This window comes from Macaca nemestrina, chromosome 12 (assembly GCF_043159975.1).
Source record: "Macaca nemestrina isolate mMacNem1 chromosome 12, mMacNem.hap1, whole genome shotgun sequence".
Lineage (NCBI taxonomy): Eukaryota > Metazoa > Chordata > Mammalia > Primates > Cercopithecidae > Macaca > Macaca nemestrina.
Genome location: NC_092136.1, coordinates 72,536,948 through 72,825,305, shown reverse-complemented (window position 1 = coordinate 72,825,305; position 288,358 = coordinate 72,536,948). Strand labels below are relative to the sequence as shown.

At 43.4% G+C, this 288,358-nt stretch overlaps 3 protein-coding genes, 2 long non-coding RNA genes and 1 pseudogene across 13 annotated transcripts in view; 4 read left to right on the top strand and 2 right to left on the bottom strand.

The window, feature by feature from the left end:
* Window positions 1-63, top strand: part of LOC105468721 (RAB6A, member RAS oncogene family) — a 101,348-nt gene extending 101,285 nt beyond the window's left edge. For both annotated transcript variants that reach the window (XM_011719035.3, XM_011719036.3), the window contains exon 8: window positions 1-63. This exon is cut by the window's left edge and continues 2,002 nt beyond it. The gene's annotated coding sequence lies outside the window, so the exon portion shown is untranslated.
* A 14,417-nt stretch (window positions 64-14,480) lies between these two features.
* On the bottom strand, window positions 14,481-31,007 carry LOC105468720 (pleckstrin homology domain containing B1). 5 transcript variants are annotated; one of them, XM_071075257.1, is made up of 8 exons: window positions 30,700-31,007; window positions 28,282-28,357; window positions 27,233-27,385; window positions 25,709-25,811; window positions 24,592-24,631; window positions 21,726-21,830; window positions 16,423-16,522; window positions 14,481-15,795 (listed from the first exon to the last, which is right to left on the bottom strand). In XM_071075257.1, exons 1-8 carry the CDS (start codon window positions 30,715-30,717, stop codon window positions 15,659-15,661), a joined length of 732 nt encoding a protein of 243 aa, XP_070931358.1. In that variant the 5' UTR covers window positions 30,718-31,007; the 3' UTR covers window positions 14,481-15,658. The 5 variants fall into 5 exon arrangements, with proteins under 5 accessions (XP_070931358.1, XP_011717333.1, XP_011717334.1 ...); XM_011719031.3 differs by lacking the exon at window positions 30,700-31,007 and adding an exon at window positions 29,599-29,757; XM_011719032.3 differs by lacking the exon at window positions 30,700-31,007 and adding an exon at window positions 29,065-29,342.
* Window positions 25,202-31,894, top strand: LOC139357535 (uncharacterized). 2 transcript variants are annotated; one of them, XR_011610919.1, is made up of 3 exons: window positions 25,202-25,412; window positions 29,309-29,374; window positions 31,664-31,894. It is a non-coding gene; the product is annotated as an uncharacterized lncRNA (long non-coding RNA). The 2 variants fall into 2 exon arrangements; XR_011610920.1 differs by having other exon boundaries at window positions 25,328-25,466.
* Window positions 31,895-81,923: 50,029 nt separating this feature from the next.
* Window positions 81,924-283,525, top strand: LOC105468719 (family with sequence similarity 168 member A). 3 transcript variants are annotated; one of them, XM_071075256.1, is made up of 10 exons: window positions 81,924-82,495; window positions 123,773-123,848; window positions 214,702-214,789; window positions 254,137-254,217; window positions 259,451-259,477; window positions 264,820-264,945; window positions 272,998-273,140; window positions 274,868-275,042; window positions 276,884-277,014; window positions 277,841-283,525. In XM_071075256.1, the coding sequence occupies exons 3-9, from the start codon at window positions 214,720-214,722 to the stop codon at window positions 276,994-276,996; spliced, it is 735 nt and encodes a 244-aa protein (XP_070931357.1). In that variant the 5' UTR covers window positions 81,924-82,495; window positions 123,773-123,848; window positions 214,702-214,719; the 3' UTR covers window positions 276,997-277,014; window positions 277,841-283,525. The 3 variants fall into 3 exon arrangements, with proteins under 3 accessions (XP_070931357.1, XP_011717330.1, XP_011717329.1); XM_011719027.3 differs by lacking the exon at window positions 123,773-123,848 and having other exon boundaries at window positions 81,925-82,495; XM_011719028.3 differs by lacking the exons at window positions 123,773-123,848; window positions 259,451-259,477.
* On the bottom strand, window positions 82,609-101,817 carry LOC139357693 (non-histone chromosomal protein HMG-17 pseudogene; annotated as a pseudogene).
* LOC139357534 (uncharacterized) lies at window positions 226,847-236,632 on the top strand. Its single transcript, XR_011610918.1, has 2 exons — window positions 226,847-234,186; window positions 234,967-236,632. It is a non-coding gene; the product is annotated as an uncharacterized lncRNA (long non-coding RNA).
* Window positions 283,526-288,358: the final 4,833 nt, after the last annotated feature.

The following is a 288,358-nucleotide window of genomic DNA, read 5'->3' as shown; positions in this document are numbered from 1 at the left end:
AGGGTTGACTCTTCGTTTTATTTTGACATGGCATGTCCTGAAATAAATATTGATTCAATATGGCAGATGGGTCATATTCTTTATTTGGAAGAAGTTGTGACTTCTGACATGGGGGTGATTGTCTTCCTACACTGTTGGATTTGATTCTTTTTATGTATTTTTAAGAAAGTAACCAGTTATACTGCTTTTAATATTGATTGGTCTTTTTATTTGGCTTGGAGTTCTTCAAAGCAGTGAAGTGTGTTCATAGTCCAGATTTTTTTTTTAATAAACACAATTTTGCTGCCAAAAATATATAAATAAAACACAAAAGAAAACAATTATTGACTTGGTTTCCCATTCCTGCCAAGATGGTGAATTAGCATATGCTTCTCCCTCCCTAGACCTATAAAGCGGACATGGACAGAATCCAGAAAAATAACAATAGCAAATGTGAGCAACTCCTGGGGAGTCAAAGAATCTTTTTTTTGATGGGGGTATTGTTGCGGGGTGGAGGAGAAGGGGGCAACTTGAAAGGTATAGCCCCTGGTGGAGGCAGTAATAGGACATATTAAGAAAAGCATCTTAAGATCTGCTTTTGCGTCCAGGCGCGGTGGCTCAAGCCTGTAATCCCAGCACTTTGGGAGGCCGAGACGGGCGGATCACGAGGTCAGGATATCGAGACCATCCTGGCGAACACGGTGAAACCCCGTCTCTACTAAAAAGTACAAAAAAACTAGCCGGGCGAGGTGGCGGGCGCCTGTAGTCCCAGCTACTCGGGAGGCTGAGGCAGGAGAATGGCGTGAACCTGGGAGGCGGAGCTTGCAGTGAGCCGAGATCCGGCCACTGCACTCCAGCCTGGGCAACAGAGCAAGACTCCGTCTCAAAAAAAAAAAAAAAATCTGCTTTTGCCTCCTTACTCCTAACTATACCTTTGCCTTGGGACTGGAGCCAGCAAACTGTGGCCCTCCCACCAAATCCAGCCTGGAACCAGTTTTTAAAATTAAGTTTTATTGGAACTCAGCCATACTTTCTCACTGTAACGGCAGAATTTAATAGCTGCCACAGACCTTATGGCCCTAAAAGCCAAAAAAGCCATTTACTATCTGGCCCTTTACAGAGAAAAGGGCAATCCCTGCCTTGGGATAACCATAGCTGAACACCTTACCGTAAAATGAAGGCCACAGGCCAGAATACTAGTGCAGGTGTCCACGAGAGTAATATTAGGGCAGTACAAAAGCCCTAATAAGCCGATGGAAATAAAGGCAAGGCCCTGAAATAAGTTATGGCTTGGGGGGATGATACTGATACTGAGTGGGAGTGATTATATGTGGTCTTAGAGTTCCTAGAGCTCTTTGCCCCAAAGTTTGTCCCCTCCTCTCCTTGACAGTCTTGTTCCCTATGCCTTCCAGATTAGTAGCGTATACTCTGAGGAGAATTTGAACTCACACAGCAATATAGTTGAATACCTAAAAACTGCCTCAAAAGTAAAAGTAAATATCTGAAGCAGAAATACTTTGGGAAAGAAAACCAATAATTTAAGGATGACATGATAAATATTAAGGAGATAAGATATGAAACAAGAATTTAGAATCATAAGTGTGAAAAGTTTTTAATTGTTGAAGTGAACACAGCCAGGTGCAGTGTTTCATGCCTGTAATCCTAGCACTTTGGGAGGCCGAGGTGGGAGGATAGCTTGAGCCTAGGAGTTCAAGACCAGCTTGGGCAATATGGTGAGACCCCATCTCTGCAAAAAAATTAAAAAATTAGGCATGGTGGCACACACCTGCAGTCTCAGCTACTCAGAAGACTGAGGTGAGAGGATCTCTTGAACCCAGGAGTTCAAGGCTACAGTGAGTTCTGATTGCACCACTGCCCTCCAGCCTGGGCAACAAAGCAAGACTCTGTTTCTAAAAGGAAAGATAAGGAACACATAGATGGGATAAATGGTAGAATGGATTCCGTTAGTTAGAATGGAGTTAGTAAGCTGGAACATTAAATTGAGGAACTCATTCATTAGAAAACAGAATTAGCTGGCCTGGCACAGTGGCTCACACCTATAATCCTAGCACTTTGGGAGGCTGAGGGGGGCAGATCACAAGGTCAGGAGATCGAGACCATCCTGGTTAAGACGGTGAAACCCCGTCTCTACTAAAAATACAAAAACTTAGCCAGACATGGTGGTGCATGCCTGTAGTCCCAACTACTTGGGAGGCTAAGGCAGGAGAATCGCTTGAACCCGGGAGGCGGGGGTTGCAGTGAGCCAAGATTGTGCCACTGCATTCCAGCCTGGCAACAGTGCAACAGTGCGAGACTCCGTCTCAAAAAAAAAAAAAAAAAAAAAAAAAAAAAGGAAAACAGAAGTAGCATTCTTGTTCCTTTTGCAATGCGATAAAAAGCAGGGCAAAGCTCCCCTTTGCCTTCTGCCATGATTGTAAGCTTTTTGAAGCCTACCAGAAGCAAATGCTGGCACTGTACTTCTTGTACAGCCCACAGAACTGTGAGCCAATTAAACATTTTTTTTTTTTTTTTTTTTTGAGACAGAGTTTTGCTCTGTCACCCAGGCTGGAGTGCAGTGGCCCGATCTCAGCTCACTGCAAGCTCTGCCTCCTGGGTTCACGCTATTCTCCTGCCTGAGCCTCCCAAGTAGCTGGGACTACAGGTGCCTGCCACCACGGCCGGCTAATTTTTGTATGTTTAGTAGAGACAGAGTTTTACCATGTTAGCCAGGATGGTCTCGATCTCCTGACCTCATGATCCGCCTGCCTCGGCCTCCCAAAGTGTTGGGATTACAGGCGTGAGCCACAACGCCTGGCCTTTTTTTCTTTCATTTTTTATTTTTTATTTTTTGAAATGGTGTCTTGCCTTGTCATCCAGGCTAGAGCGCAGTGGTGAGATTTCAGCTCACTGCAGCCCTTGCCTTCCAGGTTCAAGCAAGTCTCCTGCTTCAGCCTCCCGAGTCGCTGGGATTACAGGTGCACACCATCACGTCTGGCTAGTTTTTGTATTTTTAGTAGAGACAGGGTTTCACCATGTTTGCCAGGCTGGTCTCGAACTCCTGACCTCAAATGATCCGCCCGCCCCAGCCTCCCAAAGTGCTGGGATTACAGACGTGAGCTACCGCGCCCAGCTTAAACCTCTTCTTTATAAATTACCCAGCCTTAGATATTCCTTTATAGCAATGCAAAATGTACTAACAGAAAATTGGTACTGAAAAGTGGGGCATTGCTATAAAGATACCTGAAGATGTGGAAGAGACTTTGGAACTGGGTAATGGGCAGAAGTTGGGAAAGAATTTAGAGGGCTCACAGAAGATGGGAAGATGAGGGAAATTTTGAAATTTCTTAGAGACTGGTTAAATGGTTATGACCAAAATGCTAATAGAAATATAGACGGTGAAGACCAGGCTGATGAGGTCTCAAATGAAAATGAGGAATTTATTGGGAACTGGAATGAAGATCACCCTTGTTAACACCTTAGCAAAGAACATTAGCATTGTGTTCATGTCCTAGGGCTTTGCAGAGGGTTGAACTTAAGAGTGATGACCTTCTGGCCAGGGATAGTGGCTCACACCTGTAATCCCAGAGCTTTGGGAGGCCACGGCAGGTGGGTCACTTGAGGTCAGGAGTTCGAGACCAGCCTGGCAAACATGGTGAAACCCCATCTCAACTAAAACTACAAAAATTTGCTGGGTGTGGTGGCGCACACCTGTAATCCCAGCTACTCCTATTGGGGAGGCTGAGGCAGGAGAATCGCTTGAATCCAGGAGACAGAGGTTGCAGTGAGCCGAGATCGTGCCACTGCACTCCAGCCTGGACGACAGAGTGAGACTCCATCTCAAAAGAATAAAAAAACAGTGATGACCTTCAGCTAGGGTGTCTAGCTGAAGAAATTTCCAAGCAGCAAAGCATTCAAGGGGTGGCATTCCTGCCTCACAGCCTGCAATCAGATATGAGAGCAAAGGAATATCTTAAAGTTGGAAGATATATTTAAATGGGAAGAGGAGCATTAAAATTTGGAAAATGTATATCCTAGCCTTGTGGTAGAGAAGGAAAAAACATTTTCAGAAGAGGAATACAAGCAACAGCTTGCTAGGGAAATTTGTATGACTAAAAGGGAGCCAAGTGCTAATAGTCAAGACAGTGGGAAAAGGCCTCAAGGCCATTTCAGAAGTCTTTGGTCAAGTCCCTCCCATCAGAGGCCTAGGAGGAAAGAATGGTTTCAGGGCCCAGGCTCAGGGCCCTGCTGCCCTGCACAGCCTCAGGATACTGCTCAAAGGGCCCCAGATATAGCTCGAGCTGCTATTCCAGGGGGCACAAACCATAAGCCTTGGTGGCTTTCATGTGATGTTAACCCTGCAGCTGTGAAGAATGCAAGAGTGAGGGAGACTTGGCAGCTTCCAATGAGATTTCAGAGGATGTGTGGGAAAGCCTGGGTGCCCAGGCAGAAGCCTGCCACAGGGCAGAACCGCCACAGAGAGCCTTTACTAGGGCAATGCAGAGGGAAAATGTGGTATGGGAGCCCCCACAAAGAGTCACTACCAGGGCGATGCCAAGTGGAACTGTGGGAAGAGGGGCCACTGCCCTCCAGACTGCAGAATGCTACAGCCACGAGCAGCTTGCACCCTGAGTTTAGAAAAGCTGCAGACACTCAACTCTAACCTGTGACAGCAGCCACAGAGGTGGAGCTGCCTAAGGACTTGGGAGGCCAACCTTTGCATCAGTGTGCCTTGAATGTGGGATTTGGAGTCAAAGGAGATTATTTTGGAGCTTTAAGGTTTAATGTCTGCCCTTCTGGGTTTCAGACTTGCTTCGGGCCTATTGCCTTGTTCTTTTGGCTGATTTTTCCCTTTTGGAATGGGAATATTTACTCAGTGCCTATATAACCCTTGTATCCTCAAAGTAAATAACTTGTGTTTTTGGTCGGGGGGTGGTTGGTGGTGGTGGTGGTTTAGACAGGGTCTTACTCTGTCACCCAGGGTAAAGTGCAGTGGCATGATCTCAGCTCACTGCAACCTCTTCCCTCCCAGGCTCAAGCAATCTTACCACCTCAGCCTCTCAAGTAGCTGCGACCACAGGCACGTGCCACCATGCCTGGCTAATTTTTGTAGTTTGGGTAGAGATGGGGTCTCACTATGTTGCTCAGGCTGGTCTTGAACTCCTGGGCTCGAGCAGTACACCTGCTTTAGCCTCCCAAAGTGCTGGGATTACAGGTTTGAGCCAATAACTTGTTTTTGATCTTACAGAAAATCATATGAGGAAGGAACTTGCCTTCAGTCTCAGATGAGACTATGGACTTTGGACTTTTGATTGAGTTGATGCTAGAAGAGTTAAGCCTTTAGGGGATGATTTTTTTTTTCTTTTTTTTTTTTTAGACAGAGTCTTGCTCTGTTGCCCAGGCTGGAGTGCAGTGGAGCTCAATCATGTTGAGGTCAGAAGTTTGAGACCAGCCTGGCCAACATGGTGAAACCCTGTCTCTACTAAAAATAAAAAAATTAGCCAGGTGTGGTGGCGCACACCTGTAGTCCCAGCTACTCAGGAGGCTGAGGCAGGAGAATCGCTTGAACCTGGGAGGTGGTTTCAGTGAGCCAAGATCATGCCACTGCACTCCAGCCTGGGTGACAGAGCAAGACCATGTCTCAAAAACAAAAAACAAAGTTGCGGCCGGGCGCGGTGGCTCAAGCCTGTAATCCCAGCACTTTGGGAGGCCGAGACGGGTGGATCACGAGGTCAGGAGATCGAGACCATCCTGGCTAACACGGTGAAACCCCATCTCTACTAAAAAATACAAAAAACTAGCCAGGCGAGGTGGCGGGCGCCTGTAGTCCCAGCTACTCAGGAGGCTGAGGCAGGAGAATGGCGTAAACCCGGGAGGTGGAGCTTGCAGTGAGCTGAGATCTGGCCACTGCACCCCAGCCTGGGCAAGACTCAAAAAAAAAAAAAAAAAAACAAAAAAACAAACAAAAAAAAACAAACAAAAACAAAAAACAAAGTTGCTTGGTATCATTTAAAGTTAAGAGGCCGGGCGCGGTGGCTCAAGCCTGTAATCCCAGCACTTTGGGAGGCCGAGACGGGCGGATCACGAGGTCAGGAGATCGAGACCATCCTGGCTAACACGGTGAAACCCCGTCTCTACTAAAAATACAAAAAATTAGCCGGGCGAGGTGGCGGGCGCCTGTAGTCCCAACTACTCGGGAGGCTGAGGCAGGAGAATGGCGTGAACCCGGGAGGCGGAGCTTGCAGTGAGCTGAGATCCGGCCATTGCACTCCAGCCTGGGCGGCAGAGCGAGACTCCGTCTCAAAAAAAAAAAAAAAAAAAAAAAAAAAAAAAAAAAAAAAAATAAAGTTAAATATGTGTTTGTCATATAACCCATCTATTCCATTCCTCAATATTTACCCACAAGACATGAAAGCATGTGTCCATACAAAGACTTGTACACAGGCTGAGTGTGGTGGCTCATGCTTGTAATCCCAGTACTTTGGGAGACTGAGGCGGGAGGATCACGTGAGCCCAGGAATTTGAAACCAGCCTGAGCAATACAGGGAAACCCCATCTCTACAAAAATAAAAATAGTAGCCAGGTGTGGTGGCACATGCCTGTGATCCCAGTTACTTGAGAGACTGAGGTGGGAGGATTGCTTGAGCCTGGGAGGTCGAGGCTACAGTAAGCTGTGATTTTGCCTCTGCATTCCAGCCTGTCTCAAAAAAAAGAAAACAAAACTTGTGGACAAAATTAATAGTAGCTAGTATTAGCCAAGAACTAGAAACAACCCAAATGCCTGTTAAAAGATGAATGTATAGGCCGGGCGCAGTGGTTCACGCCTGTAATCAGCACTTTGGGAGACTGAGGCAGGCAGATCACAAAGTCAGGAAATCGAGACCATCCTGGCCAACATGGTGAAACTCCTTCTCTCCTAAAAATACAAAAATTAGGTGGGCGTGGTGGCGTGTGCCTATAATCCCAGCTACTCCGGAGGCTGAGGCAGGAGGATCGCTTGAACCAGGGAGTCAGAGGTTGCAGTGAGCCAGGATCACACCACTGCACTCCAGCCTGGATGACAGAGTGAGACTCCATCTCCAAAAAAAAAAAAAGTTACTTTTCTCACCTACTGCCTTTCTGTCTCTATTCTTTGAAGGATATCTGTATGTGCAGCCCATATTTCAGGAGTTGGGATTTGTTCTTCTTTAGGGGGGAATAGCTATGTAGATTGTTTGGAATTCTGCAAGGGAGATTTGTCTCTTCTCCCCCATTTATTTATCTGTTCAATAATTTATATCAGTATGGACTCAAAAGTATCCATGGACTCATGGATTCTTATTTTATACTTTGGGTTATAATCTAATGCTACTTTATTTGGTTGCCCAAATTGTTCCAGCTCTTTCAGTTATTTTGCCCCTTCGATGTACCCCCCATTGATGTGCATTTGTTTTGGTCTTTTGAGTACTTCTTTATGGCAGTACATGATGCTCCAGACTCATCATGGATACCTCTTTATCCAGTCCTGTAATCAGCCATTTCTCTAAGGATCTCTGATTTCTTTGACTGGAGAACTGGTATTAGAAATGAAGATGTGGGGCCAGGTGTGGCGGCTCATGTCTATAATCCCAGCACTTTGGGAGACTGAGGCGGGCGGATCACGAGGTCAAGAGTTGAGACCATCTCTGTCTGACATGGTGAAACGCCAATCGTGCCCAAATACAAAAATTAGCCGGGCTCAGTGGCTCACGCCTGTAATCCCAGCACTTTGGGAGGCAGGCGGATCACAAGGTCAGGAGATCGAGACTATCCTGGCTAATACGGTGAAACCCCGTCTCTACTAAAAAACACAAAAAATTAGCCAGGCTTGGTGGCGGGCGCCTGTAGTCCCAGCTACTCGGGAGGCTGAGGCAGGAGAATGGCGTGAACCTGGGAGGCAGAACTTGCAGTGAGCTGAGATCTCGCCACTGCACTCCAGCCTGGGCAACAGAGTGAGACTCCGTCTCAAAAAAAAAAAAAAACAAAAAAACAAAACGAAAATTAGCTGGGCATGGTGGCGGGCGCCTGTAGTCCCAGCTACTTGGGAGGGTGAGGCAGGAGAATTGCTTGAACCTAGGAGGCAGAGGTTGCAGTGAGTCGTGAGTAGAGATCGCGCCACTGCATTCCAGCCTGGCGACAGAGCGAGACTCCGTCTCAAAAAACAAACAAACACACACAAAAGATGTGGGGCTAGGTGTGTTCATTTCTTTTTGTTTTCTTTTCTTTTATTTTTTCTTTTTTTGTTTTTGTTTTTGACACAGAGTCTCGCTCTGTCGCCCAGGCTGGAGTGCAATGGTGTGATCTTGGCTCACTGCAGCCCCTGCCTCCCAGGTTCAAGTGATTCTCCTGCCTCAGCCTCCCAAGTAGCTAGGACTAAAGGTGGGTGCCACCACACATGGCTTGTTTTTTTTTTTGTTTTTTTTTTTTTTGAGACAGAGTCTCTCTGTCACCCAGGCTGGAATGCAGTGGCACGATCACAGCTCACTGCAACCTCTGCCTCCTGGGATCAAATTATTCTCCTGCCTCAGCCTCCCCAGTAGATGGTATTACAGGTGCACGCCACGTCGCCCAGCTAATTTTTGTATTTTTAGTAGAGATGGAGTTTTGCCATGTTGGCCAGGCTGGTCTCGACCTCAGGTTATCCACTTGCCTTGGACTTCCAAATTGCTGAGATAACAGGCGTGAGCCACCGCGCCCAGCCTAGGTGTGTTCATTTCCACTGAGGTGTTTTCTTTGAGGCTCTCTCAGCTGGCAGATGAAGGAAATATATGTATGTACTGACATGTGTATAGACACATATCTGTAAATATTTCTGTATATAATCCCATCTCTATGTCAAGCTAGACATGAGTTCATACTGATGTCTCCAACTCTAATCCATTACCACATGAATCATTCTAGCTTCCTCCCTTTGCTTATCTGTAAATTTCTACTTCACCACTGAGAAACCTGGCTTCCAGTTGATCTAGGGACTCCAATGTGCATGTTTGACTTATTAGCGTATACTTAATATTGTACTACTTCACATAAGGTACAGGAAACTTGCCAGAGTATCATTCTATTGTCCCACCCCCACTCCCTGTCCTCTCTGCTTTTTTGATGTATTTTTTATTACATTCATAATTTTGCATATACTTGTAAATAATTAATTCTATTGACTATCATTCCATTTTGTGATTGACTGTCATTCCATTTTGTGAATATTACCAGTAGATTTATCCTGTAGAATTTAAGTTTTTTCCATTGCTATTATAAACACTTTTCTACCTACCTTTTGGTGAAGGTAAGTACACAATTCTGTTGGGTGCACCCTAGGAGAAGAGTTGATTGGTTATAATGTATGCATATGCTTGGCCTTACCAATCAGTTTCCAAAGCAATTGTACCAGTTTAACTTTACAGTTCTTCCAGCAGTGTATGAGACTCCATATCAGTACTTAGTGTCGTCTGTCTTTTTCATCTTTGCCCATTTTAATTCAAAACTTTTTAAAAACCATGTGTTGACTAGACAAAACAATGTTTGGGCCAGATGTCGTCCATTGGCCACCTCCAGATTAGACTGTTTTGTCTATGAGGATTAATGTCTGTCTTAATGTGTGTGTGAATAATTTAAAAATTGTCTGCTGGACAGCTGGAAGGATTAAAAATTCATGTTACAGTCCTACTAGTCGAGAGATTTTGAAGCAAACTGCATTGGGAACATCTATTTGCACTCATTGCTTTTTTCAGTGAGCTGACTGGAAAGCACACTGGCAGAAATGTGGAGAGGTTTTTGGAGAAAGCAAGAACAGAGGACAGGGGTTTGAGGTGAGGAAGTGGGAACTTCTGCAAGTGAACTAAAAACCTGTGCCCTTACTGAGGGGATAAAGAGTAATTTTGTTTTATTTTTTCATTTCCTTCTTTTTCCTTTGTTACTCCACCATTTCTATGAAGTCTGATGCACATGCTTTGATGGGGCTGGTGAAGACATGGAGAATGAAAACTAGGACAATAAAGGAAAATCACCCCACATTGATCCCATACTTGGTGTCCAGTTAGAGAGAACAGGCATCCATTTAAGAGAATCTTGCTAAGATGTCCAAATGGTAACCAGTAGGGTGTGGGGGAGAGCAGCTGGCCAGTGGAGAAGGCCTCCTTCCTCCCCTGATATACTAGAAGAAGGTGATGTGTGTTTTGTTTGTTTGTTTGTTTGTTTCAGTTTGTTTTGAGAAGGAGTCTCGCTCTGTTGCCGAGGCTGGAGTGCAGTGGCACCATCTCAGCTCACTGCAACCTCCGCCTCCCGAGTCCCAGCAATTCTCCTGCCTCAGCCTCCTGAGTAGCTGGGATTACAGGTGCCCACCACCACACCTGGCTAATTTTTGTATTTTTAGGAGAGACGGGGTTTCACCAGGTTGGCCAGGCTGGTCTTCTACTCCTGACCTCAAGTGATCCACCTGCCTCAGCCTCCCAAAGTGCTGGGATTACAGACATGAGCCACCACGCCCCGCCAGAAGGTGACAATCTGAGAAGACAGAGGCTGACATCTGCTTTGCAGTTGGAACTTTCTTTTTTTTTTTTTTTTTTTTTTTTTTTTTTTTTTTTTTTGAGACGGAGTCTCGCTCTGTCGCCCCGGCTGGAGTGCAGTGGCGCGATCTCGGCTCACTGCAAGCTCCGCCTCCCGGGTTCACGCCATTCTCCTGCCTCAGCCTCCCGAGTAGCTGGGACTACAGGCGCCCACAACCGCGCCCGGCTAATTTTTTGTATTTTTAGTAGAGACGGGGTTTCACCGTGGTCTCGATCTCCTGACCTTGTGATCCGCCCGCCTCGGCCTCCCAAAGTGCTGGGATTACAGGCGTGAGCCACCGCACCCGGCCTGCAGTTGGAACTTTCTATATTCAGCACACGTTCCTGCCTAAGCATATTCTGGCCTTAGCTTGTCCTCTTTTCATCCCCAAGGCTGGTGACCAACTTAGAAAGGGTCAAACCTCAAGGTTCTGTGCTTCAGGTTTAAGGGTGATAGACTGATTGGACCATGATTCTGACAATGAAGTCTCCTCATGACCACTTAAGATGTCTCCAGACCTCTGTGGGAAGTTCTAAGGTTGGGGAACACTGTGATATGAGGTCAGAAGTAAATCTGGGACCCAATCCTGGGAGGTCTCAGGAGGCAGATCTCAACTCCTGATGAAGGAGGTCTCACAGACTGAGCTATCCCACAAGGGCAGGAAAGGGAAAAGGTAAGAGTTCTCCCAGTCCCTATGGGTGGCAGAAGGCAGTAGAATGGTCCCTATCAGGTGGGGCAAAGGGGAGACAAATCTGTTTTAGAGGGCATCTAGGGTAATTTCCAACCAGGTATTCTGAATGTAGGGCTCTAGTTCTGAGACTGAGTCATATACCTGATTTTGGAGAAGCGCTCACTGCCGGGATGCTCAGAGTGCCACAGACCCTCGCTGTCTATAGAATCTCCTCTAGTAGGGGCTGATGGAGGCAGGTGGTCTCAGGAATGGATGTGGAGTTGAGCACCCCCAGTGAGCTGGCTATGAGCAGCCAGGTAGTACCTGGGCTGCCCAGACAGTTTGCAGAGATGGTTTTGTCTGGGTTAAGACTGTGTTGTCTATGAGAATGAATATCTTTGTGTGTGTGAGATCGAACTTCCAGGTTCAACCATGTCCTTCCTTTGCTTCACATTTTTGGAGGCATTCCATGGCCTGAGAGTTAGTATATAGTTCAAGCTCCTTCCCTGGCATCCAAGGCCTCTGATAGTTTGACTCTGCTGACCCCCATTTCCACCCATCACACTGCAGATCCAGCCTCACCCAGAAACCTCTTGGCACTGACTGAGTGCTGCTTTAGTTCTTGTTTCCTCTTCATCTAAGTTAGCAACTCCCACAAGACCATAGTTGGAAGAGCATTTGTCTTTTCAGTCAGCTTAAGACACTTCCACCCATACCTGGGCTAAGGGCTCCTTTCTCTGTGCCCCTACAACCTCAGGACTACCAGTTCCCACAGCCCATGTTATCATAGTCTGTGTCCATGTCTAGGGTAGACAGACAGACAGACACACACACACACACACACATACACACACACACACACACACACACACACACAAAGGCACATGCACAAACTCCTTGAATAGGGCCCAAATCTCATTCCTCTCCCAGTACCCAGCTCTCAGCCCTGTCTGCCCACAAAACCTCTCAGAAAAGCATTTGCTAAAGGAAAAGAGAAGAGATGTTTGTGTTATACAGTTGACCTCCTCTCTGGGAATTATTTTCCTGTCAGGTAATGAGCCACACAGGATTTATAGTGCAGAAGCAGTGTGCTATGGTAGACAAGGTTAAGTGACCTGCATTTGAATCCAGATTCTGACACAGCATGCATGACTTGGACAGTCTACTTTCCTTTTCTGCATGTGTTTCTTTGTAGGTAAAATAGGGATAGTAACGCCAGGCCCATGGGGTTGTTGCAAAGACCTATAAGATAAAACAGGGAAGCTTTGGGCAATGAATGGCAATGCCCCCAGCTCTGTCTGATCTCAAATGCTCTGCCCAGCCAGCTCCCTGATCATTGTTTAACCCACATTCTTGGGAAAGGACTCTGGACAGCTTGGGCTCTTCCTACATATTGATCTCTAAAAGTCCTGAGGCTGTGCCGGAGAGGTCATTCCCAGAGCCAAACTCAGAGATGTCCCTGCAGGGGCATGCAAGACACCCTCTAATGAGATGGCATAATGGGGATGCCACTAAAGGACTGACAGCATAACTGGGTCTATCTGGGAGAAAATTAAGGCTGAGGCTGGGCTGAAGGTAGTGAGTTATCTCAATTGACTGTTCAGTCAGTTACAGATCAAACTCTGTTCTCTCTCCCCAATTGCCAGTGCTGCCAAGGAAGGAAGGAAGGAAGGGAGGGAGAGAGGGAGGGAGGGAGGGAGGGAGGGAGGGAGGAAGGGGGAGGGGAGGAAAGACAAAAACAGAAAACATTAAGGCTGTGGGGAGGGGAGGGGAGGGGAGCAAAACAAAAGAAAAGAAAAAATTAAGGCTGAGGTTCCAAAGCATGCACTGGGTCTGATGCACTGCTGGGTCCCCTGAACACAGTACAGGCCTTAGGACACCCAGGGTATGTAACCTCTGACTGCACAAATGCTAACAGACTTGGTCTTCTCAAGAGGCTCCTTCTTGCATCTATGCTTGTCCTTAAGCTGGTGCCACATATTGGACTATGCCCTGTGTTCAGTAGCCTGGCCCAAGAGGTTCTTTATAGTTTGACCTCATTCACCACCTCTCACCATGCAACCTGCTATAGCATGAGACTGGTTCCTGAACTTCATGGTGTTCTCAAGCCTCTAACGCCTTTGCTCATACCATTTCTTCCATTTGTTCTGTGTGGAAAGCTCACCCACCTTTTTCAGATTGGCAAACTCCTACTCATTTTTCAAGGTTCAGACTAAATTTGCACTTCCTGTCCCAAATCTTTCCCTAGTTCCCTTGGCAGAGTTGCATGCCTGCTCTTCAGAACTCCAACTGCACCACGTTCCTCTGTAACCTCATTCAATCATTGCTGGTTTTATATATGTCTTACCTCTAAGTTGGTGTCTCTGGAACTGTGGCTGAGGTGAATTCCTGATATTTTTGCCAACCAGCTTTCATCTATTCATCCTACTTCTGGGAACAGTGCCCTAAATTTCCTCTGGAACACCATCCCACCCCTGCTGTAAGCCCTGTTATTTTAGACCATCCGTTTCCAGACCACTGGGGTTGATGCAGGGATGGCCACAGGACCCAATTTAGACTGATGTCCACCAGGCTCAGGACTTTCAGTCATACTGTTAGAAGAAGAGAAATTCTCTTGGCTGGACTTGAACTCAGGAGGGCATTAGCCTGGAGCTGCTGACCATCACTGCAACTTCCAAATGAGCCAGCCCCGCAGGTGTAAAGATGGAAATGAAGCAAAGTCTAAGTGACACTGTTTAAGCCCCTGGATCACACAGCTTTTGGACTTCTCAGTTATGTGGCTCAACCTTTTCCCTTTGGCTTAAATCAGTTTGAGCAGGGAGTTTCTATCTTACAGCCCCAAGAGGCCTGATGCAGGATGGTGGTGTTTCCTTCCCTGGCCACCTGGTTTTCTATGAGAACAATTCATTGATTCAGCTCTAGAAGGATGGGAACCTACTGGAAAAGACCCCAACATGAACAGGATTCTCAGAAAGCAGGCAGGACCTGGCTTGGATCATCCATCAGCTCAGACAACAGAGACTCCAAGGCAGTCCCTCCTCTTGAGCCCTCAGGAATGGTCAACTGCAACCAGCTACCTTAAGTGTAGGGGAAACAAAATCCAGAAAGGTTAAGTGACTTGCCCCAAATGACTCAGCTAACATGCTGTCATCAGTTCCACCTGATCTCAGAATCCGCACTCTTTTCACTAGACCGGATAAGGCACTAGTAGCTGCTGGGTCACGGAGAGGGAAACGGGGCCTTCTAGGGGAACAAAGCAAGCCACAGTCACTGCTAAAGCCAACCAAATCTTTATTAGTCTCTGCAGCAGAACTAATGGAGCCCCCATTTACAGGGAGCTTTAGTGGGCTAGTCTGGCTACCAGGCAGGGATGTTAGCATTTCTGTTGGTGATTGGGATAGAAAGGGGGAAGAGACTGGAAGGGGACCAAAGGGGGAGACTGCTGGACCACCTCAGGGCAGGCACACATGGGGCTTCCTGGGCTGGTGTAAAGGTGGATCAGGCCCCAGAGAAGAACACTGCCATCTCCCTCAGAATGAAGGATGAGACAAAGCCTGAGAGGGTGACAGTCACAGCTACAAAAAGGGGGCCGAGCTCCTGGTATGAGAGCCATTTCCGGACTGAGGCAGTTTTCTGGGGCTAGAAGTCTCAAATAGAACTCACCTGTTCCCCAACGAGGGGCCCCAAGGTTCAGCTCAATTATTATCATGGGTACCAGCCAGGAAGCTGGTTGTGGGCAGGGGTGTTTTGGGTATGGACATATGTCAATATTCACAAAACAGGCAATATATTATAGATGCAATCATGAAACTTCCCTCCAGGGAACGTTCACATCTCCCCTTTCACCCAGGAAGCTCCTTATCTAGAAGGCCCACCATGGTCTGATCCTGGCCTCCACCCCAGGCCAGATGAACTCCCATTTAATTCCTTGGACATGCCATGACGTTCATGGCTCTGCACACTTGCCAATAACTGTTCTTCCAGCCTACCTGCCTTGCTCTCTGCCCCACCTGTCCCTGTCAAAGGACTGATAACTCTGCAGCTTTGTCAAGTTCTTGTTTACTCCTGTTCTCCCCACCAGGCCTCGAGCTCCCTGACGAGAGAGCAGAGAGCCCGATTCATGTCGTGTCTACGGAACTCGAAGCCAAATGAAGTCGTATTTGCTGTGCCCTGGTGTGTTTAGAGGAAATGTATCCATAAATGCCTATAACAGATTTGGGGGTGTCTGGCAGTAGATGTGAAGACTTCAAGCGACATTTGTACCTGGGATGACAGCTTCTTCCCATGTGGGGAGTGAGGGTAGGGAGTGGGGGGAATGGTCCAAACCCGGAAGGAGCTAATGGAGAGGAGAGGGCCAAAGTGGGACAGGGCTTGGATGGTAGAGAGCGGGGTCCAGGAGGAAGAAAAGTCTAGCAGTCCAAGCGCAGGGGCCAGTGCTGCAGGTCCCAGGGCTCAGAACCAGCAGGGCGACCACATGAGCGAGCCAAGCGCCGCCCCAGTGGCGGCTCCCGCAAGCATGCCCATGGCCAGAGGGGCGCCGGTGCTGTAGCAGGGATCCTCCCGCACTATCACGTGCGTCACGCCGGGGCCTGCAGAGTGAGACAGCCCATGAGGGTCAGCGACTAAGGAGGGAGTAGAGTGATCTTCGCACCCTTCCTGCATCACTCCAGCCCAACCCAGTGTAAGGCGCCGAGCCCACTCTTCTGCTCCCCAGTCAAAGGAACAGATCTAGACGCAGGAAGAGCTCCACTTCATGGCTCCCAGGCCTTGGATCTGCTGCGGATGTCCCGGAACCTACGGGTCCACTATGGCACGCTAGGGCGGAGCAGCGAAGAAACCCTGAGATCGCTAAACACAACCACCAGGCACCTAACGGTTCCCAACCGCCAGGCGTTCCCAACCGCCAGGCCCCAGAGCTGGGAGGAGGCAGCCGTTCCCGCAGTAGCCACCAGGGGCCGCTACCGGCTCAGGAATGGGTACTGCCGACCGTAGGGCTGAGAAGCCAGTCTGGAGGGGTGAGGTCAGCTCGGGGCGAACACTGGTCCCAGGGCTCTCCCAGTCTCAGGATGGAGAGGGGCTTGCAGAGGGTTCTACCTGGGAAAATCCGTGCACGCTAAAAGGATGAAGCCTGGTCCAAAACTGACGGACCGTGGGCTGGGCCCAGCGCTGAATCGGCGCGGGATCAAGGCAAGCCTCGGGGCACGCTGGAGACTTACCTGCGTAGGGCGGTCCGTAGTAGCTGCGGACATACGTGGCTTCGTGTGCGTTGGGGGGCACCACCTCGTAGTAGTCTTGGTACGGGCTGTAGACACGCACCTGGGGAATCCAGCCACGTCAGGTGCCCAGGAACTCCCTGGCCTGGGTTTGGTCCCCTACCCACACGCCGGGCTCAGGCCTCTCTGGGATGCATGGAGCCGCCTCCCCAAGTTTAGAAATGGGCCTCCAGCCACTAGGAAGCTATTGGAGAAAGGCCCTGCCTTCCCCACAAGGTCCACGGTCCTTGTCCTCTAAAACTTCCGCCCTACATCCAGCTCCCAGTGACGCCCATTCTCCTACTCTGGCCTCCCATCTAGCTCAAAAAATTCTCTGTGGCTCCCAACTTCTCCTCATAGATAGTCTAATATTCGCTAGCAGCTCTACAATGATGCCACTTGGAAAGATCCAGTTCTACTAGTCACAAGGAGGGGAACATGGCTAAGCCCCAACCCAGGAAATAAACAGGGGTTGGAGAGGAAGAAGGGAAAGGAAGGATAGGGATGGCAAGTAACTAAAATACAGTTAAGCATCTTTTAAACAACAGGGATACAGTCTAAGAAATGTGTCCTTAGGCAATTTTAGTATGTGAATATCATAGAGTGTACTTACACAAACCTAGATGGCACACACCTAGAGTATGTGGTATATCCTATTGCTCCTAGCCTACAAACCTGTTCAGCAGGCTACTGCCCTGAATACTGTAGGCAAGTGTAACACATTGGTAAGTATTTGTTATCTAACTAATCATATATAAACGTAGAAAATGTAATGCATTGCCCTATGACATTATGATGGCTACAACATCACTAGGTGATAGGAAATTTTCAGCTCCATTACAATCTTATGGAACCACCATCGTATATGTGGTCCATCACTGACCCAAAATTGTTAGGCTGCACTAGACTGTAACGATTATTGAGCACCTACTATGTACCAGGTCCTGAAGGAAGTAATCAAATGTGTTACCGCCTCTAATCCTTAAAGCAGTTATTAGCTCCACATGACCGTAGGGTAGGGGACTGAGGCTCAGAGAATGGTCAGTGTTCTCTCTGGAATGCACTCCCTGCCCTCCCCTCTCTCCCATTAGATTTCTGCCAACCCTTCAAAGCCTAGCTTAACGGTCACCCACTCCACTCCAGGAAACTCTCCTGGTCTCAGGAAGAATGATTTTTTTTTCCCCTGAAATCTCTGGAACTTGCTTGTGCCTCTTGTTGCTATCCTTTCTCCTGGCCTTTCTTGCAGCCCAAATGTGAGCTGCTTATAGGCAAGGACTCTGATTTGTTTGTGTCACCAGCAGGGCCTAGTGCATATCAGGAACCAAGAACTATGTGCTGAATTAAATGGAAGCTCCAAACCCCTCATTTTACCCATGGGGGAGCAGACCTGGAGAGGGGTCAGGATCCCCTTCTTTTCTGGATCTTTCCACTTAGCCTCCCTCCACCCTGTGTCTCTCTCTAACTGGGATTCACACCTGAACAGTCCAGCTCCCCTTAGAAGTCCAGGTGTCTCAGACACCACTCATCTCAAGGTGATTGCAGCATTTCTCCATCTGCTAAAACTGTTGTTCTTCCCATAAATCCATTTTTCTTTCTTTTTTTTTTTTTCTGAGACAGAGTTTCATTTTTGTTGTCTAGGCTGGAGTGCAATGACACTGTATCAGCTCACTGCAACCTCTACCTCCTGGATTCAAGCAATTCTCCTGCCTCAGCCTCCCAGGTAACTGAGATTACAAGTTCCTGCCACCACGACTGGCTAATTTTTTTGTATTTTTAGTAGAGACAGGGTTTCACCATGTTGGCCAGGCTGGTCTTGAACTCCTGACCTCAGGTGATCTGCCTGCCTCAGCCTCCCAAAGTACCCAGCCCCATAAATGCTTCTCTCAATACATGCCATCACCATGCACTCAAATCAAGAAAGGCTAGGCACAGTGGCTTACGCCTGTAATCCCAGCACTTTGGGAGGCCGAGGCGGGAGGATTGCTTGAATGCAGGAGTTCAAGACCAGTCTGGGCAACATTGCAAACACATGGCTCTACAAAAAATTAAAAAATTAGCTGAGTGTGGTGATGCATGCCCGTGGACCCAGCTATTCGGGAAACTGAGGCAGAAGGCTCCTTTGAGCCCAGGAGATAGAGGCTGCAGTGAGCAGTGTTTGCACAACTGCACTCCAGCCTCGGCAACAGAGGGAGATCCTGTCTCAAAAAAAAAAAAAAAACAACTGGCCGGGCGCGGTGGTTCAAGCCTGTAATCCCAGCACTTTGGGAGGCCGAGGCGGGCGGATCACGAAGTCAGGAGATCGAGACCATCCTGGCTAACACGGTGAAACCCCGTCTCTACTAAAAAAAATACAAAAAACTAGCCGGGCGAGGTGGCGGGCGCCTGTAGTCCCAGCTACTCGGGAGGCTGAGGCAGGAGAATGGCGTGAACCCCGGGAGGCGGAGCTTGCAGTGAGCCGAGATCCGGCCACTGCACTCCAGCCTGGGCAGCAGAGCGAGACTCCGTCTCAAAAAAAAAAAAAAAAAAAAAAAGGAGAAAGAAGGAAAGAAAGCAGGTTGTTGCCCTTGTCTTGTCTTCACACATTCACTTTCCACACAACAGCCAACAGTTCTCGTGATTTTATCTTCTAAATACGTTCTTCTGTCCATTCTTTTGGTCAATTCCAAGAGAATAGGCCACTGGTTTTAGCAACTTGGAAGTTGTGAGTGACCTTGAAAAAACTTTTCAGAGGAGTTGCTGAGTAGGAAAAGCCAAGTTATGGAGGGTTGAAGAAAGGCTGAGAGGTGAAGGATGCAATCCCCATGTCATGACATCTCTTTGAAGAAGTTTGGTGGTAAGGGGAAGGTCTCCAAGCACACCTTGTGATTTCAAGTCTCCATGCCATTTTCCTTTGATAAGGATGAGCTTCTCACCTCATTCAACTACCCAAGCTGTCTTCCAGATTCAACTCAATCATCACTCTCCCTGAACCTCAGGTTCTGTTGGGGCCCCATCTGGATACCCACAGCCCTTGGATGTCCCTGCATTACAGCACCGATCATGCTGTCTTCCCGTTGTGTCCCTGTGTCTCTCCCATCAGATCTGGAGATGCCTGTGAGGGCAGAGACTGGGTCTAATCAGATCTGACTAGAATGTGGCAGGTACCTAATGTTTATTGAACTCATTCCAGTGAATCAAATACAGGGCCAGATTGGAACTAAGGTTGCCCAACTCTGAGTTCAGTTTCAAGTCAGGGAAAACAAATAGTCCCAAGAAAATGCAAGAGGCTCAGACGAGCAATGCTGTAGGTCAGTGAACTCTCCGGTGCTCCCTCCCCATCAGTGATCCAATACAGATTTCTGGTAGGCAGTGCCAGAATCCGGGCTCCAGGCCCAAAAGGGGCTAGAGGGATTTAAGCACTCAGGTCCAATTTTATTGGTGGGGAAGTTGAGATCCAGAGCCTCCACCTTGCCCTGCTGCTACGCAGTAAGCCAGTGGCCTTGGGAGGCCCTGGAGAGGGTGGAGCACCCCATGTCCCTCTAGGGCACCTGTTTTTACTCTCCAGGTCTGGGAGGCCCAGAAGTAAACTCCTGTAAGTTACCTGGCAACAAGTAGGGACAGCCCAGAGACCCATGGGCAGAACCTGAGGGTTTGAACCTGCCTCTCCCTCTCCAGAGGCCCAGCTACTTCGTGGGTACAACCAGTGTTGACCAATCAGGGGGTCGCATGCAAATGACTCCCCTTAGCCGAGCTGTTGTGTTATTAGGTTTACAGTCTGTTAAATCCTAGTTTTTGGCTTCCCCACTTTAAACAAACTTGTATTCTAGTTTGGGCATGGTGAATACCTCAGAACGATGGGCTGGGAGTCCCAGACCTGCCACTGATGAGTTGAGTGATCTTGATCAAGTTAGGTAACCTCTCCAAGCCTCTGAGGATCTAACAGTGCCACATCTATACAACTTGGTGGCCCAAGCACTTCTAGGCTTAGTGATTCTGCATATCAGAGTCATCAGGAGACTTTTTTTTTTTTTTTTTTTTGAAATGGAGTCTTGCTTTGTTGCCCAGGCTGGAGTGCAGTGGTGCAGTGGGGCAATCTTGGCTCACTGCAACCACCTCCACCTCTTGAGTTCAAGCCATTCTCCTGCCTCAGCCTCCCGAGTATCTGGGATTACAGGCACCCACCACCACATCTTGCTAATTTTTGTACTTTTAGTAGAGACAGAATTTCACCATGTTGGCTAGGCTGGTCTCGAACTCCTGACCTCAAGAGATCCGCCCACCTTAGCCTCAAAATGCTGGGATCACAGGCGTCAGCCACCAGGCCCGGCCTGGAGACAGGTTTAAACTACAGGTTTCCTAGGCCTAGGCCCCATGCCAGATTAGAACATCCAGAGGTAGAACTTGTTGTTAGTGCTTGTAAGTTCCTAAGCAATCCTGACACATAGCCACACTGAGCACCACTGTGTAAGAAGAGCTCAGAGTTGACTGTAAGATCACAGGTACTCTCACTCAAGACCCCTCCCGCCACCCACCCCATGCCAGGCCCTGTGCTGAGCACTGGGGACAGAGAAAAGATTCAGGCTCAGATCCTGCCTTCAAGAAACATTCAGGTTGAGGGGAGACAGATCTAGACTAAATTATTTGACTATGTAGTAGTATTGCTATAACAGAGGTTTTTCACTCCCTCCTTCCTTCCTTTGCTCACTCAGTGAACATTCCCTGAGCCCCACTGTGTGAGAAGGGTCAGCACAGACTCCCCATCACTGAGCACTAAGTGAGCATGTGCCATTTGCCTAGCCTTGTGCCAAGCTCCATAGAGGCAGCGCAGTCAGGCCTTGTCCTTGCCTTGGAGGAAGTTCTAGGCCTCATGGAAGACGACACAGACCAGAATAAACCAGTTCTGAAACCAGGCAGAATGAAGAAAGCACTAAGCCTTAGTGCCACTAGGCTGTGGGAGGGAATGACGATGGCTGGTGGTCTAGGAGGTCCCCACCGAGCAGGTGGCAGGCAGCCTCTGAGGTGAGCCTTACAGGACGGGTGTCAGTCTGTCCAGTGAACGAGGAAACTGCAGTCTCGCCAGCAGCGGGAACAGCATGTGCGAAGGCTGGCAGAGGGGAAAGGTCTGATGTGGCTGGGGGCAGAGGGTACAGCAGAGCCGTTGGTTTTTGTCCCGTGGGTGATAGGGAGCCATGGAATGTTTGTCACAGGGAAGGGATGGACTGGGCCTGGTTTTGGAGGCTCATCCTGGTGGCCAGTATGGAGGCAGGGAGGGCTGAGCCAGCACTTACCCAGATCCGCCTCTCAACCTTACAGGGGCTCCACAAGCGGGTCACACACCTGACCTTGGAGCAAACCCGGCGGCTCCTGGGAGGGACGGTTGCTCCAGCTGGGGCCTGCTCAAGCCACAGAAACCCAAGAAGGGGGAGGGAGGAAGGGGGTGTCAGAGGCCCTCTACGCCTAAAGACACTCAGAGCTCTTTCCAGACCCTACCAGAGCCCTCCGCCAGCTGGGTTGTGGCAGGGAGCGTCCTCTTTCTCCTCAGCTCATGGTAACAGGGGAGGCTCAGAGAAGGCTGACGACTGCCAAAGTTACGCAGAAAAGAAGGACAAGTAGTCTCTTTCCAGAATTAGCCCACCTTCCCCTATTTCATGCTGCTGGGGCTCCCAGTCTCCAGGGAGGACAGGGCAACTCCCATCTATCCTGTAGCCTACCTGGTTCGCTTTACCCCAGCCTCGTCCCTAGCTGTGCCCCCAGGCCCTGTGTTCCCAGTAAAGCTGGTGTTAGGGGCTCCTGGAACCTCCACCTGGAGTGAGGTATGAACTCCAGCATGTCGGAGGACAAAGGGCAGGTCATTCCCACACAGGCTACAGAGAGAAACCCATAAACACAGAGGTGAACACACAGAAACAGGCAGACACAGGCACAAACACACCCGACTCAAATTAGCCCGGGCCCAGAGGGATGTGTATATGTGCAGTAGTGGGAGGTAGAATAGAGGCCAGGGCAGAGAGAAGGGACAGCAGAGCCACAGGAGATGGACAGGCAGAGAAGAGCGAGGCTGCTTCATAGAGTCACAGAGTGCAGACGGTCGCCTTTGCTTCCTTCCCTTTGCCTCTCTGTGGTGGAACTGATTCGCCCTACATAAAGAGGCTTCGGAGCTCCAAGCCAGGGGAGCCCGACCTGGGTCCCTCCACCCTGCAGACTACTGCGGTAGCTTCCTTACTCCCAGCTTCCTCCAATTCACCTGCCACTTGGGAGCCTGAGTCTGCCCCCAAAAATCTGACCACAGCCCTCCCTGTTGAATGCCCTTTATTGCTCCCCTACAGGCCTCAGGGAAAGTCCATTTCCTCCAACTGGACTTTGAGGGCCATCATGAGCTGGCCCTGGTGACCTCAGAAATCATCTCTCCTGTTTCATTCCCCTCATGAATTGCTCTCCAGCCAGGCAGACTCTGGGCCCTTAGATGCACACGTATGTGCACACGCACTTGTGCACTCACACATGCACACACCACTTCTCTGTCTCTGCTCATGCAGTTACTTCTGCAGATAATGTCCTCCTTCCATGATAGGCTTTTCCACTGACTTAAGACTATAAGCTTTGGACAAGTCACCTCCCGTCTCTGAACCTTGGCTTCCTTATCTGTAAAATGGGACTGATAATGCCAATCCCTACCCAGCTGCCCTGCCAGGGTTATTGGAAGATGAAATGATGTCACTGGTGCCAGGGGCTTAGCATAATGCCTGGCGCTCAGCAGGTGGATGCCTGAGGAGGTTTCTAAATGCATCCAGGTCTCCCCTGCTACTTCCCAATGGACTTTCTCTGTAGGTGAGAGGGGGCTCCATTGTGCCACACAGAGAAAGAGCAAGCACAGATTCTGGAGTCAGGCAGATGGGGGTGGAGGCCAAGCTGGGCCTTGGGCGGCTCTTCAAACCGCCACTTCCATCAGTCACAAGCTCTGTTGACTCCAAATCCTAAATACATCCTGTACTCATCAGCCTGTCTCGGCCAGCAAGGCCTTAGTCCAGATCTCCAGTCTGTTGCTGGGACACTGTCCCAGCCTCCTAAGTGGCCTCTGGGTGTCTACAGTTACCCTCTACAATCCATTCCGTACCTACCAGCCAGATTATCTTTTTTTTCCTTTTCTCTATAATAAAATTTCAGTAACTGACAGACTACCTTTTTGTTTTGTTTTGTTTTGTTTTTAATGCCCCAACGTTACAACAATTATCTTTTTAAAAATATAAATCGAGCCTGATCTGATCATGCCATCCCTCTGTTCAAACACTTGTCATGGCTCCCTGGTGCTCTTAGCAGAAACCAATCCTTCATACAGCCCACAAGCCTGGTCGTGCCAACCCTCCTTCCCCCCTTACCTACTCACTCCCTAAGCACCAGCCACCCCAGCTGTCCTCCTACTCAACTTGCCAACGTCCTAACCTCTCTCAGAGCATTTGCACATGCTGATCCCTTTGCCTGGAATACTGTTCCCTTTACCCCTTCCCCACGCCTTTCACCCAGTCAATTTCTGTTTATCCTTCAGTTCTCGGTTTAAGCCTTGCCTGAACTACCACCTGGATGAAAGGGCCAGACACTGCAAATCTCTGTCAGAGCCGTTATACTGTTGAAATGGCATAATTAATTAGTTGTTCCATGTCTGGCTCCTCACTAGGCTGAGTCCAGGTGGGCAGAGCCCACATCTCCTTGGTTCACCTCTGATCCCTGGCACTTGACACAGCGCCTGGCCCATAGTAGCAGCTCAGTAAATATTTGTTGTGTGGATGAATGAGCTTCAGTCTTATCATCTACAGAGATAGAACAATAACCCCAACCTCACAGGACTGTTGTGAGGAGCAGGTGGAATGATACCTGCACCACACCTGACACATAATAGTTGCTCGATAAAAGACAGTTCCTTTTCCCCAGCTCACGTGCCACTCCCTCCAGCAAGTCTCCATGGAGGCTTCTCTCTCTCCTCTGAGCACCAGTTGGCTGTCCTTATCCTTTCCCACTTGGGACTCAGGCATCAGAGTTTGCACAAACCTATCCACATGAGACTGAGAACTTCTGGTAGGTGGAGACCGAGTCTGAATCACTCATGATTCCATGGCACACGGAGGTGGTGGGGAAAGGGGGAGAGAACAGGGAACTCACCGGGGTGGAGTTCGCCTCCAGCAGCGCTGTCTTCCATGCTCTGCAAAGCAAATCCCACCAGACCATGAGGAGGGAGTTTGGGGGTAGGTGAATTGGGCTCCCACATTTTAGACTCTCCTGTCCAACCCAGCCCCAGTCTCTCATGAAAGGAGAGATCTCTTGTCTCCCTCAGGAAGACAAAAGTGACCCCTCCCCTGCCCAGTCACATGGATGGAGCACTAAGTTAGGCTAATTCATTCTTCTCATCCCCTCTAGAAGTTCCAGTTTCCTCATCTATACAGTGGATGGTTGGGCTTGGGTGGTCTCTCAGGGGATGTCAGAATCTGACACTCCTGGGTGGGTGCTCTAGCCACAGCCCCCCTCCACATCCCAAATCTACAAACAAAACAGTTCCCCAAAGCTCTGACCCCAGAGCTCCAGGAAGGCCTAGCAGACACGGGACAATTGGGCCTTTGTTGGTTGCCATGGCACCTGGCTGGGTTGGACAAGGCGGCTCTGTGCTGTCTGCCTGGAGCTCAGCTTCCCCCACTCCCACACACCCATCTCTTTCACTCTCCTCCAGCGCAAAGGCTATGCACCCCTCAGCCAGAGGGTAGGAAGGGACGGAATGTGAGCGAGCGGATGGCGCCTGCGGAGGACACACCCAGGCTGGCCGCATGGATATGCATCTGACATTGGGGTGCCCCTGCCTGGGACGCAGCTGACTGCCTTTGTAGGCAGGTCGGGGGCTACCCCTCAGACCAGAGTCCCCCACCAGGGCATCTTCTAAGAAGACAGCAAGGGTGCCACTAGGCTGCTCTGCTGCTTTGCATCACCCTCAGGTGAGGGCTCACCTCAGAGGCTGCTAAAGACCAGGAACCAGACACCCGAGGCAGGTGTGCACACCTCCCCCTCAGCAATCCTGAGTTCACCGTAGACCACATGAGGAGTTCACTGTGTGCCAGGCCAGTCACCATGGGCCCTTCAAATCCACTCTACCCACCTCCAATGAGATACCCTTGCTGACTGGCCTTAGTGCCCTCTTCCTATGGTCAGAGAACCAGAAGGCCCAATGAGAAGGGGGCACGTGGTAACTTTCCCCAAGATTCCACCCCATCCTCTCCTGGGAGTGACTCACAGGGCATCATCCCTGGTCTCCGCACAGAGGTGCAGGCGGCCGCCTTCCCGTAGGTTCACAGTTAGCAGGCCATCTCGGCTCCGGCCCTCTGGGGGCTGCACATCTGGAAGCAGACAAATATGGGTTTCCACAGGCTCAAGCCCCGGGTCCCCCCAGTAAACCAGGAATAGGAATAGGAATTGACTTCTTTTTTTTTTTTTTTTTTTTTTTTTTTGAGACGGAGTCTTGCTCTGTCACCCAGGCTGGAGTGCAGTGGCCGGATCTCAGCTCACTGCAAGCTCCGCCTCCCGGGTTCACGCCATTCTCCTGCCTCAGCCTCCCGAGTAGCTGGGACTACAGGCGCCCGCCACCTCGCCCGGCTAGTTTTTTGTATTTTTTAGTAGAGACGGGGTTTCACCGTATTAGCCAGCATGGTCTCGATCTCCTGACCTCGTGATCCGCCCGTCTCGGCCTCCCAAAGTGCTGGGATTACAGGCTTGAGCCACCGCGCCCGGCCAGGAATTGACTTCTTTGGGCTCTGTTTACTGGCCACTGCCAACCTCCTCTGATCCCATATACCCTCTGAGGGATTCTACTCTACGCTTCTAACCTTTCCAACCTTTCCATGCTGACGCTTCCCTCAGCACGCCTCCCAGTTACCCAGTTAGAACTGTGGCCTGGGCCTTGGTGGAGGAATGTGGAGATTTGCTGTGACCCTGGGCCACTTCGCTTCTCTGGGCCTCCTAATTTCATTTCATCTTCATCCAGTACCGAGCGCCTGGAGGGCAGGAACTGTGCCTGGCTCACCTCTGAGACACAGCACAGAGGAGAAAGGCACTAAAGGACTGATTTCCTTTTCTTTCTTTTTCTTTTCTTTTTTTTTTTTTTGAGACAGGGTCTAGCTCTGTCCCCCAGGCTGTAGTACAGTGCCATAAACACTCTGCAACCTCTGCCTCCTAGGCTCAAGCAATCCTCCCACGTGAGCCTCTTAAGTAGCTGGGACTACAGGCACACACTATCACACCTGGCTAATTTTTGTTTGTTTTTGTTTTGGTAGAGACGGGGTTTTGCCATGTTGCCCAGGCTGGTCTTGAACTCTAGACTCAAGTAATCTACATGCCTCGGCCTCTCAAAGTACTGGGATCATAGCTTACTGCAGCCTTGAATTCCTGGGCTCAAGAAATTCTCCTGCCTCGGCCTCCCCAGTAGCCATATGCGACCACATCTCACCAATTTTTTTTTTTTTTTTTTAGAGACAGGGTCTCACTATGTTGCCCGGGCTGGTCTAGAACTCCTGGCCTCAAGTGATCCTCCCACTTCAGCCACCCAAAGTGCTGAAATTATAGGCATGAGCCACCACACACAGCCAAGGACCTATTTCTTAACTCACACCAAACTGAATTGGAGTTCACAGAGGCTCAGAAGCAATGTCTGTGAAATGCCTCTGAAAGCTGCAAAGAGGCTTCCAACAGCAGGTGTTCTCAGAGACAGCGGGAGGGCTCTGCCCACAGTCACGGTGCCACAGAGGAAGGGGCTTCTGCTCACCATGGCACTCTTGGCCGATCTTTATGTCACGGACATTGAAGTGGATGAGCACACGGTCCTCCTCGTCCTGAGCTGTCTCATCGTGGTAGTATCCCAGGGTCCCGTCCAGCCACAGGGCAAACCAGTTCCGCTTCCAGCGGCGGAGGATGGAGCCTGTACAATATTCCAGATGCACTAGGCAGGCCGATCCCAGAGCCTGCTGGGGATAGGAGCCCCAGACAGACTCCCAAGTCCCCTCAGCCTCAGTCCCTAGTGTTATAACCACCTTTTTCTTGTCTATCTACCCCCTGAAATGAGGGCAGGACCTCTTTCTGTCTTCTCTCTGTCTTGTTCACCTCCTGCCTCCCATTGGGTCTGACGCACAGTAGAAGCTCGAGTCATACATGTGCTGAACAGGGAAATGAGTGACTGGGCCCATTTACTTGGAAGCTGCTAAGGCCACGTCCCAGGTCTCTTCAAGGGCAAAGACCTCTCCCTACCTTGAGCCTCTATCTTCTCTCTCTCTCTCTCATTTTTCACTTTGTTCTGTACCTCATTCTGTGTCCAGCCCAGGGCTGGGGGACTGTGGACACACAGAGGGTCAAACCCAGCCCCCCTGGAGTTAGGGGACTGTGGATACACAGAGGGTCAAACCCAGCCCCCTGTCCTTGAGGAGCTCACAGACTGGGACCAGTCTGGGGTCAGGGAGTGGGGGGACCCACAGATAAAGACAGTTCTGTTCTAAGGAGATCACTGTAAGACGCCGTGAAAACCAAGGAAGGAGCCTCTAATCCAGCTTGACGCTATCGCAGGGGCAGGGGTGGGGGCCAGAGGAAAAGCCAGAGAAGTCTCCTCAGACAGAGGCCCATCTGAGATGGGTCGTGAGGAACAAGTAGAAGTTTAAACCACGTAGTCGGGAATGGGAAGGACCTTCAGGCAGAGGGAAGAGCGTGGACAAACAAGGGAAGGATGAAAAGGTCCTGGCTCCTTGGGAGAAGGGTTCCCTGTGGCAAGCCCAGTAAGCCACTTCCCTTACCCTGCCCCAGGACCAGGGGCCCAGGATCACTCACTCTGTCTCCACAGCCAGCCGCCCCTCACCAGGGCCATTTCTTCAAAAGGACTTTCCAGGGCGGAGTCAGGCGGGATCTGTCAGAGGAGCCACAGGAGACACAGGCCTCAGCAGCAGCTCCCTGGAGAGAAGCCCCCAGCCCTGCCGTCCCCGGGGAGCCACCCAGGAAATGTTTGAGGGAGGGTTAGTAAACAAACAAGGGCCAGGCAGCCTCGGCCTCCTCCCCATTCTCTGCTTAGGAAGAGAATGGGAGCACTGTCACTGTGGGGTCAGCAGGGCAGCCGTTGGTGTGGGGTTGGGGGTGGGGACCAGGAGCCTGGATTCCAGCCTCAGCTTCATAACTTTGGCCACATCCCTCCTCCCCGGCCCTCTGTCCTGGTCTGTTTCTAAATCTGTAGAAGTGCGTCTGCGAGGCAGGCAGAAGCTGGAGGGAGGAGCTGGCTAGCTCAGTCAGTGGAGCATGAGACTCTTAAAGTATTAGAAACCTTGGGATTCTGTAATGTGGAAGTGCAGAATATTAGAATCACGGCAATGGAAAGGCTCCCTCCCATTTGGACCCCACTAGAGCTGTTTACAAAGTGCTTAACAGAGGAGTTCAACAGCAGGTGTGATGGACCGAGCACTCTGTCTGGGTACCCCCTCTCAGTGCTTTCATCCATTATCTCATTTAAGCCTCCCTGCAGTCCTTATTATTCCTATTTCAGAGATGGGGAAACGGGGGCTGGAGAGGTCCAGTCAGTTGCACGGGGCCACTTGATCAGTAAGCAATGGAGCCCAGACTCACACCCAGCAGTCCTGGCTTCAAACTGTTATGCCAGCAGGAGCTTTGAGAACTTCCGATGCCAGGCCACACTCCGTAACAATTAAATCAGAATGTCTGAGGGCAGGAGGCAAGCCCTGGTACTCTTCAAAGATCCTCAGATGATTCCAATGTACAGCTAAGTTTGGACGTCACCAAACATACTACTCCCTCCCCTTGTCCCCATTATAACCCTGTTAGGAAGGGAATCTTTACTCCTATATTACAGATGGACAAACTGAGGGTCCGCAAATGACTCATCCATTTATGCGATGGAGCTTGCACTGGAATCCAGGTAGATGCCCTCTGTTCCTGAGGGCGACTCACTTGCCAGCGGGTGCCTCCGCCCCTCCCCCACCTGCTCACACCTGTTGCTGCGTAACAAGGGCTGGCACACCTGGGCTGGAAGGCCCAGCCTTGTCCTCTTGCCACTCCCTCCCGTCTCCACGGTCTTGACACAGATCAGACAAGAGGGCCAGGTGCAGACTCCTTTTCCAGCCCTCCCCTTGATGCACCCACCTTGTCTACACCTGTTGCGGATGTTGCTGCCAAACCGGCCGCTACTCGATGCTGCTGCCACCCAACCCGCTGCGCCTGCGCTTTGTGCGCCCGGGAGAGCCAGGGGCATTTCTCTCCTCCGGCAGCGCCTGGGAGCCCAGTTGCCCCCCGGGCCCCGCCCTCCGGACCTGCCCACCCCCAGGGAGGGGGCGTGACGTGAAGAGATGCTGACCCGAGGCATGCTGGGACTTGTAGTCTACCCCTCTAGAGCAGCCTCGCCTGCAATTTTACTTTTCTATTAAGACATTTGTTCACTCATTTATCATGAAATACTTTTTCTTAAGAATCAGTGAACTCAGTTCCTAGAAAAAAAGAAAAAGTAAAGTTGCAAGGAGAAGCCAGGCTCCTAGTTTTGAATGTTTTTTTGATGCTTCCCCTTTCCATCCCCAGCTTCCAGTCTAGTGAGGGAGATTACATGGAAACACACAATTGGATCACAGCGTGTGATTTAACAATGGAAAAGATGAGCCTAACTTTTCCCAAGGGGTTCAGGAAGGCTTCCCAGAGGAGGCCGAAAGGGGCATTGGAGGATGAGTGGCAGTTTCCTAGGGCGACCCGAAAGGTCCCCTATGAATACTGTCAGGATGTTGAAGAGAGCCCAGCATTTCCGTGTGTCTAGAACATAGAGCGCAGGGGTGGGGAGGGCATGGGGAGTGGCAGGCGATAGAGCTGCAGGGTTTGCAAAGAAATAGCACAGAGGCCTTGCACGACAGGCGGAGAGCTTGGATGTTAGGACGCAGTGACTGGAGCTGGGGGTGGGAGTTTCAAGATGAGGAGGGAGGTGTGTGATTAGGGGGTCGTAAAGTCCCCTCTAGGGCACAGTAAAGAATGGATTGGAGGGGGCCCACCTGGAGAAGGAAGACTTTCTGTATCTCACCTCGGACTGTGATCATTTCCTTCAATAGCTCAGCCCCGCAAACCCTCACCTACCAGGAGCCACAGGATGTCATTCAGAGACCAGAGGCTGTCAGGGCCTAAAAGACTTCTGTCCCGTTCCCTGTGTGGCAAGCGTGCCCACCCTGACCTGGGCCCTTCCTCCTGTCCCAGAGAACTCTTCCTTACCGGGGCTGCAGGGCTCATGGTTCCTGGGCGGCAAGGGCAGCATTTCCCAGAAGGCTCCCGTAGCGGGGCATTTCCCTGAGCGCCTTAGAGATAAGGGGATCAGGAAGGTGCTACCAAGTGGGAGGCTGGAGAGGGGAGGCAAGGAGGGAGTGCACAGACAGATCCCAAGGAAGGTCGCCCTCTTTTTCAAGGCTTCTCTCAGCCTTTCCAACTGATGGCTCTGACCCTAGGTTCACTGGTCATCCCTGGTTCAGAAGTGGTCTTGGCTCAGCTTCGCCGAGGTTCCTGGGGTGGGATGGGGTCGAGGTTGCGGGGGAGGACACGAACGGGGCCGGTAGTACTCCCTAGGTTGGGGGCGGGCCTACATCTTCATTTTCCGGCCTGGCAGGACAGCGCCCATCACCCCAGTCCTGGCTGCGCAGTCTGGCTCTTTAAGCCTTCCTCTCTTGCTCCTGAGTCTCTGTAATCCTGACCTCGAGCTACCCGCGCGCTTCGGCCCTTTGTGCCGTGCGTGCCCTGCTGAGGGATTCGCCATGGCCAATCCTATTAACCACTGAGCTCATCCCATCTTAGCCGACCCAAGAACCAGCTCTCCCAAACCGCGTTTTCATCTCTGTGCCTTTCACTCAGTCTCTGGCTCCTGGAACGTCCCAGCCCCAGCTTGTCCTAGCTAAATTTTCCACCTCCACAGGAGAAGGAAGAAAGGAAGGAGTGGGAGGGGGAAAGAGGGAAGGAAAGAGATATGGAAGGAAGGAAACAGAGAAGGAGGAAAGAAGGGAGGGGAAAGGGGAAGGCAGGCAGGCAGGGCTGCCCCTGGCCTCAGAGGATCTGCGCCTGGGTCCTGCCCCGACCCAGCCTCTCTCCAGCTCTCCCTGCTCCCCTCCCCAATGGGCAGTGGGGCATCCTTCATGTCAGGGGGCGGGGATGGTGCAATCATCTCCTAAATTTCATTCTCCGGATTTAGCAACCAGATGAAAAAGGAAGATTCTCCAGCAGCAGTGAAGACTTCAGGGGAAGACTCTTCCCCCACCTCCCAAAGAGCGGGCACTATGACAAGAAAAAGGAGAAAGGACGTGGCAAACTAAAACCAGACACCACTACGGAATCTAAATGTAGCCGGACTTGGCCCATGTCTCTAAATGTTGGTCAGTGACCCTCTTTGAGAAACCAATAAAAAAGTTTAGGCTCTCCTCAGGAAAAAGTCTGCATATCATTCCTGGGAGTTCATAGACCTCTGAAGCCATGATAGTCATGGTTGGATTGTTTTTAATCTCCAGAGCTGTGTAGATGGGAGGAGAGTGTGAATTGACCAGTGAGAGGTATGACAGTATGTCAGCAATTCCAGCCGCAGCAGTCCTGGCTGTGAGACTTTATCTGTTTGTTTAATCAACTAAAACTTATTGAGACTAATAAGCCAACAAGTAACTTTTACATTTCTTTATGGCTGTGGTGCACAGAACCATTGGCAGAGAGGAAAAGATTTTGCCATTTCAAGTGTCCCTGGTGAAAGAACAGCCCACAGATTATACATTGTTTAGGAAATAATGGACTGGCTCATCAAATTCAAATTTACTACTTACATTTTCTAGAGAGTATAATATAATGAGAATAAGGTATATTATCTTTATTTTAAAAAACTTCACGTTTTTATCAAGATGCAATTTGAGCAAAAGTAAAAGTGCTTATGAAAATATTTTAAAATGATAATTTGAGTGAGATATAATTCGCCTACCATAAAATTCACCCTTTTAAAGTATCAAATTCAGTGGTTTTTGTTTTTTGGTTTTTTTTAGACAGAGTCTTGCCCTGTCACCAGGCTGGAGTGCAGTGGCAAGTTCTCAGCTCACTGCAAACTCCACCTCCCAGGTTCAAGTGATTCTCTTGCCTCAGCCTCCTGAGTAGCTGGGACTACAAGCATGCGCCACCACGCCCAGCTAGTTTTTATATTTTTAGAGATGGGTTTTCACCATGTTGACCAGGATGGTCTCAATCTCTTGATCTCGTAATTCACCTGTCTTGGCCTCCCAAAGTGCTGGGATTACAGGCGTGAGTCACCGCGGCCGGCCTTCAGAGCATTTTTATCACCCCAAAAAGAAACCCTAGGCCAGACATGGTAGCTCACGCCTGTAATTCCAGCACTTTGGGAGGCCAAGTGGGGGGTGGATCACCTGAGGTCAGGAGTTTGAGACCAACCTGGCCAACATGGTGAAACCCTGTCTCTACTAAAAATGCAAAAATTAGCCATGCATGATGGCGCATGCCTGTAATCCTAGCTATTCGGGAGGCTGAGGCAGGAGAATCGCTTGAACCCAAGAAGTGGAGGTTACAGTGAGCCAAGATCATACCATTGTATTCCAGGCCTGGCAACAGAGCGAGTCTCCGTCTCAAAAGAAAAGAAAAGAAAAGAAAAGAAAAGAAAAGAAAAGAAAAGAAAAGAAAAGAAAAGAGAAAAGAAAAGAAAAGAAAAGAAAAGAAACCCTATAGTCTTTAGCAGTCACTCCCAATCTGCCTTCTCCCCAGCCCCTGGCAAAACTAATCTGCTTTCTTTCTGTACGGATTTGCCTATTCTGGCCATTTCATATAAATGGAATCACGGGCCAGGCACAGTTGGCTCAAACCTATAATCCTAGTGCTTTGGGAGGTGAAGGCAGGAGGATCTCTTGAGGCCAGGAGTTTGAGGTTATAGTGAGCTGTTACTGTACTGCTGTACTCCAGACTGGGTGACAGAGTGAGACCCCGTTTCTAAATAAATAGTTTTAAAAAATAAATGGACTCATCCAGCATGCGACCTTTTGTGACTGGCTTCTTTCACTTAGCATAATGTTTTCAAAGTTCATCCAGGTTGTAGCATGTTATCAGTATTTCATTCCTTGTTTTTTTTGTGTTTTTTTTTTTGAGACAAAGTCTTACTCTGTCACCCAGGCTGGAGTGCAGTGGTGAGATCTCAGCTTACTGTAGCCTCAACCTCCCAGGCTCAGGCTCAAGCAATCCTCCCACCTCAGCCTCCCAAGTAGCTCAGACTACAGGCACATGCTACCATGCCTGGCTAATTTTTGTATTTTTGATAGAGACAGAGTCTTGCTGTGTTGCCCAGGCTTGTCTCCAACTCCTAGGCTCCAGCAGCCCTCCTTCCTTAGCTTCCCAAAGTGCTAGGATTACAGGCGTGACCCACTGCGCCTGGCCCATTCCTTCTTATTGATGAATAATATTCTATTTTATGGATATATCGTGTTTTATTTATCTGTTCATTTGTTGATAGACATTTGGGTGATTTCTACTCTTTAGCTATTATAATACTGCTGTGAACATTTGTGTACACATTTTTCTGTGGACATATATATGCTTTATTTTTTCTTGGGTGTGAAATTTCTGGATCATATGGTAACTCTACGTTTAACATTTTGAGGAACTGTCAAATTATTTTCCAAAGTGATTGCACCATTTTACACTCCCATCAACAACCTCTAAGAGTTCCGATATTTCCATGTCCTAGCCAACACTTGTTATTGTCTGTCTTAAGTATTCTCTTATTGTGGTTTTTATTTGCATTGCCCTAATGACCAATGATGTTGATCATCTTTTCATGTGCTTATTAGACATTTGTATACCTTCTTTGGGGAAATGTTTATTCTAATCTTTTGTCCATTTTTAAATTGGGTTATTTGGCTTTTGTTGTTGAGATGTAAAAAGTTTTTAAAACTAATACAGTAATTTTCTAACTTATTTTTAAGGCTAAGGTGTGGTGGCATGCACCTGTGGTCCCAACTATGAAGGAGGCTGAGGTGGTAGGATCGTTTGAGCTTGGAAAATGGAGTGCACCACTGCACTCCAGCCAGGAAGTGTAATGGTTAGTTTTATGTGTTAACCTGGCTAGGCTACCGTCCCCAGTTACTCAATCTAACACACTAATCTAGGTGTTACTGTAAAAAAATATTGTGTAGATTTGGTTGACCTACACAATCAGTTGAAGTTAAGTAAAGGAAATTCTCTTTGATAATTGGTGGGCCTCACCAATCAGTTGAAGGGTCTAAGAAGCAAAACAGGTTTCTCTGAGAAAGAAGAAATTCTGCCTGTGGATTGAACTATAGCCTCAGCCCCAGCCTGAGAGTTTCCAGCTTGCTCTGCAGATTTTAGACTTGCCAACCCCTCAATCATATAAGCCAATCCCTTAAAATAAATCTCTTCATATATGTATATATCTCCTACTATTTCTGTTGCTCCGGAGAGCCCTGACTAATGCAGGGAAGAAGAGGATGTCTTCCTTCCATTAACTCCCCATTCGAATCAATTGGAAACATCAGGTTTGGGAATGAAGGAGGAAGGCCTGGCAGACAAGGAGATCTGAGGGGAGGGTGTTGAGAGCCTCCCGTCTAGAGGAAATGGTGCCCCATGTCTAGAGATGGGGAGCAGTGCAAATATTCCCTGAACAATACTCCATCTGGATCATCAGATGAATAAGGACTTCTAGAAGCTCAAGTTTAATCACTGTTTTCTTTATTCTTTGGTTTTTGTTTTTTTGAGACAGAGTCTTGCTCTGTTGCCCAGGCTGGAATGCAACGGCATGATCTTGGCTCACTGCAACCTCTGCCTCCTGGGTTCAAGCGAGTCTCATGCCTCAGCCTCCTGAGTAGCTGAGACTGCAAGTGTGCACCACCATGCCCAGCTAATTTTTGTATTTTCAGTAGAGACAGGGTTTTGCCATTTTGGCTTGGCTGGTCTTGAACTCCTGACCTTAGGTGATCCACCCACCTCGGCCTCCCAAAGTGCTGGGATTACGGGTGTGAGCCACTGTGCCCAGCCTCTTTATTATTTATCTCATCTTTGCTATCTCTAGTTTTGAGATGAGGAGCTTTCTTTCAGCCTCCTGTACTCTCAACTAACAATCATGAGCTTTTAGTTCAAGGGAAATAACTTGGTTTTGAGAAGAACAAATGATTCTGTTGCGCTTTGCTACAGAGTCTTTGACTTGCTTTCTGAAGGTTGTCAGCTCTTTATAACATGCTTATCTTGGCATTTGCTTCAGAAATTTCCTCCTCTTGCTCCAATAATGACCTTCTCAGACAGATCATTTATCAAGAGACTGCACTGCTTTGTCATGACAAAGTTCAGTCACTTCATTTCCTCTCTGCAGAAGATTTTGATCTGCACTTTCAATCGACGTTTGCTCAGCCTGAAGATTTTTTACCTGATCTGTCTTGGCTTTTCTGTTTTCTTCTTTAGCAATGTTGGTGTAGACTTGATTTTTCTCCCATCTGGGATGTTTAAATGTACACTTGACTTTTCAACATCAATTTCCTCCCGGCTCCTCTTGTCTGGTCATAAATACTGTCTTCACCTGCAGATTCTAAGTTACTACCCATGTTCTCTTCTCCAAGGGAAGCTGTCACATTTTTATCTTTAGGCCAGGCATGGTGGCATGCACCTATAGTCCTAGCTACTGGGAAGGCTAAGGCAGGAGGATTGCTTGAGTCCAGAAGTTCAAGGGAGCAGTGAGCTATGAGAGCGCCACTGTACTCCAACCTGAGCAAAAGAGATCTTGTCTCAAAACAAACAAACAAACAAACAAACGGAAAAATTCTGCCCCAAACCAAGATTACTGTTAACACATTAGTATCACAACATACATTAACTCTCTCCCATTGATTCCCCAGGAGAGTAAATCTTAGTCTTACATTGTCAGATACTTCTCCACAGAATTTTGTTGCAGTGGGCCAGTTGTGGTGGCTCATGCCTGTAATCCTAGCACTTTGGGAGGCCAAGGCGGGTGGATCACTTGAGGTCAGGAGTTCGAGACCAGCCTGGCCAACATGGTGAAACCTTGTCTCTACTAAAAATACAAAAATTAGCTGGCTGTGGTGGTGCATGCCTATAATCCCAGCTACTCAGGAGGCTGAGGCAAGAGAGTCGCTTGAGCCTGGGAGGCAGAGGTTGCAGTGAGCCGCGATCACGCCATTGCACTCCAGCCTGGGCAACAGAGTGAGACTGTCTCATTAGGAAAAAAAAAAAAAAGAACTCTGCTGCAGCATCTCCTAGATTTGTCCGCCGTACAGATTCGTGGTGGAGGTTGCAGTGAGCCGAGATCCCGCCACTGCACTCCAGCCCAGGCAACAGAGTGAGACTCCATCTCAGGGAAAAAAAAAGTGAATGAGGGAGTGAATGAAGCCATCATTTGTCATCTATGAAGATTCACATATAATACTTTGTTGACTTGACAGATAATTCTTTTAGGAAAACTTAAAACTCCTTTCAGAACTCAGTGTCGGACGGTGGAGGGAAGACAAGGTGGTGGCAACTTTGGCCTGGGTTTCTCTCTCCCTCTTGCCCCACCCCCCACACCCACTCTTGCCACCTCCACTATGAGACTTTGAACAAATTGCTGAACATTTTTAAGTCGCCTTTCCTCCTCTGTAGGTGGAGAGAGCATTGCCCTCCTCATGTGAGTGTTGGGAGGATTACGAGGATGACACAGAGCCCAGCACTCCAGGTAAGGGCTTCACTACCTTTTAGTGAACTTCTTTATTCCATTATCCAAGGCATCAGTAACTCCTTCTATTAGACAAATGTTTGGTTATTTTACCCAAGTTGAGCTAGAACATTAAGAAAACAAAATAGCTGCTATAAACTTAAAAAAAAAAAAAGAAAGAAAACTCTTTTTACTGCCAGAAATAATATGTCTAGTAAACAGAAGAGATTCTAGTAAAAACTTCTAGAATTAATAAGAGAATTGGGCAAGGTGACTGCATATAAGATAAATATAAAAAGCAAAACACCGGCCAGGCACAGTGATTCACGGTTGTAATCCCAGCACTTTGAGTGGCTGAGGTGGGTGGATCACCTGAGGTCAGGAGTTCAAGACCAGCCTGGTCAACATGGTGAAACCCCATCTCTACGAAAAATACAAAAAGTAGGGCTGGGCATGGTGGTTCACGCCTGTAATCCCAGCACTTTGGGAGGCTGAGGCAGTTGGATCACAAGGTCATAAGATCGAGACCATCCTGGCTAAAACGGTGAAACCCCATCTCTACTAAAACTACAAAAATTTAGCCGGGACATGGTGGCATGCACTTGTAGTCCCAACTACCCAGGAGGCTGAGGCAGGAGAATTGCTTGAACCCAGGAGATGGAGGTTGCAGTGAGCCGAGATTGTGCCATTGCACTCTAGCCTGGGTGAGAGTGAGACATCGTCTTAAAAAAAAAAAAAAAAATTACTGGGCGTGGTGGCAGTCACCTGTAATCCCAGCTACTTGGGAGGCTGAAGCAGGAGAATTGCTTGAACCTGGGAGGTGGAGGTTGCAGTTAGCCAAGATCGCGCCATTGCACTCCAGCCTGGGCAACAAGAGTGAAATTCTGTCTCAAAAAAAAAAAAAAAAAAAAAAGCACAAAACCTGTTTTTATTTTTGTTTTTTTAAAGAAAACTTTACAATGAGGAATAAAAAACAGCCGCAGACTGTTAGCTACCCTTCCCTCCATTCCCTTCCCTGGAACACTGGCCCCCTAGGCCTGGTTGGTTGAGCAGATTTTCATTGCCTTTATATATTTGGTTTGGGACAAGGAGTGGGGTTCTTGTGAGGGGCTATTTTATCTGACTTTTCTTGTCGTTCTCAGCAGGAGCACTCAATGCCAAAGGCTGCTTTATCATACTTGGAAGCAAAAGTGTCTATCTCTTTTTTTACTCTTAAAATGAATACCTGGGCCGGGTGCGGTGGCTCAAGCCTGTAATCCCAGCACTTTGGGAGGCCGAGGCAGGTGGATCACGAGGTCAGGAGATCGAGACTATCCTGGCTAACATGGTGAAACCCCGTCTCTACTAAAAATACAAAAAACTAGCTGGGCGTGGTGGCGGGCGCCTGTAGTCTCAGCTACTTGGGAGGCTGAGGCCGGAGAATGGCATGAACCCGGGAGGCAGAGCTTGCAGTGAGCCGAGATCACGCCACTGCACTCCAGTCTGGGAGACACAGCGAGACTCCGTCTCAAAAAAAAAAAAAAAAAAAAAAATGAATACCTGGAAACAAAATGGCTGTGGGGATTATACTTATGATAGCAACCCAAACTATGAAATACTTCAGAATACATTTTCTTTAGAAGCGTATTGAACCTATAAAAAGAAAACCACAAATTAAAAGATATAAAGATTTGAATGAATGAAAAGACACGTTTTTGTATGAAAAGATGTAAATTCATAAAAGTTCTTTAAAATTACTGTATAAATTTCATGTAGTTCCAGCTAGAATATTAATAAATTTCTTTTTTTTAAAGAATTGTCAAAAGTATGAAAAATAAGAACAGAGGAGGAAACCTGTTCTCCAGAAATCAGGATTGACCAGAAAACCACTGTAATCAGAGCAATTGGCAGCAGAGACTGCTAGTCTACCCTCAGTATTCATTCTTCCTTGGAACCCTAGATCTATATCTGGGTACATAGCCACTTGGAATAAAGACCACATCTCCTAGCCTATCTTTGAACTTAGTGTGGCTATGTGAGTAAGTTCTGGCAAATGAAATACTGGTAGAAGTGTCCTGTGCAACTTCAGAAAATGTCCTTAGAGGGAGAGAGACATCTTTCTTTGTCCCTTTCACCTTCTGTTGGTTGGAAAGCAGCCATTTTGGCTGGAACTGGAGCAGCCATCTTGGACTAGGAGAAAAAAGCTATACGTTGATGGTGGAAGAACAACAAGACAGACGGAGCCTGGGTCCCTGAAACTGTGGAAGGGACCCAGGACTTATCTCCGGACTTCATTAATGAGAGAGAGAAATAAACGTTTATTTATTTACTTTAAGCCACTATTACTTAATTTTTTCTGTCAATCACAGGCAAACCTGATTCTAATTGATATTAAATTTGGTACCTGGAAAAAGACTATACAAGTGACAGAACCTAAATGCTTAATTAATGAATGCAGGTGGGTGGCAGATGGCAAGGACTCAGACATTGCTGACTGGGAAGCTTGTGATCCTTGTTATGCAGTAGTCAAATATTAGATCAAAACCATGTGTTTCAGTTAGCTATTACTGTGTGGCAAACGACCTCCAAACTTAATAGGTTAGAACAACAAGCGTTTTATTACCTCTCACCATTCTGTGGGTTGACCGTGATCGCTGGGTGTTTCTTCTGCATCTCACAGGGGTATTTCATGAGGTTACAGTCAGATTGGCGCTGGGGATGAATATGAAAGTTGGCCTCATTCACGTGTGTGGCACCAGGGTAGCCAAAAGCTGTGACCTCTCCTTCCATGTGGCTTAGCCTGGGCATCATAACATGGCGGCCGGATCCCAAGAATGCAAAAGTGGAAGACCTTCTTAAGGCTTAGGCCTAGAACTGGCAAGTGTCACTCTGCCACATTCTATTGGTTAGAGTGAGTCACAGGCTCAGCCCAGATGTAAAGGGAGGATACTACACAAGGCTGTGAATATTGGTAACATGGTTCTCTGGAGACAATCTTCAGACAATAGCTACCTCACCTTGGAAGGCAGATCATGGACTGACTGAGGTTATAGCAATGCAATGGAGCCATGTATAAATGATAAGGAAATTCAGGGCTGGGCTCAGTGGCTCACACCTGTAATCCCAGCACTTTGGGAGGCCAAGGTGGGTGGATCACCTGAGGTCAGGAGTTTGAGACCAGCCTGACCAACATGGTGAAACCCTGTCTCTACTAAAAATACAAAAGTTAGCCAAGTGTGGTGGCACGTGCCTGTAATCCCAGCTACTCCAGAGGCTGAGGAATTGCTTGAACCTGGGAGGCAGAGGTTGCAGTGAGCCAAGATTGCGCCACTACACTCCAACCTGGGCAACAAGAGTGAGACTCCACCTCAAAAAAAAAAAAAAAAAGATACAGAAATTCAGAACGTTTCTGTTGTCTGGCTTCTTCTTGCTACTTTTAGCAAGTCCTGTGAGAGAGAAAATCAAGCTAGAGTTGGCTTCTTTGCACAGCTTTGCTAAGGGAGGAACTCTTTGCTATAACCTATAATCTGGGTTGATTGAGAATCCTGTAATTTTGAGTTCTGCAGACTTGAAAAAGCCATTGCTTCCACACTGAAGCAGTTATAAGTGGTAACTGCAAAGTGGTAGCCTTAGCAGGAATTAAGACTGGTGCCCTCTTTAGAAAAGCTGTGAGCCTGTTGGCAAAGAAGGAATTAAAGATGGTGCTTTCCCACTCAACCCAGTTGTTTCAGATGGCTTGAAGAAAACCATCATTAAGTTTGGGGAATAGCTGGTAAGTAAAAGATCAGAGTTTTCAGGCTTGGAAGCTACGTCTAGATAAGATTTTTGCCTACAGTTACTCATGTTGGAACTGACCAGAACAAAATGGATTAAACGCCTATGACATTTTTGAAAGAATAGTGCTATCAATGAAACCCCAAACTGTCTGCAAGAGCCTGTGACTGCTCAACCCTCAAAACACTCCTTGGGCTCTCAAACCTGCCCCAGCAGGAAGTGAACTTGGGTGCCTGTGAATTGCCCAAGAAGAGAACATTCTTCATGGATGGCTTGTGTGCTGCTTCTCAGCAATGTGACCCATCTAGGAATTAAGTGAGGACTGTTGACTTACTCATTAGTTTAACCAAATGCTTCCATGTACCAGGCATGGGGTTAGTACTGGGGTTGCAGTTGTAAAGGGAGGAGCAGCAGCTGAGGGTTTGGGGTGGGGGGTGCTCGGACCCCTACCCACTCAGACTCATCATCCACAGCTATGTCTCCTTGGGGAGGCCCTTTTGAAGGGATCCAAAGGCCCCACCTCTCCCGCTGTTGCTGATCTCACTTCTGGGTATCCTGGCTGCACCAGCTTCCTTCTACATCCTAGATATGTCAGCTTTGTTGGATTTCCCAGCTCATCCCTGTATTTGGGTCTGCCATTGACATTTGCTAATACACTGGTTAAATAGGTTGCATGGGTTGGAGGGACTCATGGCCCTGGTGCCCTCAGACAGATTATCCCCAAGATTGGACTGTGCAAGGCAGTTGCTTGCAATCTATTAAGCCATGGCCCTTTTATTTTATTTTATTTTACTTTTTTTTCTGAGACAAGGTCTTACTCTGTCACCCAGGTTGGAGTGCAGTGGTACAATCATGGCTCACTACAGCCTTCACCTCCCAGACTCAAGCGATCCTCCCACCTCTGCCTCCCAAGTAGCTGGGAATATAAGCATGTGCCACCATGCCTGGCTAATGTTTTATTTAAACTTTTTTTTTTTTTTTCTGTAGAGATGAAGTTTTACTATTTTGCCCAGGTTGGTCTCAAACTCCTAGGCTTAAGCAGTCCTCCTGCCTTGGCCTCCCAAAATGCTAGGATTACAGGCATGAGCCACTGTGCCCAATGAATGGCCCTTTTACACAGTGCAAAAAACTCCACATGCCACCCAGGCAACCCATTCTACATTCAATGACCGGTGACAACAGCAAGCATGTTTGAGATTATGTTTTTAGTTTTATGCTTTAAAAGTAGGGGTATGAGGGCCGGGCGCGGTGGCTCAAGCCTGTAATCCCAGCACTTTGGGAGGCCGAGGCGGGTGGATCACGAGGTCAGGAGATCGAGACCATCCTGGCTAACATGGTGAAACCCCGTCTCTACTAAAAAAATACAAAAAACTAGCCGGGCGTGGTGGCGGGCGCCTGTAGTCCCAGCTACTCGGAGGCTGAGGCGGGAGAATGGCGAACCCGGGAGGTGGAGCTTGCAGTGAGCCGAGATCAGGCCACTGCACTCTAGCCTGGGCCACACAGCGAGACTCCGTCTCAAAAAAAAAAAAAAAAAAAAAAAAAAAAAAGTAGGGGTATGAATAGTTTAGACATGAACTCTAGTCATCTAGTCATAACATGGCATAAATCCCAACTCTTTATAGATAAACATGCCTGATCAGGAGGAACTCTAAGAAACAGCCTGTATCAGGCAGGGCTTTTGGTTGTACACACAGGAAGTTGGGTCTTGCTTAGGCAATAAGTATGTTCTGTCTCTCTGCCCCTGGTCTTCCTGTGTCTGCTTCATTCTCTCCTACCTACCAGCCCTAGGAGAAAAAAATCCCAGAGAAGGATACTGATTGGCCCAGCTTCTGTCATGGGCTTATCTTCTGTTTGTTTGTTGTTGTTGTTTTTGAGATGGAGTCTTGCTCTGTCACCCTGGCTGGAGTACAATAGCGTAATCCCAGCTCACTGCAACCTGGCCTTCTGGGTTCAAGCAATTCTCCTGCCTCAGCCTTCTGAGTATCTGGGATGACAGGTGTGTGCCAACACGCTCTGCTAATTTTTGTATTTTTAGTAGAGATGAGGTTTCACCACATTGGCCAGGCTGGTCTCAAACTCCTGACCTCAAGTGATCCACCCACCTTGGTCTCCCAAAGTGCTGGGATTATAGGCATGAGCAACCGTGCACAGTCTGTCATGTGCTTATCTTCTAGCCAATGGGCAGGTTCTGTTTTCCTACAAAAGGATAGGAGGGGAGGAAGGGCTGCTGGGAGGACTTAAACAATAGCCTACACATTTGAGCAGAGACAGCAAGGCTCCAGGGAGCGGAACTTTACTGAGAAGGAGTTACTTGAATGGCTACTTTGGTTATGTAAATATAGCATAAATTGATACCAGTGTTCTGAGAGAAGGGTGATACAGGCCTCTGGTGTCTTTAGAAGACCTCTCCTCTTGCCCATTGATCTGGTCGCTGGGAAGGAAGTGGAAAACTTTACATTCCAGACAATGAACCTTCCAGAAGCATTAAGGTCATATTGCTATAACATTCTTGGTTGATCTGATATTAGCTGAACCTGCAGGAAAAGACGTGAAGGGCCTTGAAGTCTCTTGCTGTAAGGAATACTGGAAACATATGCCTCTCTTCTGCTCAGCTCATGGCTGGAGCTGGAGCTCCACGCCTCACTCTCCTCCCTCCAGAGAGAATGAATTTCTATGTTTTGAGAATACATGCAGTGACTGAACAGGAGAAAGGAACTCAGAAAACCCAGCCTGCTCATCTGGCTGGGGGCAGCACTCAGCAGCAGGGCCTGAGTTGGAAGAGCCCCTGTGGTCTGTTTAGGGCTGTGAATCGACCATGGTCCAGGGATCCTTGCACTGGGTGGAATTTGGGAGCAGGACTATCCTCTTCGAGTGAAATATGCCTCCAGAGTTCTTGGACAATTCTAGGTCTGGTGACCAAGAGAGATATGCTAAAACCCGTGCTATAAAACAGAGATGAATCAATTGACTGTGTGATCCAGCAATCCACTTCTGGGGATGTACACACACGCGACTTGAAAGCAGGGACTTGAACAGATATTTGTACACCCATGTTCATAGCAGCATTATTCACAATAGCCAGTAGGTGGGAGCAACCCAAGTGTCTATCAATGGACCCCTCTTCAGAATAATGCTTTGTTTTGTTTTGTTTTTGAGACAGGGTCTCAGGCTATCACCCAGACTGGAGTGCAATGGCAGTGGCACTATCATAGCTTCACTGCAGCCTTGATCTCCCAGGCTCAAGTGATCCTCCTGCCTCAGCCTCCTGGGTAGCTGGGACTACAGGCATGCACCACCACGCCTGGTTAATTTTTTTTTTTTTTTTTTTTTTTTAGTAGAGACATGGGTCTCACTATGTTGCCCAGGCTGGTCTCAGACTCCAGAGCCCAAGGGATCCTCCTACTTTGGCCTCCCAAAGTGCTGGGATTATGGGAGTCAGCCACCATGCCTGATCCAGAAGCATGTCTTTAAGTATGAAAAACACATAAGATTAAAAAGTTTGAAAGTTGATCATGCAAACTGGGTCATTCTCATAATACCCAACTAAAACAGAGTCAAGAAGCCAGGGGGAGAAAACACTTAGGACACATTACATTGCACTAGAGTATAATTCCCTGCAAGCCTGGCTGCTGAAACTGCCTGCTGTATATAACCTGAGACCAGTTTGATCTATAACTGCTGAGATAACTTCCTGAAACTCTAGGACTCATTTTGCCCACCGCCATCGCTTACCAATCAGAACTTGCCAACTCCCCAGAACCTTCTTAGTGCCAAGGAACTTTCTCAGAGAGCAATATGTAACATTTTTCTTGTTTTATAAAACCTCCAACCTTCTCTTTGCTCTTTGGTCATACTAAAGAGCACCCAGTCTGCATGCATGCCCCAAATTGCAATTCTTTTTTCTCAAATAAAATTTTAAATTTAGAGATTTATCTCTACTTATTTATTAATTATTATTGTTATTACTATTATTATTTTGTAGAGACAAGATCTCCCTATGTTGCCCAGGCTGGTCTCAAACCCCTAGGCTCAAGCAATCCTCTGGTCACCTCCCAAAGTATTCGGATTACAGGCATAAACTACCAAGCCTGATCTGTCTCGACATTTTTATTTTGACTTCAACAAAAGAAAACTAATATGACTGAAATTTAATTATCAAGATGTTTTTAAAAGCATACTTAAGATATAGAAACAGATGTGCTTCTTTCTTCACACATTCAATAACCAGGCCTAGCAGCATGTCTAATAAATCCTAATTTTGAAGGAATAATGAGTATGAAGGATATTTAAAGATACCTGGAACAACTGTAATGTAGTGTGAAAATAGCTGTGACGGCCGGGCGCGGTGGCTCAAGCCTGTAATCCCAGCACTTTGGGAGGCCGAGACGGGCGGATCACGAGGTCAGGAGATCGAGACCATCCTGGCTAACACGGTGAAACCCCGTCTCTACTAAAAAATACAAAAAACTAGCTGGGCGCGGTGGCGGGCGCCTGTAGTCCCAGCTACTCGGGAGGCGGAGGCAGGAGAATGGCGTGAACCCGGGAGGCGGAGCTTGCAGTGAGCTGAGATCCGGCCACTGCACTCCAGCCTAGGCGGCAGAGCAAGACTCCGTCTCAAAAAAAAAAAAAAAAGAAAAAGAAAATAGCTGTGACTTCTGTTAATGACATAGTCACAGTTACTACTGATACCACTGCAGTTGGTTGTCTACATTCGTAATTGAAGGAAATGCTGATTTTCATTATAGGTGAGAAAAGAAAATAACTTTTATCTGAGGAATGTGAGTCCTTTTAAATTATCAGATCCAGGCTGGGCACGGAGGCTCACGCCTGTAATCCCAGCACTTTGGGAGGTCGAGGCGGGCAGATCACAAGGTCAGGAGATCCAGACTATCCTGGCTAACACAGTGAAAAAATTAGCCGAGCGTGGTGGCTGGCGCCTGTAGTCCCAACTATTCAGGAGGCTGAGGCAGGAGAATGGTGTGAACCTGGGAGGCGGAGCTTGCAGTGAGCCAAGATCGGGCACTCCAGCCTGGGCAACAGAGCAAGACTCCATCTCAAAAATAATAAAATAAAAATAAAATAAAATAAAATAATAAAATAAAATAAAATAAAATAAAAAAACTTCCAGAGAGACATTAAAATGAGACAGCAGGCCTGGTGCAGTGGCTCACGCCTATAATCCCAGCACTTTGGGAGGCCGAGGCAGGCTGATCACTTGAGGTCAGGATTTCGAGACCAGCCTGGACAATATGGTGAAACTCCGTCTCTACTAAAAATACAAAACTTAGCTGCGCATGGTGGCGCTCACCTGTAATCCCAGCTAGTCGGGAGACTGAGGCTGGAGAATTGCTTGAACCCAGGAGGTGGAGGTTGCAGTGAGCTGAGATCACGCCACTGCACTCCAGCCCGGGCGACAGAGCAAGACTCCATTTCAGAAAGAAAAAAAAAGACAGCATACCATGTACCCACAAAAATTAAAAAAAGAAAGAGACAGCAATCTCATCCTACTTTCCCCTTGAGATATGTATTCATCTCTTACAACTGCTTGCTATTGCCACAAGTAGCTAGAAGTTAACCTAATAATGCCACACTGGACCCTGTAACCCACACTCTATAGCTTAACAATGTATAGTCAATTGCTAATCAATGTTCTTTCTATAATCCAATGAGAATTCCTGACAAACAACTTTGCATCTGCACACAAAAAAATGCCCTTTTTTGCCTTAAAAAATCCACTTGTAACTGCTGCTAATTGGAGTGTGTATTCTCGGCAACTTTAATCTATGCTCCCGAGTTCCAAGCTTGGCCCATTTCTCTACTCATTTTGCCTCAGCTTCTTTTTTAAGTTGACAAGTGTTAGAGAATATTAAATGTAATTCTTTCTCCATCCAAGTTCCCAGACCTCATAATTACACAAATCAGTGGATTCCACATTAAAATGCCCCCCCCCTTTTATTTTTAGAGACAGGGTCTTGCTCTGTCCCCCAGGCTGGAGTGCAGTGGCATGATCATAGCTCTCTGTAGTTTTGACCTCCTGGGCTCAAGTGATCCTCCTTCCTCAGCCTCCCAAAGCACTGGGATTACAGATGTGAGCCACTGTACCTGGCCTAAAATATCTTTTTCTAGGGTTGGTGCTCATAAGCATTATGATATCTGCTCCATTTATTAAAGTGACCCTGTTTTCTGGCGGTTGCCTGGCATCCCAACAGCCTGCGGCCCAACATATCAGATGCATCTCTTTGAACATAGAGAACAGCTCAAACACCATAGCCCCAGGAAGTCCTGCCAGAATACCCAGCGTTCTCTGCCTGTGCTGTGAGCTTCCTCCAGGTTCCCATAGTCAAGGGCTTCCCTTTATTATACCACAAGGTAATGTTACTGTTCATGTCCTCCTTTTTTTTTTTTTTTTTTTTACAGTTTCTCTCTGTCACTCAGGCTGGAGTACAATGGCACAATCTCGGCTCACTGCAACCTCCGCCTCCCAGATTCAAGCGATTCTCATGCCTCAGCCTCCTGAGTAGCTGGGGCTACAAGTGCATGCCACCACGCCCAGCTAAGTTTTGTCTTATTAGGAAAGACAGAGTTTCACCATGTTGTCCAGGCTGGTCTTGAACTCCTGACCTCAGGTGATCCACCCACGTTGGCCTCTGAAAGTGTTGGGATTACAGGCATGAACCACCACGCCCAGCCGTACATGTCCTCTTTAATCTTCATTCCATCCACATGTATTTATTGAACTCCTATTGTATACCAGACATTATACTAGGTACAGAGTATTGATCAGTGAAAAGACAAAGTCCTTAAGTTCTGAAAAGAGGAGAGAGGAAAAATAGAAGACAACCAATACCTGAGCAAGATAATATGATGAATACCAAAGGAAATAAACAACATGTTGTAATAGAAATGATGGTACAGTGGGCAGGGGAAATTATGGTCAGGGAAGCCTTTCTTGAGGAATAATTATCTAAGCAATTGCACAAAAGGGAAAAAAAGGAGTGAAACCCCAAGAGGAAGAGCAGCCTAGTCTGAAGAAACAGCTGTTCCAAAGGCCCTGGGGCAGAGAAGAGCCTGCTCTCAAATGAGAACAAAGAGGCTGTACCTTTGGGAATAAAAAAGTGGAGAATGTCCGCTCATGGTGGCTCACACCTGTAATCCCAGCACTTTGGGATGTGGGGGTCCGTCCCGCAGACCCTAACCCAGTGATGGATGAATAACGTACCCTGACACAGATATTATGCTTGTCAGTCCAGCTGAGAGTCTGGGCCACTTGCAGACTCCCAGGAGAGTGCTGTAAAGAGTTGCAACTGCAGCCCCTACTCACTGGCCCTCCCAGCATTTATTCAGCACATATTAAATGACAAAAGTCTCACATAAACACCACTAGAAGGTAATTACCGTTGCTGATCCCCAGAGTAGAGAGCAATCATGGACCCATGGATGGTCAAAGGTTAGTCTTAGGACCACATGAATAAACAAGTTATTTAGATAGACTCCTCTACATTCCTTTGTTAATTACCCTTGTTATAGCTCAAAGAGGATTAGGCTGCCTTCAGCCATAACTCTATCCTGAGGTTTTCACAAAATCCTTCTGGCCTTCCAAGAAGGTTTGTGTTTATTTTACAATTTTTCCCACCATCCTGACTGAATCCCTACATTGGAAGGCCGAGGTGGGCTGAACACAACAAGGTCAAGAGATCGAGACCATCCTGGCCAACATGGTGAAACCCCTTCTCTACCAAAAATACAAAAATTAGCTGGGTCTGGTGGCGTGTGCCTGTAGTTCCAGCTACGTAGTAGGCTGAGAGGCAGGAGAATCGCTTGAACCCAGGAGGCGGAGGTTGCAGTGACCTGAGATCACACCACTGTATTCCAGCCTGGCAACAGAGTGAGATTCCGTCTCAAAAAAAAAAGCAGGAGAAGGCCGGGCGCGGTGGCTCAAGCCTGTAATCCCAGCACTTTGGGAGGCTGAGGCGGGCGGATCACAAGGTCAGGAGATCGAGACCACAGTGAAACCCCGTCTCTACTAAAAATACAAAAAATTAGCCGGGTGCGGTGGCGGGCGCCTGTAGTCCCAGCTACTCAGGAGGCTGAGGCAGGAGAATGGCGTAAACCCGGGAGGCGGAGCTTGCAGTGAGCCGAGATCGCGCCACTGCACTCCAGCCTGGGCAACAGCGTGAGACTCTGTCTCAAAAAAAAAAAAAAAGCAGGAGAGTGGAATGAAATTGTTCAGAGAAGAAAACATGAGCAAACACATATTGAATGCGTGGAAGGCCTTGGAGGGTTTTCAGCAAAGAAATAACATGATGTGATTTCTGTTTTTAAGCTCCTGCTACCTGCTGGGTGAGAATGGCTTTAAGTGCAACCACAGTGGAAGCAGGGAGACTAGTTAGGAGGCAGGCAGGAGATGGATGTGACTTGGAAGGGGGGTGGTGGCAACAGAGATGGTGAGAAATAGATGGATTTTGCATGCATTTTGGAGATTTTGGTAACTTGTTGATGGATTGGGTGTAGATCTTAAGGGAAAAGGAGAATTTAGGAAAGACACTCAGGTTTCTGGCTTGAAGTGGAGTCATTTGTCTGTGAATATTTAAATATATGCAAAATATTTATAGAAGGACACCTAAGAAACTCCATGGGAGGCATAGCAGATTGCAATAGACACAAAATTCCTCGCATTCCCTGTATGCACAGAGCTTTGTAATGTGACTTTGCTGCTTTTCTCTTCAGGAGTGGAGTCTATATTATTCCTCATCCTCAAATTTGGCTGACCAGGTGACTTACTTTGACCAATAGAATGCAAGTGAAGTGCTGTCAGAGTTCTGGGCCTACGTCTGAAGAGGCCCTGCAACTTCCACCCTTTTTCTCTTGCTGCCTTGAGACTGCCACATACAGAAGTCCAGGCTACCCTCCTTAGGATGAGAGACCTCAGGGAGAGGGGCCCAGCAGCCAGCCAGTGTGAACAGTGTGAACAGTCACACTAGTGAGTGAGGCCATTGTAGTTGTATCCCCACCAGTCTATCAGAGGACTGAAGCAGCATGATTCATTCCAGGCAAGCCCAGCAGAAGCACTGCTCTGCTGAGCCCAGCACAAATTACTGACCCACAGAATCCTGAGCAAAAAAAAAAAAGGATGTTAAAAAAATTTTTCTTACCTGGGCATGGTGGCTCACACCTGTAATCCCAGCACTTTGGGAGGCCAAGGCAGGAATATCATTGAGGTCAGGAGTTTGAGACCAGCCTGTCCAACATGGTGAAACCCCATCTCTACTAAATATATAAAAATTAGCTGGGCGTGGTGGTGGATGCCTGTAATCCTACCTACTTGGGAGGCTGAGGCAGGAGAATTGATTGAACCCGGGAGGCAGAGGTTGCAGTGAGCCGAGATCGCACCACTGCACTCCAGCCTGGGCGACAGAGTGAGACTCCATCTCAAAAAAAAAAAATTTTTTTTGTTAAAGGTTGTTGTTTTAGGCCACTATGTTTTTATGTTTTGGGTTGGTTGAATACACAGTAATAGATACCTATTATGGGAGGGAACTTAATGATTTCAATGGTTGGAGAATATGAATGGGAAAGAGGAGGGTTTTTTTGTGTGTGTGTGAAGACGGGATCTCCCTCTGTCACCTAGCCTGGAGTGGAGTGGTGGGATCATAGCTCACTGCAGCCACGATATCCCAGGCTCACGCGATCCTGCCACCTCAGTCTCCTGAGGAGCTGGGACTACAGGTGTGTCCACTATGCCTGGCTAATTTTGTTTATTTTAGTAGAAATGAGGTCTTGCTATGTTGTCCAGGGTGGTCTCAAACTCCTGAGCTCTAGTGATTCTCCCACCTTAGCCTCGCCTCCCAAAGTGCTGAGATTATAGGCATGAGTCACTGTGCCTGACCAGGAGAGAGATTTTAATTCACCCTTTTGTATCGTTTGAATTTTAAAACTTGTGAATGTATTAACAATTTATTCTCCTCAAAAAATGTATACTACATTCAATGCATAAAATACATCTCTATTTTGAACATAAAGAGTGTAATTTTTAAGTGATCCATCATTACCATAGATTTTTTTTTTTTTTTTTTGAGATGGAGTCTCACTCTGCTGCCCAGACTGTAGTGCAGTGGCACCATCTGGCTCACTGCAACCTCTGCTCCCGGATTCAAGTGATTCTCCTGCCTCAGCCTCACCAGTAGCTGGGATTATAGGGATATGCCTCCACCACTCTCAGCTAATTTTTGTACTTTTAGTAGAAATGGGGTTTTGCCATCTTGGCCAGGCTGGTCTCGAACTCCTGATCTCAGGTGATCAGCCTCCCAAAGTGCCAGGATTACATGCGTGAGCCACCGTGCCTGGCCAATGCCATTTTATATAAGGGATTTGAGCATCTGTAGATTTTGGTATCCATTGGGGTCCTGGAACCCACCGCTAACTCCACTGTATATATTTACATACAGTAAATGTATTTGCAGTTGTTTTTTTATTTAAATGTACTGTTGTATTAACAGAAAATTATTCATTTCGTCCCCACTAAATACATTTGAACGAGTATTTAAGGAATGTTATATTATTTTACTTATTTATTTCTTTGAGACGGGGACTCACTCTGTTACCCAGGCTGGAGTGCAGTGGCGCTATCACGGCTCACTGCAGCCTCGAACTCCTGGGCTCAAGGAATCCTCCCGCCTCAGCTTCCCGAGTAGCTGGGACCGCCGGCGCACGCCACGAGCCCAGCTAATTTTTAGTTTTTTTTTGGTCTCACTATTGCCCAGGTTCAAACTCCAGAACTCAAGCTATCCCCCTACTTCGGCCTCCCAAAGTGCTGGGATGACAGACGTGAGCCACCACGCCTGGCCAAGAATATTATTTTAATGGCCCATCAAGTTATTTGTCTTCACCAGGGCACCCCGAGATCTCCATCTGGCTCTTCCGCTTTAATAGGATAAAAATATCAAGCTGTTCCTGGTTGAAGCCAAACCCCTGCCGCAGACGAAAGGCATTACTTCCCCCTTGTGGCCATATTTGGTTGCTGCACCCAAGTCAGATACCCAGCACGTAGGACTTTACAATGCATTAGCCAAGGTGAAGAACTGGATAAACTGGGCTCCTTTTGCGCTGGAATTTTATTTTATTATTTTATTTTATTTTATTTTATTTTATTTTATTTTATTTTATTTTATTTTATTTTATTTTATTTTATTTTATTTTATTTTATTATTATTTTTTGAGATGGAGTCTCGGCTGTGTCGCCCAAGCTGGAGTGCAATGGCACGGTCTCAGCTCACTGCAACCTCCGCCTCCCAGGTACAAGCGATTCTCCTGCCTCAGCCCCCCAAGCAGCTGGGACTACAGGCGTCTGCCACCACTCCCGGCTAATTTTTGTATTTTTAGTAGAGACAGGGTTTCACTATGTTGGCCAGGCTGGTCTCAAACGCCTGACCTCAAGATCCGCCTGCCTCGGCTTCCCAAAGTGCTGGGATTACAGGCGTGAGCCACCGTGCCCGACCCTGGGCTGGCATTTTAGAGCAACTCTTCAGACCAAAGTAATCTGACAGTCCTTAGCCTGGCTAGAACTTATAAAGTCACCCCTGTGCCTGGTAGATGATTTCTACTAGCAGCCTGTGCTTCATGTAGAGGAGATGGGTTTGGATGGGGAGTGGGGAGGAGCAGCTGAAGGTTCCCTCCAACAACCAGCTATTACAGATTGTTTGGGAGGACCTTGGGCCTGCCAATATGGCTGAAGTCTTGAAGTCTAGACTCTTCAGAGCCTCTCCTTCCTCTCAGGTCCTGTTGGAGAAGGTGTCATATGTGGGTTTTCAATAAAAACTAGGGGACAAGGTTGGGCGTGATGGCTCACGCCTGTAATCCCAGTGCTTTGGGAGGCCAAGGTGGGCAGATCATAAGGTCAGGAGATCGAGACCATTCAGGCCATCATGGTGAAACCCTGTCTCTACTAAAATACAAAAAAAAAAAAAAAAAAAAAAATTAGCCAGGCATGGTGGCACGTGCCTGTAGTCCCAGCTATTCTACTCGGAAGGCTGAGACAGGGGAATTGCTTGAACTCGGGAGGTGGAGGTTGCAGTGAGCCGAGATCGCGCCACTGCACTCCTGCCTGGCAACAGAGTGAGACTCCATCTCAAAAAAAACACAAAAAACAAAAAACGAAAAGGAGGGGACATGGCTACGGGTACCCTGGAGGTCACAGGCTGTGACCCACCAGTGTGAAGAAGCACAGAGAGGAAGACAGGAGCAAACACATATCGACTGCAATGGAAAGCCTTGGAGAGTTTGACATAATGTGACTCATGTTCTCTCCTCTCCTCTCCTCTGCTTGCTTGCTTCCTTCTTTCTTTCTTTCTTTCTTTCTTTCTTTCTTTCTTTCTTTCTTTCTTTCTTTCTTTCTTTCTTTCTCTCTCTCTCTCTCTCTCTCTCTCCCTCCCTCCCTCCCTTCCTTCCTTCCTTCCTTTCTTCCTTTCTTCCTTTCTTTATTTCCTTTCTCTTTTCTTTTTTTTTTTTTTTCAGGATCTTACTCTGTCACCCAGGCTGGAGTACAGTGGTGCAATCACAGCTCACTGCAATCTTGAACTCCTGGGCTCAAGTGATCTTTCTCCTCAGCCTCCCAAAGTGCTGGGATTAAAGGTGTGAGCCACCATGCCTAGCCTGAATCATGTTTTTAAAAGCTCGTTCTTTGGGGAGGTGGGAGGGACTGCTGATTTATTAAGATGAACCATGGTGGATGAAGGGCCACAGAAAGTGGCCCCTGGGGAGGACTCCTGAGTAGATGGCACTGCTGGAGCTACAGACCCTGCCCCTCCCCTGCCTCTCACACTGGATGCATCCTGAGGAGCATATCTGGTTAAGAGGACAGAGCCAATTGCAATCAGCAGATATTGACACTGGTCAGTTCAAGTTTGTGTCTATTCTGCTGTCTCTATCTCTAGGTTTCTTCTTTGTATAGCACTTTGTCATGCAAAGAGGTTATGGGATGCTAACTACTAGCTCTGCTCAGTGGTGCAGATATAAAATAGGATCTAATAGGGAGAAATGAGCAAGCAGAGAAGTAGGGCACAAGCAATCCCTGGAACGCTCATTACCCCACTTTCCGTAATACTGAAATGGGGAAGGAACATATTTTGCTGACATGAATGATAGAAAAAGGAACTTATAAATAGGATCCACAGAGGGGAGGGAACAGCTGTGTGACTATGTCACATTAGAAGCTCCCATGTAGAAGAGTGACCTTATTAGAATGGGGGAGCCCCTGGAACCCAGTGGCTGATAACAGCAGCCAGTTCTTCCATTTGTCTAATTCAAACTTGCTGAACTAGAAGTCTGCGGAGATGAAACTGACTTCTAAGGACATCCAGATGTATCTCTTCTCACATGTAAAAAAAAAAAATGTATCAAATAGAACATTTTTGGCTGTAACTGACTCTTTCTAACCAAAAGTGACTTGAGCCATCGAAGTTTTTGTACCTTGCTTAACAAGAAGTTAGCAGAATAGTCCTTGGATTGCCTCAGTGGCTCAACCTGTCATCGAGGGCCTGGCCATCTCTCCCCTCTGCCACTCTCTGTGGCAACATCTTCCCTGAAGGTTGCGAGATGGCTGCTGCAGATCCAAATATCACAACATGACCTGACAACACCCAAAACCTAGATGGGAATATCAGAAGAGCTTCCTGCCCTGTCTCTCCTGTTTTTTTTCTTTTTCTTTTTTTTCTCAAGTAAGAAAATCTTTCTTAAAATCCTGCCCCTCAGCAGACTTGCCCTTTCATTTCATTGGTCAGAACTGGGGCCCAAAGACACCACTTAACGAACCACAGAGGAAGGAGACAGTACTACCGGGGCTGGATTAGACTAATCATGACTCATGCTGTCAACGGGGAAGAAAGAAAATGCCTGTTGGGAAGTGACCAATAGTGTCCATCATAATAGTTTTTGTTCTTTTCTCTGATGACAGAAGTCATGTATGTTCATTATAGAATATTTGGGAAACCCAGAAAAAGGTGAAGAAGAAAATAAAATCCCCTCAGATTCCACCACCCAGATCCAACTACTGTCTTACCTACTTTGCACTGGTTTTATCCATCTTTGTACTCTAGTCCTTCCATCCTTGTTCTGTACCAGCCCTTGAAATCTGCCCATCTCTCTCAAACCACCTTCCATTCAGCACATGGTCCCAAACTTCATTCTTTTTTTTTTTTTTTTTTTTTTTAAGATAGAGTCTCACTTTGTTGCCCAGGCTGGAGTGCAGTGATGCAATCTCGGCTCACTGCAATCTCTGCCTCCCAGGTTCAAGTGATTATCCTGCCTCAGCCTCCCGAGTAGTTGGGATTATAGGCATAAGCCACCATGCCCAGCTAATTTTTGTGTTTTTAGTAGAGATGGGGTTTCGCTATGTTGGCCAGCTGGTCTCAGACTCCTGGCCTCAAGAGAACTGCCCACCTCAGCCTCCCAAAGTGCTGGGATTACAGGCATGAGCCACCGCTACTGGCCTTCTCCCTCACTCTTTTTTTATTATTATGAAAAAATTAATAAATAACAGAGTATGTATAATCGGGAGGCTGAGGCAAGAAGACAGCGTGAGCCCAGGAGTTTGAAGCTGCAGTGAGCTGTGATTGTGCCACTGCGCTCCAACCTGGGTGATAAAGCAAGACCTCATTTCTAAAAAAATAAAAAATTACAGTGTATGTATAATAGATGTGTGAAGTTTAAAGAATAATGGTGTAATGAACACTTATGAACTCATCACTGAGCTTGAAAAATGGAGAATTACTAATACTCTGAAGCCCTGTGCGCCCTCCCCAGTGACATCCTTTCTTTTCTTTTCCTGAATTTCCCGTTGCTGATTATATTAGTCAATTGCCACAAAATGCCATGTGTTGCCTCAAAACTCAGTGAGGGCTGGGTGTGGGTATGGTGGCTCATGCCTGTAATCCTAGCACTTTGAGAGGCCGAGGTGGGCAGATCACTTGAGGTCAGGAGTTCGAGACCAGCCTGGCCAACATGGTGAAGCCCCCATCTCTACAAAAAAAAAAAAAAAAAAAAATTCAAAAATTAGCTGGGCATGGTGGTGTGTGTCTGTAATTCCATCTACTCGGGAGGCTGAGGTGGGAGGATTGCTTATAAGGAGGTGGAGGTTGCAGTGAGTCGAGATTGCGCCACTGCACTCCAGCCTGGGTGACAGAGTGAGACTGTCTCCAAAACACAAAAACAAAAAAACTCAATGAGCATTTACCTCACTCTCAGAATGGCTTCAGAGTGGACTTGTTTTCTCTGAGTTACTTTCTCTTCCCTTCTCCTTACTGTCTTTCTTTTTTTCTTTTCTTTTTTTTTGAGACGGAGTTTTGCTTTTGTTGAGGGGCTGAGATTATAGGCATCTGCCACCATGCTCGGTTAATTTTTTGTATTTTTAGTACAGATGGGGTTTCACCATGTTGGCCAGGCTGGTCTCAAACTCCTGACCCCAGGTGATACACCCACCTTGGTCTCCCAAAGTGTTAGGATTACAGGAGTGAGCCACCGCACCCAGCCTCGTCTCTCTATTGCATCAGTCAGAATGTTTGGTTACGAACATGGACACCAACCCTGGCACTCTTAAGCAGATCTGAGTTTTTCCTTTCTCTGTCAACTGATTGGAGGTAATGCCCCATTAAGCCATAGGTGAAGGCTGGGAGAGAGAAGGTGCTATACTAGGGACCTTGGGCATTGAGCCCCCCCACTTTATTTTATTTTTTTTTTTTGAGACGGAGTTTCGCTCTTATTGCCCAGACTGGAGTGCAGTGGCACGATCTTGGCTCACTGCAACCTCTTCCTCCTGGGTTCAAGCAATTCTCCTGCCTCAGCCTCCTGAGCAGCTGGGACTATAGGCATGTGCCATCACGCCCAGCTAATTTTTGTACTTTTTTTTTTTTTTTTTTTTTGAGACGGAGTCTCGCTATGTCGCCCAGGCTGGAGTGCAGTGGCCGGATCTCAGCTCACTGCAAGCTCCGCCTCCCGGGTTTACGCCATTCTCCTGCCTCAGCCTCCTGAGTAGCTGGGACTACAGGCGCCCGCCACCTCGCCCGGCTAGTTTTTTGTATTTTTTAGTAGAGACGGGGTTTCACCGTGTTAGCCTGGATGGTCTCGATCTCCTGACCTCGCGATCCGCCCGTCTCGGCCTCCCAAAGTGCTGGGATTACAGGCTTGAGCCACCGTGCCCGGCCTATTTTTGTACTTTTAGTAGAGATGGGGCTTCACTTTGTTGGCCAGCCTGGTCTCAAACTACTGGCCTCAAGTAATCTGCCAGCTGTGGCCTCCCAATGTGCTGGGATTATAGGTGTGAACCACTGCGCCCCTGCCTGGGCCACTTCCTTGTATAACTTATTTGTGCCTTCAAGGCCTACTTGGGGCCAATCTTATATATACCATTTGCATTTGATGATGGAGTGTGCTGCACATGCCTAGCTTTATGGTTTGGGGGCCAGATAACACCCAATTCATAACGGGCAGCCCAGGTTGGATGATACCTTGGTGACCCATGGTTAAGTGTTCAGTGTCTACTAAGGTCCCACAGCAGGCCAAAAGCTGTTTCTCAAAAGCAGAGTAGTTATCCACAGAGGATGAAAGCACTTTGCTCCAAAATCATAAGGGCTTGCACTGTGGTTCAGCTATAGGGCCCTGCCAAAGTCTCTAAACTGCATCCCTATCTGCCACTGACACTCCAAGTTCCACTGGATCATATGGCCCAAGCAGCAGAGCAGCTTGCACAGCAGCTTGAGCCTGTCGCAGAGCCTTCTCTCATTGTGGGATCCACTCACAATTAGCAGTGTTTCAGGTCTCTTGGTAAATGGCCCTCATTTGGGCCAAATACACCCAAATGAGGAATACGTTGCCTGTAAAATCCAAAGTGGCCCACTAGACATTGTGCTTGCTTTTTGTTGTAAGAGGGGTCAGATGCAACAACTTTAACCTCAGAAGGAATATCTTGACATGCCCCACACTATTGGGCCCCTAGAAATTTCACTGAAAAAGAAGACCTCTGAATTTTTGTTGGATTTATTTCTCATCCTCTGACATGCAAATGTCTTACTAATAAGTCTAGAGTAGTTGCTACTTCTTGCTTACTAGATCCAATCAAGATATTGTCATGAATGTATTGGACTAGTATGATACCTTGTGGAAGGGAAAGACGATCAAGATCCCTGCAAATTAAATTATGAAATAAAGCTGAAGAATTGATATACCCCTGAGGTATGATAGTGAAGGTGTATTGCTGGCTTTGCCAGCTGATAGCAAACTACTTCTGGTGGTCCTTATTCACAGGGATAGAGAAAAACACATCTGCCAGATCAACAGCTGCATACCAGGTACCACATATAGGATATATTAATTTACTCAAACAATGAAACCACATCTGGTATAGCAGTTTCAATTGGAGTCACCTCCTGGTTAAGTTTACAGTAATCCATCATCATTCTCTAAGATTTATCTGGCTTCCTCACAGGCCAAATGGGCAAGTTGAAGGGGGATTTGGTGGGTACCTCCACCCCTGAAGATCATTACCCCTTAATCTTTCAAGTTCTTGATTGAGATATTGATCTCTGCAATCCTTCCAGGAATGTGGTATTGCTTTTGTTTTACTATCTTCCTGGGTAGAGGCAGTTCTAGTGGCTTCCATTTGACCTCTCCCATCACTATAGCCCTCACTTTATAGGTTAGGGAACCAATGTGGGGATTCTGCCAGCTGCTGAGTAAGTCTATTCCAATTAGGCACAGAACTGGGGAAATAATCAGAAGATGGGTTTGGGGACCCACTGGGCCCACTGTGAGATGGACCTGAGCTAAAATTCCACCTGATATCCATGAGCCCCTACTTTGACTGATGGACCACCATGACATTTTAGGCCACCTGGAATTAGTGCCAGTTCAGTCAGTGTCCAGGAGTCCCCAAAAGGTCTGATTATTTTCTTTTTCCCAACACACAGTGATCCTGGGGAAAGGGTCACTTTCACCTTTCACCAGGGTCACTGTGTATTGGGAAAAAGAAAATAAAAGATTGACAGTATAAATTTGGGACTGTGTACCAGGCTTCTTCCAGAAGGGGACCTGGTCTCGCCCTCCATTTAAGGGGTTCTGGGCTTGTAAACTGGCTTGAGCCTGGGAATCAACTGAGCTTCTGCAGCTCTCTGTTTTTATGATTTGAGTTAGACTTTTGTCCACTTAACCTAGAACTTTTCTGCTTTCTACAGATCAAGTGAGAATTTAGTAGGCTTCCTATCTATTTCACTTCTAGGAACACCATGCTCAGCTAGCCAACGCCAGAGATCTGCACACATCAGACTATTCTGATTGCTGCTTTGACCCTGCTGTCCATTTTGATAACCACTCCCACCACACACACACACACACATACACACACACACATGCACACACACACACACAAGGGAACTGGCTCATGCTCTTATGGAGGCTTAGAAGTCCCAAAATCTGCAGTCAGCAACCTGAAGACCCAGGAGTACCTGGAGCACCAATATGGCCTGAAAGCCAGCAGGTTTGAGACTCAAGAAAAGCTGAAGTTTCAGCTGTCTCCAGAGGTAGGAAAAGACCTGATATCCATCCAGCTGAAGTAGTCAGGCAGGCAGAGTTTCCTCTTAATTAGCCTTTTCGTTCTATTCAGGTCTTCAACTGATTGTACGAGGCCCAACAACATTAGGGCTTTACTCAGTTTTCGGATTCAAATGCTAATCTCGTCCAGAAACCCTCACAGATACATCAAGACAATGGTTAGCCAAATGTCTGGGCATCCTGTATTTCAGTCAAGTTAACACAAAATTAACCACCATAGTCCTTTTTCTTTTTTTTCCTGAGATGGAGTGTCACTCTGTCACCCAGGCTGGAGTGCAGTGGTGCAACCTCGGGTCACTGCAGCCTCCACCTCCTGGGTGCAAACAATTCTCCTGCCTCAGCCTCTTAAGTAGCTGGGACGACAGGTGTATGCCACCATGCCCAGCTAATTTTTGTGTTTTTAGTAGAGACAGGGTTTCACCTTATTGGCCAGGCTGGTCCCAAACGCCTGACCTCAAGTGATCTGCCCACCTTGGCCTCCCAAAGTACTGGGATTAGAGGCATGAGCCACTGCACCCAGCGACCACCATAGTCTTATAGGGAAAAACAAAACCTGCATTCAGGGAACTTCCAGAAGTTCAGTAGGAACAAAACTTTGAGTGTTTACTGGATTGTTCTCTGCCAGAGTGTCTAAACATATTCTCACAGTTACTGTCTCATTATGTGTCAGCCCCTCACACAGCTGTGCAAGGTTCTAGGGCAGGACCTATTTCTCACGGAAAAACAGACATATCCATGATTACATGTGGGAGATTTTAACACACCTCTTTCTGTAACTGATAGAATATGCAAATTTTAAAAATCAATAAGGACAAAGAATATTTGAATAACACATTTAACATACTTGACCTTATTATTGACATATATGGAACATTGAAACCAACAACTATAGAAAATATATTCAAGTGCACTTGGAATACTTATTGATATGCTAGACCACAACGTAAATAGCACTAAATTTCAAAGACGTGAAATATATAATATAGCGTATACTCAATGACCACAAATGGATTATGCTAGTAATAAAAAACAAAAATAAAACTAGACTATCGGCTGGGCGTGATGGCTCACGCCTGTAATCCCAGCACTTTGGGAGGCCGAGGCAGGCGGATCACGAGGTCAGGAGTTTGAAACCAGCCTGGCCAATATGGTGAAACCCTGTCTCTACTAAAAATACAAAAATACAAAAATTAGCCAGGTGTGGTGGCGGGCACCTGTAGTCCCAGCTACTCAGGAGGCTGAGGTAGGAGAGTCGCTTGAATCCGGGAGGCAGGGGTTGCAGTGAGCTGAGATCGCACCACTGCACTCCAGCCTGGGTGACAAGACTCCGTCTCGGAAAAAAAAAAAGAAAACTAGAATATCCCAAAATGTTTGGAAATTGAGCAGTGTACTACTAAATAACCCATAGGCCAAAAAATAAGCCCCAGTGAACATTTAAAACTAGTTGTATCAAATAATAATGAAAATACAATATGTCAAAACTTGTGAGAAGCAGCTAAAGCCATGCTTAGAGTAAAAGTTATGGCTTCAAATGCATATATTGGAAATAAAAAATGTTTGAAAATCAACTATGGAACTGTCTACCTCAAGTAGTTAGGGAAAACATACAGAAATTAAGTCCAAATAAAGTAGAAGGATGAAAGTAGTAAAAATGACAGAGGAATTTAATAACATAGAAAACCAAGACATGAAAGAGAGAATCAACAGAACCAAAAGGTAATTGGCTGATAAAACTACTAAAATTGATAAAGTTGGCGGGGTGTGGTGGCTCATGCCTATCATCCCAGCACTTTGGGAGGCCAAGGTGGGCAGATCACCTGAGGTCAGGAGTTCGAGATCAGCCTGGCCAACATGGAGACACACCCTCTCTACTAAAAATATAAAAATTAGCTAGGCGTGGTGGCACACTGGGGTGGCTGAGGCAGGAGACTCTTTTGAACCTGGAAGGAAGAGGTTGCAGTGAGCCGAGATTGCGCCTCTGCACTCCTGGACAACAGAGTGAGACTCTGTCTCAAGAAATAAATAAAAATAAAAAATAAAACAAAATTGATAAACTCCTGGCAAGAGTGATGAAGGAAAAAAAGAGGAGACATAAAAAACTATCCCTTCGGAATGGAAATAGGGCCATCACTACAGAACCTGCATGTATTAAACTATAGTGAGAGGATATTATGAACAACTATGTTCTAGAAAACAAACATATTCTAGAACAACAGCCTAGTTGTCCTATTTTAAGAAATTGGTTCTGTTACTTATAAAAATCTTCCCACAAAGAAAACTCCAGGTCCAGATGTTTTAATGGTGAATTCTTTCTGACATTTAAGGAAGAAATAATAATAACTTTATACAAAGTTTTCCAGCAAACAGAAAAACTGGGAATACTTCTTAACTCATTTTATCTGTCCAGCATTACCTTGATACGAAAACCTGACAAGAACATTATAAGGAAGAAAAATAACTGGCCAAACAAAGATGCAAAAATTCTAAACAAGATGTCAGCAAACCAAATCCAAAGATCTATAAATAGGATAATATTACACAACCAAGTTGTGGTTATTCTAGGAATACAAGGTTGGTTTAACATTTGAAAACCAATCAATATAGTCTACCAAATTAACAGAATAAACTTAAAAATAATCATAGAATCATCTCAAGAGATGCAGAAAAAGCATTTGATTAAAGTCACCACTGGCTGGGTGCAGTGGCTCACGCCTGTAATCCCAGCATTTTGGGAGGCCGAGGCAGGTGGATCACAAGTTCAAGAGAACGAGACCATCCTGGCCAACATGATAAAACCCCATCTCTACTAAAAATACAAAAATTAGCTGGGCATGGTGGCACGTACCTGTAGTCCCAGCTACTTGGGAGGCTGAGTAGGAGAATCACTTGAACCCAGAAGGCAGAACTTGCAGTGAGCCGAGATTGCGCCACTGCACTCCAGCCTCGCAACAGAGCAAGACTCCATCTCACACACACACACACAAAAGTCACCACCTATTTATTTATTTTGATTTTTAGTAGAGAGGAGGTCTTGCTATGTTGCCTAGGTTCGTCTCGAACTCCTGAGCTCAAGTGATCCTTCCACCTTGGCCTCCCAACAGGCATGAGCCACCATGCCCAGCCACCACCTATTTATTATAAGATTCTTTTCAAGTTAAGAATAGAAGGAAACTTCTTTTATCTGATAGAGCTTGCACAAAACACCTATATCAAACATCATACTGGTGAGATATAAACATCTTTCCCCTAAGAAAAGAATGAAAAAGGGTTCCCACTATCACCACTTCTATTCAACATTGTACCTGAGGTTCTCCTCAATGAGACAAAAAAAGGTGTAGAATTAGAAAGAAAACAAATAGGCCAGCATGATGGCACATGCCTGTAATCTCAGCATTTTGGGAAGCCGAGGTAGGAGGATCGCTGGAGCCCAGAAGTTTGAGACCACCTAAGCAACATAGTGAGACTGTCTCTACAAAGAATACAAAAATTAGTTGGGCATGGTGTCTCACATGCCTGTAGTCCCAGCTACCGAGGAGGCTGAGGCAGGAAGATGCCTTCAGGACCTCAAGGTTGTAGTTAACTGTGATTGTGCCACTGCACTCCAGCCTGGACAACAGGAGGAGACCCCGTATCAATCAATCAATCAGTTAATCAATAAGTAAGTAAAACTGTTATTAGTTGAGGGCACGGACTTGGATTGATTCTTCTGCCAGGGCCTGGCAAAGAGTAGGCACTTGCTAAATATCTGCTGAATGGACAGAGAGATGAATAGACAAGGGAGGTATTAAACCACGGGACCCCAAGGTAGGGGCCTTTAAGAGGTAAGCAGTAACCACTACATAATCAACAGAAGAAAATGAAACTTACAACAGTAAAACTGCACACGATGAAAGTTTTTATTGATGAAACAATAAAATAAATATCATTGACAAAACACTAATCAACAGGCACAGTGACTCACACCTGTAACCTCAGCATTTTGGGAGGCCAAGGTGGAAAGATCACTTGAGCCCAGGAGTTCCAGACCAGCCTTGGCAATATGGTGGAACCCCATCTCTACGAAAAATACAAACATTAGCTGGGTGTGGTGATGCACATCTGTAGTCCCAGCTACTCAGGAGGCTGAGGTGGGAGGATCACCTGAGCCCAGGCAGCTTGAGGCTGCAACGAGCCATGATCATGCCAGTCTGGGTGACAGAGAGAGGCCCTGTCTCAACAAAACAGAACAGAACAAAACAAAACAAAACAAAACAAAACAAAACATAAATCAGGAAATGCTTGGCCACTGTCTCCATTTCTGTTTTCTTTTTAGGAGCTCCAGCAGAGTGTCAGGCTATTTGAACTCCTCTTTTGACCCTACAGATGTTTTTGTCTTGTGTTTGTGAATATAGGCTTTTAGATAGAATTACATCATATTGACTGTTTTTTACTGAGAATATTTACCAGAACAAATGCCATTAGGTCAGTTCAATACCTTTGATTTTCTACTTAGCCTATGAAATCTATTTCTGACTTACCCATTTTAATTTAATTTGAACTCAATTATCTTCATCTGAAAAATGATTTTCAATATAAAGTTTATGATTATTTGAGTCATCAATCAATCTTAAAAATCTATATCACAGCTTAATAATTATAGCTCTTGCCATTGTAAGTTATATTTTGTGGTCCTTTTTATTTTTTATTTATTTTTTGACACAGGGTCTCACCTCTCTCTGTCAGGCTGGAGTGCAGTAACACAATCATGGCTTATTGCAGCCTGAACCTTCCAGGCTCAAGCGATCCTCCCAGCTCAGTCTCCCGAGTAGCTGGGACTACAGGTGTGTGCCACCACATCCAGCTAATTTTTGTATTTTTTGTAGAAACGGGGTTTCACCATGTTGCCAAGGCTAGTCTTGAACTCCTGGGCTCAAGTGATCTGCCCACCTCGGCCTTCCAAAGTGTTGGGATTACATGTGTAAGCTACCACGTCCGGCCTGTGGTCGTTATTTCTATCTTCTTTCAAGTCCACTTTTTCTGGGATGAATTTTGCAGATCTATACTTTGTCAAGATTTTTTTTTTTTTTTTGAGACGGACTTTCACTCTTGTCCAGGCTGGAGTGCAATGGCGCAATCTCGGCTCACTGCAACCTCTGCCTCCCAGATTTAAGCAATTCTCCTGTCTCAGCCTTCTGAGTAGCTGGGATTACAGACATGCACCACTATGCCCGGCTAATTTTTATATTTTTAGTGGAGACGGGGGTTTCACCATGTTGGTCAGTCTAGTCTCGAACTCCTGACCTCAGATGATCTGCCCACCTCAGCCTCCCAAAGTGCTGGGATTACAGGCATGAGCCATTGCGCCCAGATAAGATTTTTTAAATTTTCCCATCAACTTTTAGTCAATAAGTAATTTCACTGTATATTTAGTATGATGTAGCCATTTTCAGTTTTTTTTTTTTTTTTTTTTTTTTTTTTTTTCTGTTGATTATGTAGCGTATGAGGTTTTTTTTTTGAGACAGGATTTCACTCTGTCACCCAGGCTGGAATGCAGTGGCAAGATCGTAACTCACTGCAACCTTGATCTCCTGGGCTCAAGTGATTCTCCCACCTCGGCCTCCTGAGCAGCTGGGACTATAGGCGCATGCCACCGTTCCCCACAAATTGAAATTTTTTTTTTTGTAGAGATGAATCTCCCTATGTTGTGCAGGCTGGTCTTGAACTCCTGAGCTCAAGAAATCCAGTAGCCTCAGCCTCCCAAAGTGCTGAGATTCCAGGTGTGACTCATGCGCCCGGCCTGAAACACAGATTTCTTACCCTCTTTGAAATCGGTTTTGACTGACAAAGGGTGATTGTTCACGATCTATAAAGGCTTTCTGAAAATAGAGGAAAAAGGAACAACCCTCTAAACCACAATGAGGTTTTGGGACATAGCTATTAGAACAGGTAGACTTAAAAAAAAAAGTGGTAACACCAAATGCCGATGAGGATGTAGAGAAATTGAATCATCATACATTGCTGGTGGGAACATAACATGATACAGTCACTGTGGAAAACAGTTTGGCAGTTTTTTTTTTTCTTTTGATATGGAGTCTCGCTCTGTCACCCAGGCTAGAGGGCAGTGGCATGAGCTCGGCTCTATGCAACCTCCGCCTCCTGGGTTCAAGCGATTCTTCTGCCTCAGCCTCCCAAGTAGCTTGGACTACAGGCGTGCGTCACTACTCCCGACTAATTTTTGTATTTTTAGTAGAGATGGGTTTTCACTATGTTGGCCAGGCTGGTCTCGAACTCTTGACCTCAGGGGATCCACCCACCTCAGCCTCCCAAAGTGCTGAGATTATAGGCATGAGCCACCACGCCTGGCCAGCAGTTTCTTATAAAATTAAACATGCACTTATCATATGACCCAGCAATCATACTGTTGGGCATGTATCCCGGAGAAATAAAAACTTTTGTTCACACAAAAACCTACACATGGCCGGGCGCGGTGGCTCACGCCTGTAATCCCTGCACTTTGGGAGGCCGAGGCGGGTGGATCACGAGGTCAGGAGATCGAGACCATCCTGGCTAACACGGTGAAACCCCGTCTCTACTAAAATACAAAAAATTAGCCGGGCGCGGTGGCAGGCGCCTGTAGTCCCAGCTACTCGGGAGGCTGAGGCAGGAGAATGGCGCGAACCCGGGAGGCGGAGCTTGCAGTGAGCCGAGATGGTGCCACTGCACTCCAGCCTGGGCGACAGAGTGAAGATTCCGCCTCAAAAAAAAAAAAAAAAAAAAAAACAAAACAAAAAACCTACACATGAATGGGCATAGAGCTTTATTTTATTCATAATAGAAAAAAAAATAAACTGGAAAAAATCCAGATATCCTTCAATGAGTGAATGGCTAAACAGACTCTGGTACATCCACGTGATGGAATACTATCCAATCATCCAAAATAATGACCTATCGATGCATCTAATAATTTAGATGGATCTCAAGGGCATTGTGCTTAATGAAAAGTCAGTCTCAAAAGGTTACATTCCCTAAATGACAAAACCAGAGAGATGAACTTAGTAGTAGTTGCCAGGGGACAAGGCGGGAGGGACTGCACAAGAGAGTTCCTCTGTAGTGCATGGATCAGTTTTGTATCTTGACTGTGGTGGTGGTACATGAATTTGTACATAAGAAATCTCATAGAATTATACACACACACACACACACACACATGCACAAATGAATGCATGTAAAAAATGGTGAAAACTTAACCAAGTCTGTAGTTTAGTTAAAAATATTTTACCGGCCAGGCACGATGGCTTAAACCTATAATCCCAACATTCTGAGAGGCCAATGTGAGAGGATTACGTGAGCCGAGGGATTCTAGACCAGCCTAGGCAACATAGCAAGACCCTGTCTCTACAATAAATTTAAAAATTAGCCAGGTGTGGTGGCGTGCGCCTGTAGTCCCAGCTACTCAGGAGGCTGAGGTGGGAAGATTGCTTGAGCCCAGGAGGTTGAGGCTGCGGTAAGCCATGGTAGCATCACTGCATTCCATCCTGGGCAAACAGAATGAGATCCTGCCTCAAAAAAAAAAAAAAAAAAAAAAAATTACAAATGTAAATTTCTTGGTTTTGATATTGTACTACCATTATGTAAGATGTTGCTATTGGTGGAAGCTGGATGAGGGGTACATGGGACTCTATGTACTATTTATTCTTACGTTTACTTTTTTCTATGTACTCTTTTTGCAACTTTCTTCAAGTATATTATTTTTTCAAAGTAAAATGCTTTAAAAAGATGGCAGCAATCCTTTAGAAAAAAAAAAATGGGCAAGTGGCCAGGTGTGGTGGCTCATGCCTGTAATTCTACCACTTTGGGAGGCTGAGGCGGGTGGATCACTTGAGGCCAGGAGTTTGAGACCAGCCTGGTCAACCTGGCAAAATCCAGTCTCTACTGAAAATACAAAAATTAGCCGGGTGTGGTGGTGGGTGCCTATAATCTCAGCTACTCGGGAGGCTGAGGCACGAGAATCACTTGAACCCTGGAGGTAGAGGTTGCAGTGAGCCAAGATCGTGCTACTGCACCACTGCACTCCAGCCTAGGCGATGGGGCGAGACTCTGTCTCAAAACAAAACAAAACAAAACAAAACCAGAAACAAAGAGTTTATCGAGAAAGAAATGCAAATAATCCTTAAGCTTATGAAAAGATGACCTGATGACCTACCTTGCTCATAATAAGAGAAACCAAATTAAAACTACACTGAAAAACAATTTCTCACTCTCAAAACTAGCAAAAATCCATCTGTAGTATGCAATATGATGCAGCTGCAAAAAAAGAACAGAGAATGGACTCTCTCTACGTATTTCTTTTTTTTTTTTTTTTTGAGACAGGGTCGCACTCTGTCACCCAGGCTGGAGTGCAGTGGCGCAACCTCGGCTCACTGCAACCTCCGCCTCCTGGGTTCAAGCAATTCTCCTGTCTCAGCCTCCTGAGTAGCTGGGATTATAAGCGTGCGCCACCATGCCTGGCTAATTTTTTTTTTTGGTATTCTTAGAGATAGGGTTTAAGCATGGTGACCAGGCTGGTCTGGAACTCCTGGCCTCAAGTGATCTGCCTGCCTCAGCCTCCGGAGGTGCTGGGATTACAAGCGTGAGCCACCGCGCTCGGCCCACTCTCTCTATACATATCTGTGGAATGATCTCAGGGACTGATTATAAAGTGAAAAAAGAAAGAGAAACTGTGTCTAGTATGCTACTGTTAAGCTAACAAATGAGGTGGAATAAAAATATACTTGTAAATTTGTATATATTTTCAAAGGTAGTAGTATAAACCAAAAACTAAGGGAAACAAAGTTTACTTGCAGGGGAAGGGATGAACATTGTGGAAGGAAAAATAGAAACTTGATTTCTCTGGAGAATATACCTTGTTTTGCAGATTTGGTTTTGGAATTACATCAATGTTTTACACAGTTGTAAGATAAAATTACAAAAAAGAAAAATCTGGCCGGGGCAATGGCTCACGTCTGTAATCCCAGGACTTTGGGAGGCCAAGGCGGGTGGATCACGAGGTCAGAAGTTCGAGACCAGCCTGGCCAACATGGTGAAACCCCACCTCTACTTAAAAATACAAAAGTTAGCCAGGTGTGGTGGCACGTGCCTGTAATCCCAGCTACTTTGGAGGCTGAGGCAGAAGAATCACTTGAATCCGGGAGGTGGAGGTTTCAGTGAGCCAAGATCACACCACTGCACTCCAGCCTGGGTGATAGAGTGAGACTCTGTCTCAAAAAAAAAAAAAAAAAAAAAAAAAACCACACACACAAAAATTCCCACAAATCAAATATAAAATAAACAAAACTCTATATTAAGCCAGAGATGAATTATTTTAACTGACTTTTAAATATATTAATTTGACTATACATTCAGAGGGAGGTAAGATTCAAAGGAAAAAAGTACTGCAGAAATCCTATGTTCAATGATCATTTTGTTAGTAAATGATCTATATAGTCTGAAACTACTATATATTATATGTTCAGTATAAACATGCATATATATTCATATATACACCCATATATAGTAGGACCAAGCAAATTAGTAATTATCTTAATATTGCTAGGAACCAAGGTTTTCAGTGTATTGGAAAAAATATATATAGATATATAATAAAGAAGTAAAAATCCTGTCGGGCGCAGTGGCTCACACCTATAATCATAGCACTTTGGGAGGTCAAGGCAGGAGGGTTGCTTGAAGCCAGGAGTTTGAGACCAGCCTGGGCAACATGGTGAGACCCTATTTCTACAAAAAAAAATTTTTTTTTAATTAGCTGGGCATGGTAGTGCATACACATGATCCTAACTACTAAGGAGGCTGAGGTGGGAAGATGGCTTGAGCCCAGGAGGTTGAGGCTGCAGTGAGCTATGATCACACCGTTGCACTCCAGCCTGGGTGACAGAGTGAGACCCTGTCTCAAAAAAAAAAAAAGAAAAAAAAAAAAAGTAAAAAGCCTATGAGCCTAGAATTAAATTGGAAATATCATTATGAACTTGTGATACATTTTTCTTTTAGAAAAAAAAAAAGTTATTTCCCAACTTCATCCACTAAAAAGAGAAACCCAGAAACAATGACTAACCAATAACAATAAGCACTTAACCTACACTGTAAGTGCCATTAAATAAGCCAGGGCTTCTTGGAAAAATAACTAATTCTATATTCAGGGAAGGAATTGCAAAGTGAGCTTGGAAGGTCTTGTTGAACCAGGAATCAAGGAATCTGTTAAATGCCATTGGGGTTGTGTCAGGAACCACGTTGAAGAAGCTCCCGCTAAGCATAGCTGGAGCCAAGAATACTAACAGCAGTGGATGAAAATACATTACACATATTTAAATCCAGGAATTCGTAATGATACTACAAAAACAAAAACTCACTGGTCACCTTTGGAGACTGCTATGAACCAACTAATTGTTTGGAAAATTGGCAAATAAAGGAAAGTATCAAGCATTTATTGTAGTCTTTTCTGAATGAATTACATACTTCAGGGTAATTAAATAGTTGATGAAGAGAAGAAAGATTCCAGCTAGTAAAGGAAGAGGAAATGATAGAATTATAATGTCACCATTTTGAAACACTTAATAGATTACTGGATCTAGGAATCATCATCAGTGAATGACAACATCATCAAAAGAGAAACAATTTCACATTATTTGCCTCTGATGAAAGTATACTATACCATATGGGGTATCTTTTTCCCAAAATATAGAATCTGAGTATAATCAAGTCTCTTGAACTAATTATCAATTTACAGCTAGTACAGGGTACAGAGAAACAGAGATTTTCAACACTACCTGCAATGTTTTATATTTTTTTAATGAAGCACTCTTGCAAAACATTAGGAATTGATAGACCTTTTCTATCTATTGGATTTTATTTTATTTTATTTATTTTTTGTTCTTTTTTGAGACAGAGTCTTGCTCCGTCACCCAGGCTGGACTGCAGTGGTGCAATCTTGACTCACTACAACCTCTGCCTCCCAGGTTCAAGGGATTCTCGTGCCTCATCCTCCTGAGTACCTGGGACTACAGGTGCGCATCACCACACCCGGATAAGTTTTGTATCTTTTAGTAGAGACGGGGTTTCACCATGTTAGTCAGGTTGGTCTTGAACTCCTGGCCTCAAGTGATCTGCCTGCCTCAGCCTCCCATAGTGCTGGGATTACAGGCGTAAGCCACTGTGCCTGGCCTATCTATTGGATTTTATGAACAGGAACATAAAACAACATAGGTATTTGGACAGAGCCTTGGCCTTTGTGGGGGCTCCAGCTTCCCAGCTTTTCCCTCTGGGAGGCTTTCCTGCCTCAGCCCCACTCTCTGTACAGTTTTGCTTACTTAGAGTATATTCTCTGAGAAATACTAGGTTGTTCCATCCTGAGACAACTTCTCCTCCTGATCTTGTCCACTCTGCTACACTCCACCCTGACATCCTTAAGTGCCTCCTGCCAACATTTCTAGAGCTTACTTCCTTAATAAAAAACCAAAACAATACAAATGTAAACAAAATAAAACAAAACACAAAATCTTTGTGTCTTGTTTGTCTCTGTGCAGAGCTTTAGAGTTGATGAGAAATTTACATTGGACTCTCATAAACAAGGTTATATGTCAGTATCTGCATTTTTCAGAAAGGTGAAATGACTTATACTCAAGGTCACATAGCTTGGTTTGGTACAAGGACAGACTGGGAGGAGGACTGGAATTCAATTCTGTCTGGGTCTTTAGTCTCTGCCAACTCTATCCCACTACCTCTTCAACAAAATACCTGATTAAAAATCACTGTCACAGGCACAAACCCTCAATCTTTGTCATTCCTCCCCAGATACCCTGCTCTTGTCCAACTAATTGTGAGAGAGATTTTTTACCTGGAACCTATCTGAGAGTCCACAGAGAGAACTCAGGAGCTCCATGATCTTGGATGGGAAAGTTACATTTTTACATTCATTTATATTTACAGAAATTTAGTATTTCCTCCAATTCTGAATATACATAACAAACTACAGTCAAACTGCAGTGTCACAGTACTTGTGACTTTGTCACTAACAGAAATCACAGGTGTTTTCATATCACATTACAATTGTTGCAGATATCTCAAACTATTATTTGTGTTCATCATTACTGTAAACTTTTGGCAGTCAAACTTAAACTGGCAGTGAAATCTTGTTATTTATTATTTTTTTGAGACAGGGTCTCACTCTGTTTTTAAGGCTGGAGTACAGTGGTGCAGTCATAGCTCATTGTAGCCTGGACCTCTCAGGCTCAAGTGATCCTCCCTTCTGGGTAGCTGAGACCACAGGTGTGCACACCACACCTGGCTAATTTTTTTATTTTTATTTTTTGTAGAGACAGTGTTTTGCCCTGTTGCCCAGACTGGTCTCCAACTCCTAAACTCAAGCGATCCTCACACCTTGGCCTCGCAAAGTGCTGGAATTATAGGCATGAGCCACTGCCATTGTGGAGTTTACAGCAGTTGGAGGAGAATGTGCAGGTGGTGACACTGTGCTTGGCCTGGTGTTTCTTCTGGGTTCCTGCAGCCCCTCGCTGTCTTCTGCCATGGTATTGATTACACTGGGATGTAACTGTGTCAGTGTATTCCTCAGAGTGAGAGTTCCTTGGAGACAAAGCCACGCTTGAGTCTCCTTTAGGCCCCTGGCACCAGCAAAAGACCTGGTTAGTACCATAAGCGGAGTGAAAAATGAATAAATATTCAGTGTTGTTCATCACCTTCCATGGGTCTACAGATCCCAGCTGGAGGAAACTCAAGTCTTCTAGGAGTAAATGCCCTTCAGTTCTGATCCTTTTTCAGGAGAGATTTCCCACCTTGTAGCTAAAGTGAAAATTGGTGGCTCCCTCATTCCCTATCTCCCATTATTCAAACATCCATAACTCCAGAAACAAATAAGCAAATACCACCTCCCCCTGCCCCATGCCCCCAAATCTCTCTTGCTCTCTGGACAAGGCAAAGTTATGAAAGTCCTAGATTAGGCACTGGGTTTTCCATAAATTAACTCATTTCATCCTGTGAAGGAGATAACGTTAATCACATCTTACAATTTAGGACACAGAGGTCCAGTAAGGAGAAGTTATTTTTCCAGTGTCACAGCCTGTAAGTTACTCAGGTGGGGTATGAATCCAGGTCTGGCCTCCCTGTGTCTGTGCACTTTGTATGACATCAGAGTTATTCACACATTAATTAGAAATATTGGCTATCCCAGGAGACAAGGCAAGAACTAAGAGTACAATAGGAGTTAAAAAGAGAAAAGGCACAGATTCAAAGACAATGGATGTTAACATCAATTTTCCACAGCTGCTGTTAGGGATGACAAATTAAATGGAACTGACGAACATTTTTTTTGTTTGTTTTTGTTTTTTGAAATGGAGTTTCGCTCTGCCACGCCCATGCTGGACTGCAGTGGCACAATCTCGGCTCACTGCAACCTCTGCCTCCTGGGTTCAAGCGATTCTCCTGCCTCAGTCTCTCGAGTAGCTGGGATTACAGGTGCCAGCCACCATGCCTGGCTAATTTTTTTGTATTTTTAGTAGAGACTGGGTTTCACTGTGTTGGTCAGCCTGGTCTTGAACTCCTGACCTCAGGTGATCTGCCCACCTTGGCCTCCTAAAGTGCTGGGATTACAGGCGTGGGCCACCGCACCTGGCCCAGAACTGATGAACATTTACCAAAATAGGTTCCTCTGAATCTGGGACTTAAAATACTTGCTAATTATTTGATTTCATGGGTTTCCAACTTAATTGGTGTATTAGTTTCCTAACCCAACTTAATTGGTGTATTAGTTTCCTAACCCAACTTAATTGGTGTATTAGTTTCCTAACCCAACTTAATTGGTGTATTAGTTTCCTAAAGTTACCTTAACAAATTACCACGAACTGGGTGGCTTAAAACAACAGATATGTATTCTCTCACAGCTGTGGAGACCAGAAGTCTGAGATCAAGGTGCTTGCAGGATTAGTTCCTTCTGGAGGTGCCGAGGAAGAATCAGTTCCATGCCTCTCTCTCTTAGCTTCTGGTGGCTGCCAGTATTCTTGGCATTCCTTGGCTTGGGGCTTCCTGACTCTGATCTTTTTTTTTTTTAGCTGGGACTATAGGCGCCCGCCACCTCGCCCGGCTAGTTTTTTGTACTTTTTAGTAGAGACGGGGTTTCACCGTGTTAGCCAGGATGGTCTCGATCTCCTGACCTCGTGATCCGCCCATCTCGGCCTCCCAAAGTGCTGGGATTACAGGCTTGAGCCACCGCGCCCGGCCTGATCTTTGCTTCCATTCTCACATAGCCTTCTCTTCTATGTCTCAGGCACAGAGCTTTCTCTTATGAAGACATCGGTCATTGGATTAGGGACCACCTAAATCTAGAAAGATCTCATCTCAAGATCCTTTCTTAATTACATCTACCTAGACCAACTCTGGGCCACAGAGATGCATCAGACCACCTTGGGCCCTACTTTCAAATGAGGTCGCATTCACAAATATGGGAGTTAAGACTTTGTCATATCTTTTGGGGAGACACAATTCAACTTACTACAATTGGTACTCTTTTTTTTCCCCCCAACTTTATGAACTTGAGGGATTTTATGTAAAGGATCCTGTTAGACTTAAACTCCAACCATTTCCCTCCAGATTATCTTCTGGTCTTTGTCAGTAACAATTCTCACTCTATCAACTCTTCATGACATGCAAAGCATCTGTTACCTTAGTTAACAATTTTATCTGCCCTAGGAGGTCTGCAAGGTTGGCTTTTTTTTGTTTGTTCATTTGTTTGAGATAGGGTCTTGCTCTGTCACCCAGACTGGAGTGCAGTGGTGTGAGCTTGGCTCACTGCAGCCTCAACCTTTCAGGCTCAAGCAATCCTTCCAGTTCAGTCTCCTGAGTAGCTGAGACTGCAGATGTGTACCACCACACCCAGCTAATTTTTGTATTTTTTTGTAGACATGGAGTCTCACTACATTGCCGAGGTTGGTCTCAAACTCCTGGGGCTTATGCAATCTGCCTGCCTCAGCCTCCCAAAGTGCTGGGGTTACAGGTGTGAGCCACTGCACCTGGCCAGGTTGGCCATTTTACAGATGTTGAAACAGGCACATCCAGGGCAGTGATTTGACAGAGGACACCTAGCTAGGAAGTGGCTGAGGCAGGAATTGAACCTAGAACATCAAGGCTCTTTCCTTGTATAGTTGCTGTTGTACAAGAGTTTCAGTGGCTGTAATCAGTTCATGCAGACTCATTTGTGACTTACTCTTGCCCTTAACTTTATTTAATGTGTACTTTTCCCTTGTCATTCTAATTGATTATCTATATAGTCTATATACTTGTCATGTTAATTGATTGATTCATTAATTCAACCACCATTTATTGAACCCTTACTCTGTGAGAAGCTCTGAGCTGGACTGAACTCTGGGCCACAGAGGTGGATCAGACTACCTCAAGCCTTGTCCTTGGGGGCAGCACATAGACAATGATCACAGAATGTAAGCAGGGCTGTGGGAGCCCAGAGTGGACTTCTAATCTAGCCAGAGGTCAGCAGAGGCTTCTTGATGTCTGAATTAGGTCTTGAAGGATAAGCAGGATGCAATTTTATGCCTTTAATATTGGCTAATATAATTAAATATTAGGATGGGCATTTGATACTCATCTGTTGATATTAATGGTATGCTGTTAGCTTTCTAACACTCTGGCAAGCAGGCATAGCAGGTTTATATAACAGCCTTCAGCATAAATGGCAGTAACTTCCATTTGCCCAGCGTTGGGTCATTTACAAAACATTTTCACACTTCTCGTCTCATTTGCTGTGACAAAAAGCTCTTTGAGAGTGCTCTGTTTATATTCATGTGATTTCTCTTGTCTTAGCTAAACTGAAAAATTATATTTAATTTTCCAATCAGATCATTACAAAAGTTTTTAAATTAAATGAGATAACTTTGCAATTTATAATCATTCCAATTGCACTGAGGATTAAACCAAGACCTGGTTCGAATCCTAGTGTGGCCAATCCCTTCTTCTCTCCGGGTCTCAATTTCTTCTACTATAAAATGGACATGTGAGGGATGTTTAAGCTGAAAGATTTAATGAGATAATGGATCTTAGATGCCAGCATAATACCTGCTTCATTCAAGATCAGTTCTCCTAGCATGATCTCTAATGTTCATTTTCCTGTGATTCTAGAGCAATTCTTTTTTTTTTTTTCAGATGGAGTTTTACTCTTGTCGCCCAGGCTGGAGTGCAATGGCACCATCTCGGCTCACTTCAACCTCCGCCTCCCGGGTTCAAGGGATTCTCCTGTCTCAGCCTCCCAAGTAGCTGGGATTACAGGCAAGTGCTACCAGCTAATTTTTGTATTTGTAGTAGAGATGGGATTTTGCCATGTTGGCCAGGCTAATCTCGAACTCCTGATCTCAAGTGATCCACCTGCCTCAGCCTCCGAAAGGGCTGGGATTGAAGGCATGAGCCACTGCGCCTGGCCTAGAGCAATTCTTAAAGTAAAGCCGACACATATGTGCCAAAGCTCCCAAAGAGATGCTTTGAAAGAGAGGTGGCAAAGAAGCATGTTAACACAGCTGGGAGAAAACCATTGCAAAGTACAAGTTAATCAGATAGTAACAGGCAAAGGATAGTGTTTTGACACTGTCATTTTGACTCCGAGTTTGTTTTGATGGGGTTGCAGAAAAAAATTACGGTAGAAATAATAAACACAAAATAAAACTGACAATGGCTAAAGCTACACATAGTGAAATTTACTATGGATAAAAAAGCAAACTGAATGATCCCATCTTTGTTGGTAACACTGCAATCTGCAAAGTTATTCCCTGGGAAAATTCTACTTAGAAATAATCAATACAGCCGGGCGCGGTGGCTCAAGCCTGTGATCCCAGCACTTTGGGAGGCTGAGATGGGCGGATCATGAGGTCAGGAGATCGAGACCATCCTGGCTAACAAGGTGAAACCCCATCTCTACTAAAAATACAAAAAATTAGCCGGGCGTGGTGGCAGACGCCTGTAGTCCCAGCTACTCGGGAGGCTGAGGCAGGAGAATGGCGTGAACCCGGGAGCTGGAGCTTGCAGTGAGCTGAGATCGCGCCACTGCACTCCAGCCTGGGCCACAGAGCCAGACTCGGTCTCAAAAAAAAAAAAAAAAAAAGAAAGAAATAATCAATACAAGATAAATCCAACAATGGTTCCAATTACTGTCAGGAAAAGGTGGACTTGGTAGAAATAATGACTAACAAAGAAATTTCATTATAACAGACCAATAATAAGTAAAAATTGATAAAAATAAAATATAACTGTTGGGTGAATCAAATTTTTTTCTTGTAAAATTCATGAAGAATATATCCTTTTTTTATTTTTATTTTTTAGAGACAGAGTCTTGCTCTGTCACCCAGGCTTGAGTGCTGTGGTGCGATCATGGCTTGCTGCAGCCTTAAAATCCTGGACTCAAGTGATCCTCTCGCCTCTGCCTCCTGATCAGCTAGAACTTACAGGTGCGTACCACCACACCCAGTCAGTTTTTCTATTTTATTTATTTATGTTTCTGAGATTAAGTCTCGCTCTGTCATCCAGGCTGGAGTGCAGTGGCACGATCTCTGCTCACTGCAGCCTCTGACCCCCGGGTTCAAGTGATTCTTGTGCCTCGGCCTCCTGAGTAGCGGGGACTACAGGCACGCACCACCACACCTGGCTAATTTTTTTGTATTTTTAGTAGAGACGGGTTTTTACCATGTTGGCCAGGGTGGTTTCGAACTTCTGACCTCAAGCGATCCACTCATCTCGGCCTGCCAAAATGCTAAAATTACAGGAGTGAGGCACCATGCCAAGCCCAATTTTTCTATTTTTTTTAAGAGATAGGGTCTCACTATGTTGCCCAGGCTGGTCTTGAACTCCTGGCCTCAACGGATCCTTCGGTCTTGGCCTCCCAAAGTGCTGGGATTATTGGCATGAGCCACTGCAACAAGCTGCTAAATAATATATCTTGAGGCGGGGGGCAGTGGCTCACGCCTGTAATCCCAGCACTTTGGGAGGCCGAGGCAGGCGGATCACGAGGTCAGGAGATCGAGACCATCCTGGCTAACACGGTGAAACCCCATCTCTACTAAAAATACAAAAAAATTAGCCGGGCGTGGTGGCAGGTGCCTGTAGTCCCAGCCACTCAGGAGGCTGAGGCAGGAGAATGGCATGAATCCGGGAGGCAGAGCTTGCAGTGAGCTGAGACCGTGCCACTGCACTCCAGCCTGGGTGACAGAGCGAGACTCCGTTTCAAAAAAAAAAAAAAAGTTAGAAATCACTTAACTGTGCTATATCAAAAACTTATCCAGGAATTGAATTGGTTTCATAGAGTTAATTTCTTTAAAACTTTCATAAATTCATTAATATTGATATAATTCAGACTTGAAAGTTTACATGTCGTGATTTTGCAGTGATTTGGAGAGAGAATTCTCAAATGGTTGGATGAAGGGTTTGGACTGTAAGTGGTATTTTACAGTCTTTAAAGCACTTTCATACCCATTGTTTCATTGGATTCTCCTAATAACCTTATGAGGTGGCAGGGCAGGTGGATGTATTATAGAAACTGAGATTTCGAAAAGTTAAGGGACTTACTAAATGTCACCCATCATGTTTATGGCAAGTTCTTTTTTTTTTTTTTTTTTTTGATACGGAGTCTCACTCTGTCGCCCAGGCTGGAGTGCAGTGGCTCCATCTCGGCTCACTGCAAGCTCTGCCTCCTGGGTTCCTGCTATTCTCCTGCCTCAGCCTCCTGAGTAGCTGGGACTACAGGCGCCCGCCACCACGCCTGGCTGATTTTTTGTATTTTTAGTAGAGACGGGGTTTCACCGTGTTAGCCAGGATGGTCTCGATCTCCTGACCTCGTGATCCGCCCGCCTCGGCCTCCCAAAGTACTGGGATTACAGGCGTGAGCCACCGCGTCCGCCCGGCAAGTTCTAATTTAGGATCTGATTCCCAGATTACTAGTCCAATAAGCTTCTCATATCTATTTATTCACCTAACTCAGATAATGCTTTACTTGCTGGATAGACCAAACTAGCCCATACTTTGTGCCACTAGGAGAAAGAAGTGGGGAAATGGAAGAGGAGAAGGCGGGGTTTAGAAGAGGGCAAGGTCTGGCCAGGTGCGGTGGCTCATGCCTGTAATCCCGGCACTTTGGGAGGCTGAGGCGGGCGGATCACGAGGTCAGGAGATCGAGACCATCCTGGCTGACACAGTGAAACTCCGTCTCTACTAAAAAAAAAAAATACAAAAAATTAGCCGGGTGTGATGGCGAGCGCCTGTAGTCCCAGCTACTGGGGAGGCTGAGGCAGGAGAAAGTTGTGACCCCGGGAAGCGGAGCTTGCAGTGAGCCGAGATGGTGCCACTGCACTCCAGCCTGGGCGACAGAGCCAGACTCCATCTCAGGAAAAAAAAAAAAAAAAAGAACAGGGCAGGGTCAGTGTAACACTAAGGAAGAGACTTGTTTGTCACATAGCCAACATATGATAGGTATCTTTCTCATTATTCTCAGAAAAGGGAGAAGAGAGGCTGAGATTTTAAGGCTGGGAGAATAGGATGTAAAAGGAGATAGGCAGTTTGAAAAAGACAGTGCCTGATGTATTTGGGGAAAGTGAGTCCTGAGGAACAGGAGTCTGACTAGAGTGAGGTGGGGTGAAGCTAGAGAGGCTGCAGCAGGATGGGGAATAAGTCATCCTCTGAGCTAAGCAACCTGGGCTTTTTCCTGTAGGCCTGTAGTAGAGCTATAGTGTCCTGGTGGTTCTTACAGAACACCAAGGAATAAGGGCATATAAAATTGAAAATATCAAATCCTGCTGGGCGCAGTGGCTCATGCCTGTAATCTCAGTACTTTGGGAGGCCGAGGTGGGCAGATCACTTGAGTCCAGGAGTTTGAGACCACCTTGAGCAACATGGTGAAACCCTGTCTCTGTAAGAAAAACAAAGAAAAAAGAAAAATTAGCTGGGCATGGTGGTGCCTGTAGTCCCCGCTACTTGGGAGGCTGAGGTGGGAGGATCACTTGAGCCCAGGGAGACGCTGCTGCAGTAAGCCGTGATCATGCCACTGAACTCCAGCCTGGGCAACAGAGTGACTCTGTCTCAAAAAATGAAAAAAGAAAAGAAAACATCAAGTCAAACAGGGCTTAAAGAAAAAAAATTGTGAAATCAAAAATAATCTGATACTATGTTCTGTATTCTAGAAGAGCTGGACACAGGTGCCAGAAGAAGAGAAAAACTTTTTAAAAGTGAAAGACATATAGTTTTGTGTAGGCAGAGCTTCATAGGCCCTTTACAATAACTCTGTATCTCTCTCTTCACTTCCTCTCCCCACCGTGATCTCTGGCCAACAGATTAGAAACCACTGCTATAAGAATTCAGATAAGCCGGGAGCGGTGGCTCACGCCTGTAACCCCAGCACTTTGGGAGGCCGAGGCGGGCAGATTACCTGAGGTCAGGAGTTCAAGACCAGCCTGGCCAACATGGTGAAACCCCATCTCTACTAAAAATACAAAAAAAAAAAAAAAAAAATTAGATGGTGGCCCATGCCTGTAATCCCAGCTACTCAGGAGGATGAGGCAGGAGAATTGCTTGAGCCCGGGAGACGGAGGTTGCAGTTAGCTGAGATTGCGCCGCTGTACTCCAGCCTGGCCGACAGAGCAAGACTCTGTCTCAAAAAAAAAAAAAAAAAAAAAAAAAGAATTCAGATACAAGGAAAATCAGTGGTCTAAAAATGTTCTAGGGAAGGTAGGACTTTGGCTTGAGTTTGAAGAATAAGAGCAAAGGAGAAAATGGGTGTGGAAAGACCAGAAAAGGAAAAATTTTGAGAAGGCGCATTGAAAATTGAGAAAATTCTCCCTTCTAACTTTATGAATTGGAAGTGACTACTATTATTTTTTTAATAGTGTAACTATTAAAACCAGGCAGGCACAGTGCTGAAGCGTGAATGAGGCAATGGGAAGTCATGGAAAGCATCTAGGCAGCAAAGAAAGGTTAGATTTGGAAATTATGTTTTGTGGAAGTAGTACAGCTTAAAAAATTGTCCAGGTGTAGTGTGGCTCACGCCTGTAATCCCAGCACTTTTGAGAGCTGAGGCAGGAGGGTCTCTTGAGGCCAGGAGTTTGAGACCAGCCTGGGCAATATAGTGACACGACGGTCTCTTACAATTAAAACAAAACAAAAAACAAAACAAAAGAAAACAAAAAACAGTTGTTAGGTGCTCCTTTTAAACAATTCAAACAATATGAAAATAAAAATTACAGCCGGGCACAGTGGCTCCTACTTATAATCCCAGCACTTTGGGAGGCTGAGGCGGGCGGGTCAGGAGGTCAGGAGATCGAGACCATCCTGGCCAACACAGTGAAACCCCATCTCTACTAAAAATACAAAAATTAGCTGGGCGTGGCGCGTGCCTGTAATCCAAGCTACTCAGGAGACTGAGGCAGGAGAATCGCTTGAAACCGAGAGGCGGAGGTTGCAGTGAGCCGCAATCGCCTCACTGTACTCCAGCCTGGCTATAGATCCAGACTCCGTCTCAAAAAACAAAAAAAACCTACGTGCAATCTGACACCCTTTCCCCCAAGATAATCATTGCTAATATTTTGGCGAACCTCTTTCCTGAAATCTCTCCATGCTTATAGAATATTGTGTCAAACTTCACATAAATGTACCCGTGTAGACATGACGTTCTGTAATCAGTTTTTTTTCCCTGAAGAATAAATTGTGAATAGCTTTTCATATCAATAGATTTATATCATCATTTTAAATGGCTCCTTAGTATTGCATTGTATGTATATGTCACGCCTTATTTAAGCAGCACCCTATTGATGAACATTTACTCCCCCCATAATTAACTACGTCATATAACAACTTTGTGCATTCATCTTTTCGAAATTGTTCGATTATTTTTTAAGGTAAATTCTTGAAAGTAATGGAGCTGGGTCAAGAAGTATGCGCTTTGTTGTTTGGATTCAAGTTGCCGAATCGTCCTCAAATTTGCAGGGAGACCAGCGAGGAAGCTCCGGCATTAGTTCTGGTGAAAGACAACTGAAACAGAGATGGCGAGGGAAGAACAGAATTACAGGTGATCTAGCCCATCAGGGCCCATCCTCGGTGGGCTGGCATATTCCTTCCCTTTGCCTCTCTTTCACTTCTTTTTCTTAACATGGAGGAAGAACCGAGAACTGCATCTCCCAGCATTTCGCAGGGACCACACTCCCTGGGAACTGTAGTGCCGGGTCTGAGAAGGGTCCGGAAGGAGAACAGGAAGCTGAGAGGCATGCTGGGAGGTGTAGTCGAGAGAGAGAGAGAAAGAGAGAGAGAGAGAGCAAGAGCGAGAGAAAGCGCGAGCGAGCGAGCGAGCGAGCGAGCGAGCGAGCGAGCGAGCGAGAGAGAGAGAGAGAGAGAGAGAGAGTGTGTGTGTGTCTATGCAAAGAGGATGGAGACGTTGCGAGTACGGCCCCTTGGGGATGGGGCCTCGGGCGACCTGACTTTCCTCACAGGTGGTCTTTGAGTCTACAGAGTCTGCCAGCGGATGGTTGGCTTTATTCCATTGTGCGTGACCGGAGAGGGCGCGGCCCCTCTGCACCGGCCTGGCGGCGGGAGGCTCAGGCCGCGCGCGGGCTAAAGCAGGGCATGCCGGGAGTTGTGGTCCAGGCGCTCTGAGGCTGTGGGACGTGTCGCGGCGCCGCGCCGGCTCCTCCTTCCCTGCCCTTCTCAGCGGTCCCCCGCCTCCTCCCTCCGCCTCCTCCTCCCTCGCCCGCAGCCGAGCGTCCCCTCCCCCAACCCGTCGGGCTCCTCGGCGGCTACTGCAGAGGATTCAGAGCCGAGTCGCTGAGGAGGAGGAGGCTCCGGTCCCCGCGCGCCATCCGCCACCCTACTGGACACGGGCGAGGGAGCGAGACCGTCGCCGCCGTAGCCTCCGGAGAAGACAAGGGCATCGCCGCCTCAGCCGCCGCCGCCGCCGTTTTCGCCTGCAGCTGCTCACCGGTGAGGAGACTCCCCCCGCCACCCGGTCCGCTGGTCCTGAGCCTGGACCGGTGGCGCTGGCGAGAATGAGAGTGGGGGCTGCGGAGCCCCCGTGCAGGTGGTGGGGAGGGGGTTCAGGTCGCGATGGAACGGCGGGCTGGTGGGGGAGACTTGTCCAGGCGCTGGCTGGGGGTGGGGTGAGGGTGGGACCCAAGCATGTTGGGGGGCGGGCGACCAGGGAGGAGGACTTTTGATGGAGAGTAACACAACCTGGGACAGGAGAGTGGGGTGGGGGCGCCAGGTTGGAATTCGGGATGGTCTTGGGGCGAGGTGGAAGATGAGACTAGGGTGGGATGGCTTTTAATGGGGGAGGGGACTGAATGAGGGTGGTGATTTGGGTTTGGCCTGGAGCAGTTGACAGCTTGGGATCTGAGCTGGGGTGAGGGGTAGGGGAATGATTTCAACGGAGAGTGAGTGGCATGTACAGGGCTGGACAGGACCCTGCGGAGTGTTAATTCAGGAGGGTGGAATTTGGGGTAGACCTGGGGCAGGATGATGGAGGTGGCAGGAGTTGGGGGTGAGGGGCTTGGCATGGGTTGAGACCTGAGCTTGAAGTGGGTGTTTGTCATCTGGGGCTGGTGGAATTTGTGGAGACTTATGGAATAGCATGGGTTAGGATAGAGCAGAGGAGTGCAATTTGGGGGTTTCCTGGGGTGGGCTGATGGAGGTTGGAATAGGAGTTGGTGGAGGTGAAACATTCAGTGAGGGGAGTGTGATGGTGAGCTGGCAGGAAGGGGTCACATTGGAAGTCAGGCCCGAAATGGGAGGACAGGGATGGAAATAGAGTGTGGGGCACAGTGGGTTGGATTTAGGGTGATCTTACAATCACTGGAAAGGGCATGGTGGCTCCTTGGTTCCAGGGTCAAGGCAGAGGGCACATAAAACATCACTGGGCTGCATTCATTGAAAGGATAGCGGCAGGGGTGAGCAAAGTTGGGGGATGGTATCTTGAAGAAAATGTCCCTTGGCCAAGGTGGCAGAGGGAGTTTTGGAGAAGGACTTTCGGAGATGAGCTGGTAGGCCTGGGGAGGTGGTTGCTGATGGTGAGGTGGCACAGGGGAAATTTAAGGAATGGGAGACCTGGAGTTGTTGGTATGGATGGGGCAGAGAGGATGGAGAGGGACAGTGAGCTGTGCCGGAGAAGGGGGTGGAAATGGGTTGGATTATTTTGGAGATGAAGAATTGGGATGGCCTCCAAGAGACACATGAGGGTTAAGGGTTGGAATACTTAAATGGACAGCCTTGGTGGCTGTGGTTGGGGGAGAGGCAGTAAGCCTGTTAGAGGGGACTTTGCAGGGGACACAGAAGAGAGCATCTCATTCTTAGGGGCCATTTTAATCTGTTCGGTTGATCTTTTTGTTTGTTTTATTTATATTAGTATCATTTGGAAGTCAAGTCAGCCCAAAGGGTAAAGTTGAAAGGGGATTTAGTTAAGGTAGAATTAAGGAGGGGAGGGTGTCTTCTGTTATTTGTATATCATAAAAAGTAAGTTGGGGGAAAAGGAGCATACTTCCAAACTAAAGGTGGGAGAAGATAAACTGGAATGTAATAGATATCTTTCTATATAATATTTCTGCCTTTTCCTTTCCCCTCTCCTCCTGGTGCATTTAAAAACTATACCTGGAATTTGAAATTTAAATAGATTTGATGAGCTTGAGATAGTTAAGGGTGCATTTCTTGCTTGAGAACTAATGAGTAAGCCTGAAAAATATGAGACTGAATTTATTTTGTAGGTAGGCAACATGCACATAGGCAAAAAGAGCTTGGGTCTTTTTTATCCCCTTTTTAAATTGATTGCTTGAAGACGCCATTTGTTAGTGTCCTGGTTTGCAAGGCAATTAGGCCCATCATTGTATTGCAGGCTAATAATCCTGAGATGAGTCTTGGCACCACTGCTTTATGTAAACAGAGAGAAGACAGGAAATATGGAAATGTCATAAATATTCATTGGTGAGATGGTTTGGTACTGATGGAGTTTTTCATATGATTGTCTTTTGACATTTATAAGATTGAAAATAATTGGACTCTATTTCTAAAGATTGAATTTTCTTCCAAAGGAATTCAGGTGATCAGAATTCTGTCAGATGTGAATAAATAAAGCATATTGAGTCATTTTTATTTTATTTTTTAGGGAATGATGTTGATGTAGGTACATTGTATTAACTACAGAAACAATATCTCCATCTATTCATCAGAAATTTGATTTAAACCTTAGTGATATGCTCATTCTTAGGGCAGAATGGTGATAATGGAAGGTACGCAGGAGTGTAAATGGAGGGAACATCATTAGAGAAACAGTTTTCTGGACCTAATTGCATTAACTGTTATAATATGTTAAACATAAAGTGGCTGTTGATTAGAGCTCAGACTGAAAAAAAATGAGGAGGGATGTAAAGTAGATAAAATTGGCACCATTGGGATTGAAATAATTCTTTTTATTTTTGTTTAAGCTGCAGAGTTTAACTCGCAAACAAACCATTTTCCTTGGCTTTCACAATTGAGCATATAAAAATACCATTTAGAATCTTTTTTTTTTTTAGCTCCAAAATGGGCAGAATGATGGAAAGTTGGACTTATCCTTTGAATTGAAAGTGTTTTGTAATGAGGAAACTTTCTGTATTATAATAGAAATCAGGTTTGAGCAGTTACCTGTAATTCAATGAGACTGTAATCTAATGCAAGCATTTCCCTCATAACTTTACTCTGGGGTCTAGACATTGTTTTTGCAGATCTGTGGGCTTGGTCTAGAGGCTGGATGTTTATATTAAAGCCCTAGCTTTTGAGAGCCCAACATGAAAAGTAATTGCCTGGAAGAAATGTGTTGGTGGATTTTTTTTTCCACAGCCATGGTCACTTGTGTAGTAGTAATGTGTTTTTGTATCTTTACCTCATTTGATCCTCCAGATATCTTGGTGAGAAGAGAGCAGATGGAGGTATTGGTAGACAGAAGCCTTGGTGGAATGAATAGCCTGTGAGTTTAGGAGTTGAGTCCTGGATTCAAATCCCAGTTCTACTACTTGAAAGCTGAGTGATTTCAATCAAGTCATTAAAAACCTTGATTTTTATCACCAAAGTGCTGACCAAAGTGCTGGCTGCCAGCACTTTGGGAGGCTGAGGTGGGCAGATCACTTGAGGTCAGGAGTTCGAGACCAGCCTGGCCAACATGGTGAAACCCCATCTCTACTGAAAATACAAAAATTAGCCAGGCATAGTAGGTGCCTGTAATCCCAGCTACTCGGGAGGCTGAGGCAGGAGAATTGCTAGAACTGGGGAGGTGGGCAGTGAGCCATGATCACGCCATTGTACTCCAGCCTGGGCAACAAGAGTGAAACTCTGTCTTGAAAAAAACAAAACAAAAAAAAAACCCTTTTGGCCGGGCGCGGTGGCTCAAGCCTGTAATCCCAGCACTTTGGGAGGCCGAGGTGGGCGGATCACGAGGTCAGGAGATCGAGACCATCCTGGCTGACACGGTGAAACCCTGTCTCTACTAAAAAATACAAAAAAAACTAGCCGGGCGAGGTGGCGGGCGCCTGTAGTCCCAGCTACTGGGGAGGCTGAGGCAGGAGAATTGCGTGAACCCGGGAGGCGGAGCCTGCAGTGAGCTGAGATCCGGCCACTGCACTCCAGCCTGGGCGGGAGAGCGAGACTCCGTCTCAAAAAAAAAAAAAAAAAAAAAAAAAAAACCCTTTCATATTTAGTGGTAATGGCCACAAAACATTGTGAACATAATTAATACCACTGAATTGTACACTTAAATTTGGTTAAAAAGGTAAAAATACACAAAAAAACCTCAGAAACCAAAAAAACTGGCGAGGCACAGTGGTTCACGCCCATGATCCCAGACTTTGGGAGGCTGAGCTGGGCGGATTGCTTGAGCCTAGGAGTTCGAGACTGGTGAGGGCAACATAGGGAGACCCGTCTCTACAAAAAAAAAAAAAAAAAAAAATTAGCTGGGTGTGGTAGCCTACACCTGTAATCCCAGATACTCAGGGGGGAGGTGGGAAGATTGCTTGAGCCAGGGAGGTCAAGGCTGCAGTGAGCCATGATCATGCTTCTCTGCACTCCAGTCTGGGTTACAGAGTGAGACCCTGTCACACAATCAAACTTTCGTACTTTACAAGGCTGTCAAGGAGAACAAACCAGTTCATGTCCTGAAAACACTGTACATATATGAAATATCTGTTCACTATTTATTTAATGAATGTCTGCTAAGTGCCGGGGAAATAAAAATGAACAGAAAGTAGTTGTCAAGGAGCTTTTAGTGTCATGGGAAAGACAGACAAATTAAATATGGTGAGAAAAATGAGGCAAAATGAATGCTATGGTTAAATGTGAGTTTTGAAGTCTGCCTACCACTTAACTATTAGCTGTGTGACATTGGGCACAATGGGCTCATCTGTAAAGTGGGGATAATAGAATTAATATCATAGGATTGTTTTGAGGATTAAATAAGATAATCAATGGAAAGCATTTTTTTTTTTTTTTTTTTTTGAGACGGAGTCTCGCTCTGTCACCCAGGCTGGAGTACAGTGGCCGGATCTCAGCTCACTGCAAGCTCTGCCTCCCGGGTTTACGCCATTCTCCTGCCTCAGCCTCCCGAGTAGCTGGGACTACAGGCGCCCGCCACCATGCCCGGCTAATTTTTTGTATTTTTAGTTGAGACGGGGTTTCACCGTGTTAGCCCGGATGGTCTTGATCTCCTGACCTCGTGATCCGCCCGTCTCGGCCTCCCAAAGTGCTGGGATTACAGGCTTGAGCCACCACGCCCGGCAATGGAAAGCATTTAACACAGTATGTTTTTTAGTACACATTAAAAAAATATTAGTTGTTGCCTTTATTGTTAGAAAGATTGGCAGAGGCTAGAATGAATAGCCTTGTAGGCCCTACCAATGAGTTCTTAGTATTGTGGTATATATTAATGAGGTATTATTTTGTATTATGATCTCATGCATTTTTGCATGTGTACAGTCTGGGAAGTTTAAACAGTTCTTTAAATACCAAAGTCCTAAACAGATGTTAGCTGTTAGCTTCCTCATTAATGAAATAAGAAAAAAAATTATGCTTTGAGAGGTTAAATGACTTGTTTAAGGTTACACAAGTCAGTGGAAAAGTCTGGGTTACAGCCCCCAAATTCTAATTTGTCAACCCCATTTATATCTTTTTTTAAATTGTAAAATATGTCATATGTATAAAAGTATATTTAACATAAACCCACAACTTAAAGAATAACAAATTGAAGACTTTTCTACTTGCTACCCAGCTTAACAAAAAGGAGATTTCTAGTACCTTTAAAGCCTCTTGTGAGGTCCTCCTTGATTGAGTCTCCTACCTTCTCTCTCCCTCAGAGGTAAACAGTTTGCTAAATTTTATGTGAATCATTTCTTTGCTTTTCTTCATACTTTTACCAAATATGTGCATATCCCTAAACCATATATTTTTTACCTTTGCAACTTTTTATAAATAGAATTATAGGATAAATATTGACTTGCTTTATTCTTATTTATTCTTATTTTTTAACTTTTAAAAAAGCTTTATTTCTTCCACCATTAAATAATGTATGCTCATGATAGAAACTAAAAATTACAAAAAGTAAAAAGAAGCAAAAGTATTGTTTTTAGTCCCATTACCCAGTAACACTTTTTTTTTGTTTGTTTTTTTGTAGAGACAAGGTCTCATTATGTTGTCCTGGTCAAGTGATCCTCCTGCCTTGGCCTCCCAAAGTGCTTACAAATGCAGGCATGTGGCACCATGCCTGGCTGACAAATGCTTTTTGTAGAAAATATTTTGTGCCACATATGGCCTCTTGTTGTTCTTTCTCCTCCCTTCCACTCCCCTTCCCTTTTGTCTCCCCGTCTCCCTCCCTGTTCTTCTCCTTCCTCAAGCCCCTCCTCTTGCTTCTCCCCAGTCTTTCTTCTCCCTCCCCTTCTCTTTCTCCTCCTTTTACGTGGTTTTAAGAAAGTAAAAACTCACAGGCCATACAAAAATAGGCCATGGGCGGGCCATAGCTTGCTGACCCCTGGTATGTTAACAGAAATCAACTCAAAGTTGTAAAATATTGAAGAGCAAAGAGACTAAACCAAGTTCATATTTCTTGCTTTATTTTGTTAAATTTAGTTCCTTGGACAGTTATGCATATCTTTAGTGTTGAAAACAATGGTATAGAATTTTTTTGTCAAATTATGTTTATCTGAAAGTTTAACATTTTATTAAATGAGCCATTATTTTCTGTATGAAGACACTGAGGAAACCTCAGTTTATAAAGTTCCAGCACAACTCCTCCTCCTGCCGTTTAGGCAGGTGTCTGGGTCCTTTCAGAGTATGCCTATTTTATGATGATACAGGTTGTGCTTTTTCTTAGATATAGACGTTTTGAAGGAACCCTGAGATGATATATTTTTCACAGTAAACTTCAATCCCTGGCTGACTTGAGATTATGATCTTGATTTGCCTTCTGATCATGTCCCTCAAGCTTGATGATTTCTGCTAACTTGTATTTCTTTTCTAGCCTCTGTTTTATAATTTTTCTAAGTATTTTAGTTTTCTAATATGTCTTCCTCTATCTTTTCTTTTGTGTTGATAGCAAATGTCTCTATCAGTAAATAATAGCTATGCTACTTATACTTATGCAAGTATAATGGTACTATTTTATTTGATATATAGTTCTTAGGTTGGTCATGTGGCATTGTTTTCATTTTAAGGATGAAGAAATTAAGACTCTAAGAGGGTAGCTGGGTTCAGTGGCTCACACCTGTAATCCCAGCACGTTGGGAGGCCAAGGTGGAAGGATCGCTTGAGCCCAGGAGTTCAAGACCAATCTGACCAACATAGTGAGATCCAGTCTCTAGCTGGATGTGGTGGCATGCACCTGTGTTCCTAGCTATTTTGGAGGCTGAGGTGGGAGGATCACTTGAGCCCAGGAATTTGAGGCTACAGTGAGCTATGGTCACACCACTGCTCTCTAGCATGGGCAAGACTATGTTTCAATAAATAAATGAATAAAAAGATTCAAAAGGGTAATTTGTCTTAGGCCTTAAGACAAGTAGGGAATTAGTAGGGAAAGACAAAAGGTACCTAACATTTGAGTGTCTATGGCAGGCAGTATTCTGGGTGCTTTCTTTTCCTTATAGATAGAATTTAATCCTCACATTTCTACTGTATAAGGAATTGTGACCATTTCACAGAAGAAGAAATGGAAGCAACTGAGGCATATAATGATTCAACTAGTTTGCATTTATTTACATAGCTAGTAAGAGAAGAAAAACTCATATTTAAAAACCTGATCTGCCTGGCTCCAGAGCCATTGTTCTTTTTGTTGTACTGCATATAAATCTTCCTGGTTTTAAGCTGTTAAATCAGTAGTCTTCTTCCTTTTTTTTTTTTTTTGAGACAGAGTCTCGCTTTGTCTCCCAGCCTGGAGTGCAGTGATGCGATCTCCGCTCACTGCAACCCCTCTTCCTCCCAGGTTCAAGCGATTCTCCTGCCTTATCCTCTTGAGTAGCTAGGACCACAGGCGCGTGCCACCATGCCTGGCTAATTGTTTGTATTTTTGGTAGAGATGGGATTTCACCATGTTGGCCAGGCTGGTCTCGAACCCCTGACCTCAGATGATCTGCCTGCCTCGGCTTCCCAAAGTGCTGGGATTACAGGCATGAGCCTGCGCCCAGCCTAAATCAGTAGTCTTCAACCTTCTTAGGGTAGTATCTGGCTACTCTTTAGAATCACCTGAGGATCTGTTTTAAAAAAAAGACATGTGTCATTTCTACTCTGGACCAGTGTGAACAAAACTTCTGTAGGTGAACATAAGGTAGATGTGTGTATATTTATATAGAAAATATAAATTAAAAATAAATTATATTTAGGTACATAGAAAAAAATGCACAAAATGTATAACCAGCATTCAGATCAAGAAAGGGACATTATCCCCTCCTCCAAGGAAACCAACAACTTCCAGTACTGTAGATTATTTTCACCTGTTTATGACATTTCATAGGTATGACTGGCTTTTCCTATATAACATACTTGTGAGATTCATTTATGTTCTCGTATGTAGGTATAGTGTGTTCTTGCTTATTGCTATGTAACAACAGTTCTCAAACATTTTGGTGTCTTCATATTCATATTTATTGACGACTCCAAAGAACTTTTGCTTGCAGTAGCGCAGTCATGGCTCACTGCAGTCTTGACCTACTAGGCTGAAGCGACCCTTCAACCTCAGCCTCCTAAGTAGCTGGGACTACAGGCATGTGCCACTATGCCTGGTTATTTTAAAATTTTTTTGTAGAGACAGGATCTTGCTCTGTTGCCCTGGCTAGTCTCGAACTCCTAGGCTCAAGCAATTTTTCTGCCTCAGCCTCCCAAAGTACTGGGATTACAGGTGTGAGCTACTGCCCTCAGCTGCGTTAGCATATTCTAATGAAAATAAGTATATTATTCTAAATGAAAAAAATTAGAATAATATTTTACATTTTTAAAAATCTCTGGTATCTTATTGAATCTGCCTCTGCATTCAATCTGTTGCAGTTTGTTGTTTTGCATGGAATATAAAGAAAATTCAGTCCTGCATAGATAGGTAATTGGAAAAAGGAGGGATTTTTTTTTTTTTTTCTTTTAAGAGAGTTTTGCTCTTGTTGCCTAGGCTGGAGTGCAATGGCACGATCTCAGCTCACCGCAGCCTCCGCCTGCTGAGTTCAAGCGATTCTCCTGCCTGAACCTCCCAAGTAGCTGGGACTATAGGCATGCACCACCACGCCCGGCTAATTTTTGTATTTATAGTAGGGGGGGGGTTTCACCATCTTGCCCAGGCTGGTCTCGAACTTGTGACCTCATGATCCACCCATCTAGGCCTCCCAAAGTGCTGGGATTACAGCTGTGAGCCACCGCACCCAGCCAGAAGGAGGAATGTTTTTATGTAATTGTGGATATTCCTCTTTGATACTACACCAGTCATGTCCAGCCCTTTGAATGTGAGAACTTTTTTGCTTATCTGTGGTGGATATCATGAAAATTATACACACTTTTTTTTTTTTTTTTTTTTTTTGAGACGGAGTCTCGCTCTGTCGCCCAGGCTGGAGTGCAGTGGCCGGATCTCAGCTCACTGCAAGCTCCGCCTCCCGGGTTCGGGCCATTCTCCTGTCTCAGCCTCCTGAGTAGCTGGGACTACAGGCGCCCGCCACCTCGCCCGGCTAGTTTTTTGTATTTTTTCGTAGAGACGGGGTTTCACCGTGTTAGCCAGGATGGTCTCGATCTCCTGACCTCGTGATCCGCCCGTCTCGGCCTCCCAAAGTGCTGGGATTACAGGCTTGAGCCACCGCGCCCGGCCTATACACACTTTTTTTCCTTTCCTTTTCTTTTTTTTTTTTTTTTTAAGCTTATCAGCTATTGTTAGTGTTGGTGTGTTTTATGTGAGGCCCAAGTCAATTTTTCTTCCAGTGTAACCCAGGGAAGCCAAAAGGTTGGACACCCGTGTTACACCAAAACTTGACAATTGGTAGTTTGTTAAGGTTCATTGCCGTGTACAGTCTGAACCATATCACTGAGCTTTCATGCTCTGTTACATTAAAATCCATTGGTCTGTTTTTTTCTTTATTATTTTTTAATTTGCTTATTTCTCCAAGAAAAACCATTGGTCTGTTATGTACTTTAAATAGATCTTTTATCCATGCATAATTTTTGTAGCATTATGCATTGGTCAGTTGGAAAATATTGGTTCATTGAGTATCTTAGTCTGCTCAGGCTGCCATAACAAAATGCCATAGACTGGGTGGTTTAAACAACAAAAATTTATTTTCTCTCAGTGCTGCAGGCTAGAAAGAAGTCCAAGATCATTGTTCCAGCATGGTCAGTTTTTAGTTAGGGCTCTCTTACTGGCATCTAGATGGCCACCTTCTCGATGTTTCCTCACATGGTGGATTGGAGAGGGAGGAGAGAGAGAGAGAATAAGTGCGAGTGAACAATAAGTGCGAGTGAACAGGCAAGCTCTCTGGTGTCTCTTTTTAAAGGCACTAATCCCATCATGGCAGCCCCACCCTCATGACCTCATCTAAACCTAATTATAAATCATCTAAACCTAATTATCTCCCAAAGGATCCATTTCCAGATACTATCACATTGAGGAAAAGGGCTTCAATTTATGAATTTTGGGGGGAGGCAATTCAATCTATATTACTGAGTTATGTGGAGCTTCTTTTTTGAGACCAGGTTTCACACTGGAGTGCAGTGGTGCATTCACGACTCACTTTGGCCTCAACTTCCTGGGCTCACGTGATCATGTAATCCTGCCACCTCAGCTTCCCGAGTAGCTGAGACTTCTGGTGCAGGCCACCGTGTCCTGCTAATTTTTGTATTTTTTCGTAGAGATGGGATTTCACTGTGTTGCCCAGGCTGGTCCCCAACTCCTGGGCGCAAGTGGTCCCCCTGCCTCAGCCTCCCAAAGTGCTGGAATTACACATGTGGGCCACCGCGCCTGGCCATGTGCAGATCTGAATTGTATAATGTTTAAGAACCCACATTTATTAATATCACCACTCATCTCATCAGACAAGTCTTTTCTAATTTTCACTTGAAAGCTCAAATTTTATCATTGGCAACCAATACTGATAGTTGTTTTCGTTGAAGTGACAGTCTCACATTGTTCATTTTCAAAAAATTGTCTGCCAGACATCCAAGTCTGAATAATCATAATTTTTCTGCCAGTCGTTTTTTTCAAGTAAAAATGGTGTTTATGAAAAGAAGCAGCTAGTACAGCTTGCAGCTCAATTGCACAAGTGCTTTAGTGCTTTTCTTTGAGACAATTCTTGTACCTTAATATGCAGCAGAAATGCTCTGTGTGAGGCTGGGTGCGGTGGCTCACGTTGTAATCCCAGCACTTTGGGAGGCCAAGGCAGTTGGATCTCCTGAGGTCAAGAGTTTGAGACTAGCCTGGCTAACATGGTGAAACCCCTTCTCTACTAAAAATACAAAAATTAGCTGGGCGTGGTGGCTTACACCTGTAATCCCAGCTACTCAGGAGGCTGAGGCAGCAGAATCTCTTGAACTGGGGAGGCAGAGGTTGCAGTGATCCGAGATTGCGCCACTGTCCTCCAGCCTGGGCGACAGAGCTAGACTCCATCTCAAAAAATAAATAAATAAATAAATAAATAAAAAAGGAACGCTTTATGTGTACATTCCATTTTTCCATTTCTTCACACAATATGAAACAGATGTATAATTAGGATTAAGATTTAGTAAAATTAATACTTTTTTTTTGAGATGGAGTTTTGCTGTGTTGCCCAGGCTGGTCTTGAACTCCTGGCATCAAGTGCTCCTCCTGCCTCAGCTTCTCCAGTAGCTGGGACTACAGCTCTGCACCACTGTGCCTGGCTATAATTAATAGTTTTTACGACTTCAAGGACTTTTTTTTTTTTTTTTAAGACGGAATCTCACTTTGTCACCCCAGCTGGAGTGCAATGGTGCAATCTGGGCTCACTGCAACCTCTGCCTCCTGAGTTCAAGCTATTCTCCTGCCTCAGCCACCCAAGTAGCTGGGATTACAGGCGCCTGAAACCATGCCTGGCTAATTTTTGTATTTTTAGTAGAAATGGGGTTTTTGCCACGTTGGCCAGGCTGGTCTCGAACTCCTGACTTCAGGTGATTCACCCACGGCCTCCCAAAATGCTGGGATTATAGGTGTGAGCCATTGCGTCCAGCAAGAGCATTCTTTAATGAAACTGAAACTTAAGTTTTTTTTTTTTTTAACATGTCCGTGAAGAATGCAATGACACGGCCGGGCGCGGTGGCTCACGCCTGTAATCCCAGCACTTTGGGAGGCCGAGGCGGGCGGATCACAAGGTCAGGAGATCGAGACCACGGTGAAACCCCGTCTCTACTAAAAATACAAAAAAATTAACCGGGCGCGGTTGTGGGCGCCTGTAGTCCCAGCTACTCGGGAGGCTGAGGCAGGAGAATGGCGTGAACCCGGGAGGCGGAGCTTGCAGTGAGCCGAGATCGCGCCACTGCACTCCAGCCTGGGCGACAGAGCGAGACTCCGTCTCAAAAAAAAAAAAAAAAAAAAAAAAAAGAATGCAATGACACTATTACAGTTTGGTGTCACTGCCTTGATTCAGTATAGGATGATATATTTTTATTTGTTGATATGATTATGTTTCTAGGCTTTACTTATTTCTTATTGGGGGAATAGCTGATGTTGTCAAACCTTTACTAAAAATACTGTTTTGAAAGCCAATGTGAATGCAATTTTTTCTTTGCCTTAGTATAATAAAAAACCTTTAGAATTGAACAGTTTCACAACTTTGTCAGGATGTTAGAAAATTAATTGGACTTGGTGCTTACTTTTCTCCACGTTGTGGTTAAGGAAGGGTGTGAAGTGGCTTTTAGAGAACTATCCATAGCTATGCATAAGAGTGATTTTTGAGGTATATTAGATCTCCCTACCCTTAGCCTGGTACATTTACAATAGAAAAAGACAAAGGTACAGATGAAGTCGTAGGCAAATAATCTTGTATAATGACTTCGGTTTTTCACTATGATTGGACAGAGGAGAATGGAGAAAGAAGTAGTCTAGATAAGTCATAGTGCTAAACATTGTTTTATCTTCCAGTTAACACCCCCTGTATAGCCTGGAACCTTTGTTCTGGGGGTAGGAAATAACATTCATTGTGTACCGACATTGTGCTAGGCCTTGTTATCTTACTTAAACCTGACAATTTTTCTGTGTGTATGTGGCCATATTTTTTAGTTTTAGACATTTAAAAAAATGATGATGATGATTTTTTATTTTTTTTGAGATGGAGTCTTGCTATTGCCCAGGCTGGTCTTGAACTCCTGGACTCAAGTGATCGTCCTGCCTCAGCTTCCTGCATGGCTGGGACTACAGGTGTATGTCATTGCGCCCTGCTGTGGTGGTCATAATTATTTTATGTGTAAGAAAACAGAGGCTCAGAGATGTTGAGCCTATGCAGGCCCATCAGTGACTAGGGTGGGATTTAATCCCCAGACTTTTCTGCCTCCAAAACCTATGAGTGCTTTTTCCTGTGTGACATACTGCCTTCCAGAGACAGTGTCTCACTGATTATTTGTATATCCTTGATACTTGGAACCTAGCAGGGGCTTAGTACATTTCTGTGGAGTAATTGAGAACAGTGCTAAGTGAGTGAACCAGTTTTCACAGAGCAGGGTGTAACTCACCCACTCTGAGCTAATGTGCATGTTGGTACTACAAAGTATAGAGTTATGCAGTGATTTTGTACACTAGTATCTGGTCATGGTTTGTTGCTATAGGGAAAGGGTCAATCTCCTTTTTTTGTTTTTTTGTTTTCTTTTGAGACAGAGTCTCACTTTGTCACCCAGGCTGGAGTGCAGTGGCATGATCTTGGCTCACTGCAGCCTCTGCCTCCTGGGTTCCAGTGATTCTCCTGACTCAGCCTCACTAGTAGCTGGGATTACAGGCACGCACCACCATGCTCAGGTAATTTTTGTATTTTTAGTAGTGATGGGGTTTCACCATGTTGGTCAGGCTGGTCTTAAACTCCTGATCTCAGGTGATCTACCTGCCTTGGCCTCCTAAAGTGCTGGAGTTATAGGCGTGAGCCACTACGCCTGGCCAGGGTCAATCTTGATAATCTTGATGATACATAATCTACATAATCTTGATGATAAATGTAAAACTATTTAAATAATTTGGATATTTAGTAGTCTAAGAAATTTAATGGGATGAATTTTCCCATAGCTATTAAGAGAGTAAGCCAGAACAAAGTAGATGCAGTATGTATTTCTAAAGAGATCATCCCATTAATAGCTATGAGACCTTGGGTATGTTACTGCACTTTTCTGTGTTTCATTTTTGTAACCTTTAAAAGGGAAGTGTAGTAATAATAGTACATAATTCCTATGTAGTTGTGAGGATTGAATGAGATAATTCATAGAGAACTTACTACAGTGCTTGGCAAATAATTACTCAATAAATGGTAGCTGTTATTAATGTTATCTTTCTAGAGTGGAAGTATAGAATTTACTGTGACTTTCAGTATATGAAGAAGGAATAATGTTTTGTCTGTTAAAACACCTTTATTAGAGAAATTAAGTGCTGACTTTATTGGTTTTTGTATTTTGGGACCGATTTTCTGGTTGTAGCCTACTTGGTCTCTTCTTGGCAACAGAGACCAAACTGGCTATTTGCTTGGATTTCTTGGTGAACCAATGGAGGTATGGTATGACCTTTGACTCTCCATCGTTCTTTTCTTTTTTTTTGTAGAGATGGAGTCTTGTTATGTTGCCCAGGCTGGTCTTGAACTCCTGGCCTCAAGCAATCCTCTGCTGTCTTGGTCTCCCAAAGTGCTCTGACTCTATCATCTTTTTAAACTTTGTGGTGTTTGGTTGAAACAGATTGGATTGTTCTGGAGAGTTCACTGAGGTTGATAGTTCTTTCTCAATGAAAAATGTCAGTGGACCAGGCACAGTGGCTCACGCCTGTAATCCCAGCACTTTGGGAGGCTGAGGCTGTTGGATCATGAGGTCAGGAGATCGAGACCATCCTGGCTAACACGGTGAAATCCCGTCTCTACTAACAATACAAAAGCAAAATTAGCTGGGTGTGGTGGCGGGTGCCTGTAGTCCCAGCTATTCCAGAGGCTGAGGCGGGAGAATGGTGTGAACCCGGGAGGTGAAGCTTGCAGTGAGCTGAGATCTCACCACTGCACTCCAGCCTGGGTGACAGAGCGAGACTCCGTCTCAAAAAAAAAAAAAAAAGAAAAAAAAGTCAGTGGGCCAGCCATGGTGGCTCACACCTGTGATACCAGCACTTCTGGAAGCCAAGGCAGGAGGATCACTTGGGCCTAGGAGTTTGATACCAGCCTGGGCAACATAGGGAGACTCCATCTCTACAATAAAATAAAAATAAATTAGCTGGGAGTGATGGCACATGCCTGTGGTCCCAGCTACTTGGGAGGCTGAGGTGGGAGGATCGCTTGGGCTCAGGAGGTTGAGACCTCAGGGAGCACTGATCACACCATTGCACTCCAGCCTGGGTGACAGAGTAAGACAGTGTCTCAATAAAGAAGTCAGTGAATGTAAAAACACCCCTTTCTAAATTTTTTCTAACTAGATCAATCATCATTGAGGAGGTACAGTGTTTCTCCATAAATACCCTACCCCAGAAGCAAAAGAGTGTTTTTAAAAATATTTTTCTGTGTTTATTTACATTTTGATCAGGCTGTATAATTATGAAGGGAAAAACCAACACCCTTTAAAATGAGCACGTCTGAAAGCCTGCCCTTCAACCAAGTGTCACTGTAGGGACACTGTCTCCTAGGTAGGAGTTAGTATGAAACTCTTGACTTAAAACCCTTGAGTTGAGGTCCAGGTTTCCCAGTATGGTATCTGAGGTAGTTCAGGATCCTCTCCCCAACTTCCTGACCATTGTCATTTATTGTTTCTCCTCCTGGCTTGCACATTTTACCTCCAGTACTCGTGAAGTTTGCATTGTACTGTGCCTGTAGTTCTTCAGATGTGCAGTGCCTCTTTTCTCACTGTCTTTGGACGTGCTATTCTCTTGGCCTAGATATCTCTTTGTTACTGTTAATTGGTCTACTCTGATTTAGCCTTTAAGACTCAGCCTAGGAGATAACCTTTTCCAGAAGGTTTTCCATGATTTCCTAGGTTGGAATTGGGTTACTCTGACTGTGGTTATCCATTTATTTGTTGGTCTCTTCCACTTGCAGTGGACAGGAGTTGTATCTGATCATCCTTTTATTCTCAGAGCCCATCTTGGGACCTTGTACAGAATAGGCATCAGTAAAGACATGTCAGGTGAATTCATCATTTCAAACTGGCCTATTAACAGCTGTAATTTCCCGATGAGTCAGTTACTCCATGTTGCTCTGGCCTGAGTTTTGTTTTTTTTGAGACAGAGTCTTGCTCTGTCGCCCAGGCTTGAATGCAGTGGTGTGATCTTGGCTCACTGCATCCTCCGCCTCCCGGGTTCAAGCAATTCTCCTGCCTCAACCTCCTGAGTAGCTGGGATTATAGGCGTGCGCCACCATGCCCAGCTAATTTTTGTATTTTTACTAGAGACGGGGTTCCATTGTTTTAGCCAGGATGGTCTTGATCTCCTGACCTCGTGATCCGTCCTCCTTTGCCTCCCAAGGTGCTGGGACTATAGCATGAGCCATTACACCTGGCCTGGGCTGAGTTAGAGTGTCTTCTATCATTGTTGTTGCCCCTTGCTCCCTGCCCCTTGTGTTATCTCTACTCTACTTCAGCCCACTCTCATGTAGCTTTCCTTTACTCTTTGCCCATGGCTGGGTCAGTGGAGCTGTGTACAGAGTAGACACAAAGAGACTCAGAAAGAACTTGATTTATGACAGGTCCCTGGAATTTCACCTGGAATGAATGAAGATCGCATTGGTAAATGGAGAAACTGGGACCTTATGATTGCTTTTCTGACTCTTAGTCTAGAGTTCTTTTTTCTGCTTGCAAGTTTCCTCTTTATTAACCTTTGGTCAGTTTTAATTTATAGATAATGTAAAACGAATGCTATAAAACCAAATTGTATCAAATGCTTGTGCATTTGATTTTTACAACTGAAATATAAGACTTAACTGTTTGATGGTGGAAAGATTGAGACTTTAGGAAATGTGGGTTTTTAATAACTGCCTTATTAAGCCATCAGTAGTTTCTGGCAGGCAATTTTTTTTTTTTTTTTTTTTTTTTTTTTGAGACAGAGTTTCGCTCTGTTGCCCAGGCTGTAGTGCAGTGATGCAATCTTGACTCACTGCAAGCTCCGCTTCCCAGGTTCATGCCATTCTTCTGCCTCAGCCTCCCGAGTAGCTGGGACTACAGGCATGTGCCACCATGCCTGGCTAATTTTTTTTTGTATTTTTAGTAGAGATGGGGTTTCACTGTATTAGCCAGGATGGTCTTGATCTCCTGACCTCGTGATCCACCCACCTTGGCCTCCCAAAGTGCTGGAATTACAGGCATGAGTCTGGCAGGCAATTTTAATTATGATTCCCCAAAATATTTTGCTGATTAAAGTCTTTGTAGCAAGCAAAAATAATCACTTATGCCTCTATGCATTGTTTTAGTCAACATGGATATCAGCCTCTGTGTTAGGTTGGTTTTGATGATACACGGAGATGAGTTAGGTGTAGTTGCTGTCTTCAAGGAGCTCTCAGGTGCAACAGAGATAAGATATAAACAAATAAGTTGACTGGGTGCGGTGGCTTATGCCTGTGATCCCAGCACTTTGGGAGGCCGAGGCGGGTGGATCACAAGGTCAGGAGTTTGAGACCATCCTGGCCAACATGGTGAAACCTTGTCTCTACTAAAAATACAAAAATTAGCTGGGCATAGTGGCACATGCCTGTAGTCCCAGCTACTCGGGAGGCTGAGGCAGGATAATCGCTTGAACCCAGGAGGCAGAGGGTGCAGTGAGCCGAGATTGTGCCACTGCACTCCATCCTGGGCAATAGAGGGAGACTCCATCTAAAAAAAAAAAAAAGAAAAAGAAAAACCAAGTTACAGTTCAATGTTATAGATGTTATAAAATAAGTAGGAGAGAGAGGGTATGCAAACCTTTTTTTAGGGAAGAGTTCTTGGGGGAAGAGTAACCTGAGCTTATTTTTGAAAGAAGACTAGGTCTTATGTGTGGACAATTCTGTACATGGAGTTGGAAGAACTGAATTTGAACCCCAGCTCAGCTACTTACTAAGCTGTCTGACTTGGACAGGTTGTTTAAGTACTCTGCAAATCTCAGTTTTTTCCCATGTAAAGTGGGGACAGTCATATCTATATCCACCTTTGAAATTTAATACATTTGAAAGAAGCTCATAAATGTGGTATACAAATATTCAGTTTTTTAGCTCCTAAATATGGTATACAAGTATTATATTCTGTTTTTTTTCCCCAAGCCAAACTGTATCCAGCTGTATTAAAGATACTTTTCATAAACAATCATAGCATTTCAGGCAGGACATGGGCAGACAATTGTTAACAGTGTACAACAACTTTCAAACTCCCTTCTTCAATGGACTACCAAAAATCATAAAGCCACTATAAATCCCAATGAAGTCTTCATCTGGTGCTCTGAACAGGGAAAGTTTAGAGTGACGGTTGACATTTCACATTTAGCATGTTGTTTAACAACTTTTCACGAGCCGACCCTGACTTTCAGGAAGTGAAGTGAAAGTGACAGAATTTACCTGAAGATCCACAATCTAGTTTTTTTTTTTTTTTTTTTTTTGAGACGGAGTTTCGCTCTGTCGCCCAGGCTGGAGTGCAGTGGCCGGATCTCAGCTCACTGCAAGCTCCGCCTCCTGGGTTCACGCCATTCTCCTGCCTCAGCCTCCCGAGTAGCTGGGACTACAGGCGCCCGCCACCTCGCCCGGCTAATTTTTTTTTTTTGTATTTTTTAGTAGAGATGGGGTTTCACCGTGTTAGCCAGCATGGTCTTGATCTCCTGACCTCGTGATCCGCCCATCTCAGCCTCCCAAAGTGCTGGGATTACAGGCTTGAGCCACCGCGCCCGGCCACCACTGCTCTTTTGACAGGTGCCATCTCAGTGGCATCACTGGAAAGTCCAGATTGCCTGACACACTGGTAACCAATGATTAGGGGTCAGGTCCCAACAGATGTCTGGGTTTAAGGGAGTTAAGTCTAGCTGAAAGGTGGAAAGGGAGAAGAGGACATAAAAACAAATTTGTTTTTCCATACCACAGGCTTTTGTGCCAAGGTGGCCATGTGTGTCAAAGTCAGGGAATCCCTGCTCCTGGGAGCCAAGAGGAAGTCTCTCAAAACTAGAAGGGAAAGGTGTTTTCCCCACATCAATCCAGCTTCGGAGACATTCTATTAGTGACATATGCCCCTTCCTCTCAAAACAACAATGACATATTCTGTGTGTTAACAGCATAGCTTAAAAAAGTAAAACAAAATTCTGCATTTTTATAAAACTTGATTAAAAATAGTATTTCAAACTGTACAGGCACCAGAAGTACACAGTTAGTAAAAATGCACACACTTCGGTTGGCATCTCCAGCACCTTCAGCTTTCTGTGCCTGGTCTGTTTTGGCATCTCCATTTTCTGCAGGGTTATCCCCCTCCTGGCCAGCCTCAGCTTTTCCCTTTTTCCCTTTGGGTACCTTCTCTCCCTTCTTTGCAGGGGCCTTCTTAGGCCTGGGCTCTAGCTTTGGAGGAGCAGGTTTAGCAGACAACCTCATTCATCTTCTCTGTGGTTCTTCCTTCACGTTGGCTTTATATCCTTTAGCATCCCCTTCAGCCTTTCTCTCGGGCATGGTGGCGGTGACAGCGACGGTGGTGGGACGTAGGCACTGGGTGTGGGATGCAGCAGAGCACAGGCTTTAGTTGGTCTGGGGGTCGTTCTCACCTCTTCTTCTGGTTTTTGTTTTTTACTTATTCATTGACAATTATATTTTGACAGATTGTAGCATCAATTTTCTGACCTAAAGCAGAAATAAGTGAGGAAAAGATTAAGTTTATTAGTGTGTAGATGTCATTTATGAAGTGCTAGCACTGTAAACATGTATCAGGGCAAATATTTTAAAGTTCAGATCCATGACACTTTGATTCTGTGCTATTATGCAAGATACTGCTTAAGGTACCTAATGAACGGTATCTGAAAAATTATTGAGTTTGCTTCTGAGGGGCTTGGATAGCAACAAGCTGAACTAGAAAGAGCCACATTTCCTGTCAGAAGACTTATGCTTGCATCCAAGTGATGCAGCTTATATCTGTGCCACCATTGAAGGTTATTTAACATTTCAGAGTTTCATTTTCTCCATCAGTAAAAGAGAAAAATAATAGTTACTTTATAGACTGTGAATTAGAAATAAACTGGATAAATTGCTTACCACTAGCTTTCATCAGTTAAATGTTTAATTTATGGAATATTAAACAAATTTCTGTTTAATTACACTAGATTTCTTTAGAGAAACTTGCTCTAAATGGTGGGCAGGGGGAATTCTGTTATTTATGCTTTACTGACACTGATGATATTTTACCACCTTCTTCCAGTTATTCCTCAATAATTTTGCAAGGTAAGTTTAAATCCCAGCTGTTGTACTTACTTGCTGTGTGACCTTCAAAGTTACTTAATCTTTCTATAACTTATTTTCTCCATCTATTAGGTGGAGAAATAATGGCATTTATATTATATAGTTACTTAATCTTTCTGTAACTTATTTTCTCTCTATCCATTAGATGGAGACATAATGGTATTTATATTACATAATTATTAGGAAGCAACTGAAGTGCTTAGTTCAGTGTTTGGCACGTAGTATGATTTCAGAAAATGGTAGTGCTGTGGACTGAGTGTATCCCACCAAAATTCATATGTTGAAACCCTAATCCTCAGTGTGATGTTTGGGGTGGGATTTTTGGGAAGTAATTAGGCCATTAGGATGGAGCTCTATAAGTGTCCTTACAACAAGAGACACCAGAGAGCTTATTTCCTCTCTCTCTGCTTTCCACGATGTGAGGATACAGTGAGAAGAGGGCCATCTGCAAACCAGGAAGCTGTCTGTCACCAGATAGCAGATCTACCAGAACCTTGATCTTAGACTTCCCAGCCTCCAGACCTGTGAAAAATAAATGTTTGTGGTATTCTGTTACATACACAGCAGCCTGAACTAAGATGGATAGCATTGTTATTATCACTTTCATTTTATAAATGAGAAGGTGAATACAGATTTAGAAACTTGATTAGATTCATAGTAAGAGGCAAGGATGGGATTCAATCCAGGTTTGTGTGATGCCAGAGACTTTACTGTTTATTCTTTTACTAGGCTACATTTTATAATTAGCATTTCATTTGTATGGAAACGTATTCTGAAATGCTGTAGAGTGCTTGGAAATAATTTGTTATTTTGGGGTATTTAAAACTTTCAGTGATGTTTTACTAACTGTTTACATAAACTTGAAGCTAAATTGGTTAGAGAAAGAACTCTTTGGCCTGGCCTCTCTGTGATCAGATGGTTTTAGGGCAGATATTCTGGGGTGGTAGTCAGTGGTTAGTCAAAAGAAAATTGTGTGTGTGTGTGTGTGTGTGTGAGTGTATTTTCTCCTAAACAGCTTCATTGAAGTAAAATTGACGTACAATAAGTGATACAAATTTTATGTACAGTTTGCTAAGTTTTGACATACACATACACCCATGACACCATCACCACAAAGCAGATGGTGAACATACCCGTCACCTCTCAAAAGTTTCTTGGTGCCCCTTTGAAATCTTTCCCTCCTTGTTCTCCTTATATCCTCCCATTTAAGCAACTCCTATCGGCTTTTCTATCACTATAAATTGAACAATGGTCAGATCAATCAGGATTCAGTCAGTTCACCTCTCAGCTGTAGTTTGATCATCTGTGAAACAGGGATTCTACCATCTTCCCAAAGGACCATCAGAGAAGATTAGGAACAATGTATATAAAGAGCCTACCATAATGTCTGATGCATAGTAGGCCCTCAGTCCCTGGAAGCCAGTATTACCAGCAAGCTTTCACTTGGTGGTCTAGAGTACATTTAGGAGTTCAGAGTGCCGAAATGCATTTCTGTCACTTAGAGCTCCTGTTCTCTTCCACTGAATGGGCTTCCAGTGTTTTTGAAACAGGAAAATTTACATTTAGGCAGCTTAAGACCCTAAGGGACTTTCTGTTGCTCCTACCTTCCCTCCCTCATGCCCAGTGTTCCACATGCTATTAATTTTGAACAGATGTTCTTCAAAAATAAGCAAAGATCTCCACAGCAGATTTTTGAGCTCTTTATGCGTTATGTTTAAGTCTGGCATTGTGATCAAGCTGCATAAGCAGTGAGTTTGTAGTCAGAGTTCTGGGTTTTAGTTCCTGTTCTGCCTTGGGCAAATCATAAAATCTTTCTGAGCCTCAGTTTTCTCAGTGTAAAGTGGTGGTGGTGGAGTCATACCTCAGAAGTTTGTTGAGAGGATCAAAGGAGAATTCTGAAAGTGAATTGTATGATGAGGTTATAGTTCATTTGCATCCTCCTATGACTGCCTCACAGTGTTAGAACTTTGTAAAAGGATCAGGTAGCATTTAAATCTGATATCTTACATGTTTTTAATATAAGTATTTTAAATTAGGCTCTACTAATAGAAAAAAATGGCAAAAACCCAAGGTTAAAAGTGCTTCAATTTTAAAGTCAGAGAAACTTTAATTCAGATCTTAGTTAAGTAGCTGTGTGACCATGGGCAAGTTATTTAATTTCTCTGAGCCTTAAATTCTCACCTGTTAATAAGGCATATCTGTTCTACCTCAGAGGGTTGTTGGGAGGATTAGAAATAATATGTGTACAGTAGTTTGCATATAGCAGATGCCCAGTGATGCTAGCTTCGTTCTTTCCATTTCCAAAATTAGTAGATTTGTGGATTCGTTGAACTATTCCTGAAGGGATTACTTTTGCCTTATCTATTCCGTGATGCAGTTCAGCACAGGTTAGCTCTTAGGTAGTGTCTCAGGTTTCCCATTCTAGTCTGTAAATGTCGTTTGAGGTTTGTGTTGCTAGCAGTTATTGCAAAGGAATTTTTTTGTCTTTTTTTTTTTTTTAAATAATGGGAGGAACCTGTGCTTTGCTTTTGTACTTTCTCATCAATTCTCATCGCTCTGTCTAGCTAGAGATACTTTGTATTGTGAGAGCCAGGGAAACCAGGGGCCATTTTCTTGTCTCTCTGTGTTTATTTGGGTTGGAGTATTGTCTAAAAGTTCCCTAGTGAATAAAGCAGATTTGCTGAGTTCAGATTCTTCCCTCCTGGGTGAGCCCAGGATCGAACTACTGGGCAAGAAAAGAAATAGGAAAATGTGGAGAAAACTGGTGAGTTCTGCTTGTAAAGTTGTTAGGATCTTTGAGTTGGGGGGCATGTAGGAAACAGTTGATTCCCCATTTCCCTCTTCCCTTCCAAATCCTGTACACTCCAACACAAAGGGAGCTTTAAGATGGAGGTCTGCATTGTAATTTCCTAGAAATTACTGCTTCTGGTAACTGCTCATTCAGTTTTCACCTCTTTGCTGCAGTAGATGAAACAATGGGGACAATAAAACCATTTATCTGATGGCTGTAGCCTCAATGGGATGTTTGTTTTAATAATGGTATAATTTGCAGGGTTCATAAATTGTGATTTCATTCTCACGGAAATAACTGCCCAGTGGTATTTGGATTCTCAGGTCTCCTGTTGTGGATAATTTCACTAACATTCTGGCTGACAATTCCTTTTATTCTACACTTCGATTTAGATTGTTCATACTGGTTGGGTAATTAGCCCAGAGCAGAGAGAGTTTTTTTTTAGTTTGGGGCTGGCAGGTGGTTACTAGGTAACTGGAAGATCTTCTGAACGGGGAAGAAACTCTGCTTAGGGATTCAAGGCAAATATCCAGGTTTGTTTGGATTATCTGGGATTAAAAGAATTATCTAATACCAAAATATTTGATGAAAATTGAAAATTTAATTCATCTGAATGTTTATTTTCCATGATACCAAACAACCCTTTATATTTGGAATATCCTATGTTTGAGTTTTAAATTTTCATGTGCATGTTTTGGCAGGGAATATCCACAGAGGGCAGAGGCTGATAATAGCTACACATGCTAGACATTGCCATAGGTGTTTTACTTACATTATGTCTAAATTTTTTTTTGGGACACAGCTTGACTCTTGTCGATTAGGCTGGAGTGCAGTGGCACGATTTCGGTTCACTGCAACCTTCGCCTCCCAGGTTCAAGCGATTCTCCTACCTCAGCCTCCCAAGTAGCTGGGATTATAGGTTCCTGCCACCACGCCCAGCTAATTTTTATATTTTAGTGGAGACGGGGTTTCACCACATTGACCAGGCTGGTCTCAGACTCCTGACCTCAAGTGATACACTTGCCTCAGCCTCCCAAAGTGCTGGGATTACAGGCTTGAGCCACCACACCCAGCCATTTCTAAATCTTAATGAGAACTCTGATATTATTCTCATAGGTAGGTATTGTTCCCATTTTACCTATGTAAAAAGTTAAGACAAGTTTAGTAACTAAATTAAGGGACAGCTAATTAGTGGAAGACAGTTTACCAGATTCAAAGCTTATACTAGGTTTTCAATTATAGGGTAAGACATTCTGAAGATACATTCAAGTTTCTATTAGACTATTAGATATGACACCATTTGGCTCAAAAATATATTATACATGAATTAGTACCTATCATCAGATATATATATCTGATTATTCTTCCTGTCATTTACTCTTGTTTTACAGCAGTAACATCCATGGAGTATTTTGATTATCTTACCAAAATTAAAGGACTTCTAGGCATAATCCTGTTTTAAGAATTCTTTAAAAGGCTCCAAAGCATGGCATAGTCACTGGAAATAGCCTCAGACTTGGGTTTCAAAATCTTGGCAGTGCCATTTATTGGGTTATCTTGGATAAACCTCTTGACCATTATTGGATAAGCCTTACTCTTGTATGAGCCTTGTGTTGCTCATCTGCAAAATAGGGATATGATATACACTTTACAGGGATGTTAGGGTTAATGTATATGGTGGGGTCTAGTATATGCCTGTAACATGGTAGGGACTCAGTAATATGTTGGTTTCCTTTTTTGACTAATGCTACTACTAGTAGAGTATCAGGGGATAATTTGGTGCTTTCATCATTAGCCTCAAGATTTATTGAAAGATGGCTAACATTGGCTGGGCACGGTGGCCCACACCTGTAATCCCAGCACTTTGGGAGGCTGAGATGAGCAGGTCACTGAAGGTCAGGAGTTCCAGACTAGCCTGGCCAAAATGGTGAAACCTTGTCTCTACTGAAAGTACAAAAAAAAAAAAAAAAAAAAAAAAAATTAGCCAGGCGTAGGGGCACACGCCTGTAGTCCCAGCTGCTTGGGAGGCTGAGGCAGGAGAATCGCTTGAACCCAGAAGGCAGAGGTTGCAGTGAGCCAAGATCATGCCATCGCACTCCAGCTTGGGCAACAAGAGCAAAACTCCATCTCAGAAAAAAAGATGGCCAACTTCAAGTAACATTATGTTATATTTTCATGTGATACTGTTAAACTAATAGAACTTATTTTTCTCTAGGTGTTCCATCTGGGTAATTCGTTTAAGGGACAGTTAGACAAATGATGTATTTTTTTACACTCTCTGGGTCAAGATAGTGAGTGCATATGTGGAAAGGGCATTGGATTTGTGATCATACAAACTTGGTGGGAGCTCCAGCATTGCTGTTTACTAGCTACGTTTCATGGGACAACTGACTTTCTCTGTTTGAAACTTGGGATAGAGATAATAATAGCTGACCTTCCCATTGTTGTGAAGATCAAATGAGATAATGAATGTGAAAATGCCTTTTAAATTGGAAAAATGCCAGGCGAGATAGTAACTATTATGTGACATTCATAATTAGTGGTAAGTGGGGCTTAGAGAATTAACTGCCTTTTTTTTTTTTTGAGACAGGGTCTTGCTCTGTCACCCAGGCTGGAGTGCAGTGGTGGGCTCATGGCTCACTGTAGCCTCCACCTCCTGAGCTTAGTGATCCTCCTGCCTTACCTCCTCAGTAGCTGGGACCACAGGTGTGCAACACCATGCCCTGCCCCCTGCCCCTGCCCCTTGGTTTTTTGAGACGAATCTTGCTTTTTCACCCAGGCTGAAGTGCAGAGTCCCGCTCATAGCTTACTGCAGCCTAGAACTCCTGGACATAAGTGATCCTCTCACCTCAGTATCCTGAGTAGCTGGGATTATAGGCATGTACCACCATGCCTGACTAATTCTTGAATTTTTTGTAGAGACAGGGTCTCTATGTTGCCCAGACTGGTTTTGAACTCCTGTCCTCTAGCAATCCTCCTGTCTTGGCCTCCCAAAGTGCTGGGATTACAGGCGTGAGCCACTGTGCCCTGCCAGAATTCACTGCCATTTTAAGAGGGAAATTCAGAATTTCACTTGAACTATATAAAGACATTTTGATGAGTTTTATTATGGTAGTCATTGGGGACAGCAAGAAGAAAAGAGGCCAGAATGACTTTCTTGGTAGATAAAAGTATTGAGTGAATGTAACTGCATAGTGGAAGTGAGAATGGTGTGAGGTGCTACTGTGAGGCAGGCCCAGAGGACTTAGAGAAGATCTTAGACTTGAGGTTTGGATCTTGGTCTAGTCTTGATCCCTAGAACAAGGAAGTGGGAGGCTCCTTGATTAGAAAAACTTAGGACACAGGGTAGTGTGTGGAGAACTGATTGAGGAATAGGGATAGAGGTAACAACTCTAGCTTCCCTCATGATGGCACTCAAGTTGAAATCCTGGTTTTAAGCCTTCTAGGAGTATGTATAGAAGTTAAAATAGATTTTTTTTCATTCCTCTTTCTACCTTCTAACAGTTAAGTGTGTCCGTTTTTAGGGGAAGTTCCAAGTGCATCTTGTGATTATTGTGTATGAATCCAGTGGTGTCTCTCAGGTGAGCACATTGATGTATCTTCATTTAAAGAGGTGCAGATGGTGGCTGGCAAGTGGGAGACCTGCCTCCACAGGCTAGAATGCTTAATTTTATGGAGGCTTATTTAGTTTATCTCTTACCTGAAAATTGATTCTGTTTACAGCATTTCAGTAATGTGGATGATATTTTTCCTAAGTGGAACATCAACCTAAATTTTCAATATGTTTAATTATTGATGTATCTGAATGCTGCAGTGTATTAGTTAAGGATTTTTCTGTATGAGGAGAGGCTTCTGGCTCTGAGTTTTGGTACTACACTGATTTTATTCATTTTTTTCCCAGGGGGATGTCAGTTTTTCTTTACTGCAAGTAACTGCATTATGTTGTCTGGATCATTGCCTTCTATATTAAGTATTAGAGCAGAATAGTTGTTGTCCAGGACGGTTTCAAAGTCTGTGTTTTATTTGACTGTAAGAGCAAACTTAGGCATCTCTCTTCTCTGTTCTTGGTCTGCTAGTATGAACATGATACAGTGATTAAGTAAGGAAATGGGTTTCCATAGACCCCAGTCAGAATTAGCCTGAGTTACTTTATCATATTAACTTTATATATAATAATGTCAACTGATATTTGCCTAATTCTTTGTAAAATGTTTTTATGGTACTTAAATATTCTCTTCTCTTTCTTCTCTTCTCTTCTCTTCTCTTCTCTTCTCTTCTCTTCTCTTCTCTTCTCTTCTCTTCTCTTCTCTTCTCTTCCTTTTTGAGACAGAATCTCACTCTGTCACCCAGGCTGGAGTACAATGATGTGATCATGACTCATTGCAGCCTCAGCTTCCCAGGTTCAAATGATCTTCACAATCCTGAGTAGCTGGGACCATAGGTGCATGCCACCATGCCCAGCTAATTTTTTGTAGAGGTGGGGTTTCACCCTGTTGCCTAGGCTTGTCTCAAACTCCTGAGCTCAAGTGATCCATTAGCCTCAGCCTCCCATATTTTTGGGATTACAGGTGTGAGTCACCATGTCCAGTCTACAATTTTCCTTTTTACTGATACGTTTCTTGTACTAAACTGGTAGCTCTTTTTGTGGACCAGGTTTTTTTTTTTCCATCTTTGTACTCACTTTATTTAGGACAGAGCTAAGAATAATGATACTATCTTTTTGTTTTTTTTTTGAGACGGAGTCTCGCTCTGTCGCCCAGGCTGGAGTGCGGTGGCCGTATCTCAGCTCACTGCAAGCTCTGCCTCCCGGGTTCATGCCATTCTCCTGCCTCAGCCTCCCGAGTAGCTGGGACTACAGGCGCCCGCCACCTTGCCCGGCTAGTTTTTTTGTGTTTTTTAGTAGAGACGGGGTTTCACCGTGTTAGCCAGGATAGTCTCGATCTCCTGACCTCGTGATCCGCCCATCTCGGCCTCCCAAAGTGCTGGGATTACAGGCTTGAGCCACCGCGCCTGGCAGAATAATGATACTATCTAACACTATGTTATATGCAGGCATGTGCCAAGTGCAATATTTGTTTTAATCCTCATTATCCCCATTTTATAGAGGAGAGAACTGAGTCTCAGAGAAAGGAAGTAACTTGCTTAGTCTCACAGCTAGTGAAGGGATGCAGCTGTGATTAGAACCCAGGCAATCTGATTTCAGAGCTATATACTTAACCCTTATATTTTCTCAGAAACAGCTTGTATGAATATGTAGGTATATATGAAAGATATTATCTCTCTTATTTGACCCTTGAAACTCTGTGAAGCAGTTAATTATGCTTTTCATATCCATTCTATAGGTTAGGAAAAGTAAGATGAATTAATTACACAAGATCATTCATTTGCTGAGTACAGAATCTGGACCCCACATCCCAGGTCTCCTGACTCCAAATCTCATATTTTTTCCCCTTCTATAATACTTTTAGCTGTTGGTTAGAGCTTCACATCTATCTTCTTTCTTTCTTTCTTTTTTTTTTTTTGAGGCGGAGTCTTGCTCTACTGCCCAGGCTGGAATGCAGTGGTGAGATCTTGGCTCACTGCAACCTCCGCCCCTCCCCTGGTTCAAGCGATTCTTCTGCCTCAGCCTCCTGAGTAGCTGGGACTACAGGTGCGCACCACCACACCCAGCTAATTTTTGTATTTTTAGTAGAGACGGAGTTTCGCTATATTGGCCAGTCTAGTCTCGAACTCCTGACCTCATGATCTGCCTGCCTCGGCTTCCCAAAATGCTGGGATTACAGGCATGAGCCACCATGCCCGGCCAACATCTGTTTTCTTAGGAATACACAATAGTCTTTTTCGTATGGCAAATAGATACTTTCGTTGAGACTAACTGAAGATAAGAGATAACCCTAAAAATCTTTCTGTGCATCTTTCTTTCTCAAATCCAAGGAACAAAATACCGCGATAGATAAGTCTGTGAGAGCTACTTGAAGGTGGATAAGACAGCTGTGTGTGTGTGTTCCTGTGTGTATTATCTCTGTTTTAGTAGCTGGCAACAGTGTGTTTTCCATAATGATTGCTGAGGGAATGCATGATTTAAAAAGTTGATGCTGTGTCTAGTATTAAAGAGTGATGATACTAAAATTGCTAGTTTATTTTTATATCCTATGATTTCTCGTGATTGCTTCCTTCTTAGTCACTAGTTGATTATGTTTGAGAGTTACAACAGTCCTAATATAGTGGCATTAAATATAGTTGAGCCAGCATATGGTAACTGTCTATAACAGAGCCTTCATATAAGACAGGGATTACACTTAAGCATTTTGTAACACTGAAGAAACAATTTTTCTGATGTCTAGGTGAACTTAATTGTATTGGATTCTTTTTTGATTGCCTTGACAGATTTCTTTTGTATTTTATATAAATAAGATATGACAGTGGCAAATTCGTTTTTCAGCGTTTTTTTTTTGTTTGTTTGTTTGTTTTTTTTTTTTTTTTTTTTTGAGACGGGGTTTCGCTCATGCAGTGGCTGGATTTTGCTCACTGCAACCTCTGCCTCCTGGGTTCAAGCGATTCTCATCCCTCAGCCTCCTGAGTAGTTGGAATTATAGGCACCCACCACGACGCCCAGGTAATTTTTGTATTTTTAGTAGAGACGGGGTTTCACTGTGTTGGCCAGGCTTGACTCAATCTTCTTACCTCATGATCCACCTGCCTCGGCCTCCCAAGGTGCTGGGATTACAAACGTGAGCCATCACCTCCTGGCCAAGGGTCTAGTTCTCAATAGCCTTCTTCCTGACCATTGAGAAGAAGCCATTATACTTCATTTAGCTTCTAGGTTATATCACATTCAAATACAGTCATGTCATAGCATAGCTACTTGGTTTTCCATGTGCCCTGCCCTGCATTATTTTTGTGTATGATTATAGTGCAAAATGTTTAAGAATTCCTGAGCTTCTCTTCTTATTTTAGTCTGAGATTGTTATATTCAGGTAAATTACCCCTCACCTAAGAATGTCATAATTGATTCCATTGTTCCAGATTGTAGATTTGAGTGTCAGGTAGTAATTTATATATTACTGGATCTTTTAAGAATTAGTTGTTTTAATGTAGAAGCCACATGAGATAAAAAATTGGAATTTTCAGCCTTGATTAGTTGGCTACCGTCTACTTTGTTTGATTAGTTCAGCCTTGATTAATTGGCTACAGTCTGCTTTGTTGCTTGGCACACATCAGTCCAACTCTTGTTCTCATTTTATGTCTGTGAGTTGTGCATGTGTGTATGTACTCATGGATGTTCCTCTCTCCTGTCTCAAAGGTACTGCCAATGTCTAGTAGATTTCTAGAGCCCTGAATTTTGTCTTGCTCAGTTTCCTTACAGATTTTACAAGCTTGAAAGGTGGGTAGTTAGAGTACAGGGTAGCTGCTGAAAGAGACCCAAACATTCAGTGGCTCAAACAAGATAGACATTTATCTCTTATAAAACAGTTCAGGGGTAAGTCTCTTATGACCACAGTGGGCAGAGGTTCTGCTCCATGAAATCATCTAGAGATTCAGGCACCTTCTATCTCGTTGTCTGGGGGTGATGCCCTCATCTGCATTCTCAGTGATAGCTTATTAACACATCTACCTTGAAATAAGTCCATGAGAAGGGAGAAGAGAGAGTGGAGGACACATAGTTGCCTTAAAAAAAAAGTGAGCTGAAGTTGTATATGTTAATTCTCCCAGCATCTCGTTCATTATCTTTAGAAACAAGACATATCTAGTTATAAATAACATTAGGAAATGTAGTTTCCAACTCGGTTGCATGTGCTCAGTTATTTTGGCAGAGGGTTACCGTAAGGGAGTGTCTGTATTGAAAGGAAGCAAGGGAAAATGGATACTATTAGCAGTCTCTTCCACAGAGTCATAGCTGGAGGGTAAAAATAATAAAACCTTTTCCTCATTCATTATATTAATTCTCACCACATTGAGAATTTCTTTGAGGTAAGTGGTATTATAACCATTTTGCTAACTGGGGAACTGATTTTGAGGTATCGGGTGACTGGTTTAAAGTCACAAGTGTAGCTCAAAACTGAACTCATTATCCTTTCCCCCCACACCTTCTCTTTGTGTTTCTTATCTCAGTGAATGACATCACCATTTTCTCACTCAAGCCGGAAATTTGGGATTTCCTTATCTTCTCATATTCCTTCAGTCACTAAGCTGTGTAGATACGATCACCTTAGCATTTCTCAAATCTGTGCCTTTCTCTCCATCCCCATGGCTATTGCCTTAGCTCAGACTCTCAGCAGCTCTTGTGTGGACAGCAGCCTCCATTCTTCCATCTGCTGCCAGGGTCACCTCCAGTGAATCCATCTTCGCAGCCCAACCCTGCCAAACCACTTGCAATCGTTGGGACTTACTATATACTGTTAAACTGCCAAATCTGTACTCGTGTTGCTTCTTCTGCTCAAATGGTCCTCTTCCCTTCTCAACTTGGCAAACATGGCCTTATTTTATTTTAAAAAATCTACCACCTACATTGCTTCCACTATAAAGTTGTTGCTCTCTTTTCCAGGTAGAATTGACTGTTTTCTCCTCATTCTTCTCTTGTGTTGATGCCTGTTATAGGACCTGTAACATTTTATAATAATAATTTGTAATGTGTCTTGCTTTTTATCATTAGCACTCAATATTGTACGTGATAGAAAACAGCTACTCCATAACTGCTTGAATGAGTAGAGCATATGACAGACTGGGACTTGAATCCAAATCTTGTGTTTTTCTTATCATGATGGCTCATCCTGTGTTAAGTGTGTACATATTTCCTGAGTTGCTTCCCAACACCAAATTTGGAGGTCTCACTTTCCAGGAGCTCTTTTCATTGGCAATCAAGTGTAGCCCTAAAAAGTGCTTTTTCAACAAATGGATGCTTAATTCTCTTTCCATTTGGATGTTGGGGGTGTGCTTTTTTGGTAGGTGCTGCTAAAACCGTTGTCTGTAACTTGCAAAATAAATAAATGCTGGATGTTTGGCTTTAATTTTTATTGATTACATCAAGGGATAAAGGAGGTTTGCTTTACATTTGGAGAGAAGGCAGGCAAATTAGAAAAAAATGCATCCCCTTGAAGAGGGTTTTATTTTTAATGTTATTTACAAAGTGTATACATGAAAATAGAAAAGGAATAACTTTAATTTACAATAGACATAATTTAGGGAAAAATGCTAACATCTCAGTGTAAGTGTAAACCCAGCTTGGCTATTATAATTTCTGATCATTGAGGCTCACTTATTGTGCGTTTAAACCATCTGTTTTGGTGTTAATCCCTTAAAACTCAATTGGTAGATGTTAACATGATAAAAGGTAATAAAGCTTGAAATATGGCAGTCATTCGATCTGGTTTACTTTTCAACTAATTGCATGCAAACTTAAGTGTCTTTGGGAAAAAGGAAAGGGGGAAATTAATGCTGTAGTCAACTATTTTGATCTCAGCTTGAGCCCTGCACACCTGTCACTGGCTTGTGGAAGTTTTCCTCCATAATTAAGAGCTCCTCTCTCATGTTATTACTTAATTGGATGCCACAAGAGCCTGGTGAAACAGTGGAATCCTCTTAATTGCAGCTTTTAAAACAAATCACCAATGTTTAATGTGGTATTGGTTTTTTTTTTTTTTTTTTTTTTTTTTGAGACGGAGTCTCGCTCTGTGGCCCAGGCTGGAGTGCAGTGGCCAGATCTCAGCTCACTGCAAGCTCCGCCTCCCGGGTTTACGCCATTCTCCTGCCTCAGCCTCCCGAGTAGCTGGGACTACAGGCGCCCGCTACCTCGCCCGGCTAGATTTTTGTATTTTTTAGTAGAGACGGGGTTTCACCGTGTTAGCCAGGATGGTCTTGATCTCCTGACCTCGTGATCCGCCCGTCTCGGCCTCCCAAAGTGCTGGGATTACAGGCTTGAGCCACCGCGCCCGGCCTAATGTGGTATTGTTTTTAAAAGCCTTCCCTGGAAAGAGTTTTGATTGCTTCAAGTCCAAATGGAATGGAGTGTTGAGAATTCTGCTATTTATAAAGTTAGAAGTCATATAGTACTTTGAAATGTCTCTCCTTGAAGAGTTAGGGAACATAGCTAATATTTACTTGATGCTTTACAATTTGACCAAGTGTTTTCCTTTTATCTTGTTTTAATTCCTATAGTAGCTCCAAGAAAGGTATTATAATGCTTCCCATTTTACAGATGAGGAAATTGAGGGTCAGAAAAGTGACTTGCTGAGGGTCACACAATTAGTAAGTGGTAGAGATAGATGCAAACCCTACCTACTGATGCAAACCCTTTATTTACCTCCTATCCCAATGAGCATAAACTGCATGTGTGGAAGTATCAGTATAGTGGGTTTTTCCTTTAACTTACAGTGTGGTCTCAATTTAGCTTACTGCGTTTGGTACTTTTCTGTTTCAACTGTCAGCCCTTACACATATAGTGGAAAGAGCAGGCTGGTAGTAGGTGAAGAAGCCAAAGTGCTGGGAAATAACAGAATATCCCATTCCATGCTTAGATCATGACTGTTATCTAGCTGAAACATCCTCCGGTAAGGTTGGCAGGGTCTTTGTGATCCTGCTGCATTGTGGACAAGTCGTTTACAGCGTACTTAAGTGCTGAGCAGTTATGACAGCTGGTTTAAATGAGCTTCTGTGGCAGTCAATTCTCTTGAGGCCTCAGTGCCCATTTTCCTCTCCACCATAGTAGTGGAAAGAGCTCTTGATAGGGAATCAGGAAACTTTGATGCTGTAGTTGCAGTTAGGTGATTTGCTAACTGACCTATTTTCTTCAGGACTAAGTTTGGTCAGTACCACCTCTTGGAAGACTTCCCTAAAGTCTTAGGGTGGCCTTCCTTTTTTTTTTTCTGGACACTGTGACACATTGTTTTAAGTATTGTCTGTATGGCACTTACCACATTGTTCTGCAATTATATTTCTTTCAGACTAGAACTATACCTCTAGCCTCCTTTTTTTTTTTTTTTGAGGCGGAGTCTCACTGTGTTGCCCAGGCTGAAGTGCAGTGGCGCAGTCTTGGCTCACTGCAAGCTCTGCCTCCTGGGTTGATGCCATTCTCCTGCCTCGGCCTCCCGAGTAGCTGGGACTACAGGCGCCCAACACCACGCCCAGCTAATTTTTTTTTTTTGTATTTTTAGTAGAGACGCGGTTTCACTGTGTTAGCCAGGATGGTCTTGATCTCTTGACCTTGTGATCTGCCTGCTTTGGCCTCCCAAAGTGCTGGGATTACAGGCGTGAGCCACTGTGCCTGGCCACCTCTAACCTTCTTTTTACTACCAGCCCATCTGTACTTGAGAATCACTGCCCCAAACTGTATATTCTGTGAGAGCACAGTCACAGGGTTCCTTGTTGTGGACATTTGTAGTTTGCTTCTGTAGTTTCCTTCTTATCTCAGCAATGGCCTCATATGTTCGTTTTAGGAACCACACCTTCCCCCCTGTTTTGCTTCATATAGTTTGGGTAGGAATTTCTTAGCTCTAGTGTTACGTGAACCAGGCTCAAGGTAACCAAGGCATCACATTACTCTGGCCATAGTGATTGGTTTAGGGGTAAATATGTTTTAAGCTGGTCTAAACTGAATGCTCAGGACTTTTGTAAGCCTCTATAGAAGACCTTCTCCAAGTCCTGCTATACTACAGAGGTGTGTGGCTGGAGCTGCTATAGCCATTTTGCCACATTAGGAGGAGAGAGTCTGGCTTATGATAGAATCAACATTGAGGAAGTGAAGCTAAACAGGTGGAGGCAGTGACTTTGAGCTCTGAAATGAGCCTCCCCCGTAGTCTACCTTAATCTTGGGCTTCAGTTAATTAGGTCAGTAATTAGGCTTTTTGCTTAAACCAGTTTGTTTTCTGTCATTTACAACCAAGAGTCTTAACTAATCTATTTCTCTTTTGCACTTAAGCATAGTTCATAGCCTAGAATTTGTTAATTGGGTAAATGATTGAACTCTATGACTTTGTCTTTCTTAGTCTCAGTTTCTTTTTGTAAAATGGGAATTTCTGCCTGCCTGGCTCCAAGGGTTGTTGTGAGTTAATAGAAGGAAAAGCTTTCGGGTCTCTCCTTCTGCACTTAGTCTATACCAAACAATTGACCATTTAATTATATAATTACATATAACTATTGTATAATGTTTTTTTTTGTTTCAACTTGATTGTGTACCCCCTTAGAGTGGATGACATCTTACATACTTATCGTTTTCCTCCTACTGCTCAGCACAATGTTGGGAAAATAGTGGGCACTCATGAGTATTTATTAGTGATGACAATAGCAGCTACAGTTTATTGCATACGTTTATTGGGCCAGATAGTGTGTAGGCATTCTACATAAATTATCTCTAAACCTCAGCAAATAACAGTATTAGATAGCTATTAGATAAGCAGTATTGTCCTCAGAGAATAGTTGCATAGCTAACAAATGGGAGAGCTGAAATTGTTGGTTGAATTACGATGGAAAATAAATGTGATGGAGCCTTCCAAAGCATATACCAGGAATGTTTGAGGTGTCTGCCTTAGGTGAATGATAGAGGTGAACATCAAGTAAATAACTGATGGGGATGAAATCCTGGCCTGGTTTGGAATTGCTTGAAAAGCTATTTTTCAAGTCTTTTCTTGGCATAGTTTAATTGACTTCACTAATCCATTGCATCACTATTAAATAATAATAAAAGATATAGAGAGTAGTAGCATTAGAAATACTGGTCACAAGGATACTGTATATTACGGTGATGTCCTTTTGAATATTACAGTGAATGTCCCCTCCCTGGGGCCTGTGTGAATTGATGCCTACTAAATATGCTCAGCTGGTACTCAGGGAACATTTTGCTCGGGTTCAGGCAGAACTACTGTGTTAGTAGGTAACCTTTTATTCCTTTTTTTTTTTTTTTTTTTTTGAAACGGAGTCTTGCTCTGTCGCCCAGGCTGGAGCGCTGGAGTGCAGTGGCACGATCTTGGCTCACTGCAAGCTCCGCCTCCTGGGTTCACGCCATTCTCCTGCCTCAGCCTCCCGAGTAGCTGGGACCACAGGCGCCCGCCACTGCACCCGGCTAATTTTTTGTATTTTTTCGTAGAGACGGGGTTTCACTGTGTTAGCCAGGATGGTCTCGATCTCCTGACCTCATGATCCGCCCGCCTCAGCCTCCCAGAGTGCTGGGATTACAGGCGTGAGCTCCCGCGCCTGGCCTATTCTTTGTTTTTTTGAGACAGAGTCTTGCTCTGTTGCCCAGGCTGAAATGCAGTGGTACGATCTCGGCTCACTGCAGACTCCACCTCCTGGGTTCAAGCAATCCTCCTGCCTCAGCATCCCAAGTAGCTGGGATTACAGGCGCCCACCATCATGCCCGGCTAATTTTTGTATTTTCAGTAGAGACAGGGTTTCACCATGTTGGCCAGGTTGATCTTGATCTCCTCACCTCAGGTGATCTGCCTGCCTTGGCCTCCCAAAGTGCTGGGATTACACGCGTGAGCCATCGTGCCAGGCCAACCTTCTATTCTTTATTGAGTGTTAAACTCAGACTCTAGATTAGGCAAGAAATCAAATGAAAAAGGCTAACTGGCATTATATGCTGCATTCTGTGATGGAAAACACTTTCTCTTTGAAGCAAGACATCCTATTGTAGACCGAGGTCTGAGTCAGATGATACTGTTTACAAGGACCTGGTAGATGATTTGCATATGTTATATGATCCCCAAAAGAACCTTTCAGCATAAGTGTTACCATCCCCACTTGTGATGAGGGTCAGAGAGATGAAGAGAGGTCATACAGCTGTAAATATTCCCCTGTAGGCCAGGCGCGGTGGCTCACACCTGTAATTCCAGCACTTTGGAAGGCCGGGGCAGGCAGATCATGAGGTCAGGAGTTTAAGACCAGCCTGACCAGCATGGTGAAACCCTATCTCTACTGAAAATACAAAAATTAGCCGGGCGTGGTGGCATGTGCCTGTAATCCCAGCTACTCAGAAGGCTGAGGCAGGAGAATTGCTTGAATCTGGGAGGTGGAGGTTGCATTGAGCTGAGATCACACCATTGCACTCCAGCCTGAACAACAGAGTGGGACTCAGTCTTTAAAAAAAAAAAAAAATTCTTCTGTAATGTTTTAAACCACAGTCCTAAGATTGCAGCATTGAACTTCAAGATCAAGAATCATATGGGATAAGAGGGTATTAAAATTATCTAAAAATTTATTTTTATTGTCCAAAGTGACTAGTGTCACTTTTACCCCTTAGTTGATACAGATATAAAAGTAAAAGTTATTTCAGTAAAGGAAGGGAGGTCTCATAAAGATCTTGGTTTGTGAATTAAAAAACAAACAACAAAAAAAGTGAATGGCTCTGCTTGTATGATCAAATGCTTAAAAAAAGCGGGAATGGCTGTGCCATTTCTAGTTCTCTATGGAATAATTTTAACATATTTATTAGGGATAGAGTAGCACTTGCCATGTTTGAGTGGTCTTTATTTATTCCACAAGGGATTGAGAGTAGTTTACAAAAGTAATCTAGTAAAATAACCTAAAAAAGAAAAATGCTGAGTACTATTGAAAATAGAATAACATATATATATATATATATATATGTATGTATGTATGTATGTCTCCCCAGTTGCTGTAGGTGAGCTACAAATTTACCCCTGAATTTCCTGGAAGCCTAGGAGAAAAGGATAACTTTTTTTTGTTTGTTTTTTGAGATGGAGTTTCGCTTTTGTTGCCCAAGCTGGAGTGCAATGGTACGCGATCTTGGCTCACTGCAACCTCCGCCTCCCAGGTTAAAGCGATTCTCCTGCCTCAGCCTCCCGAGTAGCTGGGATTACAGGCATGTGCCACCATGCCTGGCTAATTTTTTGTATTTTTAGTAGAAACGGGATTTCTCCATGTTGGTCAGGCTGATCTTGAACTCCCAACCTCAGGTGATCCACCCACCTCGACCTCCCAAAGTGCTGGGATTACAGGCATGAGCCACCGCGCCCAGGCCTTTTTTTTTTTTTTTTGAGACAGAGTCTTGCTCTGTCGCCCAGGCTGGAGTGTAGTGGCACAATCCCGGCTCACTGCAACCTCTGCCTCCCAGGTTCAAGCAATTCTCCCAGCCTCAACCTCCTGATTAGCTGGGACTACAGGTGTACACCACCACGCCTGGCTAATTTTTGTATTTTTAGTCGGGACAGTTTCACCATGTTGGCCAGGCTGGTCTTGAACTCCTGGTCTCAGGCTATCTGCCCGCCTTGGCCTCCCAAAGTGCTGAGATTACAAGCATGAGCAGTGATGCCTGGCTGCATGTTTAGTTTTATAAGAAACTGCCAAATTATTTTCCAGAGTGTGTGTACCATTTTACCTTCCTACCAGAAATATATGAGAAGTCCAGTTTCTTTGTATCCTTGTTAGCATTTAGTATTATCACTCTTTAAATTTAGCTGTTTTAATAGGTATGTAGTACTTCTTTCAGTTTTTCTCTGAGTGAGTACATTTGTTTTTAGCACATGGCAGGTTGATAGCCTTAGTCAGGCTTAGCTTTCAGATTTGCCATATTTGTACCCACTGCATTTAAGTTTTTATTTCTTTTTTTTTTTTTTTTTTTTTGAGATGGAGTCTCGCTCTGTCGCCCAGGCTGGAGTGCAGTGGCCGGATCTCAGCTCACTGCAAGCTCCGCCTCCCGGGTTCACGCCATTCTCCGGCCTCAGCCTCCAGAGTAGCTGGGACTACAGGTGCCCGCCACCTCACCCGGCTATTTTTTTTTGTATTTCTTAGTAGAGACGGGGTTTCACTGTGTTAGCCAGGATGGTCTCGATCTCCTGACCTCGTGATCCGCCCATCTCGGCCTCCCAAAGTGCTGGGATTACAGGCTTGAGCCACCGCGCCTGGCCCAAGTTTTTATTTCTTAATGTACTTTAAATTCTGAAGGCTTACAAAGCTATTGAAAACTTTTCCCAGTATTTTTTTTTCTTAGTTTCTTCATGTCTCCTGATCCCAGCAACAGGTATCTTCACACACCTTAGCAAAAGTACCTTCATTGGAGACCGGGCATGGTTGCTCATGCCTATAATCCCAGCACTTTGGGAGGCTGAGGTAGGAAGAATGCTTGAAGCCATAAGTTCAAGACCACTTGGGCAACATACTGAGACCACATCTCTTTTAAAAAAAAAAAAAAAGTTGGGCATGGTCATGGTGGCACATGTCTATAGTCTCAGCTCCTCGGAAGGCTGAGCTGGGAGGATTGCTTGAGTCTGGAGGGTCGAGGCTGCAGTTAGCCATGTTCATGCCACTGCACTCCAGCCTGGGAGACAGTGAGACCCTGTCTCAGAAAACAACAACAAGAAAAAAACCTTCATTGGCCTTTCCTTAAATGAGACTAATTCTGTGGATATAACTGCTTGGATGTATTTAATGCTGCAGTAGTGGTACTAAGGATTTTGTTTACATTGTTCTCATTAGTGACAACTCCTCAGTGCTGTTGTGTTTTTTTCTTGCTGAGAATCAAGAAATGCTTTGCCATCTGTTATGGTTACAGTTTGGGCAATGGAAAGAAGAAAAGATAACAAAACAATTTTTGGGAAGTTTGTGTGAATGGAGGATTCTCATTATTGATTGATTGATTGAGGTGAAATTTATATATCGTTGTTGAAATTAACCACTGTAAAGTGAACAATTTAGTGGCATTTAATACACTCCCAGTGTTGTGCAACAACCATCTCTGTCTAGTTCCAAAACATTCATCCCCCTAAAAGGAAGTTCTGTATCCATTAAACAGTCATTCCCATTCCTATTCCCTCCTAGCCCCTGGCGACAACCAATCTGCTTTTCGTCTCTATGGATTTACCTATTCTAAATATTTTACATAAATGAAATCATATAGTGTGTGGCCTTTTGCGTCTGGCTTCTTTCACTCAGAATAATGTTTTTGATGTTCATGTTGTAGCATGTATCAGTACTTCATTACTTTTTTCTTTTTGAGACGGAGTTTCACTCTTGTCGCTCAGGCTGGAGTGCAATGGTATGATCTCGGCTCATTGCAACCTCCAGCTCCTGGGTTCAAGCGATTCTGCTGCCTCAGCCTCCCTGGTAACTGGGATTACAGGTGACTGCCACCATGCCCGGCTAATTTTTGTATTTTTAGTAGAGACGGGGTTTCATCATGTTGGCCAGGTTGATCTTGAACTCCTGACCTCAGGTGATCCACCTGCCTTGGCCTCCCAAAGTGCTGGGATTACAGGCATAAGCACCGCGCCTGGCCAGTACTTCATTACTTTTTAAAGCTTTTTATGGCTGAGTAATATTACATTGTATGGATATGCTACAGTTTGTCCACTGATGGACATTTGAGTTGTTTCTACCTTTTGCTATTGTGAAGAGTGCTGCTATGAACATGTGGGTAGATGTATTTGTTTTAGTACCTGTTTTATTTTATTTTATTTTTTTTTTTTATTTTTATTTTTTATTTTTTGAGACGGAGTCTCGCTCTGTCGCCCAAGCTGGAGTGCAGTGGCGCTATCCTGGCTCACTGCAAGCTCCGCCTCCCGGGTTCACGCCATTCTCCTGCCTCAGCCTCCCGAGTAGCTGGAACTACAGGCGCCCGCCACCGTGCCCGGCTCATTTTTTGTATTTTTAGTAGAGACGGGGTTTCACCATGGTCTCGATCTCCTGACCTTGTGATCCGCCCGCCTCGGCCTCCCAAAGTGCTGGGATTACAGGCGTGAGCCACCGCGCCCAGCCAGTACCTGTTTTAGTTCAGTGTATACCTAGGAATGGAATTGCTGGGTCGTATGGTAATTCTATGTTTAACTTGCTGAGGAGCTGCCAGACCTTTCCATAATGGCTGCACCATTTTAACGTTCCCACCAACAATATTTGAGGGTTCAGATTTTTTAACATTATTGCTCATACTTGTTATTTCCTTCTTCATTTTTAAAAAATAAATAGCTGTTATAATGAGTATGGCATATCATATGGTTTTGATTTGTATTTCCCTAATGATTAATAAATGACGTTAAGCATCTTTTCATGTACTTGTTGGCCATTTGTATATCTGTGGAAAAATACCTATTCATGTCCTTTGCCCATTAAAAAAAGTTTTTTTTTTTTTTGCCTTTTTGTTGTTGAATTATAAAAGTTTCTTTTACAGTTTGGATTCCAGACCTTTATCAAATATATGATTTCCAAATATTTTTTCTTATTCAGTAGGTTTTCTTTCCACTTTTTTTTTTTTTTTCTTTTTTAGAGACAGGGTTTTGCTCTGTTGCCCAGGTTGGAGTACAGTGGCATGATCATAGTTCACTGCAGCCTTTAACTCCTGGGCTCAAGTGATCCTCCAGCCTCAGACTCCTAAGTAGCTAGGACTACAGATGTGCACCACCATGCTTGGGTAATTTTTCTTTTTTACATTTTTTGTAGAGGCAGTGTCTTGCTGTTTGCCCAAGCTGATGCTGAATTCCCACCTTGGCCCTTCTGAAGTGCTGGGATTGCAGGTGTAAGCTATCACATTTGGCCTCTTCACTTTTTTGATAATATCCTTTGATGCACAAAAGTTTTAAATTTTGATGAAGTCCAGTTTATTTTTTCTTTGGTTGCTTAGTTTGTTGTCATAGCTCAGAATCCATTGCCAAATCCAAGGTCATGAAGATTTATCATGGTTGTATCCCTTAAATTTAGGTCTTTAATTTTGAATTAAGTTTTATATGTGGTTTGACGTAGGGGTCCAGCTTCATTCTTCTGCTTGTAGATATTCAGTTGTCCCAGCACCATTTGTTGAAGAGACTTTTCTTTTCTCATTGATTAGTGATTAGTCTTGGCTTGTTGGTTGAAAATTTATTGGCCAGAGATATATGGATTTATTTCTAGACTTGTGATTCTGTTCCATTGGTCTATATACCTGTCCTTATGCGAGTATCATGCTGTACTGATTACCATAGTTTTGTAGTGAATTTTGAAATTGTTAAGTATGAGTCTTCCAACTTCGTTGATCTTTTTCAAGATTATTTTTGCTATTTGTATCCTCTTGCAATTCCATATGAATTTGAGGACTGGCTCTTCCAGTTCTACAAAAAAAGGTTTTTGGACTTTTGATAAAATCTATAGATTGCTTTGGAAGTGGCATCTTAACAATATTACATTTTCCAATTAATGAATACAGGATTTTTAAATTAAATAACTTAATTTTGGCCAGGCATAGTGGCTCATGCCTGTAATCCCAGCACTTTGGGAGGCCGAGGCAGGAGGATCGCTTGAACTCAGGAGTTCAAGACCAGTCTAGTTAACATAGTAAGATCCCATCTCTGCTGAAAATAAAACAAAAATTTTGCCGGGGCACTATCATCTTAAACAGTAACTCCCATTTCTTCCCTACCCCAGCTCCTGGCAACCACCATTCAACTATGTGTCCAAGAATTGCATTATTCTATGTATCTCATATGAGTAGAATAATAGTGTTTGTCCTTTATTACTGGTTTAATTCACTTAGCATAATGTCTTCAGGGTTCATCATGTTTTAGTATATGTCAGAATTTCCTTCTTTTTTAAGTCTGAATAATACTCCATTGTATGTATATGCCACAGTTTTTTGATCCATTCATCCATCAACAGACACTTAAGTTGCTTTCACCTTTTGGTGGTTGTGAATTTCCCATTGCTTTTTTTCCTCTTTTTTTTTGGGACAGGGTCTTGCTCTGTTGCCCAGGCTGGAGTGCAGTGGTGTGATCTTGGCTCACTGCAACCTCTGCCTCCTGAGTTCAGACGATTCTTGTGCCTCAGCCACCCAAGTAGCTAGGATTACAGGTGTGTGCCACCCTACCTGGCTAATTTTTGTATTTTTTTTTTTGTAGTAGAGGCAGGGTTTTGCCATGTTGGCCAGGCTGTCCTCGAACTCCTAGCCTTATGTGATCCGCCTGCCTTGGCCTTCCAAAATGCTGGGATTACCAACATGAGCCACTGCACCTGGCCCCCAATTTTTTTTTTTTTTTTTTTTTTTGAGACGGAGTCTCGCTCTGTCGCCCAGGCCGGAGTGCAGTGGCGGGATCTCAGCTCACTGCAAGCTCCGCCTCCCGGGTTCCCGCCATTCTCCTGCCTCAGCCTCCCCAGTAGCTGGGACTACAGGCGCCCGCCACCTCGCCCGGCTAGCTTTTTGTATTTTTTAGTAGAGACGGGGTTTCACCCTGTTAGCCGGGATGGTCTCGATCTCCTGACGTCGTGATCCGCCCGTCTCGGCCTCCCAAAGTGCTGGGATTACAGGCTTGAGCCACCGCGCCCGGCCCCAATTTTTTTTTTATTGCAGTAAAATACATGCAAAATTTATCATCTCGATTTTTTGAAAGTGTATAGTTTAGTGACCAGGCACGGTGGCTCGTGCCTGTAATCCTAGCACTTTGGAAGGCCGAGGTGGGTGGATCACGAGGTCAGGAGTTCAAGACCAGCCTGGCCAAGATGGTGAAACCCTATCTCTACTAAAAATACAAAAATTAGCCGGCCATGGTGTTGGGTGCTTGTAATCCCAGCTACTCGGGAGGCTGAATTGCTTGAACCTGCGAGGCGGAGGTTGCAGTGAGCCGAGATCACGCCAGCCTGGGCGACAGAGCGAGACTCCGTCTCAAAAAAAAAAAAAAAAGAAAGAAAGTGTATAGTTTAGTGTATTAAATACATTTGTAATGTTGTGTGACCATCACTGTCAACTATCTCTAAAACTCTTTATCTTACAGATCTGAAATTTGTCTACCCATTAAACAGGAACTCCCTATTGCCCCATTCTTCCTACCCCCGCCCCTGACAATCACCATTCAGTCTTCTGTCTCTATGATTTTGATGACTCTGAGTGCCTCATATAAGTAGAATCATATAGGATTTGTCTTTTTATTTTATTTAATTATTTAAATTATTATTATTATTAATTTGCTAGTGGTGGGGTGGAGGGAATGGGTTCTCACTGTTTTTTTTTTTTTTAAAGCCAGAGTTCTCACTTTGTCATCCAGGAGGGACTGCAGTGGCACGATGATAGCTTCTTGCAACCTTGAACTCTTAGACACAAGCCATCCTCTTGCCTCAGCCTCCCAACCAGCTAGGACTACAGGTGTGTATCACCACACTTGGCTAATTAAAAAAATTTGTTTTTAGTAGAAACAGGGTTTCGCTATGTTGTGCAGGCTGGTCTTGAACTCCTGGCCCCAAGTGATCCTCCTGCCTCTGCTTCCCAAAGTGCTGGGATTACAATGTGAGCCACTATACCCAGCCCCATTGCTTTTTTTGTTGTTGTTTTTTCTTTAACATGACAGTGGGTTGAAGCTTACCAGACCCATTGCTTTTTAATATAATAGCAAGCCTTCCTTTCTCTTTTTCTTTTTTATCCCACAAATATTTATAGAGCAGCTTCTTTATGCCCACTATTTTTAGTATTAGAAGCCTGGCAGTGAACAAGACTAACAAGGTCCTTGGAGGTTACATTCTGGTGATGAGAATGGTTCCCTCTTTGGAAGCCTTGCCAGGGACTAGTTCCCTGGTTTGCTGAGTTTATGATTAGGCCAGGTATCAACTGTGTGTCATCACTTTGGATGTTGCAGACCTTAGCTCCATTTTTTTTTTTTTTTTTGAGATGGGGTCTTGCTCTGTCGCCCAGGCTAGAGTGCAGTGGTGTGATCTTGGCTCATTGCAACCTCTGCCTCCCGGATTCAAGCAATTCTCTTGCCTCAACCATCCAAATAGCTGGGATTACAGGTGCCCACCACCACGCCCAGTTAATTTGTTTTGTATTTTTAGTAGAGCTGGGGTTTTGACATGTTGACCAGGCTGGTCTCGAACTCCTGACCTCAAGAGATCCACCTGCCTCGGCCTCCCAAAGTGCTGGGACCTTAGCCCCATTTTTCCTTTGTGCCTTACTTTGTCACTTTCTCTCAGAGGCCTTTCATGAGCCCCCAGGCTGGACTGGGTGTTCCTCTTCTGCTTTAACTACCCATCACTATCTTTAGTATAATGCTGCCTAACTCTCTCTTCTACTGGAATGGTACCCTTGTTGACTGACTCATGTATAGCTGCTTGGCTTAATCATAGACCAGATATTCAGGTCCTCTGAGACAGGCCCCTGATGACTTTTGCAACTACATCTTTCACCATAGCCTGCCTTGCACTTTGGACTCTAGTAACACTGAAATAAATGTCATTTCCCAAGGCATGCTAAGCTGTTTCTATTCTCTAGTCTCTCCCTTTTTCCTAGAATGCCCTTTTCCTCTAGGCTAATGTCTTTCCCCTTTAAATTAGTCATCTTCAACAAAGGCTACCTTGCCCTTCTCTTGACTTTGCCACATTCCTGCTGCTGCCTTCCTTCCATGGCCTTTGTCACACTATATGGTAATTGACAGGTTCCATGATCTTAAGGAACTTATGGATTTTAGCAGTGGGTCTTAGCTTGCCATCTTCTTCACCCATCAAGTTTCATTTCTCTCTTTACTCATTGAACTTGGCTTTGCTGATGACAGACATTCTGAAATGAAAGCGACCTCCTGGGAATCTGATGGGATTTTCTCTTTATTGCTCTCCCGTTGTATTTCACCCTTGCATTTGTGTCAGTTCTCAGTAGGATTAACATAATCTTTTTGTGTAAAAATAATATGCCTCTAATATATTTCTCACCTAGCAGAGATTCTAATGATCTTAATTAATCCTGATGGCATTTTATATATTTACTTTTTGTCCTAAAGTCTCCTTCACCTTGTTTTTTGGAAAAATGCCTGTTATGGAAAAACTAGAAAACTTGGCAAATGGCCGGGCGCGGTGGCTCAAGCCTGTAATCCCAGCACTTTGGGAGGCCGAGATGGGCGGATCACAAGGTCAGGAGGTTGAGACCATCCTGGCTAAGAAGGTGAAATGCCGTCTCTACTAAAAAATAGAAAAAACTAGCCGGGCGAGGTGGCGGGCGCCTGTAGTCCCAGCTACTCGGGAGGCTGAGGCAGGAGAATGGCATGAACCCGGGAGGCGGAGCTTGCAGTGAGCTGAGATCCGGCCACTGTACTCCAGCCTGGGTGACAGAGCGAGACTCCGTCTCAAAAAAAAAAAAAAAAAACAAAAACAAAACCTTGGCAAATAATATCGCTCTATATTCTGCCAAGCAGAGATTACTTTTAAAACTCACCATTGGCCGGGCGCGGTGGCTTAAGCCTGTAATCCCAGCACTTTGGGAGGCCGAGGCGGGCGGATCACAAGGTCAGGAGATCGAGACCACAGTGAAACCCCGTCTCTACTAAAAATACAAAAAATTAGCCGGGCGCGGTGGTGGGCGCCTGTAGTCCTAGCTACTCAGGAGGCTGAGGCAGGAGAATGGCGTGAACCCAGGAGGCGGAGCTTGCAGTGAGCCGAGATCGCGCCACTGCACTCCAGCCTGGGCAACAGCGTGAGACTCCGTCTCAAAAAAAAAAAAAAAAAAAAAAAAAAAAAAATCACCATTTAGGGTTTTTTGAAAAGTTATTTTCTAATTATTTTATATAATTAAGATCATACTATAGGTAGTCTTTTGGAGTGCTTTTTAATTTAACATTATATCATAAGCATTTTCCTTTTATTTTTGAGACAGAGTCTGGGTCTGTCACCTAGGCTGGAGTGCAGTGGCACGATCACAGCTCACTGCAGCCTCAAACTCCTGGGCTCAAGTGATCTTCTACCTTAGCCTCCCAAGTAGCTGGTACTATAGGCGCGCACCCCACACCCACCTTATTAAAAATTTTTATTTTTGTAGAGGTGGGGTCTCCCTGTGTTGCCCGGGCTGGTCTCGAACTCCTGGCTCAAGCGATCCTCCCACCTTGGCCTCCCAAAGTGCTGGGATTACAGGTGTGAGCCACTGTGCCTGGCCTCAGTCTTTATTTTTTTTATAGTTTTCCTAGGATAAATAGGAATAGGGTAACTGGAGTGAAGGTATATTTATTTTTATTTTTATTTATTTTTTATTTTTATTTATTTATTTATTTTTGAGACGGAGTCTTGCTCTGTCGCCCAGGCTGGAGTGCAGTGGCCGGATCACAGCTCACTGCAAGCTCCGCCTCCCAGGTTCACGCCATTCTCCTGCCTCAGCCTCCCGAGTAGCTGGAATTACTATTTTTATTTTTTTGAGATAGCGTCTGGCTCTTTCACACAGGCTGGACTGCTGTGGCTGGAGTGCAGTGGCACAATCTCAGCTCACTGCAACCTCCGCCTCCTGGGCTCAAACTCCCACCTCAGTCTCTTGAATAGCTGGGACTACAGGTGCATGCCACTACACCTGGCTAATTTTTTTAATTTTTTGTAGAGGCGGGGTTTCACCATGTTGCCCAGGCTGGTCTTGAACTCCTGGGCTCAATCCATTTGCCTGCCTTGGCCTCCCAAAGTGCTAGGATTACATACATGAGCTACTGCGCCCATCCAGGTGTAATTTTTTTAAGGCTCTTGATATACACTGTTATTATCCTAGTTCATTGCAGGGACTAAATATTTGTTAAATGAAAGAATGACTACCCCCCAGAAAGACTGTGAGTAGTCATGCTCTTTACAGGAGTAGATGAGTGGCTCTAACTCCCCATACTGCCTTTCATATTTGACCCTCTCATTGTCCTCCATCCTCATTTGTTTATAGTGAGGGCTTTATGCTCTTATTAGTCATACTTAATTGCTTTCTCTGTGCTCAGGCCAGATGAAATCAGGTCTTTATTCCTTTTTTCCCAAAGAGGAGATACTGAACTTCTCATTTGGTCATGTTCCTTTTTCACCCTTCCATCATTTATTGGTAACATCTTCTGACTTTGAAACCGTAGAGACTTAAAAAACTTGACCAATCTCGTAGGTAATATTTAAAATATGGAGAGAGATTAAGGTCTCGTTGAAAAAAAATCTAGAGTTAGTTTCTGAGAGACCAAAGGGATTCTACTCTACCTGGGTGACCTTAACCTTTGATCTCTCTGGGCCTCTGTTTACTATCTGTAAAAAGGGCCATAATAATAACTCCCTTTCTTATCATATGGGCTTGATAGGATTAATTAATTTATAAAACAATATTGAATGGCTACTTTGCAAAATTGTATGATAAATTCAGTTCATTCCTTCAGTCATTCATCCATTATTTATTTATTTATTTGTTTATTTTTTTGAGATGGAATCTCACTCTGTCACCCAGGCTGGAAGACAGTGGCGCTATCTTGGCTCACTGCAACCTCTGCCTCCTGGGTTGTGGTGATTCTCCTGCTTCGGTCTCCCGACTAGCTGGGATTATAGTTGTGTGCCACGACACCAGGCTAATTTTTGTATTTTTAGTAGAGATGGGGTTTCACCATGTTGGCCAGGCTGGTCTTGAACTTCTGACCTCAAGTGATCCACCAACCTTGGCCTCCCAAAGTGTTGGGATAACAGGCATGAGCCACCATGCCTGGCCTCATCCGTTATTTATTCAACTGGTTAACAGATGTTAATTGAGTACCTCTTTCGTGCTGGGTTTTATGCTAAGTACTAGATAGGAAGGTAAACAACTAATAAAGAAATTGCAGTTCACTATGAAACATACTATGATATTGGTATGTAATAGCAACAACTGCAACTGATACTTAATGCTTGCTTACTGTGTGCCAGGCACTGTTATGAAGCCTTTACCTAAATTAATTCATTTAATTCTTAAACTTTTAAAGAAGGTACATAATTACTGTAAAGTACAAATTATAGTGGAATACAAAGGAGAGTGTTAAATGTTACCATGTATTGAATGAATGCCCATATGAGCCAGACATTGTATAGATATTTTATATACATTTTCTTTCATCTTTACCACAGCTCTTCAAGGTTAGGCATTATCATTTACACATGAGGAAATAGAGTCTAAGGAAGATTAAGAAATGTGCCCAAGTTCACAGTTTGTAAGAGAGGTAGAGTTGGAATTGAACCCAGTTTTAGTCCAATTCAGAATCCTTGGTTCTTAGGATTTTGTTTATACAAGGCAGAAGAGTAGGTAAAACTCTGTAGGCTAAGGCTCTGTGAGGTCAAAGATAAGAAAGTCCATTGCTTTTGAGGAGGAGAGGAGGCAAAACTGAAATATATTTTCTTAAAAATGTGATATCGTTCCTTCCTCTTCCCCATATATTCCTTTCTCTCCAGGACAGACTAAGAAATCCTTTTGTACCAGCATGGGTATTTAAGTACTTCCTAAGTACTGCACTGTAGCTGCTGCTGCTGATAGCACATGGCAGTTCTGAATGCTTTAGCCAAGTGCATAATAACTGGAAATTCATTCAGGGCAGCTGCAACATGCAACCAGATGGGATTTAAAATTGGCATGTTCATATTTTTTAAAAAAGCTAATTAAAAAATGTCAGTTTGCAACCTGATGTTGCCATGTTAGAATTTTCTAATCTTTTTCTCCAATTGAATAGGAAATGTTTCATTAAACTCCTGTTAAATTGTTTACACTTGTGGCACACTGCACAGATGTGATCGTCTGGCTGAAATGTTTTTCCAAAATTATGTGCAGTGGGAAAGAGAAGAATGAGCAGTTTTAGTTCGAAATCTGGAATGGCTATTGAATAAAGGAGTGCAGTTAAATTTTTAGTTTATAGAATTAACTGTTGTTTTTGTAATTTTGCTATATAACTGAATCATGGTGCTCCAGCTTTGAGAGGCATAGACTAATGGAGAGAGACCCATTTAAGATAGGGTATGTTTAAAACTATTTGTATCAGATAGTTCCTGTCTCATTACTTTTTGCAATAACTTCCTGACTGGTCTCCCTACCTGCTGTCTCACCACCACCAAATCTGTCCTCCCTCCTGCTTCTCCCTGAGCTTTGTTGAATACAGATTGCACTCTTCTGTGCTTTAAAATCTTCCAGGGTTTTTTTCGTAACTTGGAGGATAAAATTCAAACCCCTTAACTTAGCTTGCAGGCTTTTCATGGTTTGGCCTCTGCTTGCCTCATTAGCTTCAAATTCTCCATTTTGGAGACGGAGTCTTACTCTGTTGCCCAGACTGGAGTGCAGTGGCGCAATCTCAGCTCACTGCAAGCTCTGCCTCCCTGGGTTCACACCATTCTCCTACCTCAGCCTCCCAAGTAACTGGGACTGCAGGCGCCACCACCACGCCCAGCTAATTTTGTTTTTGTATTTTTAGTAGAGACAGGTTTCACCGTGTTAGCCAGGATGGTCTCGATTTCCTGACCTTGTGATCTTCCCACCTCAGCCTCCCAAAGTGCTGGGATTACAGGCGTGAACCATCGCGCCCAGCTAAATTCTCCTTTATTTTTCATATGTTGTTCCAGCCAAATTGAACTACTTTGCACCTGTTGTCCAGGTCATATTTCTGTATCTTCATCCATCACATTTATCTCTATTTGGTACACCCCTCCCACCCTCCTTTTTAAAAAATATTTATTTATTTACTTATTGTTTATTTATTTATTTTTGAGACAGGATCTGACTCTGTCACCCAGGCTGGAGTACAGTGATACGATCACAGCTCACTGCATCCTCGACCCCCCTGTCTCAGGTGATCTTCCCACCTCAGCCTCCTGAGTAGCTAGGACTACAGGCACCTGCCACCACACCTGGCTAATTTTTGTATTTTTTGTAGAAACAGGGTTTTGCCGTGTTGCCCAGGCTGGTCTTGAACTCCTGGGCTCAAGCTGTCTGCCTGCCTTGGCCTCCCAAAGTGCTGGGATTACAGGCATGAGCCACCAAGCCCGGCCTTAATTACCCTTTAAAACTTAATTGAGGCTTATCTCTGAGTAGCTTCCTTTGTGGTTTCCCCACCTTCTATTCCATTTCACTACTGGGTTCTGATCCTCGGTTGTGGTCTTCATAGTTCCTAGCATTTCTTTCTATTGTAGAGCTCTTACCACTTTCTATTATTCCAATTTAAGTTTCTGTCTACCAACACTATTTATCTCTCTTTATTACAGTTCCTCAGAAAATGTGTGTCAAGTGACTTTTTTTTTTTAAATATAAAGAGCATCCTGAGGATATGTTCATTCATATATATTTATTCATAGAGTATGAATGATATGATAAAAAGTATGATAAATTTCAACCAGTCTTCTTATTTTTATTTCTGCCAAGTTGTGAGGTTGTTCCAATGTTTGAAAAAAAATTCCTTTTAGAAACACCTGCAGTTTAATTACATGCCAAACCTGAAGCAAGAAATAAACCCTCTTCTTAATCAAGTCTCACAGTAAGTAGTGGAACTTTGGTTTGGGGTGAAGGACTAGACAAAGACTTTCTGATTAGCTCTACCTATTGTGATTCCTGCCTCTTTCCACAGGTTGGGATGATGGTGGGTTATTACACTGATGCTAGCTTGTAAGGGACATTGAATGTATGGAACTTAAATCATGGGTGGTATGTGATAATAAGGTAGAACAAATTCTGTGTTACCCATGTCATTGCTAAGAAGCACTTACTGGAGGTTTACTAAAGGTTGGTGCTGGGATACAAAAATGACTTAGGTGTAGCTCCTGCCAGACTGCCTGCTAGACTGTTTGTGCCTCCGGGAACACACAGAATTTAGACATAGCACTGTCCTGCAGAACTTTCTGCAGTGATGGAAATGTTCCATATCCATGCTGTCCGATACAGTAGTCACCAGCTATGTGTGGATTTTGAGTGCTTGAAATATGCATAGTGAGACTGAAGAACTGAATTTTAATTTTTTTTTTTTACTTTTAATTAATTTAAATATGAATTTAAACAGCTATGAATGGTTAACGGCTATGGGAAGCTCAGATCTAGAGGTGCCGATCAGTGGAGAGACAGACATGTAAATAAGCATGTACAATTAAATGTGGTAGGTACTGTGATAGAAATATGTCTATGGAGGCCGGACACAGTGGCTCATGCCTGTAATCCCAGTACTTTGGGTGGCCGAGGCATGTGGATCACCTGAGGTCAGGAGTTCGAGACCAGTGTGGCCAACATGGTGAAACCCCATCTCTACTAAAAATACAAAAATTAGCTGGGTGTGGTGGCACATGCCTGTAATCCCAGCTACTTGGTAGGCTAAGGCAGGAGAATTGCTTGAACTCGGGAGGTGGAGTTTGCAGTGAGCCGGGATCATGCCACTGTACTCCAGCCTGGGCGACAGAGCAAAACTCCATCACAAAAAAAAGAGAAAGGTCTATGGAGCCAGGTGTGGTGGTTCACTCCTATAATCCCAGCACTTTGGGAGGCCAAGGAGGGAGGACCACTTGAGGCCAGGAGTTCAAGTCCAGCCAGGGCAACATAGGGAGACCCCACCTTTACAAAAAATAAAATTGTCTGGCCTTAGTGGTGCACGCCTGTAGTCCCAGCTACTCAGCAGGAGGATCTCTTGAGCCCAGGAAGTCAAAGCTGCAGTGGGCCATGATTGTACCACTACATTCCAGTGTAGGTAACAGAGCAAGACCCTTTCACAAAAAAAAAAAAAAAAAAAAATCAAGTTAAAAAAAAGAAATACATCTAGGGTTCTCTCTAGGATTAGGTCAGTTCTGGGAGTGGGGAGAGGGATTCAAGAAAGTATTATATCTTTATGAGTCTTAAAAAATGAGTAGATATAACTGGTTGTCACATATGCAGCTTAAAGAATTACGCTGTCTTGGCCGGGTGCGGTGGCTCACGCCTGTAATCCCAGCACTTTGGGAGACCAAGGCAGGCAGATCACGAGTTCAGGAGATCGAGACCATCCTGGATAACATGGTGAAACCCCGTCTCTACTAAAAATACAAAAAATTAGCCGGGCATGGTGGTGGGCTCCTGTAGTCCCAGCTACTTGGGAGGCTGAGGCAGGAGAATGGGGTGAACCTGGGAGGCGGAGTTTACAGTGAACCAAGATCACGTCACTGCACTCAAGCCTGGGCCACAGAGTGAGACTCTGTCTCAAAAAAAAAAAAAAAAAAGAATTACAGTGTCTTGGAGCCCCTGGCTGTTTGATCTTGAGCAAGTGATTTGACTTTTCTAGGCTGAGCCTTGTCGTTTTTAAAGAAAGGTCATAATAGTCCCCACTTTAGTCACAGTTGGGCGAAATAATGTGCTTGCTTATAGTAAGCACTCAGTAAATGTTAGCTATTATTATTATTATCTTACTTCCTATTTCATACTACCATGTATACCCAGCTTGCTTGCTTACTTATTTATTTATAAATTGTGATGAAAAACGTAACATAAAATTTACTGTCTTAACCATTTTTAAGTGTATAGTTTAGTTTAGTAGTATTAACTAATTTACATGGTTGCATAACAGATCTCTACATTTTCTTCTTGCAAAACTGAAACTCTATACCCATTGAACAACAACTGTCCCTTCCTCCTTCCAATTTCCTGACAACCACAATTTTACTATTTGTTTCTGTGAGTTTGACTACTTTAGATACCTCATATAAGTGGAATCGTGCAATGTTTGTCTTTCTGTGACTGGCTTATTTCACTGGGTATAATGTCTTCGAGGTTCATCCATGCTGTAGCATATGACAGGATTTCCTTCTCCTTTAAGGCTAAATACTATTCCTTTGTATGTATATACCACGCTTTCCCACCCCCCCCCCATTCATTCAATGATGGACATTTGGTTTGCTTTCACCTCTTGGCTGTTGTGAATAATGCTGCACTGACACAGATACGCAAATATCTCTTCAAGATTCTGCTTTCAGTTCTTTTGGATGTATATCCAGAAATGGAATTGCCAGATGATATAATAATTCTATTTTTATTTTTTGAGAGATGGAGTCTCACTATGTTGCCCAGGCTGAAGTGCAGTGGTTATTCACAGGCATGATAACAGTACACTCTTATCCTTGAACTCCTGGGCTCAAACGACCCTCCTGCCTCCACATCCCAAGTAGCTGGGACTACAGGTGTGCATTAGCACACCTGGCTTATTTTTAATTTTTGGAGGAAGCTTTATACTATATTCTTTTCTTTTTCTTTTGTTACTTCCTGCAAGCAGATACACTATTTTCAATAGCAGCAGCACCATTTTACGTTCCCACCAACAGTGCACAAGGGTTCTAGTTTCCCTATATCCTCAACACTTCTTATTTTCTATTTTGTCTTGGATTTTTTTTTTAATACCTGCCATCATAATGGATATAAGGTGATATTATGGTTTGGATTGCATTTCTCTAATGGTTAGTGATATTGAGCATCTTTTAAAATGCATGTTGGCTATTTGTATTTCTTTTTTCCTCTTCCTCCTTTCCCCTCTTTCTTCTTCCTCATCCTCCTCTTCCCCCTACCCCTTTTTCTCTGCCTACTCCTCCTCCTTTTTCTTTCTTCTTCCTTTTGTTTTCTTTCTTTCTTTTTTTTTTCTTGAACTTCTGGGCTCAAGCAATCTTCCCACCTTGGCCTCCCAGTGCTAGGATTACAGGTATGAGTCACTGTGTGCAGCCTGTTTGTATATCTTCTTTGGAGAAATGTCTATGCAAGTTCTTTGCACATTTTAAAATTGTAATTGTTTTGTTGTTATTTTTTCATATGCAGTTTTTGTTAAATTTTATTTTAAAGTTAACAACAGTAAAATCAAACTTGTAATAAAATTCTTTTAATTTTAACACATGCATACTTTGTGTAACTGTCACCACACCACAGTCGAGATATAGAACAGTTCCATTACCCTAAAAATAATCTTCATCACAGCTAGCTTTTTTTTTTTTTTTTTTGAGACGGAGTTTCGTTCTTGTTGCCCGGGCTAGAGTGCAATGGCGCAATCTAGTCTCACTGCAACCTCCACCTCCCAGTTTCAAGCGATTCTCCTGCCTCAGCCTCCTGAGTAGCTGGAATTACAGGCATGTGCCACCACACCGAGCTAATTTTGTATTTTTTTTTTTTTTTTGAGACGGAGTCTCACTCTGTCACCCAGGCTGGAGTGCAGTGGCGCCATCTCGGCTCACGGCAACCTCCACCTCCCGGGTTCAAGCAATTCTCCTGCCTCAGCCTCCCGAGTAGCTGGGACTACAGGCGCCTGCCACCATGCCCGGCTAATTTGTTTTGCATTTTTAGTAGAGATGGGATTTCACTGTGTTAGCCAGCATGGTCTCGATCTCCTGACCTTGTGATCCGTCCGCCTTGGCCTCCCAAAGTGCTGGGATTGCAGGCGTGAGCCACCGTGCCCGACTAATTTTGTATTTTTGATAGAGACAGGGCTTCACCATTTCGGTCAGGCTGGTCTTGAACTCCTGACCTCAGGTCATCTGCCTGCCTCAGCCTCCCAAAGTGCTGGAATTACAGGTGTGAGCCACCGTGCCCAGCCCAACAGCTAGCTTTTTAATAGGTGCTTTCCAGTAGTGTTATTGAGAAGCTGTCTTATTTCAAAATTGGTTAGTCAGTTGTAAATTAGTCCAAAGTGCTTATGGCTCTTGATTGATTTGCTGGGAAATACTCTATACTTTTTCTCCCCGCCCCGCCCCCCACATAGGTGAACTTGGGAATCAGACTTAGCCCCTTCTTTTCATGTAACAGAGTACTACTGCTGACCAAATAATTAAATGCAGGGATATGGGATCTTATGATATATAGCTTTGGCAAACATTCTCTCAATCTGTAGTTGTCAATCTGTTCTTATGATCTTAGTCTTTGGTTTATTAATCCATAGAAGCTTTTATAAATAAGAACTATAAGCTAGGTCTTAAGTATGCTCAGTAGTAAGAAGTGGGAAGAGCGAAGAAAGAGCCCTAGATTGAGATAGTGAATGCAGAATCAACTCTTGGCCCTGATAACTTTCTAAAAAACCTTAAATCTTTTAATTTCTGTGAGATGTAGGTGTTTTGTCTGCAAAATGGGTGAATTGATAACCCTAATCTCATAGGATTTTTTTGTCGTGAATATTAGGTAAAATAAAGAGTATGTTGGCTGGGTGCTGTGGCTTACGCCTATAATCCCAAGACTTTGGGAGGCTGGAGCAAGTGGACCACTTGAGCCCAGGGGTTTGAGTACAGCTGTGATCGCACCACTGCACTCCAGCCTGGGTGACAGCGCAAGTCCCTGTCTCCAAAAAAAAAAAGAGTATATAGTATTCAATAAATATTAAGTTGAATTCAAAATAAGCCCAAGATTACATTTTAAAAGTTAAAGAGCTTTACTGAGATATAATTCATATGCCACATAATTCATTCATTTAAATTGTATAGTTGAGTGGTTTTTAGTATATAGAGAGTTGTATAATCATTACCACAGTCAGTTTTAGAGTATTTTCATTACCTATTAGAAACTTGTACCCTTTAGCAATCACCCTCTGCACCCCCTTCTCCACCAGCCCTAGGCAATCACCAGCCTATTCAGGATATTTCATATAAATGGAATAATATAACATGTGGCCTTTATAGCTAGCTTTTTTCATTTAGTGTAATATTTTCAAGGTTTAGCCAAATGTGGTGGTTCATGCCTGTAATCCTAGCACTTTGGGAGGCCGAGATGGGTGGATCTCTTGAGGTCAGGAGTTAGAGACCAGCCTGGCCAACGTGGTGAAACCTCATCTCTACTAAAAATGCAAAAAATTAGCTGGATGTGGTGGTGCATGTCTGTAATCTCAGCTACTCGGGAGGCTGAGGCAAGAGTATCGCTTGAACCCAAAAGGTGGAGGTTGTAGTGAGCCAAGATTGTGCCACTGCACTGCAGCCTGGGTGACAGAGGGAGACTGTCTCCAAAAAATATATATATATCAATATATACATTTTCAAGGTTCATTCATGTTGTTACATGTATCAGTACTTCATTCCTTTTTATTGCTAAATATTTCATTGTATGGATATGCCACCTTTTATTTATTCGTTTTTCAGTTGATGGACATTTGGATGGTTCCCACTTTTAGCTATTATTTGTAATGTAGCTGTGAACATTAGCATATAAGTTTTTATGTGGACATAGGTTTCTTATTTCTCTTGGATGCACATTTAGGAGTAGAGTTGTTAGAGCATGTGGTAACTCTATGTTTAACCCTTTTGAGGACTTGTTTTCCACAGTGGCTGTACCACTTCACATTCATTCCTACCAACAGTGTATGAAGGTTCCATTTTCTCCACATCCTTGTAATCACTTGTTGTCTTTTTTCTTTAGCCAACCTACTCAGTGTGAAATGGTATCTCATTTTGGTTTGATGTGCATTTCCCTGGTGGCTAATGATGCTGAACATCTTTCATTAGCTCATTGCTCACCTTGTTACTGTTTTTTTTTTTTTTTTTTGAGAGGGAGTCTTGCTCTGTCACCCAGGCTGGAGTGCAGTGGCCGGATCTCAGCTCACTGCAAGCTCTGCCTCCCGGGTTTACACCATTCTCCTGCCTCAGCCTCCCGAATAGCTGAGACTACAGGCACCCGCCACCACGCCCAGTTAATTTTTTGTATTTTTTTAGTAGAGACGGGGCTTCACCGTGTTAGCCAGGATGGTCTTGAGCTCCTGACCTCATGATCTGCCCGTCTCGGCCTCCCAAAGTGCTGGGATTACAGGCTTGAGCCACCGTGCCTGGCCTTTTTTTTTTTTTTTTTTTTTTTTTAAGAGACTGAATCTTGCTTTGTCACTCAGGCTGGATTGCAGTGGTGGGATCATAGCTCACTGCAGCCTCAAACTCCTGGGCTCAAGTGATCCTCCTGCCTCAGCCTCCCAACTGTCTGGGACTACAGGCATGTGCCACCATACCCATCTAATTTTGTTTATTTTTTGTAGAGGTAGAGTCTTGCTATGTTGCCCAGGCTGGTCTCTAACTCCTGGGCTTGAGCAGATCTTCCTGACTTGGCCTCCCAAAGTACTGAGATTATAAATATGAGCCACTTTATGTATCGCTTTATGCTTTACTACCTAGCTTGGTGATATCCTTCTTTAGTAAGATGGTACTCGGCTGGGCCTGGTGGCTCACGCCTGTAGTCCCAGCACTTTGGGAGGCCGAGGCGGGTGGATCACGAGGTCAGGAGATCAAGACTATCCTGGCTAACATGGTGAAACCCTGCCTCTACTAAAAATACAAAAAGCCGGGCATGGTGGTGAGTGCCTGTAGTCCCAGCTACTTGGGAGGCTGAGGCAGGAGAATGGCATGAACCCGGGAGGCGGAGCGAGACTCTGTCTCAAAAAAAAAAAAATGGTACTCTGCACCCAAAAGTGCTTAATACTGATTTGTTAGTTGATTATAAGAGAGTCCCAGAGGAAATAAATATAGCTTAATCTTATCATTTTTCCTTCTTTTGGTTACTTCTATCAGGTTAAATTGAAAGTACTCAGGATTGGTTACTTCTGTTAGGTTAAATTGAAAGTACTCAGGATATCTAGAAAATGGCCATTTTCAAAGAATATTCAGTCTGTTTAGGGGAAGACGAGATTGAACACTTAAGATATAGTTAAAGAACAACTAATGAACTGAGCGTGGTGGCTCACACCTGTAATCCCAGCACTTTGGGAGACCGAGGCAGGTGGATCACCTGAGGTTGGGAGTTCGAGACCAGCCTGGCCAACATGGAGAAACCCCGTGCCTACTAAAAATAGAATAGTTAGCCAGGCATGGTGGTGGGTGCCTGTAATCCCAGCTAATCGGCAGGCTGAGGCAGAAGAATTGCTTGAACCCGGGAGGCAGAGGTTACAGTGAGCTGAGATTGTGCCACTGCACTCCAGCCTGGGCAACAGAGCAAGACTCCATCAAAAAAAAAAAAAAAGAAAAAGAACAATTAATGGCTGAAATTGATTACTGGTATTGATTATACTTATAATATGATCTTAGCTCTGGGGATACAGCAGTGAATAAAATAAAGTCTGTGCTTTCAGTTGTGTCCTAGTAAATAGAAAAAAACAGGCAGTATATGGGAAAAGGGTATGACTGAAAGGGAGGGAGCTATTTTAGATACAATCAGTTAACTTAGGCCTTGCCGATGAGGTGATATTTGAGTAGAGATCCTAATGAAATAAAGGAGCAAGTCGTATTGATAATTTGAAGGAAGAATGCTTTAGGCAGAGAGAACTATGAGTACTAAGTCCTTGAAGTGAGAATGTACTTGGTTTTTCAAAGAATAACATGAAGAGGAGAATTTTCCTGTTGTTCAGCTTAAGCAATCCAAGGCTTGCATATTCTTGGTTTCTGTGCTTTTGGCCCCCTCAGAATGGTGTCTAAACAACACAAATGTTGATGCTGAAATTTAATTTTACTGTAGTATGGAGCAAGGAGGAGAGTGTTGTGGGGTAAGATTAGATAGGTGAAAGGGAGCTAGATTACCTGGTAAGTCATGGTAATGACCTTGTATTTTACTCTGAGATGATAACTCATTGCAGGGTTTTGAACAAAGTGGAGTTCCATGCTCCAAACTGATTTTAAAAGGATCATTTTGGCTTCTGGGAAGAGAGAGACAGGATAAGCAGATGGCAAGGCTAGAAGCAGGGGCTGTTACAATAGTTAAAAGCATTAATGAAGGCTTGAGTCAGTGTAGTAATGGTAAGAAATGGTTAGAATCAGCGTATGTTTTGAAAGTAGAGCTGACAGAATTTGCTGATAGATTGGATAAGGATTATGAAAGTAAGAAAGTAGTCAAAGAAGATTCGGAGGTTTTTGCCTTGAGCAACTACAAGATTAGAATTGCCACTTATAGAGATGGGAAACAGTGGGAGGAGCAGGTTTGCAGGAAGGAGTCAGACATTTGGTTTTGGAAATAGTACATTTTTACGATGGTTATTAGATAACCAAAAGATGTCAGGCAGTTGGATATACAAGTCTGAAATTCAGAGAAGTTCAAGTTGGAGATAATACATTTTGGGAGTAATTAGCATATATAAAGCCATGGAGTAGATGTGCTCACCTAGGAAATGTGTGTAGTTAGAGCAAAGAAGAGATCTGACTACTAAACTCTGGACACTAACATAGAGAAGTTGAGAAGATCAAGGGAGTAGCCGGTGGGGTAGAGGAAGAACCTAGAGAAAGTGGAGTTCCAGAAATCAGGTAATCTGTGGTGGGTAATGCCAGATGTCCTAGTGTGATTACCTGGAGTCCTAGAGTCTAATTATGGTTTGGTTTTAAATCACTGTGGGACATTGGATAGTTCACTTTACCTTTTAGGGCCTTGGGGTGATCTCTAAAGTGAAGGGCTTAACTAGATTGTCTCTAAACTTTCTCCCATCATCATCATAAACATCATAAACATTCTATAATACTTTATAGCTTACACAAAGCATTTTCATAAATTTATCTCATTTAATCATCATAACAAATCTGTGGGACTTAGATATTTATACCTGTTTTACAGATGAGGAGATTAAAGAAGTTTAGGAGCCAGGTGCAGTGGTTCACGCCTGTAATCCCAGCACTTTGGGAGGGTGAGGCGGGTGGATCACGAGGTCAGGAGATCGAGACCATCTTGGCTAATGCCGTGAAACTCCGTCTCTACTAAAAATACAAAAATTAGCCAGATGTGGTGTCAGGCGCTTGTAGTCCCAGCTGCTCAGGAGGCTGAGGCAGGAGAATGGCGTGAACCCGGGAGGAGTAGCTTGCAGTGAGCGGAGATTGCGCCACAGCATTCCAGCCTGGGTGACAGAGCAAGACTCTGTCTCAAAAAAAAAAAAAAAAAGTTTAGGGACTTGTCTAAAGTTACACTATCATAATCAGTGATAAAGTTAAATGCAGGTCTGCCTGATCTCAAAGCCTGTGGTCTTTCTATTATATAGCAACTACCTTTTTACACTATATTATAGAGCTCTGTGATTGTGAGCACATTTATTTATTTACTTATTTGTTTGTTTGTTTGTTGGTTTATTTGAGATGGAGTCTCACTCTGTCGCCCAGGCTGGAGTGCAGTAATGCGATCTTGGCTCACTGCAACCTCCGTCTCCCAGGTTCAAGTGCTTCTCCTGTCTCAGCCTCCCGGGTAGCTGGGACTACAGGCATGCACCACTACACCCAGCTAATTTTCGTATTTTTATTTTTATTTATTTATTTATTTATTTATTTATTTATTTATTTATTTATTTTGTGACGGAGTCTCGCTCTGTCGCCCAGGCTGGAGTGCAGTGGCCGGATCTCAGCTCACTGCAAGCTCCACCTCCTGGGTTCACGCCATTCTCCTGCCTCAGCCTCTCGAGTAGCTGGGACTACAGGCGCCCGCCACCTTGCCCGGCTAGTTTTTTGTATTTTTTAGTAGAGATGGGGTTTCACCGGGTTAGCCAGGATAGTCTCAATCTCCTGACCTTGTGATCCACCCGTCTCGGCCTCCTAAAGTGCTGGGATTACAGCTTGATCCACTGCGCCCGACCATTTTTCGTATTTTTAGAAGAGAGGGGGTTCAGCATGTTGGACAGGCTGGTGTTGAACTCCTGGCCTCAGGTGATCCACCTGCCTTGTCCTCACAAAGTGCTAGGATTACAGGCATGAGCCACTGTACCCGGCCTAATTTAATTATTTATTCAATGAATATTTGATGAGCACCTGCTCTAGTGGTCACTGCTCAAAGTGCTGGAGATACAGTTGTAACTAAGACAAAGTTCCTACCCTCATAAGTCTTTCATTCTAGTGGGGGAAACTGACAGTAAACAAATATGATAATAAAGAATATAATGTATGGGCCATAATAAAAAATAAAGCAAGATAAGGGAACACCATATATTGGGGTGATGATCAAGAAAAGCCTCTCTGAAGAGATTGCATTTGAGCAGAGTCCTGAATGATTTTAAGTAGTAAGCCATGAGAAGATATAATAGAAGAGTGTTCAGCAGAGGAAACAGCAAGTAGAAAGATCCAGAGGTAGGAATGAGCCAGGTGCATTTTGTGGAATAGTATGAAGGCAATTGGTTGGGCAGGAGGTGGACAAAATGCATAAAGTTGTGGAGTCATTTAGCCCTTGGTAGGGGTGGGAGTGGGGGTTAGTTCTGACTTCCATTAGGTAATTTAGTGTCTGACTCTGGGCAGAGTATCTGACCTTTTTTTTTTTTTTTTTTTTTTTGGAGATGGAGTCTCACTGTGTTGCCCAGGCTGGAGTGCAGTGGCGCGATCTTGACTCACTGCAAGCTCCGCCTCCTAGGTTCACGCCATTCTTCTGCCTCAGCCTCCCGAGTAGCTGGGACTACAGGCGCCCGCCACCTCGCCGGCTAATTTTTTGTATTTTTAGTAGAGACGGGGTTTCATGGTGTTAGCCAAGATGGTCTCGATCTCCTGACCTCGTGATCCACCCGCCTCGGCCTCTCAAAGTGCTGGGATTACAGACGTGAGCCACCGCGCCCGGCTTGACTTTTTGAAACTTTAAGTTTCTTATCTATAAACTGGAGATAATAAAATAAAGGTTACCTTGAGAATTGAATGAGAGAATGTATGTAAAATACCTAGACCTCAAACATTAACGTGTTTAATGCATACCTACTGTTATTGACAATAACATAGGCATTTATTCTACTTTTATCAAATCAGTTTAATTTGTTTTTCTTTGTTTTTTTCAGTTTGTTTTAGTCAGTAAATCTTAAAGTTCTTATTTTGTGCCAGGGCTTTACTAGGTGATTTCTCTGAGCACGTCTTTGTGTTGAAATAAGAAAGTGTTGGACAAAAAAGAAAATGATTTAGAAGTTGATGAGTAGGTACAAAAATAAGAGCTTGGGATTTTGGTAATTACATCCTCTGATATATTCATTTATTATGGAAAGAAACTGCATGTGCAATTCTGTCATCTTTCCTCATCACTGGATACTGGCTCTACTCTGGCACTTCCCCGTTCGGCTTCCTGCTGATCCAAACCTGCTTGCCTTAGGAAATTCAGGTAAGAGCCAAAGCCTCCATTCTTATAAGACCATCTGTTTTCAGACCCACAAATGCTGTCCTTGCAATTGCAACCCAACACAACTGGAATGATTTATTCATCTCTAGGTAACATTTGTGCACTAGCCTTCTAACAAAGTACGGTATCAGCTTTACACTTAATGAAGCATCCAGCACAGATGGTGAGCTGCACAGTAAAGGATGCTCCTGGCTTAGAAGTGGCTGATAGACAGGTAGAGGTAAACTCTTAGTCCTGAGAAGGAGCAGTAAGAACTTCTTGTCTAATAAAGAGTCTTGATTGTGGCTGGGTGCTGTGGCTTACGCCTGTAATCCCGCACTTTGGGAGGCCGAGGTGGGTAGATCATGAGGTCAGGAGATCGAGACCATTCTGGGTAACACAGTAAAACCCCGTCTGTACTAAAAATACGAAAGATTAGCCAGGCATGGTGGCTTGCGCCTATAGTCCCAGCTACTCGGGAGGCTGAGGCAGGAGAATTGCTTGAACCTGGGAGGCAGAGGTTGCAGTAAGCCAATATTGTGCCACTGCACTCCAGCCTGGGCAACAGAATGAGACTCCATCTCAAAAACTAAAAATAAAAAATAAATAAATAAAAATAAAGAGTCTTGATTGTATATCCTATATTCCTGGAGTGTTTGAGCTCATTTAATTGATTTTTTAAGTTAAATGTTATACCATTTAACTGTTGAATTGAGAAAATGAAGACCCAGAGAGGGGAAGGGACTTAAGTTGCATAGCAGATTGAACTGCACAGCCAAATTAATCATCTACTTTGTGCTAGCTCAGTTTTTAGCTTCTTTACTTACATTATCTTATTTAACCTGTAAGTTCCTTTTTGTCTCCTCTTCTTAATATTGAGGATCTAACTACTGTAGTAGTACTTTTCTTCCATAACAAAATACTTTGATAGTCAAATCTCTAAACACCGTTGCTACAAACAAATGATGCTTACTTTTAGAAAAATCTAGATGAATGTGGCTAGAGCTAGTCTGACTCTTTGCCTCAGCCCCTCCTACAAGGTGATTTGGGGACGCTCTGTTTAGAGGGCAAGCCATGACAATGAAGACACTCTTTGTCACCTCAGAGAAGCTTGGTTTCTCTTTTGGAATGTTTGGTTTTAATAAATTACTTCCTTTTCACTTTAGGTTTTAGGCTCTTTGACAAGCCATCTGCTTCTCAAACCCAGTTTCCCTTTACCAGCAGTTCAGATGGAGAACAAAAGCTTTCTTTAGTTCCTGGTGGTTTTGTAAGAGTGGGAAGGCTACAGGGAAAGATTGCATCTGCTTATTGTAATTCATTTGTGATGTGTGCCTGACTGGCAGTAATTTACCAGGGACTCTGCTGGGCTGGCTGAGGAGATAAAATTCTGGAATGGAGATCTATCAACATGCATTTTGGCTATTTCAATCCTTGCCATTATTAGTTAGGGCTCTGAAGAGCTTGTTGGGGTTGATGTTGCTGCTTCACTCTCTCTCTCTCTCTTTTTGGAACCTGCATTAATTGTCGGAGTTGTTTTTTTTTTTTTTTTTTTTGAGACGGAGTCTTGCTCTGTGCCCCAGGCTGGAGTGCAGTGGCCTGATCTCGGCTCACTGCAAGCTCCGCCTCCCGGGTTCACGCCATTCTCCTGCCTCAGCCTCCCGAGTAGCTGGGACTACAGGCGCCCGCCACCTCGCCCGGCTAATTTTCTTGTATTTTTAGTAGAGACGGGGTTTCACCGTGTTAGCCAGGATGGTCTCGATCTCCTGACCTCGTGATCCGCCCGTCTCGGCCTCCCAAAGTGCTGGGATTACAGGCTTGAGCCACCGCGCCCGGCCAATTGTCGGAGTTTTTAATTTGTCCTTTATTTTTCTGTTCAGTTGCTTTTCCTGGTTGCTACTTTGTTCAGTGAGTGGCTTAGTATAATGCAATTCAGCAGACTGTGTTAAGTGAATATTTAGTAATGAATAAAATAAGATATGGGGAACCTAACATGAGGTAGTAGAAAAGTGTTGGTCAACCCAGACATGTGGCTTCAAGTTTCAGACCTTGGGTAAATCATTCAATTTCTGAGGCATAGTTTCTTCATCTCTAAAAATGGAGTTATAGATATCTCCTTGCCCAAGGTTACAGTGATTATTAAATGAGAGAATATATAGGAAAGGATCAAGTGTTAAGTTGGTGCTCATTAAATATTCCCTTCTATTTTTCTTCCTGTCTCCTTAAGGAGTATACATGGGGAAGTCTGACATTTATGCAAGTGTGTGTACACATGCTAGTTCAATATAGTTCTAAAAAGTGGCTGAAATTTGCCACCATAATTGGGAACTGGGAAGTGAAGGCTTGGGGCAAATGTATGTCTTCCTTGAAACCAGACTGAGAAATACTTTCTGAGAAGCTAACATAACACAATGTTTGTGTGCTTAAAGAAGACCTTAGGAGGAGAAATGAAAAAACCTGAGGGTAGAGGCCTTGAACTGATGATTTCCTCAGCTGGTTGTCACTGGTCTCTTAGAGATGGAATAATTGCTTCACAATAAGCTGAGAACAGAACCTGAAGTTTGTAAGTATGAGAACTGCCTTTTGGGAACAGCTAGTACATAGCTTGGAAGATTATAGCCACTCTCACTCTGCCTCCTCTGCCTTCCAGGTTCAAGTGATCCTCCTACCTCAGTTTCCCAAGTAGCTGGGAGTATAGGCGCATGCCACCATGCCCGGCTAATTTTTGTACTTTTAGTAGAGACGGGATTTCACCATGTTGCCCAGGCTGGTCTCGAATTCCTGAGCTCAAGCCAACTGCCAGCCTCGGCCTCCCAAATTGCTAGGATTACAAGTGTGAGCCACCATGCCTGGCCTACAAAGTGTTTCTTGATCTGATTTCTGCCTGCCCTTTCAACCTCACTTCCTACTGCTCTTGCAATACTATATTAATTGCAGTTTCTCAACTCTTCTGTGCTCATTTAGACTAGCCCTTGGTAGTCTTTCTTTTATGTTACACTTCCCCTCTTTTCTGTTCCTCTGTTTTGCCTGACAAACTTCTACTCTTTCTTTAAAACTCTTCTCAAGCACCATGTTTTGTGTGAAATTCTCCCTGACTTCTGAAGGGGAAATGCTATGGCATGAGAGACCTCCCTCCTCATACAAAAATCTAACTACATGTTGTAGCATCAATGATTAGTAAACACAGTGATGCATCTCTTAATGCTTTGTTTATGACCCAGTAGTTTCTTTATTTTAGTGCCTTCATTAGAACACTCAATTTATCCACATATGGATTCGTTCACAACAGATATCTTTGGAATCAGGAAAACAAATGCAGATATGATGCAGCATCTTGCTGGACTCAGCAAATTATTTTTTATTGTACCTCTTGCCCCGATGAAGTGAATAACCATCAATAAAACAAACCCTAGGTTTGGAGAGGCCTATTATTATTATTATTATTTTTTGAGGCAGAGTTTAGCTCTTGTTGCCCAGGCTGGAGTACAGTGGCACGATTTCGGCTCACCACAACCTCCATCTCCTGGGTTCAAGTGATTCTCCTGCCTCAGCCTCCCGAGTAGCTGGGATTACAGCCATGCACCACCATGCCCGACTAATTTTGTATTTTTAGTAGAGATGAGATTTCTCCATGTTGGTCAGGCTAGTCTCGAACTGCCGACCTCAGGTGATCCGCCCACTTCGGCCTCCCACAGTGCTGGAATTACAGGTGTGACCTACCGCGCCTGGCCTGGAGAGGGCTGTTTATTCTCAGATTGATGGCTGAGGTTCACCTGATATGATTTACCATTGACAAACTTTGATGAAGACAAGCATACTTATGCTTTCTTTCAAATAACTTTTCATTTGGGGCCCCAAATTTCTTCTGGTATAAATAGGATCTGAATTCTGTCTTTTATGTTGGGGCTTTCCTGTATATCTGGTGATTCTTGGTTGTCTGTTCATTGTTAAAAGTGGAATACTAAAAAGGTGATTAGAAGTTTTAAATGCTGGCCAAGTGTGATGGCTCACACCTGTAATCCTAACACTTTGGGAAGCTGAGGTAGACAGATTGCTTGAGACGAGAATTTCAGACCAGCGTGGGCAACATGGTGAAACCTAATTTCTGCAAAAAATAGAAAAATTAGCCAGGCGTGGTGGTGTACCACCTGTAGTCCCAGCTACTCAGTAGGCTGAGGTGGGAGGATCACCTGAGCCCAGGGAGACTGGGGCTGCAGTGAGCCACGAGTGACAGAGTGAAACTCTGTCTCAAAAAAAAAAAAAAAAGTTTTTTTGTTTTTTTTTTTTGAGACGGAGTCTCGCTCTGTCGCCCAGGCTGGAGTGCAGTGGCCAGATCTCAGCTCACTGCAAGCTCCGCCTCCCGGGTTCCCGCCATTCTCCTGCCTCAGCCTCCCGAGTAGCCGGGACTACAGGCGCCCGCCACCTCGCCCGGCTAGTTTTTTTTTTTGTATTTTTTAGTAGAGACGGGGTTTCACCGTGTTAGCCAGGATGGTATCGATCTCCTGACCTCGTGATCCGCCCGTCTCGGCCTCCCAAAGTGCTGGGATTACAGGCTTGAGCCACCGCGCCCGGCCAAAAAAAAGTTTTAAGTGCAGGACAGATATGGTGGCTCACGCCTGCAACCCTAGTGCGTTGGGAGGCCAAGGTGGGAGGATTACCTCAGCCCAGGAGTTTGAGACCAGCCTGAACAACATAGCGAGACCCCCATCTCTTAAAAAAAAAAAAAAGAAAGAAAGAAAAAGAAAAGAAAAGAAATAAAGAAGGGTGGGGTGTGGTGGCTCACACCTGTAATCCCAACAGCTTGGGAGGCCGAGGCAGGTGGGTCATGAGGTCAGAGGATCAAGACCATCCTGGTTAACACAGTGAAACTGCATCTCTACTAAAAATACAAAAAATTAGCCAGGCGTGGTGGTGGGCGCCTGTAGTCCCAGCTACTCAAGAGGCTGAGGCAGGAGAATGGTGTGAACCTGGGAGGCGGAGCTTGCAGTGAGCCATAGATCACACCTCTGTACTCCAACCTGGGCGACAGAGCAAGATTCTGTCTCAGAAAGAAAGAGAGAAAGAGAGAGAGAGAGAGAAAGAAAGAAAAGAGAAGAGAAGAAAAGAAAAAAGAAAATAGCTGGATGTGGCAGCAAGCACCTATAGTCCTAGCTACATGTGAGGCTAGGGTGGGAGGATCACTTGAGCCCAGGAGTTTAAGGCTGTAGTGAGCTATGATTGTGCCACTAAACTCCAGCCTTGTATGATCCTCCCAAATTACTGAGTTTATTAGATGTGTTTTCAAAGAGGGGGACTCTACTAGTAGTAAAGTGTGAAGACAGGGTGACAGCGAGACCCTGTCTGTAAAAAAAAAAAAAAAAAAAGGTTTTAAATACATGAGTTGAACTTACTGATTGTGGACTTCTCTGTGTGATGATTTGCCTGGGCTATATGCGGGGCAACTACATGTCAGTATCTTTAGGTTTTTTCACTAGGGCTAGTCAGATTCTCTGGAAGAATCCTCTAGTCTCCTTCCTACAAGTTGGAGGCCTGGCTGCCTGTGGTCTGGAAGCTAAGTAGGAGAAGAAGACTGCAGGGGCATCATCAACATTCATTTCACTTATAGTCTTCTTTGCTGTATAGTAACCCTGCCCTCAACTGTGCCTGTTATTTCCTTGTCTGGAGACCCTCTCTGTTTTACTCTCTCCAGAGGGAAAAGAAAACCTTAGTCTTCTATACTAGCAGAGGCAGTCTTGATCTTTAACTGGTTCTCAGACAGATTTTTATGTAATAAATTCCTGTGATTTTAGCATGCTTTCTTTCTAGAAATACATGGTACTGCCGGGCATGGTGGCTTACACCTGTAATGCCAGCACTTTGGGAGACTGAGGGGGGCAGATCACCTGAGGTCAGGAGTTCGAGACCAGCCTGGCCAACATGACGAAACCCCATCTCTACTAAAAATACAAAAATTATTCAGGTGTGGTGGTGGGCGCCTGTAATCCCAGCTACTCAGAAGACTGAGGGAGGAGAATTGCTTGAACCCAGGAGGCGGAGGTTGCAGTGAACTGAGATCACACCATGGATACTCTGTCTCAAAAATAAAAAAATAAAATAAAAATAAAAAAAAAGAAAAAGAAATACATGATACCACCAGTTTCTGAGCCTTGTGTGGCTTCTACAGGTAAAATTGAGTTAGGTTTTGTTTTTTCCCACTGCTGACTTAGTATTCATTTTCCTTGGATCTAATAAGTCAGTTTCTGCTCATCCATCTGCTTTCTAGCTTTCAGTGTTTCATGGCTATTGCTGTTCTCTATTTCTCTTTGTTTTTATGGTTTTACACTTTATTTAAAATCCAAAAGTAGGGTCTAAGGAGAGGACATTTATTCAGTTTATCGACTTTATCAAAATGTCTGTATCAGCATTTCATTCCCTGTTTGACAGGTGAAGAAATCGTATATTACCATGTTTGAAGGTAGCTATTTGCTTTTGATCTGAGAAACTTGGATTTTGAATCCATTGCTTAACAAGCTGTGTGACCTTAGGGCATTTATTCATAATTCCATCAATAAATTTTTATGTCCATTAGCAAATTAGGTAGAGGCACCCACCAGATGACTAACTTACCTTGACAGTTGACACTTTATTCATTTAAGCACTCCCCCCAAAAGTTTACTGTTTTGAGTGAATTTTCCCCCTAAAAACACATATTACCCTCTTCAGAATAGTTAGAACGTTATTGAATCTTTCTTGAGGTTCAAGTTAATTATTTTGAACATCAGCTAGTCTGCTTTTTTATGTTACAGTAATACATTTTATACTAAATGCCCTAATACTATACTTTAAAACCAAAAAGCTAAAAGCCACTTTTTGGTGTGAATACTATGCTTTTTACATTTTTGTGGTTGTTTTGAATTATTTTTCTGCTTTTTCTCCTTGCTGTTTGTGAAACACAACAGAGAATATTGTTCTCCTTTCTTACTTTGTCGCTTCTCTCCTACTCTGTGTGGTGCTCCCAACTTACTGTTTATTAGGTGTGTTTTCAAAGGAAGAGTAAGGCCCTAGGGACTCTACTAGTAGTAAAGTGTGAAGAATTAAAGACAGTTATTTTGGTTTTAGAGAGGCCTTTTTTGCTTACTTCCTAGTTCTCTGTGTGTTCCAGAAAGACAAGGTAATTAGGTTGCTGAATTCCACGTAAGTGACATATTATAATGAAACTTCATGCTTTCTCAAATAAATTGTTTTCATCTATATTATCTCATGTTTTTAAAGCTTCATAATGATTCTGTAAGGTAAGTAGGGCAGGTAGGATTATCCCCATTTTATAGATTGGACAATCTGAGGTTCAGAGAATTAAATGCCTTGCTCTTATCACATAATTGAGTGGTAAGCTGGGACTAATCTCAGGTTGTCTGATTCGAACCTTAATGCTCTGTCTCTTCTCTGTTCTAGCCTTTGTATATGGGCTTCCACAGAGAAGGTCAGATTCTTAAGGTCAGAGAGCAATGCAGTAAGGAATACCTCTCATTTCATCCTGTCCTGGTGGGACAGGTAGCATTTTTCCTCTTTCCCAGCTGGGAAATTGAAGTTCAGAGAGATTAAATGATTTGTCCAAGTTCACCTGGAAAAATAAGGTGTGACAGAGTCTGGGACTCATTCTCTTCTTTTGACTCCAACTCCTGCTCTCTGATTGCAGGGCCTGATGCATCCACCCTAAGTCAGAATGAGCTGCCAAAAGAAAAAATATGCCAGCAACATTGAAATTCAGATAGCAATGGTTTGAACTGTAGTAAACAACCAAGTCCTCTTCTCTAGGAAGGTTTCAGCTGATTGGAATTCTCAGTCTATTTTCCAATTTATGTAGAGGAGGAGGATAAAGAACTGTTGTGCTTGGACTTGCAAAAAACTGATTCCTTTAGTGGAAGCTCTAAAGATATACAGTTGCATTGCCAGTTTGGCACAAAGAAATACTTAAGCTCTCAAGTAGAAATATTTACTGAATTTCTAGTACAGCCTAATGTTCTAGACCCCAGGAGGGATTTATCATGAATTGGGAAATCTTAGGGCTCCAGGATCCATTCATTCTTAGGCTTAAGGGCTGAGTTTATCCAGGCAATTCAGTAGAACAATTCTATATACATTATTCCTGCTGTGTACTAGGAATAATAACAGGCACTGGGTAGGGGTAGGTATATGTTCTGATAGGAATCTCATGGTTTGTTTGGAAAGAGACACACAAAGAATTACGTTACAGCATAATAAGTTATAATGAAGAGATGTATAAAGAGCACTAAACAGAGAATCATTAATTTTGCCCAGATCAAGGGTGCAGGGAGTGATTGGAGAAAAGTTTACAGTGAAAGTGATACTTGGGGCCAGGCATGGTGGCGCATGTCTGTGATCCAAACACTTTGGGAGGCCAAGGATGATAGATTGCTTGAGTTCAGTAGTTTGAGATCAGCCTCGGCAACATGGCGAAAATCTTTCTCTACCAAAAAAAAAAAAAAAATTAGCCAGGCATGATGGCGTGTGCCTGTGGTTCCAGCTACCCGGGAGGGTGAGGTGGGAGGACCACTTAAACCTGGGAGGTTGAGGCTGCAGTGAGCTGTGATCACACTACCGCACTCCAGCCTGGGTGACAGAGGGAGACCCTGTCTCCAAAAGAAAAGTGATACTTGGTCTGTGCTTTGCAGGATGGGTCAGCTCTTTACACAGGGAATGAAAGGCATTGTGGGCAGAGAAAACAGTATATGCAAAATCGCAGAAATATGAAAGAGCTTGTTGTTTAAGGGAAGCAGTGAGAAGCTTGACTCAGTTGGAACTGGAGAGTAAGGTAACCTAGGTCTCCTCTCTGGTCTGGGGCTCTCAAGATCTCTTCCTGTTACTCTGTGCCAGTGTCTGCTCACCACAGGTATATTCTTACTCATGTGCAAGTGCTCTCTGAAACAGGCTGCATCTCCTCTGCAGTCTTGCCAGCCTTTCTTCAGAGCTTAGTTAGCATAATTATATTCTCCTCTGAAAAGCCTTCCAGGATGTTGTCATTCATCCGATATCTGTTGCTCTTTGTGAGCCAGCGCAGTTCATTTCCTAAGTTAATATTGATGAGTGTTCATCCATAATTTGTTTCTGTATTGCTTTCTACTTTAAGATTTGCCATTAGTGATATTTCTGGTTATGCCCAGAATTGAGGCTTCTTGTTTGGTTACTTGCATTTCTTAAGCCTTGGTTACAGGTTTATTTTGAGGTTGTTTAACCCTCTGTTCAACTCAGGTATCTTTCAGATTGGGGAGTAAAGTGTAGTGAAATGAGACTCTCTAGGAAGCCTTCTCCCACTCTTCCAGAGCTAGTAATTCCTTTTCTCTTTGTCTTAGTGCTTGTCACCCTCCATTAGAACTCCTGGTTTCAGTGTCTGTCTCCTTTACTAGATAGTAGGTTCCCTTGATGGGAGGGATTTGTAATAGTTCATCTCTTATTTTTTCAACAGCTAACATAGAGCCCAGATGCAGAATAGGTGTTTGCTACATGTTTATTATTTTTTGAGAGTTGGGAACAGGACTGCTAATCCCAGGTTTACCACTGTGTGACTTTGGGCGGGTCACTCCAATCTTTGGAGCTCCAGTTTATCTGTAAAATATGGGGGCTGTACTCTATGACCAGGATCATAGCATTTATCCTACTTAGTCAGGATCCAGTTGGGGAGACAGAAATGCCATCAATAATTTAAATAGGTAAAATTTAATATTAAGAATTGTTTAGGTAAAAGGTTTTTAACTACTTAAAAGAGATAAAAGAGAATTCTAAGGTGTAATAGAGATAGTAACTGCAGAAAAAGATTGCTATACCTAGGGCTGAGGGAAAAGTGAAAAAGGGAGAAACTTAGAGCTCCACAAGGCTGAGATTCAGACCTCTGAGAAGAGTATGGCTGCTGTGGTAGTATGCTGCTTGTTGCTGTGGTGAAGAAGAAACTGGCTGGTGGGTGCTCACCTCAGAACCTGGAGAGTCACTGCTTTGAAATGTACCAAGACCCCTCTGCACACTGATCTACTTGCTACCTTGTAAAAAACTGAACATTGCAACTAGCTTTGTATTCTCCTTCTAGCACCCTCTATTGGCAGAACCTAACAGCCACTCACTCCGCTGGGAAATGAGAAATATAGTCAGCCTAGGCTAGTCTAGTATCACAGAACAAGGCAATGAATAATTGATTTGGAACTGTAAGGCAATAATTTAACTTCTGTATTATAATTGTCTGTTTTTGATATGTCTTCCTTATTGCACCATGAACTTGGTAGTGTCTGGAACAGTGTCTGATTTGTCTCCATATCTGCATTGTCCCAGAAGTGACTTTGGCACTAAAAAGTTGATCATGAATTACTGTTTGGGCTGGGTGCAGTGGTTCATGCCTGTAATCCTGGTTCTTTGGGAAGCTGAGGTGTGTGGATCACCTGAGGTCAGGAATTTGAGATGAGCCTGACAAACATGGTGAAACCCCGTCTCTACTAAAAATACAAAAATTAGCTGGGTGTGGTGCTGGGCACCTGTAATCCCAGCTACTCCGGAGGCTGAGGCAGAAGAATTGCTTGAACCCAGGAGGTGGAGATTTCTGTGAGCTGAGATTGCGCCAGTGCACTTCAGCCTGGTCAACAGAGCAAGACTGCGTCTCAAAAAAAAAAAAAAAAAGAAAGAAAGAAAAAATTATTGTTTGAATGAATGAATGTCTCTTGAAGATAGAGAAAGTTAGATGTTTCTCTAGGTTGGCTTAATTCTGATTCTTCTTGGAATGGATTGGGACCACTGGAACAGGCATCCTCCCTAGAAGCTCTCTTCTTCTGTAAGTTAAAGCTTTATTGAATGTCATTTTTCTTGTGCCTGTCATGTGCATAGCTTGTGTTAGATGCTAGAGAGAGGGTGAGGAGAACATTCTACTGTAGATATTAATATACTCTATGAGATTAAACATATCCTCTTTACTAAAGGGTGACCCTCCGAAATCTAGGGTAGATGCTTTGCACATAGTGTACTCCTCAGAATGGCAAAGAGACAAGCATTATCTGTCATTTACAATTAGTTTATTTCATTTCTGGAGCCCATTTTTAAAATCTATTTTACAGATGGGGAAACTGAGGCTCAGAAAGGTTGAGAGACTTACGCAAAGTTATACAGAAAGTAAGAGGCAAAGCTAGGACATGAGCCCAGGTTTGGCTGTTCTAAAATTTGAACAGGCAACTCCTTCCTTTCTTCCAGCTTATGAAGGCAAGGATAGAGTTTTTACTAGCTGATAGCAGTAGAAATCTGTGGAAGTGATTTCTGTTTCTAGCTGTTTGGGGGGCTGAGCAAGCAACAACAACGCAAAATAGCAGCACTTGCAAGCTGCAGTGATAATGTTTGGTAATAATTGACCTTTTACATAAACCAGTTAGAGCTTGAGCTTCAGACACCTGATTTGTGAAACAGTTGCTACCTAGCAGCAGGGTATTTTTTTTTTTTTTTTTTAATCCCACACTAGCAGCTCACAAAAGAATGCAGATGTATTCCCTGGAATATTAAGCCTCTCTTTTCTTGCTCTGGCAGGTTTCTTTCCTTTTTTGGGGGCTGAAGCTAGGTAGACCACTTAATTATTATTAGGAAGCAAAATTTATGAGGCTGGTGTTTTTGCTTCTGGGCCAACAGACACAAAGACTCTCAGTAAAGTATTTAGGATTGGGAGTCAGCTATGCCTTTCCCAGGTCATCATCGAGGCACAAGTGGGGACCCTGGTCTCATTACTTGCAGGGTCAGAGTGTTACGGGACAGAGGTTCAGGTCCAGACCCCAAGAGAGGGTTCTTGGATCTCATGCAAGAAAGAATTCAGGGCGAGTCCTCAGTGCAAAGTGAAAGCAAGTTTACTAAGGAAGTAAAGTGGTGAAAGGACAGCTACTGCATAGACAGAGTAGGACATTCCTGAAAGTAAGAGGAGGAACATATCCACTCTAGTACAATGTTTGTATATATGGGGAGATGTGTTCTGCTACAAGGGTTTGTGATAAAGGATTAATTTTCTTAATTACTATATTTTGCAAGAATTGATGTTATTATCTTTAAAGCAAAATTAGGAATGCCTTTGTTTTCCGGATATTGGGATATCTGTACACTCCCAAGTGTGGGACTGTTTAGTAAACATTAATAATTTGTTCCCTTAACCGTAAATATCTGGAGGCTAGGAGTGCCTGACTTTCTGAGAATGCAGTCTAGCAAGTCTCAGCCTCATTTTCCTAGCCCTCACTCAACATGGAGTCGCTCTGGTTCAAACGCCTCTGACAAGAGTATTGCATATGGCCTGGGAGAGATTCTGTTCTAGGAGAAAGTTTTCATCAAAAGTATTGGATGAGGCCAGTAATGTCAGGATTTGCTAATCAAATTATTTAGCTGTTTGTTTTGTGATTATCCACTGGATGACTACAGAGACTGGCTGACATGGAAGTGTGCTCTCATGATGAGAGTGAGAAGTCCATGGATCAATGTCATCTTACCTTAGTTTCTTTTGGTACTATCATTATTGAGGGAATCTTAGGATAGTCACCTTCCTCTTTGGTTTAACTGGCTGTAAACACTGCTGCCTAACTGCTTTTCAGAAGTGATGATATTTATTCTTTGGTAGGACCTGAAAGAGTCTGTATGTGTCACTTATCTTTAACTGCATACTCTATTTAGAGTTGAAGTCTTTTTTCGTTTTGTCGTTTAGCATAGAACAGGAAAGGTGGTGTAGTGGAATTAGTATGAGCTTTACTAGAACCCACCTGGGCAATACCCCCTTCTGCTACTTAATAACTTAATAGTTATTTATCCCTTCTGAGCCTCAGTTTTCTCATTAAAATGAGAATAATGATAATAATGACAATAGCAATCCATGGTTTTAGATGTCTATTTCCATGAACTTCAATTTATCTGTAAAATGTATGCGATAATTCCTCAACAATAGGTTTGGTTTGAGAAAGAAATTGGCTAATTGAAATGGAAATGTCTACTGGCATGTTTGGTACATAGACTTTGCATATGCTAAGTGCTCAATAAGTGATTATGACCCATTGTTTTTAGAAGACCTAAAGAAAGAGATCATTAAGGGTAGTTATTTCCTGTGGGATGGGTCAGGGTTTAATACAGACTCTGATTAATTCTTTCAGTGGGGTGCTCTTGTCTTTTCCTTTAGGGGCAGTTTTATGTGGTCTGCTGGTATTCATGTATCTAGATGGAACCGTGGAACTCGTTTCCCCCATGAGTTTCCTTCCTAACTTTTAGTCCTATTTCTGCTGTTAATGGGTGAGAAAGGCTGAGTTGTGGTTCAAAACCTCCAATACTTTGTATTTCTGGGTCTAGTCAGTACACAAGATTAAGGAGTGTTTGTTATGGCCCTTTAAGGAGTGTAATCTTGCTGTTAGTTTTGCTATTTCTTTGTACCAAACCACAAAGGAGGGCTTTCCAGTAAAAAATATTTGTGGGCCAGAAGCTAGATGTCCCTGCAAAGCTGACGTGTGATCTACTTAGTCTTTTCAAGCCAGAGACTCTGGCAAGTTTGAATTCCAATTGTTTCAGTTTGTTTCATTTCTCTTTTTTTTTTTTTTTTTGAGAAGGAGTCTCGCTCTGTCGCTAGGCTGGAGTGCAGTGGAGAGAGAGATCTTCAAAAACCAAAATGCAGAGATTAGAGGATTTTTTTAATGCCATATGGTGAACCAGATTTCTTCCTTTTAACTTTCTTCCTGTAGTTCTTTGGGGAAATTAGTTATTTATTTCACAAGATGTTTAACCAACAATAAGCAGTTTGTTTTCAAGAATATTCACCGGTTTTCCTTCTCATAAATGCTACAAGATTGTATTGAGCTATGATGTTTTCAAAGTCCTTTCATGGCCAGTGTTGCATTTTTTTCTTCATAATACTTCTGTAAGATAAGCAAGTTAGATACTCTTAATGATTTTTGTTATTGTTTTTAGCTGATGAGGAAACTGAGGCCCAGAGAAGAGGTGACTTAATTCAGACACCTATTGAGTCCAAGGCGGGTTAGAATTAGAACTCAGGCTCAAGAAAGCCCTTTTATTTTTAGGTTTCTGGTTTTCACTAGGAACATCGTCACACCTTGCACACCTTGCACACCTTGCCAACATTAGATATTATCACTCTATAATTTTTGCCACTCCATTGAGAGAAAAATGTCTCATTGTTTTAATTTTTATCTCCCTAGTTACTAGTAAAGTTAAAAAAAATTTTAATGTTTATTGGCCATTTATAGTTCTGTGAATTTTGTGTCATTTATTGCACATTTTATACTGGATTCTTCATCTCTTATCACTTTTGTGGAGACTCTTTGTATGTTAAGAGTATTAATTCTTTTGATATACATGTGCAAATATTTTTGATGTTTTATTTGTGAAACTTTGTGCTTCCCTAGAGCACCAAAGAAGATAGTCCTTTATACTAGACTATTTAAAAAACAGCATAATACTACCACTGTTAACACTACCAGTTAAAATTTATTTTCTGAGTTTTCCAAGAAACGTTCATATTCTTTATGTCTTGTCCTTTCAAGAACTTCGTGAGGGGGCTTGTAATTAAAATAAGGTAATTTGAACATGTACATCTTATGTCTTTTCAAAAACATTGAAATGGAACAAAACTGGTTTTTCACAAGGGCTAAGAAGATAGGAAAGGAGATGACAGTAAATGAGAGGGAACAAGATTTTGGAAGATGGAAAAGAGGTGCAGGTTGTGAACAATTTAGCAAATTGCAGAAAGCAGAAAACTTAGGCTGCAGAAGAATGTCAGTATCAACAGTCATTTTGTGGTACAGACCCTAGAAAGCCCTAGGTATTAGAGGTTCTCGAATGTTGAGAAAAGAGGAGGATTAGTTCAAAGGTTATATAAGGAACAATTAAACTCCCACATCCTTTCTCAGCAGAACTTTGGAGGTTTATTTTCTGGAGAAATGAAATCAGGCAGGACCTGTACTTGGGGATGCTAGACTTAGCTGAGAGGTAACATTCTCAAAATAGGGATTTAGTGAAGGTTTTCATTCATTTCTCAATTCCCAGATATAGGTAGTCAGACTTAATCTCCTCAGAGAGGAGACTGCAGGATGTATCACTGAGAAACTGACCTATAGACATTTGAATGTCCCTTTCCCCAATTAAAAAAAAAATTGGCATGGCATTTTCTCTTGTTACAGTGAAACCTAGCAATTAAAATGCTCTACTGTTCGTACAATGTGTCTGTATGTGTCTTAGTCTTAAATATGAAAGAATAGGCAAAGATCACCTGATATTTGAGAAAAACTTCTAACATGAATAACAGAAACTAAAAGAAACAATAGAAGGAACCCTACCCCCCAAAAAAGAGAGAGAATGGAGAGGGGAGAGGGATTGAGGGAAAGGGAAAGCATATAAGCACAAGAGAAACAATGTAGGAGGGAAAAAAAAATTTGCAAAAAACTCAGATCAAATAAGTTATTACCTTAGTGAAACAAGAATAAGGTCCTATTTGAAAAAGGAATAGTCAGCAAGAAATAATTTTTGGACACTTAAAAATACAGTAATGAAAGTAGGCTGGATGCAGTGGCTCTTGCCTGTAATCCCAGCACTTTGTGAGGCCGAGGCAGGTGGATCATCTTGAGGCCAGGAGTTTGAGACCAGCCTGACCAACATGGTGAAACCCTGTCTTCACTAAAAATACAACAAATTAACCAGGCATGGTGGCGCATGCTTGTAATCCCAGCTACTTGGGAGGGTGAGGCATGATAATTGCCTGAGTTTGAGAGGTGGAGGTTGCAGTGAGCCAAGATCATGCCACTGTACTCCAGCCTGGGCAACAGAGCAAGACTCTATTTCATATATATACACACACACACACACACACACACACACACACACACACACACACACACACATATATATAATATCGAAAATAAAGTAGAATGAAAACAAGTAGAAAATAGAAGAGGAAAGAAATAAATCAGAGGATCAATTTAAATAGATCAATATTGATTTAAATTTAAAAGATATTTACATTTAAGAATATTAATTTAATTTTTAAAAATGATTTTCTTTTCTCCAATTTCTCTGGTTTCTTCCCTTCAGATTTTTGGATCTCCTCATAGTCAGATTTTGGTTTATGAAGTGAAAAAATCATCAAAGAAATGATACTGCTTCCCAGAACTTAAGTACACATGTGCTTATATTGAAAACCCTATCAATTCTCAATACACTGAATGAAAAAAGAAACACGTCACCATAAAATTTCAGAACACCATAAAATTTTGGAATGAGAGTATAAAAGCTTCCAGAGAGAATTAAGAGGTTATATACAAAAAGCATTTGATTTCTCAAAAGCAATATTGGAAGCTAGAAGAAAGTGGAGGAATTATCTTACATTCTGAGAGGAAAGGATTTTCAAGCTATAATTCTATACCCAGTCAAAACTAACAATTAATTTTGAGAGTGGGGGCCAGGGGCAGTGGCTCCTACCTGTACCCAGTGCTTTGAGAGGCCAAGATGGGAGGATTGCTTGAGCCCAGGAGTTTGAGGTTACAGTGAGTTATAATGACACCACTGTATACTGGCTTGGGTGACAGAGTGAGACTCTGTCTCTTCAAAAAAATGAAAAATGTAGGGGGAGAGACATTTTCAGATACACAGTATCTCAAAAGATTTATCTCCCACCTGTGCTATCTCAGAAAACTTGGTAGTTTGATATACCTAAATGAGGTAGAAAAGGAAGAGGGGCTGGGCATGGTGGCTCACACCTGTAATCCAAGCACTTTGGGAGGCTGAGGTGGGAGGATGACTTGGGTCCATGAAGAGTTTGAGGCCGGCCTGGGCAATGGGGCGAAACCCTGTCCCTACAAAAAATACAAAAAAATTAACCAGGCATAGTGCTAAAAGTTGAAAGTGATTACCATTGGGAAGCAGAGGTCAAAGGTAAGATAGGGGATTGCTGCTTTTTTGATATAAACCTTATAGTATTGAGTTTGACTTGTGAAACTATCAATCTATTAGCTTTAATCAAATGTAAAATTAAGGTGGTCACTGTGTGCCTATAGTCTCAGCTACCAGGGAGGCAGAGGTAGGAGGATCACTTGAGCCCAACTTCAAGGCCAGCCTGTGCAACATAGCAGGACCCTGTCTCTTAAAAAATAAATAAAATAAAATTAAGTTAAATTATAAATGATCATTATGCCTTCCTTCTCCCCAAAAACATATGAAGTAAAGCGTTATTACCATACATGGAAATAAGGCCTGTAGAATTAGGGGACCAAAGGTTTTTAGAATGAGTTTTTAGAGAATCTGAGACTCCAGCTCTGGCTTTGACTCTCTGACTCTCACCATTGCCCTTTCTGCTCTAGAGAAGGCAGAAACCTCCTTTGGAGTGTTTGCTGGTGATGTTCACATGAGTAAACCTGTGGTCCCAGCAGCAGCCTCTCATTGTGTGTGTGTGTGTGTGTGTGTGTGTGTGTGTGTGTGTGTTTTGAGATGGAGTCTTGCTCTGTTGCCCAGGCTGGAGTGCAGTGGTGCTATCTCAGCTCACTGCAACCTCCACCTCCTGGGTTCAGGCAATTCTCCTGCCTCAGCCTCTCGAGTAGCTGGAATTACAGATGCCTGCCACTACACCTGGCTAATTTTTGTATTTTTAGTAGAGACTGGGTTTCTCCAAGTTGGCCAGTCTGGTCCCAAACTCCTGACTCCAGGTGATCCACCCTCCTTGACCTCCCAAAGTGCTGGGATTACAGGTGTGAGCCACCATGCCTGGCCTCATTGTCTTTTATATTGACTGTTACAACCTCTGCATTTGGGACACTGCAAAGTATCTGACATAGCCAGTAAGAGTCCTAATGACCCCAGTTCCTGGCCGGGCACGGTGGCTCACACCTGTAATCCCAGCACTTTGGGAGCCCGAGGTGGGCAGATCATGAGGTCAGGAGATCGATACCATCCTGGCTAACATGGTGAAACCCCATCTCTACTAAAAATACAAAAAATTAGCCGGGCGTGGTGGCGGGCGCCTGTAGTCCCAGCTACTTAAGAAGCTGAGGCAGGAGAATGGCTTGAACCAGGGAGGCGGAGGTTGCAGTGAGCCGAGATCGTGCCACTGCACTCCAGCCTGGTGACAGAGAGAGACTCTGTCTCAAAAAAAAAATAATAGGCCGGGCGCAGTGGCTCAAGCCTGTAATCCCAGCACTTTGGGAGGCCGAGACGGGCGGATCACGAGGTCAGGAGATCGAGACCATCTTGGCTAACACGGTGAAACCCCGTCTCTACTAAAAAATAAAACTAGCCAGGCGAGGTGGCGGGCGCCTGTAGTCCCGGCTACTCGGGAGGCTGAGGCAGGAGAATGGCTAAACCCGGGAGGCAGAGCTTGCAGTGAGCTGAGATCTGGCCACTGCACTCCAGCCTGGGCGACAGAGCGAGACTCCGTCTCAAAAAAATAAATAAAATTATAATTTTTTAGTAATTATAATTTCCACCTCCTGGGTTCACGCCATTCTCCTGCCTCAGCCTCCCGAGTAGCTGGGACTACAGGCGCCTGCCACCGTGCCCGGCTAATTGTTTGTATTTTTAGTAGAGACGGGGTTTCACCGTGGTCTCGATCTCCTGATCTTGTGATCTGCCCGCTTTGGCCTCCCAAAGTGCTGGGATTACAGGCATGAGCCACCGCGCCCAGCCAATAAAATTATAATTTTAACAGGTGAATCTGATATGCTGCACTTCTTGACCTGTGATTAACCCAACAGTATTGCTTCAAAAATCTATGTTCTGGGCATAGTCACTGCCTGTAGTCTCAACTACTCAGGAGTTTGAGGTGGGACAATTGTTTGAGCCCAGGAGTTTGAGACCAGCCTGGGCCACATAGTGAGACCCTACCTCTTGGGGGGGGAAAAAAAAATAAACACACACACACACACACACACACACACACACACACCCTGGTCTTTGTGCTACTCTCTCCCTCGTTCTGTGTTCCAGCTATCCTCATCATCTCTCAGCTCCTCTGAGAGCCTGTGAAGCTATTTTCTGCTTCAATACCTTTGTTCATGCTGTTCTTTTTTCTAAAATATTTGCCTGTTCCTCTCTCCATCATGGCTAACTACTCCTCTGTTATGGCTTGTTTAAATGTCACTGCCTTGGAATGCCCTTTCTTGACTTGCCATCCTCAAGCAAATCTCTTTTTGCTTCTTTATAAGCTTCTGTTACATGTTGTAATTATACGATGTATTAGTCTGTCCCACTTGCCCTTCATCTCTTTCCTCCTCTAGAGTGTAAACTCTGAGGACAGGGGCAGTGGCTGAGTAATGCATAATTGCATTCTCAGTGCCTAACACAATGTCTAGGGCCTGACACGTGGTAGGAACTCATAACAAATATTTGTTAAAAGCCTGAATGAATGAAGTAGACCCTTACATTGTTTTTCAGAGTTTCTTCCTAGGAAGCATCCCATGAAAACCAGGCAAAAGCTGCATTCTATTGGTATTCATAAGATCAGACCCACGCAGATTCAAGGGGAGGAGAAATAGTATCTGCCTCTTGATGGAGTTGTGGCAAGATCACATTGTGGTAGAGCATGAGGGGTGGGAGATTGTCTCAGTCCATTTGTGTTGCTATAGAGGAGTACCTAAGGCTGTAATTTATAAAGAAAAGAGGCTTCTTTGGTTCATGGTCCTACAGGCTATATGGGAAGCATGGCATCAGCATGTGCTTCTGGTGAGGGCTTCAGGCTGCTTCCATTCATGGCAGAAGGGGAAGGGGAGCCAGTGAAATTACATGGTGAGAGAGGAAGTTGAGGGAGGTGCCAGATTTTTTTTTTTTTTTTTTGAGACAGTCTCACTCTGTCGCCCAGGCTGGAGTGCAGTGGCGCAATCTCAGCTCACTGCAACCTCTGCCTCCCAGGTTCAAGCAATTCTCCTGCCTCAGCCTCCTAGTATCTGGGACTACAGGCACATACCACCACACCCAGCTAATTTTTGTATTTTTTAGCAGAGATGGGGTTTCACCATGTTGGCCTGGCTGTTCTCAAACGCCTGACCTCGTGGTCCACCCGCCTCAGCCTCCCAAAGTACTGGGATTATAGGCGTCAGCCACTGCGCCTGGCCCACATTCATTTTAAGAGCCAGCACTGGAGGGAACAAACAGAGCAAGGAGTTTCCCCCCACCACCACTTCATGCCCCCTCCCCACATTAATCTATTTATGAGGGATCTGCCTCCGTGACCCACATACCTCCCACTAGGCCCCACCTCCAACACTGGGAATCTGATTTTTTAAAAAAAATTTTAATATTAAAATACTTTAATTTTAATTAATTTTTAATTTTTAATGTTTTTAAATATTTTAAAATTTCTTTTATTTCACTTAGGATAGGGGATCAAATTGCAACATGAGCTTTGGAAGGTCAGATTTCCAAATTATAGCAGAGATGTTATTGTGACCATCTTTGGAAAATACAATCTGTCACAAGAGATTATTCCTACCTGGGTACTGCATATCTTCCCTGGGAAATTGATTCAGCCCAGTTATAGGCCTGTATACTACTCTCTAATATCCCTGGATAGTCACCACTAGGGTGTAAAAGTCAGGAGTTCAGAGCTTGGTTCTGTCACTTACTAGTGATCGAAAAAGAAAACCTGTTTAAAAATGTAGTTTCTTCATTCTTTCAACAAGTACTAGTATGTGTCAAGACCTGGACACTGTGTTAGACACTGAGAATGCAGTAGTGAACCAGATTGCCATTGCTCCTGCCTGCAAGGCAGTAAGTGGAATCATTGACAGTCCCCACTCCTTTTTCTTTTTGAATAGACATTTGCTATTGAGTTTTGACATACACTGAAAGGACTGATTTCAAATCTTCTACTTCTGTAATTGACCCTTATATGAATGGCAAATGCTTCCTGTTTTATGTTAAAAAGCTACGGTATCTGCGTTTGTGTTAAAAAACACTCAAGGTCATATCGGGTATTTCAAAAAAGTAATTGGTATTCTTGAGCCCAAGACCAAGGTTGTACAGTATAAAAGACACTTCTGAGTTACTGTTTTTCCCTGATCCTCTTGAGAGACAGAAGTATTTATTTCTGCATGTTAGGAGTGTACCTTCCCAAGAACTAATGGGCAATCATAATCCACCATGTCATGCATTAACCCCCACCCCCTGAAACAGTATCTTTTAACTGTTAATAATATAGAATCTTTTTCTGTTGGATTTAGAAATCTATGAATTGGAATAATAAAAAGAGCAAATAGCTTCTAACAGGTAATCCGGATTCTGGACGAGCTGCATGAGGGGAAGGGGTGTGGAAATTGGGATGGGGGAGATTATTTACTACTCAGTTACTTTTTAAAAAGTATGTAGAGGCTGGGTGTGGTGGTTTACACCCATAATCCCATCTCTTTGGAAGGCCAAGGTGAGAAGATCATTTGAGACCAGCGTGAACAACATGATAATGTCTCTACAAAAAAATTTAAATATTAGCTGGGTGTGGTGGTGCACACATGTCATTTTAGCTACTTGGTAGGCTGAGGTGGGAGGATTGCTTGAGCCCAGGAGTTCAAAGTTATAGTGAGCTGTGATTGTGCCACTGCAAGTATGTAGAATCAGTGGTCTTGCAAGTGCCTTACAGCTACAAATTTTCGGTTACTACATGCTCTTGTCTACTACAAGCTCCCATAGCAATCTGCATTTAAAAAAATCATTTATTAGTATACTTGAAATTATTTGATTCATATGTGTCTTTCCCACTAGATAGTAAACTCCATGAAGGTAGGAATAATGTCTCTTTTGCTCATTGCTGCTTCTGTAAGGTTGAGAAGGCACATAGAAAGTGCATAATAAATATTTTTGGATGAATGAATGAGGGGTTTTCTAATATGCAGGCATTCTTTAAAGTACCAGAGGTCCATTGACTCATTCGTAGACAACACAACAGACGTTTACTACTAGGCACCTCATTAGAAGTGAATTGCCCATGATCTCTGCCCTAGAGACACTCAAAATCTATGAGAAGAGGTGGACATGGAAAAAAATATATATATTAGAAGTTTAACATGAAGTTCTGTGGAAACCTAGAGAAGGAGGTGAGGAATCTACATTTAAAAGTAAACTTTAATTGGGCTTAGTTTAAAGTATAATTATTCGAAATGTAACAGCATTCAGTTCCAGCAATAATTTAACAGTAGAAAATTACTTAAACTTGATTCTATCATAGTGTAGGGATGGAGGGGTATTAGTCCTAAGGATATTCATTTAGAGTTAAGTGTTGTTAGCAATCTCAGTTTATCAGGCACTTCCTCAACAATTTCTCTCATTTAATTATTTTGACAATCCAGTAAGGTAAGTGGTTTTATTCTCCATTTTACAAGTGGAGAAAGTGAAACCAGAGAGGTTAAGTAACTTTCTTGAGGTAACACAGCTAATAAAGGACAGAGCCAGGATACATTTAGGTCTTTTGACTACAAGCCTTTTATATTATATTACAAGTTCATTTTATAGAGCTCCCAGATGTTCCCCCAAAGAGCCAGAAATCTTAATGCCTTTCAGGAGTTTTCTAAGATGATTCTGATTCTTTTTTTTTTTTTTTTAAAGACAGAGTCTCGCTGTGTCACCAGGGTGGAGTGCAGTGGCGTGATCTCGGCTCACTGCAACCTCTGCCTCCTGGGTTCAAGTGATTCTCCTGCCTCGGGCTCCTGAGTAGCTGGGATTACAGGCACACGCCACCATACCCACCTAATTTTTGTATTTTTCGTAGAGATGGGGTTTCTCCATGTTGGCCTGGATGGTCTCGATCTCCTGACCTTGTGATCTGCCCACCTTGGCCTCCCAAAGTGCTGAGATTACAGGTGTGAGCCTGGCCAGAAGATTCTGATTCTTAAGACCCTTCAGACTCAGCCACAATGTTACCTCTTTCATGATACTTGTCCTGTGAGAAGTGTTTCCTCAACCTCATTCTTTCTATGACATTTCTATTCTTCTTGATTAGTGCCAGTTCAATTGAGCGCCTATGTTAGGTCATGGGATTTTATAATTTATATGTTATGAATGATTATAGTTTTTTTAATATCTCCCCTGGAATTTTTGTTGTTGTTGTTAATGAGATAGATTGGTAATGGTACTTTTTCTTTTCCTTTTAAAATTAATAGATAGTTGGTGTTTTTTTTTTTTTTTTTTTTGGAGACAGAGTTTTGCTCTTGTTATCCCAGCTAGAGTGCAATGGCACAATCTCGGCTCACTGCAACCTCTGCCTCCTGTGTTCAAGTGCTTCTTCTGCCTCAGCCTCCGGAGTGGCTTAGATTACAGGCATCTGCCACCACACCCGACTGATTTTGTATTTTTGGCAGAGATGGAGCTTCACCGTATTGGTCAGGCTGGTCTTGAACTCACGACCTCAGGTGATCTGCCTGCCTTGGCCTCCTAAAGTGCTGGGCTTACAGGCATGAGCCACTGTGCCTGGCCGTTTCATTTGTTTATAAGAACTTACATGTTAATTGTTGATGTTGTATTATCCCTTCCTGGAGTGAATATCTTAATGAGGGAATCTTAGGCACTATAAATGGGCCAGAGGGAGCTATTTTGGGGCAGAGCAAATTACCTCTATTACTCCTTGAGGTGGTTATGGGGAGCTATTGATAGGTTAAGTACCTTTCCTTTCCATTGCTTTAAAAGGACACTGTTCTGTTCCCACTGGTCCATAGGTAGGTGTAGATTAAGCTTTGGGGGCTTGTGTTAATCTTTCTTTGATAAGGATCTTGGCCTTCCTGGACTCTTGTGAAGATCAAATGTAGTAGTGTACAAGTTACGGATGGATGGATGGATGGATGGATGGATATATGGATGGATGGATGGATGGATGAATGGATGGCAGGGTCTCATTCTGTCACACAGGCTGGAATGCAGTACTGTGATCATGGCTCACTGTAGCCTCAACCTCCTGGGCTCAGGTGATCCTCCTACCTCACCCTTCTGAGTAGCTGGGACTACAGGTGCACACAACCACACTCGGTTAATTTGTTGTGTTTTTTGTATAGACAGGGGTCTTGCCGTGTTGCTCAGGCTGGTCTTGGACTCCTGGACTCAAGTGATCCACCTGCTTTGGCCTCCCAAGTGTTGGGATTACAGATGTGAGCCACTGCACCTCACAGGAGGTTATTTTGGACATACAAATAAAGTGTTGTGCAGACAGAAGTATGGGGTTGTTTTTTTCTCCCCTAGAGAAATAATTAACTGTTCTTTCTAAACTAGTTAAAGCACAGTTTCCCCCAAACACTATGTATGCCCTTTCTTGCTTTTGACAACATAGAAATTCAATTAGAATTTCTCAATCAAGCACCAGATTCAGTTTTATTTTTTTCTCAAAAGCAGTTGTATTATGCCAGGTGCATTAATATATTTCATTTAACTATCATAACAACTCCTTCTGTTTATTTTGTTTTATTTATTTTTTGAGAGAGGGTCTCACTCTGTTGCTCAGGCTGGAGTACAGTGACGTGCTCACTACCTTCTTTTTATTTTGTTTTATTTATTTTTTGAGAGAGGGTCTCACTCTGTTGCCCAGGCTGGAATACAGTGGTGTGATCATGGCTGACTGCAGCCTCAGCCTCCCGAGTAACTGGGACTACAGGCATGTACCATAACGCTGGGCTAAATTTTGTATTTTTTGTAGAGACAGGGTTTTGCCATGTTGCACAGGCTGGTCTCAAATTCCTGGGCTCAAGCAATCTGCCCACCTCGGCCTCCCTAAGTGTTAGGACTATAGACATGAGCCACCATGCCTGGCCACTGCCTCCATTTTAAAGATGAGTAAACCAAGGGCCAGAAAGTTCAAATACATAGCCAAAATAGTAAGTGGTAGAGTACAGATTTGAATTCACATATTCTGGATTTGTTTCTTGTTATATTAGACAGGCAGAATTATGCTGTGGTAACTTATTGGCCCCAAGATTTCAGTGGTTTAATATAAGAACGATTTGTTGAATTCTTTCTTATGAATTCCAGTGCGGGTCAGGTGACTCTGGAGGGCCATTGCCCTCTAGGATGTGATGACTAGTGTATTTAGGCTGCTTTAGTCTTATGATGCTGCCACTTCAACATGAGGTTTCCAGGGTGTCTTTGTAGACGAGAGAGAGCAGAAGAATCATATACTAGCTTTTAAATTCTTTTACCTGGATGGGGCGTGGTGGTGCACGCCTGTAATCCCAGCATTTTGGGAGGCCAAGACGGGTGGATCACCAGGTCAGGAGATTGAGACCATCCTGGCTAACATGGTGACACCCCATCTCTACTAAAAATAAAAATAAAAAAAAGCCGGGCATGGTGGTGGGCGCCTGTAATCCCAGCTACTTGGGAGGCTGAGGCAGGAGAATGGCGTGAACCCGGGCGGCAGAGCTTGCAGTGAGCCAAGATCACACCACTGCACTCCAGCCTGAGCGACAGAGCGAGACTCCGTCTCAAAAAAATTAAAAATTAAAAACAAAAAAAACCCCCAAAAAACCCAAAAAAACAAAAAACAAAAAAAAACCCCAACTTTTACCTGGAAGTGAAACATGTCATTTCTGTTCATAGAACATTGGCCAAAACCGGTCACATGGTGCTAACTACAAGAGAGAAACCGTGGAACTGGAAACTGTTGAGGAGCTTATGGATAGTCAGTGATACTGAATATCTGCCAGACTACTTTACAGCAGATGTTTCCCTAGGGCAATATCTTTACGTAGTGCATGTTTCCTTCCAGCTTTACACTGGGACGAGTTTACTAGCATGTCTGGACCATGTTTTATACTGAATGCCTTGAGGTCAGGGATTAAATTAGTAAATGGGCATATTTTTCAGTTCAATTCAACTAAACATTATTGAACACCTGCAATTCCAGGCCTTGTTTTCTTTCCAATGTCTATAGCCTCTATGTTTCTATCTGTCTAGCTAGCTAGCTAGCTATATTATATTTATGTAAATAATAATAACTAGATAGTACTAGATTTTAACTTTCTAGTATAGGATAGTGCAGTATAGAATAGTGGTTAAAAGCACAGATTTTAAGGGTCAGAATTCTGGGTCTGCCAATTCCTAGCTCTCTGACCCTGGGCAAGATTTTTTTTTTTTCTTTTTTAATAAAATAGCTTTATTGAGATGTAATTCATATATTGTAAAATCCACCCTTATCCACCTTTGAAAGTACACAATTCAGAGGTTTCTACTATACTAGAAATATTTGCACAGACTTGGAATACAGTGCACAGACTTGTGCAAATATCACATCCATCTAATTTTAGAACATTTTCATCACCCTCAAAATAAACTTTGTACCTATTAGCAGTCACTTCTCATTCTGTCTTCTTCCTAGGCCCTGGCAACCAATAATCTACATTCTTTCTCTATGGATTTGCCTATTTTGGACTTGGGAAAGCTACTTAACCTTTCTGTGCCCCAGTTTTCTCATAAAAAATGTAGGTATAATTATACCTCCTCATCAGGTAGTTATTAGGGTGATATGGGAGCAGGGAAAGAGTTAAAGGGCTTAGAACTGTGCCTAACACAAAGTAAATTATATGTGTTTGTTGTTATGTGCTTATTATGTTCAATATTATTGTGATCATTTTTTCATTCCTTATATATACCTAGCATAGAACTGGACACATGGTAGGCACATTTATCCAGTTTCCTAAGGGCTCTACTATGTGCCAGGTACTGTTTTAGGGAATCTCAAGTATGGATTAAAATACTTCCACTGTTTGCAAGCTGTTCGCAATCTCATGACAGAGACAGATAAAGAGTATGTAAATAGGCCAGGCCTGGTGGCTCAAGCCTGTAATCACAGCACTTTGGGAGGCCGAGACGGGCGGATCACGAGGTCAGGAGATCAAGACTATCCTGGCTAACACGGTGAAACCCCGTCTCTACTAAAAAATACAAAAAACTAGCCGGGCGAGGTGGCGGGCGCCTGCTAGTCCCAGCTACTTGGGAGGCTGAGGCAGGAGAATGGCGTGAACCCGGGAGGCGGAGCTTGCAGTGAGCCGAGATCTGGCCACTGCACTCCAGCCTGGGCGACAGAGCAAGACTCCGTCTCAAAAAAAAAAAAAAAAAAAAGAGTATGTAAATATACTAATAGATAGCTAGATCATACTTTATATTAGGATTAATGCTGCAGTAGAAATAAATACACTGTGACATGGAAGCAAGAAGGAAAGAGGAGTACACAGAGTGACTGAAATGTGCTTCTCATGTATCTTATTTGATTCTCAGGCTAATCCTGTGAAGTGGGGATCCTTAGTCACATTATTACAGATGAGGAAACTAAGACTCAGAGATGTTAAATAACTTGCACAACATCATCTAGATAATAAATAGTTGAGCTTAGATTGAACCTGAATCTGATGAAATGCAAAACCTGCATTTTTACTCTTTCTGATGCTCACAAAAAGAATTTGCTGCTATTTCTCTGAAATTTGCAAATAAGTTCTACAAAGCAAAAACTGTTTTTGGCTAAAAGAGCTTAAGATTCATTACATATTCTGAAAAATTCAGCCGGGCGCGGTGGCTCATGCCTGTAATCCCAGCACTTTGGGAGGCCGAGGCGGGCAGATCACAAGGTCAGGAGATGGAGACCATCCTGGCTAACAGGTGAAACCCCGTCTCTACTGAAAATATAAAAAATTAGCCAGGCGTAGTGTTGGGCACCTGTAGTCCCAGCTACTCTGGAGACTGAGGCAGGAGAATGGCGGGAACCTGGGAGGCAGAGCTTGCAGTGAGCCGAGATTGCACCACTGCACTCCAGCCTGGGCAACAGAGCTAGACTCTGTCTCAAAAAAAAAGAAAAAAGAAAAAAGAAAAATTCAGTGCTGCTGGAGCTTATTGCTTCCTTTACCTGAGGGAGGAAAAAAAAAAAAAAAAAACCTGACAATTGAGAAGGCCCAAGATGTGGCCTCGGCTCTGGGCTGGATGGGCTCTGCACCATTTGGCTTTATCCATTGTCTGTGTCTCCAGGCTCCTGACTGGTACCTTTCCTTTTCTGGGCCACGAGGCTCCTTTTGTGGGAAAGGACCTTGGGACCTGAATGGAGGGTTTGTGCAGAGCTTCCTGTGAATGAGAAGTGTTCCTGTGATTAGCCATGACCTCCTAGCAACAGATGCATTCATCATCTGGCTTCAACTTTTCCATCCCCTCTTTGAAGTTCCATTGGATCTGGTGGTCACAGAGCAGCTTCCATTGAATTCAGCAGCTTGTTTCTGATTACATTAGGCATTATCTGTACCCTCTTTTGGCTCACCTCATGAACAGGCTAGTACTGTGGTTATTTTCCACAGAATATCAAAGCTGGGACAGCCTCTAATGCCTGCTCATTTTACAGAGGAAGAAAGCTTAGGCCCAGTAAGTGAAAGTATTAGTTTAGTGCAAAAGTAATGGCAAAAACTGCAGTTACTTTTGCACTAACCTAATACTTACCCAGATTCCGCATATTCTGTGGCAGAGGTGAGACTAGGACTTTGATGCCTTGACTCCAGGCCAGTTTTTCTCCCTATGAGGCTCTGCTACCTCCTAATTTTCTAGTCACATAAGATCATATGTTCTGTAGAGGACAGAGATTATGCCTTATCTCTTATCCCTCAAAGGTATGCCTAATAACCTCTCAGGTTTATTAAATTAGTGGTTATTATCAGGTTTTACATAATGGGGATGTGTTGCCTAGTTGAAAGAGCTAGGTAGGCTTGGATGGGGGATCTTGGCTGTGAATAGATGGAGCCAAAGTTCCAACTTGGGTATTCTGAATCTGAGTTGTCTATCTTCTTTCTAGTACACTGTGAGTGGATAGGTATGATTTTCAGTTTTCACAGGGGAGAAACAGACGGAGCAGAGCTCTGGAGGCAGTGAGTGTTAGCTGCACCTGGAGAGAAGCAACTAGACTAATGTGGCCAGAGCACAAGTTGAATTAAGTGAATGGGGTTAAAGGGAAAGCAGTGAGAAATGCTGGAGGAAAAAGGTGAAAAGGGGATCTCTGTACTATGGGCTTTTTAGGGAAAGCCTCCCAGAGTTGGGAGCTTTGAACTAGCCCTGAAGGATGGCTAGGATTTGAATTTACATAGATGGCATAAAATTTGTGGAGGGAAAGTGAACACACACTTCTCTTTCTGTTTACACAAAGTTTAGAAGGCCAAGCACCTGTTCAGTTTGCCTAGAACATTGTTAAGTGCTGGAGAGTGGAGGCTGATAGGTCTTAAAAGCCTAGAATTCTAGATTTGGGGATGTAATTTTTGTTTCCATTAATACCACTGATCCCTCTATAAAGGTAGCTGTGGCAACCCTGTACAGCAGTTGGGTATAGAACTCTCTACCTTTTTACCCTTTACAAATTGGAGCTTTGTGGTGGATATATCACTTTGATGTACTTAATATGTGGAACTTTGGCTATTCTTGAGCAGCTTCAAAGGTCCATGACATGTCATAATTTCCCATTTTTCTGAGGTGAACATTTGAAAAACATTCAACAAGGCAGTGGTGGATGGGAATTATTTACTTAGCAGGATTTACTTAGTGACTCCCACTTAATAGTCAGCAGGATTTGTAACTGTGGGAATTCTTAAGCCATCCTTGGAGATTTGTTAACAGATGATAAGGTTTTTAACCGACTCCCTTCCTAACACACTTCATACTCGAGTTCACAATCAGCCTTGTCCTAAGTTCTGATCCAGCTCTGCTCCTTGACTTGCCTGTGTGATCGTGGATAAACTTCTTTCCCTCTCTGGTCCTTAGTTACTGCATCTGTAATAACATTGATGCTGTACTGGTGTATTAGCTCATTCTCACACTGCCAATAAAGACATACCTGAAACTGAGTAATTTATAAAGGAAAGAGGTTTAATGGATTCACAGTTCCACATGACTGATGAGGCCTCACAGTCATGGCAGAAGGCGAAGGAGGAGCAAAGTCACGTCTTACATGGCAGCAGGCAAGAGAGGGTGTGCAGGGGAACTGCCCTTTATAAAACTATCAGATCTCGTGAGACTTATTCATTATCACAAGAACAGCATGGGAAAACCCGCCCCCATGATTCAGTTATGTCCCACTGGGTCCCTCCCACGACACGTGGGGATTATGGGAGCTACAATTCAAGATGAGATTTGGGTGGGGACATAGCAAAACAATATCAACAGGATAATGTCTAAATGTTCTTTGGGTTCTAATATTTTAGGACTCTGATATCAGAAATGTAGGTATTTGTCCCCTCCAAATCTCATGTTGAAATGTAATCCCCAGTGTTGGAGGTGAGGCCTGGTGGAAGGTATTTGGATCATGGGTCCCTCATGAATGGCTTAGTGCTATCCTCTTGGTGATGAATGAATCTGTGGGAGATCTGGATGTTTACAAGTGTGTAGTGCTGCCCCACTGTCTTGCTTCTGCTCTTACCATGTGACATGCTGTTTCCCTGTCACTTTCCTCCATGATTGTAAGCTTCCTGAGGCCTCATCAGAAGTAGATGGCAGCACCATGCTTCCTGTATAGCCTGCAGAACGGTGAGCCAATTAAACCTCTTTTCTTTATAAATTACCCAACTGCAGGTATTTTTTTTTTTTATAGTAATACAAGAATGGCCTAATACAGACTCTGTATATGGGACACAGATGAGCCTTTTCTTTGACACTCTTCATGTACACAGATCATAATGCAATAAAACATAATGATCAGTGACTACACACATACTGGGTTATTCAACATATACACACAAACTAGTTCCCATTGGTGATCATGTTACACTGGCTTTTTGAGTATTTTTCTTCTGTCTTACCCTTTTTTGGTTGTCTTTTTTTATGTCCTCTGCTGCCAGGAGGCTGTACATCCTGTCATCCTATAGAGCAGGCTGCAGACTGAGAGGACTACTGTGGTCTAGTACTATTAGGGCATGCGCGCACGCACACACACACCCCCCTAGTACTCTCAGGGGAAATACACCCATATACGCACATACCCCTAAACACCCACACACCCCTACCCACCTCTGGTATTCTCAGGGCGACACGCACACACACACCTACAGGGCTAGAAGTAGGAGACATAGCAATTTTGTTCTGACTTGGTGGAAAAACCCCAGGCCTCACCTTTCTGTGAGTTGCAAATGCATAGCTTGCATTTATTTCCATTTGTATTTTACTGTGTATTAAAGATGTTTGAAGGGAGGCTACAAATGCGAAAGAGAACTATGTTGTTTAAGACAACTGTCTTTGAATATTTTTTCATTTTTTATTAATTTGCTGCTTAATTTTGGATATGAGTAATAGTAATAAGCATTCTGAACATTTCATAGCACTTTAAACTTCAGAGCCTTTCCCCCACTTATTTAAAATATTTTAATAAACAACCTAGCGATGATGCTACTTTTTATTGAGTACTTACTGTGTGCTAGACATTGTGCTAAATGGCTTTATTATTTCATTTAACTCTTACATCAGCTGTAAAAATGGTATTATCACCACTTAAGAGAGATGACACTAAGACCCAAAGAGGTTAAGTAACTATACCTGAGAGTACACAATTAATAATGTGACGGAGCTATGATTTGAATTGAATAGTGTCTGGCCTAACAGCTGATTGTATTATATCTGTGAAGTACAGTTGTCCCTCGGTATACCCAGGGGATTGATTCCAAGATCCCCTATGAATACCCAGATCTAGGTTAGCCCTGCAGGACCATGATTATGAAAGGTTGGCCCTTCATATTTGCTGGTTTCGCATCCTGTGATCCATATTTGGTCAGGGGGTCAGGGGGAGGCATATAAGTGGATCAGTACATTTCAAACCTGTGATATTATTCAGAGGTCAGTTGTTAATATTGCATGTTCATTTACAAATGAGTAAACTAGCAATAATAACATGGCATGTATATGGTAGATATTATCAGGACCTGAAATTTTCTTTTAACTTTTGTTTTAGGTTCAGGGTTACACACGTAGGTTTGTCATATAGGTAAACTCAGGTTTGTTGTACAGATTATTTCATCACCCAGTATTAAGCCCAGTATCCAATAGTTATTTTTTGGGGTCCTCTCCCTCCTCCCAGCTGCTACCGTCTAGTAGGCCTCAGTGTCTATTATTCCCCTCTTTGTAGGACCTGAATTTTGATTATTTAATTTAGAATGGACTTTGTCCCAGATGGGTTATCTTTAACTGTCTTATTTTTATATCTTAATAAGATGAACCACTTCACATTGTTTTTGGATTAGTCTTGGATGGATCATAAATAAATTATAAAATGATCTTACTGGGGAGGCAAAGAAAAATAAGATGTTGGGTCTGTTCCCAAGGACCTAACAATTGGTTGTCAGAAAAAGACTTGAACACAATTAGAAGTGCTCCCACTATATAGTTCGTGAGGAAAAAATAAAAGTCTCTCACTGAGTAGTTCAGACTATAAGTGACTTAGCCAGGAAATATCAGTGTGAGCTATGTTTGAATAGGGAGGGTTTTGTTGTGTGTGTGTTTTCGAGGGTTGTTAAGTATAATATATGATAATAAAAGATTTGCAACACTCTTATGTGTGATTTTTAAAAAACCTACAGAATCTTAGAGTCAAGTTTTGTTTGTTTGTTTTAGTAGGAACTTAACTCTGAAATGATTTTGTGAGTGGGGAAAGCAATATATGTGAATGACGCTTTTTATGAATTTGTCATTTAGCATATCTCTGTGGTTTTTTTTTTTTTTTTCCAAGGTGGAGTCTCACTCTGTTGCCCAGGCTGGAGGGCAGTGGCGCGATCTCAGCTCACTGCAACCTCCGCCTCCTGGGTTCACGCCATTCTCCTGCCTCAGCCTCCCAAGTAGCTGGAACTACAGGCACCCGCCACCATGACCTGCTAATTTTTTTGTATTTTTAGTAGAGACGGGGTTTCACCATGTTAGTCAGGATGATCTCAATCTCCTGACCTTGTGATCCGCCGGTCTTGGCCTCCCAAAGTGCTGGGATTACAGGCTTGAGCCACCGCGCCCGGCCCATATCTGTGTTTTCAATGCCTGATTTACTATTAGTACTTGTGTTTATTGATTGAGTGAATTTTGGGTCTGAGTCTGAAGGTGCAGAGTACTGTTTCATTATTATGTATGTGAATATATAATACATTAAATGTGTTATACATTATCATATTAACATAGTATTCTATAGAGGGCTAAAGATGGAAGACCTTGAAAGAATATCATGTCTATTCTCTGCTTCTAACTGATGGGGAAACTGAGGCCCAGAAAGTTGAAGTGACTTTCCTAGTAAGTTGTAGAGGAGGACCAGAATCTACTGCTCCTGGAAGCACTAATGATTTCCTGTAATAGATTTCTAATATTTTCACAAAGATTTCATGAGCACAGGCAAAACATACAGAGAAAATATTGTTGAAAGTATTTTGAATCACTGCCTTCTTTAAAGCTAAGGTGAGATATGGAGGGTTTCTTTTTTTTCTCTTTATTTCACATAAGTACCATGTGCTAACTGATTGCGCCACTGGAGCTCCTTTCTCCTTATTTCTATATATCTTGTATACCAAGGTTAGATTAGATCAGATTCAGTAGGTTGAACCTCATTTTTGATCAAAGTTTCTTCACAGCGCACATCTAGCAGAGCTTTTCCCCTCGAAGACCTGGTTGGAAGAAGTGGCCTTTGTTTCTGATGTATAATTTACCTCTTCTTCTTGGTATTTAAGCCTTGTTGGTCTTGATAAATGCCTGTTTTCTATGCCCTGCCTGCAGTTAACATGGAGGTCCTGGTGTAGAACTTCTTAGGAAGTGGTGGGTGAGAGAGAGTGCATGTGAGAGTGGGCAAGTGGGTTAACCGGCCTATGCCTTTAACTTCTTTGGTTAACCCATTAACCTAGAGAGCTTGTATAGTCGTATTGAATCTATAAATCTCAGTTCCAAAAGGGGAAGCTGATGTGAAAAGGGTCCTTTGATCTTGATTCGGTCCAGAAAAGAATGGAAGTCAGTGTCTCAGTGAAGAAGGGATTAGAATCAGGCAGTCCTGAATTCAACTCCAGGTCAGTCATTTATCAGCCATGTAACAGTTTCCTTAGTCTGAGACTCAGTTTTCCCATCTATAAAATTGTGTTAATAACACCAAGTACTTCACAAAGGAGTTACATTCTTCTTCACATACCTGCTGGCTTGTTCTCTTTCCTCCTTTAGGTCTTTTCTTAGGTAGCACCTTCTCCGTGAGGCTTTCCTTGACTGTCCTCTTAAAAACTGTAACTTCTGTCCTGGTACTCCCCATCCCTTTGGCCTGCTTTATTTTTCTCCTGTATCACTAATAGTCTTTACTTTTTGCTGTTTGCTAATTGTCCTCCTCCCCATTCATAATAATAACAACAAAATAAAATGATAATGATAATAGCTAGTTTTTATGTGTTGGGCATTGTCCTAAGCACTTTACATATGTTAGCTCTTATTTAATCCTCACAAAAGCCCTGTTAGACGGTACTATTATTATTGTCATTTTACAGATGAAGAAACTTTGAGTTATAGAGAAGTTTAGTGATTTTCAAAGAACACATGGTGAGCAGTGGAGCCAGAATCTGAACCTGAGCTCTCTGTCTCCAGAGTCGTTGCTCTTTTTTTTTTCCTTTTTGCAAAACTCCATGACATTTAATTTCTACTTTTGAACTAATCCCAATGTTGCTGGCAAAATGTCCATGTTATGTGTATGCATAATATTTCTTTTTAAAAGATTTCTTCTAAAAAATGGGATACATGTGCAGAACGTGCAGGTTTGTTACATAGGTATACATGTGCCATGGTGGTTTGTTGCAACTGTACTCTAAGTTCCCTTCCCTCACCCCTTACCCCTCAACAGGCCCAGGTGTGTGTTGTTCCCCTCTCTGTGTCCATGTGTTCTTAGTGTTCAGCTCCCACTTATGAGTGAGAACATGTGGTGTTGGATTTTCTGTTCCTGTGTTAGTTTGCTGAGGATGATGTCTCCCAGGTTCATCCATGTCTCTGCAAAGGAAATAATCTCATTTCTTTTTATGGCTGCATAGTATTCCATGGTATATATGTAACACATTTTCTTTATCCAGTCTATCATTGATGGGCATTTGGGTTGGTTCCATGTCTATTGTAAATAGTGTTGCAGTAAACATATATGTACATGTGTCTTTAGAGTAGAATGATTTATATTCCTTTGGGTATATACCCAGTAATGGGATTACTGGGTCAAATGGTATTTCTGGTTCTAAATCCTTGAGGAATCACCATACTGTCTTTCACAGTGGTTGCACTAATCTACATTCCCACCAACAGTGTAAAAGCTTTCCTGTTTCTTCACAGCCTCACCAGCATCTATTGTTTCCTGACTTTTTAATAATTGCCATTTTGACTGACATGAGATGGTATCTCATTGTGGTTTTGAGTTGCATTTCTCTGATGATCAGTGATGTTGAGCTTTTTTTCATGTTTGTTGGCCACATAAATGTCTTCTTTTGAGAAGCATCTGTTCTTATCCTTAGCCCACTTTTTGATGGGGTGTCTTGTTTTTTTTTTTTTTTTCCTTGTAAATATGTTTAAATTCGTTGTAAATTCTGGATATTAGACCTTTACCAGATTGGTAGATTGCAAAAGTTTTCTCCCATTCTGTAGGTTGCTTGTTCACTCTGATGATAGTTTCTTTTACTGTACAAAAGAAGCAAGTTTAATTAGATCCCATTTGTCAATTTTGGCTTTTGTTGCAATTGCTTTTGCCATTTTTGTCATGAAGTCTTTGCCCATGCCTATGTCCTGAATGGTATTATCTAGGTTTTCTTCTAGGGTTTTTATGATTTTGGGTTTTACGTTTAAGTCTTTAATCCATCTTGAGTTACTTTTTGTATAAGATGTAAGGAAGAGGTCCAGTTTCAGTTTTCTGCATATGGCCAGCCAGTTTTCCCAGCACCATTTACTGAATAGGAGATCCTTTCCCCAGTGCTTGTTTTTTTTAACTTTGTTGAAGATCAGATGTTTGTAGATGTGTGGTGTTATTTCTGAGGTCTCTGTTCTGCTCCATTGGTCTCTATGTTTTGGTAGCGGTACCATGCTGTTTTGGTTACTGTAGCCTTGTAGTATAGTTTGAAGTCAGGTAGCATGATGCCTCCAGCTTTGTTCTTTTTGCTTAGGATTGTCTTGGTTATCCAGGGTCTTCTTTGATTCCATATGAAATTTAAAATATTTCTTTTCTAATTCTGTGAAGAATATCAGTGAATTATTTGGGAATAGCATTGAATCTATAAATTATTTTGACAGTATGGCCATTTTCATGATATTGATTCTTCCTATCCATGAGCATGGAATGTTTTTCCATTTGTTTGTGTCCTCTCTTATTTCCTTGAGCAGTGGTTTGTAGTTATCCTTGAAGAGATCCTTCACATTCCTTGTTAGCTGTATTCCTAGGTATTTTATTCTCTTTGTAGTGATTGCGAATGGGAGTTAATTCATGATTTGGCTTTCTGCTTGCCTATTGTTGGTGTAGAGGAATGCTTGTGATTTTTGCTCATTGATTTTATATCCCGAGACTTTGCTGAAGTTGCTTATCAGTTCAGGAAGTTTTGGGGCTGAGATGATGAGGTTTTCTAAATATAAAATCATGCTGTCTTCAAACAGAGACAACTTGACTTCCTCTCTTCCTATTTGAATACCCTTTATTTCTTTCTCTTGTCTGATTGCCCTGGCCAGAACTTCCAATACTATGTTGAACAGGAGTGGTGAGAAAGGGCATCCTTGTCTTGTACTGGTTTTCAAAGGGAATGCGTCCAGCTTTTGCCCATTGAGTTTGATATTGGCTGTGGGTTTGTCATAAATATTTATTATTATTTTGAGATATGTTCCATCAATACCTAGTTTATTGAGAGTTTTTAACATGAAGGAATGTTGAATTTTATCAAAGGCCTTTTCTGCATCTATTGAAATAATCATGTGGTTTTCGTCTTTGGATGTTTATGTGATGGATTATGTTTGTTAATTTGCGTACGTTGAACCAGCCTTGCATCCCAGGGATGAAGCTGACCTGATCGTGGTGGGTAAGTTTTTTGATGTGTTGCTGGATTCAGTTTGCCAGTATTTTATTGAAGATTTTTGCAATGATGTTCATCAGGGGTATTTGGCTTGAATTTTTTTTTGTTGTGTCTCTTCCCAGTTTTGGTATCAGGATGATGATGGCTTCATAAAATGAGTTAGGGAGGAGTCCCTCCTTTTCAGTTGTTTATAATAGTTTCAGAAGGAACAGTACCAGCTCCTCTTTGTACTTCTGGTAGAATTTGGCTGTAAATCCATCTGGTCCTGGACTTTTTTGGTTCGAAGGCTATTAATTACTGCCTCAATTTCAGACTTGTTATTGGTCTATTCAGGGATTTGAGTTCTTCCTGGTTTAGCCTTGGGAGGGTGTATGTGTCCAGGAATTTATCCATTTCTTCTAGATTTTCTAGTTTATTTATGTAGAGGTGTTTATAGTACTCTCTGATGGTAGTTTGTGTTTCTGTGGGGTCAGTGGTGATATCCCCTTTATCGTTTTTTATTGTGTCTATTTGATTCTTCTCTCTTCTTCATTAGTCCAGCTAGCAGTCTGTCTGTTTTGTTAATTTTTTCAGAAAACCAGCTCCTGGATCTGGTTTTTTTTTTTTTTTGGAGGGTTTTTTGTGTCTTTATCTCCTGCAATTCTTCTCTGATTTTAGTTATTTCTCGTCTTCTGCTAGCTTTTGGATTAGTTTGCTGTTGCCTCTCTAGCTCTTTTAATTGTGATGTTAGGGTGTTGATTTGAGATCTTTTTAGCTTTCTGATGTGGGCATTTAGTGCTATAAATTTCCCTCTTAATACTGCTTTAGCTGTCTCCCAGAGATTCTGGTACATGGTCTCTTTGTTCTCATTGGTTTCAAAGAACTTCTTGATTCTGCCTTACTTTCATTATTTACCCAGGAGTCATTCAGGAGCAAGTTGTTCCATTTCCATGAAATTGTGTGGTTTTGAGTGAGTTTTTTAATCCTGAGTTCTATTTGATTGCACCGTGGTCTGAGAGACTGTTTGTTATGATTTCAGTTCTTTTGCTTTTGTTGAGGAGTGTTTTACTTCCAATTAGTGGTTGATTTTAGAATAAGTGCCATGTGGTACTGGGAAGAATGTATATTCTGTTGATTTGGAGTAGAGAGTTCTGTAGACGTCTGCCAGGTCCACTTGATCCAGAGCTAAGTTCAAGACCTGAATATCCTTGTTAATTTTCTGTCTCATTGATCTGTCTAATACTGACAGTGGGGTGTTTAAAGTATCCCACTATTATTGTGTGGAAGTCTGAGTCTCTTTGTAGGTCTCTAAGAACTTGTTTTATGAATTTGGGTGCTCTTGTATTGGATGCATATATATTCATAATAGCACTTCTTGTTGAATTGTTCCCTTTGCCATTATGTAATGCCTTTTTTTGTCTTTTTTGATCTTTGTTGGTTTAAAGGTTGTTTTGTCAGAGACTAGGATTGCAACCCCTGCTTTTTTTTTTTTTTTTTGCTTTCCATTTGCTTGGTAAATTTTCCTCCATCGCTTTATTTTGAGCCTGTGTGTGTCTTTGCACATAAGATGGGTCTCCTGAATACAGCACACCGATGGGTCTTGACTCCTTAATCCAATTTGCCAGTCTGTGTCTTTTAATTGGGGCATTTAGCCCATTTACATTTAAGGTTAATATTGTTACATGTGAATTTGATCCTGTCATCATGATGCTATTTGGTGGTTTTGCATGCTAGTTGATGCAGTTTTTTCATAGTGTCATTGGTCTTTATATTTTGGTGTGTTTTTACAGTGACTGGTATCAGTTTTTCCTTTCCATATTTAGTGCTTCTTTCAGCAGCTCTTGCAGTGCAGGCCTGGTGGTAATGAAATCCCTCAGCATTTGCTTGTCTGGAAAGGATTTTATTTCTTCTTAGCTTATGAAGCTTAGTTTGGCTGGATATGAAATTCCGGGTTGAGGCTGGGCGCAGTGGTTCACACCTGTAATCCCAGCACTTTGGGAGGCTGAGGTGGGCGGATCATGTGGTCAGGAGTTTGAGACCAGCCTGGATAACATGGTGAAACCTTGTCTTCTACTAAAAATACAAAAATTAGCTGGGTGTGCTGGCAGGCACCTGTAGTCCGAGCTACTCAGGAGGCTGAGGCAGGAGAATTGCTTGAACCCTGGAGGCAGAGGTTGCAGTGAGCTGGGATCGCACCACTGTATTCCAGACTAGGCGAGACTCTGTATCAAAAGAAGAAAAAAAAAAAAAAGAAGAAGAAAAAAGAAATTCTGGGTTGTAAACTCTTGTCTTTAAGAATGTTGAATATTGGCCCCCAATCTCTTCTGGCTTGAAGAGTTTCTGCTGAGAGGTCCACTGTTAGTCTGATGAGCTTCCCTTTGTAGGTGACCTGGCCTTTCTGGCTGCCCTAACAGTTTTTCCTTCATTTTTACCTTGGAGAATCTGATGATTATGTGTCTTGGGGTTGATCTTCTTATGGAATATCTTAATGGTGTTATCTGGATTTCCTGAATTTGCATGTTGGCCTGTCTTGCTAGTTTGCGGAAGTTGTCTGGATAATATCCTGGAGTGTGTTTTCCAGCTTGTTTCATTCTCTCCATCTCCTTCTGGTACTCCAGTCAACCGTAGGTTCAGTCTTTTTATGAAGTCCCATATTTGTTGGAGGCTTTGTTCTTTCCTTTTCATTCTGTTTTCTCTATTTTTGTCTGCATGTCTTATTTCAGTAAAGTGGTCTTCAAACTCTGATATCCTTTCTTCCGCTTGGTCGATTCGGCTGTCGATACTTGGGTGTGCTTCACGAAGTTCTTGTGCTGTGTTTTTCAGCTCCATCAGGTAATATATGTTCCTCTCTTAACTGGTTATCCTAGTTAGCAATTCCTCCAACCTTTTATCAAGGTTCTTAGCTTCTTTGCATTGGGTTAGAACATGCTCCTTTTGGTCATCATTTTTTATTACCCATCTTCTGAAGCCTACTTCTGTCAATTCGTCCATCTGATCCTCCGTCCAGTTCTGGTGCCCTTAATGGAGAGACATTGCAATCATTTGGAGGAGAAGAGGCACTCTGGCCTTTTGGGTTTTCAGCATTTTTTCATTGATTTCTTCTCATCTTCGTGAGTTTGTCTAGTTTCGGTCTTTGAGGCTGCTGACTCTTGGATGGGGTTTTTGTGGGGGCCTTTTTTTGTTGTTGTTGATGCTGTTGTTGTCACTTTCTGCTTGTTTGTTTTTCTTTCAATAATCAGGTCCCTCTTCTATAGGACTGCTGCAGTTTGCCGGGGGTTCACTTCAGGCCCTATTCGTCTGATTCACTCCCATGCCTGGGAGATGTCACTCAAGGAGGCTGGAAGAGCAGCCAAGATGGGTGCCTGCTCCTTCTTCTGGGACCTCTGAGCTTGAGGGGCACCAGCCTGGTGCCAGTAGGATTGCTCCTGTGTAGGGTGTCTGACAACCCTGTTGAAGGGTCTCGGGTGGCATGGGGAGCAGGACCTGTTTAATGAAGCACTTTGTCCCTTGGTGGAGAGAGGGTATGTTCCGCTGGGGGAAAACTCACTCATCTGGGCTGCCCAGATTCCTCAGAACTACCAGGAGAGGTTAAGTCTGCTGGTCCAAAGAGACTATGGCCACCCCTCCCCACTAGGGGCTCAGGCCCAGGGAGATCTGAATTCTGTCCCTGAGCCTCTGGCTGGAGTTATTGGAGATCCTGCAGGGAAGCCCCGCCCACTGAGGAAGGATGGATCAGGGTTAGACCTGAAGAGGGACTCTGCCCACAAACTGCCACAGCCTGTGTGTTGGGCTGTGGGGACAAGTCTTGGGACGAAGCCATTCAGCCTCCCGGGCTCCAGCAGGGAAAAAGCACAGCCTGGAGCTATAGAAATGAGTGCTGCCCTTACCTTGCCCAGGGTGCTTAGCGTGTTAGGCAGTTGCGAGTTCCAGTGCTGGCTGCTGCCCCTCCCCAAGGAGCTGAAACGATTTAGACAGCAGGCAGCCAGGCAGCCGCAGCCCGTGCTGGTCACCCCTCCTGCAGGGAGTTCGGTAGGCTTAAGCAGATTCCAGCTGAGAGGCTGTAAGAATCTGTGTGTCCCAGTGGCGTGGGTTCACGAGTGGGATCTTCTGATCCGTGGGTTGCAACGTTCCGTGGGAAAAGCACACTTTCCCTGGCTGGGTAGCGTGCTCATTCACTGCCTTCCTTGGCTGGGGGGAGGGGGGTCCCCTTTTCTGTACAGCTCTTGGGTGGGCTGCTGTACTGCACTGCTCTTCCTTTTCTCTGTGTGCCAGGCCAGCGTTCTAGTCAATTTTTTTTTTTTTTTTTGAGACGGAGTCTCGCTCTGTCGCCCGGGCTGGAGTGCAGTGGCCGGATCTCAGCTCACCGCAAGCTCCGTCTCCCGGGTTTACGCCATTCTCCTGCCTCAGCCTCCCGAGTAGCTGGGACTACAGGCGCCCGCCATCTCGCCCGGCTAGTTTTTTGTATTTTTTTTTTAGTAGAGACGGGGTTTCACCGTGTTCGCCAGGATGGTCTCGATCTTCTGACCTCGTGATCCACCCGTCTCGGCCTCCCAAAGTGCTGGGATTACAGGCTTGAGCCACCGCGCCCGGCCCGTTCTAGTCAATTTTGATGAGAGAACCTAGATACCTTGGTGGCAGGTGAAGGATTCACATAGTTATATTTTTTTTGATGGGAGCCTCTAAACGCTCCAGCTTCTAGTCGGCCATCTTTGGCCCCCAGAGTCATTGCTCTTAACTGCTGAACTAGTCGGCCTCATTAGAGCATAGCTTTTTGAGGGCAGGGGTGTTTGTTTTGTTCATGGCTGTTTCACCAGTATCTAGAGTAGTATCTGGCAAGTAGTAAGCAATAAATATTTGCTAAATGAATGAATGCATATCAATAATATGTGAGAAAAAATTACATCGAGTTGTTTTGACTTTTATTTGTTTATTTATATTATACTTTAAGTTTTAGGGTACATGTGCACAACTTGCAGGTTTGTTACATATGTATACATGTGCCTTGTTGGTTTGCTGCATCCATCAACTTGTCATTTACATTAGGTATTTCTCCTAATGCTATCCCTCCCCCATCCCCCAACCCCATGACAGGCCCCAGTGTGTGATGTTCCCCGCTCCGGCCCCAGTGTGTGATGTTCCCCGCTCCGTGTCCACGTGTTCTCATTGTTCAGTTCCCACCTATGAGTGAGAACATACAGTGTTTGGTTTTCTGTTTTGAGTTTTAACCATGTCCTCTCTTTTTCTTCTAGAGACCTAATTATTGCTCTAGTCCTGTGCTGTTCAGTAGCCACATATCAAGTACTTAGTAGCTACATGTGGCTAATAGCTACTATATTGGACAGCACAGATATACTAGATTATTTCCATCATTATAGAAGGGTCAGCTGGACAGTGTGTCTTTTTTTTTTTTTTGCAGGACGGGGGGAGGGTGGAGTCTCTCCCTGTCACCAGGCTGGAGTGCAGTGGTGCAACCCCCGCCTCCCAGGTTCAAGCGATTTTCCTGTCTCAGTCTCCCAAGTAGCTGGGACTGCAGGCACGCGCCACCACACTCAGCTAATATTTGTATTTTTAGTAGAGACGGGGTTTCACCATATTGGCCAGGATGGTCTCAATCTCCTGACCTCATGATCTGCCCGTCTGGGCCTCACATGTGCTGGGATTACAGGTGTGAGCCACCGTGCCCAGCCGACAGTAGTACAGCCGACAGTAGTCCTCCTGGTACGTAGGCCGGAGGCCCAAAACAGAGTGAGACCTGAGGCAAGAGCAAGTGGTGAGAATGAAAGATAAAAAGGGATGGGATCACGCAGGGCTTTTGATGCAGAAATCAAATCTGGACTTTATTTTGAAGCAAGTGTTTTCTGAATTCGGCCATTTTTCAAAACTACGTGAGGAGTTTGTTTAAAATTCTGATTCTCAGGTGGTCTGACTTAGTAGTTTTGGTGTTACACCTAAAACTTCGTGTGTGTGTGTGTGTGTGTGTGTGTGTGGTAAAAGAACATATAGGGCTGGGCGCAGTGGCTCACACCTGTAATCCCAGTACTTTGGGAGGCCGAGGTGGGTGGATCATGAGGTCAGGAGATGGAGACCATCCTGGCTAACACGGTGAAACCCCGTCTCTACTAAAAATACAAAAAATTAGCCAGGCGCGGTAGTGGGCGCCTGTAGTCCAGCTACTTGGGAGGCTGAGGCAGGAGAATGGCGTGAACCCGGGAGGCGGAGCTTGCAGCGAGCCGAGATCGCGCCGCTGCACTCCAGCCTGGGCGACAGAGTGAGACTCTGTCTCAAAAAACCAAAAGAAACAAACAAACAACAAAAACATAAAATTTACCATCTTAACCATTTTTAAGTATAGACTACAGTAGTGTTAACTATATGCACTTTGTTGTGTGATAGATCTCTAGAACTTTTTCATCTTGCCAAACTGAAACTAAAGGCTGATGCAAAAGTAGTTGTAGTTTTCGCCATTGAAAGTATGGCCAAAGCCGTAATTACTTTTGCACCAACTGAACATATCCATTGAACAACAACTCCCCTTTTCACCTTCCACCTTGGTAACTACCATTTTACTTTCTGTTTCTAAGAGTTTAACTTATTTGGATACCTCATATAAGTGGAATCATGCAGTATTTGTCTTTTTGTGAGTAACTTACTTTACTTAAGTTTCATGCATATTGTAGTATACAGCACGATTTTCTTTTTAAAGAGTGAGTAATATTCCAGCGTGCATGTGTGTGCGTGTGCGAATTGTGTGTATGCATGTGTGTATACAGCATTTTCTTTATCTGTTCATCAGTGGAAATTTAGATTGCTTCCACTTCTTGGCTATTGTCCATAGTATTGCAATGAACATGGGTGTGCAAATATCTCTTTGAGATCCTGTTTTTAATTCTTTTGAATGTATATGCAGAAGTGAAATTGCTGGATCATATGGTTATTATATTTTTAATTTTTTGAGGAACCTCTGTATTGTTTTCCATAGTGGCTACACCATGTTATATTACCACCAAATTTTAAATAAGGATTCCAATTTCTCTACATCCTCATCAACATTTGCTATTTTCTGTTTTTTTGATAATAGTCATCTTAATGGGTGTGAGGTGGTATCTCAGTGTAGTTTTAAGTTGTGTTTCCCTGGAAACTAATGATGTTGAACATACCTTCATATGCTTGTTGGTCATTTGTATATCTTTGGAGAAATGCCTGTTCAAGTTCTTTATCCATTTTTAAATTGTATTATTTGTAAAACTCGATGTCTTAAATAGTACCCTTATCCATCTGATTTGCTCCCATGCCTGAAGGTGTCACTCAAGGAGGCTGGAAGAGCACCCCAAGTGATTTCAATGGAGAGTGGTGGTGAGTGGGCCAGCAGTGGTGATGGAGAATGAGGAGACTTGGCTGCTCAAGCTGCATTATTCTTGATTGGGTTATTCTTGGCATCACACACTCTTCAGTTTGATTTTATTTATTTATTTATTTATTTATTTATTTATTTATTTATTTATGAGATGGAGTCTTGCTCTGTCCCCCAGGCTGGAGTACAGTGGCGCAATCTTGGCTCACTGCAAGCTCCACCTCCCGGGTTCACGCCATTCTCCTGCCTCAGCCTCCCGAGTAGCTGGGACTATAGATGCCCACCACCACGCCCGGCTAATTTTTTGTATTTTCAGTAGAGACGGAGTCAGTTTGATTTTTTTAATGTCTATACCATTAAGCCTCAAATTAGGTGATTCCCTTGGGAGTCTTTACTGAGTCCTGAAATTACCCTCTCTTCCATTTTCTGAGCCTTTAGCTGCTGCTGCTGCTGCTTCTCCTTCTCCTTCTTCTCTTTCTTTTTGAGACAGAGTCTCACTCTGTCACCCAGGCTGGAGTTCATTGGCATGATCTTGGCTCACTGTTGCAGCCTCTACCTCCTGGGTTCAAGTGATTCTCATGCCTCAGCCTCCTAAGTAATAGTTGGAATTACAGGCATGGGTCCCCACACCTGGCTAATTTTTGTATTTTTAGTAGAGGTGGGGTTTCACCATATTGGCCAGGTTGGTCTCGAACTCCTGACCTCAACTAATCCACCCTCCTCAGTCTCCCAAAGTGTTGGATTACAGGCGTGAGCTAACTTCTTCTAAAAGTGTACTTTCTTTTCCATCAAGAGTGCTTTCCTGGTGTTGGTGCTGCTAGGACTCTACCTCTCCATTGCTCCCATCCTCCATTTTTTCCCCAACTTTTCGTTTGTTTGTTTGTTTGTTTTTTTTTTTGAGACGGAGTCTCGCTCTGTCGCCCAGGCTGGAGTGCAATGGCGCGATCTTGGCTCACTGCAAGCTCCGCCTCCTGGGTTTACGCCATTCTCCTGCCTCAGCCTCCTGAGTAGCTGGGACTACAGGCGCCCGCCACCGCGCCCGGCTAATTTTTTGTATTTTTAGTAGAGACGGGGTTTCACCGTGGTCTCGATCTCCTAACCTTGTGATCCGCCCGCCTCGGCCTCCCAAAGTGCTGGGATTACAGGCGTGAGCCACCGCGCCCGGCCTTCCCCCACTTTTCTACGTCTTCATCACAATAAAACTCTTCCTGGTTCTTTGCCCAAGTCTGCAGCCTAAAATGTTCTGGGGCCTCTGCATCAAACAAGGGTGGTTCTGCCAGATTTTTCTGAGCCTTTCTGTCCTGAGACAAAGGACTTGGCCTGGTATTCAGAGTGTCAACCGCTTGGAATGTAACAGTTCCTGATTCAGAGCCTTAGACCTCCCTCTGCAATGGCTCAGTGCCTTTGAACTAACCAATAAGCATGGGAGATCTCTTGTCCTTTGAGTAGAAGAGCAGCCTCACTGCCATTCTTTTGGCTGGGACTCTAGGAACCTGAGGTCCTGTTCTGGATTTGTGACCTGCTCTGTGACTTTAAGTGAGTCACTTAGTCTTTGTTTTCCCATTTGCAAAATGAAGGGCTTAAATTAAGTGATCTTTGAGGTCCTACCAAGCTTTAACTTTCTTTGGTTCAATTCTGTTAATCATACATGTACACGTATATATACGTAGTGTATATAATGTACATGTCTTGGTATTCTTGGCTCTTTATTAGCCAGTGGGGCACTCCATAAGTTAATAAAATAGCCTCTGCTTTCAGAGCTCACAGTCCAGGAGCGAAGCAGTTGCATAAGCAACTAGGTCTTCTAATATGAAGTGTTTCTAGAATGGCACTGTCGCCATGTATTTTTGGGATAGAGGACAGTGATTAGTTCTAGTTGTAAGGGTCTGTGAAGCTTCATGTAGGAGACAGTGTTTGAGTCTTCGGTCTCGTCTTCACCTCTGTTCTGTTGTTCTTTCCTCTCCCCATCTCCATGTGAATTCCCAAACCTGTTCTCTTTTTAAGCTCTGGGACAGTTTTCAGGATAAATTATGTTCCTCCTTAAATGAAAACAAAACAAGACTGCGCGTGGTGGCTCATGCCTGCAATCCCAGTACTTTGGGAGGCAGAAGCAGGTGGATTGCTTGAGCCCAGGAGTTCAAGACCAACCTGGGCAATGTGGTGAAACCCTGTCTCTACAAAAAAATACAAAAATTAGCCAAGCATGGTGGCACACGTTGATAGTCCCAGCTACTTGGGAGGCTGAGGCCTTGGGAGGATCACTTGAGCCCAGGAGGCAGAGGTTGTGGTGAGCCAAGATTGCACTGCTGCTCTCCAGCTTGGGTGAGAGAGTGAGACCCAGTCCCAAAAACGTAAAACAAAACAGACTTAAAAGACCCTAAAAACTGAAGATACAGACATAGTCAGAGTGAGCCTTTCCTCCCTTCTCTGAACCCCTACAATAACTGTATATGTATGGTCTACAGGCTACCTGTAAAGTTCGTTTAGCTCTTGTTTTCTTGCCTTTCTTTTATTATTTGGAACTATGAGTTCAAGCTACTTCTCTCATTTTGTCTGCCACCAGGAATTTCTTTTTTCACTTTGTGATTTTTTTTCCTACTTTCATTTTAGGTTTGAGGGTACAGGTACATGTTCAGGTTTGTTACATGGATAAATTGCATGTTGCTGAAGTTTGGTGTATGAATGATCCTGTCACCCAGGTAGTGAGCGTAGTACCCAATAAGTAATTTTTCAGTCCGCCCTTCCCCACACTCTTAGTAGAGCCCAGTGTCTGTTGTTGCCATCTTAATGTCCATGTTTACCCAATGTTTCATTCCTGCTTATAAGTGAGAACATGTGGTATTTGATTTTATGTTTCTGCATTCATTTGCCAGAATGAGTAGAGGATAATGGCCTCCACCTGTATCCATGTTGGTGCAAAGGACGAGATTTTGTTCTTTTTTATGGCTGCATTGTGTTCCATTGCCACCAGGATTTTGAACTGAGTATTTGAGTCACATTTTTGCTATTAGACTATCCGCTTCTAAGGGCAAAACATATCTTATTCTGTCATCATCCATGCCACCTGTAAGTGATTTACGTAAGGAATAATCCAGAGCAGAGTATCACTAAATATGGTTTTATTTTATTTTATTCTTTTGAGACAGGTTTCACTCTGTCGCCAGGCTGGAGTGCAGAGGTATGATCTCAGCTTACGGCAGCCTTGACCTCTTGGGCTTAAGCAATCCTCCTGCCTCACCCCGCCATGTAGCTGGGACTACAAGTGCACGCCACCATGCCCAGCTAATTTTTTTGTATTTTTTTATGGAGATGCGGGTTGCCCAAGCTGGTCTTGAACTCTCCTGGATTCAAGGGATCCACTGCCTCGGCCTCCCAAAGTGCTGAGATTATAGGCATAAACCACCACGCCAGGCTCAGCTTGTTTATTATTTATTTATTTATTTATTTTTTGAGAAGGAGTCTCGCTATGTCACCCAGGCTGGAGTACAGTGGCATGATCTCGGCTCACTGTAAGCTCCGCCTCCCAGGTTCATGCCGTTCTCCTGCCTTAGCCTCCTGAGTAGCTGGGACTACAGGCGCCCACCACCACGCCCGGCTGATTTTTTTTGTGTTTTTAGTAGAGACAGGGTTTCACCGTGTTAGCCAGGATGGTTTCTATCTCCTGATCTCGTGATCCACCTGCCTCGGCCTCCCAAAGTGCTGGGATTACAGACATGAGCCACCGTGCTCAGCGAGTTTGTTTATTTTAAACCAAGTCTTTTGCTCTGATATGAATGTCATATTTGCTTATTTTTTCAGGATGTGCTGGTTATGTTGTTAAGTGATTAATTTATAATGTGTAGCATTCTTTTTTGTGTATCTTGATCCTTCTTTCTTGCCTCAGCCATCTTCTTGGCTCTAAGAAATGCAGTGAACATTATGGCATGATGGGAGGAACATTGGGCTTGGCGTGTGAGGAGTCAGGGTAAAGTCTGGGCAAGTTGCTTCTCTCCTTTTAGGCTTTTCTTATTTGTAAAGTAGATGCTAATACCACCCCTGATTCTCCATGGAGACTATGGAAATGCTTTGGAAATCATAAAGCTATCTTTTTATTTCTTTGGCTTTTAGCATTTTTAATTTAACAAATGTTCACAAAGTACCTTTGATATAACATCCCTGTGCTGGAGGAATGGAAAGAAGAATCATACATGGCCTTTGTACTCCAAGGACTTTACACACCTTATTGGTCAGGCGGTTATGAACACAAAGGAACAAGGGAGTGAACAAAGGAGGTAGATGGGGAAAAGAATTGGAGAATATGAATGTTGGACTTGCCAGCTTATGTGGTTCAGTTTGGAGATCTGGCTTGCTTTGTGAAGATTTTTTCTATGACATCTTAGACTGTAGCTGGGTTAACAGGTCTGCATTCCACATATGAGATGAGAGTCAGTGTTCTACTAGAGATTATCATTTTTATACAACAGCAGCAGCCAACAGTGTGGTGCAGGAGAAAGAATAGGGAACTTGAGTTCAAGTTCCCAGTGTGTTACTTAGAGACTATGTATCCTCCTTGAATATGTTACATAATACTGTTGAAAACTCAGTTTCGTCTTGAATAAAGAAGAATAAATACCTCAATAATTATTGAGTTCAATTTAACAAACATTTATGGGAGTCTTCTCTGTGCTAGCTGAATTCTGAAGTTTCAGAAGTGAAAGGAGAGTCTTCTAGGAACTCTCAGTCCAGTAGGAAGAATTGTGCCTTGTAAGAGCATCTTTTGGTTGTTAGTACTATGCAGACATGCAGGCTTCCACCATGGATGACCAAACATTAAGTCTGCTTCCCGCTGGAGTGGTATTACCACAAGTAACTTCCCATCATGTCTCTTTTCTGTTTGTGGTCTTCCCGAACTCTCCATGGGCTCTTTTCTCATCTCCCATCAGCTCCTAACCTCCCTGTGTGCTCAGCTGTCTGGGGAGTATGTGTCTATATGTGTGTTTTCTTTGTCAACAGCTGGTCCTGGAAGGCTCAGGATTATTATGAGGAGTAAATATAATAATATCAGTGAGGCCAACTGAAAGTAGTATTTGTCAGTAGGCACTGACTAATGGGAGCTTTCATTATGTATAATCTGTGTATCATCTGAGTCATAGAACAGGGACACCTCTCCAATTATTCTCTCAAAAGTGGGGAGAAGAGTGATCAATATTCTGGATGCTATTCTAGCACTGGGGATGCAACAGTAGACTAAACAGATTAAAATCTGAATCACCATGGAGCTTTACATTTTGGGTGAAGGGGGCAGAAGACATACAAGAAGATAAAAAATAAAATATTAAGTACAATAGATATGTGGGAAAGAGGAAAAATAAAGCAAGGAAGATAACTATAATGTTCAGTTTGTTAAAGCTTTGCACTTTTAGATAGGGAGCCAAGGAAAGCCTCACTGAGAAGGTGAGTTTAAATTAGGACCTGAAGTAAGTGAGAGAATGAACTGGAGGAAGAACATTTCAGGCAGAGAGAACAGATGCCAAAGCCCTGAGGCCAGGCCTGGTATATTTTAAGGAATAGCAGGGGAACAGGGAACAGGATGGCTGAAGTGAAGTGCCTGAAGTTGAGGAGAGTAATAGGAGTCAGAAGGCTGAGGTGGTAATTTATAATGTGTGGCATTATAAATGCAGTTCTTGTTTGGTTTTCTAGATCCTGGTAAAGACTTAGCTTTCCCACTGCATGAGGTAGGAAGTCATTGAGGATTAGACGAGTGACCTGATCTAACTTATGTTTTCAGAGAGCCACTCTGGCTGCTGTGTTGAGAATAGACAAAAGAAGGAGTAAATGCAAAAACAGGGAGACCAGTTAGGAGGTAGTTGCAGTAATACTTGTGAGAGATAATAGTGATTTAGATTAAGATGGTAGAAGTGAGGGTAGTGAGAATTGATCGAATTCTGAATATATTTTAGAGACAGAGCTGAAAGTGATTTACTGATGGACTAGTTGTAAGGTATGAGAAAAAGAGAAGTCAAGAACAACACCAAAAGTTTTATCTGTGCAATTAAAAGCATGGAGTTGGAATTCAGTGAACTGGGGAGGACTTCAGGAGAAACAGATTTTAGAAGAGTGGGAGGTGGTAAATGTAAAAATGTAGATGGTATTTGGTTATACAATTAGATAAGGGGGCTTTGAGAGTATATGGAGACTTTAGAAAAGAGAAGGGGCCTAGGTCACCACAAAGTTTAGAAATTGAGAAAGAGCTGCCAGAATGATAGGGAGAAAAATCAAACATACCAAAACCCAGGTGAGTATAGTGTCCAAAAGCCAAGTGATAAAAGTATTGAAAAGAGGGGAGACACCAGATACCGTGGCTCATGCCTGTAATTCCAACATTTGGGAAGCTGAGGTGGGCAGATTACTTGAGCCCAGGGATTCAAGACCAGCCCAGGGAAAATGGCATCTATACAAAAACATACGGAAAAAAAAAAAAAAAAAAAAAATTAGCTAGGAGTGGTCGCCTGTGCCTTTAGTCCCAGCTACTCGAGAGGCTGAAATGGGAAGATCGCTTGAGCCTAGGAGGTTGAGGATACAGTGAGCCATGATTATGCCACTGCACTCAAGCCTGGGCAAAAGAGCAAGACCTGATCTCAAAAAAAAAGAAAGAAAGAAAAGAAAAAGAAAAAGTGGGGGATGTGTGTGGGGGAGAGAATGATCAATTACATTAAATGCTGCTGATGACATGTCAAGTAAGATGAGGGTTGAAAATTGACCACTAGTTTTAGCATAGTGGAGGTCATTGGTGACTTTGATTAGAACATGGTGGTAGAGGGGTGGGAATAGATATCTGATTGGAGTGGGTTCAAAAGAATAGGAAGAAAGATGAGAGAAAGCAAGTACAGTATAAAACAGCTCTTTCTAGAATTCTCAATACAGGAGGGTTAAAAGAAGAAAAAAACCCAACTCTTTATAGGAATTTTGCTATGAAGGGAAGGAGACATGAAATGGTAACTGGGGCCTTTTCATGTTACATAGGTAACCTTTAGGTAGCTCACACCTATGTAATCCCAGCACTTTGGGAGGCCAAGGCAGGCAGATCAAGAGGTCAGGAGTCCAAGACCAGCCTGGCCAACATAGTGAAAGCCTGTCTCTCCTAAAAATACAAAAATTAGACGGGTGCACACCTATAGTCCCAGCTACTCGGGAGGCCGAGGCTGGAGAATTGCTTGAACCTGGGAGGCGGAGGTTGCAGTGAGCTGAGATCGCACCACTGTACTCCAGCCCAGGTAACAAAGCAAGACTCCGTCTCAAAAAAAAAAAAAAGAAAAAAAAAAAAGATAGCTGGTGTGTGTTAGATGGAATCAAGAAATAACTTTTTGTTTATTTTATGTATTTATTTTTAGGTGAGACAAGTAACAGTATGTTTATATGAATAATCCTGCAGAGAAATGAAGTCCTAATAATGCTCAAGAAAGAGGGGTGAAATGACTTGAAGTAGTGTCTTTTGTTTGGTGAGGGAATGGAATCTAGTATACCACTGGAAGGTTGGATGTGGAGTGTTCATCTATGGTGATAGGAGAGAAGTTAAGAGTATGTGGGTACAGGTGCAGTTTGGTAGGTAAATGTGGTGGGAGCTCATGAAAGCTCTCTTCTGGATGATTAATTTTCTTTGGACAAATAAGCAAAATCACTAGTTGAGAGTGAGATTAGGAGCAAAGAAAGCATGAAATAGTATAGGATGGATGAGGCAAATATAGAATGATTGTCAGATTTCATTTAGAACCAACATGAGACTGGGCACGGTGGCTCGCACCTGTAATCCCAGCACTTTGGGAGGCTGAGGTGGGTAGATTGCCTGAGGTCAGGAGTTCAAGACCAGCCTGGCCAACATGGTGAAACCCTGTCTCTACTAAAAATACAAACATTAGCCAGGTACGGTGGCAGACACCGGTAGTCCCAGGCACTGGTAATCCCAGCTACTTGGGAGGCTGAGGCAGAATTGCTTGAACCCGGGAGGCAGAGGTTGCGGTGAGCTGAGATCGTGCCACCACACTCCAGCCTGGGCAGCAGAGTGAGACTTCATCTCAAAAAAAAAAAAAAAAAAGGACCCACATGAAAATAGTGATCATGAGTTTAAAGTTACATTTTAACTTTAGTAAGCATAATTGTGTGTTTTCCTGCTCCCAAGACCTGTACCAGTGTTGGCAGAGAGTAGATGGTGACTGAATTTAACCAGGGTTGTGGTTTAACCAAACTACTGTCAATACAAGTGATAGAGGGGCAAGGGAATGATTATTACAAAATTGACCAAGGAATTTAGGATTGCCAGGGTTAGGAGAGAGGTGAGGGTATGAGGAGGGTGATGGACAATGAAATATAGGTAGAATTAGTAGATTGAATGTCCTCATAGGTTGAGGGATTGTTAGAATTGGGGTACTATAGTGAGCAAACTTGAAAGATAAGAGATGGTGTTTGGCAAATGAGATATTTGAAATTAAGATTAGAGAAAAAAGCTTTCAGTTATTAGTAATAACACGTTCAAGGATTATAACCATGGAAATGAGAGGCTGAGGTCAAGGTCAGTGGAGGAGAGGTCGAATAACTGAGAGGGCAGTGCATTATAATCATTATTTATGTAGTTATTGAAATTACCAGGAATTATAAGAATATATTGGAGAGAATGATAGTGAAGTAGGAGCCACAATCTTTAAGGCATAAGAGGAAAGTTACTTGGAAGTAGTAAATGGCTACAAAGAGGGGTGATGTTGAATCTGATGATATGAGATTCAGAACTGAATGTTTTTATGGAGAAGGCTCTGGAAGCAACAGTGAGGTTCAAGGCCCAGGGGAAGGTGAGAAGTGAGAGAAAATCAGCCCTTACTTGTAAGTGCTGCACAGGAAAGCATTATTATGTGAGACAGCCAGATTTCACTTAGAGCAGAGGACATTCTTAGGAGAGGTTGAAGTTGTAGAGGATTTTGCTAACCTTGAGTTCCAGAGAATATAGTAGAAAAAGATCAGGAGATGAAGAGGGGAGAGTGATGAGAGTTGGAACATGGAATGTACAGAGCCATATAGGATTAAAGTCTGGAAGATAAGAGTTGGAAAAAAGGAAAAAAGCAAACAAAAAATGATATCCCCAACTGAGAAGGAAGAGGTCTTTTCTGTTTGTTTTTAGTAAGATCATTCATATTTTATTCACATTGGTCTTGCTGGTTAAAAAAATAATCCATGGCTCATCAGTGTGGATGATATAAATTTATTAATACTGAAAACATACTACTTATAATAAGAAATATTTGTACATATATTCTGAAAACCAGACAGATGCACACTTGTTCGCCTGCAAGAAAATATGTCTAGGGATATCAAAACAGATGAGTAGCTTATGCTAGGCATTAATCTTTATTCAAACATTGATACCACATTGTCCTTTTTATTGAGGGCCATTTTGCTTCCTTATGAACACGTTAGAACTTATTTTCCAAGTAGCAGGATGCTCCATCTAAATGATCTGTTTAGAAATACTTGTTCCAGATTATAAATCAATCTGGAAATCTCAGTGGCACAGAAGGGGAAAAATTCTACAGTGAGCTTTTAATGTTATCTCTAAAAGCTAATAAATGATGGTCAGACTTACAGTTTGTGATTATCTTTGTCTGAAATGAGAAGTCTGGAATGTTATTAAAAACCAGCATTTTCATGCTTTAACATGGATGAACCTTGAAGATGTCATGCTAAATGAAGTAAGCCAGTCAGAAAAGGACAAATATTGTATGATTCATCTTAAATTAGGTTCTTAGAATAGTTAAATTTAGAGACAGAATGTAGAATGGTGGTGTCAGGGACTGGGTAGGAAGAGGAGAATGGGGAGTTAGTGTTTAATGGGTATGAAGAGTCCGGTTTAGTTCATAAAGATGAAAAGTTCTGGAGATGGATGGGGGTGATAGTTGCGTGGCAATGTGAATGTGTTTAATGCCTCAAAACTGTACACTTTAAAATGATTAAAGTAGTCAATTTTGTGTTATGTATATGTTAACAACAAAACAAGCAAAAAACCCCAGTGTTTTCAGTATTCAGTGCTTACAGGACTGCTTGTCTAAACTGAGTCAACCATACCCATATTGCATTACCAGTAATGAGCCCTTTTCCCCCAAACTTTACATTTGTGTAGTAGGTAGATAAGAATAAATAAGAAGCTGATTCTAAGGTATTGGTAGGTCAGGGATAGAGATACACACGTAGTCCTCCATGGTCTAGTTCCAAAACTTCCCTATTTATAAATGTGGGGGCTGAAAACTTGAAGAGGGTGGGCTTTGAAGAATAGAATTCCCTGGCTGCTCTGAAGCAACACAGTTCCTCCAGCAGAGACCCTTTTTATTAAACTTAGGTAGTAGTAGCTACTGACTTTGCTGCTGGCTTGCACATTGGGCCTGATTTGACTCCAAACCTTCAGCAGGGCATCTGGACAAAGTAGGAGACTTATTATACCATCTTCAGGTTGATTGATTACATTCTGTACACCTATGGTTTTTTCCTAAAGGGAATGAATTTTAAAATGCACGTAATAAAATAGGATGAAAAACAAACAGATTAACAGTGAAGGGGAAATAGGATAATATAGTAAATGAAGCCAGGGTAAATTTAGTACTAGAAGTTTTTGCTCATTGCTAAGAATGCTCAGCTTTCCAGTGACCAGACCAAGCAAGGCCTGGTCCAAGGTTCAGATTGTCTATGATTCGTTCATTTATTCTTTCAGCTGATAATTTATTCCTAGTAAGTGTTTGAATATTCAAAAGACACATGTGTATCTCTGGTTCTAATGTCTGAAGGAAGTAGAACTCATTTTAAACAACAGATGACGTTAGTGGGTGCCATAGTAAACCTGATGGCAGGGTCTGTGTGTGATTTATTTGTTTTTCCTAGATCTAGTACCAGTGATTAGCTCAGATCTAGTACTTAAGGATTTGCCGAATGAGTTAGTAAGAAATTACTACTTTTTAGGATCTCATGTAAAAACTTGGTCAATGGAATGACTTTAAAACAGTCCTTTAGATGTGTTATGTATATTTAACAACATGATGGTTGTTAAAATAAAAGTGGTGGTTAATATTGTCAACTTGATTGGATTGAAGGATGCAAAGTATTGATCTTAGGTGTGTCTGTGAGGATGTTGCCAAAGGAGATTAACATTTTAGTCAGTGGGCTGGGGAAGGCAGACCCACCCATGATCTGGGTGGGCACCATCTAATCAGCTACCAGCGAATATAAAGCAGGCAGAAAAATGTGAAAAGGCCAGACTGACTTATCCCAGCCTACATCTTTTTCCTGTGGTGGATGCTTCCTGTCCTTGAACATCGGACTCCTTGGATTGGCTTCCTTGTTTCCCAGCTTGCAGACAGCCTCTTGTGGAATCTTAGGATCCTGTGGGTTAATACTACTTAATAAATTCCCCTTTATGTATTTATCTATCCTATAAGTTCTGCCCCTCTAGAGAACCCTGACTAATACAATCATCAAATACTGAATACCTGTAGTGTGTAGTTGGTCCTGTGCTGTACCCTGGGGAAGAAAAGGATATGAATAATTTATGGTTATTTAAGAAAACCTGATGATACAGAGTACTATGTGATATAAAATTTGTAAGGACTGTGAAAGCTCAGAGGAGAGTGTTCATCATAGGCTGGGTTATTCAGCTTATACATCCGTAAAATGGGGATCATACATAAAGTTGCTGTGAAAATTAAAAGATGTTAACATCTTTAAAGCTCTGTTAGCTGATAATCTTATTCAAGGAAGACATCATGGAGAAGGGATGCTTGGAATTAGATTCTTTAGACCACTCTACTCATTTCTACTGTAGCATGTTGGTGTTTTTATTTGACTCTTTACATGTTTTTCTTTTCTGGTAGCACCAAGGTCCTTAAGGGCATATACCATAACAGTTATGGTATATAACTTACTCTGTATCCTCAGTGCTGATGCTGGTCCTGGCATAAGATAAAGACCCAGTAAAGGTTTATTGACTGAAGATAAGGAGGGAGGAAGGAAGCAGCAAGAAAGCACATTGGGAACCAAGCAGGCTTGCTTCTTTAATGACTGAGAAGGTTCAAAAGACATTCTTTCTGAGAGCCCTGTTTGGCTCTGAATTATTACATCTGACAGAATATTCTCTTGTGCTATTATACTTCTTCCATACAATGTTCATTCCTTACTACCTTTATACTCTTGCTGGACTCTTCTGCTAACCTCTAAGCTAATAAAAATAATGGTTGGTGGGTAATTAGTTCACAGCAGCCATCATCTCCCAAATCAGTATTTCCAAATTCCCAGTTGTCTGTTGGACATCTTTGTCTCTACTTCTTCAAAATGAACACCATCCTTGAATGCTTACCTCAGAAACCTCTGACTTTCCTCTCATCAAGCCCTGTGTACAGAGAATTTTCAAATTCTGTCGGTTCTGACTGGAAAATATTTTCCTATGTTCTTTCCTTCTTTTCCGTTTTAGCTCTCCTTTCTAGTTCAGACCTTAATTTCCTTAACCTGGGTAGCTGCTTTAAGACTTTCTGTTTCTCCTTTGCTAACCCATCCTTCATCTTCCCATGAAATATTATTCTAGAACACAGATATGATTATATTACTTTGTTATTCTCCATAGCATTACTTTTATCCTCCATAGCATCTTCATAGCAATTCTTTATATTAAGTGGTAGTATTTCTGTTTTTTTTTTTCTTTTGAGACGGAGTCTCGCTCTGTCGCCCAGGCTGGAGTGCAGTGGCGCGATCTCAGCTCACTGCAAGCTCCGCCGCCCGGGTTCACGCCATTCTCCTGCCTCAGCCTCCCGAGTAGCTGGGACTACAGGCCCCCCCCACCGTGCCCAGCTAATTTTTTTTTTTTTTTGAAGTTTTTAGTAGAGACGGAGTTTCACCGTGTTAGCCAGGATGGTCTCAATCTCCTGACCTCGTGATCCGCCTGCGTCGGCCTCCCAAAGTGCTGGGATTACAGGCGTGAGCCACTGCGCCCAGCCAGTATTTCAGTTTTATAGAAAGGGAGGTAATTGTCTTCCTGTAGCAGATAGCCTCAAGGTGAAATGAACACTGTCCTTACTCGTTTGAGGCTCTGTAATTACCCTTCTAAAGTCCTAGACCTGGGAAAGGGACAGTCCAGTGTCTTGGGTCCCTATGGACACTGTAGGTCTTGGTTGTTGACAGTTGCATGTGATGAGGATGTTTCTCTAGGCAAAATAATGATAAAAACTACAATTTATTGTGTTTGCATGTGCTCAGGAAGAACATATATTATTTCATTTAATTTTTCCAGCAATCTTGGAATATTGATACCACTAGTATTTCCCACTACACAGAAGAGGAAACTGAGATTAAGTTATCTGAGGCCTCACAGCTGTTAACTGTGGCTAGGTTTGAGTTTCTGGCATCCCACTGTCTGTGGGAACTTGAACAAATCACTTAACTTCTGTTTGTTTTTGTTTGTTTGTTTGTTTGTTTTTTTGTAAAATGGTCATGGGCATTGTTAACTCTTGCAGCCTCTTTATAAGCTATAAAAGTGCTATACTGTGAAAGCTTTTCTCAACCCTTATACCAAGAAAAATGACATCCTCTTTCTGTTTCCAGCACTTTGTTCTAATGCAGCACCTTGTATTACAGTCAATCTTAAATACAACTATTTCCCCACTAAAAGATGAGTTCTTTTAAGGTCAGAGAATTGGCATGTAGTAAGGTCCGAGTACTTGTGTGGTGTAGTGAATTAGTTAGGTTCTTTATTTAGGGAGGTGTTCTCTGAAATTTGTTTGTTCTTAAAAAAAAAAGAGAGAGAGAGAGAAATTTTCTATTATTTGTAAGCATTTGCTTTAGAGGTAATTTTGTTGTGGTTTTGATTAGCTGAAAAGCCATTTTCTTAAAGCTATTTTAATGGGCTGAATGCTCTGGTGGTTGAAATGTGACATTTTGCAGACAAGCATCTCATTTACAGGCATGCACAAAGCTGGGTGTTGAGCTTTTGCATGAAAGATCTTTCTGGTAACTGTGGAAGCCTTTCAGATATTGAGATTCTGTGGCAGATTCCTAGAAATCAGGGTTCTCCTCCATTTCATTTTTAAATTGAAACATTTTCTGAGATGAAATATTATATACAGTATTATAAAATGTAGAAATCTAATATGTTGTCTGATTATATTTGGCAGGCAATATAAAGACTCAGACAGCTACTATAAAAATGGCTTTCTTATGTATCATACTGATAGAATTAAGAAAAAAAAAACACTGAAATGGAGTTTTCTTAAAGTTGTTTGGTAAGAAGAAATTATTTCTAAAGTAAAATTAAGCTGTCGAATTCCAGTAAACTGTTTCTTTTTATTCATCCATTCATTCATTCATTCATCTAGTCAACAAATGTTTATTGAGCACCTTGTTTTAATATCAGGCCCTTTTCCAGGAATTCAGTAGTAAATAAAAGAGATAGTTTGTTGATCTCAGGGTGCTTAAAATGTAGCAAGAAGAAAAGAATTGGGCAAGCAAATTACAGTTGCAAGGAGTATTTATAACACAGACTTCTAAAGAGCTCTGGGATCATAAAATTACCTGTAGCCATGCACAGTCTGCCTTTCTGAGATCTTTTCTAAGAGCTAAGTGGACTCAGTTGAGAAATGGGGACAGGAATAAAATCCCTGCTGTGTTTTCCTGCAGATTGTATGCTCCAACCTTCCAAAATTACTTGATATTTTCTGAATGTTTTCTTGCCCTCTCACGGTGTAATTTCACAAATGGCCTTTCCTCCTCTCTCTCTAGAATTCCTGTCATCCTTTAAAACACAGATCAAATGACACATTTTTTGGAAACCTGTATTATCCTCCCAATTAAATAGGATTAAGTTCAGCTACATATAACAGTAATAAAAAATAATAGTGGTTTTAAAATATAGTTTTATTTTCTCATGTAAAAGAAGAACAGAGATATATATAGCAGAGCTGAAATGATTGTTCCATGAAATCGAGGTTGTTTCTAACTTTCTCAATTTAAGACCTCCATTCTCAAGGTCACTTCATGGAAAAGAAGGCTGCTGAGCTATAATCATCATGTCCTAATTCTAGATAGCAGGAAACAGTAAGGGGAGAGGAAAGACACCTTCCCCAGGTAACACAGTTCCCTTTAAGCAGCCCTCTCAGAAGTTCTACAGAGTATCATGAGCAAGACTAATCAGCCACACCTAACTATTCCTGGGGAAGCTGGGAAATAGAATCCTTTAACTGAGCATGTTGCCATCTAGTGGCAGTCACAGCACTGCCCACCTGCTCCCCTATCACTCCACTATAGTTTTTTTCTTTAAATTCTAGCTTTCAGTATAACAACAGTACTATATTGCTATTAATTCCAAGGCTGTTTCCCCCATATAAATACCCCAGGGACAGAAATTGTGCCTTCTTACCCCTGAATCTGTAATACTTTATGCATGGCCTGGCACAGCAAGTTATCAGTTTATATAAAGTGAGGGTGCTGAAGTAAATGACTTAATCTCTTTTAGCTTATTAAAAATTTGTAACTATTTATTGAATCACCAACTTGTATTTTTAGTAGCTTTATTGAGGTTATAATTTATATATGATAAATGTACTCATTTTAAGTGTACAGTGTTTTTTTAAGTGTACAGTGCTTTTTAGTAAATTTACAGAATTTTATAACTACCAAAAATCATTTTAGACCTTTTTTTCACACCAAAGAAATATCTTTCTTCTATCTGCAGTCAATCGCCATTCCTACTCTGAGTCCCAGATGATCAAAAATCTACTGTTTGCCTGTACAGATTTGTCTTTTCTGAACATTTCATACAAATGGAATCATGCAATATGTGTTCTTTTGCCCTGACTTCTTCCACTTAGCATAATATTTTCAAGGTTAATCCATGTTGTGACATGTATCAGTAGTTTGTTCCTTTTTATTGGTATTGTTGATATTTAAAAATTTTTAATTTATTTTCTCACTGATTGGGGATTAAATATGCATCTTAATTTATTATAACTTATTGCATTTGTTACAGTCTAGTTCAGATGCAAATTAATGTAATTCAGTAAAATGTAGAAATGTTGCTCCAGTATAGCAGCATTCCCATACTTCCTTGCTTTGGACTCTTTGTTTTTTTGTAAATGTTATCTTTATATATCATAAGGCCAGCAATTCAGTTTTATAGTTAATTGTTTTATGCAATTGTCTTTTAAGCCAGTTAACACGAAAAATATTTATACTTTTTTAAATATATATCTCTCTCTCTCTACATATCAGCTTTCCTGGTACTCTTTATTTTTGTGTGTGGACTTGAATTACTGTCTAGTATCACTCCTTTCAGTCATAAATACTTAGTATTTCTTTAGTATTTTTTGAAAGGCAGGTTGCTGGCAATGAATTGTCTCAATTATTTATCTGGGAATGTGTTTATTTTGACTTCAGTTTCAAAGGATAGTTTTGCTGGATTTCGGATTCTTGGTTGACAGGTTTTTTTGTTTATTTTTTCAGCACATTGAATATACCAACCTCCTGTCTTCTGGCCTCCAGTCAGCTGTTAATCTTATTGTTATTCCCTTTTATCTTATGAGTTGTTTTCTCTTGCCACTTTTGAAATTTTCTCTTTGACTTTTAGGAGTTTTACCATATTGTGTCCGGTTATGGATCTTTTTGTGTTTATCCAACTTGAAGTTGATGATATTTCTTGGATGTGTAGTTTAATATGTGTTGTTGTTGTTGTCTTAATCAAATTTGGGAAGTTTTTGGACATTATGTCTTCTTTTTTTTTTTTTTCAATTTGCTGTATAATTTCTTTTTCTTCCCCCTTGACTTTTATTTCAGGTTCAGGGGTAACGTGCAGATTTGTTACGTGGATAAATTGTGTGTCACTGGGATTTGGTGTACAAATGATTTCATCACCCAGGTAGCGAGCATAGTACCTGACAGTTTTTTTTTTTTTTGACTTTCACCCTCCTTCAACCTTCCCTGCTCAAGTAAGTCCTAATGTCTATTGTTCTCATCATCACGTCTATGTGTACTCAAATGTTTAGCTCCCACTTATAAGTGAGAGTATGTGGTATTTGGTTTTGTGTTCCTGGGTTAATTTGCTTAGGATAATGACCTCCAGCTGCATCCATGTTACTGCAGAGAACATGATTTTGTTTTTTGTTTTATTTTTTTAATGGCATAGTGTTCCCATTTTTGCCACCTAATTTTCTTTCTCTCCTCTTTCTGTTTTGTTTTGCTTTCTATTTTGTTTTGCTTGCTAGTTTCTCACAGTTTATTTTTCTTCATTGTTTTCTTTTTGTTTTTCAGATTGTATAATTTCTATTGCTATGTCTTCAAGTTCAATGATTCTTCTGCCAGCTCATGTTTGCTTCTGAGCCTCTCTTGAATGATTCATTTCAGAATACAATTTCCATTTGGCTCTTTCTATTTTTATATATTTTTTTGATATTCTCTATTTGATAAGTTATAGTTTCTTTTAATTCTTTAAGTGTGGTTTTCTTTATTTTTTTTTAACATTTTTAATAGCTGCTTTGAAATATTTATCTGCTGATTCCAATATCTAGACCCCTGCAAGAACAAAATTTATTGTTACCTATTTTTTCCCCCACAGATAGGGCATACTTTATTGTTTCTTTGCATGTTTCATGATTTTGTCCATATTGTTGAAAACTACATATTTTAGATAATACATTGTAGCAACTCTTGATTCAGATTCCACCCACCCACCCACCCCACGCCCGCCCCATGCCTGCCCCACCACCAGGAGGTTGTTGCTGGGATTTTTTGTTTAGTGACTTGCTCAGACTCTTCTGTAGAGTCTGTCTCCTTTGCAGTGTGATTTCTGATGTCTCTGGCCATATTTTTTTAATTACTGTTTTAATTTTTAAACTTGGCTTCCTAAAGGTCACCCCTGGGTTGGCACAGATTAGTGGCCATCCAATGTTTGATCAGGAGTTCTGCTTAAACGTAGGACAGGAAGGTTTCCACCCTTTACCAGTGGATCTGTATGTGGTTTAGGGAATGCATTTAAAATTCAGGCTATTTACAATTATGCTCTAACTTTTAGTTTTATGTTCAAGGCCTTAAATTCACCCAGAATCAGTAGATAGAGAAGGCCCTCTACAGACCGCTAGGGATCCTGTGAAAGTTTATCAAGACCCACTATGGTTGTTGTGTTCCCCAGAACTCCCTTTAAAAATTCTGGCTTATCTGCAGGTCTGTTGCCTGCACCAATTAGTATTATGACCTCAGAGTAGCTGCAGTAGTGGCCTTCCTGGATTATTTGCTGTTGTTCCCCAAATTGCCTCACTATTGTTTTTGACAATGACTCTGGGCATAGGATTTTCTGTGCTCAGTTTCAAATTAAATCAGCCCACTCTGGTAGCAGTAGTCCTTGTAGCCTGGTCTAGCCTGCCTTAGTAGCAGGCCCCCTATGGAGCTGGGGATTGGGATAGGGGCAGCCCCAGGGTAAAATGCCACGGACTTTCACTGTTCTTAATGTGGTTCAGAAGTTTTTCTTGAATAGACGTTTCATACTTTGGCCCAAAATGGTTGTTTTTTTACCATTTCGTCTCATTTTATTTTTGCTTTTGGGGGAAAAGGTTTGCTAAGCACTTTGTTCCAGAAGTTCCACCTCCTTCTATTACTTTTGGCATTTTAATTTTTATTTAACTTTTAAACTTTCCTAGCTAGACCATAGCCTCTTTTAGGCAAACACAATCTTTTTCCTTTCCCAACAGTATCTATCCCAGAATGCATTAAACCTTTAAGCTTTAGTTTCTTGGTCTCTCAAATGAAATTAATAATCTTTGCATTGCTTACTTCAAGGGACCAAGTGAGATAATGATTAAAATCTCATTGTAAACTCTAAAGCACTGCGTAAGTGGTAAAATTACTTGAAAAATTTACCATTTTACCATTTTTCAAATGGTAGAATTTCAAAGAATTTTATCATTTTAGTTTGCAAAATGTAGTAGTAGTTTGCAAACTAAAACACTAATTTTAAACACTGCAACATGTTGTGCAAATATTACTTTAATCTCTGGACTTTTTTGCTTGTCATTTAATGGTCATAGATTTTGTTATTTTGAAAGAAATAGTTCAGATGTTTTTGAGGGTAGCAGGAAGCCATTTGCAGAACAGTGGGTAGGAGTCTAGAAGTGAAAAATCAGCTTCACCAGGAGGAATCTTTAGCACCTCTCTTTTCTCTCTCACATACCATGCAACTACTGGGCCTTACCATTGCTTTTTTTGCCCAAGATGAGCTCCTAGTAGAGGCTTCTCTGGGCATTGGAAGCAGCTGCTGGAGAGATAGGGAGCCAAGAAGTTGACTGGGATATGCCAAGAAATGCCAAACATCTTGAAGTTTTTTTCACAGTTTTATTTTGGAGAAGCATGAAAGCGCATTGTTCATTCAACTAGTATGCATTTAGTGCCTGTTTTGTGCCAGTAATATTCTGTGCACTGGGGATACAAGATAAACCGAATCTCATTCTCATGTATCTTACTCTAATGGGGGAAAGAATAAACAAGAAAATAGGTCAGACAGTAATAGGTATTGTAGTGGTTTGATTGTCTAAAACTTACGCTGAAATTTAATTGCCCATGTAACAGTATTGGGAGGTGGGGCCTTTAAGAGGTACTTTGGTTCTGGGGGCCCCGTCCTCAGAGGTGGGCTTAATGTCTTTTTAAACAGGCTTTTGAGGAGCCAGCTTTCAGGGAGCTACTTGGGAGACTAGGGCAGGAGGATCACTTGAGCCCAGCAGTTTGAAGCTGTAGTGTGCCATAACTGTGCCTGTGAATAGACATTGCAGTCCAGCCTGAACAACATAGTAAGACCCCCATCTCTTTTTTAAAAAATCTTTCAGGAATAGATTCTCTCTCTTGCCCTTCCATTTTCTGCCATGGGATGATGTAGCAAGAAGTCCCTTGCCAGATGCTGTCCCCCTTGATCTTGGACTTCCCATGCTCCAGAACTGTGAGAAATAAATTTCTGTTCATTGTTAATTACCTAGTCTCAGGTATTCTGTTATAGCAGCACAAAACAGACGAAAATAGGTATAAATGAGAAAAGTAAGCCAGGCGCAGTGGCCCATGTTTGTAATCCCAGCACTTTGGGAGGCCGAGGTGGGTGGATCACTTGAGGTCAGGAGTTTGAGACCAGCCTGGCCAACATGGTGAAACCCTGTCTCTACTAAAAATACAAAAATTAGTTGGGCTTGGTGGCAGGTACCAGTAATCCCAGCTACTTGGGAGACTGACACAGGAGAATTGCTTGAACCTGGGAGGCAGAGGTTGCAGTGAGCCGAGATTGCGTCACTGTACTCCAGCCTGGGCAACAGAGAAAGACTCTGTTCCCCCCCCCCAAAAAAGGGGGGGAGGTTAGAAAGTATGAGAGAACAGAGAATAACAGCACGTGGAGGACCTATTTGAGATAAGTTGGTTAAAAAAGGCATTTCTGATAAGGTGACATTGGAGCAGAGACCTGAATGAAGTAAGGAACTGTGCCATTTGGATACCTGGGGAAAAGGGCATCATAGGTGTGGGGAAAAAGCAAGTGCAAAGACCAAGAGGCACAAGCATGCATGGTGTCTTAGGGAACAACAAGGAAGTCATTGTGATTGAAGTGAAGAAAACAAAAAGATAGTAGTAGAAGTTGCAACCAGAGAGGTAATCACATAAGGCCATGTCATACAGTTATAACTGCCCATGGTGCCCAGCAGTGACCCAGCAGGTGCCAGGTACTGTGGTAGATATGAACTGCCTCCATGTTGGGATCTGTTAGGGTCCAAGCAGAGCACTTAGGCTCTTGAGTTGAACAAGGGTTTGAGGCCTACTGTTCCAGAGGCGAACCTAGTACTGGGGTAGGTGACTGGAGAGCCTGGGAGCCTCATCTAGTATAGTGAAAGTAGCTTGGACATTGAAATCAAACAGATTTGGCTTTGAAATGGGCTTTTCCTCACTTCTTAGTTATGAGATCTTGGGCTAGTCATTTCATTTTTTTTTTTTTTACTTCAGTTTACTTATCTGTAATATAATAAAAATAACACTTATTTTGCAAGTATTATAAGACTTATAGGGACTTAATAAGTCCTTAGCACAGTACCTGTCACATGGTAGGTGTTCAGTAAATGGTAGCTGCTGGTAGTAGGGGTAGTATTTATTTATTTTCTTTTTTCCTTTTTTTAACCTCCACAGAACCCCCAAAGAGGTAATGTTTATGGTAGTGCTAATGGTTAACCTTCTATAGGGTGTTTATTGTGTATCAAACATTGTTCTAAGCAAAATTCTTAGGCATCTCCAATCTAAGTCCAAATCCAGATTTCTGTTCTTCACCCAAAACCTACTCCTCTCATAGTTCTCACCAGTAAATGGCATTTTTATTATTCCGGTTTCTCAAGCCTTGGCATCATTCTTGATGTCTTTCTTCCTCTCATACCTTATATTAAATCCGTTAGCAATTCCTATCATCTTGATCTTCAAAATATATAAAAAACACTACTAGTTTCTACCACCACCACCACTGCTACTGCCACCATCATCTTTCATCTAAATTGTTTCTAAAACCTCCTGACTGCCCTGCTTCTCTTCTTGCTTTCCTGCTGTCTGATCTCAGTACAACAATCTACCTCTTCTTAAAATGAAGACGAATAATTTCACTCTGCTTTGTAAAACAGTCCTGTGGCTTCCCATCTTATTTAGAAAAAAAACAAAGTTTGTATAGTGGCCTACAAGGCCCTGCATGATTTGGCCTTCATTACCTATCTGATCTTACTTCGTATTCTTCCCCTTCATTTACTCCACTTCAGTTGAACTGGCCTCTAAGCTATTTCTCAAAAATGCTTCTACTTTGGGGGCATTTGCATTTGCTGTTTCCTCTACTTAGACAGTTTCTTCCCAGAGATCTCCATGGCTTGCTCCTTCAACTTATTCAGGTCTTTGCTCAGATGTCACTCAATGACACTTTCTCTAATTATCTTATTTAAAATTGCAACAGCCTGCCCTTAGCACTCCCTAAACAGCTTGAGTGGATTTCTTTACAGGAGCGGTCCCCAACCTTTTTGGCACGGGACAGTTGTTCCATGGACCAGGGGTATGTGTAGGGTTGGGGCGGAGAGGGGGGGCGTTAGATTTTCACAAGGAGCACACAATCTAGATTCCCTCATATATGCAGTTCACAGTAGGATTCACGCTCCTATGAAAATTTAATGCCACCGCCGATCCGACAGGAGGTGAGCTCAGGTGGTAATGCTTGCTTGCCTGCTGCTCACCTCCTGCTGTACTGCCTGGTTCCTAACAGGCTATGGACTGATGCTGGTCCATGGCCCCAGGGTTGGGAACCCCTGCTTTACAGTTTTTATTGCCATCTGAAAAAAAATCTTTCACTTGAAAAAAAATCTCTCTTTCTTCCTCCTCCCAACTAGCATGTAAGCAGAAATTTTTGTTGTTCTTGTTCTCTGCTGTATCTCAATTCCCCTAGACAGCCTATATGAGAGAAGTGGCATTTGGGAAAGAAAGTCTAAGGCATGGTCCTCAAACTGGGCATCAGAATCTCCTTGGGAACATAAATATACAGATTTCTGAGCAACATCCCAGATAGAGCATAAAGGATCTTGTATACTCTGTGAAAGAGTTTGGATTTTATTCGTAAGGCTTTTGAAGAAGGCGGGGTGGTATTAACTACAAATGTATAAGATAACTTTTTGGGGTAATGAAAATATTTTATATCTTGATTGTGGTGATGTTTGTACAACTGAATACATTTTTCAGGGGCTAATAGAACTATATACCTAAAAGAGGTAAAATTTTACTATACGTAAATTATACTTTAATAAACCTATCATTTAAAAAAATTTTTTACAAAGTATGTTTTTCGTTTTTTCCCCCATTTTGCAGTTAGAGGAAACAGAGACTCAGAAGTTAAGGGACTACCCTGTGATTGCATCGTGGTATGTGGCAGTTCCAGGATTTGAACCTAAATCTGCCTGATTGTAGAGTTTATGATCTTCCTACTCATTTTTAGCCTGTCCCTGAAACTATTAACAGTACAGATTTTGTTATAAAAGACCAACCTTCCTTTAGAAGCTAGGAATCCTGTCTGCCCTTGAGCAGCTCCCTAGAAGTGGTTGTCATATTCTAAATTTTGAAACCCTGGCAGATCTCATTTCTGTCAGTCATTAGTTGAGACTGGAATTGATGCTGTTATGGAGTGCTACCCCAGGCATGATCTCCTCCTGTGGCAGTGGCCCTCATTTTGGAGCAGCAGGAGACCAGTTTCAAAGCTGATGAGTTTCTTTGATTATGAAAAGCAATTTTGTACTTTGTCCAATCAGCAACACAGAGTTTCTTCTCAGTAGAAGAGTGCTCAGATGTTTACAGGCAAGTTGTACTGCTTAGCACTTGTCTTAGTCCTTTTCGTGCTGCTATAGCAGAATACCACAGACTGGGTAATTTATAACGAATGGAAATGTATTGGCTCATAGTTTTGGAGGCTGGGAAGTCCAATACCAGGGTACAAGCATCTGTCAAGGGCCTTCTTGCTGTGTTATCCCATGGTAGAAGAAAGAAGGGCAAAAAGAGGGTGACAGAGAGCAAGAGGGGGCCAAACGCATCCTTTTATAAGGAACCCATGCCCACCGTGATAAACCCACTCCTGCAATAATGGCATTAACCCATTCATCAGGGCAGATCCCTCATGGCCTAGTCATCTTTTAACAGTCCCACCTCTTAATTACTGTTAAAATGGTTATTAAGCTTCCAGCACGTGCTTTCTGGGGGGAAACATTCACACCACTGCAGCACTTTATCAGTCTTCCTCACCTTGATGTACCAGGCAAAGAACTGGTTGGGGAGAAGAGAGACCCAAAGCCGAAAGAGTACAAGTAGTCTCTGTGTTGCTGTTGTCACATGGGCAACATTGTCACATCATCATTGTTTACATTTGCATGTCACTTGACAGTTTGCAACTTATTTTAACATCTATGATCTCTTTTCATTTTTAATGTCTTAGTATTCTGTGAGGAGAGTGCTTTTATTTAGAGAGAGTGCATGTTACTTGGGTATATTTTTAGATAACTCTGGCTGTGAGAATATTTTTTTCCTTTAAGTTTAACTGAAATGTATATAACTCCTTTAACTTTCATCCTCAAGTTGTTCTAGTTTCAGTTTGTTGGCTGATGGTAATTTTATCTAGCTCGTTGCCCTGGGGTAGTTTGCTAGGGCTACACATCAGGTACATTTTAGGACATTCTGTTCTCTGAAATTGGCCAGTGGCATTTTCCCTTTTGCTTATCTGTTGGTCCCAGCTTCTTCTCCTTGTTAGCCCCCCTTTTCTCCACATCTCATTTTGGAACCCTAGACAGACTAATCGCAGAGCAGTGTCATCACACCAGCTGTTCACTGCCTGCCTTCAACGTTTGACTTGTTTCCGATTTTGAAGTGATACAAGAGAAGTTAATGACCTAAAAAATTGCCCATCTATCTTGTGAACCTAGTTAGGAAGGAACTGTTTGATTTTTATGATGAGTAAATAATATATTTGGAGACACATTTACAAATGTGTCAGGCTATATAGTAAGGAAAGGCTCCCTAAACAAGGTGGGACAAATTGGCTGGCTAATAGAGCTTAATGACAGATTTTCCATTAATCAGAATGGAGAATGTGCTTCATTAAGATAATTAACAGAGCACTTGTGCAGGTGATACTTATTGCACACAAATTTCTAAGTTTATTTCTTTCCCTTGAATAAATTTGGAGAGAAATCCTAGCTGTATTTCCTTGTCTGCATTAAAATTATCAGTGGCAACAAATTCCCTTTTTTGTTTTTAAAGCTGCTGGTAACTGGTATCTTGTCCTCTGCAGGTGTAAGGGGCAGATGAGACACTGCTTTTCCTTCCAGCAGTCTGTTTGCTCATCATCAGGCACCAGGCTCCACTAGTGAACCATGGAAAGCATATCCTTTTCCAACTCTTAAACTAACAACACTGGAATTAGAAAGGACCTCAGAAATCTTAAACTAATTCATTTTGTATCAGGACATTGAAGTCCAGACAGGGGAAGTGACATGGCCAGTGCCACATAGTACTCTAGTGCCAGAGCTGTCTGTGGGATAGTGGGACTAACACTGAACTGAGAGCCAAAATGCCTGGGTTGACATTAGGTAAGTTATATTACTTCCTTGCTCCTTACTATTTTCATCTGTAAAATGGGGAAAGTATTTAGCATAGGGCCAAGCACAAGGAAATTAGCTTTTTTGTTTAGTCTTCTTTCCACTATACCCTGATGCTTTCCTTTCAGGGAAAACTGAAGATTATAGAGGAGAAGCTGATGTCAGGAAGAATGAACAATCAATAACCAGTGCTGTTTTGTTTGTTTTCTCTGTAGGATCCTCAGTCTTCCACAATGAACCCTGTTTACAGCCCCGTGCAGCCTGGGGCTCCTTATGGCAACCCTAAGAACATGGCCTACACGGGTGAGTAGTGTGAGAATGGCTCTCATTTGGAGAAATAGTAGTTAAGGATATTACCAAATAACTTGCTCATCCTCCTAACATACACCTCCAAAAGTCTTGGTAAAGTTTGGGAACATGCAGAAGATATGTCTGAGGTCCAGTAGAAAGATCTCAGAGAACCTGTTGTGTGGTTGTTTCCAAACTTTGTTCTACAAAAATACCAGGAGAGTGTTTTAGAGAGTCCATAAACATTTGATTTGATTATTTTAAAATATTGAGAACTATTTTTATAAAACATGAATATGTGTTAGATGATCAGTGTGTTAAGCTTCTAAGAATGCCTGTTAATTTTTTTTAAATGCTACCATTTACATCTGCTTATGTTTTTAAATCAGAGTTTTCTCAGTGCTATGCAATCAAATTAACATTCAGAAATATATTGGAGTTTGAGCCTGATATAACTGTAACTGTTATCCCTAAGTTTCTGTTTCACATGTTTGTGTTTATCACAATAGTTTCATTGTCCTTATTACTTAACCTTAACAGTAAATATTTTCTGTTTGAATTTCTATTTGTATATTTATTCTAACAAAATTAATTTCCAGTAACCAGGACTCATGGGGCAGTACTCTACACCCTACTAGCTCATGGAGCTTGTTGCTTTTCCACTTTCCAGTTCAGAGTGTTCCAGCAACTTAAATTCCTTTGCCAGAGGGAACTGAACTGCTTTGGCAGACAGAGCCCAGGGGAACCCTGTGGAGCTTTGGTTTCCTATTTGCTCTGATCCTGGCTGCCTTCATTCTTACTAAGTTGCTAAACTAGAGAAGGAAGAGAACAGTTGCATTTATCTATTGATTTACATCAAGATTAAGCAATGCAAATCTGGAAGGGGAATTGATTTTGTCAAATTTTCCAAATTTCCAAAATTGGAAAGGGAACAGACTTTATCTCTGCTTGGCACATAGTAGGACTTTGTAATGTGTTTTGACTGACTGGACAACAACCAGGTTCAAATCCCCGCTCTGTCAGAAGAATAGCTGGGTGACTTTGGACAACTTGCCCTAACCTCCCCAGACTTAATTTCTTTGATAAACTAGGATAATATTATCTATTTCATACTAGATAATTCTGGGAATGGGACAAAATATTATCCATTTCATAGGACGGTTGTGAGAATCAAACAAGGTTATTTGTACTCCTGTAGAGAGAAGGAGGATATTTTTTTGTTTCTACTAATCACCAAGGAATATTATGAGCCTGGAACTGTTTTAAGTTAATTCCCTGCTGTAGATTCTAGGACCACACAGATAGTATAAACTCCACATAAGTAGTATAAATTCAGACTTCATACAGGCCAAGGTTTCAAATTTGTAGGGAGACTTTTTATTTTTTAACCCAACCTTGACTGTTGTATCTCTGTACTTTTGGGTTTTTGTTTTTCTTTTTTTAACTGACAGTATGACTCCTCCAAGGTCCCAGCTTTGTGCAGGGGAATTTGAGTTGCAGCTCTTGGATGCTCCAGGGCCCACAGCGTATCTCCTACCCCTGGTGGCTATAAAAAGCAAGCCCTTTGAGTGCCTAGACTAAAAAATCTCCCCAAAGCAGCCTGATAACAGCTCACTACATAGACTTCCTGATTTTTAGTTTCCTCTTTATTTTTTGAGTAGTAGGGATTCCTTTTTCTTTCTTAAAATCTCAACTCTGCCTCATAGGATGTTTGTTATACTTCATCCAGCTTTTCTAGGTATTATGCAGTAGGCAGATTTTCAGGTTATTTTTCTTCTGTGTTACTGGAAATGGAAGATCTAAGTGAAGATAATTTATAAACAAATGCCAAATATAGTACGTTAGAGTAAACATTTATATGGTTATGTTAAAAGTCTTATCATTTGGTAAGAACATACTAGGTACTATATATTATAATCTTATTAATCATAAATGCTGTAGCTTTTATAGATAAAAAACTATGGTAGTTTAATTCAGGTCATGTGACTTGACTAATGTATATAGCTTCTAAGGGATGAGAAAATACTTGAACTCAATTCTTTGTGGTTTCAAAGTGTATGTGCTTTCTGTTACAGTAAGCTAATCTGTCTTAAAATATGTGCTACTTTCTCTCTTCCCCATGATAAATTAAAGAAGAGAATTGTCTTTTTCGTTTCTAGGACTAGGAAAGCTTCCCTTTGAGGAGCTAGAAGCCTGTTCCTGCCCAGCAGTTTGGGGTAGGCTCAGGAGGGCAAAAGTACAGGGGGTCAAGTCCACTGTAGTGTCATCTGCTTCCGAGGAAATGGGATGGTGGTCGCAGGGAACAGAGGAGTCAGAAACACTCCTGGTTTGAAATTATCTTGAAGTCTGAAGATGGGAAATAAAATATAGCTTTGTGGTACAATGTATTCCAGTAAGCAGCTGTCTTCTAGCCAGTTGACAGTGTTCTTTCTCTCTCTCTCTCTCTCTCCCTTTGAAAGCCCCTTTACTGAGTTCTTACTGTGTGCCAAAACCTGAGCTCAGTATTTTTTTTTTTTTTGAGATGGAGTCTTGCTCTGTTGCCTAGGCTGGAGTGCAGTGGTGCGATTTCCGCTCACTGCAAGCTCCGCCACCTCCCGGGTTCACGCCATTCTCCTAGCTCAGCCTCCCGAGAAGCTGGGACTACAGATGCCCGCCACCACGCCCGGCTAATTTTTTTGTATTTTTAGTAGAGACAGGGTTTCACCATGTTTGCCAGGATGATCTCGATCTCCTGACCTCATGATCCGCCCGCCTTGGCCTCCCAAAGTGCTGGGATTACAGGCGTGAGCCACCATGCCCGGCCTGAGCTCAGTATTTTACAAAAAATACCTATTTTTACACTTGCAGCAATCCTATAACATGGTTTTAACTAGCTCCTTATATATTTTGGCAGAGTGAATTTAGAGAACGTAATATGCCATATACTTTCAAATGTCTAAGCATAGACTATATATTATGAACTGAATGTTTGTGTCCCTCCAAAATCTGTATGTTGAAACCCTTAATCCCTAGTGGGATGGTAATTGGAGATTGAACCGTTGTAGGTTTAGATGAGGTCATGAGGTTGAGCCTTCATGATGGGATTAGTTCCCTTAGAAGAAGAGACACCAGAGCTCTTTCTGCTATGTAACAACACAGCAAGAAGGTAACCATCTGCAAGCCAGGAAGGGAGTCATTACTGGAACCTGACCATGCTGGCACCCTAATCTTAGACTTCCACCCTCCAGAACTATGAGAAATAAATGTGTGTTGCTTAAGCCACCCAGTCTGGTATTTTGTTATGACAACTCAAGCTGATTCGGACAGCTAATGAGTACAGTGAACACTTGAATACCCTTTACCTAGATTCACCATAACAGTGGGCTGTTTATAGACCAGGGCATTTCTTTTTCCAAAAGCTTCATAAAGGTGTTTCTGCTAGAATTTTGGAGTGTAGTCAAGACCTCAATCTTCTTCTTGTCTTTTGTTTTCTGAAATGTTCTGATGGTGTCAGTGTCCAAGCATCACCCAGGGGTCTCGTATGTGTTCTGGAGTGTGTCAGATCTCAGCTGAAATCTGGTCTCTCTCACTAATTAGCTTTGGAACTTTGGTTGAGTGATCTTTCTGAATCTCAGTTTTCTCGACTGTAAAATGGAATAATGACCTATACAGATGGTTGGTTTGTAATCGGTGAAAATGTTTATAAAGCTTCTGGTGTCATGCCTGGCTCATAGTGGACACTCAGTTAATGGTTGTTGTAATGCATAGCAATGAGTATACACCTACAGGGAAAAGAGCGTGGGTCATAGAGTTAGTGACTTAGATTACAGACCTTATTCTGCCACTTAAGAGCTCTGTGACATCAGATAAGTTTTCAAACTTTCTGGGCCTCAATCTATCATTTGCTTTAAAAAAAAAAAAAAAAAAAAGATAAAACAGGGTTGGGAATGCCTTCCTCACAAGACAGCTGAGACTAATAAATGTAACAGGGCTAGCCACTGACTTGTGATGAAGTTTCCAAAACACAATTAGAAAATAATTCTAAAATGGGAGAACAGATGAAGCCCCTAAATGAATCCATCATTTTATAAAAAGATGGAGTATAAGAAGTGTTTTGAAGAAAGTGTTGGGGTTGAGTCTGGAACCTGTGTCTCCCCATCTGGGTCTGTGTATTCATTGTCTCTCTACCACAGAATAACAAGTGTCCTCCCTTCTCTTCATTTCGTTGTGGCCACTTCACATTCCTCTGCTAGCCCACTCCAATTAAAGAGTTCTTTCTGACTCCTGCTGTGTTGACCCTTAATGAATATCCTGGTTTCAGCCAGTAGAAAACACAAGTCCAAATGCTACAAATACACTAACAAAAGATATAGCTCTCAAGGTTAGAAGGCTAGGAAATTAATCTGTTCAAAGACTACCATCTTTTTTTTTTTTTTCTTTTTAAACCAGTGGTGGTTCCCCCCGCCTCCCACCCCCCAGATTGCTGCTTTTGCTTAAAACTTTGTAAGGATCACCTGTTGGAGGTTTTGATTAACTGACATTCGTACTTTGTTTGTTCTTTGCAAAGAACTTTTGTGGGGGTTTTCCCTTCGTATATATATATTTTTTATAACAACTCTGGAAGATAGTCTTTATTTTCCAGATGAAATTAAGCTTCTCTAAGGTCACACTGTATAGCAGAGCCCAAACTAACCCCAGTTACAAAGTAAGTGCTTTTACTGCTCTAGAATACATGGCTATGACAGTACAGTGATTAGGATCTCAGATGAGCCTGGAAAATGGATTCTAATTCCTGAAACTGCTCTCGCAACTCCCCCTTTGATGTTCAAACTGATCTCCTCTGCTCAGGAGAGAACTCCAAGATTACTTGATTACTTTTTCACCTATGGTTGAAGAAGAGCATCTAAAGAGATTTATTAACTGTTCTCATGAATATAATCTTGTGATTAAATCCAGTGGACCCTTTTTAGCCTTTATCCTAATTTGACCCCTCTATATCATTTGACACCTGACCCCTGTCTTGAAGCAAGCTTTCATTGCCTCCATAATTTTCATTGACCATAATTGTTTGTTTATTTTTGTTTGTTTTCCCTTTCTTCTTCTCCAGCTGTTCTTGAATTCGTCGCCTTTCAGAATTTTCTTCCCCTGCTCACCCATTAAAAGTTGATGTTGCACAAGGGCTCTGTTTCTCCCTTAGCCTCAGCTGCTATCTATAGGCTGATGATTCATAAACTCTAGCACTGTGGCAAACCGTTCTTCTGAACTTCAGACTAGTTTATCCAGCTGTCTTCTGAAAATCTCCTCCATGAATGTCTCATGTTTTGCTCAGACTTATTACATCTAAAACTGGGCTCATTATCTTATCATTCCCCTGTAACCCATTTTTTATCATTTGTGATTAATACCAATATCTGCCTATTCCTAAAATCAGAAAACATCATCCTTGATACTCTTGCCTCTTTTGCCTTCTAAAGCCAGTTATTAAGTCCTGCCTTTTTTAAAAAAGATTGTAGTAAAATGCATGTACTATCTTGGCTGGGCATGGTGGCTCACACCTATAATCTCAGCACTTTGGGGGCTGATATGGGTGGATCACTTGGCCAAGAGTTCCAGACTAGCCTGGCCAACAGAGCGAAACCCCGTCTCTACTAAAAATACAAAAAATAACCAGGCTTGGTGGCGCATGCCTGTAATCCCAGCTACTCCGGAGGCTGAGGCATGAGAATCGCTGGAACCTGGGAGGTGGAGGTTGCAGAGAGCCAAGATCGTGCCACCGCACTCCAGCCTGGGCAACACAGTGAGACTGTGTCTCAAAAAATAAAGAAATTTTTTTTTTTTTAATTTTCCATTTTAACCTTTTCTTGCTTTCCTCACCTCTCCTCTCCTCTCCTCTCCTCTCCTCTCCTCTCCTCTCCTCTCCTCTCCTCTCCTCTCCTCTCCTCAGCCCAGAGATTGCAGTGGTGCAATCTCGGCTCACTGCAACCTCCGCCTCCCAGGTTCAAGTAATTCTCCTGCCTCGGTAGCCAGCACGCACCACTGTGCCTGGCTAATTTTTGTGTTTTTAGTAGAGACGGGGTTTCACCATGTTGGCCAGGCTGGTCTCGAACTCCTGACCTCAGGTGAACCACCTGTCTCGTCCTCCCAAAGTGCTGGGATTACAGGCATGAGCCACTGTGCCCAGCCATCTTAACCATTTTTATGTGTGCTATTTAGTGGCATTAAGTACATTCATATTGTTTTGCAACTGTCATCACTGTGGATTCACAGAACTCCTTTTGTCTTGCAAAACTGACACTCAATACCCATTAAACAATAACTCTTCATTTCAACCTCCCCCCAGCTCCTGGCAATCACCAACCCACTTATTATCTTTATGAATTTGACTAGTCTAGATGCTCATATAACTGAAATCATATAATATCTGTCCTTGTGTGACTGGCTTATTTCACTCAGCCTAATGACCTCAGGTTTCATCCGTGTATCAGGATTTCCTTCCTTTTTAGGCTGAATGATAATATTCCATTGTGTGTGTATACTGTGTGCGGTGGTATGTGGACACTTGGGTTGCTTCTGCCTTTGGTGTATTGTAAATAATGCTGCTATGAACATGGAGGTACAAATATCTCTTGAAGACCTTACTTTCAATTCTTTTGAGTATGTATCCAGAAGTGGAATTGCTGGATCATACAGTAATTCTATTTTTAATTTTTTGAGGAACTGCCATACTGTTTTCCTAGTGGCTGCACCATTTTACATTCTCCCTTGTGGTTTATAAAAGTTTCAGTTTCTGCACAGCTTTGCCAATGCTTATTTTTGTCTCTGTCTCTCCTTAAATAATAGCTATCATAATGGATATGAAATGTTCTTTTTATTTTTAAAAAACCTCCTTTACCTTTCTTAGATTAGACTTTTCTTCCCTATCCTTCCACTGTTATCATTCAGGCCATCATTACTCTTTCTGGGATTATTTAAGTTGCCTCTTAACTGGACTTCCTAACTCCTTTCATATACCCCTGTCCCCAGTCTATTCTTTACATAATGTAGCCATAATCATTTTTCTCTCTTGAAAATTTGACATCACTCCAGCTTAAAACCCTTCAATGACTCTTTACTGTCCTTTGGATAAAGTCCAAACTCCTTAGCTTGCAGTAGAAAGTTTTTATGACCTTACCATTCAGATATCTCCAGCCCATCTCCTGCTCATCCTATTTATCTATATTCTCAGTCCAGCTGGTGGCTGGTATTATGTTTTTATCTAGAATTATAAGATTATTAGAGACTATCGAATCCAACCCTATTCTTAGATGAGAAACTTGAGGTCTAATAAGTGCCTAAGGAAAGCACTGAAGATACACAGTGGGCCGTGGGCTGTGGCTCATACCTATAATCCCAGCACTTTAAGAGGATTAAAGTGAGGCAGGAGGATCTCCTGAGGCCAGGAGTTTGAGACCAGCCTGAGCAACATGACAAGACCTCATCTCTACAAAAAATGTAAAAATTAGCTGCATGTGGTGGCACCTGCCTGTAGTTCCAGCTACTCAGGAGGCTGAGTTGGGAGGGTCACTTGAGCCCAGGAAGTCAAGGCTGCAGTGAGCCATGCTTATACCATTGCACACCAGCCTGGGTGACAAGAGTGGAGACCTTGTCTTAAAAAAAAGAGATTGACAATGAATTCAGTATCTGATTTACTCCTGTATCTCTAATATCCAGCTAGGCCCCTGCGTGCCGTGAATATTGACTAGTTTTTCAACAAATGGATGGACAGATAGATGTCAAAGCTGGAAGTAGAACCCAGACCTCTGGCAGCCGATCTAGCTCTCTTTCTACTCACCTTGTAGCTGCTTTTTAATTTCTAAGACACGTAGTTAGATTTCTTTAAACAAGGTAACTCTACTATCTTAGGTCATTTCCCACCTCTCTGAGTTTCTTCTATAAAGTAGGGATAATAGTGTCTGCTTACTTCAAAAGTGCTTTGATGGGCTGGGCACAGTGGCTTGCACCTGTAATCCCAGCACTTTGGAAAGCCGAGGTGGGCGGATTACCTGAGGTCAGGAGTTCGAGACCTGAGGTCAGCCCGGCCAACATGGTGAAACCCCATCTCTACTAAAAATACAAAAATTAGCCAGGCATGGTGGCACCTTCCTGTAGTCCTAGCTACTGAGGAGGCTGAGGCAGAAGAATCGCTTGAACTCAGGAAGCAGAGGTTGCAGTGAGCCGAGGTCGTGCCACTGAACTCCAGCCTGGGTGACAGAGTGAGACTTTGTCTCAAAAAAAAAAAAAAAAGGATTAGTAGCCTTTGTTTATTATTCATGATCATTATATCCCTAGCACCTAGCACAGGGACTGGTTCAGAGTTGACTCTCAGTAAATTTTGAAGGAAGAAAATGGGGAGAAGAAAGAAATAAAGGGAAGGAGATGAGACTCTAATGAGTGAAGGAGTTCACAGCAGAGAAGTATGAGATGGGTTTGAGAAAAAGACTCCTGTGATTTGCCTGTCCTTGGTAATGAGTAGTCCTCTGATATGGCAAGGAGAGTCTGGGACAGGTAGCCAGTATGGGAGAGATTTTTTCTGCTTTGTAGGTGAATAAAAATTCATCTGGAGGCCAGGTGCAGTGGCTCATGCCTGTAATCCCAGCACTTTGGGAGTCCGAGGTGGGCGGATCACGAGGTCAGGAGATTGAGACCATCTTGGCTAACACAGTGAAACCCGTCTCTACTAACAATACAAAAATTAGCCAGGCGTGGTGGTGGGCGCCTGTAGTCCTAGCTACTTGGGAGGCTGAGGCAGCACAATGGCATGAACCCGGGAGGCGGAGCTTGCAGTGAGCCAAGGTGGCGCCACTGCACTCCAGCCTGGGCGACAGAGACTCCATCTCAAAAAAAAAAAAAAAAATCATTTGGATTATCTGTTGTGACTGGTCAACCCCTCTGGATGGACTAGATGGAACAGGGAGACTTTTCTGTTTTTTGAGTCATATGGAGACAGCAGAGACCCTCAGAGAAAGCAAGAGACCCTCTTTCATTGCCTACTTGGTTTATAGGAATTATTCTTTTTTAGAACAATGATAGTTGAAATTTGACAATTCCTTTGAGCTATTTAGCAAGAAAGAGCTGTCTTCAAACCTCTTATATTACCTATGTAGTCGGCCTTAGGCTAGCTCATTTTGAGTGGCAGTTGCTTTGCTCAGGAGATTTGACTTTTGAAAACAAAATGTGACCAGCCTGTGCAACATAGTGAAACCTCATTTCTTTTTTTTTTTTTTTTTTTTGAGGCAGAGTCTCGCTCTGTCACCCGGGCGGGAGTGCAGTGGCGCGATCTCAGCTCACTGCAAGCTCCGCCTCCTGAGTTCACGCCATTCTCCTGCCTCAGCCTCCCGAGTAGCTGGGACCACAGGCACATGCCACCACGCTGGGCTAATTTTTTTTTTTTTTGTATTTTCACTAGAGACGGGGTTTCACTGTGTTAGCCAGGATGGGTAAGACTTCATTTCTACAAAAAAAATTTAAAAATTGGCTGGACTTGGTGGCACATGCCTGTTGTCCCAGCTTCTCAGGAGGCTGAGGCAGGAGGGTTGCTTGAGCCCAGGAGGTCGAGGCTGCAGTGAGCCATGATTATGCCACTGCACTCCAGCCTGGGTGACAGAGCAAGACCCCATCTCTAAAAACAAAACAAAGCAAAAACAAAGTTTGACTTTCCTATGATAAATTTTCTCTGAAGCATGTGAGAACAAAGGCTTACAAAACGCCATATAATAATACATAAGAAGCACAATACTTTACAACTTAAAATTACCATTTGTGATCTCATTTAATCCTTACAACAGCACTGTGAGGTAGAAATTTCTATTAGAGGCTGGGTGCAGTGGCTTACGCCTGAATCCCATCACTTTGGAAGGCCGAAGCGGGCGGATCATGAGGTCCGGAGTTCAAGACCAGCCTGGCCAACATAGTGAAATCCCATCTCTATTAAAAAAATACAAAAAACTAGCCAGGCGTGGTGGCGAGCGCCTGTAATCCTAGCTACTCGGGAGGCTGAGGCAGGAGAATCACTTGAATCCAGGAGGCGGGGATGCAGTGAGCTGAGATCGCACTGTTGCAACTCCAGCCTGGGCAACAGTGCAACGAGATTCCATCTCAAATAAAAAAAAAAAAAAGAAAGAAATTTATATTAGAACATTTATTTTACAGATGAGGAAAGACTCAGTAATCCAAGCTCTTTCCACTCCACCAAAGTGTCAGGCAAGTCCTCTCTGGATTTTGCAGTCCATATAAGCAGTGATTTTGTATCTGTCTCATATACTGTGTGTGATGCTAAAAGCAGATGGATTAAACCTTGTCAGGGCGAGAATCATGCACATTACATGTTTGCTTGTGACTGATTTACATGCGAAGCACCCACTCTACCACTGAGCCACACCCCCTTGCTTGTGACTGATTTACTTTCCTGGGTTACAAAATGATTTCCCACCTCTGTAAAGAAGAATAACTTTTTCTCCCAAACAAAGAAGTATTGCTGTTGTTGGGTTACTGTTTTTCTGCTCCTAAATTCTCCTTGGCTTCCTGTTCTCTACAAAAAGTTGTTTATTTGTATGTTTTTCTAGACTTTGAGCTCCTTGAGGGCAGCAATTATGCACTTCTTGTGCCCAGAACAGAGTAGACAGTTAGTTCATTAAATATATGTTGAATTAAATTATCAGTATTAGTTTATACAAATTATATTATTGTTGCTGTTATTATAATAATAACTACCATTAATTACTGTCAGTGGAGTGCCAGGCACTTTACAAATGTTGTCTCCAATTTTTGTGATAATCCTTCAAGGGAGAGCTATTATTATTTTACATATGGGGGAATCAGGTTCAGCTAAGTTAAGTAACTTTCTTAAGGTCATATAGCTTATAAGAGCCAGCTTATATGAAATATGGGTATACTTATGAAAAGTTTATTATGCTAAAATATATGTAATACAAAATTTACCATTTTAGCCTTTTTTAAAATTTTCTTTCTTTTTTTTTTGTCACCCAGGCTGAAGTACAGTAGCACAATTATAGCTCACTGCAGCCTCCATTTCTTGGGCTCAAGTTGATCTTCTTACTTCGGCCTCCCAAAGTGCTGAGATTACAGGCATGAGCCATTGCACCTGGCCAGTTTTAACCATTTTTAAGTGTGTAATTCAGTGTCATTAAGTACATTCACAATGTATAAATATCCCCACCATTTCCAGAACTTTTTCATTAACAGAAATTCTGTAACCATTAAACAGTGACTCTCCTTTTACTCATCTTTTGCCCTCCCTCTAGCCCCTGGTAACCCCTAAATTTCTTTCTGTTCCTTTTTTTAAAACGAGATAGAGTTTCACTCTGTCCCATAGGTTGGAGTGCAGTGGTGCAATCATAGCTCACTACAGCCTCGAAGTCCCTTGGCTCAAGGGATCCTCCAGTCTCAGCCTCCCAAGTAACTGGAACTATAAGTGTACATCACTGTGCCTGGCTAATTTAAAAAAGTTTTTTTTTTTTTTTTTTTTTTTTTTTTTTTTTTTTAAGAAGGGATCTCTCTTTATTACCAGGGCTGGTCTCAAACTTCTGACTTGGGGCAATCATTTCACCTCAGCCTCCCAAGTCGTTAAGATTACAGGAATGAGCCATTGTAATTGGCTGTTTCTGTTTCTATGAATTTGCCTATTCTAGATATTTCATATAAGTAGAATCGTACAATATTTGTTTATTCATTCATTCATCTGTTCTTGTAAATGCCTTGGAATCTGCTTTGGCCAGTAGAGGTTGAAACCATGGCTGTCAGCCTCTGTGCTGGCCTCTCAGTGATCAAAACTAACAATCAGAACGCATAACCCCCATATTTGGAGGCCAAGGTCCTTATTGCCCATCTAGCTCCAGCAATCTGCACCAGGGACTTGGAAGATGGTAGCCCCTGGGCAAAAGGCTGAAATTCTCTGAAAATTTTATCAGCCTCTTCATTAAACTCTCCCTCTGCATACTGCAAGTGTTCTGATTAGACTTCGGAATTCCAAAATAGTTACTTTAGATAGTTTCTGTTGGCTCAGTAGTTGTTTAGGTGGAGGATTCCTATGGACAAAGGCAGAATAGGAAAAGAGCTTCCTATTCTGCCTTTGTCCATAACATCACTCCCAGTGTAGGTATCCTTAAAACAATAACAACAAAAAATTGTCCGTGTCATGTAGTTTGTTACCATTGCATAAAAGAAAAGTATCAGGTAAGGATTTTTTTTCTTTTTCTGGCTAAAGTCTTGCTATATCACAATATTCTTTGCAAATAAAGAATAATCACCCTGCATGACAGTGAGAGACATGCTTTCCATGTATCTGTTCACAATGATGGATTCTCACAATTAGCTCAGGACATAGCAGTATGTTCAGTCATTGGTAAATTTCTATAAAATGATGGAAAATTGTCCTAGCTCACTTTCTTACCTGTCTTCTGCCCTGGTAGGGGGAAAAAAATCTTTAGTCGTTACCATGCTGAGAGTTTTGAATTAATATATAGGTACCTGTTTATATCTGGAGAGATTTTATTTAAGGTTTTGCATCAAGGTATTTTAAACCTGCTTTGCCACCCTCCGGGGGTGCTGGTGGTCGTATCTTTTCTCTGGCAAGCCAATCTTTGATGGTGGCAGGTTTGCTGAACAGAACTCGAGGGAATACCAGGTTCCAGCCCTGATTCAAGTAAGAGTAATTCCATGGTGGCTATTTATTGAGCTTGTACCAGGCATTAGCTGGTTGCTTTATATATTTGATTTCATTTCATCCTTATGACATCCCTAGAAGATAGATGTTAAAAAACTGATGCAGAGAGGTTAAGTGACTTTTCCAAGGTCATAGAAGATTCCCTTCCAGTTTGCCTGGCTTCAAAAGCTCTACTTTTTTCTTTGTTTCATGCTGAATGAAGGGAGAGCCTAGAATTAAAAAGTTCCTTTATTTTAGCTGTTTCCTCATTCAGAAAATTAGGAGATTGCGCCTCAAGATGCCTAGGAGCTGTTAAAAGAGAAAGGAGTAAGCCACATAAGTGCTCTCTTCCCCTCCAGTAGAGATCTGCTCCTGCCTATTTTATAGGTTAGGCATCCAGGTGAGAAGGATTCTACTGCCATAGGAGGGGGCCTAAATGAACTGGACTGGATGAATTCTGACCTTCCAATTTTGTTATATACTCTGTTCTTTAAATTGTAAGATTACCAGTTTTATAAAGACTCATACACACAGTGACTGTGTGTTCTTCGTGTTTATGGTCCCTCCATAGACTCCACCTTAACCAGCACAGATCTGTAAGAAATGGAAAAACAGAAGTGTAGGAAGACGGAATACACCGAGACAAGTATTATCTCAGAGGGATGTGCCACTGTATTCCAAAAGCCTAACATAATAAATAGATGTGTAAATTGCTGTGGAAGCATGGTGTGTATGGAGGGGGGCCACAGCGCTGTCAGACTGAAGCAGGATATTTTCTTGACTCCTTTGCGGGACTTGTGACAGGGGTGCCTCGTTTACTCATCCCACCCTCGTCTACCCTTTGTGAGAGGGAGTGTGTGAGCGAACCAGTGCAGGAACTGGAGCAAGTGCTTTTGGGCACTGGCAGGAACAAACTCTGCTTACTCAGCTCACCATGCTCAACCCTTTGTGGAAGGCAGCAGTAGGCAAGTGAGTATAGGATCCAGCCGGCCGCTTTTGGGCTCCGGCATCAGTGTGTGGGCCCCAAGGCAGTGTCCAGGTGGGGGTGCCTGCGACTCCTGAAGCCCCAGAGGGCATGTTACAGTGCTCTTTTAGCTCTGCTGTCCATGAACAGTTTAGGTGTTAACAGCCCAGTGGGCCCTTTGCCTTTTTGTGTGAGGCTGCCTTCCACCAGCGAGTGCAAAGGACCAGTGTGCCAGCCTTTTTGTACCTGCACTCGTGGCTCCCGAGCTCTTTTCTGGCGTCCAGAAAAAATGAGGTCGCTTAAACGAATTGAAGGGTGGTAAATGCAGGAGATTTTATTGACGATGAAAGTGGCTCAACGGGAAGAGGGGCTGAAAAGGGGATGGGTTGGGTAGGTAATCTTCCCCCGAAGTTCAACTGTCTCCAGCCAGATCATTTGAAATTTTGCTGTTAAGCTGTACCTCTGAAGTCAAGCCACTTCTCTCCAATGTCTAGCCGTAGTCCCGTCTACCAACTGAATCTGAAGGTTTTTTTTTTGTTTTATTTTTTTTTTTGAGACTGAGTCTCGCTCTGTCATCCAGGCTGGAGTGCAGTGGCCCAATCTCGGCTCACTGCAAGCTCCGCCTCCCGGGTTCATGCCATTGTCCTGCCTCAGCCTCCTGAGTAGCTGGGACTACAGGTACCTGCCACCATGCCCAGCTAATTTTTTTTTTTTTTTTTTTGTATTTTTAGTAGAGACGGATTTTTCAACGTGTTAGCCAGAATGGTCTTAATCTCCTGACCTCATGATCCACCCTTCTTGGCCTCCCAAAGTGCTGGGACTATAGGTGCCCACCACCACGCCCAGCTAATTTTTTTTTTTTTTTTTGTATTTTTAGTAGAGATGGGGTTTCACCGTATTCGCCTGGATGGTCTCAATCTCCTGACCTCGTGATCCACCCGCCTCGGCCTCCCAAAGTGCTGGGATTATAGGCGTGAGCCACCGCGCCCGGCCAGATCTCTTTTATTTTAAATCAACTGGCTGACTCCTTCCCTTAGTCTATTTTCTTTTGCATTTTCTTGTGAACGCAATTTTTCTGTGTTCCTTCTTGGAATCCCTGGTGTTAATGAAGGGTTCAGAAACAAATAAGATGAGGTGAGCTCAGTATCCTTACTCAGAGCCCTCTCCTGTAGTGACAGTCCAGGGCTTCTTTCTCTGGAGCTTCTGACATTCTTGGGCAAGCTCGACAGGAGACCATGAAAGCCTGTCCGTAAGTATCCTATATAAGGACAGGTATAGCCATAGCTACCACCAGTGAGTGACTTCCCTTTTCCTGCTAATTAAGTGCATGCAATTTAATTTAGATTTCTATTAGTTACTTATGGTCCTTAATCAATGGTAATAAAATTTTTGTGGCCCTGAATACAGCTGAAAATCAGTGGGATGTTGACCCAGGACCCAGGACTGGAAGAGCTTTTGGCTGTGCTGCATAGATTCTCATTGAAATGGTTTCTGTTGCTTAATGTAGTGGAGAGAGCCTGTTCTTGAAGTCTGAAGACCTGAGTCTGACTCCTGGCTCTGCCTCTAAAAACTTATTAATAAGTTCCTTTACTTCCAAGGGCCTCAGTTTCCTCTCCTATAAAGGTAGAAATAATAGTACCTACCCTGTCTATCACTTGTTTGTGAGACTTTAAGGAGATAATCGATCTCAAAGAACCTTTTAAATGTGACATGTCTAGTCAGGGGTAGAGCTGCATTGATCATTGGACTGACTGTTCTTATCTTGAGGGTTAATTGCTTACAGGCTGGGTCCCCAGGAGGCTGTTTAGATTAGTAACTTTACTAGTGCTGATCTCTCTTTCGAAGAGAACTCCTTGGCATTTGGGGTCAGAATTGGCCAGCTTCCCAGAGTTCTACTTCCCATGGAATCACAGGGATTCTGGTCAGGAACCAGAGAAGTCCAGAGCTTGGGGAAAAAATGGTGTCTGGGTAGAGAGGAAGCCCCTCCCCACCCATTTTGTTCCTCCAGTGGATGAGTTTATTATAACAGCTATCTGTGAATAACAATGGTTGCTGTTTGTTGAGGGCCATTATGGGCCATACACCGTGCTTTGGAAACTTTTCTACCAAAGTGTACCTGCTGTCAGAGGAGAATGAATTCATCTCTGGATTGATGGGGGAGTGAATAGCCCACAGCAGCTACTCCAAGATTAACATTTATTTGAAGTCTATGTCTTATCTTCAGAATTCATAAGGATTTTGCCTTAAGGCACCATTATGTAGTCGTACTTGTTTTCCATAAAACAAACACTTTAAATTATTTACCGTTTGGTAAAATTAATACCCCAGGAAGGTACTACTATTTATTCAGTACTTTTTTTTGTACCCTCCAGCATACTGTTGAGTACCACAGGAGTTCCTGTACCCAGTTTGAGAATTATGTCATTATTTTAATCTTTTTTTTTTTTTTTTTTGCGCAAAACATTCCACACCATTTTATTTCAGCCTTCATCCAAAAATGTAAACTGTGTTAAAAATGTATAGTCCTGAGCTTTGGATACTGACCTCCAATCTTCATAGATAGATGAGGAGAGAGGGTCAGGATAGAAGTTCAGAGTGCTTCCCACCCCTAGAGAAAAGGTAAGCCCTAGACATGGTATAGGACCAGAACACCAGGGCCCTATGGAGAACAGGCCTCCTTCTCTTCTAGCACTGGCCCAAGTCCCTCCCACTCACCCACTCACCCCAGACTCTCCTTTTCATCAGAGAAGAGACATTCAGAATTCTTTAATCTTGTCCATGAAAATGGTATATGGCACATGTAGCAGGCAGCTAGCTAAACAATGAGGGTTAGGGCTTATCCCCACTGCTTTTTGGCAGAAAGGATAGGGCACAACTCAGCTTCCTTCTCTTCCTCAGAAACATCATTGCGTATTGTAACGGGTTGACAGGACAACTTGAGGTTCGCCACAGAGACTGTAATCTCCTGGTGGTCATAGTTCCAGGTTACAACTTCTACCACATTTCACTCATTGTTAGCCCCCTTGGTGAAGCAGAGCATAATTAATGCCAGCACATGCTTCATATTATCTTCTTTCTCTACCTTGAATGTAAAGGAGTGGGTGTGGCCAGAGAGCTACAGACAAAGAAAAAGCTGTCCATAGTGACTGAGGCTGGAATCCCCAGACTTCCAACACCCCAGTCTGGGCTTGGTTCTCCTGACTCAAGGTGGTGGCAGTGCTGGCAGCTGTGCTGCAAGGTTTCTCTTACCTAATCTGTATTATCCAAGTTTTAATAGGTGTAGACACAAATCAAGAAAGATGAAAGTACTTGTTTCTGTCAGAGCCAGGAAGTAGAGAAGCCAGAATCAAGCTTAAGTTAGGATGTTTCATGCTCTTAACCATGAAGCTACATAGTTAACTTACAGTCATGGACTATTTAACAAGGGGGATACATGTTGAGAAATGCAACAATTAGGCAATTCTGTTGTTGCGCAAACATCATGGAGTATACTTACATAGACGTAGATGGTACAGCCTACTTACACACCTTGGCTATGTGATATAGCCTAGGCTACAAATCTGTACAGCATGTTACTGCGCTGAATAATGTAGGCAATTGTAACACAATGGTTGTTTGTGTATCTAAACATAGAAAAGGTACAGTAAAAATGCAATATAATCTTAGGGGATCACCTTCATATATGCGGTCAGTGACTGAAATGTCATTATGCAGCATATGACTGTAGACTGTCTTATAATTGTTTATATCTTTAGTAATACCCATTGCTCTTGCAGGCGGTCATTGTGTTCTCAGTACTAACACAAAGTGCCTAACACAAAGTGAACTCTCAACTAATATTGGTTAGTTGAGTGAATAAAGGACTGAATGATCAAACCTCTAATAATGAAGCCTTTTCAGAGGTCCCTAAATCTCTCTGGCAAATTGACCTCAGAGTTTGGAATAGACTTTTTGTCCCGAGGGTCTTCTCTAAACAGTGATTCACATTTAGCTCTAAGCCAGTGCTTTCACACAGAAAATGATGTTATTTGTAGGGAACTCTGATAGACAAAGCTGCCTAGGAGCTCTTATGCCTCACCTTCTTCCCAGACAGCCTAAGAGCCTAAGGAATCAGTATCTCAACTCACCTGTAACTCATTTAGATAGCTCCTAAGCTGCCATGAAGGAGTTCTCAGAATTATCTGGTTTATGTTTGTCTCCCCAACCCCTAATATATACTCACACATGCACACACTCGTCTCCATCCTTGCACCTATTCATTCCTGGTTCTTACTATGGTAAGCACAGGTGTGTTTTGGAAAGAGCTGGTCTAAGAGTTTTTTTTCTTAGTGGTAGTATATGCATACTTTGGGAGATTAGAGAACCTCCACTGTAGACTTGTCCTTTCTTTCAGGGTATGTTGTCTGGAACTTCTAGGAGAATTCCTCTTCTGAACTCAGAGCATCTTTTTTAAGAGACAGCTTTGCCTTGTGAAAACCCACAGGCATTTCCCTATGTTAGCATTCAGGGTCTGTCTGGTCCATAAAAAGAAACCAGTTGAAACCTGTCGCTATTGGTGTTTAGATTTTGTTGGGGGGAGTGGAGAAAGGGGGGTTGTTTTGTTTTCTGGAGGGAAAAAAAGGCTATAAGCTAGGTGAATATCCTGATACAGTGAACCTTTTCTTATGGATGGAGAAACTTTTCCAGCATCTGGAGGTGCCCAATTGTCGGTTTCCAAAGTCTCTGTGACTAATAATTGATTTATACTTTATAGCAGTGATTTTCTAAATGTAACCCCTGGGCCTACAAACCTACTAGAAATGCTAATTTTTGGGCCTCAGCTTCAGACTTACTGAATCAGAAACCCTAGAGGTGGTTCCCAGCAAAATTGGTGTTTTTACAAGCTCTCTAGATGATTCTAATGGACCTATCTCCCATTTAGTAAATGTGCCATAGTCTTCCTCTTCTCTCCCAATTTTGTGAGCTTGTCTAGGAATCTTGCCATCATGAATGTCATAATTCCTTTGAGTTCAGAACAGCTTTAGAAACAAAGGTTATGTGTCAACTGTCACACATGTGTCAGCTATGACAGAAGGGGCTGCTGGCACCTTCTCAGTACAGACTGGGTGTCCTAAACCCTGGACAGAGGGATGCAAGCCAATTTCCAGCAGAATAGCGAACAATTCTCTTTTTCTTTGCACATTTTAGGAAAACTAAATAATTGGCCCCCAAAATTGGCTTTAAAAGGACTCATGTTGGGTAAGGTCGAAAGTGTGATTACTTGAAAATTACTCAGCTGGTGGGGAAGGTACTTGAATTTAAGTGTCTAAATCAGATTTTTGCTATTACTGCTGTCAGCAGGAGAAGATGCAGAAAAATCAATAGTCCTTGGTAATGTTCAAGTTATAAAACCATACTTCTTGTTACCTCCAAAGGTCTCTGTCTACCAAGGAGAAGCTGGCCTTCACTGTCACCACAAGTGCTGTCACAATTTGTAAGTTTATGCTGAGTTCATTGAACTCTGTTGCCTTATGCCTGCATGGCAGGAGGCCTGAAATCTTTGTGGTACCATAAGATAGGTGGGGATGGGCAGAGAGTCAAGACCTGACTCCAAACCTTCCTGCCCTCTTCCCGCCTTAGTGTGGACCCTGACCTGGGAGCTCTGAATTGAAATGCAGACAAGAGGGCTGGGCAAACTGTCCAAAGAGGGGACCTGATCCTAAGCAGTTCTGTTGTAATTTAGGTTACTAACCATCCTGAGTTTCCAGAGGAGCTTGGAGCCTTAAGAAGGTAGGCTGAGTGATTCATATTATTATAGTTATTTTCATCATTTGAGTACCCATTCCCTAATAAATCCAGTGCCAGATTTTTTTTTTCATGTAGCTTAGTAGGTAAGAATTGCCTATGTTTGAATCTCAGCTCCATTTTTTGATCACTCACTGTGCATCAGTTATAAATGCCAGAATATGCTACTGGAAGACTTGATTAACAGTAGCTTTGGCTAGGTGCAGTGCCTCATACCTGTAATCCCAGCACTTTGGGAGACTGAGGCAGGAGGATCATTTGAGCCCGGGAGTTGGAGACCAGCCTGGGCAACAGAGAGAGACCCTGGCTCTCCAAAAAAATTTTTTAAATTAGGTGGCATACATCTGTGGTCCCAGCTACTCAGGAGGCTAAGGCAGGAAGATTGCCTGAGCCCGAGAGGTCAAGGCTGCAATGAGCCATGATCATGCCACTGCACTCTAGCCAGGGCACCACAGCAAGACCCCATCTCAATAAAAAAGAAAGGAAAGATAGAGATAGAGACAGAGAGAGAGAGAGAGAAAAAAAAAACAGGAGCTTAAATAGGTAAATAGGAGGTATATTTTTCTTACATAAAAAGAAGGCTGCAGGTCAGTGGCAGGTGACATTGATTTATTAGATCAGGAATACAAGACCAGTGTCTCTATGATTCTTTGGCCTTTTCCTCCTGCTCTGAGATGACTGCTGTAGCTCTAGCTATTATGTCTGTGATGGAGGTAGGAAAAAAGGGGTGTAGAGGAACAAGAGTAATGTCTACTCTTTTCCTAGGAAAGCAAAGACCCAAATACCCCCAGCCGACTTCTGTGTACATCTCATTGGTCAGAACTGGGCCACATGGCTATTCCTAAGTGCTAGGAAAGCTGAGAAAGTGAGTATTTAGCTTTTCCAGCCTTAGTAGTGAAAGCATTTGGTAAGGGCAAAGGGTGTTGGGAATGATCATTGGGTTAGCGAGCCCATTGTCTATCACAATTACCCAGGCAAGTAAATTAGCTTCTCTAGTTGCTTTCTAAAATAAAGATAATGGTAGGACCTACCTCATGAAGGGGTGGTGAGGATTAGATGGGATTAATGTAAAGTGCTTAGCATAAATACTTGACAAATGGGGCTGGGCACAGTGGCTCACGCCTGTAATCCCAGCACTTTGGGAGGCTGAGGTGGGCAGATCACAAGGTCAAGAGATCGAGACCATCCTGGCCAACATGGTGAAATCCCGTCTCTACTAAAAATACAAAAATTAGCCAGGTGTGGTGGCATGTGCCTGTAGTCCCAGCTACTTGGGAGGCTGAGGCAGGAGAATTGGTTGGACCTGGGGGGCAGAGGTTGCAGTGAGCCGAGATCACATCACTGCACCCCACCCTGGCAACAGAGTGAGACTGTGTCTCAAAACAAACAAACAAACAAAAAATAACTTGACACATAATAAGTAATAATAGTGGTTTTTATTATTAGCATTATCATCTCAACTCTGCAAAGTGATTATTATCCCATTTTATATGAGATAGCTAAAGCTCAGTGAGTGGAAGTAACTTGCCTGAATTTACAGTTTGAAATGACAAAATTAGGATTTGAGTCTGTCTCTGAATCTAAAGTCCATTCAGCTTTTTCTGCAGTGGAAGTTGAATCAGCAGGGAAATGGTAGTTAGCTGATGGGTCTGTCTTAGCCAGACCCAGGCCAAGGGGTCTTATCAGCCACAGGGCTTAGTGATTAGAGAGCGAGGAAGACTGAAAAAAAATATATAGGTTTGGGCAGTGAGAGCCCAAGCAGAAACTCCCATGTGGGACATACAAGGACAAAGAGAACCACAACTTAGGGGGCCAACACTGGACTGATACTAGACCTAACAAATTGGGCGATGAACTTTTTGTTTGTTTGTTTTTTGAGACAGGGTCTTACTCTGTTGCCCAGGCTGGAATGCAGTGGTGTAATGATCATAGCTCATTGCAGCCTCGATCTCCTGGGTTCAAGTGATCCTCCCACCTCAACTTCCCAAGTAACTGGGAATACAGATGCGCACTGCCATGCCTGGCTAATTTTTTTTTTTTTTTTTTTTTAATTTTTGGTAGAGATGAGGTCTTGCTATGTTGCCCAGGTTGGTCTTAAATTCCTGGGCTCAAGCAATTCTCCTGCCTCTGCCTCCCAAAGTGCTGGGATTACAGGTGTGAGGCACCATGCCCAGCAATATTTGAGAAAACTGGAAATGTAATTTGATAAGGAATATAAGAAAAACTAGTTAAGGGAATAAGAACCAGAAGGAACACCTAATCTAGTCTGAAGGGGAGAAGGTCAAGGACTATCTGAGCATTGAAAAGAGCCTGATCAATGACATGAAAGTAGAATAATCAAATGTTAGAACAGCTGTGTGTTGTTGTTGAAGTGTAAGATGCCAGACCCGGCTTGGCAAGAGAAAAAATAGGACATCTAAATGTGCAAGAGCTAGACTTGGAGGGTCTTTATGCCATGATAAGTAGTTTGGAACTTTATTCTTGGTGGTGGGAAGCTGCCAGAGGCTTTTAGGCATGATGGATAGGTTGGCATTTTTGAAAGATCTCTCTGGATGTAACGAAATGGATGGATTGGAGAGAGTGGGAAAAAGGAGAAGACCAGTTAGGAGGGTATTGATACTTCAGTGAAGAGACCTGAACTAGAAGCTGTATTTGAGATGCAGAGGTGGGGACATATTTGAGACATTTTTAGAGAGAACAGTGTCTAGCCTTCTGTAGACATTCAGTATTTGTGGAATATGAATGAAGTTAGGACTTGATGTTGGACTTAGGGAGTGAGGGAGAAGGAGGAATCTGGACTTACCTCAGGCTTCCTCCAGCAAAGGTGACAGGTTGCATGGTCATGACTTTCACTGAGTTCTTGGGAGTACTGAGGCCAGACTGTGTGTCAGAGATCTTTCCTTTTAGATGTTGCTCAAGTAATTTTCTCGTATCCCTTGAAGAATCCCTCTTTTTCTAGTTCTTGGGCATTTCTAAACAGTATACCTTGGTAATTGTGGGACAGTGGTCTTCCTATTTTATATTAATAGATTTGGAAATTGTGGTGCGAAGTAGTTAAGTAACTTGCCTTGAATCATCCAGCTACTGAGAGTTAGGAAATGTTCTTCCCTTTGCAGCATGTTGCCTTTGTATAAGACTTTTAGACTTCCTGTTGTAATTTCAACGATTATAGGTCATAATAAAACAAGCAATAAAATTCAGATTAGATTGATCTAATTACTCAGCTGTTAGGATGAGGCCTGAGTTAATTGTAATTCAATGTACCTTCTAATTCAGTCCCACAGAGTACACAGTGTCATTTGCATTGTACAAAAAAAGTTCTGCTGATACCTCCTTAATGTTAAAAGGAAAAAATAAAATAACTCATAGAAATAGAGCCAAACATTTCCCTACCTTCATTCTCTTTTGTCAGATAGATCTGGTTTCAATCTTAACTGTCACTTACATAACCATGAGCAAATTACTTAACTTCTTAGAGCCCCAGTTTTCCCGTTTGTAAAACATTATGGGAGATGTTCATTTAGTAGTAGCTGTTGTTACTATCTTGCAGATGAGGAAACAGAGATAGAAAATTTGATAAGGGCTCTAAGTGTCTTGCCCAGGTCATATAGTAACCTAGTGGTAGCTCTAAACAAAGAAGTGTTGAAATTGTAGTATTTTCTAGAGATCATTGACCTAAGATATGTTCCATTTCACTTTAATTGAAAATCCTGTCCTGGTGTGCATGTTGCACATATTTCCCCCCTACTTGCTTTAGGACCTCACCAGCGTATTCACAAGGTCTGTAGAAACAACAACTCTTTAAATTTGTAGGGCCCAATGAGAGTTTTTAAAGGCTGGACCTAAGACTTATTCCTATAATCCCAGCACTTTGGGATGCTGAGGAGGGAGGATCTCTTGAAGCCAGGAGAGACCAGCCTGGGTAACATACTGAGACCCTGTCTCTACCAAAAAAAAAAAAGACATTTTTACATGTTATCTGGAAAATCTGGGTGTTTGTGTTCTAGTCTTGGCTCTGCCAGAAGTATGAGTGGCAGTTATTTGGAACAGATGACATGTCTAACAATAAGAGATTACTTGAAAATATCTAATGTCCAATAATCTTTTTTTTTTTTTTTTTTTTTGAGATGGAGTTTCACTCTTGTTGCCCAGGCTGGAGTGCAATGGCGCCATCTCGGCTTGCCGCAACTTCAACCTCCCAGGTTCAAGCAATTCTCCTACCTCAGCCTCCCAAGTAGCTGGGATTACAGGGATACGCCACCACGCCCAGCTAATTTTGTATTTTTAGTAGAGACGGGGTTTCTCCATGTTGGTCGGCGTGGTCTTGAACTCCTGACCTTAGATGATCTGCCCACCTCAGCCTCCCAAAATGCTGGGATTACAGGCATGAGCCGCTGCAGCCAGCCAATGTAATCATTTTATGGCTTCTCTTGTTGTTTTACCTTATTTCCAAAACAGTGTATGCTCATTGTAGAAAAATTAGAGGATACTGACGTGAGAAGAACATAGAGGAACACTAATGATTCCCCTGATTCAGAGACAATCACTGTTAACACTTTGGTGTATCTATTTTTCTAGGTCTTTTAAAATGAACATACATACATTGTTTTTCAACAAAAATGAGATTATATGCTATGTACAGTTCTATAACTCACCTTAATTTACTTAAGGAATTCTAGGTTGGGTTTAGATTTATTTCAGCTAATGCCCTGTTGGTAGACAGTTAGGTTGTTTGAACTTTCCCTGTTAGCTAGTAGCACAAAACAGAAATAATAGACTGAAATATTACAAATAAAAAGGCAAAAATGTGGGGACACTTTCATTTACAATTTTTTAAAGAGGGACAAAAATGTTTTAAAATGCACAAAAGATTGTAAATACACATATACACAACAGTATACAAAAAATTACCTGTATTCAGAGAATGACTAATTTACTGTTTCTACAAAAAGCCATGCTGACTTGAAGCTTGCTTTTGTCCAGCTTGTGCTTGGTCAAACAATAATAGGCCTAACCAACTGGATCCATGTGAGAGTTGAGGGAAAAGCAGAGTGATAAGGCACATGATTGAGATCTGGAAGATTTTTCATTAAACAATCTTAAAATCTATGGGCAAACACAATTGTTTCCAACAGGGAACTTTTAATGAAAAGGGCATGGGTGGGAGACTATTATTTACTGAAGTACTTACTGCTCTGTGCCAAGTATTTATGCTAGGTGTTTTGCATGCCATCTTTTAAAATTTTCTAGCCTGCAGTATAGGATATCCTTGTGTTCATGAGGATTAGGTAAAGGGACTTTCCTATGATATGATGTCTGGTCAATGGTACAGCTGACTTTTGAATCCACACTGTCTGCCTTTAGAACCCCCGTTCTTCCCACTGGACTGTGATGGCTCCTTTAGGATAGCCAGAGGAGGAAATATCTTCTTTTGATTCACAGTAAGAATGTTTAGATGGGTCTCTACAAAGTAAGGTTAGGGTTTGCTCTGAACTTACTCTAGTCTGGCCCTGCTCACCTTCCTAGCCAGCCCACATGCAGATACAGAAGAAAAAAGGGACACTGGTGCCAACATAAGAGTAGGTACTCAAAAATTATTTATCAATATGTAAGTTAACTGATTGTGTCTATTTTTTAAAATATCAAAACCCAGACTTTGAAAATTGAAGTGATTTACGCAAAGTCACAGAGCTAAAAAGTAAAAGAGCTGGAATTGAAACCTAGGTCTGCCTATAAATGAAGCTCCACTGTTGCATAACACTGTACAGTTTGTCTCAACTTGACACCTGCTGTCAGTGTCCACAACAGTAGGGAAGGGGACATGACCTGAGCACAGGTAACACTCTATTTAAGGTATCTCCTGTCACTAACTTGGAGTTGCAGCAACCTTTCCAATCCAGAAGTCAGACCAGATTAAAAGTGTTTTTGTCTTTCTTCCCTGTTCTCCCACAACCCTAATATCTCCCTCTGTGATGGCCTTTGTCCCTGGCAGCCTAATATCAGGGTTACTTATATGCTTGCTTGTCTTTCTCATTAGATGGTGAGTTCATAGAGGGCAAGAATTATGTCTTTTCATTTTGCATTCATTGTAGCACTTAGCACACATTAAGTGTTCAAATAAGTATTTATTTAGTTGAATTGGCCAAAGTTTGTGCACTTGGCTCATTTTTGAAGGCAGTTGCTCAAGTATTAACATTTAATATATACACAATTCTAAAAAGCATGGATTTTTGGCTTTCCAGCCCACAACTAATTATAGCACTGGGAAAGGTCTAAGAAAGGTAGGATACAGGCTTCAGGATGATAAAATAAATATAAAAGTGAATGTTAGCAATCTGAGTGTAAATGCAAACAAAGATACCTTTAGATCTGTGCCCCTAATTTCCTTCATTTTTAAGGGGGAGAAAAAGGGTTGGCTCCTTAATAGATATATAATATATAATATATACACATATTATATGTTATTTAATATGTAACATTATATATAATATATAATACATGTATGTGTATATATAGATATATAATATCTATATATAGATATGTGTATGTGTATATATTATATAATACAGATATGTGTATATAGATATACAAGCGAAAAAAAGCTTGACTCCTTAATATATACATAATATATTTTATAATATATAATATATAATATATATAAATTATAATATATATTACAAATATATATTTGTGTATATATTACAAATATATAATATTACATGTTATATATATTATATATTATATATAATTATATATTATAATATATATTATGTATATATTAAGGAGCCAAGCCTTTTTTGGCTTGGCCAAAAAAACTTGTATATCTATATATACACAGATCTATATTATATTATATATACACATACACATATCTCTATATATATCCTTTATATATATATAAGGGAAAATTCCTGTGGACTCTTCTGTCTCCTCAAACTGTCACTTCCTCTCCTTTCCTTTACTGTCAGCATCTTTACTCACTCTGTCTCAAAAAAAAAAAAAAAGAAAAGAAACAGAAGCCTTGAACAACACTGTACACCAAGTATACCCAACAGTCACCTAGAGGGCACTCCAGTAACAGAAGAATATAATTCTCAGGAATACGTGCAACAATCTTCAGGATAGACAGTGTGCTAGGCCCTAAAACAACTCTCAGTACATATAAAGGATTGAACTCATACCAAAATATGTTCTCTGACTGCAGTGGAAAAAAATTAGAAATCAGTAACAGAAAGAAATTTGAGAAATTCACAATTATGTGAAAATTAAATGACACATTCCTAAATAACCAATGGGTCAAAAAAGAAATCACAAGGAAAATGAGAAAATTCTTTGAGATGAATGAAACATAACATACCAAAACATATGGGAAATTTATAGCTGTAATTGCCTACATTAAAAAAGAAGAGGCTGGGCGCGGTGGCTCACACCTGTAATCCCAACACTTTGGGAGGCTGAGGTGGGCGGATCACAAGGTCAGGAGATCGAGACCATCCTGGCTAACACAGTGAAACCCCGTCTCTACTAAAAAATACACAAAATTAGCCGGGCGTGGTGGCAGGCGCCTGTAGTCCCAGCTACTTGGGAGGCTGAGAGAGCCGAGATTGTGCCACTGCACTCCAGCCTGGGTGACAGAGCGGGACTCCATCTCAAAAAAAAAAAGACCTCAACTCAATAACTGAATCTTTCACTTTAACACACTGCGGGGAAAAAGAGCAAATGAAGCCTAATTCAAGTAGAGGAGAGGACATGATAAAGAAATCAATGAAATAAAATGGAGAAAAACAATAGAGAAAATCAATCAATAAACCAAAAGTTGGTTATTTTAAAAGACCAGCAAAATCAACAAACACTTTTAGCTCTAGCTAGGCTAATGAAGAACAAAAGAGAGAAGTCTCCAATTACTAAAATCAAGAATGATACAAAGGACATTACTACTGACTTTTATAGAAATAAAAAGGAATATGAGGTAAGACCGTGAACAATTGTATGCTAACAAATTAGACACCTAGGTGAAACAGACAAATTCCTAGAAAGACACAAACTGCCAACACCGACTTATAAAGAAATAGAAAATCTGACCAGACCTATAACAGAGAGAGATTTAGTAATCAAAAAACTTTCTGCAAAGAAAAGCCAGATGGCGTCTTTGGTGAGTTCTACCAAATATTTGAATAAGAACTAACACCAATCCTGCACAAACTATTTGAAAAAATAGAAGATAAAGGAACACTTTCTAACTCGTTCTGTGAGGCCAATATTACCTTGATACCAAAACCAGACAAAGACATCACAAGAAAACTGTGGATAGACCAGTATCCCATTTGAATACAAATGTAGAAACCCCGAACAAAATATGAGCATTGTTTTGGGTCCTATTCAACACCTGATATTGTCACACTTTAAAATTTTTGCCTGTCTAGGCCGGGCGTGGTGGCTCACGCCTCTAATCCCAGCACTTTGGGAGGCTGAGGTGGGTGGATCACGAGGTCAGGAGATCGAGACCATCTTGGCCAACGTGGTGAAACCCCTTCTCTACTAAAATAGAAAAAATTAGCCAAGTGGTATAGGCATGTGCCTGTACCCCTGTAAGCTACTTGGGAGGCTGAGGCAGGGGAATTGTTTGAACCCGGAAGGTGGAGGTTGCAGTGAGCTGAGATAGCGCCACTGCACTCCAGCCTGGCAACAGAGCAAGACTCCCTCTCAAAAAAAAAAAAAAAGAAAAGAAAAAGACCATCTGATAGGTATGAAATAATATAATATTCCTTTTATGTGCATTTTGCTGATTACTGTTGTGGTTGAACATTTTTCTGTTGCTCCCCAGTCAGCTGTCTGGTTTCTTTTGTGTTTTGTTGCCTGATTAGATTCTATTGGCTTATTTTCATTTCTTCTTGATTAATATGAGTTTTTTAATCTGGCCTCTAGTCCAATGTTAACATATGTTACAAATGTCTTTTATTTCTCTGTGCTTGCCTTTTAACTTTGTTTATGGCATCTTTTGACATATAGAATTTTATGTTTTAATTAAATTTTTCACCCTTTTGTGGTTCTTCCTTTTGGTATCATCTAAGAAACACTTTGTAATCCCAAGGTTATACTGATATTCTCTGGGACTCTGAGATTCTCCTATTTCTTTTTCTTTTTTTTTTTTTTACTTTTTCTTTTTTTGAGACAAGGTATCACTTTGTCACCTAGGCTGGAGTACAGTGGTGCAGTCACGGCTCACTGCAGCCGCTATGTCCTGGGCTCAAGTGATCCTCCCACCTCAGCCTCCCTTGTAGCTGGGACTATGGGCACATGCCACCACTTTTTGTAGAGCCAGGGTCTCGCTACATTGCCCAGGCAAGTCTCAAACTCTTGTGCTCAAGCGATCCTCCTTCCTCAACCTCCCAAAGCATTGGGATTTCAGGAGTGAGCCACCACGACCAGCCTGTTTTATTTTATATTTAAATCTTTTGTCTTTCTAGAATTGGAGAAGTGTGAGGTGTGGGGTTAGGGATGTCTAGTTTTATTATTTTACATGGAAAACAAGTGTTCCAATACATTACATTGAATCTGAGCAAGATTTTTCCTTTTAGTAAATGTCTTTAAATGGAACAGTAGAATAAAAGAGTGGACCAGGTGCAGTGGCTCACACTTGTAATCTCAGCACTTTGGGAGGTCGAGGCAGGCAGATCACTTGAGGCCAGGAGTTCAAGACCAGCCTGGCCAACATGGTGAAACCCCGTCTCTACTAAAAATACAAAGATTAGCTGGGCGCAGTAGCAGGTGCCTGTAATCCCAGCTACTCAGGAGGCGGAGGCAGGAGAATCGCTTGAACCTGGGAGGCAGAGGTTGCAGTGAGCGGAGATCACACCATTGTACTCCAGCCTGGGGGACAAGAGTAAAACTCCGACTCAAAAAAAAAAAGAGTGAATTGACCTGAGAGACAAAGGTATTCATGGACCAGATTATCCATTCACAACATTTCACCTTGCTCCTTGATCTGTTTTAGAAGATAAATGCGCAGAGGTTAGAGACACCAAACAACCTCTAAAGTGTTGAGTACCTCCCAAGTGCCTTGTAAATGTAGGAGAAAAAAGAAGCAACAGCACACTCCTGGAATGGGGATTGAGAGAATAAGCCATCTGCTTCACATTAAAATCTCTCCTTTACCGGCGGATAGGGAACTGCAGAGATATTTTTAGATTAGTTAAAAAAAAAAAAAAAAAAAAAAATTTGCCCTGAGGCAGCAGCACACACTTGGCCTTATATATTTACCTAGGAGCAGTTATATTACTAACGTCTAAGCAACTTATTTTCTTACCTTTTTTTGTTGTTGATACTGTTTGTACACTAATGACATAGGAAGTTAAGGCTGATCTGGTTTTAGCAGCCTTTCTGTGCGAGGGCTCAGCCTAGGTGAATGACCCAGAGGTTGCTGGCCTTTAACCTGGATAGGTATGCTTTCTCCGAAGATGCAGCACAACTCAGAGCACAATTGATTACTGGATATTTCCTCCTGTCTTGTTACCTCAGGAGGACCTGCCTTGCCCTAGATGAGAACAGTGCCTCATTTATTATAGTTCACACCCTTTACAATTCCCTGCAGCTCGCCAGTGGAAGGCTGGGTGGCTGGGCCTTGAATCTAATATACAGGCTATCTTAGATTCAGGTCTGGTGGGCAGGTTCAGAGCCAGCACTACAGAACTGCTGCCTGCTTGGGCTGACCTACATTTTCACCAGTATAGCACTCTCAGCAGCCAAGCCTCCCAGCTAGTAAGAGAAATTCAGATTCATGCATTTTTCTGGAACGAACAGATTCAAGGGTCTATTTATTTTATTTCCTTCTGCCTATCAAAGAAAAGAAGCAGGGGTGGGGCGGGGGGCTAGTACTTGCAAACCCTGCAGTTAGAACGTTTCCCATCTTTCTTTGTAGCTTTTTAGCCCACAGGACTAAAATGGGGTTTTTGTGCTCAGGATCAAATTTTGTAGGCTCTGCCTCCTAAACATCTTTGTAGTCCCCCCTCTCTTCATCCTATTGCTAGTGTTTTAACTTTTCCTTTGGGCTACTGTAGTGACTTACTATCATGTTCCTCCTTCTCTGATCTTAACCACTCTGAACTTTTCATGCTGCCGCCAGAGTAGTTTTTGTAAAACACACACACGAAACCCCCAGTTTACAACCCTCCAATGTTTTCCTATTTTTTTTTTTTTTAATTAATTCCATCCCTTAGCCTGGCATTCAGATCCCTTCACAGCCTGTCCCCTAGTCTACCTTTTTATCTTTATTTCCTGCCACTTTTCCCCACATGCAGTAAATTCAACTGCACTGAACTATTTACCATTTCCCTAATGTGATATGCACTTTCATACCTTCATGCATGGAATCAGTATATATTTCTTTGTTCCTGCCCTCTCCACACCTTGACAAACTCCTCCCATTCATTGTTCAAAGCCAACTAAAATGTTTATTTCTCTCAGAAGCCTTTCCCAACTATTCTAAACATGTTCTTCATTTCCTCCTCAGCATTCTGATAACACTTTCAGCATTCTCTGAATATATCTTACATATATTACACCTGTAGATTAATTTAAATAACTATATTATTTCCCCATTAGATTGTAAGTGCCTCTGTAAAGAACCTAACACCCTGCTTGCCACAGAGTATTTGCCAGATGCTATGATGATGATGATGATGAAATCTGGATGCAGTCACTTTAGGCCTTCACTGACCACAATCACCATAGTCTTGTTATGTCAGTTCAATTATCTTTTTTTAATTGGGGAAAAACTATCAGCAGAAGAATGAACAAGGCAAGAAGAATAATTGAATTGTTTTAAGGGAAGGGGATTTGTAAATTGAAGTCTGATCACTAGTGAGCAATCAGGATGAGGGAAGATTGAAGGAACTGGGTCTGTTGGATTTGGACACAAGAAAATTCAGGAGGAATCATGGATGTCTTCATATCTCTAGCAGGCTGTCCTGGAGGAGAGGAAACAGACATGTTCTGTGAGGGGAAAACTAGGACCAGGAACTAGAGTGCAGTGGTGTGATCTCAACTCACTGCAACCTCTGCCTCCTGGGTTCAAGCAATTCTCCTGCCTCAGCCTCTGCACTCCAGTGGCTGAAAAAGTGTTCAGGGTGAGATACCTAATAAGTCAGATTTTTAGCTCAGAGTGAAGAATTTTCTAATTTCAGAGCTCTCCAGTCTGTGCTTTGACTCACTGAAGAGGTTCTGAGTGTACCATCATTAGAAGAGTATGCTACGGGAGGCTGAGGCAGAAGAATTGCTTGAACTGAGGAGGCAGAGGTTGCAGTGAGTTGAGATCACACCACTATACTCTAGATTGGGCGACATAGCGAGACTATCTCAAAAAAAATAAATAAATAAAAGAGTGGCCTGGCATGGTGGCTCACACCTGTAATCCCAGCACTTTGGGAGGCTGAAGTGGGTGGATCACGAGGTCAAGAGTTTGAGACCAGCTTGGCCAACATGATGAAACCCCATCTCTACTAAGAATACAAAAACTAGCCAGGTGTGGTGGCATGTGCCTGTAATCCCAGCTGCTTGGGAGGCAGAGGCAGGAGAATCGCTTTAATCCAGGAGGCGGAGGTTGCAGTGAGCCGAGATTGCACCACTGCACTCCAGCCTGGCGACAGAGCAAGACTCCATCTCGGGAAAAAAAAGAAGAGTATGCTGGCAGAGGCTATGCTGCCAGTCATGTGTGCCACTGTAAAGGGTATTCCTGTGCTGAGTGACAAATTGGCCTCAATCACCTCTAATACCTCTTCCAACTCTATAATTCAGTGCCTGTGATACTTTTCAATAACATGACCATGACCTTTCCACTGAGTGGAAACAGTAGTTGTTGTTTTATTTTTTTTTAAACGCAGCCATCTTTGACCAAATTGACTCTCTAGAGTAATTTCCTATTTTCCTTGGTTTTGAAGATGAAGTAAAAGAATCTTGGCAAAGTAAATGGAAGCCAAATCCAGAGATTTTCTCTGAGTAGACTTATTTTGAGGAGAGGCAGGTGGGTTGGTAGGAATGGATATTGTCTCACTCAGCAGGTCTGGGTTCTGTCTCCACTCTCTACTTATTAGCTCTGTAAGAGAAGTCTTAATATCCTCGTCTCTAAAATGGAACTAGTAATATATTTTGTATCAGATAAAGAAGTGCCTAGCACAGTGGCCAGAACATAATACAGATTCAAAATTACATCCTTCCTCTTGCGCTCTTCTTTATTATCTTGAGAGAATAAAGATTTTTTTGGTCTTGTTTTGGTTTTGATCACCCTAGGGGGTCATATGCGGGGCAGTTTTCTTTTTAATTGTGAGCTTCAAACCGAAAATGTCTTCATTGCCTAAGTATTCTCCTACTCACAAAGAAGTAAGCCTTTTTGTCTTTTTGAGCCAGGGAGTTTGTCTCCCTCTAGCCTTTTGATGCTCTGCTATTTTTAGCTCCTAAAGGTAAAGTATTTTCAGAAATAGTCCCCTGATTTCTGTTGAAAGTAATTTCTAATTTCCATATTAATAAAAAAAATAGCTTTATATTTCTTTAGTCCTAATCCTAGTACCAACAAGAAAAGAGGATTAGATTGTATTGACATCTGTAAAGCAATTAAAATGTACACATCAAAATCCCAGAATACCTGATCACTATTGCAGCCTTTAGGATACAAAGGAGAAAGGCTAACTTGTGTCCATTTATTCTCTTCACTCTTGACCTTCAAAAAATACCAATACAAAAGGGGCAGGTTTATTTCTAAGGACAAAGTGATAATTATTTGGTAGGTGTGGAAAAGGTATTGCTTTTGGGATTCCCTTCCCAATTTGACCACTGACTACCTGAATAATCTTTTTGTTGTTGTTGTTGTTGTTGTTGTTGAGACAAGAGTCTCACTTAGTCGCCCAGGCTGGAGTGCAGTGGGCGTGCATCTCGGCTCACTGCAAGCTCCGCCTCCTGGGTTCACGCCATTCTCCTGCCTCAGCCTCCCAAGTAGCTGGGACTAGCAGGCGCCCGCCGCCACGCCCGGCGAATTTTTTGCATTTTTAGTAGAGACGGGGTTTCACTATGTTAGCCAGGATGGTCTCTATCTCCTGACCTCGTGATCCGCCCATCTCGGCCTCCCAAAGTGCTGGGATTACAGGCGTGAGCCACCGCGCCCAGCCGACTTGCTGAATAATCTTAACCAGAAAGTTACTTCACCTCTCAACCTCTATTTGATTAGCTATAAAATGGGAGGAATCACATTAGGATTGACCTGAGGCTCAAATGAAAAGCAAGTGTGAAAATATCTTTTGTATGAGCAATGAGTGAAATATACATGGTATGTCTCAATGACAGTCATGTGTCAGAAGACTGTAGAGATCCTGAGCTCAAGCGATCCTCCCACTTCAGCCTCCCAGAGTGCTGAGATTACAGGTGTGAGCCACCATGCCTGATCAGACTTAATGTATTAACAGTTATAAAACTCCTGGACTCAGGCAACGCTTGAGACCCTGTAATTAATAAATAAATAAAGAAGTAAGTAAGGTAAGAAGATAAGGAAGGAAGGTAAGAAAAGAAGTAAGAAAGGAAGGAAAGAGAGGGAGGGAGGACCAAATAAAGCTCCCCGTAATGCTGCCATTATATAATATCTGCCAAGTTCAAGTGAATTAAAAATAATTCCACTTGGAAACATTGAAGGAACATCCTATAATTGCCCCTAAAGTGAAAGGTATCTGAAATGACAAAACAGGAGTGTGATTACCTGTGGCTGCACAATTTCTCACATGAAGCTGAATACAGATTTTGGCTATGAGACTGGATCACTTGGCTTCCCGGATTAGACCCCTGACTTTCTTCCTGAGAGGTAGCACGCCTCCAGATTGCTAATTAATTGACAAGTTAGCTACCTCAGTTCTAAAATCAGAAAATGATTGGGGGGTAAAGAGGTGAATTTTCTTTGGAATTGGAAAGGATTCAGGGAAAGGCATATTAACAAAGATACATTATTAAAGCTCCAATATTTACAAATCCCAAAGAAGCTTTTAGGGATTTAGGGGTTTAATCTTTGACTTTTAAAACCAGCTTTTCATTGTCAGACAAAATACCAGTGAGCATCTAACAACTGCAGGAAGCAGTGAGACAGGCACTTATACATTGGTTAGAACAAGTACAAATTGATGGTCTTTCTAGAAAACAGTATGGCAAAGTATGTGAAGGCTCTTAGCGTGTCACGTCTCTTCACCTCCGCTATTTCTCTTGTCTGAGTCCCAACATCTATTGCTAGGAGCTTGCAGTAGGCTCTCAGCTGATTGCTATGCTTCTCTACCCCATTATAGTCTGTTTTCAACACATCAATCAGAGTGACCCTTTTCAAACATAAGTCAAAGCATGTTATTCTTCTGCTGAAAACCATGAGGTCTTTTCATTTCACTCAGAATAGAAGTCTAAGTCCTCATAGTGGCCTGTAAAGTCCTACATGAACTGGCCAGCCCTTTACCTCTCTGACTTCCTCTACTACTACTGCCCCGTCATTTGTTCCATTCCAGCCACACTGGCCTTTTTGCTATTCCTCCAACATTGTCCCATATGCTGTCCACTTTAGGGCCTTTGCACTGACTGTTTTGTCTGAAACACTCTTCCTTCAGCTATCTGCTTAACACTATCATTTCCTTCAAGCGTTTGCAAAAATAATACCTTCTCAATGTGTCTTACTCTGATTATTCTGTTTAATATTGCAGTGCCCTTACCCTCGACACTTTGGCACTTCTGATTCCCTTTACTTTGCCCATTTTCTCTTTTCCATAGCACTGAAGACTTTATGTTTAATATTTATCCAAGGGTGCCTTCTCCCACCCTCTTAGAATATAAACTCCACAAGGAAAGGGATCTTTGTTTTGTTCACTGACAAAAGCCCCTAAACCAGTGTCTGGCACCAAGTAGATACTCAAATTGTTGGATGGATGAACTTTAAAGATAGGCCTACCCAGCCGGGCGCGATAGCTCACACCTGTAATCCTAGCACTTCAGGAGGCCAAGGCAGGTGGATCATGAGATCGAGAGATCAAGACCATCCTGGCCAACATGGTGAAACCCCATCTCTACTAAAAATACAAAAATTAGCCGGGCATGGTGGCACACACCTGTAGTCCCAACTACTCGGGAAGCTGAGGCAGGAGAATCCCTTGAACCCAAGAGGCAGGGGTTGCAGTGAGCTGATACAGCGCCACTGCACTCCAGCCTGGCGACAGAGTGAAACTCCATCTCAAAAAAAAAAAAAGGCCTATCCTTTAACCTAGAGATTTGACTTCTAGAATTCATTCCTAAAGAAATAATCAGTCAGAGATTTACTTAGGTTATTTTAGTTTGTTAGCTATTACAAAAGTGAAATTTTCTTTTTTTTTTTTTTGAGACAGGGTCTCGCTCTGTCATCCAGGCTGGAGTGCAGTGGCGCGATCTCGGCTCACTGCAACCTCCGCCTCCCAGGTTCAAGCAACTCTCCTGTCTCAGCCTCCCAAGTAGCTGGAATTACAGGCGCCACCACGCCTGCCTAATTTTTGTATTTTTAGTAGAGATGGGGTTTCACCACGTTGACCAGGCTGGTCTCGAACTCCTGACCTCAAGTGATCCGCCCGCCTAGGTCTCCCAAAGGGCTGGGATTACAGGCGTGAGCCACTGCGCCTGGCCCAAAAGTGAAATTTTCAAACAACTAAAACAGGTAATGGTTAAATGATATATCTACATATGGAATATCATAAAGATATTAAAATAAGCCTTTCGAAGAATATGTGATTACATGAGTAATTGTTTATAATGTTAAAGTGAAAAAGAATATATAATGGTGTATACCCCTACCTCATATCATATATAAAAATTAACTCAAATGGATCGGTGATCTCAATATAAACCAAAACTATAAAGCCGTTAGAAGAAAACATAAGGGTCAATCTTCATGACCTTGGATTTGGCAGTGGATTCTTAGATAGGACACCAAAAGCATAATCAACAAAAGAAAAAAATAGGTAAATTGGACTTAAATCAAAATTGAATTTTTTTTTGCATCAAAGGCAATATCAAGAAAGTAAAAGGACAACCCACAGAATGGGAGAAAATATTTGTAAGTAATACATCTGATAATGGTTTAATATTCAGCATGTATAGAGAACTTCTGCAGTATAACAGCAAAAAGACAAACCACCCAGTGAACAAATGGGAAAATGCCCTGTAATCCCAGCACTTTAGGAAGCCAAGGCAGGAAAATCACTTGAGGCCAGGAGTTTGAGACCAGCATGAACAATATAATGAGACCCAGTCTCTAAAAAACACAAAAACAAAACAAAGCAAAAAAAAAAAAAAAAAAGACAGGGCATGTTGGCACGCACCTGTAGGCCCAGCAGGAGGCTGAAGCAGGAAGATTGATTGAGCCCAGGAGTTTGAAGCTACAGTGAGCTATGATCCTGCCATTATACTCCATCCTGGGTAATAGAACAAGACCCTGTCTCTAAAAAATAAACAAATAATTGTATTTTTTAAATGTATTATTATTATTATTATTTATTTTTTTTTGAGATGGAGTCTCACTCTGTCACCAGGCTGGAGTGCAGTGGTGCCATCTCGGCTCACTGCAGCCCACCCTCTTTAGTAGCTGGGACTACAGGCGTGTGCCACCACACCCAGCTAATTTTTGTTATTTTTTTAGTAGAGACAGGGTTTCCACCTTGTTTGTCAGGCTGGTCTCAATCTCTTGACGACGTGATCTGCCCGCCTCGGCCTCCCAAAGTGCTGGGATTACAGGCGTGAGCCACCACGCCCAGCCAAATAATTGTATTTTTAAATGGGAAAATGATTTGGATAGACATTTCTCCAGAGAGGATATAAAGATAGCCAATAAGTACACGAAAATATGCTCAACATCATTAGTCGTTAGGGAAATGCAAATCAAAACCACACGGAGATCCCACTTCACACTTTAACTTTAGAATGGCTATCATAATAATAATAGAAAAGAACAAGGGTTGTTGAGGATGTAGAGAAATTTGAACTCTCATGCATTGCTGGTGGAAATGTAAAATAGTACAGACATTGTGAAAAACAGTTTGGTGATTCCTTAAAAAGCTAAACATAAAATTACTGTATGACCCAACAATTATACTACTTGGTATGTATCCCAAAGATTTGAAAACAGGTACTCAGACAGATGCTTACATGTCATTGTTTATTGTACCATTATTCACAATAGCCAAAAGGTGGAAACAACCTAGGCGTCCCTCAACAGATGAATGCATAAAGAAAATCTGGCATATACACATAGTGGAATATTATGCAGCCATAAAGAAGAAGAAAGTTATGGTACATGCTACAACATGAATGAACTTTAAGCACATTATGCTAAGTGAAAGAAACCAGACACAAAAGGACAAATAGTGTATGATTCCACTTACATAAAATAGGCAAATTCAGAGAGACAGAAAGTAGATTAGAGGTTACCAGGCTGAGTATTGGGGGATGTATTGTTAATGGTTACAGAGTTTCTGTTTGGGATGATGAAAATGTCTTGGAAACAAATAGTGATGATAGTTGCATAACATTGTAAATGTCATTAATGTCACTGAATTATATATTTAAAAATGGTTAAAATTGTAAATTTTATATTACACGTATTTTACCATGATAAAAAAATTTCAGGCCGGGCGCGGTGGCTCACGCCTGTAATCCCAGCACTTTGGGAGGCCGAGGCGGGCGGATCACAAGGTCAGGAGATCGAGACCACGGTGAAACCCCGTCTCTACTAAAAATACAAAAAATTAGCCGGGCGCGGTTGTGGGCGCCTGTAGTCCCAGCTACTCGGGAGGCTGAGGCAGGAGAATGGCGTGAACCCGGGAGGCGGAGCTTGCAGTGAGCCGAGATCGCGCCACTGCACTCCAGCCTGGGCGACAGAGCGAGACTCCGTCTCAAAAAAAAAAAAAATTTCAAAAAAATCTCCCAAACCGAATATAGTATACTGTGGTGAGCTGGAGCTGGTCTGTGTAAGCTCTTGAGAGCTGATTGTGGGCACCTCTTCCAAGCTACTCATTCAGTGATGTTGGTAGCATCAAATTGGTCATGGTGGAAGCATTTATGCCATGGCAGTTGGCAAATGCTGCAAAGCAGCTCCCATTTCCAACCCCTTCGAGCCTGTTGTTAAATATTTACCAGCACACCACTGAATATATGTGTATAAAAATGTGTAGAAAGCCATCTGGAAAGATAGATGTCAAACTGTTAATGATGTTACCTCTGGGGAGGAGAGTAGTATTGTGGCAGGAATGTGAAAGTAAACTTGAACATAAAAACTATAAACTTCTATGTTACTTCCATTGTTTGTTGTTTTTTTTTGGGGGGGGGGGCGGGGGAGATGGAGTCTTGCTCTGTCGCCTAGGCTAGAGTGCAGTGGTGTGATCTCGGCTCACTGCAGCCTCCGCCTCCCGAGTTCAACTGACTTTCCTGCCTCGGTCCCCATAGCAGCTGGGACCGTAGGCGCCCACCACCACGCCTGGCTAATTTTTGTATTTTTAGTAGAGACGGGGTTTCACCATCTTGGCCAGGCTGGTCTCGAACTCCTGACCTCGTGATCCACCTGCCTCAGCGTCCCAAAGTGCTGGGATTACAGGCGTGAGCCACTGTGCCTGGCCACTTCCTTTTTTTTTTTTTTTTTTTTTTTTTTTTTAATGGTGAGCATATAGACATATTTCTTGTATCGCTTTTAAAAAATAGACCAAAAAGTCTGCATATATTGGGATTTTGGTATTGGTAACTTTTCTCTTGAGAGGCTGAAAACTGGTCACATATGCTATCTGAAATAGCCCATGGAGAGACTGAAGACCAAGCCTAGGACTTGGATTCTGTTTCCTCAAAAATCTGCTTTGTTTGTTTGTTTGTTTGTTTTTTGCCTAACTAAATAAGCGTTTTCTTATCTCTCTGTAGGTTACCCCACAGCCTATCCAGCAGCTGCCCCTGCCTACAATCCCAGCCTGTACCCCACCAATAGTCCCAGTTATGCTCCAGGTAAAGAGAAAATGGGGACCTAGCAGTGGCAAATGGGGTAGGAAGGGGGATTCTATTTGGAAAAACAAAACCACTTGCTGGCCTTTTCCTGTTCTTAATTGCTCCGGTCCCAGCCTGTCCAGGCTTGATTTTCCTGGGAGTCCCCTCTGGGAACTGGGACAATCAGCCTCAGGGTGGGGGTGGGAATAGAATCTCTTCCACTCTGTCTGGGACTTAAGGTTGACTCATCTCTCCCACGCTGGAATATCTGAGACCTGCATCCTCCTCATGGAACCTTTTCTGCTCTCCCAAGCAATGTCCAAATTCATTCTCTGCTGAGTTTTCCCTGAGGCTGCCACTGGGACACACATACACCTTGGGACACACACACACACACCTACACACCTTGGGGCACACACACATGCTCTTGCCACCAGAGAGTAAAGAGCTGTTTTTCAAGCTGAGATAAGCTACTTGTTTTTCAAAAGTAATAAAGGCCCAACACTTGGATTGAGGTTGAAATGGGTTTGAAAATGTTGAAAAGGTTTTTTCTATTTTGGGCTCGGAGCATTGCAGCAGTCTTAGTTCTGATCTTAACCCTCATGCTCAGTTGGTGCTCTAATACTCAAGAGCAGGAGAAAGAGTATGGGCTCTGTGGTTAGAAAGTCCTGGGTTTGAATCCTGATTACCCAACTCACTAGTTCTAAGGCCTTGGGCAAGTCACCTCACCACTCTTAAGATTCAGATGTGACTGCCTGCCTCAGGGTTGTGGATGGTTTTATGTAAGTTCCATTTACTCAACAAGTATTTGTTGAATGTCTTCCATACTGGGATAGAAAAATTAAAAGATGCCATCTTTGCCTGCCTGAAGTAGCTCCCATTTGGGAATCTGGCATATAAACTCATTGCAGTACTAATCTGCTAAGTATTATAAAAAGGAATACATATAAGGGAAGGAGGAGGGAACAACAGTCTGCCTGGGGGTGAAAGTGTAGGGCAGGCTTCAGAGAATGGAGAACAATAGAGATTTGAAGGAGAAGTAGAAGCTGTTCTTTAAGCACACAAGGAATAATGGGCATTCCAGGCAGAGTAGAACATGGGCAGAGGCTTAGAGACGTGAGAACATGACACTGTGAGGAACGTAGAAGTAGGGGAGTGGTTAAACTGTGAGCAGCTAGATGAATCTGAACTATAGATATACAAGGGCCGGATTTGGAGAGGCCTTGAATCTCCTGATAATACGCACCCCCCCGCCCACCAACCCATGCCATTTTCTTGTTTAGCACTTATCATTATAGAATTAGAAAGCTTCAAAAGACCTTAGAGATCCTCCAGTTCAACCTCTTCTCTTGACAAAGGAGAAACAAAAAGCAGTGTTTTGTCCCAAGTTACCCAGTGAGTCAGCATTCGCATAAGGACTAGAATCTTTGGCAGATCTCCTGACTCTCGTCCTATGCTTTTCTCTGCCAATCTAGTGTTTATTCTACTGTCATTCTCTTTCTTGGGGCTTACTTAAAGGAGGAAAGAATACAGGTTGTCTGAAGACCTAGATTTGAGTCCTCACTCTGTCATTTCCTAGATTCGCAACCTTAAAGTCACCTGACCTATTTGAACCTCATTTCCCCCATCTCTAAGTAGGAATCATATCATAATTATACACACATACCATGAAGTTATCAGACAGCCCCTCTTTTTGGGACAAACAAGAACTATTTTATGTAAATAGGTAATGGTATCCCCTAAGGTGCTTACATAGATGTGTCATTTCACAGACATTTTGACTCACCCTGTTATGCCCAAGGCACTTTGGAAGACCTTGTAGAGGATTCAAACTTGAGGAAGCTGTAATCACTGCCTTTGGAAGGCTTTTGAAGGGAGCAGTGACACATGGGCTAAAGTTCTATAATGGTATCTCAGCATTGGTTTTATATTTACCTTTAGTCAATATGACATATAATATTTTCCCCAAGATCTATGATAGAAGACAGAAATAATAAAAGCTACAGAAATTCTCTCTGATAATCAAATTTGGTAAGTCCTATCTTAAGTACAATGGCTTCGAGGATCATGTATATCATATATAAATAAATGATTTAAATTTAAGTGCTATGAGATCTGTGAACTGACTTTGTAAACTGTCTAGACTAAAACAAAATGAGTTGTTGCAGAAGGTCAAGTAAGATCAAGAATGAAGAAGATTCATTGTCTTTCTAGTCAGGAGGCCATCAGTGACATTGGAAGCATTGTCAGTGAGGTGGTGAGGCTAGAAACCAGAGTGCAGTGAATCAGGAGTCAAGAAGTAGATTTAGCATATATAGCCTATTCTTACTAGAAGCTTAGCTACCAGGAAAGGAAAAACAAAAGGACACTGACTAGAAGTGAATGTAGGGTTGAAGGAAGGTTTTCTCGGATATGAGTGTGGGGTACTGATAGGAAGGTGCAAGTGGAGAGGACAAGTCAGAGACACAGGAGAGGTGGTGCCAGTCAGAGCCAGGCCTCCACAGAGGCTGCTGTAGGGGTGGGAAATCTGGAGCTCAGTTCTCTTCTTTGGTTTGGGAAGTTGAGTAGCGGGTGGAGACAGGGTGCCACACGCAGGAAGGCAACTAAAGGAAAGACTAAAGGAAACGTGACAGGTAGATATGCTTAGAATAAATTGCCCAGTGGAAAGTGGAGAGTTCTCATCTAATGACCTTGATTTGCTTAGACAGAGGGGAGTAGGGATCAAGGGAGGGTTCTTAACCAGGGAGGTCAGGATGTGAGAGCCTCACAGGAAGGAGTAGGACTGGAAACTACCAAAAGATAACAGAGTAGGGTCACACTGGGGGCCTATCTGAGTGGTGGAGGCTGCGAATTTGTCCAGGCTCTCATGCCCAGCACTGGGCTATTTTCTCATAATGTTCAGCACTTCTAATGATAGATTGTGGGATTGTTTTAGAATCAGTTTGCCAATAAGTGGAAAGACATAGAATAAATAGCTACTGTTTGTTGAATGTTTTCTATATGTCAGGAACTATTTGAAGTTCTTTATCTATATTAGCTTGTTGCATATTGCAATAAACTTTTGAGGTTGGTACCCTTATTATCCCCATTTTCCAAATGGGAAAACTAAAGCTTAGAGAATTTACATAACTAGCCCAAAGATCCAAGCCCCGCCCGCACCTTGCCATTGTGCCACATGAGCTCTTAACTGCTACACTATAGTTGTGTCAGTGGGCCAGAGAGAAATTAAGGCATTAGACTGGCTAAAGAGGGAAAGGAGTGCAGATAGGAGGAGGCTGAAACTGTAGGGGAAAAAAGAGAGATTGAGATTGAGTGCATCCTGGCATGTGTATTCAGCTTTAATTTTAAAACAAGCAAAAAGTAAGCCCTCATCTAACTTGATTTTCCCCAATTTTGTTTTTAAAAGTCAACATATTTCTACTAAAGTCACCCAGACTGTTTTCTCAAAAACGCACAAAATCCACAAGAGAGGGTAATGCTAGAATACTGTATTTAAAGACCCCAAACTCGGAGTTGAAAGACCTAGGTTGTAGCACTAGCTTTGCTTCTGATTTTGGTGTGACTTTGGGAAGATCCCTTTCCCTTTGAGTTACTTACACACACGCGCGCGCGCACACACACACACACACACACACACACACACACACACAGCATATTTTGGAATGCTGGCCTCTGGATTCACAGTGCAGGTTTCCTGACTGTGGGGGACTTCCTACCATGGAGAAGCTGGCTCAAGGTCAGAGAGGACGGTGTAGGTTACTCTCACCTTCCTGCCAGAGCCAGCCATTTGTGATGCAGAGAGGTACCTTCAGAAGGAACCAGGCTCTTAGGTTTAAATTTCTTTCAGCTGCTTTAAGGAGACCAAGAAGTTGCTTGAGAGAAAGCTATTTTTAGCAGCTCTGAGTACCCTAAGATGTCATCTGTCCAGGATGCAGGGAAACATTTCACTCTTTTCATTGGTTCTGAAAGCAATGTGGGTATTTGGAGCTTTTCCCCAAGCTCTTAATGATTTCAGGGATCTTATTTAAGAACTCTTTGGCCCCATAAGAGGTAGGAGCCAATCAAGACTTGGCTTTTAGAATCTAGGGACCTATTAATGGTAACCTGGCTTGAAAATAAATGAAGGGATAGATAAACAGATTAACTAATACAGATAAAAATAAAATAACCTCCTCATGAGAATCTGTTGACAAAAACATTTTCCCCTATTGTCTCATTTGATTTCATAGCATCCCTATAAAGTAGAAATACACTATTCCCATTTTACATGCAACAGACTTGGAGAAGAGTAGGGAAAAGGAATTTGTGCTTTCTGAACAGCTGCCCTGTTCCAAGCCCTGCACAAGTCATGTTACAAACGTTCATTTTTACCTTAGTCTTGTAAGTTAGGGCTTCCTGCCTCCAACTTTGTTCAGACAGGTTAAATAAGTTGCCCAAAGTTATACAGCTAAAAACCAGTAGATTTGGGAGGGCAAGGCAGGAGGATCCCTTGAGGCCAAAGGTCAAGACCAGCCTGGGCAACATGATAAGACCCTGTCTCTACAAAAAATTAAATTAAAAAAAATAGGCAGGCTTGGTGGCACGCACCTGTAGTTCCAGTTACTTAGCAGGCTGAGACAGAAGGATCACTTGAGCCCAGGAGCTGGAGGCTGCATTGAGCTATCATTGCACCACTGCGCTCCAGCCTGGGCAACAAAGTGAGACACCGTCTCCAAAAAAAGCAGTATAGCTGGGATTCAAACCCAACTTGTCTGACCCCACAACCTGTGCTCCTTCTGTAGCACCACAGTGACCCACAGGCTTCAGGGATGGAGTGCCTCTGCATTGGTCGTATCTCAGAGGTTTTACAGACAGCTCTTTAGAGGCCAAAGATGGTGATATTGTCTCTAAACCTTCACTTCCTCTAACACAAAGTCTCTGTCATATGTGAAATCCCTCTGCAGTTCCTGGGATAACTGAAATGTATTATAAGAGACAAGCAAAAAGCAGGAACTTGGGCTTGTTCACATCCAGGCAGCTCTGGGTCAGCTGCCTGGAAGATACTATGGCATCCAGGGGCTCTCTGCATTGAATGGACTTTCCCAGATGACAAGTCTGTCACCCTCTCTAGGGTAAAAGTGCTTCACATCTTTATTTACTGTTTTTGTGAAGCTGGGGAGAAACTGCTATTGCAAAACGTGTTTATGTAACTGCAATGTATACAACCTTGCACAAATTCTTAGTGGTAATTTCAACTAACATTTCTATCCAACAGAGTTTCAGTTCCTGCATTCAGCTTATGGTAGGAAAGCTATTTTTCCTCATCTGTATTACAGCCTTTGAATGTGTTAATCTTGTAACAGTGGTAGATCCCCTCTCCTTTCCTCCCCAAATCCCATCCCCTAGGCTTGGGCTCCCCCCAGGTGGCTCAGCAGCAGTTCCTAAAGCATGCAGGAACATGTCTGATGGTGCCAAAATCATGGGTTGGAGACACACATGAACCGTCCCTAGGGCAGCAGCAAAGGATCATGGCATTAAAAGGTGTCTTGTCACCCTAACCTGGCTGCTGAATTCAAACAAATGAACAAAAATTCCAGGACCTGTACACAGCTCCTCAGTTGGCTTTGTGGCAGCCTCTGTGAAGGAGTACCTGGATTATGCCTATTAGAACCCAAAAAACTAGTTTGCCCCAGGATCAGATTTTCCATCTCCATCGGCAGTCTGACATGTTTGAAGACCTGGTTGACTTGAGATACAATCTGTTCCCTTAGCCCAGAACTTGAGCTCTGGGCTCATTTTCCTAGAAGATGCTGAGAGGTGGAGGGGGGTGGGTGGGGCAAGCGTGCTAATAAATGAGGAACCAGAACTGGGTTCTCTGGACAGTGTGGACTCCAGGCCCAAGGCACCACGGGAACTTCTGGGCACCTGTGAGGGTCCCAGCAGTATAACTTGACTAGGTCCTTTTTGTCATAGACAGGAAGGGACCATGGGAAGGACTTGCAACTTTCACCACCCTCACCTGGGCTGTTCAGGAAAATGTTTTTGTAAAATCTCTGCACCCTTTCTCAACTTTTAACCTTGAATTATTTGGATGCTGGAAATTGAATTTGTGTATCGCGCATCTGTCAGGAGATGAGCTGTGAAATTTCTCCTTGCCACTGCTGTGGGCTGTGTGATCTTGGGCAATTTACTAATGTCTCCAGGCCATAGATAAATTGTTTAATTTCACATGATCTCTGAGGTCCCTTTAAATGCTAATACATTGTCCTCTTATAATTTTATTACTTCAATTTTGTTAGTCGCAGACCTGTTTCTCATATAGTCATTTTTTGTTTGCCTCAGGATATGTGAACCTGGACAGAAGGGTGCATAAAATAAGTTAGAGAAGTTCTCATTCTTCCCCTTCCAGTTATAGCATCTGAAATAGATCTGCATAAAGAATACGGATGGGCTGGGCGCGGTGGCTCACGCCTGTAATCCCAGCACTTTGGGAGGCCGAGACGGGCGGATCACGAGGTCAGGAGATCGAGACCATCCTGGCTAGCACAGTGAAACCCCGTCTCTACTAAAAAATACAAAAAAATTAGCCAGGCGAGGTGGCGGGCGCCTGTAGTCCCAGCTACTCTGGAGGCTGAGGCAGGAGAATGGCGTGAACCTGGGAGGCGGAGCTTGCAGTGAGCTGAGATCCGGCCACTGTACTCCAGCCTGGGCGACAGAGCGAGACTCCGTCTCAAAAAAAAAAAAAAAAAAAAAAAAAAAAAAAAAAAAAAGAATACGGATGGAGCTCTTCACTTTATAAAATTCTGTGCCAGGCCCTAAGATGGCCCTTTGAAAATATGAAGACTAGTAAGACAAGGGGCTTGTTCTCAAGGAGCTCACAGTTTAGTGGAGAGAAGACATGCTGTTAAGCACAGGTGCTTCCAAGAATCACAGGGATTGGGATAGTCAGTTTATAGGGATGCAGGAGAGAGCTGTGTTTAAGGGGTGGGGAGAAGGAAAGGCTTCATAGTAGGTGTGAGTCTTCAGCTCATGATTGATGGATTAATTAATGTTACCAGATGGAGTTTGGGGAGAGACATGCCAGAAGAGGTAGCAGTGTGGACAAAAACATGGAGATGTGAAGCTCCTTGGCATATTCTCGGAATGATAAGCAGTTTCTGTGGCTGTAGTATGGGCAGGAGATTGACAACAGTGAGAGAGTCTAGAGAGGTCATTGGGACAAGATGATCATGGTGGGGCATTGAGTGCTACACAGGAGTTCAAACTTTAGCTTAGAGTCAGTGGAGAACTATGGAATGTTTTCAAGAAAGGGGGTTTTATGGTTAGGTTTAGGTCTTAGGTATGTCGCTCTGAATGCAGCTTGAAAATTGGAGGGAGCAGATTTAACATGAGGAAGCAGTTGCAGTAGTTGAGATGAGAGACGATGAGAGCTTCAGTTAGAGCTGTAGCCTATAACTTTGGAGATGGAAGAGGGGATGGATACCAGAACTAGAAATTAGAAGACTAGGTGACACTTTATTTTTGACCCTCACATCAGTACTATGAAGCAATCAAGGAGTGATGATTATTGCCATTTTATGAGACAACAAAACTGAAGCTTAGAAAGGTTAAGTGACTTGCCCAAGATCCCACAGCTATTAAGTGGCAGAGCCCAGGCTACAACTCAGATTTCCTGACTCAGTGCATTGTTCAGGATGATGGTCCCTTGCTGCCTCGTCTCCTTGTAAATGTGCTTAACAGATTGTTCAACTGTCAGAGGGCGTGAGGGCCCCGTATCCAGGAAAGTGAACAACCCAGCACCTGGATGTGGGCAGCATGCTGTGACTGGGCCCATGGCCCTTCACTGCCAAGGGTTCTCTCTCTCTCTCTCATTTAATTGAGGGATAACACATAGACAGCAAAGTATATAAAGTACACTAATCTTAAGTGTACAGCTTAATAATGTCTTTACATATGTATATGCCTATATTTAACTACCTCAGTTCAAAATACAAAACATCTCTAGGAAGTGGTACTTTTCAGGCACGCAAAGGCAGGCATGCCGTTCTGAGCAGCCTCCTCTGTGACTATGCCTCTAAAAGCTTCAGTTGGAATTGTCTTCATCCCACAGCTGAGCTCTGAATTGTTCCCACCAATAGAACAGGTGACTTTAGAATTATATACAGAGGGGCTGGATCACATGGTACGACTAACTAATGGGGAGGTCAAGTTGACAGCTAGTATTTGTTTTTTCATGTGTTTTCACATTTATCTAGTTATTTAAATTATAAGGATTCAAACATACAGAGACGTACAGAAAATACTAATTCATTTTCTTTATAATGAAACCAGAAGAAAATAAAGAAAAATATTTTTATTCGGAAAAAGATATAGTATAGTTCACGTCATCAGTTGGAAAAGACATAGTAACCAAAGGCACAGTCGCACTTGCTTCTTTCCTGGTTAACCTGGAACATTATTTTACTATGTATCATGCTGTCTTGTTCACTCCCTGGTTGGCGTGTGGCTGTGTTGCATCCCCAGCTAGACCATAAGTACCTTGTGTGCGGTGACTGTGACCCAGGTGTGTTCCCTCCCACCCGCGGCGCTCCCCTCAGTGCTGAGTGCAGTGTAGGCCTCAGTCACTCTTTGGATAAAAGAGTGATTTACTCTTTTGTAAAGAGTAAGTTAAGTTAGACTTACTAACTTTAATGGTCACACAGTCCTTCAGGCTAATGTCAGACTTTTGGCTTATGATGAAAATTATGGTAAAGTATATACCACTTGGAGGAAAAAATTTGAATGGAATAGAACCTCCAAATTCTCTAAATTCTTACAGCTAAATTCAGGCCTCCTGCCCCCTGATGGTGTTCCTGTGGGGTCTTAAGGGCATGGGCTTGCTTTATCTGACTTTTCAGAGCTACATGTTTTACTTTTTAGAGAGTTGTTTTGGGTGGCCACTGCTTTCCAGCCACATGTGTTGCAGAGTCTAAATTTGGAGACATGTTTATAAGATTTGTTAACACTAATTGGATTCTTTACCCCTTTCCTGTTTCCCACCCCCCAAAGAAAAGAAACGCAAAATGATTGTTTAAAACGGACTATCCTCCTCCTGCATTGTCTGCAGAGCCATGTCTTGATGTCCAGGAAAGGCCCTGGGCTCTACATGGAGTTCTGCTGAGTCTCCATTTCTCTTAACAGAATTATCCTTTTAGTGTGACTTTCCTGCCCATGATTTCCTTCTCATTTCTCAGCATCTGCTGTATATATCGCAGGCCATTAATGCAAACACAGAGTCAGCCTACAATAGCCATAATTCTAGTCTTGGTTCAACAAAAACAGCACAGTCCTTGACCTTCTCTGGCCCCAGTACTTCTGGGATAGAAGGAACCAGAGGTATTACCTGTAACCTGAATGGGCAGAGAGGGTTACGGGATCTCTCTAGAGATAGAATGTCCTTGTCCTGGTGGAATTAGAGAGTGTATAGGCATACTTTATTCTCATAACACCCTGTCTTAACCTCTTATTTAAATGTTTTACGTATTGCCAATGTAGCCCCCACCTTCTGCTAATATACTATGTAACACCCCGTATCCATGACCCCCCCAAGACTTTGAGTGGAAAAGATGTTGCTAAAATTATTCTTTTTACCATAAACAGAAATTTGAGTCAAGAATGTTTCCCCTCTAGTGTTTGAAATTATAACAAGGAAAATGTCTGAAAAGTTAGGCAAGTCCCACTTCAGAACTCTGTTTCTTTTCTCCTTCCCCCTCAGGACACCACGAAGGTAAGTTATTTGAGTCTCTCCCCACTTCTAAAACCTATCATCCTTCAAATGTCTCGAGCTGAGCTTTGAGTCAGCCTGGGAAGTCTCTGCACATCTTAAACTGGGCCTCATCTATATTTCATACCTACCCCAAATTTCATATGTGCTTTCTTAATGGCCCAAAGGACCACCTCTAATTCATGAGGAGATATCCCACATGGGGCACCCAGTAACACGTGAGTAGGAGATATTCAGGGGTATGCAAGAAGTATGTCTGGCCTCAGCTGGGTGTACAGGAGAAGGAGTTATTAGCAAGGAGTACCCACTAGCTAACTAGGTTCAGTGTAACACAGTGCCCAGTGCCTTTTAAGCTACCATGGCCACAGCTCAGTCCCTTCAGAAGGGATGGTGGTCCAACAAGGTTCATGTAATGTGGTCATTATTTGTGGGCCTGTCTTTGAAAGCAGCTTATAAATATACCTCCAGATGGTATTTCAGACAACCAAGAGTGCTCAGCTGATCTGGTGAACACACAAAGGCTCCCACGTTGCTACACATTAATGGGAAAGTGACTGAGGAATATATCAGAGCCTTAGGCCACAGTGCCAGGTAGTAGGAGATGGCATTCATGGGCATCTTTGTGGTTTTAGTAGTAGGTAGAAAATCCTGACTCTTTTAGTATAAATTCAGATTTCCCTGATTTCAATCATTTGGAAACATACTTCGGCATTCCTCCTAACCCACTTAACCATCTCAGAAAGGCTGAACCATCCTGTGTGTCTGAACAAGCCCCTCGGGTTGTATGTTTCTGTCCAGCACAAGACCCTTGCTTTGTGTCTGTGATTGGTGGTGGCCACTTCTTATTTCTGCCTAATGCCATTCTTGTGTCTTCCCTTAAGCAACTCTGCTGATGAAACAGGCCTGGCCACAGAACTCGTCTTCCTGTGGCACTGAAGGCACCTTCCACCTCCCAGTGGACACCGGGACCGAGAACCGAACTTACCAAGCATCCTCTGCGGCTTTCAGTAAATACAGCCTGTCTCCTTTTCTTGTTCCCCTTGGTTGGGACTGATTTGTTTCTTAGGAAGAAAGGAAAGGAGCTTTTAAAAATGACATTTATGAGAGAAATACTGTTTTAAGAGGTTCTTTTACCCAGGCAAAAAATTGGCCCTCCTTATTCAAGAAAGGTCATCCTCTTTGATCATGCACTCAGCTTTGGGGAGACACAAAGCACTGAGGGAGGGAGAAGGAAATACTCACCTAGCCAACAAGTTGATTGGGGAAGGACTATTACTGCTTTTTAGGGGGAAAAGACAGAGGGCACATTTTGAAGGTCTGTGGGTCTTTGGACAGAGAGGGCTCCCCCTCTAGCACAGGGCTTCTTAGTCTCAGCACTATTAACATCTAGACCAAATCATTCTTTGTTATGGGGGCGCTGTCCTGTGCATTATAGGATGTTTAACAGCATCCCTGGCCTCTACCCTACATGCCAGTAGGAAAGCCTCATTATGACAACCAAAAATGTTTCTAAACATTGCTAAATGTCCCTTACAGGGCACAATTGCCCTCTGTATGAGAAACACTGCCCTAGTGGAAGCTGCACTGTGGGACCAAGATGTGTATGAGGAGTCTTCAGGGAGGCCAGAAACCAGCTAGCCAGTCAGACTCGTCATATTCATCCTGAGGCTCAGTAGGGTAACTGATGTTGTCACCTTCACATCTAATTTTTAACACAAAGTGGTTCCACCGGGGAAATGAGGACGAATGTTTAGAAATTACTGAGTGGCATTTTGACTCCATATAAGGAAGAACTTTGTGTCTTGTCGGAGCTGTTCAATAGAGGAATGACTGACTTTGGATGTGGTGAGAACTTATCTCTTAAGTTGTAAGGGCTGGACAAGCCCTCACAGGGATATTCCAGACAAGGCCTGATAGTGTGTGCTTCCACAAATTGTTAATCTACTAAGTAAGTAGACTAGAAGAATTCATTGTATTTTTTTCTTTTCTTTTCTTTTCTTTAAAACATCTGTGTTAGTCTGTTCTTGTGTTATTATAAAGAAATACCTGAGGCTGGGTAATTCATAAAGAAAAGAGGTTTAATTGGCTTCCAGTTCCGCAGACTGTGCAAGCATGGTACCAACCTCTGCTTAGCTTCTGGTGAGGGCCTCAGGAAGCTTACAGTCATGGCGGAAGGTAAAAGAGGAAGCCAGCATATTATATGGTGAGAGAGAGAGCAAGGGGCTGGGAAGGTGCCACACTCTATAAATAATCAGAGCTCACTCATCAACAAGGGGATGGTGCTAAGCCATCATGAGGGATCCACCCCTATGATCCAATACCTCCCAGCAGGCCCCATTTCCAACACTGGAGGTTACATTTCAGCATGACATTTGGAGGAAACAAACATCTAAACCATATCAACATCCAATGTCATTTTCTCCTGAGTTTTCATTGCCCCTAGATGTCAACGTCAGTTTATGTTTATACAACATAACTCACCTTTTGTAAAATGTACTTTCATAATCACCCTCTAATTTAATCTACACTACACTCCTACTAAGTTACTTAGGTGGATTTTCATCCTAGTTTGAAAGACGAGGCTTAGAAAGGTAATAGGTCCAACGCCACCCAGGTAGTAAGCAGCACAGCCAGAAAAAGGTATCACCCAGGTTAAGATTCTATTACTGACTTTTTTTCATGAGATTGATTTGACTCTTTAAGAGAGGTATGTCAGGCCGGGCGTGGTGACTCACACCTGTAATACCAGCACTTTGGGAGGCCGAGGCAGGCGGATCACGAGGTCAGGAGATCGAGACCATCCTGGCCAACATGGTGAAACCCCGTCTGTACTAAAAATACAAAAATTTAGTCGGGCATGGTGGCAGGCGCCTGGAGTCCCAGCTACTCAGGAGGCTGAGGCAGGAGGATGGCATGAACCAGGGAGACAGAGCTTGCAGTGAGCTGAGATCGCGCCACTGCAAGATCCAGCCTGGGCAACAGAGCGAGACTCCATCTCAAAAAAAAAAAAAAAAAAGAGTATGTCAGCCATAAGGAGTTTCTCCAGATACCTCAGGTAGAATGAATGAACATACGTAAGATTACATATATATATATATATATATATGGATAAACATATTCTCTCTTACATCTAAACATCTGGATATAGATGTGTATAGGCATACCTACTGTAGTGTAGCAGAAAGCAACCTGGAGTGGAAGCCCAAAGCTTTGAATCCTAGACTGGGTTCTGTGTAACCTTGGATAATTGATGTCCATGCATTGGACCTTGATTTTTCAAACTGCAAAATGAGGGAACTGAACTAAATCATCTCGAAGGTTCTTTCTTGCAATCAGACTCCTTATCTCTCAGCAAGATGATGTGTACTGAGTGTCTTCCACCCCAACAGGGACCTCCTCTCTAGCTGCCCTTAACAGTAGCTGGCCAGCAAACCATCTCCAAAAATGGAGTACTCATTCCCTTCAAAGGCAACCCTTTCCACAGTTGGAAAGTCTGAGTAACAGAAGGCCTTGCCTTCTACTACGTTGAAATCTTTCCGAATTCCCATTAAGTGTCCAGCAGCCACATCCCACTGTTCCCTCCCAGACAGGCTATCACAGTCCCTGAAAAAGACCAAAATATACCCACCCCCACCATTTTTTTGAGACAAGGGCTTGCTCTGTCACTCAGGCTGGAGTCCAGTGTCACAATCACGTCACACTGCAGTCTCAAGCTCCTAGGCTCAAGCAATCCTCCCACCGCAACCTCCCATGTAGCTGGGACCACAGGCATGCAACACCATGCCCAGCTAATTTTTTAATTTCTTGTAGAGATGGGGTTTTGCCACATTGCCTAGGCTGGTCTCAAACTCCTGGGCTCAAGCTGTCTGCCCACCAGCTACCATGCCTGTCTTACCTCTCTTTTAAGCAAGTAATGTATAAACCTGTGCCATTTTTTAATGCAGTTGGGGTTGACTGGCCCTCCCATACTCAAAAAGATTCCTGCCAGCATTCAGATTTTGTGGCTTCTAGTACCACAGAAAATTCAGGGCACTTTGATAAATTCAGTTCAATTTCACTGACACTTGCCAAGCCTGTTTGTAATTAGGTTTCCTACTTATTCATCACTGTCTTACTTGGCTACCAACAAGGAGTCTTAGGGGTCAAAGCAAGATTCAGACATAGAACTCTATTTTGTCCAGACATATAAATCTGATGATCAATAAACCGATTAGTCTAAAAGGCATCCGTAATGTGAGGATCAATGCCTTTGAAGGTGGTAGGGCTTCTACAACTGAAAAAGATTTATGACAGCAAGAAAGGATTGCAGAAAGGGTTGAAAAGGTTTTATCTTGTTAATGTACATACTCTTTTATTATCCCAGTTGATGGATTCTAAAATTATGGTTAGGAACCTAAGAGAAAGAATAGGACATCATAAACAAAGCCTCTTTTATAAGGCAGAGCTGGGACTTCTAGTGATTGAATTCCTTTTTTCTTTCATGATATTGCCTTTAGTGAAATGGGGACAACAAAGGCCAGTATATTAAATCCCCAAGATTGGACTACAGAGACTTTAACTCAGCAAGAGCTCTACCTAGGGCATGGTGAGCCCTGAACTTTGGGCCCAGCTCTGTACTGATATGCTGTACAATTTGGGGAAAATCCGTCCTTCTGGGCTCCAGATTCTTTCTCGGAAAGGGAGAAGGTTGAATATAAACCTCTAATGTCCTTCAGGCACAACATTCCAAAGTCTTAATTCTGTGACCTTTAGACTTAGAATTCCTTTCAGGATAGCCAGGCCTCCAGTGAGTGAATTGAGTCTAAGTTCATTTGGGCAAAATCTGTGAGCCTTTTTTGCAGCAAGCCCAACAGCTTCTTTTACTTAGATGCACAAAGTAATAAATCCTGATTTTTGTGTTACCCAAGCTCAGGCTAGAGCTCCAGGGGAATTTTTAGTGTTCCTCAACAGTATTGACAGGACCACCAGTAAATTATGGAAAGTCCTCTGCAATGATTTCCTCATGAAAGTCTTCTGAAATACTCAGTGACTTAGAATGTCAGCACTAGAAATGTTCTCTGATACTGTGTAATCCAAATGAGGATATTCCCTGAGAGAGGAATTGACCAGACTTACTGACAGAACCTAGGATGAGGGCCCCCAAGCAGTTTCTGCAGCCTCATGAAGATCCTCCTGACAAACAGTAACCTTGAGAACCACTGTGGTTAGAGGAAGTAGCTCTGAGTCTTAGATCCCCACAAGCAGCTCTCTCTTTCAGCAACTACTCATTATCTCACCTGTGAAATGTTTACGTTGGTCTTAATGATCTCTGAGTCTTCTGGCTCTGCAGTTCTGCTTCTCCCATCTCAGACTGTCTGGACAAACAAGCAAGGCCTTCTGCAGCATCATCTCTTTGACTGCCAAGGGTGTTTTGGCTACTGATTTGTATTCTGAGTATGTGTGTGTCTCATTTCATAACATAAAGAAAGGGAAACATTCTCAGACAAGGTTATTCTTAGATGTGGGAACCAAATTCTGCTGCAGTCTCTTGGAGCTTTTTGATTTTCCTCAGAGGGATGGTCTCACCACTTTGTAATATGGCTGTCCTTGTGGCATAGAGTGGGTAATCCAGCTTCCCCAGGGAAGAGAAAAATTCCAGAGCACATTCTCCAGGAGCATAAAGGAAAGTCATCAGCATCGTTGGCCTGTTAACTTTAAAGAATCATAAAATCATAGCATTTTAAGCCATAACATTTTAGAATCTTAGAATCCTGGAGTCTGTGTTTCAAGCTGGGACAGACCATAGTAGTCATAGTTTAGCTTTAGTCTCTCAGACCAGGCTCTGCCTGCATACCCTTAGGACAGAAGCTTACTGTCTTTCTATAAAGTGAGAAAGAAAATAATAATAACTGATCTTTATAAAGTGCTTCTAATATGTCAGGTACTGTTCTAAGTGCTTTTTACTTAACAATTAATGCATTTATCACAGGAACCCTATGAAGTAGGTACCATTACTGTTCCCATATCATACACAAGGAGACTGATGTATCCTACAGCTATTAAGTTGCAGAGCTGGGGGTTTGGACCCAGGCAGTCAGTCTGTCTCCAGACTGCTCATAACCATGGCTCTGTGCTACAGAGCTTTCAGAAGCAGGCGTCTTCTGATTCAGGGGTGTCCTACTCTCCTGCATAGAAAATGGATGCTCTCAGCTCTGCTAGGATTCTCTACACCTTGATATATTCCTTTAAATCAGGGGTCAGCAAACATTCCTGTAAAGGCTTTTCAAAGGCCATATGCTCTCTATCAGTAACTACCATTGTAGCAGGAAAGTAGCCTTAGTCAAAATGTAAATGAGTGGATGTGGGTGTGTTACAGTAAAACTTTGTTTACCAAAACTAGCTTCAATTACAAAAAACATGGCTGAAATTTAATTGTTGTAAATGTTTATAGTATGAATAAAAGATTCTGTGGTAAAATTAATTTGGAAAACACAGTCTTGTACATATTCCCATCTTAGAGATTCACAGTTCACCCCCCCACCTTCTTTAAGAGACAGGGTCCTGCAGTCACCCAGGCTGAAGTACAGTGGTGTGATCATGGTTCACAACAGCCTTAGACTCCTGGGCTCAAGCCATCCTCATGCCTCAGCCTCCCAAGTAGCTGGGCACTGCACCAGCCACCATGCCTGGCTACGTTTTTTTCTTTTTTTTTTTAGAGATGTAGTCTGTCTATGTTACCCAGGCTGGCGTTGAACTCCTGGTCTCAAGTGCTTCTCCCGCCTTGGCCTCCCGAAGTGATGGGATTATAGGTGACAGCCATCACATCCAGCCCATCCTATTGTTTTAAAAACTTCTCAGGGTCGTGGAATAAAAACAAAATCATAATTGTTTAATCTCTGTTTTACATTGTGACTTCACAAACATATGGGACTACAGAACTCTTTTCTTTCCTTTTCTTTGGCAAAAACAACTATTAAGAACCCTTGGAATCTATAGTCTGTTGTCCGCATTTGGGAAATGTCTATCTCTGGTTTATCTATAAACCCCTTTGTTTATAGATAAGTAAATTGTGTCTCCGTACACATCAGATGGTTCCTTCTAGACATCTGCAAAGCTGGACTCCCTGTCTCCCTCACAGAATCTGCTTCTCCTCCTATGACCACATTTCATGATTAGCTCCATAATCTAGCAACTTTGAGGAATCTGCTCTAGACTTCTCACTCAGCTCATAGTCCCACTTCCAGTTAGTTTCTACTTCTCTTTAACATGCTGCCCTCTCTTTAATATGTCCTTTCCACTCTGTCGTCATTGCTACTTACTTCCCAAGCATATTTGACCACAAAACTATGGAAAAAAAAACTATGGATCTGCAGGTGAAAAAATAAATGTCATGAATCCAGGGAATAGTCTGACTTTTGTGGCAGCTGTGCAGCAGCTCTCCTATCCTCCTGGGTCATCAGGGGCAGGGAGGTGCCAAGCCAAAGAGGTGTGATGTGGACTGAGAGAGATTTGTGACCATGTGGTAGTTTGCTTTTACTTGGGGTTAAGGTAGAAGAGACCCAGGATCTTTAGAACCATGGAATTTTTGTTTAGGAAGAAATCTTCATTCTTAGCCACCTGATTTTACAAAATAAGAAACTAAGGCCCAAAGACTTGACAGTTGTCACCAAAAATTAGGGAGAAAGCCAGGACTGAAGACTAGATATCTTCTCTTCCAATAAAGCACTCCCTCCACTCTGCCCCAAGCCCTTATTGTATAATAGAAACAGCACCTCGGAGCTGAAAGGGTCCTTGGTGAGCATCTTATAGGTGAAAGAGCTGAAGCCCAGAGAGCTTCAGTGAGGTCTGCTAGACCTACCCAAGATGGAACCACAGGAAAGAAGTCACCTCAGCACCTCCCCAGCAGGGCTTCAAAGCTGGGGTCCCCTGGCACTGCCCCTTCAACTTAGAAGAGTTTAGAGTTTTTAGGAGAAGTTATTAAAAACACTTGCCTTTTCTGAGCCCAGGATCCCTTGTGTAAAATGCAAGGATTAGGGTCACTTGACGATCACTTGGGTTCCATAGAATGATTCCATTTTGTGATTCTAAGACAGTCTTGTTCCTGAATGACTCATGTTTCTTTTTATTTTTTATTTATTTTTATTTATTTTTTGAGACGGAGGACTCATGTTTCAAGTTTTTTTCTGTGAACAAAGGGTCTGTCACTCTTTTCCGGAGGATTCAAAGGCAGCACAGTTTATTTACCTGGGCAATTGTGAGCTTCTTGGGGCCTGACTTCTCAGTCCCATTCTTAGCCCCAGCTTTTGTCCGTCCTGCTGAGGGACAGACATGGCCCACGTTCCAGGTTGATGTGAATCTTTGCGATCCCTGACTTCAGGTCTTTTCAGGCAGAGGTGGCCTTCACCTAGAGCCCAGGGGAGAAGGAGAAGCCAACTTTGCAGAGCAGTTTTTCAGCATCCTAGAAGATGACAATCTCTGAATGGTGTTTTGTATGGTCAGCATCCCAGAAGATGAGGGTCTCCGAATGGTGTTTTGTATGGGGTTTTCACCTTCAAACTTGGTGGGGAGGCAGGGGAACATGATGGAGGGAAGTCCAAGAAGAGAGAGAGATAAGGAGAAAAAGAGAGCAAAAGAGAGAAAGAAACAGTAGCAAAAGGATACCCTGGATGCCGTGTGAGAAGACAGAAAAGCAAGTAGATAGAGAGTAGCAATAAAGAGCAAGTGAGTTGAGGGCTTCCATCTCTGGGCACCTGCCCGTTTCACAAGGCAGCTCCAAATCCCAGGCTGTCAGAGCTAAAAGGGACCATCTGATTCTAGCCTCTTATTTTATAGATGAGAGCCCTGAGACCCAGAGAAAGAAAAGATGCCCAGAATCATCCATGCAGCCCTGTGCACCAGGACTGAGGGAGCTGCCTCTGGGGCCAGGGCTTTCTGGGTGGAGCCCTGTTCTCTGTTCTCATCTATCTTTCCTGCCTGGATTCAGCCCATCTTTGACTGGGGAGTTGTGACTGGGACCTGCTGCCTTCTAGCAATGCTTTTCTGCCAACTAACTGGAAGTCTCTCTTATTGCCTTGGTACAGGATATACTGCGGGGACACCATACAAGGTCCCACCGACCCAGAGTAATACTGCTCCACCCCCCTACTCCCCATCACCCAACCCCTATCAGACGGCCATGTATCCAATCAGAAGTGCCTACCCCCAGCAGAATCTGTATGCCCAGGTAGGTACACGTCAAAGCCACTTCTTCTGCAGGTAGAGGAGCCTCCAGCCTGGGCTCAGTGTGGTGGGGTAGGGTGAGGAAGTGAGGGAAGGAGAGGATGTTTAGTGGCTCAGCTAGCTGTCCTTGTTGCATCACGGAAGCGATATCCCTGCAGTCTGCTTACTCCCTCACTCCACCTCAGCCCCTAGAGGGGTGAGGCATGAAGTCATTTAGATTAACAGAGCCCAGAATGTCAGAGAACAAAGGCCCTCAGAGATTTTCTAGCTCAACTCCTTTGTTAAACAAGTGGGGAAACAGACCCAAAGAGGGGAATGACTTGTCCAGGGTTACACCATGAGCTATTGGTTGGTCAAGATGAGACCCCAATGTCTTAGTCTTTTCTCTCTAACCCCCACATCTACCCTTCCTCAGTCTGTGAGCTGAGTGGGGAGGATGAAAGTACACAGGCTCTGCCACCAGAGCTCTGTGACCTTAGGCAAGTTACTCTCTCTTTCTGTGCCTGATGGGCCTTTCTGGGCTCCTTCAGCTAGAGGATGTATGCATTTCAGGATTGGTATGAGACAGGGGACCATATGGGGCTCTGGCACACCCATGACACATTCTTCTGGAGTGACAACTCTATAGGAAGTATAAGTGGTAAGGAGAATACTTTTTTAGTTTAAAAAACAGCTATATTTTAGAGTAGAAGACAAAACTTAAAAAAATAAGAGGCTTGAGATCAATTTATCTCATTTAATAGAAACATTTGAAGATTTCTGAATTAAGATGATATCAGGGGCTCCTATTTACTTCCCCTGGAAGTCAGTGGGCCAGTGGATTGTGGTAGCAGGAAGCAGCCATGTGATTCAGGCATTGGGAGTCACCTCGGACCACTGTCTTCATCCTTGCCTTTTTACCTAAAGGGAAATAGCTAATAAGAGACATCCTGGGAAATGCTATCCATGTATGCCTTTTTTTTTTTTTTTTTTTTTTTTTTTTTTTTTGAGATGGAGTCTTGCTCTGTTACCCAGGCTGGAGTGCAGTGGTGTGATCTCAGCTCACTGCAGCTTCCGCCTCCCGGGTTCAAGCCATTCTCCTGCCTCAGCCTCCCAGGTAGCTGGGACCACAGGCATGCGCCACCATGCCTGGCTCATTTTTCTGTATTTTTAGTAGAGATGGGGTTTCGCCGTGCTGATCAGGCTGGTCTCGAACTCCTGACCTCAAGTGATCTGCCTGCCTTGGCCTCCAAAGTACTGGGATTACAGACATGAGCCACCGTGCCCGGCCGCCATTTTTTTTTTCAACATGTACTTTTTTTACAACGTGCACTTGTACCAGTATGATACTACTACTAACTATCCTTCCGTGTATGCGTTCTGGAGTTTACCAACGCTGTTCACATGCTTGGTAACTGATTGACTGTTATTCCTAACTTTAAATTTTAGGTAGTTTATAAAAGTTCATTGCAGTAAGTTAAAACATTTTAAAATGCTAAAACCAAGGTTAAGGGGGTAGAGCTCTTATCCCGTTAGATCATCAGAGCAGCCTTAGGAGCAAGGCAGGACAGAATTAGGGCCTTATTTTTCAGACCAGAAGCTGAGCCCAGCACTGCACTGACCACAGTCACAAAGTAAGACAAGCAGAACCCCAGCTGGGGTCCGGACCTTGTGTCCTTCAGCCAGTGCTGCTCTCTCCATATCCCACCTACCTCTCCAAATGCCTGTGTGACCTCAGCCTCTTTCCCCCAGGGAGCCTACTACACACAGCCGGTGTATGCTGCCCAGCCTCATGTCATCCACCACACCACGGTCGTCCAGCCCAACAGCATCCCCTCTGCTATCTACCCGGCACCTGTTGCCGCCCCCAGGACCAACGGCGTGGCCATGGGCATGGTGGCGGGCACCACCATGGCAATGTCAGCAGGTGAGGGCAGCTTCTGCATCAGTGTCCATCCCTTTCCTCTATGAACTCAAAACGGAGCGGAGAACACAGTCATAGAATCGACTGCAGCGTAGCACAAGAGATCCTGCGCCAGGGGGCTTGGGAACCCAGAGGAAGGAGCCTCTAAATCTGTCTGTGGGGATGAGGAAGATTTCACCAAAAAGGGCATATTGAGCTAGGCCTTAAAGGGTGAACACAGGCTCACTAGAGAAGTGAAAGAGGGAAGGGCGGTGCAGAAGGAACATGAATATGGCATGTTCACAGAATGGAGGAATGGAGCCATGGCCCTTAGGAAATAGGGGCTTGGAGTTGGAAGGTGGCTGGATCACTGGCAAGGATAAGATGGTGGAAAGTCTTGAACACCTTGTGGTACCTCTGTTGTGCACAAAGGGGGTCAAGCAGGGCAGGGATGCAGTTAGGTTTAAACATTCTCTGGCTGCAGAGTAGAGACAGGATTAGAAGGGGTGATTTGGAAGCAAGTAGCTCAGTAAGGAGGTTATCAGTGTACTTTAGGGGAGAGAGATGATGCTAGCACTCCAATAACAGCAGGGGCACCAAAAAAGAGGACACAGGGGGCAATGCTCTTTATTAGGCAGGAGCTTAAGAACCTGTGCAATAATTATAATAATTATGAGGGATGAGACAAGCAGAAGTCCCCAAGGACCCTTTTTTTTTTTTTTGGAGACAGGGTCTTGCTTTGTCACCCAGGCTGGAGTGCAGTGGCACGATCTTGGCCTACTGCAGTCTTGATCTGCTTGGGCTCAAGTGATCTTCCCACCTCAGCCTCCCAAGTAGCTGGGACCACAGGCATGCGCCACCACACCCAGCTAATTTTTGTGTGTTTTTGTGGAGGCGGGGTTTCACCATGTTGCACAGGCTGGTCTTGAACTCTTGGGCTCAAGGGATCCACCCACCTCAGACTCCCAAAGTACTGGAGTAACAGATATAAGCCATTATGCCTAGCCTAGAGACCCAACTTTTAAAGAACCAGGTAGGATACCATCTGAGGTAAGAAAGTATAAGGGGTAGAGTGAGCATTTGGATTTTATTCTGCCCCTAACGTAAGGGTATGGTTAAGGCCTCTTACTCCCCAGATCAAGTTGGCAAACTGTTGGCAAACTGACTCAGTGTCAGCCTTGTTCAGGTCCTGGGAACCCAATATCAATAGATCAGATCAGAACACTGTCCTTAAGGAACACCTAGGTTAGTGTGGGAAATACAACCACACACATCACAATTACTACTCAGTATGATTGTGCAGTAAGAGAAGCATACAAGGAAAAGTAAAAGGAAGGCTGGGCATGGTGGCTTACACCTATAATCCCAGCATTTTGGGAGGCCGAGGTGGGCGGATCACTTGAGGTCAGGAGTTTGAGACCAGCCTGGCTAACATAGCGAAACCCCATCTCTACTAAAAATTAAAAAATTAGCTGGGTGTGGTGACGGGCACCTGTAATCCCAGCTGCTCAGGAGGCTAAGGCAGGAGAATCGCTTGAATTCAAGAGGCAGAGGCTGCAGTGAGCTGGGATCGCACCATTGCACTCCAGCCTGGACAACAGAGCGAGACTCCATCTCAAAGAAAAAGGGAAAAGGAGGACTTAGAATAGTGATTGATTCTGTCCTCAAGCATCAGAAAAGATTCTCCTAAGGAGGTGAAGTCTGGCAAGGTGGAGAAGGGCGGACAGCAGTTCATCAGGAAGGTGAGGGAGATATGGGGGATTTGGGCAGAGGGAGCAGCCATGTGAAAGACTGTAGCTTCATCCTCTTCACTCCTGTGTCTGGTACAGCCTCGTCAGGTTACTCTTTTCTCTCTGGATGCTCAGGTACCCTGCTGACTACACCCCAGCACACGGCGATTGGGGCACACCCTGTCTCCATGCCAACATATAGGGCCCAAGGAACCCCTGCGTACAGCTACGTGCCCCCACACTGGTAAAGCCTGCAGCCCATCCAAGTGAGTGTGGCCAGGGTGAGAAGTGGGAGGGGGGGATACATACAGGAACTGCCTCAAAGTCCCTGGTTTGGGTCTGACGCACAGGTGTCAGCTGGGGCAGGTAACAGCTGTCAAGTTATCAGTTGCTTTCCTGCTCCAAGGTCCATAATATCACTCTTATATTAGCTATCACTTCTGTTGACTGCTTATTGAAATCTAAATAAGAACAGAAATAATAGTAGCTATCCCTTTGTTTATGTTATCTCATAATCCTTATAGTTGCTCTGAAATAAGGATCATTAGCTCCATTTTACAGATAAATACGTAGTTCAGTATCACTTAGCCAGTAAAAATTAAGCTAGGGCTTAAACTTCAGTTCTCTAGTACTGAATTCTGTGCCATTTACCTTATGGTCTTCAGATTTCTTTTAACTTTGGGCCCCATTCTTCAAATGAACTCTTACCTAGATCATATGTTAGAGCTTTGATTGGAGCTGTTTGGAGGCTTTGGGCTGACCCAGGCCACTGGCTTCCTTGGTCCCCTCAGCAGCTCCTGAGGCAGTGACAGTGAACCATAGTGCTCCAGGGATGTCACTTTGAAATCCTCTGGCCCACCACATCATCTGGCCTCCCCTGTCTCCTCCAGGGTTCTTGGCACCAGAGTACAACAGCTTCCACAGGCAGGAAGCGGGCAGCTTCACTAGGAAGTCACAGAGGCTCCATTGAGGGCTCCCAAGTTGAGGGGAAGGGGTCCAGAGGTTTCCTTGAGGAAGCCTGGAATATCACTGACACTGTTTGGGGCCTCTGGAATATCACTGACACTGTTTCTTTCCCCTTTCCCTCCACAGATCTGGAGTCACACATTGTATGCAACTACTCAAGTCTTACACCGGTGCTGGAGCAGTTCCCTAGCAGCACCACCTCTATTTGCAAGAAGAGACAACGGAAGTGCAAGGGTCACTTTATGCATCTTTAATGGTTTTGATTTTTATTTTTGGTTTTTGTAAAAGCTGCTTTTTCTAATCTCCTGCCTCTCCCCGACTGTACCCCTCTGAGCCGCTGCCCTTCCAGCTCTACCCACTTCCTCCTACCTGACCAGGCCATGTCCTCTCTGCTCTTCCCTAAGTGTCCTGTCCCTGGGGATCCCAGTCTAGAGGCAAGCAGAGAGTAGGGTTTATTGCAATGGTTCATCTGAAGGCTGGATTCCATTTGAAGAGCATAAACAGATGTGGTCCAGGGTAGGAACTCAGAGCTGTTGAGCAGGCTGCATCTCTAGGGGGGTGTTCTGGTTGTTTTTCTTAAGCAAGATTAGTTCAGGACATTCCCATGTCCTGGACACAAATGAAATGTCTCCTGAGAACCATTGCAACAGACCAAGAACAAAACCACCTGAGTATGTAGGAATGTTATTAGCAGCTTAATACCCCAGGCCAAGAACCTGGGGAAAAAAGTCTTTAGAATTTGGGGGAGGGTGGGGGGAGGGAGGGCATTGTGGGGAAGGAGAGGGGAGAGGGGAGAAGGGAGCAGTGTTTGCCTCATGGCTTTGGTTTGAAAGGTCTCTGGTCAAAGCATCTGGCCCTGGACCTTCTGATTTGCACAGTGATGTTAACTGACCTGGCACTTCCTCAAAAGGTGATTTTGACCTTAGACCTCCCAAGCGGCTGCAGGGTGGTGGGATCCCGGCATCCCGAGGCCTTGGAAGGCCAGATGCCCTGTGTCATCCAGACTTCAGCCTCTGAGCTGTCATGGACCCACTCTGATGAGGAGCTTCCTCCTGACTGGAGTGGGAACCTAGGGCATTTCTCTCCCTTTCCTTTTGCCCTTCCCAGTGCCAGGACTCACCTGTCTGACTGTAGAGCTTGCAGGCAGGCCAAGCTCTTGGTTACCTGTGCCATTCATGGCCCAAGTGAAGGAACCATATTCCAGGTGGGTGCTGGCAGTTCTGAAGGTCAGGATAGTGAAGGAAAAGCAATAGCAATAAACATTTCATAGACTCATGGAACTGAAGGGACCTTAGCAATCATCTCATCCATTCCCCTATTTGGCAGATGAGGAAACTGAGGCCCAGAGAAGAGGAAAGGACTGCCCTAGACCTTACAGTAAATTAGCATTAAATGCAGCCTTCCTACCTAGTGGGCACCTTGCCTACAAAAATGTACCTAGGGACAGATTGGCTTGGTTTTGTAAAAATTAAGTCGGCAGCGCCCATACCTGGTGAGTCTGGAACGGTCTCTGGGCTCCTGTTTCTGCCCTTTTCCTCCACGGACTCCAAAGGCGGGGGTTGAAGACTGGGCAGAAGCTACATGGGGGCAGATGGCAGGAACAGAAATGGCAAATGAAGAAATAGCATTTGGAAATTCTGTGAAGACATCTGGAACTTTCATCCTGTACCTGACTCCACCTCCAGGAGAAGGAGCAGGTGGGCTGGCTGAAAAGGAGAGGCCATACTTTTAGGACAGTAGCCCCTCATCCCGAGAGGAGAGGAAGAGGAGGAAGAGAGTGGGAGTCATCAGGAGAGGAGGACAAGGATGAGGCCCAGGAGACAGGCTCATCTGGGAGAAGAGGGACCCCTGGGACCAGGAGGTCCCTGCTAGTCTCAGCCAGGAGCCTGGATTGCCCAGGAGCAGCCTCTGGCACCCAGCGCTTGGCTGGGCCAGCAGCTCCTCTGGGGGTGGGGCACGAACATTTCACTGTACAAAATGGGATCATTGACAACATTTGGGACTTTAAAAAACTGCTTTCATTTTAAATTCACGCAAACTTGGACATACCCTTACCCCTACCCCTCATGTCTCCCCAAGGGAGGGAAAAATCAGGAAACCCTTGGGTTGGAAGGAGCTCAGAAGCTGTCTAGCCATTCCCAGGAGGGTAAAGCCCATCAGCATCCTTGGTCTAGAGCCAGGAGTTTGGGGGCCCACCTTCCTGGGCTTCCAAGGAACTTTAGGACCAGTAAGAAAAAATTCAGCTTTTCTAAATTGTCTGTTCCGGGGTGCTGATGAGGTTTCACTTTAAAACAACAGAAAGTTTTCCAGTGTTAATTCACTTTTTGCAAATACCTCCTCCCACCCGCTTTGGTTTTGTAAAGGTGGGTAAAGGTTGTTCTGGATTATGTCATACGTGTTTGAAAAATGCCAAAATAATAATAATGATAATGATAATAATAATAGAAACCTTTGGATTTGTCAGGTGCATCACAGAGTTCAAAGCACTTCACAGCCTTTCATGTACTCACCCTGAGAGGGATGGGATCACAGTTATTACAGTCAATTGACAAATGAGGAAACAGGTTATGGAAGGGAACAGGCCCACAGTGAACAGCATGCTGGTCTGCCAGGCTTCCCAGAACCCTGCTGCCTCCATGTGGGCTGGGGTGGAACCACAGAGAGGAGAAAGGAAGAAGAGGAGACCTAGGAATGACCTTGTAACTTTTGTTCTTTCTACACCAGTAAGTAAAACTAACAGCTGGACCTCAGAGTTCACAGAACAGTTGAACATAAATTATCTGGTTTAACCCGATGAAACAGAGGTTATTTCTCCTATTTGATCCATAAGGAAATCAAGGCTTGGAAAAGTCAAGTGACTTGCTAATAAGTGACAGAGCCACTTGAATCCCAGGCTGTCTGCTGTCTCGTTCCCCTCCATCTGATCCCCACACAGGCTCACGTACTAAAGCATTTGTGCTCTGTGCCCTATCTTAGCCCCTACTATGTAATTCAAGAGCAAAGGGAGGCCCCAAGGTGAAAATAGGGCACTGAAAGGCTGTGGTCTGGAGGAGCCTAGGTCCAGCACCCCTTTTTCAGTATGAGCCCCAGTTCAGCCGGCCTCAGCCTCTTGCTATGATGGAGATCCACAAGCCTGGCCAAGCTTGGGGAGTCACTGCAAAAGGACTGAGCCCAGGAGAGCGGGGGCAGTCATGTGCCTCTGGTAGGAAGGGCACAGTTACTGGTAAGGACACAGAGATCTAGTGGGAAGTACCATAGGTATCCTCCAGAGATTCTAGACGGCGCGGTGGTCAAGCGAGATAAAAAGTCAGAGCTGGAAGGGCCCTCTCATTGAAGGCAGGCAAGCAAGAGAGGACAAGGGATGTGGCCGCCGACAATGAGCACAGCACTGGCCCCAGAATGCAAACCCCTCCCTCCTCCTCACGCCACTGCCTCTCCCCAGGTGTAACACCCGTGGCCAGGATCGGGGTCCAGATGGTTCCAGTCACCAGCCAACCCTTTTGAATTCCTCTACTTCTTCTACCTGACCCCCTCTCCTCACTGGCCTGGGGCCGAGGAAGTTTGAATCTGGGAGCTGGATTGCCTGCAAATAGTGAAAGCCTGAAACATAATGGTTTGCCGTGTTTTGAAAAAAATGCATATTTAATTTCTTCCTCATGAGATAGGAGTTGCTGTTCTTTCTTACCTGGCAATGACTCTAAAAATGTATATCCCCTTTCCTGAATATCTAGCAGGGACACACACACCGTCCAGAGCTTTTTTGGTATGCAAAGTACTTTGACATTGGTTGCGAAAGTCCTCCATTTTACAGGCAAAAAACCTAAGGCTCAGGAGGCTTGACACTTGCTAAAAGGTCACACAGCTTGTAAGTGATTCTTCAAATCCTCTGCTCTTTCTGCTGCCACCTGCTGGGCCTCTTGGCAAGCATGAAGGGAGGGGCTCACTGTACTTTATAGAGAGCTGGGAAGCCCAGTCCTCTGAGCTGAGCGTATTTCTATGAACTGCTTTGGGCCAGGACCTGTAATGAGCCCTGGGGAGGGACCCAGAGGCACATCTAGCTGGCAGCACAAGGAGGATGAGAATTTGCAACTAAAGGCCTCACTTGGACAAAACACTTTGGGGTCACAATGCCCAGGACTGAAGACATGTTCAAGGACAGCACGAGGCATCTTTCTACTGGGAGACCCATGTCCTTGGTAAGCATGCACACCTGGCTTCCTGTCCCCTGAGAGCCTGCCCACTGTCCAGATCCAGTGAGTTGGTACTTCAAGAGGATCTGGTGTAGCCTTGGCCAAAAGCATACAGACTGAAGTCTCTGGGCTTGCTTTTCCCATGGGTGAGGACCAGAACCAGACTCTGAGCATCCTTACCCCTGGCCACCCAGATTGTTCCAAATTTGAGGTACCCCGTTCCCAGAGATCTGGGGGTCCTTCTTTGGAGGGCTTACTTTGTTCTGATGGCCTTCAGAAAGGAATCACATGAAGTATAAAAGGACAGGCCCCTTGGTCACCAAGTTTTGGCTCCTCATACAGATAGGACTCATCCAGGATTCCAGTGAGGCACTGGCTAAGCTTCCATATCAAATTCCTCAGCTTTGTTCTGTGCCCAGAGTGAACTTTGTCTTCTATATCACCATCTGTATCAGAATCCCTCCTCAATTGCAGTTAAGTGAAAATACGTGGAAGTCTGCTTTTCTATCCTGTATTCTCCCACATCACTACTGGCTGTGCAGCCTCTGCTGCTTGCCAAGTTTGGGAATCCAGAGAGGGGCAGTAGCAGAGTGGGCCAGTGGACCCATCCGCAGAGCTGAAGAAACACACCACACTAACTGATGGGATTCCACACCAGAGCCTCTGAGCGCAGGCAGGCATGCCCGGTGGGCTGCAGGGTTTGTCCTTTACTTATCCATCTGCCCCTCTCCTAGAAAACTTGTTTCTGAAATTAGGCATTCTATGGTTCCAGGGCCCAGCCTTCAAAATTCCTGGCAGGCCAGCTTCAACATTCCATGGCCAGCCCTGCCTAAGCCAGACTTGGGTCCCGGTCCCTCAGTTTCTCCAGTGGATATATGCTGTGGTGCATGCTGTTAAGTCCAACCCAAAGGCCAACCGAGGCACACAGGAATTGGGACTGGCTGCCACAAAGCTAGAAAGGGACAAGACAGCACTTTCTTCCCTGTGGCCACATGGATAGTCCCTGGATATTCTTGCTGTGGTAGTGAGGTCCTCTACCCCATTCCAGCCACTGATAGTGGGAGGATTTTCCTTCCTGAGGAGAACAGATGTAACAGCTTTGCAGATAAGTACCAGCCCACAGGAATCAAATGGGTGAAACCCACTTTGGGCCTGACCCCAGCAAGACCAGCATCTCCAGGCCCCAGCCTTTCTCCTCAGGCCTAAGAGTCAGGGAAAGAGGGGAGACTGTCCCAGAGACCACCTCCTGGGGTCAGCCAGATAGTCTGGATCTATGGCGTGACTCAAGCTCCTCCTTACCCAGGGGGAGGTAAGGCCAGGCCTCTGGCAACCTGGAGTTGTCTGTAATAATCTTGAAAGGCCCAAGGGCCTGTCCCCATCCTGATTTCAAGGCATCTCCTTCCCTGTTTCATACCACATGACAGAGAAACCTGTTCTCATGGCATGTAACATCCCTGTGAAGACAGCGTTGTATATGATTTTGTATTTTTTAATTCATTTTAATCTACAGGTTGGAATCTAATTTTTAAATTTTATTGGAACTCACATTTTAAAAAGAAATAAAAACATTTAAAATAATAACAATAATAATAATAATAAACCTTTGACCGGTGTCTTCCAAGTAGTTTGATCAAAGAATTTATAGGTGTTTTCAAAACACAGTCCAGAGTGTACAGATTGGAAAGCCCCATGGCCTCGCTTGTGTGTATGAAGTGTAAATCTGGTTTTGTTTTGTTGTTTTGGATTCTTTTGGGTTTTTGTTTTGTTTTGAAGATCAGACAGTGATCACTCTGAAAGATTGAAGCCAAGAATTTGTAACTATGATATTTACTGTAAGCTGTAGAACACTCAATAACTATTAAAAAAAAAAAAAAGTTTCCCAAAAAAAAAAGTCTTAGGTGACTAGACTGAGTGGTTCTTGGGGAGGGAGGCACAGAGGACTGTCCCGGGCCAGTGAGTCCCTTGGGCTTCTCCCCAAGTTGATGCTAAACTTGTTCTCAGCAGTCAAGAAAAACCTGTGGTGCATCTCACAGCTGATCTGACAAGGGTCTGTCCTAAGGGTCTCACAGCTGCTGGGGAGCTATAAGGGACAACTTCAGCACCTACCCTAAGTGTGTGATGTGGGAGCACAGTGAGGCCATTCAGAGTTGAAATCCATAGAGCCATCTGCTCAATGAAGCTGACATCTATCGAGTGCCTAGTGTGTGGCTGGCGCCTGCTGCTCATGTTTGTTAAGGCATTCGGTCCTCACAGCACAGATGAGGTGAGCCCTGTTGTTAGCACCATCTTAGATGGGGAAGCTGAGGAGGGTAAGTACCTTGGCCGAGGGTACAGAGCTGGTGAGGCGCAGAGTTAGAACTCACATTTGGCATTTGGTCTGACTCCATAACCCACGCACCAAGCCCCATGTTCTGCCTATCTCAGAGTAAGCAAGGCCCAAGTTGGTGGTGGTGGTTGTTTTTGAGACAGTCTCACTCTCACCCAGCTGGACTGCAGTGGCGCAATCTCGGCTCACTGCAACCTCCACCTCCTGGGCTCAAGTGATCCTCCCACCTCACCCTCCTGAGTAGCTGGGACTACAGGTGCCCACCATCACTCCCAGCTAATTTTTGTATTTTTGTGTGTGTGTGTGTGGAGGCGGGGTTTCACCATGTTGCCCAAGCTAGTCTTGAACTCTTGGGCTCAAGCGATCTGCCTGCTTCAGCCTCCCAAAGTCCTGGGATTACAGGTATGAGCCACTGAACCCAGCGCCCTGAGCTTTCTTAAAAGATGGATTTGTCAGATGGGAAACCAAGGGGGACTTGGTGGTTTGTGGTTACAGAAAAAGGACAGCTGAGAGACTCTGGTGCCTTCATCCAAAGCAGTCCCATCAAGTGCTATCAGTTTTGCCTCCTAAACATCTGAATCTCTTATCTCCCCTCTGGGTGAAGCCACTGCCCTAGCCCAGGCGCAGGCTTCTCTTCCTGGTTATCTGTCCACCATTCCTTCCCAGGGCCGGGCGCCTACAGTTCATGCTTCATAGCTGTATCTCCAAGAACTCAGCCTCCTTACCTGGAGAGGAAACAGGCCAAAAGAGGCCAAGTAGCTTGGCTCACACTGCAGCTGAAATGAAAACTTAGACCTCCTTACTCTCTAATGCCTCTCACCAAATCTCACCCTGTGCCTCCACCCAGCCTCCCTTCCTGTCCTTGATCCAATATGAAACCCACCCACAGTGTCCGAGGCGGCACCTCTGGCCACAGGCATTGTTGGGGCTGAGTCACCATAGTCAAGTTTATCCGGTGCAGGAAGGGATTTTCTCCCAGAGGCTCAGCTCCAGGTCACAGTGGAGGAGCTGAGGGCCAGGAGGGGAGGTGGAGACTTGGGTCCCAGCTCCTACCATTCTGGCCCATAGGGAAGAGGGGTGGAGCACAGAGGTCAAGCTCAGAACTCTTCCCCTCAGTGGTCAGCCCAGAACCCCACCCTGTCCTCCAGCTCCCACCTCCGCGTGGGCCTCTTGAACTCAAGAGCTGACAAAGCTTCAGGGATTTAGATGGAGCAAGCCAGAAACGCTTCCAGGTGAGGGTATGGGCCCTAAAGACCAAGGACATCAGACACACTCCTACTTGAGCCCTCAGCTCTTCATCCCACTCTTGCAGGCTAGCCTCAATACCCCAAGGGACAGGTGAAGAAATAGGCCAGGGCCATACCTTTCATCAAGCAGAAAATTGGAGGCGGGGAGTCTGGAGGAGAGCACAGTGCTTACTGTGAGGGGGCGCTCAGCCCTGGCCTGGAAGCCTGCACCCAGCCCCCGTGCACCCTGGCTTGCATGTGTGTGTGCGCCTCTACCCAGGCGAGACAGGCAGGCTGCGGAGAGGGCATCTCGACCCCACAGCCCAGCCTTCCCCTGGGGAAGGAGGCCGAAGGCCAGCCAAGATGGAGAAGGCAGACCCTGAGATGCAGCTGAACAGCTGGCAAATAGGGACTCCAAGCACACTCTGGTAGCCGCAGGAAATACTTCCTTGGGTACACTGGTGATGCCTGCTAGTCCCCTACAGTGGACACCCTGTCCTACACTTTGGCATCCTTTTCTGCTCCAGAACATCCCTCCTGATGTCCACCCTCTGTTTCCTTTCCCTATTCTGGTACGAGTGAAACATCTGGATCTTCAGAGGTGTCCCTCCCCTTCCTGCCCACCTGAGAAGCCCCCGAGAGAAACACCTGTGCCCTAGGTACCCAAGGAGAGGTCAAATCCCAAAGCAGGTCTACCCAGGGCAGGAGGAGGACCCCAACTTGGTTTCTGCCTAGGAGAAAGGCCCCTGCCCTCCGTGAAGCCAGGCCTCCCACAGCCCCAGCATGGCCGCCCTATAGCTGCCCTGTGCCAGCTGCAGGCAGACCAGGGACTCCCACAGGCTGGTCCTCTCCACACCTCCCCAGGTTCCATCAAGTGTCATTCATGGCCGGGCGCGGTGGCTCAAGCCTGTAATCCCAGCACTTTGGGAGGCCGAGACAGGTGGATCATGAGGTTAGGAGATCGAGACCATCCTGGCTAACACGGTGAAACCCCCGTCTCTACTAAAAAATACAAAAAACTAGCCAGGCGAGGTGGCGGGCGCCTGTAGTCCCAGCTACTCGGGAGGCTGAGGCAGGAGAATGGCGTAAACCCGGGAGGCGGAGCTTGCAGTGAGCTGAGATCTGGCCACTGCACTCCTGCCTGGGTGACAGAGCGAGACTCTGTCTCCAAAAAAAAAAAAAAAAAAAAAAAGTCATTCTTGTTCTTCAGCCTCTCCATGAGGCCGTTAGTTTAAATATCCCTCTCTTCCATCTTTAAACAACATAACACCAGTAAAACCTCAAATTAACTGAAAATTGTCTCTCCTCAGAACCTGAGGCCCCACCCAGCTATGGCCTGTGCCAGGCTTTAGCAGGGAACCGTCTCCCTCAACCCACCTGGCCCTGGTCTCCCCCCCTCCCTTGAGATGAATCCCACCAAGTTCCTGTGCCGCTCACCAGGGCACAGAGCGGTCCTCCTCACCCCCCAGCAGCAACTGGCCTTGCAGGCTACCCTGCGCCCACCGCCTCCTCACCCGCTCCCCTGGCTGCCAGGACACTGCCAGGGACATTGCCCTCCCTGGTTTCTCTCTTGCCTCCCTGGCAGTGCCTTCTCTGTGGTGCCCTGGAGCAGCCCAGGCATCCGCCCCAGGCCCTGTCCCCAGGACATTTCCTCCCAGCCTAGTCCTGGCCTAAACACCCGAGTGCCTGTAGGTCTTCTTGTCTCCAGGTCTGTCTCCTGAGAGCTCCGGGCCTTCGCACCTAGATGGCCTGGGACATCCTCCACGGCTGTGTCACAGGTGCCCCCAGGACTGTTCCTGTTGCCCCACCCAGCTGGCTCTAAGTCCTTGACCCATTTCCCATTACCAAACCCTAGCACAGGGATGTCCAATCTTTTAGTTTCTCTGGGCCACATTGGAAGAATTGTCTTGGGCCACATATTAACACTAACAATAGCTGATGAACTAAAAAGAAAAAAGCAAAAAAATCTCCTAATGGGCCGGGCGCGGTGGCTCATGCCTGTAATCCCAGCACTTTGGGAGGCCGAGGCAGGCAGAGCACGAGGTCGGGAGATCGAGACCATCCTGGCTAACACGGTGAAACGCCGTCTCTACTAAAAATACAAAAAATTAGCCGGGCGAGGTGGCGGGCGCCTGTAGTCCCAGCTACTCAGGAGGCTGAGGCAGGAGAATGGCGTGAACCCGGGAGGCAGAGCTTGCAGTGAGCCGAGATCGTGCCATTGCACTCCAGCCTGGGAGACAGAGCGAGACTCCGTCTCAAAAAAAAAAAAAAATCTTACAATGTTTTCAGAAAGTTTATGAATTTGTGTTAGGCCCCATTCAAAGCCGTCCTGGGCCACATGCGGCCCGTGGGCCAGGTTGGAAGCTTGCCCTAGGAATCTTAGATGGAGACGGAGGCTCCATCTCACCTGTGGCACCCACTCCTGTGGCTCCTTTCCTCTCCACACTGGCCAAGCGGGAACTGAATGCTTTGGAGGCTCCCTGGCGTCCTCGGCATAAGGCCCAGGTGCCCACTATGTGTTGGTGCCCGGCCTTTGCACATGCTGTCCCTCTCTGTGGAACACATTCCCTGGCCCGCACATCTTCCTCACCCCCATTCACCTCCCGGGCTCCACACAGTGCACTTCCTCAGGTGCTGCGCTGACCAGCGTGGTAGCTGCTGGCCACATGGCTTATGGAGCCCTTGAAATATTCGAGTTCCAATCAAGATGTGTAAGATACACTCCAGATTTCAAGGCAAAAGCAAAAACAGCTCATTCACAATTTTTATACTGATTTTATAGTGAAATGAAAATATTTTGGATAGACTGGGTTAAAAAATGTATTAAAATTAAGTTTACCTGCTTCTTTTTACTTTTCGAAATGTGATTGTCAGAAAATTTAAAGTCACATATGTGGCTCAC

What these genes read in the sequence shown, in the direction of transcription:
- LOC105468720 (XM_071075257.1), bottom strand. An exon ending in GAGACCAGGGATGATGCCCT is followed by an intron (nt 24,632 to 25,708) that starts GTGAGTCACTCC and finishes TTTGCTTTGCAG; the next exon opens with AGCATGGAAGACAGCGCTGC. An exon ending in AGGTTGAGAGGCGGATCTGG is followed by an intron (nt 16,523 to 21,725) that starts GTAAGTGCTGGC and finishes TGGATTCCCCAG; the next exon opens with GTGCGTGTCTACAGCCCGTA.
- LOC105468719 (XM_071075256.1), top strand. Translation starts at nt 214,720, where the DNA reads ATGAACCCTGTTTACAGCCCCGTGCAGCCTGGGGCTCCTTATGGCAAC. An exon ending in GTTCCTGCATTCAGCTTATG is followed by an intron (nt 259,478 to 264,819) that starts GTAGGAAAGCTA and finishes TCTTCCCTTAAG; the next exon opens with CAACTCTGCTGATGAAACAG. An exon ending in CACCATGGCAATGTCAGCAG is followed by an intron (nt 275,043 to 276,883) that starts GTGAGGGCAGCT and finishes CTGGATGCTCAG; the next exon opens with GTACCCTGCTGACTACACCC.